We start from the raw sequence: 244213 nt of genomic DNA, 5'->3' as shown, positions 1-244213 counted from the left end.
AAAGAGAGATACCAAAAGGGATAGCCTGGCTTTGTATAATCTAAATCGTGGGGACAAGAGTAGTAGAACCCATCAATTTCAATTCATTTATAGAAGGCCAAAAGACTTGTTCCCACCCAAGGTTAGATGTAATCTCAAAATCATACCCTCTAATTTTCAAAAACTTAAACTATCATTTATAAGCAAAATTTCATTAAAATTCTTAGTTGAAATTAAAGGTAAAGTCGTTATTTAACAAAAAATTTAAAAAACTAAAATTTTACCACATTTTTCTCTCTCAGTTTGAAAATCTAATAATTACCCCTCCACCTAAAGTTTGAAAAGTAGCAATCTCACCCCCCCCCCCCCCCCAACATCGTCTCTGGCCGTGTTCACCATCGCCAGAGCCATCTCTTCACCTCTTGGCAAGATCCTTTCGTTGTCCAACCTAGAAACTCACCATCTAGATGATTTTTGTATGGATTTGATGAATCCAAATAAATCAATTAGACGACGATATCACCCAGATGAAGAGATCTCAAAGTCATCTTCGTTGTCTAAATTTTAGACGATAAGTTTTCAAGTGGGATGATGAAGAGACCTTGCCAGAGAGGTGAAGAGAAAGCTCTAGTGATGGTGAACGTGGTCAGAGATAGTAAAGTTTACTATCTCCAGTGATGATTTCAAACCTTAGAGGAAGATTGCTATTTTTTAAATTTTGGGTGGAGAGAAATTATTAGATTTTCAAATTGAAAATGAAAATGTGATAAAATTTTAGTTTTAATTTTTTTTTTTGGTTAAATAACAAATTTACCCTTAACTCTCACTAAAAATTTCAGCAAAATTTTACTCATAAATGAAAGTTTATATTTTTAAAAATTAGAAATTATAAGTTTGAGATTACACGTGATCTTGGGTGGGAACAAGTCTTTTGGCCTTAATACAGAAAGTTGGTCTTATTTGTTGAACACTTCTTTTGCTGTTGCCTATTGGCAGTCTATGGCAGAATGAGTTCTTTTTAGTAGCTAAATACCACTGTTGTTGAGGTAGAGATCGAGACAGCATCAAAGTGGCATCGCATGTGGGCGTCATGTCAAAAGCCTTTCATCAAATAAGAGTTATGAGTTAACTAACTCTTAAAAAAAAAAAGTTGAAAGTCATGAAAGTGTGAATTTCATATTTTATAAATGGGTAAAACTGTATGAATGAATAGTTGGTATAAAAATTTATACTGACCGAATATTTTTAAATAAAAAATTAGTTTTCATGTAATATTATAGTAAATCATCTAATAAATAATAATTAATAAATAAATAATACATTATTTAGTATATTTTATTGGTTCACATAACATTACCTTTTACAAATAATGCATTTCTCACTCATGAATATTAAATTAGTGGCCACTTCACCTATAAAAGAGAAAAAAAAAAGTGGCCAATATAAAAAATCTATTCATAAATAATTAATTTTAAATTAAAAATAAAATAATATATATTCACATAATTATATATTATTATTAACATTTAAATTAACATAATATCATTTATATATATATATATGATACCAACCATTATTGAAGGATGAGGTGAGAGTTTGGGCTTGAACAAAATAGAAGATAAATCCAGTATGCTTAGATGATAATGTTGGAACTCATGAAGAGTGAATTGGAAATTGGGTAGTGGATCCAAGTCCAACAATAACAATGTGCTCTGCCTTTTATTGTTCTAAACTAAATTGTTAGCTGAAATTTTATTTTAGGAAGGTGATCCATGTTCCAGGCATCGATAGAGGCACGGGTTTTCAAACTTTAGTTAGAGGATCAATTTGGTTAAGGTTGGTTCAATTGACAATCAAACTAATAAATTGTTTAAATAAATATTATTTAATCAAACAAAATTATTGTTTAATAGTATTAACGTAATTCGTTCGATTCAACTAATTTAATAGATTCAAATAATAAGATTTAATTCTTCTAATTAAAAAATGATTTTATAAATTATTCCTAGTCTAATTGAAGTAAAACGAATTTATATTAACAGTATGATCTCATTTAGAAAGGAAAGATAGTTATCATCTTAATGTCGAGAAGATTTACATAATATCAAAGTTACATAAACAAAAATCAAGAACTCAAATCTGTCAAAACTGTTATTAGCAGTCTCTGTAATCAGAAACCAAATGAACAAACTATTACAACAAACATGAAACCAGAAACATCCTCCATGTTGTCCTTTTTTTTTTTGTTTTTGTAATCAGTGTTGAAGGAATCTGTTATGAAATTAGAGGAATCAATGAGCATCAAAATCAGGGACGTCGACAATGAGCTTTGCACATATATTGGCAGTCATAGAAGCAAGGCCCCCCACAATGAAGAGGACAATCCAATCTCATGCCTCTGCATCTTCCTCTATTCATGCACTGGGCAAATTCTCCTACCTTGTAAGCCTTCCTATTACCCCTACCTCTACCTCTACCTCTACCTCTACCTCCACCTTTTCCTTTCCCTCCACATCCCCATTTATACCAACCGCCACCTCCTCCTCCCCATCCCCATCCACCACCACCACCTCCTCCTCCCCCTCCTCCTCCACCTCCACCACCACCACCACCACCACCCCATCCCCATCCATAACTTCCACCACCCCCACCTCCATAATGTTTATTCTTGCTGTTGATCACAACCTCTGTGTTGTTTCCAACTTCTACATTGTCCTTCCCTTGAGGAAGGTCAACAAGAGTGTCGCCGGCTCTCAGCTCAGCAACAGTTATTGACAGAAATAAGAGAACCCAGAAACTTCTACTTGCTGTCTTCATCTTCTGATGCCTACTGTTCAAATGTGTGGAAATTTTCCTTCACTTTATATAGACGAGGTGTTATCTGGATAAATGGTTAGCATTAGCAAGCAGCAACTAGTTGATCCCACATGATCTTGCTGCAGTCACGTTGTTCTCTTCTTAAAAGAGATTTAGAATGAGATTCCTTGGAAAACACTTTTGTCCCCACCTAAAATTGAACCAAGCATGCTTCTACTTCTTCTCCACACGTGGGCACCACCCTGCTCTTCACCACCTTGAATGCGACGCTTTCATCCACCTTCACTTATAATATTTATCCATTCAAGTAGCTTTACAACTCGACGATGAGATAATGGTCACCATCACACCCAATTTAGCTTCTATATTACACCTTAAGCATGGTGATGAACCAGACTAGTCTGCTCAGTAGAATATAAAATAAGTAATACTAAATGCTCTAACAGATGGATATTTTTTAAAATCACCCAAATGATTTCTATTGAAGTTGGCAAAATATGGTGTAGATTACATACCAAACACAGATGAGCTATTAGCCAACCAACGGAGAATGGTCCATCTTAGAGCATCGAAAATTTCAGTCCCTCTCTATCAAATTAGTGGTCCTTGCCCTAACAGTCACCATGTCTGTGTATTTGCTTGATCAAGAAGTTGAAAGGAAGACGCAGTGGGCACAGAGCTGGTGGGGGTGTCACCTGTAAACGTATTCCCAACAAGAAACAAATAATTCGGTCCGTTAGTGTCATCATGTTCCCAACTGAATATTAGAAATAAATTATATATGAACTGTATGAAAAGGATTCAAGCTCAAGTTTGCTTCAGGCTCCTTTGTACACTGCATGGCCTGAAGCTTTCTCCATTGGGTCATGACTTATATTCAGTCACGTAGACAGTTGAGAGGAAAATTGGGGCCTTTGACAATGTATATGATTGAGAATGAGGAGATAGCAGTACGTATAATGAATAAAGATCCATTTTTCCTTTCAAGTGTTCAGCTGTTTGAAAGGCTAATCAATATGAATAATTCACATGAGACAGAATGATGTCAATGTGCTATTCAGGCATTTAGGCGAAGCCAAATCATAACTCCTGAGTTCTTTTACATGTGACTTTGCACCACATATACGCAGCAGCCGTAGTAGTGTTAAGCTCAAACTTTATAGGAAGGAATGTTTTTAGACTCAACCAGGCCTTGACCCGATCAAGGGGCCAATGCGAGTCTTTCTTTGTCCGACTGATCGGACCGGATCATAAGAAGCATTAATAGTAGAAGTTTGGGTACCATTTCTCTCTCTGTATAAACAAATCAGATGTCTCATTCGATGTTACAATATTTTATACATCTCATCTAATTCATAGAGCCAACACAAGGTGATGTAAAATAGATATTTCACAGAATTGGTGAGATCCCAGTCACAGGACTATTTTGTTCCTGGGATTTGGCATGTCTAGTTCTAAGAACCGGGTAAAAATTCTCCAGATCAACCTGTTCCAGAATTTTTCTTGCCATTGCAAATCCTCTGTACAAATCCAATATAAACCGCCACAGTGAGTACAAAGTTATTCTAATCCCTGAAGGATGTACGACCATTACTATGTTTAGCATGTTAGAAAATTTATTAACGTAAACTAACATTAATTATAATTTTGATTTAATAAAATAAAGTAATTGAATAATCGAATATGTTTACAGATAAAATTAAGTGATTAAAAAGTTATAAGTGGAATAAATAACTTTAGTGTGGATCTTATAATTTATTGGATTGGATTCAATAACCTTATTATATATTAATTATATTCTCTCTCCAACCAATATAATATAGTTTTATTTATTAAAAGTTTTAGAAGATTCTTGTCATTTTAATACAAATAATTTCAAGAGTTTTATGAATTCAAAATATATTAAATATTTTTATAAGCTTAAAGTTTTAACTTAGTATTTTATAATTTATAACTAAATCACTTCAGAGTAGGATTGCATGATTTTATTCATTTCATGTAAATGAAATCTTAGGTAGCAATGTCCAAGATTCACCTAAGTAACATAGAGTTGCCTGTAAGTCACCCGCCTTGCACGAAAAGCCATTCCCATGTCCAGTCGGTATTTGAAAAGCAGTGACAAATCTCCTGGCCACTATCTGCAACCCTATAGTAGGATTTAGTTACTTCTGAAAGAACATTAGTTATTTAGAAATTTTTAGCAGAAAATAGTTCAGGGTACATCTTTCTTGCTTCCTCCCAGTTTTCTTCTTCAATAGACATTGGTGCTCCAAGGAAAAAGCCCTTTTCCACAAGTCCAGCTGCAAAATATATCAGCAGAGACTAGCAAGAGATGTTCAACCCAACAATCAAGAAAAAAAATAATGATAATACCATTTTCTTATGTTTCAGCCTGACATTGAAGACATTTGAAAATTACACGAGCCCCCAAGGAGAACTAAAGAAAAAAAAAAGTTGAGAAGCACAGGAGACCTTAGAAGGTTGAGAAGTTGAAAAGTGAAAGAACTCAAAAAAATGAAAGGTTAAGGTGTACGTGAAATTCAATCTCTCTCTATTAAGTGTCGGTATCTACTAAAATTAGGATCTCTGGGTAGTTTCAGTTCTTGAGTTACGTTGTTTGGCTCTAATTTTAATATTTCAACTAAATAGAAAGAGTAAAATAACTTTTATATATATATATATATATATATATATATATATATATATATATATATATATATATATATGAATTATTCATCTCTTAACATAACCAAGGATTTGCAGATAGTCCAACCCACCAAAGGTGAAATTTAAGTTAGATTCAAATTTAAGATAATTAATTTAAATTAAAGAATCAAATGAATCGTAGTGTAGAGTTTAGATTGACAAACCTCTGAACTGGAGGGGAGCTTCCGGCCGATGTAATGTCAGCTGCCAAAATATCTCTACTTAGGAGTTTAATAAAAAATGGGTTCAATGCATTCATTTAATAAATATTTATTAATCTAAAAATAAATAAGTCATCAAAGTTTTAAAATTCTAGAAAACTCAATAGGATTTTTAATATATAAATAATAATTTCTTTAATCAAAATCATCTCTTGATATATGATATTTAAATATTTAAGTTAAATAAGCTATTTTTGGAATGGGCTCATGGACTCAAATATATCGAAGCCCAAATTTTTTAATCTAGGGTTTTAGACAGAGCAGTAGAGAACGTTGATGGTTTGGGAGTTAAAGTTTTGAAAGGGTTTTATACCAAAAGACTTCCATAACCGAACTTCTCCATTCCATCAAATGGGCAAGAAGAAGAAATTTATCGACAAAAAGAAAGCGGCAACCTTCCAACTACTGGCCCGTGACTCCTCTGATCCGTATTTTGATGACACGCCTGGCAACGACCGAGTCTTCGTTCGACTCGACAACAATCCCTACTCGTTAGATGTCCTTGAAGAAAACCACGACGATTCCAATTCTATATTCGCCGACGCAGCCGAGGACGACGGCGACGACGAACTTGAGATTAGGGGCGCCTCAACGGCATCCTTGCCAGAGCACATTAGGAGAGAAATTTTGGAGCTAGGGTTTCCTGATGACGGCTATAATTATCTAACTCATTTAAGGGAGATTAAAAACACCGGCGGTGGTTCTGCTTTTTATCATAACCCTAAGTTTAGGCTCGACCAGCTCCCGCGTGACGTCAAGGTCTGTTACTGTTAATTTGTTAGCTTATATTAATATATATTAATCCGGTTGATAATTTTCGTTAGAGAGATATGGTTTTTATTTAGTTTTTCATTGTTTAGGCTTATGATGCTTCAAGAGTGCAAATTTCTCAAGTTAAAAGCGAGGCAAATGATAACTCGATTTATAGTGTTGCGTCAAAGACATTTGGTGTCAGGGTTCCAAAAGCCATTGATCCTGAAGTGGATGCCTTGCTGGATGATAGTGATTTATCACGGTTTGGTTCTGATGTTGAGGACTTGGAAGAGGATTTCATTGTCCAAGCAAATTATTCTGAAGAAGTGGCTGATTTGGAGATTGATAAGAAGTTGAATCTGGTGGATGAATCTAAAGTGGTAACGAAAGATGACTCTGTTAGTTTTTTTCATCAAGAAAATGTAGTTGGAGAAAGGAAAAGTGCACTGGAGGAAGAAGAAAATGATTTTGTTGCTGACAAGCCACGTGTTCGCCGTCTTCTTGATGAGCAGTTTGATTTGGTAAGACTCCTTGTTATTGTTATATTCAGTTGTAATTAATATTACTTTTTTTCTGTGTGGTATGCTAATATGATTGTTAATGGCAGTAGAATTTGTTGGTTATCAATCTATACATAGAACTTATTCATTGATCTTTGTTGAAATCAAGCGATTGAGTTTGGACAGGGAACTTTCAATTGAAAAAGTTCCTAGATTGTTGTTTTCTAATTTCATGTGTGGTTTTTAAGTACTTCTATGCATAGGGGTATAATAACTTCTTAGTGCAAGTGGGCCGGTAATAGCTCTGGTAGAACTGTCTGGCAGTCCAGGTTGCCCCACTCAAAATCTCTTGTTCAGTTTTAAAAACTGTGCTCTAGTTAACGCTAAAAGGTATCAGTAAGAAAAATGTGATAACAAAACTGCCTATTTTGAGTGTGATACCAAAGCAAATGCCTAATATTCTTATAATTGGGCTAATTCACCCTATTGTTTTATGGTGTTTACCTTTTTCCTGGTGCACTTTAGATCAATTTCATTTTATCACTAACACTGATTTGTTTTTTCAGCTTGAATGCCAAGAATATGGTACTGACAGTGACGATGATTATGGTGGTTATGATGTTGAAGAAGAAGAATCTCTTGCAAACAAGCTCAAAAGTGTCCTTACCGACCGTGTGGCAGAGGACTTTGAACTTTATGACAAATATGAAGCTCCGGCTGATATATTGCATGTTAATGATATTCCAAAGGGTAAAGAAGCACAGGACTCTGCAGCTGATATTATACGTCGTTGTGTGGAATATGCAGAAAAGTATGAAAATGAAAGTGAAAATGAAGACGACAAAGTTGTTGTGCAGGAAAGTAGTGATGAATTGGAAGAGTGGGATTGTGAGACTATCATTACTACATATTCAAATCTTGATAACCACCCTGGGAAAATTGGAGCACCAGAAATAGCAAGAAAGAAGAAGTTGGCAGAAACTGTCTCTGCAGCCTTGAATGCAAACAATCATGTCATATCCCTTAAAGGAAAAGAGAAGCTTCCTGTAGAATTTTTGCCTCATGGCCAAAAAGCTGCTACAGAAAAAATGAAGGTCATGGGTAGCTTGAAAAGTGAACAGTTGAAGAGGAAGCAACATGGTCAGGAATCAAAGGAGGAGAAGAAAGAACGGAAGGTATCTTTTTGCCCTTGTTCCAGATTTGTCTGTATTGTATGTGCATGGGATGTTTGCTTTAAATTCTTGGCAGTATTGTTTTAGGTTTATGTTTCCTATGTGTGATTTGATGTTGACATAAGGTTCTGCATGCAGACTGCTGTCAAGCAGGAGAGACGTGAAGCTCGGCAAGCAAAAAAAGAGATGAAGGGGTTGTATCGCGGTGAAGCACAGCGAGCACAAAAAGTCGCCGCTATATCTGGCCCATCATCCATTCGTCTGATGTAAGTATTATGATTATCAAATTCGTCTGATGAAGGTGACAACTAAAATGATGCTACTTTTTTCTTGAAATAGGTAGAGTTTGATACCAGTTTATTGTTTAAGTCAGTATGGTCTTCTAGCCTCTTTCTTTTTTATCATCGATGCAATTGGACCGTAACAGCTTTAATTGGAACATCTGAGAGGTAATGCACCAAAGATTACACATTCCTGATTGTCTTCCATTGCACAGAAGAGCATGCGGCAAGATTAAATTCTCTTGCAGAGTTTTAAATTTTGTTGTATTAATTTTGGAACATTAATTTCTTTGTCTTCGTTTATCAAATCATTGGCTTTTTCAAAGACTTGCAATGGATAAGTAGAAGTTGAATTGGTGCAAGGCATCAGTGAGTCGGCCACATACATTTTTATCCCTGGACATATGCTAAGTTTGTTTTTACGGTGGTATACATATTGGTCTTATTCTACGGTTGTAGGCTTACTTCCTTGCCATGCGGCCCAGGGCCTTTATTGGGTGTATATATCCCTGTTGTTAGAAAGGAAAGTGTTTCGGTTCTTGGCTTTGTTTATTTTTTCGGTGGGGTTATTGCTTGAGAGAGGCAAGCACATCCACCTATAAAGTTGACTTGGTGGCATTATCATTAGAAAAAAAAAAAATTATAAAAATGTTGTAAGGACGGCCACAGATAAAATAAAAATTGTGGCCCAACCCCACGGATAAACAGAGAGAAAGAAAGTTGATCAAGCAAGAATTTAATAAAAACCATTTATAGCTGCTGCTGAATATGTCAATTATCATATCTTCAACTCTTTTTATATAACAAAGCAAAATGGCAACGTGTTCCGAGTACTAGTATAGTTTTGGGATTTAAGTTATGAGGCTTCATAGCTAATGGCTAAGAGTGGATTCTGATTGATTTGAATTTATGTTCGATTTGAACAAGCCAGTTTGAGTTGGAGTTTTAGATTTATTCCCACCATAATAAGCTTTTGATTTCCCATATTGAACATGTTTATGTTTCCTCAATTGCGGTTCATTGTTGAATTTGATATAAGTAGCTAAAGCTTGAATTTAAGTTAGGCAAAAATTGAGGAAACATGTTTGTGTTTCCTCAATTGCAGTTCATTGTTGAATTTAATATAAATGGCTAAAGCTTGAATTTAAGTTAAACTCATTTTTATAAATAATCGAGTTCAATTTAATCTGAATTTTTGAACTCTAACCAATTCAAATTAAATTATTTTCAAACTTTAACTATTCAATCTTGAGCAAAATATTTTGTATTTAAACCAATTTTGAATTAGATTTTGTTTAAATTTAATTAGATTAAACCCAATCCTAATTATCATTAGCCATGATACTGGTGGTATTACTGTTGTCATTATATCGTCTTGTTGGTGATAATTATAGAGATCTTCCAATGCATGTGCTTCAACTGATTTCACTAATTATTAGTGTCAAATGGCTTTACCCCTCTGAACAACCTTCGTTCAAACTTTAAGCAATCAATTCATTAAGTCATCAAGTACTCTCTAATTTATGGGGTGAGGCCTCGAGACCGAGATACAGCTTGATGTTGACAAGGTCATAATTTTCAATTAGACAACCCCTTTTTAGTAACTGATCCATTCAATTCGGTTTGGCTGGCGTTTGGATTGATTCGAAACTGTGTTTGTACCACAGTTTCAATTTGACAGTTTGCTTCGGATTCTCTTTAGGTGTTACTTAATATTCTGTTAATAATATTATTCTTAAGGGTAGGTACAAACTAAATTAAATCTGAATATCTCTTAATTTAAATTTGATTTAAATAAAAAATAACTCAATTTAAATTTGACTCGAATTTATCACACAAACTTTAAAGATTGTTCAAATTCAATTCGAGTTTAACTTGAATTTATGTTTTAAATCTATAATTTAAATATATGACTCAAATTCATAGTTTGTATTCGTGACTTATTAACAAAACGACATCGTTTAACAATTACTCAACATAATTCAAATCAAGCTATATGCCCAGTTTTAACCAAATTGAACTATCTAACTAACTCACGAATCAAACCGAACCAAACTCTCTATTTTGAATTCAACCCAATTTCAAAACAAACCGAGCCAAATCTTCTGACTCAAACTTGCTTCAAATTTGAATTAAATAAATTTGAATTGAATTAAATCAAATAGAGTTGGTTTTCAAGTCTGAACCAACTCGGTTTGACTCTAACAATAATTATTCATTCTGCTGATGAGCTCGCAACAACATCTCTAAATAGTTTAAACAATTTCGAGTTAACCATTATGTATTTGAGCTAAACTTAAACCAACTCATATTTAAACTTGACTTTGATTTAAATCTACCCGTGATCCAAACATTGTGAACCAGATTCTTCTTCCACTAAAAAAATTATATCATTAAACAGTAAAAGAGACAAAGATAAAAAAGATAAAACGGAAGCTGACTAACAGATTATTGGTGTCCTCTCAGCTTGACTGTAAAAGAGCATTTTATTAATGATTTTGCCCAACAATGCTCCAATAATTCTATAGACATATCATTAGGCACTGGACAAAAATACCTTCCAGCCTTGACAATCGGGATGCTAAGTTCTACGCTTCTATCAGCCGATGGTCAAACAATGATGATGCTCACTGTTTGAGCTTTAGCAACATACTCTTATACTCCATCAAAGGGCCAACAAATCCTGCACGTGTATTATGATTTATATTCATAATCCTACTTTTGCCTCATCTTCTCAATCCTATGTACGTGTGTGTGTGTGTGTGTGTGTGTACACACACCATAAGTCATTCAGAGGCTTTCCTGTTTATTACAGGCTATTCCAGCTTATGTCTACTTGGTTTTCTTCAACATCCTCATCCACCCATTCCCACTTCCAAACCTGAAGTGCCCTGCTACAAACAATCCTTGAAATTGTCCATATGACCGAACTTGTCACCATTTTGCATCAAGACAAGCAAATCACTTCTCATAAATTGAGAGCAGTACATGTTCAAGTTGAAAAATAATCACACGTAGCTTAAGACAATCTACTTGCCAATGTGAGAGAAAATTATCATGATGATGATGATGATGAGAGGCATAGCAAATTAGCAATACCTTCCATTATGTTGAGTAAAATGCAAAAACACAGACTTCGTAACATCATCGAAATTAGACTCCTTGTATCTCAAAGAAACGGACAAAAATAGACAATTTTTAAAGTATCAGGCTATTTAACATGTAAATGTCACACTATAAATAAACTGAAAAGGCACTAATAACTCATAAAAATAAAACTGCAATAAACTGGGAAATTTTGCAGGTGATTACAAAAATGAATTAGGAAATATACACCATCTTAAGTAATTAAAATACAAACAAAAGAATTACTACCACCAGTGTCATTGAAACAAGAATATCGTAGCCATTGGTTAAACGGATTTATCATACAAGGATATGCATACATTTTAACACATTCATGAGCTCTATGTGACACACCAAGCAACTAAACAGCACATAGAATAATACAAGATTGACAAAAAAAAAAAAAAAAGCTTGCAGTCAACTAGCTATGGATCTTTATGGGATTGCAATGTAAAACACATACACTTATCTTTCATTGCCTCAGACTCACTTCCATACTCTTTGAATTTGTACTCGTCCTGCTTAAAAGTGGGTGGCACCTTCCCCTCACTGTAGCAATGATTACATAAACTAAAATGACATTTCATCTCCTTGAACCGAGAACCAATAATTGGGTACCGACAAACTGAACAAGCATGACGTCTGTGGCGAATCCTATCTCCAGTTTCAAGCTTCAACAGGGTACTCATGATGCCAAATCCCCAATCGGGATCATCAAACATGACAAGAAACTCAGTGAAAGAAACTAATGTAAAATCTGCTTCTCCATGGACTTCCATCAGTTCACTTTCACCTTGAGAAGGTACATAAATAGCCCTCAGTAATTTAATGTATCTAACAACATCGACCTTTTTAATCTGAGTACTGCCTTCATTCACAGGACGCCACCGAAGTGCATCAAAGGCTACTCGTTTACGCTTTTCTGGAGAACCACCACAAATGGGAGCAAGAATAGCATAAAACATGCCTAAGTCCACCCTACCTGAGCCTGTTTCATCCAAGATAGAGAGGATCCTCTCATTTATTGCTTTGACAGCTCCTTGGAAAGTTTCAGGCTTTAGGAAACTAAGAAACCTGCGGAGAATTTCCTCCAAGTTAGGTTTACGTATGGATTTCTGGGGACCACCACTTCCAGAGTAAGACACTGGAATATCATTTTCATTCATTTCTTTCTTCAGAAGCTCCACGTCACAACGGCTCAACCTTGTAATTTTCTGGAAAGCCCTAATTTGAAGAGCAGTAGCTAAGTCCTGCCTGACTGTAGTCCTATCGCCAATTGTCTTAAATTTTGAGGGTTCTATGACAACAAAAGTCCCTTCGCCATTTGTACCTCCATTATTCTTTGTTTTCTTTTTCTGTAACTGCTTCAAATGAGATATGGCATCATGCAATTCAACCCTGTTTGTCATTTTCAAAGCTTCTTTCAAAGCTTTCTTTGCTTCCTCAGTTTCTCCAGCCCCCAACAATGAAACGGCCTTATTGAGTTGTGCACGCCAATGGTTTGGCCATACAGCTAAAACCCTAGTATACATCTCAGAAGCTCTCTGAAACCTACCCAAGTCCATATAAAGCCCACCCAAATTATACAAAGCATCTACATGACCAGGTTTCAAATCTATAGCTTTCTGAAACACCTCGATTGCCCTCTCATCCTCGCCCATTGCATGCAAAGCTGAAGCTAAGTCACAATGGGCATCAGCATAGTCAGGTTTCATAAAAATAGCCTCTTCTAATGCCTTAACGGCAGCCCTGTACTCCCCCACCCCAAAAAGTGCACTACCCAAAAGCTTCAAGGCTCTAAAATGGGTTGGGCAAAGAATTGCAGCTTCTCTATAATATTCACAAGCACTTAAAACCATACCTTCCCCTTCAAGCGCAATCCCAAGATTGACATAAATTTGAGGCAGCAAGTGCGCCCATTGATTCCCGCCCGACTCAGCAGCCTCCATGGCCAATAAAAACTCCTCCTTAGCCTCTATATACTTGCCAAGGACATACAAGCAATTCCCAGCTCTAAAATGTGGCCTAACATCCATCGGTTGCAACTCACAAGCCCTTTTAAAACTCACTAATGCCTCTTTAAACAACTGGTGCTCATACAAAACCCTACCAATGGCCATATGCCCATCAAAAGCTTCCTCTCTCGACCTAGCCCCATCTGCTCTATTTCTTAAAACCCCCAATTCCTTAACAAAAACCGCGTAGTCATGTCCCGACTCTTCCCAGAATACCCTTTTCTCTGATAATTCAGCAGAAGGTCCCAATTCTCTTGACCAACCTGGGTCTGAATACGCATCAAAATTTTCCCCTTTAAACTTCCCATCTTTCGCTTGCTTAGCTTTCAATCTCTTCACCAAAATCTCCAAATCATCCACAATTTTCCACGTGTCATCGAACACAATACCGTGATTTGGGGAAACCGCCCAAGCTGCAGTTCTCTGTATCTTTTGAGACTCAATTGCCCTTTCATCAACAATTGACGACGAAGAAGCTTCAGATGCCATTGAAACCCCTTTGTTTTCGTCTAAAATCAGCTCCAGCCCTAATGCATCGAAATCTCGGTCCACGTCACCAGCACCGTCATCGTAGGTCCGTAACAGCCCATCAAAGGTTAACCCTTTCTCACCGTCAATGAACTCGCCGTAAGTACGAAACACTTCGTCGAGGATCGCGTTGATCTGTTCGTCGCTGAATTTAACTCTAGGGTTTACGGCCACCACTAAAGCAGCCATTTCTTCTCTGTTAAGACCACCGTCGCGGTTCGCATCAAATTGTTGAAAAATTCTCTTTACCTTCTCTGATCTGCTCCCTCTGGTAGCCATTTCGATTTTTTTTTCAAAAAAAAAAAATCCTGTTAGGGTTTGAAGAAGTGGAATAGATAAGGGAAAATAAAAAAGAAAGCGACTGAGGATTTGAATGGACGAGAAATCAAGAAAAGATAATAGCTGTCAAAATCCAAAGGGTCAGATTCATTTGACGTTTGGAATGAAAAAATATTTGAAGATAATGATGAAGGTTGGTTACAAATGGGTTTATCTGGGGGGCCAATTTCAGGGTTTCATTGGATCTGAAGAGAAAAGGAAAGAGAGCAAAGGTAAAGGCCGCAGTAGGCGAAGGGAAGAGACTCTCTTTACTTTTATTTTTTTATTTTTAAATTATTATTTATCAATAAAGGTTTTTTGTCTTGTTTGTTGTATGAATGGTGTAGCCCCCACGATACAGCAGTGCTCTCTCTCAGCTTGCTTTGCCAGCTGTCGTCTGTGGGTGTCATCATTTAGCAATGTCAATTGTAATTGGATATATATTATTTGGTTATTTAATTTGAAACTCAAAATTTTGTAGATTTAGTTTTACTTGTCATCATTAGGGTAGTCTCAGTTCTAATAGGCCCTGAACAAAGTTAAATTAAGTTTAAAATAAATGAATGATGTTTAAATTTTATTAAAAATAATTTAATTTAAATTATTTAAATTCAAATATTTAAATAAGTTTAAATTTAATTTATTTTAAAGTTAAATCTGAATCAAATAAGTTTTGACTCAAATATTTAAACATTGAACAAAGTTGAGTTTATATGAATCGAGCTCAAATTATAATCAAATCGATTTGAATTTAACTCATAATTCAGACTATGACGAGTTGAGTAATTGTCTAATTGACATTTTGTTTTAATAATGGAAAATATATTGTTTTAATATTTCATTTTATATGTCAAATTAGAGTTATAAATTGAAGCCAAATTAAAGGGTCATAAATGCAGGTTAAGCTGTGAGCTCCAATTTTTCCCACCCAAGCCGAGCTTTAAACTTTCTTTTAATATAATTTGAAAAACTTAAGTGATTCATTATTCACTTAAGTTAAACTTGGGTTAACCTATTTGAATTAAGCTCAACTCATTTCTAAGTTTACTTGATCAATTTGAGTTCAATCATCAAAGGGTACCTAGTAAGCTTTAAAAATCCGTTTCCGAAGATTGATGTCCAGCCCTTTAATCTCGTAAGGATAGGATGTGGTTCACCTGGATATGGATATGGACCATATGGTTCAAACTATGTAAATCGAGCCGCACATAAGGCAGGCCCATCTTAATCCGTTACGAAGATCCAAGTTTATTAGTGCGGAGAATATCGTATTAGTAAATTAGCAATTAGTTAGTTATTTTTGGCGGTTATGATTCAAGGGTCGTTACATTTCCAAGCCATAATGAGACATGCAGACATTTTCCTTTCCTCATTCTCAAAAAAGACAAAGATAGATTACTGCTATCAGTGATTTTCCTCCGATTTTTCGGCCTTATTTCTAACTCATTTCCCCGACATTTTTGTTCTTCATCTTTCTTTTTACTGGGTTAATTTTCCTCCACTGACTCATTTCTCATCAATATTTAATTTCTTTTTTTATTTGATAGAAAATTCTATTTCATAGCAACTGCGTTGGAGTCCTGAGTCACAAAAGTTCATCAAAGGGGACAAGCAGGATCACATTTTTTGGGGGAGGAAACTATAATCTGAAGTTTGTAATTGAAGTGTTAGTTGAATTGTAAAAGAAAAGAGGAGGAGCTGAGAGGCTGATGGGTGCGGAGGAGCTAATTAGTGGGGAAACTCAGGATCTGTCTCTACCCAGCGGCCAACAAGAGAAGATTAAAGTTCTGGTTAGATTAAGGCCTTTGAACGACAAAGAAATTGCATTCAATGATGTTTCAGACTGGGAATGCATTAACAAGGACACCATCATCTTCAAGAACACCTTGCCAGAACGGTCTATGTTCCCAACAGCCTACGCTTTTGGTAAGCTAATCCTATATTCTCCATTTCATAGCTTTTTTGTGTTTCTAGCCTTGGCCCTCAAGAAATTTCTCATTGTTCTACAAGCCTTTTATTATAGAAAGTTTAGAGAGGTTCGGGGTTCAATTATTAGAATTCTCTAAATTTTTAAACACTTGGGGAATTGGTCTTTCTTGTGGTTGCCAACCATACTTGAAACTTCCTTTCCTCTTCTCATTCTTAAAGCTTTCCTAATGTAATTTTGGGTCCGTATTGTCTGCATTTGACACAAAATCGATTGGTTAATCTTTGGTTATCATTTCCAAGCCATGTGGGATGTATATACCCAACATCTCTTCCATGTTTTTCTATATGGGAATTGTGCAGATGTGTTACACTGAGATTTCACGATTCAAGTCATGATCATAAAGTTGGAAAATACTGACTCTACGCAGTTAAGAAAAGTTGTTTAATCTCGTATCAGGACTTCAAGTCAGGTCCATGGCATCATCCCCCACAGGACTTTCTGGTTAAATTAGCTCCAATGACTAGACAATTGAATATTTATTGAATTGCTTCGTGTTTCTGGCTAAATAATAATCTTATAACTATTCTTTTTCCTATTTTATCTTCTCTTTTTGTTTCTGGTCAATATATTGGGAATAGACAGAGTATTTGGATACGACTCCCCCACAAAGGAGGTGTATGAAGAGGGAGCAAAAGAAGTTAGCCTTTCAGTAGTCAGTGGCATTAACTGTGAGTAAATTTATGTCTTATTCTGTTTTCTATCTGTTGATATTTCATTACCAAATTCTCTTGTAATAATATTTCGAAACATATATATGTATGTATGTATGTGTATATATCCAGCAAGTATTTTTGCATATGGTCAAACAAGCAGTGGAAAGACATATACAATGCGTGGCATTACTGATTATGCTGTATCAGATATATACGATTACATTGAAAAGGTAGAGTGAATATTCAACCGATTCTGTCAGTTGATCATAAATACAATCCTTTTGACGCCAGCATGGAGATGAGCATTTCTATTTCTATTTATATATTTCAGCATAAGGAAAGAGAATTTGTGTTGAAATTTTCTGCAATGGAGATTTACAATGAAGCAGTCAGAGACCTCCTCATCTCAGATACTAGTCCACTTAGACTCCTAGATGATCCAGAGGTGATTTCTTTGTTTTAAAGAAATTTTCATCTGGCCAAAATGTTGCTTTGGTGTAAATTTATTTTGAAGGGCACAGACACCTTTAGTAACACTGTGACTTCAACAGAGAGGGACTGTCGTTGAGAGACTCACTGAGGAGACATTGAGAGACAAGAGCCATCTCCAGGAGCTCCTTGCTATCTGTGAAGGTAAGGTCACTATTATTGGCACTCAAAAAATTTAGTTTTTTTCAACAAATCACATCGACAAGGCACATAAGAAATGCTGCTTTTGTACGGGCATTTTACATCTTTTGGGATGTTTCAAGATATGTTTTAGGTTGCAAATCCTAGAAGCAAAACTGTATCCAAAGCCGGCAATATCTTGATAATGGATTGAGTAATCGGACCAAAATGTTAAGAATGATCTGTTACAAATGTTACACAGATGGCAGTATATGTTCACTTTTTGCTGAATTCTTGCAGCTCAACGGCAGATAGGAGAGACCTCTCTAAATGAAACTAGCTCTAGATCCCATCAAATTTTGCGCTTGGTACGTATGGCGTACAAATAAGTAGCAAATCTCTTTCTTGCTTAAGCTCTTGTCTTACACTTTATTCTACCACTTGTTGGATTCTTGCAGACAACTGAAAGTTCTGCTCGTGAATATATAGGCGCTGACAAATCAAGCACTTTAACAGCAACTGTGGTATGATATGATTGTTCTCCTTGGAACTATTTTTTAATGAGATTTCCTATGAAGACTCTGCCAGGTTTTAAAGTAGGAAACTTAATTTGTCTTCTTTGGGCAGAGTTTTGTTGATCTTGCGGGCAGCGAGCGTGCTTCTCAGGCACAATCTGCTGGTGTGAGATTGAAAGAAGGCTCCCACATTAATCGCAGCTTGTTGACACTGGGAAAAGTAGTTCGCGCATCAAGGTTGAAAAATTTTGGTAGTGAAAATTTTCATTGGCCTTAGAAAACTTAGTGCTTGCTTCGGCATCAGACTTGAATTTCTTGTATTGAAGTTGCAAAACATTTTACTTTTAGGTGGTCTTGATGGATGCATTGTACTCTCAATTTGATTTATAGTTCCTGAACTTGTGAATCAAAACCAAATTCCAGGCCTCATTCATGATGTCTTGTCCTTACATGCTGACAGTGGTGTAGAGAATTTTCTGATGGCACATTACTGAATGTCATGGTTAGGGTTGATATTGGGCTATTGATTTGTATATGCAACCGTTTTGATTGACTGGCCATGAGTTACCACTTGGAAGGGAGGAAAATAGATGAGGTAATTGAGCTAGAGTTGAAGCTTGAGCTCGTTCAAGTTGGTGTATAGTGTTACCAAAGAATCGTTGGTAAGGTGAATCATTAAATAAACAAACAAGTCAATTTCGAGTCAAACTATCGAATTGGAGTTATAGTTCAAAATCGACTTGTTTGGTATAAACCATGGATTCGATCTGAACCAGCTCGGATTGGATCCAGCCTTATGCTTGTATTTACTTTCGCTTGTAAACTACAACTCACCTTTTGATTGTTCTTGCTAAGAACTTGTTTTCTTATTCTTTCATTTGGCTCTGTTTGTTCTTATCAATTTAGTTGTCATTGTTTCTGAACAACTTATTCCCATGATTGGATGTAGCAAGGGAAGGAACGCGCACATACCATATAGAGACTCTAAGCTGACACGAATACTGCAAAATTCCCTAGGAGGCAATGCCAGAACTGCTATCATTTGCACTATGAGCCCTGCTCGCAGTCAACTTGAGCAATCAAGAAATACCCTTTTGTTTGCTTCCTGTGCTAAAGAAATATCTACTAATGCACGGGTCAATGTGGTGATGTCCGATAAGGCATTAGTAAAGCAGTTACAAAGAGAATTGGCTAGATTGGAAAGTGAGATGAAGAAGCTAGGATCAACTTCAGGGACTTATGATTCCAATTCATTGCTGAAAGAGAAAGAGCTGATTATAGAACAGATGGAAAAAGATATCCAAGAATTGACTCGGCAGCGTGATCTTGCGGAATTGAGGATTGAGAATTTGCTACAATCAAGCATTAATGAGAAGATAGAAGGTAAAGGGTTCTCACTGGGTCCTGGAGGAAAAGAAGGGAGATTATCTGAGACCGAAGCCACAGATGAGGATGCATTATCGTCTTTGTCCTTACAGGGTGGTACTGAACAAGAAGGGAAAGGTGAAGTTGCTGTATCATCCGCTCATAAGAAAGATAAGGACTCAAGCCCCACAAGTAAAGATCCTACTTGTGATGCTTTGAAGCAAAAAATTCAGGAGCTGCAAAGAACCATCCATTATCTTGTCAATTTATACCCTCAGGAACAAACTCCTTCTTCTGTTGCAGATATGGATAGCTCCAGAAGCGCAAAAATAAATAGAAGCGCAAGTTGCAGAGCCATTGTCATGTCAAATCCATTTTCCCTGGAGTTTGGGAAGGCTGAACACAGTGAGAATACACGGCCTAACTGGACTGAAGTAAACTTCGCTGGAAGAACTGGAGGCTTTTACCGAAGGCTTTCTGAAATTAAGTATGCTGCCAAGTCTGGAAATTTTTCCAGGAAAGATTATCAAATTTCCATTAGTGGAGCTTCGGTGGATTCATTTAAAGAGTCAGATGCAGACGATACCACTAGTTGTTATGAACATAGTGAGAACACGCCTTCTTTTAATAGCGCTTCCATTCTATCACCGAGCCTGAGAGAGTCAGAAATAGAAGATTCCAGCATTTTCAGCTTAGTTCCGGGACACAGTGACCTGGTAAGAACTACCAACACTTCACCTTGCTCCATCTCTAGCTGTTTCCATTTAACACTCTTTAATTTTCTTGATTTTCATGTTCGTTTTATAGATTCCTGATAAATGAACTCATGTGAGAAAATAAATGCTGTTATATAACTGCCAGCACTAAATAACAATACCATGTTCTAGTTTCTAGGCTTTTAGTGACACCATACCATTGGTTTTTAGCTGTTATTATTATTTTTTCTTTTGGGCCTTAATAGCACTTGGGAATAATTGTGTGATAGGTTCACAAAGCAGTGATGAACAATATAAAGGACGCTGGATTGAATCAAGTTTCTTCTTGGTCAGTAGAATTTGAGAGCAGGAGAGAAGAGATAATTGAACTTTGGGATGCATGCAAAGTACCATTGGTACACAGAACTTGCTTCTACCTGCTTTTCAAAGGTGATCCATCTGATTCTGTGTACATGGAGGTGGAGCTCAGAAGGCTATCCTTTCTTAAGAGCGGTACTGTCAGCAAAGAGAGTTTAAATGCAAGGTGCGTCCTTAATCATGTTTATTTATATAATACAAATTGTGTATCACCAAGGCAAATTTCAAATCAATAAAACACAATACATATATTGAAAATGCAACCCACATTATTTGAGGATAATACGACAAAACTAATTAAAGAGTTTTTGAATTCCTAAATTGTCTAAAAGCATTTTAGATTGTAAAACTAAAACCTAAAAAACAAAACTATGACATATTGTGTTCAAACGAACGATAGTGGTTCATTCTATTGAACACGAATGATATAGGTGAATGTAATATTTTAGGGGTTCAATGTAATAGTGTTACGTAAATCTTATATTAACAAATCACAAAATAAATATTAGGTGTGTATTTCACATCGTTTATTCTAAACGTGATTTGAGTTGTAAAGTCTAAAAACAAAGAGATATAAGATATGCATCTCACATCACTTATCCTAAATTATTTAGACACATTTTGGATTATAAAACCTAAAAACAAAAATATTATGATGGATTTTGTGTTCAAACGAACAATAACTTAACAATGAATTAAGCTATCGGATTAGGATGTTAAGAATTGTTAACTACTTCTATTTTGTTTAGTAAACATTGATTGAAAGTCGATTTATGCTGCAATAGTTTGAAGGCTCTATATCGGGAGAGAGAAGCATTAAGCAAGCAAATTCATCAGAAGTTCTTGAGAAAAGAGAGACAGGAACTATACCAGAAATGGGGTATTGCATTGAACACAAAGCAGAGAAGTTTACAGTTAGCACGCCGTATATGGACAGATACAAAAGACATGAATCATATACAAGAAAGTGCTGCTCTTGTTGCAGAATTGGTGGGATTTTTAAACTCAGGCCTTGCTCCCAAGGAAGTGTTTGGACTCAGCTTCTTAGCCGCACCCGGATCCATGAACACAAGATCATTCAGTTGGAGACATACCAAGTCTTCTGCTTCTCTACTTGGCAGGTCTCCTTCTCTATTACTTTAAATTTGTCAGAGATAAAGAGATACCATGTAATAACACTATTCAAATTTCATATGGACATGACAAAGATATCAAAATTGTATAAATATATTACATCGTTTATAAAAAATAATTAAAATTTGATTAAATAGTTTATATGTTCTTCAACTATCAAGAAACATAATTGATTAGTAAACTGGAGTATAGCACCGGAATGTTACATCCGGCATATATGCTAATTTTTTGGTGTCTCCATCTGCCATATTTGACCTGCATTGTCATTTTTCCGTTTACTGTAAATTGGAACACTTGCTAGCTGACCTTAGTTTGTTAATTTGATATATTTTTGTCAGCCACATTATATTAAATCAAATAAATTTGGGAATTTGTGAGCTGTTGTCGGTTTTGGATTGAAGCTTAATTTTATTATTATTATTGTTCTTATTATTATTATATACAAGAAGAGAAGGTAAACAAATACACAATCTAAGCATTATCCTTGGAAGATGTTAAATGTTTTGATGATTCTTCAGCTCCGCTTGATTTGAGTTATTAGCCAAGTTCATATTGATTAGAGTTGAATAATTGGCTCGCTAGTTAGATTGAGCCAAACGACCTATAGCTCAAGTTCGGCTAAGTTCCCAATCAAGCTTGGAACTCTTGAGATCAACTCAAGATTGATCCATATAAACTCAAACCAATCTCAACCAAGTCCAGCTAGCGTTCGAGTCCAACCCAACTTAGCTCGGTCCAACCCTAAATGTAACTCCCTCCCATTACTCAAGAAATTATCAACTAATACCACTTTCATATACAAGATGACAAAATGAAAAGATGGCATTACCATATGGCAACATACATTACTTATAAATGATCTTAGATCCTTCGGTGATTCTCCATCCTGAATTCGAAGACGACATTTCATACCTGGTTGTGTAGGTTGTGATTTTTGAATCACTGTTCTTCTCTGGATGAATTGTGTCTGTTAGGTTGGCAGACTCTTCTACAGTTGCTTCCACCCAGGTATGTTTCCCATCTTGTGAAAGAGTCACGCTGTCAATGGTCAGGTTCAATCATATACCCAACCTAGTTCTGCGATTTCAGCTGCACGATCTGCCCATATCTTTAACATCTGACCACCCAAAACCTGGCAGTTTCTTTTAGTGTCAGGAAAATTTTAAACATGAATGATTTTACATTATATGGTTACGGTGGTCGATCAGAAGATTTCAGAAACACTTCATATATCAAGATTTCTATCAGTAATTAACACAACAGCATATAGTAGCCTAGAAGATGGGCTCATTATAAAAAGCAGATGGAAACAGAAAACAATATAATATAGTCCAATGAAGTGTCCACTTGATGTAAAAAATAATTTCTCCCAGAAGATGGGATCATCGTTAAAAAGAAGGAATAAATGCAATTTCAATACATTTCCACAAATGCCACTATGCAGGTGAAAGTTCATATCACAACATGAGTGCACTCGTTGAAACAATTACAAAACAAAATTATAACTGCAAGTTTCTTACCTCAGGATGATTAGGTCCAAAGGCCTGAGATTTTATTTTCTGCCACTTGCGAACTAAATCTTCTGCTATCCTTGCATTCATTCTAGGTAATTCCTCCCCAGAATCTTCATCCCTGGAGGACCCTGCACAGTTACAAACTAAAACTTTAAGAAGATAAATTTTAGCAGCAAACAAGGAAATATGAAATGTCTGCAATTGCATGAATTCCTTTGTTCAATGAAAATTAACTTCTTGGATTTTAGAAGCTAGCCCGTAAAATTAACTGAATCTGCATGTTTAGAAACATACAAATGAGAAATTTTATCTTGAACCAATAGTTGAAGAATGTTAAAAAAGGTAGGGTAGCTGCCGTGCCTAAAGCCCGCAGCATGCCGAGGCCCGAGTTGTGGCTCTTTGGGTCATGTCTTCGAGTCTTTAACGGGATAATCAGCATATTTATAGGATTGATTTGTCATATTATATACATTTTAAAAATTTTAAAATATTATTTTATTTTTTTGGGCTGACATGATTTATAATTTTGGGGATTCTGCTCCTGTGATTGGTGCCAAAATTGAGGAGGTGATCCACCCTTTCTTTTGTTTAAATATGAATAGCTATATTGATGCCATTAAAATTGATTTAATCCAAATTAAATCATAAAATCAATTAAAGATATAATATTTAATTTGAATTTAAATGTAATATTGTTGGAAGTTATTAATAGTGTAAATAATGTCTCAGTGAGAATACTAATATCAATATTGAGTCGACTTTCCTTTTTTAATATTAATTAAAAATTTAATTTTAATATTTCATGTATCGTTTCGAATTTATATTCTGGTCTTTGGATACCCGTCTCCCACTCGGGCTACCCGGTGTAGGTATTTTATTGGAAAAAACAAGGCAAAATTTGGTTGGGAAATGGTTATTTCGTTATTAGAAAATTTCCCTGTGCACCTTTTTCGGGGGGAGTGGGAAGAAATTCTGCATCCAAGGAGCCAGACCAATCCAATTGCACAGTCAAAGATAGAAAGAGAAAGCGAACTCCATTTTTAGCACAAAAAGGAGCACATTTGTGGCGTTATAAACGGCGTCGTTTCTCTCAAGCACTCTCCTCTTTCTTTTATCCCGCTTCCACTGACACACGCTCCTCCTCAAACCCCACCACCACCATTACTTCTTCTTCCTCTCTTAACAACCATTTTCTTCACTCTTCATCCACTTCCATGGCAACATTAACGGCTATTTTTTTCTTCCTCTTACTAACCCACTTCACTTCTACAGCTTTTGTTCTTGTCTACTCTCAGCCCAGCTCATTGGTTTCATCGGAGATACAGGCCTTGACTTCCTTCAAGCGCAACCTGAGGGACCCTCTTGGTGCACTTGACGGCTGGGACCCCACCACGCCGTCCGCTCCCTGTGACTGGCACGGCATTGTTTGTTATAACAAACGAGTTCGCGAGGTTCGTTTGCCTCGCCTCCAACTCACTGGACAGCTCACTGATCAACTTGCTAACTTACTTGAGTTGCGCAAATTAAGCCTCCATTCTAACAACTTCAATGGCTCAGTACCCACTTCTCTTTCTCAATGCTCTCTCTTACGTGCTGTCTACTTGCACTATAACTCACTCTCCGGTACTCTCCCACCCGCCATTTTTAACCTTGCGAATTTGCAAGTTCTCAATGTAGCTCACAATCTCCTCTCCGGGAGAATCCCTGGTAATATTTCACCTTCTCTCCGGTATCTGGATTTATCGTCAAACACATTTACAGGTGCAATACCGGGGAATTTCTCGTCAAAATCTCAGCTTCAGCTCATTAATTTTTCTTATAATTTATTTTCCGGTGAAGTCCCGGCGAGTGTTGGTCAACTTCAAGAGCTTGAGTATTTGTGGCTGGACAGTAATGACTTGTACGGTACTCTGCCTTCGGCCATATCAAACTGTTCTTCGCTTAAACATTTAAGCGTTGAAGATAACGCGCTTAAAGGTTTGGTTCCGGGGACTATTGGGGCGATTTCTACGCTTCAAGTGCTTTCTTTGTCGCGAAATGAACTCTCGGGTACGGTTCCTTCAAGTGTTTATTGCAGTGTTTGGGGTAATTTCTCTTCATTAAAGATTGTTCAGTTGGGGTTTAATGCCTTCACGGGTGTTGTTGAGCCGCAAAATGGAAAATGTGTTAGTGGTTTGGAGGTTTTGGAGCTTCAAACTAATCGCATACGTGGCGTGTTCCCATCTTGGTTGACTTCTGTGACTACTCTAAGAGTGTTGGATCTTTCTGGAAATTTCTTTTCTGGGAATCTGCCGGTTGGCATTGGTAATCTTGTGAAGTTAGAGGAGTTTAGAGTGGCCAACAATTCTCTAAATGGGTTAGTTCCTGATCAGATTTCAAAATGTAGCTTGTTACGGGTTGTTGATCTTGAAGGAAATCGGTTTTCTGGTCAAGTTCCTGCTTTTTTCGGTAGATTAGGGAGGTTAAAGACTGTATCTTTGGGAAGGAATATGTTTACCGGTTCGATTCCGATGAGTTTTGGAAATCTTTCTCAGCTTGAAACTTTGAATTTGAGTGAAAATGATATCAGAGGAAATGTACCGGAAGGGATAATGAGGTTGAGTAATTTGACTACTTTGAACCTCAGTTATAACAAATTTCTAGTGGGGGTTCCGGGTAATCTGGGAAACTTGAAGAGTTTGCTGGTTCTTAATCTTAGTGCTTGTGGATTTTCTGGAGAGATTCCTGGGAGTATTGGGAGTCTGATGAAATTGTCTACTTTAGATATGAGTAAGCAAAATTTGTCTAGTGAATTGCCTATTGAGCTTTTTGGGTTACCAAGTCTGCAAGTCGTCAGACTTGAAGAGAACAAGTTATCTGGGGATGTTCCTGTAGGCTTTAGCAGTTTGGTTAGTTTGCAATATCTGAATCTCAGTAGCAATGCCTTTGCTGGTGAGATTCCTGCAACCTATGGATTCCTTCCATCATTGGCTGTTCTCTCCTTGTCCCACAATAGGATTTCTGGGGTGATTCCAGCAGAGCTTGGTAATTGTTCTGGTCTTGAAGTGCTTGAGCTTCGATTGAATCGTTTGAGTGGCAATATTCCAATTGATATCTGTCACTTAACTCATTTGAAGAAGCTTGATTTGGGTCAGAACAATATATCTGGTGAAATCCCAATGGAGATCTCTAATTGTTCATCTATGGCTTCTTTATCATTGGATGTAAACCACCTATCAGGCCACATACCAGACTCATTGTCAAAGTTATCGAACCTAACAGTGCTAAATCTTTCTGCAAATAACTTGAGTGGAGTAATTCCGGCAAATCTTTCTAATGTATCTAGCTTGAAGTACTTGAATTTGTCTAGGAATAATCTTGAAGGTGAGATTCCAAAAATTCTAGGTTCTCGGTTCAGTGATCCTTCTGTATTTGAAATGAATCATCGGCTATGTGGAAAGCCATTAGAAAGAGATTGTGCAAATGTCAGAAGGAGAAAAAGGAAGAGGCTGATTATATTGATCTGTATCACTGCAGCTGGAGCTTGTTTTTTGGTCTTGTGTTGTTGTGGCTACATCTATGGCCTCTTATGTTGGCGCAAAAAGCTTAGAGGCAAGGCAAGTGGAGAGAAGAAGCCAAGCCCTGCACATGGAAGCTCAAGAGGTGAAAGGGGTCGTGGAAGTGGAGAAAATGGAGGACCAAAACTTGTCATGTTCAATAACAAGATCACATATGCAGAGACTTTGGACGCTACAAGGCAATTCGATGAGGAAAATGTTCTAAGCAGGGGAAGATACGGTCTTGTATTCAAGGCTTCATTTCAAGATGGAATGGCACTCGCAATCCGTCGCCTCCCAAATGGCTCCGTTAATGAACAAACATTTTGTAAGGAAGCTGAATTGCTCGGCAAGGTGAAGCATCGAAACCTAACTGTGCTACGTGGCTACTATGCAGGACCACCAGATGTAAGGCTTCTTGTTTATGATTACATGCCTAATGGAAACTTAGCCACCCTTCTACAAGAAGCATCTCATCAAGATGGACATGTACTAAATTGGCCTATGCGGCACCTTATTGCCCTTGGCATAGCTCGAGGACTGGCATTCCTACATTCACTTGACATGGTTCATGGAGATGTGAAGCCTCAGAATGTCCTTTTTGATGCTGATTTTGAAGCTCATTTATCCGAATTTGCCCTAGACCGGTTAACCGCAGCAACACCAGCTGAGGCTTCAACATCTTACACTCAAATTGGTTCTTTAGGCTATGTGTCACCTGAAGCAGCATCAACTGGGCAACCAACAAAAGAAGCTGATGTGTACAGCTTTGGGATTGTATTGTTAGAGATACTAACAGGGAGAAAACCAGTTATGTTTACACAAGATGAAGATATAGTAAAATGGGTGAAAAAGCAATTGCAGAAGGGCCAAATTTCTGAATTACTGGAGCCTGGACTACTGGAATTAGACCCTGAGTCATCTGAGTGGGAAGAATTCTTGTTAGCTGTTAAAGTGGGGCTTCTTTGCACAGCCCCTGATCCACTTGGTACACCATCAATGGCTGACATTGTGTTCATGCTTGAAGGTTGCCGGGTAGGACCAGATATGCCATCTTCAGCTGATCCCACTTCACTACCTTCTCCAATATGAAAAATTTCTTGTCATCTAAATTGAATCACTTCTATAAAGAGGTCATTCTTTGGACTTTTATCTTTTGTATCAAAATCATTCCAGCAAGATTAGTTTAATTCTATAAAGCATAATCCAATCTAATTTGCAAAAATAATAGTATAGGTAATTCACTATTGAATTAAATTAGTTCAAGTTTACATGAATACCTGGTGTGTCATGTAATCTGAATATGTAAAATTTTTTAAATTCACTTGTACTGTAGTGGTGGATTTTTCTCTCTCGAAATCTTTTGATTTTTAATGGGTAAAACTGTTTAATTAAATTTAGCATAATTACTATTTTGAATAGTCTTATCCATAATTCTTATAATGGATCTAATTTCTATTATGATTATTATTAGAATGTATTAAAATTATTTTTACTAATCATTATTAAACTATTTAATTAATCGGTTTTAGTAAATGAAATTATACGTGGAATTTTTCTTAACGTCCTGCTCAAAAGATTGTCTTTTTCTAACTTTATTTATCCTTTTGACTCAACGGCGCCGTTGACAGATGTAGACGGCGGCGGGTTCCACGCTATCGGCAATTCCCATGTTTCCTTCGTAAAGCACCTTGCTTGCTTCATTCCCGCCAAATGAATAAGGAAATCCACGTGGCAAGTAATAAAAGTAGAAGGAAAGTGGCCGTTAATGTCTTCATCGATAAAAGGGAGATGGCGTCAGGATCCGTGAATGTGTTCGATTAGATGTGCAGTGAGTCAGACTCAGTCTCGCATTTTACAGACAAGACTGCCCCAAGAGACAAAATAGGGGGAGCCCTTGGATTAGATTGGATTCTTCGTGTTGTTGCCACGTAAGCTTAATTAATGTAGAAGTGAAGCAATAATTTGGTGGCACGGAAGTTGTATGGTTTGGGTATTGGGTCCCATTTTATCGGCTGTAAATTATTAAATTTTGTAGTAAATAGGACAGGGCCTGTGATGTGAGTTTGAGCGACCCGACCCTACAATTTAAACGGGTCATGACAATGGACAGGCCAACAGTATTTAGTATTTAATGAAAAATAAAATTATATTTGTATATTTTTTTATATAATTTAAATATATAAATAATATATTATCATATAATTAAATAATTTTAAATTAAAGATAAAATAATTTTTAATAACATGATAATACATCATTTGAATACTTAAATTATACATTAAAATTTATATATATAATATATTTTTTTATTAAAATTCGATTCTTCCATGTGGCCGTAAGCCTTTTTTTTTTTTCAAATAAACATTCAGTATAGAGTGTTTCCGATGTAATTTGCACCTAAAGCATAAAATGTGAACTTCTCTTTACTTTGAGGGTGCGTTTGGTTGAGGGATTTTATGATTACCTTGGTAATCTATCTTTTATTCCCTTGTTTGGTTTGTCAGTAATAAAATATTACAGTAATCTTCTATTACCAATACTGACGTAGCAGGTAATATAAGTGATAATCTGATTACCACCTTCACCTTAGGTATTTAAAGATTACTGAGGTAATCTTGAGTTTATTATAATTATATTATTATTTATTAATTTTTTGAGATAAAAATAAATTTATTTTTAATTAATATGACAAATAATATAAAAAATATTTAAAAATAATTATATTCAAAAGCATTTAAGTAAAATAATTTACTAGTAATCTTTTATTACCTTTAACCAAACACAATAATTATTTATACCTATCAAATTTTATCAAACATAGTAATCATTTATATCCAGTAATCTTCTAAGTAATCTATCTTCAAGGTAATCTTTCTATTTTAGTAATCAAACATTACCCAAACCAAACGCCTCCTGAGAATATTGATTTCAAATTTAAACCAAAGCTTCCATCATGGTTTTTTCACCATAAACATTAAACCAACTGGTTAGATTGAGACTTGAAGGTAGTAACAATTTTGGGCAACAGTCCAATAGTTCGATTACAATTCAATTGGGAAAGCCACATCAAGTTAAAAATAAACTATTAAATCAACCATAAAATGAGTTGTTAGAAATATCAAAATCAATGTCAAAAAGAGTTACAAATAACGATATCAACGTTAATTACCAAAAAAAAAAAAAAATTACCAAAAAAAAAACGATATCAATATTAAGAGAAAATTTCAGAGAGGAGAGTAACACAAAAAGAGGAGTTAAAATGACAAAATCAACATCAAGATGAGCTACAAATGATGAGATCAACATCAAGAGACACTACTGGAAAAGATAGCTTCAACTATCGTTTGTGTGGTCAATGACTAAAGTTTTTTTGTGATCTCTCACCTCTTTATATTCTTGTCAAAAAAATTACACTGCCCCCTACACAAAATGAAAACAATAGAACTAAATATATATTAGTTTGACCTCTAAACAAAACAAAGAGAGATAAAATCATCCGGAATTTATTCACCGATTCAACTACCGATCAATTGGTCTAATCGCTAACTGACCCCGACTCGACCCCTTAACCAATTTAATGTTTGATCCGGGTATGAAAACCATTACTCCCATCATTGGGCTGGCTATGGAGGATTTAATAAGCTAAAACTAGAAAATTTCACTCTGAGCCTGATAAAAATGTTATAGTTGGTTCAAAATAAAATTTTTGTTATGCAAGAATACATCCAGACAATAGCTAACCAAGGCATAAAAGAATTTACACATTAACATTACAAATCACTCATTCAGTGTTTAATTTACAAGACTGGAGACTACATGGGCACAAAGAATGTATTATCGACAAAAAGAATTTGTTTATCTGTCTATTAATTCATGTAACTATCTTGTGCAAAATAACAGGGATAGTTACATGTCATTTTCTAGGCCAATGAAAGACCTTCAGGCAAAGATTCATTATCAGGGTTGGGTGAAAGAAACCTGCGGCAAGCATAGAGCATGGCTGCATAGAAATCACTCGGGCTATCTATGAACACAAAATGCCCTGCCTGCATATTTTTTATCAGAAGGAATTTATCAGCCTTTATGATGCAAGGAGAGAGAGGAGTGCAAGTGAAAGAGATATACCTGGGGAACCCTAATGATCTCACAAGGAACTTTCATCTGCTTGTGGGCTTCTTGTGCACCTTGATAGTTCATCCAATCGTCGACACCATATATGAAAGTGGTTGGCACTTTCCAATCTGATGCACTGTAAACAGAAGAAAGGGACAGATCAGACATAAATGTTTCACCTCCAACTAGTTGTTATCTTGAGATCAAGAATGTCAAACAAAACTAAGTCTCACTTAACTATAAGTGAATAAGACGTTGTCCTAAGACATCTACTGGTGGCTCCAAGACAGTGGCCCTAAACACATATAATATTGTATGAGCAAAAACAGACGGCTATCAAGACAATAGGGGAGTCTTGGATGAAAGGCATAGACTACACAAACAACAAATTTAGATGGTAACATTCCAATACATTTGTAGAAAAAAAGACACTCCCCCTTCTTTGAGGTAAACAAGCCTTGGGTTCTATTAGAACCGATGTTTTTGTCAGCAAGAGAGTGGTGAGTGAAGGAAGCAGGAAAATTATGGGAAAGGGGAGAGAACCTGGTCTCTCAAATACCAGGCCTGGGGAGAGTGTAGCAGCTCTCTATTGTACATACAGTGTAAAATCAATACAAGTTCAATTGGCATTCAATCAATTTCATATACATATCTGCATTTACAATTTAGTTACATTTGAATCTGTTGTTGGATTGTTTGTGGAAGTTGGGATGTTCTTGAGTAATCTGTGTAGGTACGCAACATATTCTTTTGCCAATAACAGTCCAGTAGACCCTAAAGGGTAACAACCGTATGTAATTAATACTTGATATGCAAATCAAAGAATCCAAATATTTCCATCCTCTCTGCTTATATAAAAGAAGATACTACCAGATACTATACCGGAAACCAACAAGATTGAAGCATGTAACGTAACAGAAAGCAAGGGAACTTGATCATTGATCTTCAGAGATAAGTTTTGATCAAGCTGAAGCATCAAACCTGCGTAGAAAAGGCATCCGAGCAAACGCACCAAAAGAGAATATGTACTTCAAGCACAGCTCTCCACTTGCTTTGGCCGCAAAAGTATGGTATACATAATCTTCAATTGAGAGAAGCAAAAATCAGATACCTATTAGTGTATGTGTGCTATACACAACATAAAAAATCATTGTATACCTGTTAGTAATCTGGATTCCTCTTCATTCAATATGCTCTCCAATGAGTATCCACCAAATCTATTACTAGTATACCTGCGTACAAGATCTGGACCCCAAGGACCAAAACCTCTGCAAAAAAATCAAAATAAAGTAAATATCCAAGGCCACACCCAATGAATAATGCAGGTAAACAAAAACTATCTGACATTATTTAAGTTATACAAAAAGGCCAGAAGTGATTTATCATGCCACCAAGTAAATGTAAGACATAATCAGACTCTGACAGAAGGTATAAAAGAATTGAAAATCAAAACTGCCACCTACTTTAAATTAATGAAAACTGATGCTCAACCACTATAGATTAAATTAGAAAGTAAAGTCGATATGAATCGAAAATCCCCTACCAAAGTATTTATTGACAACAGCTAAGAAATCTGATCTCATAGCAAGTTTAATGGCTTAAACAATTGCCATGTGCTCATAACATTATTGCAGAGAGCATGCTCACAAAAATAAAGGAAAAGACACACGCACAAGGTAAACAAGCAAACCTGACAATCTTCTGAGGAGTAAAATTACTCTCCCACAAATTGTATAAAATTGCTCCTTTCCATGTTGCCCTGAACCTGGTAAGCCACTCAGCCTCAGCATCTGATTCTGATGAAAATCCAGCAGGTCCAACTAAAATCAAGTGCTGAATGTGCTCTGAATGCTGAAATAAATAAAACTAGCATTAAAGGTTACCATCATATTACTCTTGGGATATGGAAAAAAAATAATTAAGATGGAAAGTAATCACCTTGAGAGCATATTTAGCAGCAACATACCCTCCAAATGAATGCCCAAGTAATATGAAGTTGCTAAGGTTTTTGGCTTTGCGCCATTCCTCAAAGGAATCAATAAACCATGCCTCAGTTTCTATGATATAAAACAGATTACAGATTAAATTCTTGCATGTAGTAAATTATATCTAGATAATAGAGCAATATAATGGATACTTTCCAAAAACCCAAGGCAAAACAACCCGCTGAATATAGTACAAAATCACAACAAACCTTCTGTGCTTTTGCATGTAAAATCAGGTCTGCTTGATCCACCCCAACTGCAAAAACAGTTAGGTTAAGAACCAATGAATGCAATTAAGAACCTAACACTGGAACAGTTCCTTATGAGAGCTATATGAACAAAATGACTAACAAAATGAAAGAAAAGAGACCTACTTCTATAATACATTGCTAAGGTTAACAACCAACCATAAGAAATGAATAAAGACTCAATCATATAATCTTATTAAAGTTACAAAGTTCTAAAAACGCTTATAAAATGTCCAATATTGGAACACTATGTTTGCTTCAATGACACCAGCCAACATGAAGACAACAAATTACTGAACCCAGAAATGTCTAGCAATAGGCTATTGAATTTTGGCATCCCCTAAACATGCAATGAACCATAGACCAAAGTAACCAAAGAAAAGCTTCCCATTTAATTTGCAAGATCCATAGTCAATAACAATGAAACTCTATAGATGATGAGCTCTAGAAGCCCATTAAAATTAAACACTACATCAAGCGCCCACTAATGATACACCCACAAGCATTAAGCCATACCAATGAATTTCAGATCTAAGGCTGGTAGCAAATAATACCATAATCAAGCATACCACAAATTCAAGAGAATAATATCTTACCCCAGTTGATCAACTGCTATAACCCTGAATCGACTAGCTAGAGCATCAAAATTGCGAAAGAAGAAGCCTTGAGATGCTCCATATCCATGAATCATTACAAGAGTGGGGAAGCCTTCCTTGCTGTCAAAAGTAACCGTGTTGATGAACCTTGGCTTATTGCTGGAAGAACGGAACCACCTGATTTTCGACCCGGGTGGACCTGAACCTATATTAACTTTCTCTTGAAAATATGGAGTCCTGAAATTTGAGTGATTCACCCATCATCCCACGTCAATAAAGCTATCATGAGCTATAAACAAACACGAATGAACAACAAATATACACGTGAAGCTAGAACGAATCAATCAGGCTTCCTAGTGCTGCGGTTACCCTAGCGAATTTACAAATAAACAGACATACATATGCAATCTAAACTTTATCATATCTATTTTGGAAACTTTTTTCAAGAAACTTTAAAACCTACAAATGCCTTTGAGTTGTAACAACAAACAATTATGTATATAAATAATACATTGCAAATAATTAAATTGAGAAAATACTATAAAGGGTTGTAGAGAGAAGAATTACTTGACTAGAGAGAGAAGACGTTTTTCGGCGGCGATGATATGATTGGTGGAAGTGGGGATCCAACGGAGAACAGAGGGCGAAAACCATCTAGATTTAGCGGTTTTAGATTTTTCTGATGAGGCAGCAGCAGCAGATGATCGTAGCTGGCTCTTGCTTTTTTCTTCAGCCATTTTTGAGACCACCGACTCCGAGAACGAAGTGGGTTCATTTGACTGGGAAGCTGAAGCAAACGGTTTTGAAACTCAAAGGCGCTGTTATGGCGGGTGGCCGTGCTAGATTTTAGCAAATTTGAGAGGCAACGCTGTGACGTTACGTGGCACGTGCCCATCGACAGCGCAGCCTTTCCTTTCCTTTCTTCAACCTCAAGTCTGGAAATTCTAATTCCAGAATCTCAAAACTGAATATATTTATCTTTGGAATCCTATATTTTACAATTTACAATATTGACTGTGAGCCTGAACATTCCTTCTTTGATAATATAAATAGGAAACAAACTTATTCATTTATGTCATTGCAAAATTTGGGTGCATTCAATAATTAAGGGTGGATGGAAACAAATTAAGCCGGTTCGAATTTGAATCCATGTTTAATTAAGATGAGTTAAACTCAAATTAAAGATTCAGTTCGATAACTATATCCAAGTTCAGAGGCTTGTTTGTGTCATTATATTAGGACTTCTCTTTTTCAACGATTTTTCTATTTTTCAAACAACTAGTTGTATTCTTTTGAATGTACTTGTTCACCAATCAATCAAACCTCGACCTTGAGTTGATAGATTCAAATTCAAATTAAACTTAAATTAACTCTTATTTATATTTAATTTAATTTGAATTCACTTCAAACGGTAATTCTTTTATTTATAAGCGTTACAAAGCTCTAATTGTCTTATAGAGTTCAACTCAAGTTCAAAAGTTCACTAACTCCATTATACAAGAGCTCATTTCCTCCAATAATTTTTTTTTACCAATTACTTGTATTTTTCTTTGACATCATTGTTTACCAATTGATTAAATCAAGTATGAATTAGGGTTGGATATTATCTAAGTTGGCTTAGTCTCAAAAACCAACTACGTTTAATTTAGTTCAGTTTGAATTTATTTGATTCAAATTTGAGCCAAATCTAAGTCAAAAGATTTGTCTTATTTTTTGAATCAAACCAAACTCAAGTTACAAGATTTTCAATTATGTTTCGCTTGAATTCAATTTGAATTTATAGTTCAAATCGATAGTTCAAATTCGTAGTTTAATTGGGTTTGAATTTATAGTTCAAATCAACTTGAATTCATATTTCAAATTTATAATTTGATTCAACTCAAATTAATGATTTTATATATTATTTAAGTAAAATAAAATCATTTTATCATACTTAAAAAAAATAAAATCATTTTGTTAATAAACTACAAACTTGAACTATAAATTCAAATTAAGCTGAATTACGAATTCAAATCACTAACTTGAGCTTTAAATTCGAATCCAAACTCTAACCAACCCAAACCAAATCATTTTATTATTTGAGCTAAACCCAGGGCATCTTAATTTTAACTTAACAAACTGAATTTGAATTATTTTTTTATTTAACCCAAACTCAAACCAAAGGATATCTAAATTCATATCCACCCTTAACTTGAATTTAAGCTAACCGTTTTAAATTGGAACTAAACTTTAATGAACTTTTATTTGGATTCGGGTTGACTCAGACAACCCAATAATTCCCGCTACAATAAACTTTACACTGATACAGTTATCTTATGAATATAAGAGTTTCAGTAATGCTACAGTTGAGCCGGTTGTTAAGCCTAACGCTAAATTCAATCTGAATTGTTCAAACTTAAATTTGAACTAAAACCAAGGATTAAACATATTTTCATAAAACAGGTCAAATTTGAACATTCAAGTTTGAACTGACTTGGGTTAATTCCAAAATATAATTGTGTACAAACCAAGTTCGAGTCTTGGTTCATGAATATATCAAACCTATCTCAAGCTGAGCCTTTTTAGGCCGGTCCAGATGGTATCCAGGCCTATCTAAGGGTCAAAACTTAGACAGCTACCCACGTAACAAAAGTACTAAGAAAATTGGAAATGAAAAATCCGCGAAAAGCAAGCAAAGCATTAACATTTAACAATGACAACATAATCTTATCAACTGAAGAAACTAAATTTCTACTTCTACACTCTACCATGATCACTTTCAACAGTAAAGGAATCGGTCTGGTAGAATAATCAATCAAACCCAGACCATAAATTTAGATGTTGATAACACTTCCAAAAAGTAGGACTTCCAACCACAGAAAATATGAACTAATTCCTATCCACAGGCCAAAAACACCAGTAAGCAACAAAACACAAGCTCTATTTTAATTGGCTCTTGACTGACCGGCTCAGGAAGAGAGAATGATTCCAACAGTGAGAACATACAAGGCCGGTGCTTCAGCAAAAATGAGAATAAGAATCATTCCTAAGTTTTGGCTGTTGGGCATTGGCTCTGCAAATTAAAAGTTCAAAGTTGTTAACCGACAAACCCCCAAGAAAAACAAAAGGAAATGGCAATAAAAATTTTAATAATGAAGAAATTAACAGAAAAAAAGGTGAACCAGATTCATATAGCTGAAAGCATCCGCAAGCTAATTGGATCATACTGAGAATTCCAAACAGAGTCACTAACTTCAAAAATATAGTGAAGCATGGCACATATTTAACCAGGATTTAGCAAATTCTCTCTATCCAAACAAAAAACAATTAAAATTACACTGCCACAGGATATCAATCACACTACACTGTAAGCAATCCAATTAAAGCAATTTACCAATTTAACTTTTCAGATAGATGGAAAGAGATTATACCAGCATCACCAATGCCCCCCCTGCATACCAGCAGAGATACTAACACTCCAGTCACAAACACAGGAAGAATAGACTTCATCACAGTTCGGGCCTTGTCACTCCCCTCGATGCTACACGTATGCCACTTTTCAGTTTTCACTTTTCCATATGCAGCTCCCATACCTGTGATACATCCAACAAGAACTGCACATCCAAAAGCAAAATTAACCAATAAAAAAAAATTTAATTAATTAAAGAGGTGATTCGTTCTTACAGGAGAAGACGAGGACAGCAGTGTCAAGGAAGCCAAAGTAGCAGAGAGAGATGGCATGGATCGGACTGAGAATGTAGCAGAGAGAGATGGTATGGATCGGACCTGAGAATGTTTGTCTTCCTTGAGCCCCTCTACAAAATTACCTCATCAACAAGACCCTAAAATCCTCAACACAGTAAAGAGGCCATGCACCTTCTCTAAGAATTTAGCATAGACAACTCTTTACCTTTTTTTTCCCATTGAATGGGATCTCACATGCTACCCACCAGCCATCAGGGAATTCACCATTCTAAATGCAACAATACAGGCCAGTTTCTAATAACCCTGCAAATAGATTATGTAAACAACTTTGCTTTAATGACCTGACAGCAGGCATAAATGATAAAAACAAAGAACATACCTTACAAGAACCAGAGAACCACAGTACTTTTCCAGACCTAGCAGCAATCAAAATCACTGGCTAATGGCTGAAACAGAAGGGCAAAAGATTCCATTGATTTTAAGAATCAAATCAATCTGGAGGAGTTGTCAAGACTTGATGTGCTAATTCAATCCGAAGTCAAAACCATAAAATTCATGAGTTATAACAATCTTTAATTAGAGTCAAAGTGTCACATGCCCCATATACGATTAAACAGAGATATAAGCAACAGCGAGAGGCAGAAAATGAAACGATTTTGGAGAAAAATATTTTAATCATTGATGTTCACTTAGAATTAGGATAATAGCCAGTACTTCTGAAAAGAAAATGAAAATTATTCAGTCACGTCTCATATAAGGTTCTCCTCAAATAAAAGATGAGGGTATTGATGCTCTACCCTTTGGATCCAACCTTCATCCACAATGAATCAATTGCTAGAGGCAACCTGAACTCATCTACAAAACAAGTTGATCTCTGCCAAAAATGAGCTAAATCATTCATGCCAAACCCATTTACAGTATAAAAGGCTACATCCATATTCAGAAATGGTGTCCTGGCTAACTTTACATTACCACTTCTGAACATGTCAGCAGCAAATATCAGACTAGAGCAATTTCCATCAAGACCCACCAATTATGATTGAATGGAAAGCCATCTCCTTTCTTCCACAACAGCTTCAGGATCATTATAAGCATGTAGGCAGTTTAATATAAGTGTGTAGACAAGAAAAGCGCGATCAAGAACTCCACCCCAACACCACCATCATCTGTCGTGGGTCTGGCACAGAAGCACAAAGGAAAACAAGCCTGCTAACCCATAATAACATCATGATTTAACAGCTGACTTCATCGCCATATGCCTCTCAATCAATATGTCCACAAAGGAACGAATCTGCATTAAGGCATCCAAGGAATAAAAGTTTAATCAAGATAACAGATTTACAGAATAAGGTCTATTTTTTTCCAAGGAATGTTTAGTGGCTACAACACATTGGTTAGCACAACGACAAAAATTAGAGTGAAAATTAAATCAATTGTAGAAGAGGATGTGTTTCTATTTGCTCTTCATGCTGAAAGGAAATTATCAAATGGAATAAGAATCAACAATCCTTCCCATTTGTTAGAGAAAGCAGAAAAAAAAGAAATAAGGATAAAGGATAGTTGAGATGACTAGTGATACAAATTTCCTTAAAAAAGATTATTATATGCAAATAAACCCAACAATAGCAAAAATTCATTGACCTAGAAGGATTCCATTTTGATAAAATCTAAAAAGAACAGGTATCACTTCATAAATGGGTAAGAAGATCTCATGTCAATACCATACAAAAAGAATGCTTACCTTATTCTTGCGCTTGAAATCAAGAAACTCAGAAACAGCCATGTTTTTCTCAGCATCTGTGGCCTGCTCCATCACCTGATTTTTAAACAAAAAAATTAAGGCTGAGAAAGGAGAAATCAGCAGGCAGCAGTTAATCTATTTGACTCAATTGTAATATTAAGATCCATCAACCTAAATTTGTACTGAGATATAACATGAAGAAGAGAGATGGCAAATACAGAAAACAACAGACCTTAGTTGCACTTTTTTTCATTATTGTCTTGTATCCATCCCTATCAATTTTCCTTGCCTTATAAAGGGGCATGAGCAATGATGCAACGTAATCCACAACAGCCTGTTTAATATGGTCTGCCCCTCGAGGACGATTTTCAAGTGACTCATTCTTTATTGTAACTTGCGAAACAGAGCTCCCATTTGCCCGTCTGTCATGCTTCCAGATGTGTGCTTTAGAACTTGCGTTTGAATCTTCCTCATCCTTTACATGCATTGCTGGGTGGAAGAAATAAGAATCAGCAGCAGCTGCTTGAGATTGCCACCTCTCAATTGCATGATAGTCTTTTATCCCCACACTACCAGCAGTATCAACCCATGCTTTTGTGAAAATACTGATGTCTGCAGCAGAAGCACTTTCACCAGAATGCTCTCTTGAGTTCAACTGACATGCAATCTCATTTGAATGGCTCCGCTGTGAGAGGTTATCAGCAGTTCTTGAATTGTCAAGATTAACACAAGCAGCAGAGAAATCAACAGACCAATCCCTCACTCTGCAGTTCCTGGAATCTATCTCTAATATACAATCCTGTCTTCCTAAAACACCACCAGACCACTTCCTTCTAAGATCAAATTCATCCATTTGCCCGTACTGCTCCCGTCGAGCGAATTTGTGAAATGAAGGTATCTTGGGAAGCTGTGGCCCCGAGGATGCAAAGGCCTGGAATTAGAAACCATTAATCATAAATGTATAAACAATAAAAGAAAAAGAAAAGCAGTAAGCAAAACAAACAAACAGGAAAAAAAAAAAAAGATATGGTCTATGGACAGTTTGAGTCTCTGTTGAAAAACATTTTAAAAATCTTGAAAACAAAATTTTGTTTTAACCAAGCCAAAACATTTGCATAAACATATTAAAGACAAATAAGAATCCAGTACCTTAAACTAAACCCTGAACAAGCATTTCACTATATGATATAAAAATAGATGATTGATAAAGAAACTTCAGAAATTGATTAGCACAAATGAGTAGCATAACAAGAGAAACAAACCTTAGCAGCTGCTTCAGCTGCAGCTCGAGCAGCTGCTTCAGCTGCTGCTCGAGCAGCTTCGGCTGCAGCAAAGGCAGCCTTTTCTTCTTCAGACATGGCAAAAATTCTGTCTTCCATTTCAGTATCTAGTCTGCCATTCTCTCTCCTCATGTTTGAACCAGAAATCAAATGGCTTCCAGAAGATCCTTTATTCTCCAAACCGCTATGATGTGAGTGTAGAGGTGGCTTGCCTAAAGCTGGATCTTTAAGAGATTTTCTCTTTGAAGAATCTACTGCATTTGATTGCCTGGAAAACTTTAGTGCACCACTAGAAGTTTTCCCTTTTTGGAAGACTTCAAGCCACACATTAACCAACTGACTAGCTATAGCACGTATATCACGGCTAGTATGTACACAAACTTTTTCTTTGACAGTTTTCCCAATGCCTACACCACAAAGTAAAAAAACTAGATTTATTATCATCATTAAACACATTTTAACTCTTTTCTTCCAAAGAAAAACACCCAGCAGACAAACAAGAAACATAGAACAAAGAGAAATATTTCATGCAACACATGCTACATAATATCATACGTATCTGCAGATACTATCTGCAAGTATATATCAAACTTTCACAGTACACCTATTTTGCTGAAATTTTATACAATTTACTTCAGCCAACTATATTCAACAAGTTCAGCATACTCTGACAATTCTATGGGAGAGTCAATTGGATTAAACAATCCACTTTTCACTTTTACTCCTAAACTTGAGAAAATTTTGTCCTAGAGAACTTTGAATTTCTCTCCCTAATCTTTGCTCCAAATCACTGAAAGAGCCACAATCTTCTAAATGAGTTATGAGTCTTCAGTTTTGAAGACAGACACCCTATCTCCATGTATATGTCCTTGCAGAGCTAAATACATGATGTATGTATATATACTAGACCTAAACAAAAATGACAAGAATATTACCTGACAGACGCACTGCAAGTAGATCAGTAGAAACACGCACAAGAAGACGAACACAATGACGTAAAAGCTGAGTCCCATCCTTCCCCATTGAGTCCTGTAATTATGAAAAGATTATATACACTTAAAAAAGTTTCAGTTTATACATGCTGAACAGTATATGCTGCCAACAGAAGAACTGCAATAACTAAGAAAATCCATATAGTGATTGGAGCACTGATGTATTAAATATTCTGAAATGCAAAAATACCAGGATCCAAGAGTTGAGCATGGTAAGCCCTTCCTTGGTCCCTGCAAATGACTTCAAGGCTGAAACAGGAAGATTCAGCAACTCTTTGGCTAAATGTAATCGTCCTGCAGTAGTTTTTGTATTGAAGAACATATCCTGTAGCAAAGATTCCCTGGTCGATATAAGGGCCCGATCCAAAGAGCTCTTATACAAGACATTGGAGAGCTCAACAGCTTCAAGTCTCCTTGTTATGTCCATAACTTCATCTCCTTCAGATTCTGATTGTCTCTGTGCAGCCTCCATGGCCTCTACTTCAGCAGTATAATCATTTCCAGTAGTCAATATGTCAATTATACGCACAGCCTCTCGAAGCCCACTCAACATCGCACCACCAACAGTGTCAGGATGTTCCTTGCAGGTGGCCTCACCAGCAAAAAATAAACAATTCTCAACAGGCCTGCCCAATATATCATAGTCTTCTCCAGATGCTCCTATTGCTACATATGAGTAAGCACCATAGCTGAAAGGATCTCTGCCCCAATCAGTCACAACTGATGCAACTGGATCTGGTACTGAAGCCTCTCCAAAAATTTTACGAAGAACCTGGACTGCATGTTTTACATGGTCAGATGAGCTCATGTTATAACCATCAATAGCTGCCTTACCAACCACTAAAGCTATAAGAACAGGTGCCCCAACTGTTTTTCTGACATTCCAAAACATAAAGCACCGCCCCCTCAAATCGGTTTCTTCAGCAGTTGCTCCAAAGTAGTCCACCGTATCATCCCAAAAGACCTCTGAAAATTCCAATACTACTTTATTAAGAACTCCAAAGCCAAGCCGCTGGATGGCCAAGGACTTCCATTGGGGTAATGGGGGAAAAAACTTTATGCTTTCTGCTTTCAAGCACCCAAGTGGCACAGTAATAAGCACAGCATCTCCTGAGAATTCACTGCCATCTGCAGTGGTAACTTTGACTTTGGACTGACTATCACTAACTTCTGAGTCCTTTAAACTATATGAGATATCTGTGACTACATGGTTGAGATGTATCAGGAGTTCTTCTCCAAGAGACTCAACAACAGCACTGTACCCACCTTTTATCATGCAATGGGCTCCACCAAATCCACCATAAACATCATCCTGATTCCAGAAGGGAAGAGATACCTCCTTAAGCAAAGTAGCACAACCATATTCTAAGTGGGCAAAGTGCCAATCCATAACCCTTCTTTCAAGGGGACTCAGAGTCTCTTCTTCAGAACAATTTCTATTAGGAACTTTGATGTCAACACTGCTGGTTTTAGCACAAGCATCCATCAAATTGTGCAGAAAAATTTCTTCAAAATCTCTTCCTAATCGTGCCATTCGACGCCTCTTAAGAGCATATTCCAAACCCTCCTCCAGAGACATTTTCATAGCATGTTCCCCCTTCTGGGCAACAAGCAATACCATGTCATCAAGAAGGCAGTTGTACTCCGCTTCCAGAGCTTCATCCAGATCTGCAGGAACCTTTTGGCCAGAAACAATATCATAAAGGGGGCAATCACTATTCAACACAGTCAATTCTAGGCCCAACTGAGCACAAATCAATGAGGAAGGATCAGGTCTTCTTTCAGTGGCCACATCAGCCTCAACACCTGTAATTATGCTAGCTCCAAGATCCACAGGAACCGAAAGAGATTTGTGATCCGTATAAACACGACCACCAATCCTATGCCTGGCCTCAAGTATAATTACAGAAAAACCCTGACGTTGCAAGTGGCGAGCAGCAGTTAAACCAGCAGGACCTGCACCAACGACAATGATTTTCTTCCTGATTTCTGAATCAGACAACACATGTTGGTACCCCCCAGCATCACTATGAGAGGCAGATTGAACACTGCGTGAGTCATTATCTGCTTTTATTACCATAGGATCCTTTCCACTATCAACCATTTTGCAGGATGGATCAGCTCTCAAAACATCAACATCTACCGATCTGTCAGGTGATTCAGAGCTAACATTTTGCAGGCAATCATCAGCTGGACATACTTTGTCTTCTCTCACATTAGGGGCTTCTGGGATAAACAAACTACCTTTTTTCACTTCTAATATCTGGTTCCAATCATTAGATATAACACAATTTTTGGCTTCCACATAAGTTTCAGAACCCTTAACCTGACCAAGGATGAAAGCAACTTCATCCACTGAATCTGCAACCGAAGCCCCAGAACTTCCCTCAAGTTTTTCTTCTTTGCAAAGATTATAACCATGCTTTACTAGATGATTTGCTTTCTCCTTCTTAGAAGCAATACCAACATTTATGTACCCCTATTAAAAAAAATATTTAATTTTAAGGAATAAGGAATTCATCAATTCTCTAAAGCAATAAAATCTGGCAAAATTGCATCAAAAACTATCTAAGAAGCCAATCAGAGTAGCCACATCAATTCAATCAATAAACAAGGGTACAAAAATAAAATTAACAGAAAAAATAAAAGCACTCGTTAGACATTACAACTTACACTCTGATCAAGAAAAGTATAGACCTCCCTAATTAAAGACGCAGAAGGCGGATCATACTCAGAAGGAGTACCAGTGACCCCACACTCTGTGATTGGCAAAATTCTGTTAACATCTTTACTCCAAAGACTTAAGATCCGGTTCCTGCAATACATAAAGCAATCGAATTCCATTTCATTAATGGTAATATTTATTAAAATACAAATCTTTAACACCAAATGATATGATGAGTTCAACAATATTTTAATAGAAATGGAATCTGTAGTATTCCCAAAAAAGAATCAGATCTTGAAAACCATAACTACCTGCATTCCAAATATTCCTGAAGCCCACCTCTGCGCTTAAAGACCTCTTTAAACTTAATTTTCTCAATTGGACCAGCTGCACGAGCTTTCAGTCCTACTGACACTGCTAAAGCCCCACCATATTCAGCATCAGCAAGAGTATTTGAAGAGAATTCAAACTTGTCTCTTCCTCTTAAAGACCGATCGTAGTCTACAACCTCCTGACTTTCAAGAAAACCTTGATCATTCATCAAATTTTCCCAGTCATGATCCCCTTCATAAGCCATGTCTCCATGCCTACATTTTTTAGCAATGCGGGCAGCACGTTGAACAGCTGATAACTTATTATCTTTGTTTTCAGAATCAAGCATAGATACCGCATCTTCTGGAGAACTTTCATTTTCATCTGGAGTCCCAGGAGGAGAAACTCTACTAGCCTCCTCACCAATAGAAAGAGGATCATGACCTGGAACACAAATTCCCTTAGATGCATCAGAAGGCTGATCTTGGTGGAAACGAGGGCTACACTTCTGCAAAGTAAATCCAGATTCCTGATGTCTACACGACATTTCAGTTGTTGGAGATAAACTACCATTAGATACTACAACATTTTCTTCTTTCAAAGAAATGGCAGCAAAACCTGCTTCCTCAATACAGGTATTGGGATCACTACCAGTTGTGCTCATCTTCAAGAATTTAGTTTTAAAGGATTTGTTTGTTAACTCGTCATCTACACAAGCCACTGAAACTTCTTTTCCAATTGACATACAGGAAACTTCATGGTCTGAACTCAAATTGTCTATTGCTGAAGCATTCCTTGAATGTTGCCTCAATGCATGAGAAAAACCTCTGTTACAATCACCCTCAAATTTGCAAAATTTTCCCATCTGATCTGGGGAAGAGGCGGAAATGGGCATTTCTTGATCATCAGGGACCAAAGTGCTTGCTTTATCCATAGAACAAAGTTTTAACCTGACCTTCAAAGATTGAGTTTCTGAACTAGCCTTTTGGATAAGGCCAGAACCATCATCCACATCAGCACAAGTATCCTTGTTGCCAATGCTATCATAAACTTTATTAGAATAAGTATCCAAAATAGGTTCCTCTTGAACATTCAAACCACTAGCGTCTGCCATAGGTTTAATTTTCTTATCCCGATTGGAGGTTAATTCCAATTTACCAAAATCAGAAACCGGATGTGAACTATCATTGAACTTCGAATTTTTCTGTCTCACTTTTATAGCTGAAGCACACAGAGAACTATTCATATAATTAAAATCACCTCCAGAGCTAGGGCTACATCCTTTATCAACGCTTTGATCCCTACCATTCTGTTTCAAACCAGAATTCATGTGAGATTTCCTGATTAGTCCAGATTGTGTCCTCTGAAAAAAAGCAGATAATGAGTCAACAGTCTTTTCATCCAAAGATAGATTGGAAACTTCCACAGGCCATAACTCTTCCTCTTTCTGATCCTCCAAAGAATCAGCCAGAGACCCCATACCCTTTGAATCGTCGTAACACATAAAATGAGCCCCAGCTGTTTTTATCTTTGAATCCATCTTAGGTCTCTTAACTCTCCCTCTACATTTGGCTTCAACCCCTTTACCCACAGTCATATCAGATGCATCCTCACCAAGATCTTGAACTTTCTCAACATTCCCCGATGCCAACTTATCATCCAAGATGTCATCATTCTCAAAAGATCCACTCAAAGACAAACTTCTTCCCTTTAGGATCCCAGATCTGGAATCTTTCTTAGGACCCTTCAGTTTTTTCCTAAAACTGGCCAAGGTATCATTCATACCCACCAAACCCTCATCCTCAACCACCAATTTCTCTTCCCTTATTTCTACCTTCAGCCCCTTGTCACCATCTGGCATAGCCTTAACCTTCTTAGGGTTCTTTGTTTTCTTCAACTTAAAAAAAGACCCAATGGGCTCATCATCATCAGAATCAATACAAATCTCAACAGGTTTCAACCTCTTCTTCAACTCAGACTTCTTCTCTTCACCATCCATCTTCTTAGCCCTAGGTTTTAATAAATTTTGTGATGAGCTCTTTTGAGGCCCTAGCTTAGCCTCAGCATCAGTGCTTGAATCAAATTGCAAGTCTTGTACGGCATCATCACTCTCCATTTCCCTATTACCAAAAAATTAAAACTCATATTTCGAATGCTGATTCCCTCTTCAACCAATTAACGCCATAAAACTTAAAAAAAAAAAAAATCTACAACCCCAAAATCTCGCGCCAATTAAATAGCGAATATAAACACAAGAAAGTTACTAGCAAAATAATGTAAATAACACTCCAAATTATTTCTGTCAATCAGTCAGCTCTGGCGCAAATACGCACAATGCCTTCTCTCCAAATTCAAAACAATTAAAAAAAAAGAAAGAACCTAGAGTTTTTAACAGAGCAACTCAGTCACGAATCGAGGAAAGGAGTATGGACAGGCAAACCTGAGTAAAAGAATCTGTGATACAGGTGACTTTAATGGATATTTGACCAGGAGGAGACTGAGAGGCGGACGTTAGCGGATTGTCTCTGGAATTGGAGGTCGGGTCCTCTATGGTTTATACTGCCCCGCGATAAGGAAAGTTAAAACAAAAAATAAAAAAAGAAAATAAGGAACGCATTACGTATTCATGAAAGGATGGATAGTTACTAAGCTTATTTCTTTTGCTCTTGGCTGAAATTCCATTCGAATATTAAAGTTTGAGTCGATTTAGATTAAATTCGGAACTAAATTGTTTTTAGATCGAGCCTAAGCCTCAACTTGTTAGTTTTAAGTTAGTTTTTTTAAATTTAAATCAATTTTAAATTGTGTCTTACCTAAATTTAACTCAAATCGAATTTAATCTTATTTAAAATTATTTTATGATTTTTTGTAAAATATATGAAACATATTAGTTCAATAACCTGATTCACTATTAGTATGTTGTCTGTTTTGGATTTAACTAATATTTTATTATTATCCTTAATTAATATAAGATTTATTAAATATGTTTTATTTACTTTTTACAAAGTTTGGTATTCTCATTAAGATTTATTTTATCATCTTTCAAGAGAACTTACGAAACAATTTTGATATTACAAACCTAATCTAATAATTTAAATTATTATCAAAATATTATTAGATTTAGAGATACAATTTATAGTTTTACTTTAAAATTATACGATTCAAAACAAATTTAGTTAATTTAAAAATTATTTAACCCATTTTTTAATTAGTATATCTAATTAATATAAAATATTTATATATATTTAATATTTTTTCGAATTTTATTAAGGTGAGATTTACATAGACATGTTTCAGAGCCATTGTGTTCTATTGCTCCAATAATTTCATGAAGGCTCATATTGCGTGGATTTCATTTGCAATTTGAACGCGAGTAAACCCATGAGGCTTCCTTTCTTAAATTTTCTACTGTTGATATCAGCCATATTCAGAATGCAATACAACTTCGAGGACCATTCAGGCCCAGCCCTAGGTGAGTCTGCAAACCATGACTCAGGCCCAGCCGCAAGAACCTTCTCCCAAACTGAGCAACTTGAAGCCCACTCAATTAGAAAACAAAGGGACCCGGCCTGCGTTTCCAATCAACCCAATGTTTATACAAATTTACTACCTATTCTCCCCAATGACCAGAAGTCTCGACATAAATGACAGTTTTAAATAATTAATTAAATATTTAAATAATATATTATTATATAATTAAATAATTTTAAATTAAAAATAAAATAATAATTAATTATATAATAATATATCATCAAAATGTTTAATTAAATATTTAAAACTCAATATATATATTCATACAGGGGATCACTGAAATGCAGTCTTTCACTTAATAATATGGTGGGTTCATTTTAGGGCATTTGGTTTAGGTAATATTTTATTACCAAAATTAAAAGACTACTTTGAAAATTATTGAATATAAATTATTACTATATTTAATAAAATTTGATAGATATAAATAATTATTGTGTCTGATTTAAGATAATAAAAAATAATGATATATTATTTTACTTAAATTTCTTTAGATATAATTATTTTAAAATATTTTTTATATAATTTATTATATTAATTAAAAATAAGATTATTCTGATCATAAAAGTTTTAATAAATAAAGATATAATTATAACAAAATTAAAATTACCTTAATAATTATTTTTTATATTATCTGTCAAAACATTATTAATAACAAAAAATTATCAAAATTTTTTATTATTTATATATCAAATAAAATAATATAAATAATAAAAAGATAAATCATCAAACTTATTTTCATAAAACCCAAACCAACTCGTAAGTGTCTGCAACTGGAAAGCCAGGCCACCTTTGTCTCTAAGAAAAAGATATGCAAAGAGAGAGAAGAAGCATCCTTCTCAAACGTCAATTTCAATTCGTTCTTTTGGTGACGCAAAGTTGAATTCCGCTCTTCCATGCACCCAGCTTATACTAAGTGAATATTACAAAGCTGGCTGCTTGCCTGAAAGTAATAATTTTCAGAGAGGAAGTTGGGAGATAGAATTAATAAACCAAGCTAATTGAGAATTATATTATGAATTCTGCAAGTCAGTCAAGGAAAAAGATAAGACACCAGCCAGCTTAGTTGTCTTATTAAGATGCTCTGATAGAAAAGTTTCAACGTCCAGATAATCTCTAATTATAATTCAAAGGGCAGCCATAGTTGTCTTTTCTCAGCCGAATGAAGTTTGTAGCAGTATTACCATGGACAATACAGGTATATTTTCTCAGCTTTATATATTTGGCACAACAAAACTATATGTTAGGCACCCATATGTCCATTACAAGTTTGGGTCATTAGTTTTGTCCTGTTTCGGACTTATTATCAGGAAAGCGGTTAACGCTCTCAAATAATTTGTAAGAGATAACCTAATTCTTTTTTCAATATCGCACATGATCCACTTTCGCACACTCAACTCTTGCAACAACTCTTCAAACGAAACCAACAACCTTTTACTCTCTTTTCGCATGGCTGCCATGTTCAGATTAAAGAAGAGATATTTACAATAGAAAGACGGTCGAAAATAATTTTGATGAGCCTCAATTTTTATTCACAGTTTGTCATTACAAGGCAATAATAGAGGAGAAAACCGTGTCTTGGGTCAATAACACATATTAAATTCAAACCCAAAAAAAAAAAAAAAAAAAGCGATAATCCAATTGAGTAGCCTGTCATGATTTGAATATTTTATTTTTTTAAGACAAATACTACCAACCGGACATATCTTCCTCGAAACGTAGCTGCAAAGGATATATATATATATATATATATATATATATATGGGCTTGACTAGCCTGGCATTTTTATTATTTTTCAATTGCTTGTGTGTGAAATGTAAATTAGGGGAATATCCAATCAAAATCACTCAAATTTGTATAATTATTGGATTTAGTTCAAACACTCTTATCTCGTTAGCATATTCACATCGGAGTTTGTTTCGATAATTTTTTTTCTTTTTTAACGATATTATTTGTTAATAAGGTAAACTATCTTCAATCTTAAATTAATTTTAATAAATTTAAGTTAAACTTAAGAATTTTTATTGGAATTTAGCTTATTATGAGTAAGATTTTAGACACAAGCAAGACTAAATTAAGCACCACACCTAACCAGATATTCGAAATGCAGTAAAATTAAACCCAAATTAGTATTCCTCCTGACGCTTCATCTGTAAGCAATTCTATGTTTATCAATTCTCAAAAGCTTACCCATTTGACTGTGAACTAAAATCATCAGTATTTGCAGACCTCTAACGGTCTCTCTCAAGGGTATAAAGCAGACAGGCTCGACAGATCCACAGCGAACTTGGAAATTAATCAAAGCAAGGATGAGGCAGACATGTTTGATTCTTCCTTTATTCTTCTTCTTGCTCTTTATAACCCAACCGTGCCACCGGATCCTGACCCATGCAGCTGGTGGCGGCAGCTGGAAGCTCCTACAAAAGAGAATTGGCATATCAGCAATGCACATGCAACTTCTCAACAATGACCGTGTCATCATGTTCGACCGGACTGATTTTGGTCGCTCAAATATATCCTTACCCGATGGAAAATGCCGAAACGACCCCCATGACACCGCTCTCAAGATTGATTGCACTGCACATTCTATTGAGTATGATGTTTTGAAAAATTCATTTCGACCACTTATGGTTCAAACTGATGTTTGGTGCTCTTCTGGTGCTCTAATGCCAGATGGTCGTCTGGTTCAAACGGGTGGGTTCAATGACGGTGAGAAAAGGATCAGAATTTTCAAACCGTGTACAACAGGATGTGACTGGCAAGAATTTGAGAATGGCCTGGCAGCAAGAAGATGGTATGCTACAAATCACATTCTACCAGACGGGAGGCAGATTGTTGTAGGAGGAAGAAAGCAATTTAACTATGAATTTTACCCAAAAGATGCTGCAGCAAATACATACAGTTTGCCATTTTTGTTACAGACAAATGACCGTGGCATAGAGAATAATTTATACCCCTTTGTTCATCTTAATGTCGATGGAAATTTATTCATTTTTGCCAAAAATCGAGCTATATTGCTGAATTATGCAAGCAACAAGGTGGTGAAAACATACCCAGAAATGCCTGGCGGCGATCCACGGTGTTATCCCAGCACAGGTTCATCAGTGTTGCTTCCACTCAAGAACTTAAAAGCAGCTAAAATTGAAGCTCAAGTTCTTGTTTGCGGCGGAGCCCCAACAGGGTCATATATTCGAGCAGTGAGAGGCAAATTTATTAAAGCTCTGAACACCTGTGGCCGGATCACAATAACCGACCTGAATCCACACTGGGTTATGGAGACTATGCCTACAGCTAGAGTCATGGGAGACATGACATTGCTTCCCAATGGCAATGTGTTAATCATTAACGGTGCAGCCTCAGGAACCGCCGGGTGGGAACGCGGACGGAACCCGGTTTTGAACCCGGTCCTTTATAGACCCAACAACAAATTCGGGTCACGTTTTCAGTTACAAAACCCCACCACCATTCCCCGCTTGTACCATTCTACAGCAATCTTACTCCGAGATGGACGGGTGCTCGTAGGCGGCAGCAATCCTCATATTATCTACAATTTCACAAACGTCCTTTTTCCTACAGAATTAAGCCTGGAAGCCTTCTCTCCGTCGTATTTAGAAGCCGGATTTTCAAATTTACGTCCAAAGATTCTGTTTCCAGGCTCCCAATTTAGGCTCCAACATGGTCAAAGATTAGCAGTAAGGTTCACGGTGAGCGGCAAAGTGACAATAGACAAGTTGTCTGTAACAATGGTGTCGCCTTCATTTACAACGCATTCCTTTTCAATGAATCAGAGATTGCTGAGGCTTGAAAGTGACAAGGTGAATGTTGTGGCGAAATTGAAGTACTCAGTTCAGGTGACGATTCCGACGACCGGAAATCTTGCACCGGCTGGATATTATCTTCTGTTCGTCGTCCATCAAGACATTCCGAGCGAGGGTATTTGGGTCCTTTTAAAATAACTTGTTAGTTCTAAGATATGGAATAATTTATAATTATTGAATTAAATGGAATAATTAATTCTGGCAGAATTCGTAAATTTTATAATTATTATTATTGTAACCTAATAATTTAATGATTTACCTAGTTTGACCTAATTAAAAATAAATTAAAATACCGTATAGTTTTGTTTCATTCATCTTATAAATACTTTTATTTTAGTTTTAGTTTAACTTCAAAAATATATTCATGATAAATCAAAAACTCAAATACTCTTTCATCCCTAAACATTTGTTAAAATTATTCTTAAATTTTATGATAAAACTATTATTTATCAATAATATTTAAAAAATATATAATTTTATTTTATTCCCTTCAGCTTTTAAAAATTAACATTTCATCCTATACTTCAACTTTAAAAAATGATTTCTCCCTCTAAATCCCTAGGTTTTCTCTTCACTTCTTTCAGTGAACAGCAAACTGTGGCTTGAACGATAGACAAAAACGACATCGTTCAATGATAGACGATAAGTGTCATCTAGATGATGTCTTCACTGCTTTTCGTCGAAGAGGGTTGTCAAATTTCATATTTAATATCCTCAGAGGAAAAGTGAATTTTTTAAAACTTAATTATAGAGGAAAATTATTGTTTTTCAAACTAAAAGAGAAAAATAACATATAATTTTAATTATTTTAATATTATTTATAAAATGAAGATTTTACCCTACAACCCTAATATAAAATTCATGGGTCTGTGGCAATGGATTAAAACTTGACTGGGTATTTAAGTTTTTCATCTATTATAAATGTATATTTATTTTTTCATCAAAACTTGAGTGAAAAATAGTCTTTTGACCTTTTTTTTTTCTTTTTTAAATTGTATGCCAATGGCCATAACAATCTCTTACTCAATGGTAGAGTTAGATTAAATTCAAATTGAACCTGAAGAAGGTCTAGCTTGAGATCAATAACTTGAAACTCAAAAGTGATTTAATTTGAATTGAATTCAAGTCAATTCAAACTCATTTATAAAAACAGATCTAATTTTTAGTTTTCAAAATTGATCTACATATTATTTATAGAGAGTGCTTTCAATGTCTACAATACTGAATACTATAATTTATTTATTAATAATAATTTTTAATTATATGATTAAATAATTTTAAATTAAAAATAAATTAATAACTAATTATATAATAATATAAAAATTAATATTTATTATTATTTAATTATAATTTTATCGGTATTTTAAAATTGATCTATCAAAAAATATGAGTTGGATCAGTATCTTTTGGGATAGGAAACTGCCCAAAGTTGTCGGTGCACGAGTTTTGTTTTGCTTTTCACGTTTTTGTAATGCTTTGCACGATTTTGTTGTCTTCAATTAAATGTGAAAACATTTTCACATGTAATAATGTAATTACACAATTGTCCATTTGTCTTCTTCTATATGAAAGATATTTTGTATCTCATACCGTTATTCTGTAGACGATAACACAAGATTCTTGTAGACTTGGGTCTTCCAGATTCCAACTTCATAAGCCGCCAACAGATTGAACAGAAAATGAGTGGTCCATGAATTTTCTCCAGCAGCCTGTACTCATCTCTTAATAAATTTTCATTTTGTCGTTAATTAGGAGCTTAAACAACAAGAGTAACAGAGACCCACCTGTCATTTTCTAAGTAAGGTCAGGCACAACGTCACATTTCACACCATTTTTCACTCAGATTGTCTTATTCACCTGCTGTCGTGTTTTCATGATGGGCATCAAAGGGTTCATTTGGGTCTATCCTATCTCACAACCGGATACGGATTGTTGAAGTTGTTGTACAATGGACACCTCCGGGACCAGGCTACAATCTAAATAAACTAGATATAACACAAAATCTTCATCGTGCCAGAACAAACTGTCCAAAACCACAACTTACAACTTCACATTCATCTCAGCTATGGCTTCTGGTTCCCTACTGCATGAAGTTACGTTTGATCATCTCAAAACTCGAGACATCATCGTCGAGCCATTTTCTAAAAAGATAGCAAAAGAACAAAACGATCAAAGATATAAATGAAAGTGAAAATCTCAGGTAAACACAAAACATATCTATCTACGTAGGTCAAAAAGTATGGGCAAAGAAGTACCAGTGGCATGTGAATTTTTTTAATGAAAACATGGGCAATCAAGTACGAGCAGCATTTAAAAGATCGATGAAGCAAAAATGAAACAGGAGATGGGATGAAATTGAATTTTTTTATCCCAACATAATAACCCTGTGTACTGTATAATACTAGAGCAAAACTGAGTTGATTCAAACTTAAAAATTGGTTTGACTCAGATTATATTCGTTTTATTCAAAATCGAAACAAGTTTTAATTAAAAGATTCAACTCATTTTAAAATCAAACCAAACTCAAATTAAAAAAAATTCAATTCAATTTGGGTCGTAAATTAGATAGATAACTCGATTTGAATTATATTAAGTAATTATTAAATAATATCATTTTATCAATAAATCACAAATTTGAATCATAAATCTAAATCACACATATGAGTTATAGATTTGAATTAAAAATTCGAGTAAAAAAAAAATTGAATTATTTTTATTCGAATCGAACTTAAATCACACTTAATATTGGCTTGACAAATTCATATCAAACTTAAGTCAAACAATTTTTTATTCAAATCAAACTTAAATCAAAGAGTGTTTAGACTTGGTTTAGTCACATAAAATGGATTTGTTTATCAATTCAATAACATTATTTATCTCATTTGTAGCAACATTCATTTTTCTGAATATATTATTCTTCCTGTTACCAATCCTACGAGAACACTTTATACTAATGCGAATAAGTTTAAACTGAAACTTAAACAAGACATTATAAATTCAATATAGACTTGAGCCTACAAAGGCTTGGCTTGATGAAATCCACCCGTGGGATAATTTCTACCAAGGACAGCAGAAAGCCCAACGCTAAATAATTATTATTATTATTGTTTTTGCTAGTCCGAGTACTTGTCGCTACATATTGGGATGGTTGGGCTTTCTCTAAGGGAGTCACTATGCAGGTAAATGGTAAACTCTAGGATTACTTACAAACATAATTGGGCCTTTTCCGTCGGATTATTGAGGCTCATATATTATATGTTTGAGGAGAGTTTGCGTTGCTATAATTAAGTCCAGAAATGAATTGAATTCACTCAAATCGTAATAATGAAATCATATAACTCAATTTGAATAAAAAATATTATTTTAACGTAAACTCAATTTATTCTATTGACAATGATTCAAAAAAAATTCAAAAAATTTAAAAAAAATTGTTGAAGACACTATCAAAGGAAAGTGGTCACCAAAAAAAAAATAACCAAAAAAACTGAATTTATTAACTTCATAATGACTTAATTGTTTGATCTAACTAGATTTAATCTCAAATTAACTTAATGAAAAACCATCTATTTGAATTATGCATTCAAACTAGACTTGAATTAAACCTTTTTTTAAAACAAAATTCAAATCACTCTTAATTTTGAGTTAACAAACTCAAACCAAATCATTTTTTGATCAAGTAAAACTCAATCTGATTCATATCCAACCCTAGATCCGATTGGATGATTCAGCTTTGAGTTTAACCCACTTAATTTAGTTGAAAAAGGTATATTAATCCATATCATCATGTCTCATACGATACATTTTATTATATTAATTTTTGATACATCTAAGACACATCACCTTTTTTTATCTATAAGATATTGATAATGGTCCATTGTCAAAACAGAACATAAAGAGCACAGATTTGAGTTCAAACAAAACTCACGTTCAAGTGAAATGTATCATCATCTTTCTTTACAAAACAAAAGAAATAAGCAAGAACCAAGTACATTCTTCAAAGAGGGAATATACCAAGAATACAGTTAAGCACGCTCGCCTCGAATTCGCCTGGCCAATTGTATATCTTTAGGCATTATTGTAACACGTTTGGCGTGAATAGCACAAAGGTTAGTGTCTTCAAACAGACCCACAAGATACGCCTCTGCAGCTTCCTGAAGGGCAAGCACTGCGTGACTCTGGAACCTCAAATCAGTCTGCCAAAACAAAGGTTAAATAAGCACAACAATCTTATATCAGGAAAGAAACCAAAACTATTAAAAACAAAGGAAACAAACAGCCAAGTGGGGGTGAACCCTAGCCAAACCAGCTTAGGCTCAAGAACACTCGGCTCAAGTTTGTATAGTTGAAGCCAGGATTCTTAGATTGTATGAAATCTGAGCCAAACTTAAGGGAAGTTTTGCTCGATCCAACCGGCAAGTCAATCATTTGACGCTAAAAACAAAAACATTCAAACAAGCCACAAGCCACAAATACAAGCCAAGCTTCAAACTTCCACCCCAAGCAAGGCTTAACTTCCTTAAATCCCAGCTCAACAAACTCAAGCCAACCCTTGTTCCAGCTCTTATCCAACCAAGCATATTAAACGGAATTATACCTTAAAGTCTTGAGCAATTTCACGAACAAGACGCTGGAAGGGCAATTTGCGGATCAAAAGCTCAGTGCTCTTCTGGTACTTTCGGATTTCACTGTAATATTAACACAATTAATGTTATTAGCAATATCCCAGAACAATGATAAAACCAAGATTCAATAATCTGTTTCGATTTCCAAAAAGAGAATAAATGTCCAAAATTTTTTACCGAAGAGCAACAGTTCCAGGACGATAACGGTGAGGCTTCTTTACTCCACCGGTGGTAGGAGCAGATTTTCTTGCAGCCTGCATTGAGTTAATTGCCAAGGAAAATAATAATCAGAACACCAATTTCTAAAATTTAACTCTTAACTACATACAACACAGAAAAATTCAAGTAAATCTTGAAACCCTAGACCAGGTATTTAAGTTCCGAATCGAAAGAAATTCGAAACCCTAAAGAGACGTACCTTTGTGGCAAGCTGCTTCCTGGGAGCCTTTCCTCCTGTTGATTTGCGAGCAGTTTGCTTGGTACGGGCCATTCCTCTACAATCAAGACCGCTGAGCCTCAATACTCTGCCAAAATTCAAAAACCACAAAACCCAATCAGATCTGCAAGCAACGCCAAAATGCTGTCAAAGCAAATACCTATTTAAAACGGGAGCATACTGTTTGAATAAGGAAAGCAGAGAGACGGAGAGCGAACTGAGAATTTGATTATCGTTTTGAGAGAGATAAATCGAGACGAAAAATGAAAATTTCAAGCGAAAAAATACAGGCTTATATACGCCGGGGAATTAGACGGTTTAATTTGGGAACGACGACGTTTTGGAATGTTAGAAAGCTCCTTGATCCGAGTTTTGCACTTCTGATTGGTTGGTTAATTTACATGAGGATTGCCAGCGTGTTAGAGATAACACAAATCAGGAGTTGTTAATGACAAAAAGATTGCCACTTGTCTATATCTTATCGGTTTCAGTTTCACCATATAACTTATTCAGCCCAAAGTAGTGAACGCCTTAATAAAAAGTTTCAATAGGATAATATATTTTGTATTTTTAATTTAATAATTATAAATAGATAGTAACTTAATTTTTTTACACGTCTAAGAGTCTAAGTAAGTTGATGGTAACTTTGAAGGCACATCCCACAAAAAAAATAAAAAGAATATATAAAACGTATAGGGTGAACCTACAAGGCACATGGGTTGGTCAACTAAAGATTCACATAGACGCGATCCAAAGGTTTTGGATGCGCCTGGGGTCTTAGGATATTGTGGGCTGTGGCATGATATAGCCCATGGCACGACGGGTGGTCCAGATTATGGACTGGTACTGGGCCGTGTCTATTCTTTTACCACCAACATCCATAAAGAACTTTATCGGCCAACACATAAACTAATTTAAGCCTGGTTTCAATTTGGACATGGATTGATTTTACCCTTATGACCTGTGTCTCAAATGCTTACGCAGAGCCTATGAATACAAGTTCTCGAAGATAATGAAGAATCTAACATATTCATCAGTTGAGAGTTTTCAGAACGCAAACACATTTTCTTCTGTCAACTGACGACAGTGCCATGGATGGAAGAAACAGCAAAGGCTATATGTGGGCAGTCTCGGCCGGATTGAATGCTGCTATGGCCGCCATATCCGCCAAGCACTTCTCATCTTGGGTATCTTCTTATCTCATCCTCCGATCACCATACCAACTTAACGTATTATTGTTATTATTTACTAATTAAATTATCCCATTTTATAACCTGCCTTGTAGATTTTAGCTTGTAATTTTAAAGCACATCCTGTCTATTTTTATTCATTATATCGAACCCTAGTAGAGAAATTTTAAAATCCATACGCCCAGTACGGATTTCGGGACTTGGCACCTAATAGGATTGGTGAATTTACTGTAACTTATGTTCTTCTTCTTGCTCAGTGGGTGTGGTTGTTTTGGTGTGGAGTCCATAATTTGTATGTGGATGTTTTTTCTTTTGACTGTTGAGTTCAACTTCTAGTTGCAAGGTTTCTGTTGGACTAGCTCAGTAGTCCTTGTTTGATTTCATAAATGTTCTTAGGCTGTTGTTATAATACAACCAAGAAATAGTTTATATTGCAAGTTTTGGGCCATGAATTTATAAGTTGTGTATTGAAGTTATGTTCCAGCAATGTATAGCAGAACCCATATTTGTAATGTAGTATCAAAACCCTGTTTCTGTGAATTGTTATCTTGGGATTCCTTTTTTCTGTCCATATCTGATCATTAGATATCTATGTTCATAAATTTTACAAATTCTTGTCCGGTCTGGTTTCTCCCTCCCTTTCATGTTGTTTTGTTCACTTTCTTTATCTTTGTCTCTATTTCATTTCAATTAAGGCCTTTTCTCTCCCTCTTATTTTTGGTATCATGTTGTTGATCTATAATGCTTCTTGTTCTTAACAGCTCATTCGGTATGGAATGGTCATAATTTTTAATGTGACAATGTGGGGCTGTTATGTCAACAGTCTTAAAGCTCTCTCATCCCTTCAGGCTACGGTCACAAACTTTGCTACAAACTTCCTCTCTTCTGGTCTAGCTGGATTGTTTTTGTTTGGGGAACCATTACCGTTCCAGGTAACAATTGGGTTATGTGATTGATTGATGCTGACGATCTTTGACTACAAGGCTTTAGAATGCATTGATCTATCTAAATTTTAAAAGGATTCTACTTGCTTCATGAAAATATGATTTTCTTGTACCTTTTCAAAAATGAGTTCTTCAATGGTTCATGATCTTGGCAGAATTACTGATAACCTCTGCTTGTGGTATAAGATGATTTCAATTTGCATACTTGGTTTTGTAAAACGCAGAACTGAATAAGTGCATGTTAATGTGTATATGGATGGGTTTACAAGTAAACAAGGATAAGTGGCACTAGAAAATTCCAAACTATGTGATGTTTTTATGAGTAACAAAATTGAGGGAGAAAATCTATTTGCCCTGGGTTCCATTATGGTTGTGCTCAAACCCGGGTTTGGAAATCCTAGTATGTAATAGTAGAAGTTTCGATTTTCTATGGCTTTACTTTAAGTTTATAAAAGTCATGCAAGGAAAAGTTATGAGTTCTAACATCACTCTTCAATATCGGGCGTAAATTAACTGCAGAAGCTTTATCCTAGTGACAAACATTATAAAATGAATGAACTTTTTTTTTTAAATAAATAAAAGAAACAAATATCTTGTATTTTTATTTTGAGTACTGCTACACTAACAATTTACAGAATTCAGATTTCAGGTCTAGTTACAATAATGTGGTAATAATTAAAAAATTGCAACATTATTTCATCATCTATTTGGCAAATTTAAGCCAATGTCATTACTTTAATTGATTTCAATTAAGTTTTACAAGATCATATTGCAGCATTAGCTTGTGACCAAGGAACTCTTACTTTCGGATATTTTTCTCATTAAATCATTTGTTTTTGAAATAAAAAAAATTGTTTCAAAGTGGTTTGCAGGTGCCCTCTTCATTGTAATTGGAGTTCTCATTATGAGTAAGTCAAGTGTTGAGACGAAGGAGAGCATCAATTGAGGTTTGAGATCAAGTTTAGCTTGAGATGTTGTGATGCCAAGAAGTTAATGAAGAGATATGATTGTGGAAGGAAGTCTTGTACTTTTGTTATAGGCCGCATATTGATTATATTGGGTGTCATTCTAATAAACCCTAGTTGAACCAGATCTGGGTTCATGATCAAATCGAAAACTGGCATCATCAATGAAATTCGCTTTAGTGTTCTGGCAATGGCAACAGAGACGTGTTTATTAGAACTAGTAAAGTATTAAAATTTTTACGAAGAAATCTCGGGTTTGAACTTCTGCGACGCATTAATTACTTATTGAAAAAGAAAAAAGAGAGAGACATAGCTGTTACTATAATGCAACCATGTGAAAATAAAAGTGCTTAATATAAGTTTTAAGTCTTTTGCTTTTAAATTTCATGTTATGAATTTCCAAGTTATGGGTTAATGTATTATTACAACTTTGAGCCATACAAAAGCCCATAAAAATAGTTCATCCGTTGCTTATATGTATAAAAATTACATTATATGAATTTATAATAAGTATCAATTTGATAATTATTGATAACATGTTATTATATAATTTGATATTATTTATTTTTTATTCAACAACATTTCGATACATCATCGTTAGTATCTAAATTAATACTTATTATTTAGTACATATAGTTTTATTGTGTATGTAATTAACTTTGGAATTTCAATCGTACTATGATATTGTTTGTAGACTAAACTAGTGGGCATCATGTCTTTTGTTAGAGGTGAATTTGATCTGAGTTATTTGAGTTTAGATCATTGTTAGATTTGAATAAAATGGTTCGAGTTGGTTCAAACCTTCTTGTCTTAATAGTGTTAATGCATTGAAATTTGTCTAACAAAAGATATTTTTTTCTTTTTTCTTTTTTTGACAATTTGTTTATTTTCTAAAGATTCTTATGAATTCAAATAATTGTTTCTTTCTTTTAGTAATTTTTTTTTCTTCTTCCTTTCTAATGATTTTAATTTTTCTCTTGTCAACTTATTTATTAGTTGAGCAAACTGAATTTGATTTCGGATTGATTATATTCGAGTCGGATTTGCATCGACCTTGTATAGCTTTAACAAGGTTGGAGTCGAGCCCCATCTCTTGCTAAAATTCAGAAGACTTCTTTGCACAAACACCAACACATCGTTTTGGTTAAACATGCTGTTACCAGTTACCAGTTACCAGTTACCAACGTAAATCACTGAAATCTCACATGTTTCACTGAAATTCACAAAAAATATTGCCTCTTGCCATACCGAAATGTCCAAAGAAAACAGTAAAATAGTTATTTACCGGAAGCTCTGGACTCAGTTACATGCTGAGGAACATCAATGCCAGACCAAATGAACAGAGCCCTTTGAAAATGAAACTCGTACTATCTTGTCGTTTTCTCCTCGCCCAACGCCACTGGTACAAGCACTAAAAAATAATCCGAACCGTCCACTTTTCTGGAATCTCGAGGCAAATCCCACATTGGACGGCTAGAACGACAGATGGGCCATTCGCCCCTCCATACAACAGTCAAAACTTGTTCACATAATGTCAATGCTTACACGGGGCAGGCTGTAACTTGGAGTTTGACTGTAAGTGGGAAGGATAAACTAGATGAGTTATGAAGAGAAAACAGAGTAAATACCCAACAGGAGACATAAATTGAAAATTCTCTTACCTTTCTGACTCTCTTTCTCTGTTCCACAGATTTTTCATCTTCCCGATTAGGGTTCTCTCTCTTGCTGGTTCTTTTACTTGTAAGTTTTGATTTCCTCTTTTTTCTTATATGTATTCAATTTTAAGCAATTGATCATTGTTATCTATCTGTATTTTGGTCTTTGAAAATGGGTTTTTACTTTGTATTTTAAGTAATAGTTACTCGCTCAAGTGCAGCTTGCTTTGACTGGCTTAATGCTTTTTCGATTTCTGCTGTCTTGATCATTTAAGATGGTTGAGTTGGTGATTTTGAATTTCTCAAGTCATTGGTGAAGTTAAGATGTTTGACTGGTATAGAATTTGGGATCTCCAGACTACTTCTCGTTATAGATGAAACATTTATGCTTGGTATGTTCCCAGGGATTGGTTTTCTGTGATATTATTGAAGCTTTCGAGTTTCATTTATCATTAGGAATTGGCAAATGCTTTTTTATCTTTGTGTTTGAAAGTTGTTATTATTTATCATCTATCTTGGGAGTTAATGTAAAGCTTGAGATTTTGTGTTTAATTTCTTGGGGATACAATTAATGTTGAAAAATAAAGACTATAATGTGGAGACAGTCGATTTTGATTCTGGAAAGAAGAATAAAATTGGAAAGTGGGAAACAAGATCTACATCTTTGTATTTGCAATAGAGTCAGATGAATCCTAAATCATCAAGTTTTAGGCGTTCTTATGTTGTGATCGGATATAATTGATGATATTCAAGGATGAGCTCCTATAACTGCTTCTTGAGATGCTGATTGTGCAAATAACATGAAAATAAAGTATCTATGCATTTGTCTCTCTGCATTTTCACTTTTGTGTGGATTCTGGACTTTCTTATTAAGTTTTATGCCTATGACCGCGCAAGCTTTGTCATTCTGTTTATTAATTGTTATATTCTTAATTTCTTGGATGGAACCAAGGTCAGTGAGGTTTTTTGCTTGAATCCTGATTAATGAAGCCTGAAATACTTTAATATACTATCAAGGACAAACCAGAATGATGTGATTGATTTTCTCATTGGAATCTATTCAATGAAACCTATGAGAATTGAAGATCAACGTGAACAAGAGTAGGCCTATTTGACAAAACCCAATTAAACCTGTAGTTGATGTAATTTCTGGTGGATTCTTCTTGTTTGAAAGAGAACAAGACCTACTTTATAAGAATTATTGTTTGTTATGCAGTCCCCAAAAGTAGTTGATGTTTTTATCAGTCTGTTGTTAGTATATGACAGGTGTGATGTTGTCTTCCTGAAGTCTTGTTTTGGCCATCAAAGTTGGGAATTCCTAATTCAATGTTTTTGTTTTGTTCATAGTCATGATCTGATGTTATTTTGCTTTCAATTTTTGAATTATATTTTGTTCTTATAGAGTAACTATTGAGGATAGTCTATAAAGGTTTACAGCCTTCCTTTCTCCCAAAACGCTCAAATACTACTGGGGTTAATTAATTCAGGCCTATAACTGTTCGGACATTGTCCCAACACTTCTACATCTAACTAATACAGCTTTGGACTCCCAATTTGAATGGCTGCTTACAAGCTGTAAAACCACTCCGTTAATAGAGGGAGAAGACCATGAATAAATGAATAGTCTTCTCCCTCTGATCATGATCATGGCTTGCTTTTTGGACTTCACAAATCTTTTCTCTTGGATGGAAGTAACCTCATCTCATGGCACTCGGTTATTGCAGAGCATAGCGGAAGGCCGGCATAGCTTAAGTCAGTAGTATATGGGTATGCTTAAGTGCTGCTCATATTTGAGAGATACTGGCTTCCCTTCAGCAGCAAAGGGATTTTATGATGTTTGGTATGTGTGTGCTTCTGTTTGACAAATCAGTGCCATTAATTTGCTTATGCAGTTGTGCTTCTGCTGGCTTGGTTGTGGTTTTTATTCTCATAGTCTTATTTCCTTTAAGTGTTGGTGTCTATTTTCATGTAGGGGTTGTTTCCATTAATTAGTTTTCTCTTAAGTTTAAATTGCCTCCAATTTGTTATTTTGAGATGCAGGATATGTAGCCATGAAAGATTATGATGTTTAATTGATCAAGCGATTTTCCTCATATTGTATTTGCCTTTTTGAATTACATTTGCATCGCAAATGGATGACGGTGGGCATCGTGAAAACGGGAGACACAAAGCAGAGCAGTATAAGGCAGCTCAGGGCCAGGTATTTACAAGCAGTACTGTGGGAAATTGAAACCTGAGAAGTTTGGATTAACCATATATGAATGCCTTTGATCACCAATAAAATTTGCTGTGTGAAGATTTTTTCCTATAAAATCTGTGTCTGATGATTATTCTGTTATAACAGTGGTTTGTGCATCATCAACCAACAATGAAACAGATAATGGCTATTATGGCTGAGAGAGATGCAGCCATACAAGAAAGAAATTTAGCTCTTTCTGAGAAAAAGGCAGCCATTGCAGAACGAGACATGGCATTCCTGCAGCGAGATACGGCTATAGCTGAACGTAACAATGCTATTTTGGAACGAGACAATGCCTTTGCAAGTCTTCAGTCTCGAGAAAATTGCCTGGCCAGTGGTAGTATGTCTTCATGTCCACCAGGATGCCAAATTGGTCGTGGGGTGAAGCACGTACACCAACCGCAGCAGCATGTACATAATCTGCCCCACATGACTGAAGCTGCATATGGTACAAGGGAGATGCATTCAAGTGATGGAATCCTCATGTCTCCTGGTGCTAATGAGACTGGAAAGCCACGACGGGGTAAACGAGCAAAGGAGGCCAGGGTGAAATCACCTAGTAAGAAGACATCAAAATCTCCACGGAAGATTAAGCAGGAAACTGAAGACCTAAATAAGATTGTGTTTGGGAAGCCTCAAGAGTGGAAAAGTGTGCAAGATTTGGATGGTGCAGGTGATGATCTTAATAAACATTTGACATCATCGAAGTCTGATTGGAAAGGTCAGGTCCTGGGATTGAACCAAGTTACATTTGATGATTCAACCATGCCAGCACCTGTATGCTCGTGCACTGGGACACTAAGACAGTGTTACAAGTGGGGAAGTGGGGGTTGGCAGTCTGCATGTTGCACAACCTCCCTGTCCATGTACCCACTACCGACAGTGCCTAACAAACGGCATGCCCGAATAGGTGGCCGGAAGATGAGTGGAAGTGCATTTAACAAGCTGCTTAGCCGGCTAGCTGCAGAAGGCCACGATCTGTCAAGTCCAATTGATCTGAAGGATCATTGGGCCAAGCATGGAACAAATCGCTACATCACAATCAAGTAGATATTAAGAAAATTTCACTTTGATTGAGGAAGAGGGGAACATAGAATCAGCCTGTGATGGTCGGCCATGGTTTTTCCTACAAGCTATGGCGGTAAGGTAATAAAAAAAAAAATTGATGTAGCTAAAATGTGAATTACTGGGTCAAGGATGGGAGGGAATTTATTAAGATGGATGAGTGGCCTGTCTCACTTTCCAATTTCTTTTTAATCTTTTGTCATCATTTTGTTGTCCCAGGATAGATATAAGCCATGGTTATAATGAGAATGGAGGATCGTTTCTCATTGGCTAGGTTAATATTAGTCAGCTCCAGTTAATCCACCTTGGTAGCTCCGGATAATTGTAGAGGGTTGTATTGTATCTCCACGTCTTCTTGTACTTGTATGAATATAAGTGTTAGTTTAAAGTAGAACCAATTACGTAAATGTTTCTTTGGCTTAAAGTTTGTTCATTCAGCAGTTAAGAGGGTGGGTTTAAGCCGAGTCAAATCCGAAAAAAAGTTAATTCAAGTTCGAGTTCTGCTTGTTTAAGAAGTAAACAGTAACATCAGAGAAGACAGGGACATGGTGGAGAATGGGAAACGAGGGTGGGACAGGGGTCGGGAAATGGGATAACTGACCCTATCATTGCCATCACTATTTATAGGATGGGTTTTAGGTTATGGACCAGGTTTTAATGATGGGAAGAATACTGCCTTTAGTGATTTGGTCACTGAAATTCTACGACAGACTGGTTTGAGGACATGTCACCATGTTGGTTTGGTGAAAAATTTTTCCTGGGTGACACGAACATTAGGTTTCATCGTAATTCTTTTGAACTTGAATCCGAGCTCAAATTTAACTATATAAATTCGATTTTATTGATTGAATTTATTTTTATAAAAACAAATTAAATTTAAGTTAAATTCAAATATTTAAATTTATATTAATTTAAATTAAATCTAAAATTATATATTCTTAAATTGAGTTTCAATTCAACGGTCTTGAGATTAATTAGATTTTTACAGTTAAATTAATCTTAAATTGAATATTATTTGGGTTAAATGGTCGATCTGCCCATTGCACGAGCACCCATATAATATAAAATTATTTAAATAAATAGCCTTTATATGAATATTTCCAATGTTTTTATCAGATTAATAATGAAATTATATTTGACTGGCCAAGGCTCTCGATATTTTCAATGCTCGATAATAGCAATGTTATTTATCTTGTTTTAACCACAGAGGGCACCAAAGTGTTAGAAGTGTTGCTAAGTTACTCAACAAAGATCTTTAGTTCAATCTCACTTTACACCTTTATCGCCAAGTAGGACTTGCTGTACTGACCCATCAGCATAACAGGGAAGATCTTTCTTAATCAAATCATAAAGAATTACAGTTACATCAGTGAGTGGGTGCTGTCGTTGTAATTTGTATTTCGGTAATTTTGAAGTTTATAGAAAATTTTTCTAGTTTTGGCATGTTTGTAAATTTCGCGTGATTACCGCCATCTTTTGGTTAACAAATCACCATTTCTCAGATTCCCTCTGATTTTGCCGTGTATGGACTTCTACACCAGTTTGTATTGATTCTTTGTATTTGTTGTATTCGACTCAATAAACCAGAGTATAGTTTACCCTTTTTCCAGATTCCCAGGCATCGAAATTTGCTAAGGGTTGATGATTTCAAGTGTTAGGGTTTGTTAAAGATTAGAGAATAGATTGTGGGCAGTAGGAAGTGGTTTGCTTTACTATGCAGAAACTTGAGTCAGCTTCTTCAATCACCAAGGCGAGAAACAATTTGGATGTTCCCATGTACGGTACGAGTCAGGTGGGTCAATTATCTCAAAACATGAGTCTTGAGAACAACAGGAGACCAGGTATGCCTCCTTCACATCCAAATAATCCTCTTTCATTGCCTTATTCACAGTCACAGATCATGGCGTCTCGTTCAAATGCCAACTTGGGAGCATCCCATTATAGGTCTTTGTCTCAATCATCTGGTTTTGATTGCTTGCGACCCTTGAATCCATCCAATCCATTGACATATCGTGAATCATCAGCGTCTGATACAGTATCTAATAATGTGTGCATGGAGGAAAGAGTTGGTAATTCTCATGGATTATTGATTCATTCTCCTGTTAATAGAGTTGATGCTGTTGAGAATTTTCCTCCTCGTAAAGGGCATAGGCGATCTAGTAGTGATTTCCCTCTAGGATTTTCTGCAATGATCCAGTCATCACCGCAATTGATACCAATAGGGAGTAGGGGAATAACTGAGGTAGAACAGCCAATTCAATTGGTGAAACGAGAATCTGAATGGAATGCCAGCAATGGAAGTAATCATGCAGAAGGGATAAGTGAGAAGAAACCAGAGTTGGTGGATGATTTGTTCAGTGAATACATGAATTTGGAAAATATTGATACGTTGAACTCATCTGGTACTGAGGACAAGGATTTGGATGGCAGAGCTAGTGGTACAAAGACAAATGGAGGTGAAAGTAGTGATAACGAAGTGGAAAGTCATGCGAATGAAAATTTGATTAGCTTGCAGGGAACTAGTTCAAGTGAGAAGAGGGAAGGAATCAAGAGGCGTGCTACTGGAGATATTGCTCCTACTGTTAGGCACCATAGGAGTCTTTCAATGGATAGTTATACGGGGAATTTTCATTTTGATGATGAGTCAACAAAGCTTCCTTTCGGAACTCAACTTTTTCCTGGCAGTTCCACCAATGGAAATATGGCTAAGATTAGGTCGAATGGTGAATTTAGCGAAGTTGAGCTGAAAAAGATTTTGACAAATGATAAGCTTGCAGAGATTGCATTGTCAGATCCCAAACGTGCCAAAAGGTATAGTACTTTTGAATTTTAGAGGAAGTAGTGTAGTTACTGTAGTGTTACTGAGTTCAGTTCTTTTCTTTGATTGTGTTAGGATTTTGGCTAATCGTCAATCAGCTGCTCGCTCCAAGGAGAGGAAGATGCAGTACATTGCTGAATTGGAACAGAAGGTGCAAACTCTGCAGACAGAGGCAACCACATTGTCTACCCAAGTTACAATGTTACAAGTGTGTATCTAAGCTGTTGATAATAGCACAATTATCTGGATGATCACCTCTTAAATATTTTCCTCCTTTTTTTCTTCAGTAAATATTACTCATTTACTTGTTGGTTGTGTTTACATTGTTTATTTTCAGAAAGATTCAGCTGGGCTTACAAGTCAGAATAATGAATTGAAATTCCGTCTTCAGGCCATGGAGCAGCAGGCTCAACTCAAAGATGGTATAAGTTTTTTCCATGTTTAATTGCCCCATTCTTATTCATTGGAACTGAGACCTACTTTTCTTTTATCTACATGCTGCAAATATCTGATGTTTTGCCACAATATATGTTGACCAAAGCATTCTAAAATTCTTAATCCTGTTTATCCATAAATATGAGATCTTAAAGTGTCTGAAGAGAGTTTTCTTCTGATTGTGTTCCATTTGATCAATTGATACCTCTTATGTGATTTAATATTTTATGTACTCTGACTATTCTTAACATGAAAATAAAATTAAGAAAAGTATTATTCAAAGTTTTCTGGGGTCTTGCCAGCTTATCTTATGAGACTTGTTAATATTTTAAATGTAATTATGAATATTATGCTAAATAAAGTCATCCAACCGATCAGGTGTTTAAAGGGTGATAAGAATAGGGAAGAGACTGTCAAATCAATAAATCTATTTAAACTTTTCAAAAGATTTCCTATTCGTAAAAGACAATGCAATGGACCTAAACATGTGTTGCATATTTACAGAGAGGATCCCTCTACATTTTTTTTTTCCTGAATGTAAGACAGTGGCGAAACCACATTTCAGTTGACTTGTTTTAGTATGCCATATAATTAGATGCGACTGGTGTAAAGCTGCTGGTTTGTTGTTTTGGGCACCACATCTTGGTTCATCAGGCTTTCCAATAGTTGAGATTTCATCTTGAATTGGTAGCAGGCTAGCAGCAGCTTTCTTCTATTGTCTAATGCTGTACCAAACTCATAATGCTAATTACTATGAATAGTTATCTTTTCTGAGAAGTGTAAAATGATGCAATTTCAAGTATTTTATACACACACACACACACACACATATATATTTCTTAATGTTGTAATTTTGACTGGGAACCATTCTATCATTATAAGTTTATTGTTTCAGAATCAATTTCTTGCGCAGATTTGCTGTTTAACTTGAGATCGAGGTTTTGTTCCTCCTAATGTTTGAAAAGGCTGATACAAGTGCTTATTGTGTAGTGGTTTAGTTCATTATTAGTCCTGCATTATATATCATATAGGGATTCTCGGGAGTCAGTTTCCTTTATTTACATATCTAAAATCTAAACTCACTTCAAAGGTTACTCTTAATTTCATTTTCAGAGTTCAGAATAATATTGATTTTATGGCCTTTGTTTGGTTTAAGAGATTCATTCTGTTTTATGATTGATTTGGCAGCTTTAAACGAGTCATTAGCTGCAGAAGTACAAAGATTAAAGCTTGCAGCTGCAGAGGTGAGTGGAGAGACCCATCTTTCAAGCCTTATGGCTCAGCAGCTTTCTATCAGTCAGATGTTCCAAGGGCAGCCAAACCAAGTCAATGTATATGAGTTACAGCAGCAGCCTCTGCTTAACCAATTGCAATCTGAGCGGCAGAATGGTGAGGCTGCTATCCGTGATCCAAAGTAATAGGCTTGTCAAGTCAGCCATCTGTTCATTCCAATTGCATAGTTTCTGAACTCTTAGCACATACTATATTTGCTCCAGTATACCTTAATATATACTTTATCTATTTAGAACTTCACCATTGTTCAATATTTTCCAGTTGGTTTTTTGCATCTGAGACAATGGAGAACTGAAGCTGAACCCTTGGCTGGTTCCAGTTTAGATAAAGATTTCATTGTCTTTAGTCATAGTTATGTTGAAATAAGTTATTGGTTGTCTTTGAAATATATACTTGATTTCCCATTATTTGAAGAAATGAATGAAAATTATATTCCTTTCATCCAAGCCAACTAACTATTCATGTGAACATATAAAAATATAAACATATTTGAGCTAAGTCGAGCTCCAATAAGGACCAACTCAAACTCGACTCAAATTCATAATGCCCAGCTCCAAGTTGAGTTTGGTTGTCACTGAAGGTTTTTAGTGTGGTGTGAGTAAATTGCCTGGGAGGAAGGGTAGAACAATTTTAATTGGAGGGGTGAATAGTATCAATGGACAGACAAATGAAAAAAATTCAAGTCAAGAGTTTCAATTTAAGTTTGACTCACTCCAGTCTGGATAAACTTAAGTCCCTCACTACATATAAGCAAGAGTAATGACCTATGGCTCATTATCTTTCTTTGGAAAGTAATCAACCTCTTTGAGTTAGGGGGCCTGATTGTATGCATGAAATTGTGATATCTTTCGTTCCCACAACTGATGAAGTCATACTTTGCTGCTCTGCTTCATTATATTTTTTATGAAAATTTGAGAGCCGCAAAAACAGAAAAAAGGGAACACAGAGCAAAAATTTTGTTATTTTATTTGACCTCAAATTTCATCTTGAAGAAAATAAAATCCACCGGACAATAAGTAGAAACCAGAAGAAATGGAAAGAAAAAGGAGAGAAACAAAATGTAATCACTATTGATTCCTAAGTTTGTTCATTCTCTCTCCACAATTTATTTCCTTTATTAATTATTGAAATACCCTATTCTCGGAAACCCAAACGATCCCTTTTTATCCTATTTATTTATACACTTCTTCTTCTTCACAACCATTTCTCTTTCACATTTTTGAATTAGGGTTTCCTTTTCTTAAATCTGTTTCTTCTTCTCTTTCACCTTAAACCCTCCAACTGTTACCTTCTATTTCCCGCCAATTCGCTCTCATCCTAACCGTTGCTTTCTCCTCCGGTTTCAAAATTCCAGCCGTTAGATTTCTACTTCTTGGTTTTGTTTTCCGTCAAAATTTTGACAGTTTTTTGGCGGAGTTGACTTAAAATGTCTGAGGTTGAAGCGGAGAAGAAACTTGAAGAAGGGGAGGAGAAGAAGGTAGTAAAGGGAGGAGAACTCTTATTTTGTGGATCCACGTATTGGGATTTGGTTGGTCGTCGTAAAGGTATTCTTGAAGGCAGCTTGGTCTCCCCGACTCGCCTCCGATCTTTAGTTGGTATTGACATTCAGTTTGTAGCCTCCGGTTGCGGTTAGTTTCACAGCTTATTCTCTGTATATAGATATGTATGTATGTAAGTACATACATGCTTTTTTTTTTTTCAATTGAATAATTAAGTAAACTAATTTTTTTTGTTCAAATGCAAAGCTGAACAATTTTTATGCCTATTTGATTTATGACACTATCTATTAGATAGTTTGTTTACTTGTAATTGAGCTTTAATTTTAGCCTTCTGTGTAAATGGTGTTGTAGCATCGTGTCATTGTGTGGCATTAGATGTTGAAGGGCGTTGCTACACATGGGGACGCAATGAGGCATGGAAATATTGAACTCACCGTTGAATTGATTTCTTATGTATATGCGTTAGTACTCTGTGTTGTTTATTTCTATTTATGAAACTTAGTTTGTGTGTGCAGAAGGGTCAACTGGGTCATGGGGATAAAATTCAGCGTGATAGGCCGACTGTTGTTTCCGAGCTTTCAAAGTAAGTTGCTGCTTGTTAACTTGATTAGTTTTGTCTCTATAGCTTCTATCTAGTACAATTGAGATACCTTCTTATTTCTAGGCCTTTGTTAAGCATGGCCTGGAAAGTGGAATGTTACAATCTTTAAGAAAGCTTTTTTAGTACAATTTGTGCCCACGCTGTTCATAGAATGGAGAAATAATTGATATCTCTGTTGTCTGGCAGTGTAAAATATGAGCTAGTGGCTTCCTCTTAGCTTTATGGCTTTGGGGAAGATAATTTTTATTTATTCAGGATAGCATCAACAAAAATAATTTTCCAATTTTTAGCTTCTTGTATCTCCAAATATGGAAATTTTCTGTTTATTATTAACTTTCAATAAGAATTGTTTTAGTACTTCAAGTTAGTGAAAGTTTGAATATTTTAAGGCTAACATCTGATCCTTATACTTTTTTGTGCTGAAGGTACAAAATTACGAAGGTTGGAGCAGGGAGGAACCATACTGTGGTGGTTACTGAAGATGGGCATACCCTAGCCTTTGGTTGGAATAAACATGGGCAACTCGGTTCAGGTTCAATTAGAAATGGTAAGTTCAGTCTTGTGAAGTTCGTGGTCTACAATGTTTCATCACAAACATAATTTTTAACAAAGGAATTTGTTACCTTCTGTTGCATAATTCGGTTGCACTTCAAAGGATAATGTTAATAGACTTGTAATCTTTATATTGGTTTATTTGTTTGTAGAGATTGAGGCATCTCCTGTTCGCTGTCTTGTGTCTGAAGTTAAAAGTACTGCATGCGGGGCTGACTTTACTGTGTGGTTAACGCCAGTTGAAGGAGCGTCTATATGGTATGGTTTGTAGATTTGTTTTCACCCAGTTTGTTAATTTCTTAGCTGATAACTTTCAGGCTTTCAATGTTTCTGATTACTCACTGATCTGCCCAAAATGTTTGGAGGTTTGTAGGACTGCTGGCCTTCCGCAGTATGGTCAGCTTGGGCATGGAACAGACAATGAGGTATGCTCATAGAAGATTGTTTTTTATTCTCTCAGTGGTTTATATTTGTTCTGTGTTCCAAGACCATATTAATAGTTTGGCTGCCTTATGTTATTGTTATCTATAAGTTGATTTTCCAATTTGTTACTGGACTTCTATATAGTGGAGGGTAAAATTTTAGTGATGGTGTCACTATAATGCTGTGGATGGCCAGTATCAGTGAAAGGGGATATTAAATAACGATTCCAGATTAAACTTGCTAATGGGACGTCATCTTTGTAAGTCTTGATGTAACACATGTTTTTGCAGTACAATATGAAGGATAGCTCTGTGAGGCTTGCTTATGAAGCTCAACCTCGCCCTAGAGTTATAGCGTCGCTTGCTCGAGAGACCATTGTCAAAGTTGCATGTGGAACAAACCACACAGGTTGGCTATTAACACTTGTTCTCACTCTTTCCTCATGTTTCCTTAAAACATATATATATTTGTCTTTGTCTGATTTTCTAAGTTTGTTTTGGAATCCAGTGGCTGTGGATTCAAAGGGCTATGTTTACACGTGAGTACACTCTTGTTTGACTTCATTTGATACACTTTGCTATGTCCTTCTCTGGATATGTGTATTGACAACTGAGTGTACATCTGTGCTGAAATTGTTTAGGTGGGGCTTTGGTGGTTATGGAAGGTTGGTAATTGCTATCTCAAATTAGCTACCTTGATGGATGCATTTTGGGCTAAGGAAACATTCCTGCTATTTGAACAATTGTTTGGATTTGAATGTTTCGTGTGTTGTAGATTTAGGGTTCATATGATTTCTTTTTGCAAACTTGTAGACTTGGGCATAGAGAGCAGAAAGATGAGTGGGTCCCTCGTCGTGTTGACTTCTTTCAAAGGCAAAATGTTTTGCCTCCTGATGCTGTTATTTCAGCTGGTTCTGTGAACTCTTCATGTACGGCAGGTATTGTATCTTACTAATATATTAAATTAACCTACCAAATCCTACTCCCCTACCCATTCCTGTGATCATCATACTTAGTAAACTTCTTGGCATGATTTAAACAAATGTTGATTTCAAAAGGTTTGGAATTTGTTGCTAATATTTTTTGTGCAAGCCCATTGTCTTTAGGAAATTAGCATTTAGTTTTGTTATTGATAAACTTGTTTGCAGGTGGTGGACAGTTGTACATGTGGGGCAAAATAAAGAGCAATGGTGATGACTGGATGTATCCTAAACCTCTCATGGATTTAAGGTTATATTTTCCGGTTATCTACTTATCTTCAATGTACTCTTTGCAGTTTGTGTGTAGCCATAATTCTCACCATCATTCATTTACAATGCTTAACTAGGTGGGAATCCTGGCTCGTGATTTTCTTCTCTTAGATGTTCTTTATTTTTTGGCCAAATGGTGGTTTGTTCTGAATATATTACAAGAATTTCAGTTTAATTTTTTTTTGGTCAATTTGTGTTTGGTTCACACCTTTTAGGAAAGAGTTCTTCTGTTATTTATTGGAGTGAGGTTAAGATGTATTTTTTGCGTCTTCATAATATCCTTGGTTGTCCAGTTGTCTTTTTCTTCTAGTTTGATATTTGGTGCGCATGCTTGGAATTTTTTATTGCACTTAATACTATTTCCTTTTCTCTTCAGTGGTTGGAATTTACGTTGCATGGATTCAGGCAGCATGCACCATTTTGTTGGTGCTGATTCCTCCTGCATTAGTTGGGGCCATGCTCAATATGGGGAGTTGGGATATGGGCCTAATGGACAAAAGTATGTGTTCTTGCCACATTATGGCTTTATGTCCTTGAAGTTTCTCCCTCTGTTCTCTTACTATTCGATTTTGTGTTTATGTTTTTCAGGTCTTCAGCCATGCCAAAAAAGGTAGATTTTCTTGAGGGCATGCATGTTATGGGGTGGGTGTTCAATAGTATATTAACATTTTTAAACACCTCAAATTCCCATTCTGATTTTTTTTTTCCTTTTCTGGTAGCGTTGCTTGTGGTTTCGGCCATTCCTTGATTATAGTTGATAGAACAAATGTTGGTGACCGACTTGATCAGGTAATTCTTCCATAAGTTAATAGAAAACATCTTCTTTAAATATAGGTTTCTTTGTGCATTTGATGAAGTCTCTGGTTTAAAGTGCATGAATACTTGTTAGCTCTATTATGGAGTCTAAGTAGAGAACAATTTTATTTTTCATCAACCGGAAGATGGACAGGAGCAATGGCGTTATAAGACACGTGGTGAATTCTATGATTTAAAGTCTTTTTTTGGGCTTGAAAGGGCCTCATAGTTGTATGTTAAACGCAACCTCTTTTGGGTTTTAAATTTCCTATTGAGTGAACCAAACAAAGCTTTGGATTGATTCTGTTAAATGAGTTATATATGTTCTAAGCTTTTATATGGTAGCTGCTACTTTTTGTAAATTTCGTTACTGATATGCCAGGGGCTGTCTAATTTTTGTGTTTTTTACAGCTTGATATAAATGACGGCAAAGCTTCCAGTGAAGGTAAGCCGGTGTTCACAGATTCTCCGTTTTCATTTGTGGGCAATGCAAAATTTTGATTAAGCCCCACTGGGGTTGGTTGCTTTTACTAATTAGGAATTACCCTTCCTGTAGTAAACGAGGAACCTGAGAATAAATCTCCAGTTTCCACAAAAAGAAGTGCTGCTAAAGCTTCTGATAAGTCTAAGAAGAGGAAAAAATCAAAAAGTTCCTCAGAGTCAGAAGATGAAGAGAACAGTGATGATGATGACAAAGAAGAAGAGGCTAATGGAGAGATGGACCATAAGAAACGGTCTGGTCGGAGGGACTCTGGCAGAGGTCGAGGTAAGGGGACTAATAATGTATCAAAAAATGAAAAAGGTACTCAAGGGAAAACTGGTAAGAGGGGACGGCCTCGTAAGACGTAAGGTACTGTTCCCTCGTCAGAAATTTTGTTATCTCTATGTAGAGATAAAAGTGTACCTGTCTTGCTCTAATTTTTTTCTTTTTTTTCAATTTATATCTTCAAATACTTTTTCGCCATTTTATTATGCGGGGTTATTGAAAACAACATTATTGGACTAACCCTACACTGAAACTTTTTTCTTGTTTGTTTTCACCACCTGTTATTTTTGTTTGAATGACGGTAAACGGCAGCGCAGACACAAGTTTGAAGCATTGTTTAACCTAGGGCTGAACGGAGTATTATTGGACATTTGGACTTGAGCCAGACTTGATTAGATTTTAGGCAGGTTTGAGCTTGAGCTCAATCTTGAGATAAGAACTGATGGTTTGAGCTGAATCTGGTAAATTTTATTCGGATTTTCAGTTTGAAACCGCTAAACCTGCTCCCCAAAATTCAAGCCAATGATGTGGCAAGATTACCAACAAGTTGAGTGGCTCACAAGTTATTTGTTGCTCAACTCATTGTTAAGTTGGGTTCGGTTTGGCTACTGTTGATTTGAGCTTAAATTTGAGCCAAGTGAATATTATACTCAAATTGAGTTTGGGCCTTTTGATAATTAGTTCATTGAACTTGCCAACTTATCACTCAATTCTAGTGTAATGCCAATGGACTTTTGCATCTCTAAGAATTTATATTTACCCCCAAAACTCTTATAGTTACTATGAAAAAAATTATATCTCCCTCATTATTTAAAATTCTCACATATAACTTAACATCAAAATTTTAAAATTAAAAATAATTAATGAATATATAAAATATAAGATTTAATTATAATTTTTATCTCGAGTTTAAATTATAGCAATACTTAGTTCTATTCGGGGTGATTAGAGCCCTAATTTGAGATATAGGGCCAACCCAATGTACAAATCAACCATAATGGCTGCCTCTTACGTTAGCTCCAATGAAGTATGAACAAACCATTTGTATGATGACGCCATGGAAGTTGAAATTACAATATGAATTGAGTGACAATGAGAGTGCATACTGTGATTAAGATAGAGCATTGTAACATATATAGTATCCAAATCACTATTCAAAGGTAACCCATGTGAACGTCACAATTAGAACTTTATAATATATAGTATTAGGTCAACAAACGTTATGATTTTTTTTGTTTTAATTATTTGAAGTATACGGACTTAGATTATATAAGAAACAAGAGTTGAATATTGGTAAATAGATAGAAAATAATTGTTATGAAAAGAACATTTGACCGCATAATAGCCACGTGGGAGGGCCTCCCCACCCGATTACATACTGTTAAAGGGCCAGGGCAGAATGGTGGCAAGTCATATGCCGTTGTACCTAAATGCGAGTTGCTTCATCAAATAATTCTCCACCTTTGAGTAAGAAAAGAAACCGTGACTTCAATAATCAATTGCCTTTGTGATTGTGACTCTTTCGCTTTCTGTGAGCTTTAACCACTATCCAAATTACATGAAAACGTCGTCGTACTACTATAAAAAAATATTCATTTTTATTGAGGTGGGTGTAATGCTCAAGAGGATAAGAAAAAGGTAGATATAAATTCAATCGCATATGAATATCGCTAATTCAAGTTTAATTCGATTGAAAAATATGATAGTTTGAGTTTTAAGAATAAGTCAGATCGATAAGTTCAGATTTAATTCTATAGATAAAAATATAAAGATGATTATTGGATTTAGAGTTAAACAAGTAATAACAAAAAAAATATTTTAAAACTGATATAGGTAATAAATTGTTTTAAGTTTAATCTAGTTTGATCAATCTAATAGATGATTAAACCAATAAATTGTTTAAATAAATATTAAAATAATATTTAATTAAACAAAAATTTTGGGTTAGTTGTATGTAATGCATATTCTTTATTAGTTGGATTTCATTTAAGTCTTTTTTCACTTAAATTTTGAATTGTATAACCAAAAAAATTGACTTGGTGATACGATACCAACCACTTGCAACTGTTTGAAATTTGGTTTGAGTTTTAACAATCGCAATAATTTATAAATTGTTAATATAACCAATTGATTATATTAATTTAACAATTAAATTGTGAGTTATCATGATTTGAACAATTTGATTATGGGCTAAATTGATTCAAATGTTGAAACTAATTTTTCTCTTAATTCGAACCAAATTAATTATCAAATCTTGATCAAATTAGTTTAGTCCACCAATCTAATGCAAACTTTAAAGCATAGATAACCAACGCATAATATTTACGTAACAAATGGTTTAGTAAGCATATAAATATAATCAGTAATATTATATATAAACAATAATATATTATTATATAATTAAATATTATTTTATTTTTTATTTTTAATTATATAATAATATAATATTATTTATATATAAAAATTATACACGTATGTAACAATACACAAATATAATTGCAAATTGCAGTGCAACTAAACTGTTCTTATAGCATGATCTTTTTGTGGGGTAGGAGGCGCCACTCTGACAGATTCATGGCATCCTTATGAAAATTAATCACCCCATAAACAGTACGGTTTTCTGTTACGTGTCACCAATCTCAGAAGCCACGTTTCGTGTCAGGACAGAAGAGCTGTCCATGGATGGTTAGTGGTTTGATACCATTTTGTCATAACATCATTAGCCAGAGGTATACTTGACAACCGCCTCTTGACCTCCGCCGGAAGCAGCTCTGCCCCATTATCGCGGAACTGAGCTAAGTTTAGGTAATCTGAATTTAGTATTCGAAATCAACTTTGAATTTGTTTCATATTAGTAAGCTTGTGATTCAATTTATGTATAATATTAATAAATTTTTAAAAAATAAAAATATTTTGTATTTTGTATTTTGATTTTAAACCTGAGTTTAATCTAATTTATCAATTTCTCGTAAAAAATTTTAGGTTTATAATAAATTTCTCACCGAACAAATCTAAATTGATATTTTTGAAATGGGGCCCTTATTCCACAAATAATCAACGCACACAAGATTCACACAATCATCTTTAAGCCATCAATGAAGCCTTATCCAACTTTAGTCTAATTGGTCTTTTGTCTTGTCCACTCAAGGTATTAATTTTAATTATTGTTTATTATCTGTTAGATTCCAATTAATTATGTTAATTAGATATTATCACATAATTAAAGAATCGGGCTATTTACGCGAGTGGAAAGAACGTAAGTCATCGCGAGTGTCGTGAGCAACGACAGGATAAGACATTTATTTTATGTTATTGTAATTTAAAAAATTTTAAGAAAGGAACCAAACAAGCTGTGTGAGTGGAGAGATCTGACAGCTTTTCCTTGCCCCCAATCTCAACTACGGCTCGGCTCGTGCAGCTTAAATCTGGCTGCTCAACTGAGTTTGAGCCTATTATTGTTGATTGGATGAGCCTGTAAACTCTGTATTATATAAACTCGAACTGAGAGTTTACCATTTTGACAAGATGAAAGATTAAGGTAAACTGGAACTCAATTATATACAAAGCTTGCGCTGAGCGCGAGCCTCAGCTATGGCAACGTGCTTCTAAAGAGTTGGATTCCAACTCAAGGGTGAACTACATTTAAGGAGAGCGTTGAGGCCCGCGATATCTTTGTTACAATTTCCAATACAACACAACAACATAAGGTGTCCTGTCTGAGATTTAGAGAGAGAAATAGAGTGACTGAGAGTGAGAGAGCAAGGTCTGTGTGACTGTTGGAGAAAAAAACGATAAGAAGAAGGAAAAAAGGAAAGGAAATGGGAAGATCCACATCCTCTTCTTGTTTGAAAATTATCGCCTGCGGTAGCGACTCAGCTGATAGAGATGATCCTGATTCCTCTGAGGTATCTAATTGGTTTACTGATTTACCACTATTGATTTTTCACTTGCCATTCATTTAAATTTTTTCATTTTTCTTGGTTCTGTTTCTTGTCTGCGTCGTTTCGATTTGCATTTGATGGTTTATTCAGTCTAGACGACTTTCGAGCTGTCTGCTTAAAATTCAAGTCTTTAATGCCAAGATCTGACTAATTTAGAGTGTTTATGGTATGCGATCAAGTAAAGCTCAGCTAAATGAATTACTCTCGACGACTTCTACCGGAGTGGAAATTGTAGTTGTAAGCTCATTTAATCCAGATTATTGACTTATTTCAGCCATAATTTAAAAGGAGTATGATTAAATTCTTTTGAATTTTTGGATTTAATAAACATCTCAACAGAAGTAATCAGCTTATTTAGATCATTTGTGGAACAGCTACAATTGGATTATAATTATTCAGAATCCAATAATTATAAGCTCACCAAACAGGCAAGAATTAATTATCACATAATCAGTTATTCCTCTGATTATAATCCATAATCATAATGCACTGAATATGTTTATTGTGTACTTGGATTTACTGGTGGCCAGCCAGACTGTAAGCTTGATGAATTGATATGCATACGTAGACTTATTGTTATTTTTGTTGACTGAAAAAAGTATAATTGGATAATTGTGTAGTGGGGTATTGGTTTTCTGTTGGTTTTGTACTATACTCCACCAATGTGTCTTTTTGCATATACAGTATATCCACTACCAAAGTTATTGTAAAAGTGATCGCATGATTGAGATTCTTAGAGCACTGAAGCACATCCTTATTTTCATGGTTTGCTTAATGGAAAAATGCAAAATCAAATGTAGCATTTATCAGGAAATATTGGGTTGAATAGATTTACTTATGAACTGTTCAGGTGCCGCCGTTCTCATTTAGCTAATTGTTATTCTCTTGTTCTCCTTGGGTGATCTCGATATGTGATTATGTTCAATGTGATATGCCCTTTTGTTTTACATGCAAGGCATTGGGAAGTTGTCTTTTGGACAATGGGCCTAACATTGGGAGGAGAACGGTCTTGGGGAAAGAGAGTGGTTATATTTCAATTTCATTTGCTTCCTTGACAGAGTCAATTAATATTTGAATATCTTTACAGAGCAAAGGTGCAAATGACAAACGCCGGTGGAGTTTTCGAAAGAGATCTGCTCGGCATCGAGTGTTAAGCAACACTGTAATATCAGAAGCCCCATTATCTGCCAAAAAGGAGAGCCCAGAATCTGCTGATGTCAACTACCAACAACCCAATAACTCCAGTGTTACAGAGAAAATCTCTATGATACAATGCATTGAAGAGAAACCTCAGCTGTCAACTCCGGCGGAATTGAAAGTATCTGAGACTATTGTTGTCACAGATACAGAGAGCAAACATGATTCCATCCCTGATGAATCTGTCGTTATTGTCATCCAGGCTGCTGTCCGAGGGTTCTTGGTGTGCCCTTTTTTCTGAATCATATGATTGATGAATTTATGTTAATTATTGTATTTAGCTTATCTTTTTTTCAAAATTTTTTCTAGGCTAAAAGAGAATTCCTAAAGGTTAAGAATGTGGTTAAGTTGCAAGCTGCTGTACGTGGGCACTTAGTTCGCAGGCATGCTGTGGGAACCCTGCGTTGTGTTCAAGCCATTATTAAGATGCAAGCTCTTGTTCGTGCTCGTCGTACCCGTCTTTCTCTAAATAGTTCAAGTACAGAGAAGAAGGTAACATGCAGTTCAAAAAACTTTGGTGATGCAACTGGGTTGTGTGAATCTGTCCAAATTAGATGCTTTATGAGGAAGCAAAATTTTTCTATGCAATGCTGGTTGAATTTGGTCAAACAATTGGCTTTTTCCTGTAGCTTGATGAGTAGTCTATGTTTTTAATTCAAATTCATCTTTAAACTTGACTTCTAGTGTATAGTTTTGGGAAAAAAATAAATAAATAACAGTATCATCTAATCCTTTAAATGAAGGAATCTTTACATGTCTTTTGCAGAAACTGTGGTTATTGTTAGTTCATCCTCATATGACTTTTTCTTATCATTCTTTTTTGTTTTAGGAGAAGGAAGAGTCAGTATCTAAACCAAATGAGACTTACATTTCCATTGAGAAACTACTTAGAAATAGTTTTGCTCGGCAGGTATGTAAATCATTATATATATTCCATAGTTTTGCAGATGTCTTGTAGGCTCTCTATGTTGCAAATTATTCCAGCCATGCTGATGTTCTCTTGCTCCACTCGTCCCTCTGATTAAAGCTAATGGAATCAACACCAAAGACCAAGACCATCAACATTAAATGTGATCCCGCAAAATCCGATTCTGCTTGGAACTGGTTGGAGATATGGATGTCTGCTTCAGCTAGGAAACAGTCACCAACAACAGAGTCAACAGTTGCGCAACATGAAAAAGAAAATACTGAGAAATTTGCCTTGCCTATAGAAACTATTCATTCTGAAATTTCACGTGATTCAGTGGATGTGGACTCAAAGTCAAGTGCTAGGGAAGCTGTTATGCCATCTGAAAGTGAAGAAAATCTGATGGCTCCGGATGCAGACAAGTTTGCTTTTCAGCCATGCCAGCCAGGTTCTTCTATGTTGAGAGATGATTTGGAGCTCTACCAGCCTGAGAAAACAAGCGAATTTGCTGTGACTGAGATCCCAATAGAGATGAGTTCTCATCATAATCAAGTAAATCAATCAGAGGAAGCTTCTCAAAAGGAACTAAACTCTCTTTCTAGTAAGCCTGAAATTGAAAGTGAACAACCCAAACGTTCAATGAAAAGGTTTGCCACTGACAATCTTGAGACAGAGGGGAAGAAATTTGTGTTTGGATCGAGAAAGTCAAGTAATCCGTCATTCATTGCTACACAATCAAAATTTGAGGGGCTTAGTTTATCAGCGAATTCAGGAAGATCAGTCAGTTCGGTGCACCAGGACATTTCAGCTGATTCAAATGTGGACATAATTTCGTCTGGAGCAGATACTTTAACCAGGACAAAGGATCTTGACGTAACAGAAAATTCAGTTTCAAGGTTTCATGGTGGCTCTGAATGTGGCACTGAACTTTCTGTTACTTCCACTCTTGATTCTCCTGATATATCTGAAGTTGAAACCAGAGAACATGAGAATGAAGCTAAAGTTATGGAGAAGGAAATTTCTGGTCCAACCAACTCAGATAATTTGTATGTCAAAGGTGCAACTACCATCCCAGTGTCTGATGAGTCCCACTCAATTGTGGAGCAGCCTGAGAAGATTGATGAGGTCCAAGTTGAATCTGTTACTTCAGCTGCAGTTGTGGACTCTTCACCTGTTGAGCACAAGCCAGAAGGTAATTCAACTGATGTTGACAATGTACCAGACTCTGAACCAGGGCTTCAACCACACAGGCCATCCCCAGAAGCCTCTCCCAGAAGCCATATGACTGTTCCAGAGCCCCAAGGAACACCTTCAAGCCAGGTATCAGTGAAAACTAAAAACAACAGAACAGAAAAAAGTGGTTCCAACAGAAAGCGTAAGCCCCTGTCTGCAAGTAAGGGATCTCCATCAAATCCAAATCATGATTCAGGTGTTAGAAGTAGTACAGAACAATTGCCAAAAGGTGATAAAAACGGGAAGAGACGCAATTCCTTTGGTTCTACAAAAACTGATAACATTGAACAAGAACCAGGAGATAGTAGCAGTAGCAGTTCTCTCCCCCATTTCATGCAAGCCACAGAATCTGCAAAAGCCAAGCTTCAAGCAATTAAGTCACCCGGATCAAGTCCAGATGTCCAAGAAAGAGATACCTACATCAAGAAGCGGCATTCCTTGCCTGGTGCAAATGGAAGACAAGGTTCTCCACATATCCAGCGGTCATCTTCCCAGGCGCAGCAGGGTACTAAGGGAAATGGTACCCATCCTCTTCATGGTATTTTCTTCACTTTTTTCTCTTTTTGCTCAAATGATGGTAATGTTGATATATTTGCCCTAGTATTCACATGGTAGGCACTATACATGTAAAATCTGTGTCTTCAGGAATGACCTCCCAAATGTTCTCTGCCTGAGTATTGCCAAGAATGTTGTCCTTCTCAGCTCATCTACATATTAAAGCAACCAATATCACAATATATTATTATTTTTATTATTTTTACAGAGGGTTTTTGACATTACTGACTTAGATACTTGGTTGCATGGATCTTGCTTGTTTCAGAAAGAAAATGGCAAAGGTGATGAGATGGACAAAGTGACGAGAAGCATAATGGAAGTGCTGTTAATAACCAGTTCGGATTAGAAACTTCGATTGGATTGGATTGGATTGTTGGTCTACTTGACTGGTCGCACTATATAGATATCTACACTTGAGTTCTTTTGCATTTGAAAGCGCATTAGCTGATCTATGCATGTGGGATTATGGCAGGAAAGGACACAGTAAAGGTAAAGAAGTCAGGATCCCATGTATATTATTATAAGTACCAATCATATATATATATTTTCATACTTTCGGGCCAGAGGAATGGTTGTGTGCTGTTCAACTGGTGATTATATACGCTTGTTACAGATGTTTTGGGATGTGTATCTGAGAGTTTGATACATTGACTATCTAGTGGAAAGCTTCTGCTGTTGTTTTCCCACTTGTTTTAATAATAAATTGATGAGTTTTCATCCTCCCATGATTTTTGTTTCATCTGTTGATTATGCGTGACTGAAGCTGGCCTAGGCATCTGGATTATAGACGGCCTGGCAGGTATAACATCAGCCTGGATTCAATTTAAATTGGTTCATTCGTACCCATCTCTACTTCTTAATTACCTAAGCCGGGTAAGCAGATTTTAAAATGGGAAAAGAAGCCAAAACTATAAAAATTAAAAATTAAAGCCGAAGCCGCTAGTTTGGTCAACTGGTTTTTTTGGTTCAATTTCATCGATTTCAATTAAGCTTATTCCTTTATCGGTTTTTTAGCAGGTCCCATTGATGCACTACAATACATGTATATGTATTATATCTTTTGTGTATATAATATAAAATACCCAATTATAATAATTGAATAAGATATTATATTATATATTAAAAAAATAATTTTTTATATTTTATATCATATTATATTATTAGATATATTTTTTTAAAAATTGAGTAATAAAAAATTTTAATTATCTTATCATAATATTAAAAAATATTAAAATACCTTTTAAGATTTAAAATTTCCTGTTTACCTCCTATTGCATTATCATATGTTTAAAAAATCTATTTCCATTATATATATATATATATATATATATATATATATATATATATATATATATATATATATATATTTATTATGCCTTATCAATTTAGTATACATTTTATAATACATATAATTTTTAATTTAAATTGTATTAATACAATATATATTATCATATAATAGTAATTTTTAATATTCTTTATAAGGTAGAAATAACCATGTGCTAAATTATATTAAAAAAAAAAACACAGTATCACTGATTGAAACGGCAGAGCTGGGAATACGGAGGATCTAGGGTTTATGGGATCTCTCCGTTTCTAGTTATTGCTCAATAAAAGTTACATAGAAATCGTGGCCTCTCCCGCTCCGTTTCGATCATGTAAAAATTGATATGGTTATTAGGGTTTTTGAAATTGGGTAAGAGATTTTTAAAATACGGTAGTCATAAGAAGCGTGTAGTTGGGGTTTCGAATCTGAAAGAAACCTAAAAAGAGAAATTTCTGCATTGAAAGGAAAAAAAAGCAGTACTTGTACTATAAGACATACACAGAGAATCGAAGCTGGAAAAGAAGTTATTTTGAGAATATTGTAAATATGCTAGGGTTGCACAAATCGAAAAGGATTTCTTGGGCATCTGATGTAAATCTTTGTCAGGTAATCGAGACTATCAATTTTGACGAATTTGATGTAACGTATGTGTTAGGATTAAGGTGATAAAGAAAAAAAAAAAAAACCAAAGCAGTCCTTGTGAAAACTTATTTTATGATGTTTATAGGATATTTTTGCTATAATGCTTTGTGGCGCGTGGTTTTTCTGTATCTAAAACTTTTCTGGGTTCATGCATTAATAGGATTTATGCAATTATGGTGTTTCCTGAATTGAATCAGATGAGTAGATTCTTTAAGATAAGTTTGCTAGGATAGAAGATTTATAAGTTGTTTTACATTGCGAATTGGCTGGAAATGCAGTTTGCATAGAAGCAGCGTTATCACCACAATTTTTTTATTTCTAAAACTAGTTTTTTAACAAGGTTGTATTGAAACTATGTATTTATGGCACCTGAAGTTGTCAAATCATGTGTTGGTGTGGTTCTTTTGAGTTTTAATTATGTTATTTGCTAAACCGCTTTTAGTGTAAACCTAAGCTGATTCACTAACTCCGTAGAGCTGGAAGTTCATATCCTTGTTGGGTTTGAACTTATTGCATTCTCTGAATTTCAAGCTAAGTTTGACACGCTATGTAATTGATTTAATGTCACTAATAAGTTTTGATTAATTAACAACCTTGTTTTAACTGAACTTGAGGGAGAGTTTTTAACTATGAAAGCACACCGAACCCATTGGCAGCTTTGGCTCTGTTGTGAATTAGCAGGTTGCCAAATAGCAGGAATGTGGAATTATTATGATTACGTGAAATACAAGATTTTGTGAAGTAATGTGAAATTGTTTCAAACATCAGAAATTTGTTAGCAAAAATTAATTAAAATATGAGATGAGTTTTCATGTACATTTTCATCTCTAAGTGGTGAGGTAATATTTTTAATAAATAGGTCTACTTTGTTATAGATGTATAATGGTATGAATATATAAAAAGAAGATATTATCAGTTAATCTGGGATGAAAGTATGAGAAGAAGATAATATCAGTTTATCTGTGAATAAATGCAGAATTGTATTAGAAGCTAATTATCATACACTTTTAAATGCATTCTAGTTGAAACAGTGATGAGAGAGGTGAACTGAAACTTGGTTCAGGCACTTGAGTTGATACTTGAATAAAATTATCACTGTGAACGAGGATGGTTAATCTAAATAAAATAAATAAGTTTGATAGTATTGATGAAAAGAAAAAAAAAAAAGATAGTACATTTTAAAGTGGTGAGAAATATTTGATGGCGTGTAATTTGCCAATGTGTATAGGAGAATTTATTGGAGTGCTAGGCAGATTATAGTTTTTGATCTTTTACCGGCATATCATTCCTGCAAGCTGAAAAACTTGGTTCATGAGGTGGTTACTTACTATAACAATGGATATAAGGTCTGTGCTAGAACTTGCCAAATTTTGTTCTAAGCTTTGGTTAGTGTAACCAAATGTTCTTTTTCAAGTATTTGACATCATTAATGCTAGAGAATTGTTGCTCCCTTGATTGAATCTCTTTTGGAGGAAGTGTAGCACTTTTAAGTACCTCACACAAATTGTTTGTCTTTTATGAGTGATTTCTGTTGCTGGTATTATCTGTGATGAAATGCCAGAAAGTAGCATACCTTCCATAGGTCAAGATTGAATTTGCTGTACATATGCATGAACTTTTATGTGGAAGATAGAAGAATTAGAAACCACAGATTAGTTCATCGGTCGTGCTTGCTACTTACTAGTAATGTTGTGTCATGGTAATGCTTTAGAATAAGATGGTACAACATATCAAGTCTTTATTTACTGTTTTCATCTAAAATTGCTTCTATGCTTATGGATTTACATTTTATGAACAATAAGTTTTTTGTCACATATCAGAGTATAACATAGAAATGGATGTTTGAAATTTCTGTATTGATTTACCTCTGCATCATTATTTTCCACTCAATGTTTCTTTATTATCGATGCTTTACAGAGCTTTAAATTGATTGGGCATCAGACGTTTATGATTCTGTTAAAAGGGTAAACTAATTCTTCTGTGTATATAGGTGAGGCTTTTTTTGTCTGAGGAGTCTCCTTCACAAGTTGGGTTAGGTGCCCAAGACCACCTGCAAGCAAAGTCTTCATGGCCAACACATTTGAATGGAGCGATCAACAACGAGTTTCTTCCTCCTGGCTTTGAGGGAGCTCATCCTCCAAACCAGTTACAAATTAAATTGTCTGAAATTCCTCTAATCAAATGGGGATGTCCTCAAAGGGTAAATCATAGTTTCAGTTTGTAATTTAACCACTAATTATTCCCTGTAATGTTTCTAAGCTGAACTTCACTGTTATTACAGTTTTGTTTGGACCTAAATTGGCAAGTGGTAGCTGGGGATGAGAGCGACGAGGTGAAGATTCAAAATCAAAGAGAGATGAGAGTTCTTGAAGCAGTTTATCCTCGCCCATCTGCCATTCCTCCAAAGTTTGTTACTTTGTTACTCTGCTAGTTCTTTGAAGCATTCATTTCATTTTGGGTTTTACTTTCCCTTGACTGAAATGTTTCCTTTTCCTCTCATAACAGCCCCTCTTTCTCAGTGGACATAGAATGTGCGCCTTACAATGATAAGCAAACTCCTCTGATACCCATTACTCCCATTGAAGATGAAGAAGCTGCAGCAGACACACCTTCTGGTTTGGTGGCACCGTTTAATGTTTTGATGAGCTCACAGCCCCTACTTTTGCCTCCCGGAATTCCAGCTCCTCCTCAAGGTAACATAATTGGCACATCAAGCACTGCAGTCAATGAGAAACTGGCGGCATCTGGAATGCCATTTGGCATTGACCCTGAAGTAGTTGCTGCTGCATCATCTGCCTTGAATGAAATGACAAAGAGCAATGAGCATGGCAATTTGATTGACCATGACTTGCTCATTAAAATCCTCAGCAACCCCAAATTGATTGAGAATTTGGTGACTGACCATGGTGCATCTTCCAAAATGCAGAACATTCCCAAGCCAACTTTGCCTTTGGCATCATTATCTGATCATCCTCCCCTTCCACCTGTTTTGGTAATTGATCGACCTTCTTTTCGTGTGAATACGATGGAAAGCAGTTCACCTTCAATGGCGACTACATCAAATGGAGCATTTTATACTCAACCAAATGGGGTTGGAGTGGGGCATCCGCCTAATGCATGGGCTAAACCACTGCCTGGGGTTATTCCATCTTCATCTTCGGCTTGCTGTGGGGTTTCTCAAACAAAAGACATGAACTATTATAAGAACTTAATACAGCAACATGGAGGGGAAAGAAAGGAAATTCCTCAGAATCATCAGTTTGGTAAGCCCAAAATAATGAAACCTTGTATTTATTTTAACAGTTCAAGAGGGTGCCGTCATGGGGCCAATTGTGCATACCAGCACGATGCATCATCGCAGCAACGGGGCAGTAGCATGCCCGAGATGCAAAATGCCAAGAGAATGAAAATGGATAAGGAAATTAGCAGTTAAAAAAAGAAAAAGAAAAAAAATCACTTTTGGGTTCTGGCCTTATCTTGTTGCACATAGTATATTTTCTTTTCAGTACGCTATTTTTTGTGGCATTTATAATCAGGATTTGAGTTGCCGAATGAGGATCTTGTATTGGACGGTCTCAACTGAGGAATTTTCTTCATTGTTATGACCAAGTATCTCCATCATAAGTTTATTTCCCCTCTTGAGTGTTTATTCTTTTATTGTTATGAGTTGTGTTTCTTACGTGGAGTTTTGAGTATTTAATAGAATATTTTGGTGATGTGTTATATGTAATTATAAAGAAGTTGGCTTCTCCAAACCTGGGGAGGGACGATCTCGGGTTGTGGGCCATGTTTTTAGGCAGCCTGTCAAGGCTTACATTTTTGCGAGTCTTGATATAACATTATAAACCAAGCTAATTTAGGCATAGCCTGGCCTGACACGGGCCGGTGCCGGCTCTAAGCCAAACTCTCAGATTATTCCTTGTAAAAATCTGCGTTGTCTCTATAAGCTATTTAAATAGATCTGATCATGGTTCATGAATCGATGATTTCGGTTTGGAATCATCGGTTCACGGTTTGAAAAAATAAAAATTCTGAATCAGAACCGTTACAGGACGGTTCGTAATCAGTTTGGAACCGACGGTTTTGATTCATGATCTCGATTTGAAATCGACATTAAACCATCGGTTCTAATTTATGATCCCGATTTATTTTTTAATTAATAATTATAATAATTAAGAATAAAAAATTAAAAAAACACTTAGATTTAATTTTTCAATTAAATTTTTTACGTATTCATTTGAGATTTAGAAGAATCAAAGTCTATGTAATTCTATTTACTATTTTTCGAGAATGAATAAAATAAATTATATAATTAATTATAAAAGATAATGAAAAAAATAGATAATAAATAAAATTAATTATAGAGATAAATTCTATAATTAATTATGAAATTGTATAATAAAAAAATAATAATTAAATTATATAAATTAAAATTAGAATTGATAAAAATAAAAGGAAAATTTAATTAAATTTGAGATAATTTGATTGAGAGAGTGTTAAGAATTAAGAGAATGAGAAATGAGAAATGAGAGATTTGAAAGATTGAATAATATTTATAAATAAAATTTTATATTAAAATTTAAAAAAAAAAAAGCCAAACTGCCATATTTTGTACATGTGCAGGGGGCCGGTGCCTGCAAATGTTTTAGAAGCAGCCACATTTTAGATTTTGCAGGGGACCCGGTCTTGTAAATGTTTAAAATATGGCGATCCTTGCAAGCATTTGCCGGTTCTTGTAAAAAAAAATACCAGTTTATGAATTTTTGAACCGTCGGTTCATGAAATTGGACGTGAACCGACGGTTTCATGATTCAAAAATATTAAAACCGGAACCGAACCGTTAAAATCCGGTTTCGATTCCGGTTCATACCGGTTCCGGTTCCGGTTTTGAACAGGCCAGTTTGGCCCGTGGCCAGGATTTCTAAAAACTTCATTGAATTGTGGGCTCTCTCGTCTTTCATTGGAAGTGGGTTGGATACCAGAATACTGAGTCTATATTGGACTAGAGTCTGAGTCGTGTGCACTGGACAGCCCAAAATACCATGAGCAATAGGGTTATTATCATTTACTTCACAATTCCAAATTCATTAACATATAAAATCCTCTTCTCTTCCAATTTCTCAACCACTAAACCCCAGTTTCATTCACTGGATTATAACCAACAGCAAAAATACAAAAGAGGGAGGAAAAATGTTGAAGTTCCTTTCAAAGGTACGGATTGAGTTCAATGCGTTGGACCCACGCCTAGCATCGTGCATGGAGTTCTTAGCCCAATGCAACGCACGCAAGGCTAAAGAATCGAACCCAGCCTGCCAGGTCCAGGTGAGGCGGAGAACCGATGACCACCCACCACAGATCGCCGTCACTTTTGTCAATGGTGTTGAAGAGGTATTCGATGCCACGTCGACACCTGCCCAGACCATCAGGAACATGATTCTAGAGAAGGGTCAGATTCTGGAGACGGAACAAATGTTCCGCGAAGCTGGGGAGAAGTGGCCTGTTGTTATTCCAGAGGAGGAACTTCTTCAACCTGCGCCTGGTACCAAGGTTTGTGTTATTGTCTACTTATTTGAGTATGAAATTGATTCTCTGTCTAACTTTTTTCTACATCTGGTTATGGCATTACAACTATTTGTTTGAGGCATTTCGTCGAAGACCTGGTATGTCTCTTTAGGTTAGGTTAATGGTGTATTCTTTCACTTTGAAGTAAAAAATAGGAAAAATATTCCTCTTTATTAATCAGGGAGATAAATTGAACATAATTGCGTCGGTGCTTTGGATTTGAGTTGTTGCTCCCTATAATTTTTCTATTTCTTTTTTCTGCATTCTCTTTCTTTTAAGTTCTTGACATTACTTCTCTGTCTCTTTCTGCGCTGCCCTTCTTTTAAGTTCGTCATAGTTTTCACTTCGTTTTAGTGGTTGTTGGCTGTTTAGGATGAACAGTGATTGAAGAAAAATCACAAATAGTCATGCACTAACCATGGATACGAATGCTAGCATGTTATCACGTAATTGGGTGTCATCACGTGGGAGTGGGCAATATGTGAATATGCAAAGTAAGTCCCACTTTTGGCCCTCATATGAGACAACCAACGTGGGAGGCGTTTCTTTACTGGCCCTTGGGATCACATGAGGTGTCCCTCTAGCTATCAGCTTAAGCTTTTGGCTTTGATGGTACCTTGTGCACCAAATCATCCAATTACATGATAATACGCTAGAATTTATACACGTGTTTGTATCTATTATTAATGTAAGTAATATTACTTAAAAATAAATAAATTTACAGTTAGGTATAAAGGAATATTTAGCGTTTACATGAAAAACAAATAAATGTTTAGGTAATTTCCGGCCTTCATCTCTTCATTTGAAGTGCCAAAACTAATACTATTTTTTTCTGTTTGTGTATAATCATTCATCATTCAATATTAATATAAACCCATATTCAGCTCTGTGCTTACAAAGTCTTTGGATATTAATAATTTGCGAGGCAGCATGTACTTGTTAATAGATTCTGCATTATAACAGCTAATGGAAATAACATATGAAAAATTACTACTTTTACCATTCTTAACCTGAAACTTTCTTGTTCCACTGAAGTTACCAACTGAGCAGTAATGACATGTATTATGATTGTAATTCTATCTTCCATGAAAAGATTTTCGGACTTTAGATTGATTTGACTGTATAAGGCTGTCTGTTTGAGGCAGTGTTGGAATCTGTGCTCCATCTAGTTCTTCCGATACTCTCAGTGCAATTGTAGGATAGTAAGGTGTTTTACCATGCCCTCTTTTCATAGTCTTTTTTATTGGATTTTGAAGGGAGAAAACGGATGAGAAAAAACAGATCTGATGATCAATATTTGCTCTGCTGAACAGACTTCTAAAGCTTTTACCTCGTTTTGTATTTCTTCAAGTTGAACGATATAACTATCTTGTTCAAAGATGCTTCTATATCTTTCAATAAACTTTTACCTCAGGATAACTATTTATTAGATACAGTTTTTAAGAAGACATGACCTTGTTTAGACCTGTAACCATTCTGATTTATTGTAGTCTTTTCACATGTAAAGTTGTAGAAAATTAGGTAGGAGTCAGCAGAAGTTGCTGCTTTGCTTAGTTAACCATTGTCTGTAAAAAAAAATTGGTATTTGCTACCTTCTGATGTTGCCATGCATTTTTTTTACCGTTTCTACAGCCAAGGAAAGCGGAAGAGAAGAAGATGTGATACTGTAATTTGCCTTGATTACATTTTGCTTCAGACACTAAGGATGGCCAACCATGAAATCTTAGCATGTATGTTTTTGTTATACTTGAGCACTAGGAATTTGAGAATATCAGTTTGATTTGGTGGGAGACTCTGAATTGTGAGTTCTGGATGTTAGATATTGTCTTTTAACTTCTTTTGTTTTCATTTTTAGATGTTAGAGAAATTGTTGTGGAATAGCATACGTGATGGTGCGGATGATAAGCAAATTCGGACTGTACTAAAATAGACCTTCTTGGAAAATATTAAGCAATATCTGGTAGGAAGTATGGGTGTACTTGAGCCAAGTTGAACTGAATAGTGTTTGACTCGAACTCAGTTTGAAAAATTAGACTTAAACTCTTTAATTTTCAAATTATTACATTTAAATATCATAATTTATATATTTTGTCAATTAGATTTTATGGATGCAAATATAAAATATAAAAATTTTAAATTTTTTTTTCAATAAAATTATATATATTCATTTTAAGTACACAAATGACACTCAATGACATAATAACATATATATAAGTGTATACATATTTATGTATTAAAAATATTAGCAACAACTCCGCTTCCTTTACACTCCTAGTAGGAAGACAATGTGCAATTCGGAGGGATAAAAATTTAATGTACTTTTAGGTTTTTAGTTATTTCCAGTGACTTGAGCATGACATATGTATATTTTAGGAAGAATGGAAAAGCCTGAGGGCATTTCGCATTCTAGTTAAGAGATAAGATGGTATTTGGGATATGGTGATGGATTCTAAAGCAGCGAGGCTATCTAAAGTGGATATAAATATTCACCAAACAATTTATCTGAAATGAAAGGGCAAAAACTGTTTTCTTCTATCTGTGTTTGGACTTGTCCATTTGTGCTGTGGGTTCAGTTTGTTAAGTGAAATCTGGACCATGCCTTCTGAATTTTCCATCTTCACTCACGGTACCACGATGTGATCATCTGCACTCTTGAAATTTGGACATGACATTCTTGGCAGAATATTAGGATTCCTAGCTATTTTGGTTATGTCGGTAACAAATATTGAATTCCATTATTCAATATTAAAATAAGAAAAATTAGTTTTGGCAACACGTCATCTTGGACAGCCAATTTGTTACCAAGTAGTTATATCTTACACAAGCTAACACAAAATACAAATCTTACAGAGTGTGTGTAGTGCACCTCCACAAATCTGTACAAGTACCACCCATCTTGAGGATGTTGCTTGGCTAGATATGGCAACTAGGGAGAGGAGGTGCCGAATTTACCATTCCCCGTTCCTGTTAGGTGAAAGCAATCTGCGTGTATGTTATAACAATGACGGGGCATCCCGGTCTCTGTCCCGCAAGGAAATACTTATCCCCTGCCTTGCCCCATCAAGAACCTTTGACCATACCTAATCCATTATAAATTTCATTCCTAGGAAGAATTAAAAAGAAAAAAGAAAAAACTTCAATGGAATCAAATCTAACTCACACATATCCAGAGTCAAAAAAATGTTCATCTAACAATAAGCCAAAGAAAACACTAACACCAACGCCACCAAATCTACACTCCAAATCTATCCCATAAAACAAATATTAAAGAAAAGCAGAGAGAATTTCTTTTAAAATAATAGGGTTAGGGAAGATAGGGTGGGGATGGTGACAGATGGGTTTGAGAAAAGAGCTGGGTCCATATTTGTTTTTTATTTTATTTTATAATTTTGTTACTTCCCTTTAACTCAGTAAATAAAATAGGGGTATTTTGGATTATTCACAGCATTTCTAGAGATCAAAAAGAAATATGCGGAGTAGTGTGTAGAGAGGATATATACATATCCCGTCCTTTACTTCAAGGAATCCCTGTCCCATTCGCTTCGCATCGAGGCAGGGCAGGGACCTAGATTGGAGGGGGAGATTACTATAGTTACAACAATGCTAATATGAACTTAAAAACCAGTCACCTCCCTTTACATAGAACAGCTCAATTCTCTACAAAACTCCTTAACGGTCTTCCCTTCTAACTGCATTGGGATCTGATACCATGTCCATCATCATTTTCTCAGGTGAATCTTCCCAATTAGCAAATGTTTTCAAGTCAACCTGCAAAAAGCAACTTAAACCCAATTCATAGATGCAAAGTAAATAGCATCTGAAATATCCTTGAACTGGTTTCCACTGGTTACCTTGCGTCTCTGCTCAGTGAAAAGTTCCTCCCTCTTCTTGTATGAAATCTGGGATTGCTTTGCTGAGCTCCCACCTAATCCCCAGACTTCCACTTCCAAAATTGGCACTTCAACTGGGAGAAACCCCTGCAGTATCATCATTACAAGTCATTCTTGTGAGTCTTTCAAGGTGAAACGTGGTTCTATCAGTTCTCGCATCAAGTTAAAGGAATATGAGTCAAATATGGGAAATAAATGGAAGATAATAAAGTATGAAACTAGTTATTGATAGTCTCTTGACACATGCACCATAGAAACTTTGACCGATGTCATTCAAAATGTTGAAAATTAAAGACACAAAAAGGGAATCAACATAGTGCTCAAAATCTTATAACATCTTCTCATTATGATTTATATTTGCACAGATAAAAAAGTTTCAAATTTTGGCATGCAAGAAACAAAGATAATTGGCAATGTTAAAGAGTCCAAATTCTCCTATTAAAACTGTATATTAGAGTTTAATGTGTTTCTCATAAGCATCGATACCTGACATGGAATAAGGGAGCCTGGTCTGTAAGTTTTGTCAACTGCATGGTGGTGAACAGTAACTTTAGCAAAATCTTCATCAATAAAAATTCTTTCATTCCCGATGGTTCCTCCAAACGCAATTCCCACAGGCTTTGGATGTGATTCATAAACCTTACCAGTTGGATGCAAATGGCTGTAAACAAAGTTCTTCTCCTTTCCTATGAATGAATTCATAATTAGGCAGTCAGTTGATAGACTGTGATGAATTAAAAATGCTTACGGGAACTTGATTTAGCTCATCAGTCCTGAAAAAGAAAAGATTCCAAATATTCCTTTCAACATACCAGAAGGTAAGAATGCATGAAATACTGGACTTATAGAATATAAATTCCCTGCACTTCCATAAAATGCATCTCTATTTTCAAATCCTTGGTCTGTAAGTGCACCTATGATCCATTTCCTGGCACTGGCATCACCGCCATGGTCATTTTTGGAAACAGCAGAGACCAAAATTAGCAATGGGCCATGATAACCTTCAACTTTAGACCAGAATCTGTTCAGGCCTTTGCCATGGAGAGATGACCTGCAAAGTAGTAGACAATAAATTATTAAATAAGATTTAATGTAATAGCAAGCAACTAGACAAGTATTTTGACAAGTAAAACTTAGAAAATAGAGATGCAGCCAAATATGGACATACAATTACAAATCTCAATCAGAAGGGAGATTTGTTTCCAGTCATCAAGAAGCAACGTAGCAACTTGTGCAATCAATGACTTAAGCAATAGAACAATATTACAGATTGTTGACAACTCATTTAATTTAAGAAATCAGTGAGAACAGGAGTATTCATCTGCAGAGCATGAAAGTAAAACAAGTCACAAAAAGATAAGATAGGAAACACGACATACTTATAGACAAGACTTTCATCTGTTTCATCACTCCCAAAAGGACAGCATAGTTTCAAAACTTCTTCACATACAGTTCTGTATGTAAGGGAAATTGAGAATGCCCTTCCCCGGGATAGAAGATAATTATTATGCACCTTTGTGGAAGAGATATCTCCTAAAGACGATGTAGATGGTCCCAGAACATTCTGCCAATGTCACAAAATAACTATCCCATCAATAATATATTAGCAGCAGATAATGTTTTAACACAAACTGTTCAATTGTTTGAATGTGCAATTCAGATAGAAAGTTTTGTTTAGAGAAACTAACAACCTAATCCTTCAGAGTCTCAAGTCCTGAAAAATCTGCAATCACATCATTACTTATACATGGGATATCTCATGCACATATATGCATAACAATCAATCGTGTGGCTCACAATACAGCAGTGAAAAAAACCAAGTCAACAAAGACATGGTATTTGGATGATGAGAACTCACAAAGGCTAGCTGATGCTTTTCCTTAACTAGAAGGACAAAATAAATTATATACCTCTAAGGCAACACAGTTCTGTAGTCTTGCATTGACAAATTTGGTGAAGCACTCAGTGAGACTTGGCACCATTGCGAAGGCCCATTGAAGAAACTTTCCTGCAGGAAGCTGAACTTCCAAGTCAACAACACTGCAATCCCATACATTAAAATCACTGCCAACTTCAGCACATGACATAACAGCTGACAATACCAAATGATTAACCTCTGGCAGCCAAAGATCTGCTTTTTCTTCTGAAACTATTCGAGTTCTAGAATCCCACAACAAAGTCCAGCTCATCAAAAAAATCATAAGCACATCAACAGGCAAAAGATACCCATCCACCTTACAATCAGCATCATCAGATTCAAATTCCAATTTCAAAGTCAGTCCTGCCCTTCTACCTGCTGCACAGAATACTCTCAGCAAAGTATTAAGCACCATTGAAGTGGGCATCCTTCCACAACACTTAACATAACCTTTCACAAACTCAACCCAACTTAACTCTCCTTTCTCAGGCACAGAGAATAAATCAACTATGGATACACCCACATGATCCAACAAACTCCAAATGGAATTAACCACAAAGGATACATCAGAAGTCGGGTTTTTATAATTCAAATTAAAACATTGCTGAAAACAAATTAAATTTCATAAGTTAGAACTTATACGAACCTACCCATTAAAAGTTTTAGACTTTGAGTACATACATTCACTAACAAAGCGGGAAATGAATTTAACGAACCTGTAGAGTGCGGAGAGGAAGCAAATTAGTTTGAGGATGATGAAGCTTTGAGAAAGCATTTTGAAGCATAGAGAGCGATCCTGTAGAAGCTGCTAAACTTTCTACTTCTCTTTGTTCATCGGAAACATTGTGGGACGTGGACGATGAAGCTCCCATTTTTATCTTTATCTTCAATGTCAAAATCAAGCCTTCTCAGGAATTCTAGTTCTGGCAATTTCAAAAGCTTCCATGATCCACCTGCTCATGCCAACTCGCATATTTTGCCACGTTGCCGTTGGCTAATCTCTTTCCCCCCCTTCAATTGTTGGTCAAATTCAATTGTTGGTCAAAATAGTGTAACCCACATTTTATTAGAACTAAAAATCCCCAGTTATCCATCGGAACTTAGTTGAGCTTAGCTGTCATAGGTAAAAAAGGAGTTGATTTAAGGGAAAAAGACTATTTCTCACCCAACTTTTAAGTCATTCTCAAACCTATACCTACGAGAGATGAAAAATCTCTAATTTCACTTATGACCAAACTATCGTTCAAATTTTCAGTTAGGAATAAAAGTAAAATCGTTATTTTAATTATAATCTTAAAACTTTAAAATTTTACCATTTTCTCCTTCTAGGTTTTAAAAACTAACACCTCAACCCATCTTCAAAGTTTGAAAAGTTTGGATTTTATCTCTAAGATTTGTTTCCTTCTCTGGCCACCACCGACGACTAATGCATTCCATCAATCTCTCATCTCCTATTACAAAGGACGACCTTTTGTAACTCAGATCTAGACGACGAAACATCGTTCAGATTTGGAAGAACGGATGAATGACGACGCAATAAACAACGAAGGATGACGAAGCCTCGTCCTTCGTCCTCTTGGTGCAACGAAGAGATGGAGATCTTTTCATCGTACGATGCGACGAGGAGCTGAAGATCTCTTCGTCGCACCATCATTGTCGCACCAGGAGAAGGAAGAGGTTGAAGACGACATTGGAAGATGAAGTTAAAGAATGAGAGTGAAACTGCTATTTATAAAAGTTATGGGAGGCGATTGGGTTTTAAAAAATATGAAAACCCTAGGTTTGGGGGTGAAAATGTTACTTTTTAAAATTTAAAAATTTTAGGTAAAAATGAAATGTTAGTTTTTAAAACCTAAAAGATGAAAAGTAATAAATTTTTATAACTTTTTAATATAAGCAGTAAAATAACTATTTTATCATTCATTTTAACAGAAAAAATTAACAGAAGTTTATCTATAGGTGAGAATAGAGGTTTTCATCTTTTGTGGGTATAGGTTTGAAAATGATCTAAAATTTGGGTGGAAAATAGTTTTTTTTTCCCTTTTTAAGAAAATATTTTTATTCTTTTACTTATAATACTTGTTTCATTTGAATAATATTTGTTTTATTTGAAAAGAGATTAAAAAAAAAAAAAAAAGCGAGCAAAAATCTTAAACCGAAAAATATTAATTTATTTTAAAATGAAAAATATTAAACCCCCAAATTAAAAGATATTAACCCCCCCACCACCACTACGCGCGCCCCGCGTGGTGCATTTTAAATTGGGCCTCTGTAATCTCACCCACAAGTACACAATTGACTCTTAAACCTGAACCAGTTCGGTCTGAGACGACAGCCAGCCGCCCGTGGTGTCTTGAATTATTTATCGCCCAATCAATGGCGCCACCTCCTGGACCTTATTCCGGCACCAGCACGCTCGCCCTGGTGATCAATTTTTTGCTTGTTAAATCTCATATTGAAACTTTAATAATCTATTAATATTTATGGCAAAATTAGTGTAATTATAATGAGGCTAAAGTTTTAATCCACTGTTCTGCATGACTGCAATTTATTTTCGCTTGTTAAGTTTGCCCATTAACTTTTTTTTTTATTGGATTTGTTTCTGGGTAGGTGGCTCGTGCGTCGGCCTTTACTTTTGGTGTGGTTTATGGTAATATGAAGCTCAAGGTTCTTAAGGTCATCACTCATCTCTTTCTCTCAAAAAGCATCTATGATTTTGAATTCTGATCTTGTGATCAGTTATTAGATGTAATTTTATATATATATATTTTGCAATAATTTTTTGTTTTTTAGGTAATCAGTCTACTAATCTGGGTTAAATTTAATTTTGGAAATAAAAAAAAAATTGCTATATACTTTATACTAATAGTAACCGGTCGCCATCCCCTGTTATGTGTTGCTTTCCTAATCTATAGATAGGAGAGCACTCCTCCCATGGAATCATTGGATTATGATAGCATGATTTATCACTCTTTCTAATTTATGAGAATGTGGTTGGTCACTTTTATAGGAGAGGAGATTAAATTGGAAATCACTTTACTGTCTCATGAAAAGGGTACTTTATGAGCTTGTTTAATACTTTCATCACAAATCCTCGAAGTGGTATGCAACATGATTCTTTGTGATCTTTTAGTTTAAGACTCTCCTGAATGAAGCTTGGTGGTTGCTATGGTGGCGAAATCTATTCTTCAGTATAATCACTAAAGGAGGACACAAAATTCCAAAATTTATATTCCAGTGCTAAGCTGGGTCTTGCCTCTCCACTGAAATGATTTTGTTGAGCTATGGATGGGAATAATTGAGAGTTTTTTTGTATTCTGTAATGTTATGTGTGAAAGGAAATGCGGCCAGTACCCATGTACTTGTTTGTAAAATTTAACCTTTTTTCTTTTAACCAGATGAAGGCAAAGTCCCATAACAAAGCGGAGGCCAAGGCACATCACTGAGTGGCTGTTCATAGTATGGAATAAGGAGCTGTGACGCTCCTCTTTCAAATTTGATGCATTTGAACAAGATGATTCTTGAACATAGTGTTGGTAGTTAATTTTGGTTTTTATTTTCATCGTTACTACTACAATCTTCATTATTGTTTAACTTTTGAAAGGGTGGGAGGATGATCTTGATAAGTGCTGCTAGTTTATCCAATGAACAAATTTGCGTTATCTTCATAGAGAGAAGAATTATTGTTTTGATTTATCTGCCTCCCTTCTGCTTAGTATTTTTTCCATGATTTAATACAGAAGGTCTCCCACCACTCTATGTTCTATACTGATACTAATTCTCTTTTGTTTGTCTGTTTTCGGGAAAGAAAAATAGTTATGAGAAAGTTATTTAGGAATTAATTACAACTGCTGTCTGTTTTAGGAAAATCCATTTTAATGTGAAATTCCATGTGAACTAATAATAAGAGCAAACACGGATATAAAAACTCATTTATATGATGTGATTTAGTATCATTTTATCTCTAATTCAGAATTCTTCTTAATAACATGTTAGTGTTTGTGTCTGTATTTGCGCCTATTCTTGGTGCATATAGATTGGTATTAGATTGCTTTTAGCAGGCAAATTTTTGTGTTATTCTTATTATTATTATTAATTCTATACTTTTTAACACATTTTGACGGTATATATATTGTCATATTATATATCCTAACTATTATATAAATTTTATTCTCATGGTTTATGTATTCTGATGGTGTATGTCCCTTTGAAATGAGTATATGAATTGATATTTGACATTAAGAAAGATGATGTAATTTTTATTATTTGGCTCTTGATGCTACCTGGATTTTGTATTAAATTTTGGCTTATTATGTTTTACCAAATCGGTTTAAGCTTGGATTATTTTGTCCTTCTAGTTAAGGAAAAGCATCAGCTAGCCTTTGTGAGTTCTCATCATCCAAATACCATGTCTTTGTTGACTTGGTTTTTTTCACTGCTGTATTGTGAGCCATACGATTGATTGTTATGCATATATGTGCATGAGATATCCCATGTATAAGTAATGATGTGATCGCAGATTTTTCAGGACTTGAGACTCCGAAGGATTAAGTTGTTAGTTTCTCTAAACAAAACTTTCTATCTGAATTGCACATTCAAACAATTGAACAGTTTGTGTTAAAACATTATCTGCTGCTAATATATTATTGATGGGATAGTTATTTTGTGAGATTGGCAAAATGTTCTGGGACCATCTACATCGTCTTTAGGAGATATCTCTTACACAAATGTGCATAATAATTATCTTCTATCCCGGGGAAGGGCATTCTCAATTTCCCTTACATACAGAACTGTATGTGAAGAAGTTTTGAAACTATGCTGTCCTTTTGGGAGTGATGAAACAGATGAAAGTCTTGTCTATAAGTATGTCATGTTTCCTATCTTATCTTTTTGTGACTTGTTTTACTTTCATGCTCTGCAGATGAATACTACTGTTCTCACCAATTTCTTAAATTAAATGAGTTGTCAACAATCTGTAATATTGTACTATTGCTTAAGTCATTGATTGCACAATTTGCTACGTTGCTTCTTGATGACTGGAAACAAATCTCCCTTCTGATTGAGATTTGTAATTGTATGTCCATATTTGGCTGCATCTCTATTTTCTAAGTTTTACTTGTCAAAATACTTGTCTAGTTGCTTGCTATTACATTAAATCTTATTTAATAATTTATTGTCTACTACTTTGCAGGTCATCTCTCCATGGCAAAGGCCTGAACAGATTCTGGTCTAAAGTTGAAGGTTATCATGGCCCATTGCTAATTTTGGTCTCTGCTGTTTCCAAAAATGACCATGGCGGTGATGCCAGTGCCAGGAAATGGATCATAGGTGCACTTACAGACCAAGGATTTGAAAATAGAGATGCATTTTATGGAAGTGCAGGGAATTTATATTCTATAAGTCCAGTATTTCATGCATTCTTACCTTCTGGTATGTTGAAAGGAATATTTGGAATCTTTTCTTTTTCAGGACTGATGAGCTAAATCAAGTTCCCGTAAGCATTTTTAATTCATCACAGTCTATCAACTGACTGCCTAATTATGAATTCATTCATAGGAAAGGAGAAGAACTTTGTTTACAGCCATTTGCATCCAACTGGTAAGGTTTATGAATCACATCCAAAGCCTGTGGGAATTGTGTTTGGAGGAACCATCGGGAATGAAAGAATTTTTATTGATGAAGATTTTGCTAAAATTACTGTTCACCACCATGCAGTTGACAAAACTTACAGACCAGGCTCCCTTATTCCATGACAGGTATCGATGCTTATGAGAAACACATTAAACTCTAATATACAGTTTTAATAGGAGAATTTGGACTCTTTAACATTGCCAATTATCTTTGGTTCTTGCATGCAAAAATTTGAAACTTTTTTATCTGTGCAAATATAAATCATAATGAGAAGATGTTATAAGATTTTGAGCACTATGTTGATTCCCTTTTTGTGTCTTTAATTTTCAACATTTTGAATGACATTGGTCAAAGTTTCTATGGTGCATGTGTCAAGAAACTATCAATAACTAGTTTCATACTTTATTATCTTCCATTTATTTTCCATGTTTGACTCATATTCCTTTAACTTCATGCGAGAACTGATATAACCACGTTTCACCTTGAAAGACTCACAAGAACGACTTGTAATGATGATACTGCAGGGGTTTCTCCCAGTTGAAGTGCCAATTTTGGAAGTGGAAGTCTGGGGATTAGGTGGGAACTCAGCAAAGCAATCCCAGATTTCATACAAGAAGAGGGAGGAACTTTTCACTGAGCAGAGACGCAAGGTAACCAGTGGAAACCAGTTCAAGGATATTTCAGATGCTATTTACTTTGCATCTATGAATTGGGTTTAAGTTGCTTTTTGCAGGTTGACTTGAAAACATTTGCTAATTGGGAAGATTCACCTGAGAAAATGATGATGGACATGGTATCAGATCCCAATGCAGTTAGAAGGGAAGACCGTTAAGGAGTTTTGTAGAGAATTGAGCTGTTCTATGTAAAGGGAGGTGACTGGTTTTTAAGTTCATATTAGCATTGTTGTAACTATAGTAATTTCCCCCTCCAATCTAGGTCCCTGCCCTGCCTGGATGCGAAGCGAATGGGACAGGGATTCCTTGAAGTAAAGGACGGGATATGTATATATCCTCTCTACACACTACTCTGCATATTTCTTTTTGATCTCTAGAAATGTTGTGAATAATCCAAAATACCCCTATTTTATTTACTGAGTTAAAGGGAAGTAACAAAATTATAAAATAAAATAAAAAACAAATACGGACCCAGCTCTTTTCTCAAACCCATCTGTCACCATCCCCACCCTATCTTCCCTAACCCTATTATTTTAAAAGAAATTCTCTCTGCTTTTCTTTAATATTTGTTTTATGGGATAGATTTGGTGGAGTTGGTGTTAGTGTTTTCTTTGGCTTATTGTTAGATGAAAATTTTTTTGACTCTGGATATGTGTGAGTTAGATTTGATTCCATTGAAGTTTTTTCTTTTTTCTTTTTAATTCTTCCTAGGAATGGAATTTATAATGGATTAGGTATGGTCAAAGGTTCTTGATGGGCAAGGCAGGGGATAAGTATTTCCTTGCGGGACAGAGACCCGGATGCCCCGTCATTGTTATAACATACACGCAGATTGCTTTCACCTAACAGGAACGGGGAATGGTAAATTCGGCACCTCCTCTCCCTAGTTGCCATATCTAGTCAAGCTAGCCAAGCAACATCCTCAAGACGGGTGGTACTTGTACAGATTTGTGGAGGTGCACTACACACACTCTGTAAGATTTGTACTTTGTGTTAGCTTGTGTAAGATATAACTACTTGGTAACAAATTGGCTGTCCAAGATGACGTGATGCCAAAACTAATTTTTCTTATTTTAATTTTGAATAATAGAATTCAATATTTGTTACCGACATAACCAAAATAGCTAGGAATCCTAATATTCTGCCAAGAATGTCATGTCCAAATCTCAAGAGTGCAGATGATCACATCGTGGTACCGTGAGTGAAGATGGAAAATTCAGAAGGCATGGTCCAGATTTCACTTAACAAACTGAACCCACAGCACAAATTTACAAGTCCAAACACAGATAGAAGAAAACAGTTTGCGCCCTTTCATTTCAGATAAATTGTTTGGTGAATGTTTATATCCACTTTAGATAGCCTCGCTGCTTTAGAATCCATCACCATATCCCAAATACCATCTTATCTCTTAACTAGAATGCGAAATGCCCTCAGGCTTTTCCATTCTTCCTAAAATATACATATGTCATGCTCAAGTCACTGGAAATAACAAGAAACCTAAAAATACATTAAATTTTTATCCCTCTGAATTGCAGATTGTCTTCCTACTAGGAGTGTAAACTAAGCTGAGTTGTTGCTAATATTGAAACCGACCTCAAATTCAAACTTAAATTCAACTTTCAAACCAAACTCGAGCTTAAAGATGGTAAGTTCGATAAGCTTACAACTCGATTTAAGTTAAATATAAATAAAATAAGCAATGTTATATGTAACTAATCCATAACTCACCTCACAATTCAGAGTCTTCCACCAAATCAAACTGAAATTCTCAAATTCCTAGTGCTCAAGTATAACAAAAACATACATGCTAAGATTTCATGGTTGGCCATCCTTAGTGTCTGAAGCAAAATGTAATCAAGGCAAATTACAGTATCACATCTTCTTCTCTTCCGCTTTCCTTGGCTGTAGAAAAGGTAAAAAAATGCATGGCAACATCAGAAGGTAGCAAATACCAAAATTTTTTTTACAGACAATGGTTAACTAAGCAAAGCAGTAACTTCTGCTGACTCCTACCTAATTTTCTACAAATTTACATATGACAAGACTACAATAAATCAGAATGGTTACAGGTCTAAACAAGGTCATGTCTTCTTAAAAACTGTATCTAATAAATAGTTATCCTGAGGTAAAAATTTATCGAAAGATATAGAAGCATCTTTGAACAAGATAGTTATATTGTTCAACTTGAAGAAATACAAAACGAGGTAAAAGCTTTAGAAGTCGGTTCAGCAGAGCAAATATTTATCATCAGATTTGTTTTTTCTTATCTGTTTTCTCCCTTCAAAATCCAATAAAAAAGACTATGAAAAGAGGGCATGGTAAAACACCCCACTACCCTACGATTGCACTAAGGAGAGTATCGGAAGAACTAGATGGAGCACAGATTCCAACACTGCCTCAAACAGACAGCCTTATACAGTCAAATCAATCTAAAGTCCGATAATCTTTTCATGGAAGATAGAATTACAATCATAATACATGTCATTACTGCTCAGTTGGTAACTTCAGTGGAACAAGAAAGTTTCAGGTGAAGAATGGTAAAAGTAGTAATTTTCCATATGTTATTTCCATTAGCTGTTATAATGCAGAATCTATTAACAAGTACATGCTGCCCCGCAAATTATTAATATCCAAAGACTTTGTAAGCACAGAGCTGACTATGGGTTTATATTAATATTGAATGATGAATGATTTTACACAAACAGAAAAAAATAGTATTAGTTTTGGCACTTCAAATGAAGAGATGAAGGCTGGAAATTACCTAAACATTTATTTGTTTTTCATGTAAACGCTAAATATTCTTTTATACCTAACTGTAAATTTATTTATTTTTAAGTAATATTACTTACATTAATAATAGATACAAACACGTATATAAATTCTAGCGTATTATCATGTAATTGGATGTTTTGGTGCACAAGGTACCATCAAAGCTAAAAGCTTAAGCTGATAGCTAGAGGAATACCTCATGTGATCCCAACGACCGGTAAAGAAACACCTCCCACGTTGGTTGTCTCATATGAGGGCCAAAAGTGGGACTTACTTTGCGTATTCACATATTGCCCACTCCCACGTGATGACACCCAATTACATGATAACATGCTAGCATTCGTATCCATGGTTAGTGCATGACTATTTGTGATTTTTCTTCAATCACTGCTCATCCTAAACAGCCAACAACCACTAAAACAAGGTGAAAACTATGGTGAAATTAAAAGAAGGGCAGCGCAGAAAGAGACAGAGAAGTAATGTCAAGAACTTAAAAGAAGGAGAATGCAGAAAAAGAAATAGGAAAATTATAGGGAGCAACAACTCAAATCCTAAAGCACCGACGCAATTATGTTCAATTTATCTCCTTGATTAATAAAGAGGAAAAATTTTCCTATTTTTCACTTCAAAGTGAAAGAATACACCATTAACCTAACCTAAAGAGACATAACAGGTCTTCGACGGAATGCCTCAAACAAATAGTTGAAATGCCAAAACCAGATGTAGAAAAAAGTTAGACAGAGAATCAATTTCATACTCAAATAAGTGGACAATAACACAAACCTTGGTACCAGGCGCAGGTTGAAGAAGTTCCTCCTCTGGAATAACAACAGGCCACTTCTCCCCAGCTTCGCGGAACATTTGTTCCGTCTCCAGAATCTGACCCTTCTCTAGAATCATGTTCCTGATGGTCTGGGCAGGTGTCGACGTGGCATCGAATACCTCTTCAACACCATTGACAAAAGCGACGGTGATCTGTGGTGGGTGGTCATCGGTTCTCCGCCTCACCTGGACCTGGCAGGCTGGGTTTGATTCTTTAGCCTTGCGTGCGTTGCATTGGGCTAAGAACTCCATGCACGATGCTAGGCGTGGGTCCAACGCATTGAACTCAATCCATACCTTTGAAAGGAACTTCAACATTTTTCCTCCCTCTTTTGTGTTTTTGTTGGCAGTTGTAATGCAGTGAATGAAACTAGGGTTTAGTTTGAGAAATTGGAAGAGAAGACGATTTTACAGTTGTGAAGTAAATGATAGGCCAGATGACTATTTCCCACCCAAGGCATGCTGCAATCTCAAGTTTTCACCCTTTAACTATGAAAATACCAAATACCCACTCATGGCCGGTTAAATTTAACGAAACTCTAACCCCTGAAAATTTAATCTCATTTTTCCCTCTAAAAGTTTAAAAACTAATATTTTTTCTCTAAGCTAAATTTGAAAAGATCACATTTCCCCCCCTAGGATTTATTTCCAAACCCTTTCACTTTCTTTGGCTCCATCGCCGTCCGTCTTCCCCTCCTGACGGTTTCTCTTCCACCGACGACCCCCTTAAACTCTACTCCAACCCATCCAGAGTAGAGAGACATCATCTGGAAAGAGAAATCGTCTTCCCAGAGGACGACGAGTTGTCTCGTTTTCGTCTGGGAAGACGAAGAACTTCATCTCCACGATAAAATTCTTCATCTTCCACAGCTTCTTCGACGCTGATCGGACTTCCAAATGAGAAGAAAAAGATCGTCGGAAGGAAAGGATGCTTCAGGAAGGAGAGGTCGTCGGCAATGGAGCCGGAGATGTCGTCAGAGATTTCAAAACGAAACCCTAGGGTGAAATTGCGATTTTTTAAAACTTAGGCTGGAGGAAAATTTTAGTTTTTAAAGTTTAGGGGGGCAAAAGTAGATTATATTTTTAGTTTATTTTTAATATTATAAAGAAAATAACGATTTTACCCTTACCACCGTTAGAGTTTTGTTAAATTTAATCGGTCATAGGTGGGTGTTTGATGTTTCTATAGTTAAAGGGTGGAAACTTGAGATTGCAGCATACCTTAGGTGGGAAATAGTCGTTTGGCCTAAATGATGATAACCCTATTGCTCATGGTATTTTGGGTTGTCCAGTGCACACGACTCAACATTCTAGTATCCAACCCACATTAAATGAAAGACGAAAGAGCCCACAATTCAATGAAGTTTTTAGATAGCTTACAGAGACAACGCAGATTTTTACAAGGAATAATCTGAGAGTTTGGCTTAGAGCCGGCACCGGCCCGTGTCAGGTTAGGCTATGTCGAAATTAGCTTGGTTTATATTGTTATATCAAGACTCGCAAAAATGTAAGCCTTGACAGGTTGCCTAAAAACACGGCCCACAACCCAAGATCGTCCCTTCCCAGGTTTGGAGAAGCCGACTTGTTTATAATTACATATAACACATCATCAAAATATTTTATTAAATACTCAAAACTACTTGTAAGAAACACAACTCATAACAACAAAAAAAAAAAAACAATCAAAAGGGGAAATAAACTTATGATGGAGATACTTGGTCATAACAATGAAGAAAATTCCTCAGTTGAGACCGTCCAATACAGGATCCTCATTCGGCAACTCAAATCCTGATTATAAATGCAACAAAAAATAGCGTATTGAAAAGAAAATACATTATGTGCAACAAGATAAGGCAAGAACCCAAAAGTGATTTTTTTCTTTTTAACTGCTAATTTCCTTATCCATGTTCATTCTCTTGGCATTTTGCATCTCAGGCATGCTACTGCCCCGTTGCTGCGATGATGCATCGTGCTAGTATGCACAATTGATCCCATGACGGCACCCTTTTGAACTATTAAAATAAATACAAGGTTTCATTATTTTGGGCTTACCAAACTGATGATTCTAAGGAATTTTCTTTCTTTCCCCTCCATGTTGTTGAATCAAGTTCTTATAGTAGTTGATGTCTTTTGTTTGAGAAACCCCACAGCAAGCTTGGATTATTGTTTGGCTTGAGATTTAGGTCTTGTTGATATTGTTGCACCGAACATGGCAATTCTTCTTCTTATTCTCCGATGCCTCTTCTTATTCTTCTCCAAAGATTCCTTTTTTTTTTTGGCAACTCTGATTTGTTCTTTGGTGTTACTGTTTATCAATTGAGTGAGTTGAACCCGATCTCAAATCGACTGTTCTAACTTCGAATTGAGTTTAAATTGATTTTTATTTGAATTTGATTTGATTTGAATCTGTTATTGATTTTCACTTTAATTTTGTTTAACTTGCGTCTAAATATGTCAGAATTTCCAAAGTTTTAGTCAACAGTTAGTAGAGTATAATTTCCAGTATAAGTTTCTATGAAGTATCCTAAGATTGGATGTATGAACAGAAAGCATGATGCAATAAACAGCCTAATGCTTGAAGGTAAATCATCATATGATAGACTCTCTTTCTCATTAAATGATTTAGAAAATTAGACATACGGGATGAGAATGCTGGACGAGAAAGCTACTCATAGTCTTAAAAGTCTGATCAGAATATCAAAGTTTGTATTTGATTTTAAATTGGAAGAAAGAATTTTTTTTTTTTTCAATTTTATAATTGTTGAAAATTGAACCTAATTGTTTGGTTTTGTAATTCAAATTTATATTTACAAAACTTAACCAAGTCAACACTTTGTCCGGCTTTAAAACATTGTAACTGGTAATTTGGAGGTAAACACCTTGTAATTGAAGCCAATTTTTCCGCAGAGATTGAGATGTATTTCTATTGCTGTCAAATTTTCCCAAATTTAAAGAAAAGCTTTAGGTTCTACTTAGCTCCTGTTATGACAGTTGAGATCTAACAACATTAAAATATGTAAGGCCCTTTTGACTTTTGAAGGAGTTACACAAGTAGAGCTCCGACTGGGTTATTTTAGTTCGATTCGATTTAAATTTAATTTATATATATTTTTAATAATATTGTTTAAACTACTGTTGTTACTGTCTAATACAATAATGGTCAGTTGACACTAATTCTAACACAAACGAGTTTAACACAGTTTCACTTGTATAGACGTTCCTTCACTGAGGATGTCTTGTGAACTTTGTTGCCTACACTATTGTCGGTTTAAATTTCGCCCCTCTTTTTCTCCTTCTATTTCTATCGCACCAGGCACCAGGACTGGTCGTCTTCTAGAGCTGAGCTTGATTAGATTTTAATGTCACATGACAAGATGAATATTAATTATTTAAGTCGGTTTAAACACAAGAAACTAGAACAAAATGATAATCGAGTTTCACCTTGAATTCATTTTGACTGTTGCATGAGCGATAAAACAGCAACCGATTGGGCTAACTCCTTAAAGTTTACAGTCTCTTTTTGGTTAGGAATTAATTATATTCTGTAATAGAAAAATCTCCACTTGCCCCGCTTCACAAGTCTCACTTTCGATTCCCTTCACTCCATCGTTCACTTCAGTTACACACTTTCTCTAACACACTAGCCGAAGCCAAGCAGAGAACAAGATGGGTTCAGTTTCACTGAAAATAGGAGATGGGACAGCTAGATTCAAGAGAGCAACAATATGTTCATCAGCTCTTAACATTCTCATGCTTTTCTCTGTTATCATTACCAATCTTTTTGCTTTATACGCCTTCACATCCTCACCCAAAGACAACCAGACCCACCCACTTCTTCACCACCACAGGAACATCTCTTTGATCTCTGAACATGTCTCTCTTATCCTTAAAGAGATCGACTCATCTCAAAAAAAACTTGCTAAGATGGAGAAAGAACTTTTGGGATATGACACCATTGATCTTTCAAGACCCAATATCGCAAATGAGCTCAAATTGTTTCTCCAACACCACCAGCTTCCTCTTGGTAAAGATTCAAAAACTGGGATCACTGAAATGGTAGCATCTGTGGGGCATACATGTGAGAAATCTGTTGATTTGTTGACTCAGTATATGAGTTACAAGGTATCCGGGCCTTGTCCTGATGATTGGAGCCTTGGTCAGAAGCTGATTTTGCGTGGATGCGAGCCTTTGCCTAGAAGGAGATGCTTTGCTAAGTCTATTCCTAAGGTGGGTCTTCAATCTTTTCCTAATTCTCTTTGGAAACCTGTTAATGATAAAATTGTTACTTGGAGTGGTCTTGGCTGTAAGAGTTTTAATTGTTCTAATAGTAAAAAGTTGAGTAGGGAATGTGTTGGTTGTTTTGATTTGGTTAATGGGTATGAGAATCAAAGATATGTTACGCCCAGAGGCAAGAATGATTTTCTTATTGATGATGTGTTAGGTTTGGGAAGTGGAGGAATTAGAATAGGGTTTGATATTGGAGGTGGGTCTGGTACTTTTGCTGCTAGAATGGCTGGGAGAAATGTGACTGTGATCACTAATACATTGAATGTTGATGCTCCATATAGTGAATTTATTGCTGCAAGAGGGCTGTTTCCCCTGTATTTGAGTTTAGATCATAGGTTCCCTTTTTATGATAATGTGTTTGATTTGGTTCACGCATCTAGTGGATTAGATGTTGGAGGCAAACCTGAGAAATTGGAGTTCTTAATGTTTGATCTCGACCGAATTCTGAGGGCTGGTGGCTTGTTTTGGTTGGACAACTTTTACTGTGCTGATGATGAGAAGAAGAGGATTTTGACTCGTTTGATAGAACAATTTGGGTATAATAAACTAAAGTGGGTTGTGGGGGAAAAGGCAGATAATGGAAAATCCGAAGTGTATCTGTCTGCTGTTCTACAAAAGCCAGTGAGAGTGTCATGAGACGGTGAAAAGGTAAGCATACTGTTTAATGTATCTAGCCTTATGGACACGGAATTAGTGTTAGTTCATTGTCTCAGAGATCCTCATGAAATTCATTTGAATGTGGAATAAGTGATGTTTCTGTTCCCCTAACAGAGGTGGGGATGATAATCTGTTCTATAGTTGAAAAAGCTTTTATCTATTTTACTTCATAAATCTGTCAACATATTTTAGATTTTTCACTTTCTCTGAGAATTTTTAGTCTATGTTCTCATGTCTGAAGTCTGATCCAATTAGCGAATTTATTGTTTTCAGATGGGAATACAGATGAACCTTGTTTAATGGCTGATTTGCAGTATGTTATTTAAATCTGTTAAATGCGTTGGGTGCTTCTGGACTTGTGTGGTCTCCTCAAATTTGCTATCTAGTTGTAGTCAATAATTTCACTGGTCCTTGCCTTTTTATCTTTATCCTCATTTGATGAAGCAATTGCACTATATACAGCCATCCCTATTCCTGGTTTTTGTTTTGAGATTTACAAACCTTAGGAAAATCACACTTCAAAAATTAGCTATTGAGATTAGAGAGTCTAACATCATATAACATCTGGAATCCTAGCATACTATCACGCTCTAAAGTCCTGACGTCCATGCGGACCAACTATACATTAGCTATACTTCCTAATATTGTAGTTGTTTGGATTGTCAATAGTTGTTAAAATTGGTATTAGAATCATCTCCACGTCTTCCAACATACATGTTGCACGATTGTAGTTGGAAGACGTGGAGATGATTCTAATACCAAATAATACGAATCTTAAGAGAATCATACCTCAAAAACTAACTGTTAAAATTTAAAAGTCTATAGCTATAAAAACCCCACACTAAAAGCTATATTTCTCACTGTGAAATCCAAATCTTATACCTTGTACTTGAAATCTTAATAATATATATGGTTTTCTTTTCTTCTTCTTAAAACCCTGCATTAAGGAATCTTGAGTGATTAATCGAGGCACATTTAGTATGCACCCCCTACACCTGCTGAAAGGACTGAGTTAAGGTTTATCTTCTTTCTCGTGGAGCACTATTACCATGTATGTGATGTAGTTTATCTCCATTTTTGTGCTTGAATTTTCTTTTGCTATTTTCACATAAATTTTCATTTTGGGAATTGGGTATTTATGGCATTGCCCGATAAGGTACAGGTCCTGCCCAGATTATTCCTATTTCCTAATCAGGAGAAAGGCAAAATCACCTTTCATCTTCTGATAAGCATTAATATGATGATACTAATATTAGTAGTTTCATTTCCTCTACTCTTAACAAATGTAAAAATAAAGGTGATGGCCTCTACATCTTTCCTTGAAGCAATGTTCACAGCACCATCCATATATTTTGCCAGTGGGTATCACATAATAATCACAAGGCCTTCTCCTTCCATAAACAACGCAGTAAGCAAGAAAATCTGGGATTCACTGAGCGCCACTTCGACCACCACCTGCCGTGGAACATTCAATGCGTTGCATCGCAGCACTGTTGAGAAGCTTCATTCCCTCTTCACTCATCTGCTTAACTTCTTGAGGTGACAGAATCCTGATGCACCGGACACACCCGACAAATTCTCTGTATGCAAGCATGGAATCAACACCATCAAAAACTTAGCACTGGAATGAAACACCAAAATTTTTTACGTGGAATTGCACTTAATAATCAACACTTACTCCCAAGGATCATCTCCGATAAGTAAAACGTCGTTTTCATAATCTACGTACACCAGTTTCCATTCAGAGCCTCGCGGGTCACTTAGCAGACCCTCAAGTCCAAACATTTGCTCAATGGCAGAGCATAGTTCATCATAATTTTTAAAAGTCGTGACATCAATGGACCTCCCAACGGATCCTGCCTTTTGAACCTGTCAGCCAGACAGAATTTGATATCCATTGGTTAAGTGCCATTAAAATTTAAAAACAATAATGATTCAGGATAAAGTTTGTATAGCAGGTGAATGAAGATTCAGCCCATCGCTGACTTTTGTCAGTAAGCAGCCTTGCCAACCTGATGTTTCTCCGAGGAAACTCAGACATTCAATACAAATGAATTCATAATTTGAAGTCCATGAATTTATAAGCAATCTATAGGGCATGATATAATATGTATAATGAGATGGTAGAATTTTAGTACCTTGGTATATGTCCGCACAGGCGGAGCTACTGGCTGCCACGAGGCATTTTGCAATAGACCGCTCTCATCAAATTCCACATTACTTGAAGATGTGCCACCTGAGTTGTCTTGGAAGTCCTGCTTAGAGACAGCCTGAGAATCTGCTAGGCTTGCAGAAGTAATCTGAGATTGGACATCCTGGCTGGAGCCGAAATTGTTAATTAAACAGTTACAAGGATTCTGGAAATTAGCATCCTTCAATGTACAGAACCCATCCATAATTGTACTTGAGATGGAATGATCAACCATAGCGCTTGCACCATTAGTAGCATCAATGTTAACACAGGTGTAAGTCCCACTTTGATTATTGCTAGCATCCGACAGATCCCTCAACGCATTGGAGTTTAGGCCACAGGGATTGAGCTGAGCAAATGGAGTATACAGGTCAACTTGGGTTGAGAATGTCAGATTATTCAGATGATGATCCCACATTTCCTGGCCTGGTGAAGGTAAAGGGGGATTGATTACTTCAGGGAACACTGCTGAAGGGTCTGGCATTCCAGACATGGTTAATGGCCCTGTTGTTTTACCATACATACCAGCAAGTGATTGACAAGAGGTGTGCAACATCCAGTCATCAGTGTCAATGAAAGGAAGTAATCCATTCAGATTACCAGAATCATATTGGGGTACATTAATCTGTGGCCCGTGCAATGCAGCTGATCCCTGTTGTGACTGCATTGACCAAGGACTGGTTTGCAACTGCATTGGAGCCTGGTTCAGGGTATGGCACGTAAGCTGGTTTACTAAGATCTGTGGATTTAGAGGACTAGTCACCAGTTTTTCCATGCTGCTCTCTCCCATAGAAGTTAAATGAATAAACTGATCAGCTGATTGCTCAGGCTCTGATCTGAAATTGTCATTATTAGTTCCAGCTGATGTTTGCTTCTCACATTTGCTTGGGGGATTTGGTTTCAATGAACTTATATTTGTGGCATCATTTTGGTCAACACATAATCGAGAACTATTTTGGTTTTCTATCCTTGCATTTTCTGACTGGACATGCTGAGGTTTCTGATTCACTACAGCCTGCAGGGTCTTTGCCTCTTCTACTGGTACTGGAGCTCCCTTGGCATTGGACGATTGTTGCAGAGAAGCAGCACAGGTTCCAGAACTATTACCAAGCTGAGGTTTCAACATCATCTTGATTAATTGCTCAGAACACAGGTTTGATAACGGAGAGTATGGCATAACCCCATTTCCAATCTCAGGACAGATGAGAGGCCTTTTCAATAAATTTCCAAACTCAGTTTCTGTTCCTGGGACCACAATTATGGCAGAAAGATAGGTATCTAACAAACACAAACAGACACTGAACAAATTAGCAATAAACAGACAAAACTCACCTAAAAATCCAGAAGAAAATGGTCGTTTAAGGCCTGATGTCAGAGACGGAAATATGAATAGACTTTCAGGAGTCTCGATTTCCCATGGACTAACCCTTTTCTGCTTATCACTACAACCTGGCTCATCCCACTCTACCTGTTACAAAGCAGAAATCTGGGTCAACTGTCAAACCGGAAAACTACACACAGGACCAGCTTTTACAACCAAGAACATAATGAAGAAATTCATGTCAGATCAGAATTGAATGACATCTAGAAATAATCTACCGTACCTGAAGATTCCGCCATTTGGAACCAGGCCACCTCAGTGGATCCAAATCACTAACCCCAACAATTGTTCCCATAAATCTGTGGAAAACAAGAGAAAAGATTAACAAACCATAACAGAAGCAGAAACAGAAGAGATGAGATATCAGATTCCATTTTTTGCACTGTGAAAAGTGCAATACATTTACTGGAAGCAGATGAGAAATTCTGTTACTACCACCCTTTCTTCTCAAGATACCTAAACCTAGAATGAATAAGTAGTCAACAACAGAAACAATACCTCCGTTTACCCGACTCCTCTGTTTCAAACATCATTCCAAACCGCATACCAACAGAAATTTGGGTCCCAAATACAGACTTTCTATATTTAGCCACAGGAATAACGAATTCTGCAGGGCATGCCCTACAAGATAGCATGATCAAGGACAAGTTTCAAGAATCAACAAGTTATGGAGAAAGAGGGTAACCGCAACTGGGAACAGAATAAGTCAAATAATCTATGTTATACAAACCTTGGGTTGTAGAAAACAGTAAATGGGCTACGATTGGAGGCAGCATGAGCTGCAGCAGCAAGCACACCAATGTGCATGCTATCGGCTGATAATACCGAAGAAGGTAATGCTGTTTGTTGGCGATTTGCATGCCTTACACCAACCAATAACTGTGATTTTTCATCCCTTCCAACATGAAACGAACTACAGTGAGATAATCATGTTCGTATAATTTTTATTGTGAATTCATTAAACAATCCTGAAAAGCATAATTTGTCTTGAACCCATTAAAGTAATTTATTACCTGTTTAAGCACAAATTGTCAACATAATAGTTTCCTAAATAAGTCAGCTACGTAACTAGACTATTAAGCATTTATAACACCACATGAAGGAATTAACTGAATAAAAAGTTTTCCACATAGCAAATTGAGTCAAGTTTCATCACACAAACTAGGCCAATTACAGCAGATTCCATTTTATAGAAATCACATAACCAAACCAAGCAATGATTTCATGAGAGTTATTGGGTAAAATGAGGCCACAACAAGAAAAAGTACTTATTCACATTGAATGAGCAAGAACAAATGACATATTTACATAACCAACGTAGGAAGTTACCTAATAAATAAAACAGAATCACCAGCTCTGAGCCTTTTAGACCCAACAAACAAACTCCACCCTGTTGTGAGAAGGTGCCTTTTTGGCTGCCCTGCATAAAGCAAAATACTATGATCATACTGACGCCGATCAACTGCCAAGAATATACTTAGAAAATATGAATTATCTGAATTCCAGAAGCACTTCTTCCATGCATTATCAAATTAACAGCAATATATAATAATATCAAAAATTATAAAGAAAAGCATCCTCACCGCGGTATATATGGCGAAATGTCCAGGTATTATCATGCAGGTCACGAACAACAAGCTCTTGTGTTGGCGGTTGCATTGAATAATCCTGAAAGAAATATAATTCCATGCTTAAATATAAATACACCATTCCGTCATTACTGCTTGCAAGGTTTTCCACCAGAGATAATGCTCACCAATGGAGGAAAGAGCTTTTCTGCAGCTCTACGTGGCACTGAGAAGCCACCATGTGTGCTTGTATCACTTGCAGTCAGAGTTTTGCAGAAAAATTCGGTTGGATGTTTGCTGGGCTCTAGTCCAAGGTCCGGTATCAGGAAGATGTCCTTTTCCTTTTTTTTAAAAGAAAAAAACATGTTTTATGAGAACAGTATAAACATATGCAATTCTTACTGGGAATTTGATGGTCTGCCAATATACATTTCTAAGGCTTCAATATTTCATATCGATACATTCAAGAACTTTCTTAAAAGGTAGGAAGATCAAACTTACAGAATTCAATGGCTGAAGACTCATTTGGGCATAGACTTCATCCGAATCTTTGTCTGCCTATAACAGATTGCATATAACAGATTAGAATATGTGGAAAATGGATGGCTTAATGCCGTAAACTAGTACTATATAGAGAGGAAATTTATAATCAGCCAACAAGACATACATGTAAGGTAACATTGTGAATTTGGCACAACAACTGAGATGGAAGATTAGGATAGTTGGGAATTTGAGAGGTTGCCGATCTCTTAGTAGATGCTGCCACCTGATCAATCAATAAAAATTTTCATAAATTACAAATGACGGAAAAGTGGCAATTAGAAAACTAGAATGCTCTTATTTTCACACTGAATATGGTTTTCAAAACACTCTCACTACATTATAGCTTCCAGTTGTATTATTACTAATACATCTTGTAGTTTATACTTAATATTGAACTCCTTTAGTCACAAACTATGAGAGAAATCTGGCAACTTTTTATTACTAAAATGATAACACCTGATTCTCCCAAAAAGTAAGGAAAATGTCACAGAAGTCTCATTCAAAGGCACATGCATGCCAATATTCTCCGAATTAATTCCCACAGAAAGCCAGAGTAAAACAAGAAGTAAAACAGATACGAGCAACGTTAGTGTCATGTCCCCAAGGGATAGCTTGAGTGACAAAAAAGAAAGTTTCATATATAAGAGAAAATGGGTTCAAGTCTCCTCACATTTCAAGATTTGAAAAAAAAAAGTTGGTCCCTTGGCTTCTTATGAACCAGCCAAAAGGCCTGTATATTTGCTCAAGGGAAACAACCAAGTCTCCGTTAAAGCCATGACAAGGAAGCAAAATATAATAGGGCTATCCAGCTGGTATGTAACATATAATCTTTCAAAAATGCTTAAACCTTACCTCAGAATCTCACAAAAAGAAGAAGAAGAATTTCATTGACCAAAAAACCGATTGAATACCCACAGGTTGCTTCCTCATACTTTTATATCATAAAACAAAGGTTTTTTTAACTATTTATATATTTTCTGGTAGCCAAATAGTATATATTTCTGTATAGAGAAGCAAAAGAACAAGAATTAGAAATACATGCAGACCTGTTCACTATGTCCCTGAGGGAAGTAATACACATGACTACCCGGATGAGGCAAAGAAACAATGGGACCTGCGCAGGCATGCCATAGCTCCGAATTCATAGCTTTCCTTGCCCCTGAAATCAACCAAGACAAGTTTTTTATACGATAAGACTCCGGCAATGCTTCTTCAAAACTACATTAAGTGCATCAAGACAGTTAAAAATTATAAATAATTGGCCATCAAAACCATTTTGTTTAACTTAGGTATGCTCAAAAGATGACTATTGAAACCTTTTATACATTTCAATTCACAGAAAAAAGGGCAAAATTTTAACGCAAAGCAAAAATTAAATTTGTGAAGCAAGCCAAACCAACAATCTTGAAATGCTTCTTAAAAAGCATGTGTTGAAAATGCAAAACAAACCAGACTGATCCTGCATTTCTTTCAACAACTTCATTTCCTCGAGCAAAGTAGTTTGTGCTCGACCAACCAAGCCTCCAGCTTTGATCTTCTCTTCAACAGAGCCCATCATCTTCATAACAAAACGCAAAATTCAAAAGCTAAAGCCTTTTACCCATATTTCATTTGTCTTTTTCTTTTATTCCAATCTTCCAAAACTAGGATCGACCCATGTCATGGAATCTAAGGTTGTTGACAATCAACCAATAAAAGTAAGCAAAAGTCCAAAGTCAAGGAACAAAGCCTGCAGAAAAGGTTGGTAGCTACTGAAAAAAAAAAAAATTCTACAAAGTGGGTGGGGCTATAACGCAACCAAAAAAAAAAAAAAACCCATCAGTTTGCATCGAAGCACGCCAACCAAAGTATGAACCGTCTCCCTTTCTTCTTGTTTTTATCTCCTTCAAAGAAACCGACCTTTCAATGAAACCCACTCATCGTCATAATAACACAACTGAACTGATTCCTTCTTTAAGCCAAAAGCCTCAACATCACCCCCTCCTTCTCTCTCTTTCTCTGTCTACATAAAGTAGCTATATACTTGGTTCAAACCGGAAAGAGTATGCATGCTCTTATCCTGCTCACACACCTTCAGTAAAAGGCGATTCCCTTGCAGCTTCAAACTGTGTATAAATATTTAAAGATCAAATGATATTATGAATTATAAAGAAATACAAAAAGCAGAGCAACACCAAGCAAACACGAAAACTCAACAGTACTTGAACTGTTACACACCGTATCCAAAAGAGAAAAGAAAGTTTTTATCTTTCAAAAAGGAAGGAGGCCAGTCTATATTGTCTCGGTAGATGGCGCATTGTAGCATGTGGGTTAGGAGTATCACCTCACTTTCAGCTTTTGCTTACCTTACCTCCATTTCTTTTCCTGCTCTATTTTGAAAATCTTCGCAAAATCATATCATGATATCATGCATTATATTTGGCCAAACGACTATTTCCCACCCAAGGTATGCTGTAATGACAAGTTTCCCCCCTTTAACTATGGAAATACCAAACACCCACCCATGGCCAGTTAAATTTAACAGAACCCTAACGCCTGAAAATTTTATCTCCTTTTGCCCCCCTAAAGTTTGAAAACAAAAATTTCCCCCCAGCCTAAGTTTAAGAAAATGGCAGTTTCACCCTAGGGTTTGGTTTTGAAATCTCCGGCGACCTCTCCGGCTCCGTTGCCGACGGCTTCTCCCTCCCGAAGAATCCTCTCCTTCCGGTGATCGGTTTCCTCCCATTTGGAGGCCCGATCGTCGCCGGAAAAGCGGTGGGAGACGAAGAACTTCGTCGGGGAAGACGAAGTTCTTCGTCTTCCCAGACGAAGACGAAGCCGTCGTCTTCGTCTGGGAAGACGAAGAACTTCGTCTTCCCCGACGAAGTTCTTCGTCTCCCACCGCTTTTCCGGCGACGATCGGGCCTCCAAATGGGAGGAAACCGATCACCGGAAGGAGAGGATTCTTCGGGAGGGAGAAGCCGTCGGCAACGGAGCCGGAGAGGTCGCCGGAGATTTCAAAACCAAACCCTAGGGTGAAACTGCCATTTTCTTAAACTTAGGCTGGGGGGAAATTTTTGTTTTCAAACTTTAGGGGGGCAAAAGGAGATAAAATTTTCAGGCGTTAGGGTTCTGTTAAATTTAACTGGCCATGGGTGGGTGTTTGGTATTTCCATAGTTAAAGGGGGGAAACTTGTCATTACAGCATACCTTGGGTGGGAAATAGTCGTTTGGCCATTATATTTACACCTCATTTTAAATTCTTTAGCTAAAGCGACATATAATTGAACAGTAATTGAAGCAAACTTAAAAGAAAGGAAAAAGGGTTGTCTCTATGCTTTTGCGCTTGATATTTGACCGTTCATTACGCATGCAGTTCACGCCAAATTAATAGTGGCAGAGCCAGAGGCGCAGGTTAACCTGTGAAACGTGTCACTAGGCCGAGTAATGGGTCGTGGCTGGCGGGCGCCGATTCTCATTACGGTACAGATAGTTGTAATAATGTTGATTCATTGATTATTATGATCATCCCTTCATCATTCATGCCAAGAGCCTTCTTTAGGCATAATAGTTAACAGGGGATTTTGCAGATAAAGCAGGCATATTTTGTTGGGTTGAAAATGGAAGATATTTCATATTTGTATCAAAATGACAAAGATTATTTGGTGGGTGGAGCACTCCTGGGAGAATCTGCTAATAAAGGGCAAAAGAGAAAGAGGGAGAGAGAGCTTGAGGTTTTCCGAATGAGATAAATCAGTCAGACTCAGTCATGCAGTGAACATGACATGATGATAATATGAAACGATGTATTTGCATGGTTGAATACGCAAGGCAACAAGCCTCACGTACGTATCCCCATTCGTATATAGAGATTTCCTACAGTGTAAAATGGGCAAAAACATCAGCCCTTGTTCTACCAAGTACGAAATTCAAATCTTAGACTTAACCAAATCTTCTTAAAATTAGGAATGTCTAATATTCGGCAGGCCCGAAAGGTGGTAAGAGGATTCCCCTAAGAACAGGAATAAGGACGACTTCAATCCGTCTTCTCCCTTATCCGTCTCTTTTCTAGTTCATTCGTCTCCTGTGTAATTCTTATCATATGTAAGAATTATAATATGTTTATGCTTTTAATAAATATTTTATTATTTATATGTAATAATAGGATAAGAGGGAGAAAAAAAATTTCTAGCAAAGATGATGACAAGAAGTAGATGGGAATTTTTTCTCTAAGAAGTGGATGAGTTTTTCTAATATCTTCGTATAAAGATGGAACAGAAATAATACAAAAATTCCTTCTATCAAGATAAGAGTGGGATGAAGATAAAAGATTACAATATTTGACTTTTTTTTTTTTTAATTTCATTACTAATTTTTTATTCATCTTAATATATCAATCATTTTCTAATGTATCGGATTGCTGGACATGACATAATGTATTATATGATGTTATTTCCCATATCAAGGTTGGTGAGAAACAGTGATTCGGCAAAATTTAAAACTAAAGTTCTCAAATCTTCACGAAGGAAAAGCAATCTTGTCAACTTTTTTTAATCGCCAATCCCCAGACACGTTATTTTGTATAGGAAACGTAAACAGCGCATGCATTTACATGGATGTGGGTCATTCGTGATGGGAAGGTTGGGATTTGATTTGGTTTGGAGATCGAGCGGCACGCGAGCTTAGAGTTGGAGGGGCCTCCAGTCCACTCTGGTGCACATAATTCAATGGCTTTGGAACATAAACTCGCCGTATCCTCCTCAGCTTAATTTTTAACTCTAAAACGATGCGTTTAACCCAAAACCCATCAGTCTTCTTCAAAGCACACATTGGGTTCCAGTTCATTCCACCGTATAAACCTTACTGCTTGACCTAGGGCTGCAGACGAGCCGGCCTCGTCAACTTTGAGACCTCTAGTGGTCCAACTTTGCTTCCTTTGACCAAGCGATATCACACAGCAAACTCAAGATTAGTCTTGTTGATGGGAAGTGAGTTAAAATTGATGAAGAGGGGCCTCCGAGATCGAGTCTGGGATCCACTGTTCCACGACATGATGTGAAGGGACCATTGAGTTGCAATAACAAAATGCTGGCTTCATCGGGGCCCTGATTCATCCCTTTGAAAGATTTATATTATAACAAGTTATATATGCATTCGATCTAAGGGAAGAAATTTCAATTTAAATTCAATTCGATTCAAATCTTATCTTTTTAATATTATTGTATCAAAGTATGTTTTGTTGATTTTTTTTCTTCATTATTCGTTTTGGATTTGAATGATTTTTTTCTTTTACAATTTCAAACAAGTCGATATAACATTCTAACTAGTTTAATATATTAATTACTATCAAGATACTATCTACCCATCATAGTTTTGTTTGTACAATTTACAAATTAACATACATCTTAACAATCCACTAACGAGATTTAGCACTTTGTCTCAATATCATTCAAAAGCACACGTAAAATTAGTTTAAATATGATTTAAAATATTTCAATTAAATAATTTGATCCACTCCTAAGATATTACTCATTTTGTCATTCTAATTTTATTTTTATATTTAACACCTATATTGTAACTTAAAAGTTTTTATGCTTTTTTAATCAGACAATATAATGTAACTATATTTATTCAATGTCTCCCGCATGCCTTGCGGATAAGATATATGATATAACTGCATTCAAACTCCATCCGATAATAAGACTCGAATACACCCATTTTTCTTCCCCTAATAATTGAAACTAGGCAACGCGCCATGATTTTGCACTAGGAAAAAATAAAGGGGTGGGAGAAATGATTCCATGGCATATCAGGCCTTGTTAAATAAAGAAAATGCGAGATGGACAGAAGAATATTGATGTATAAGAGACAAAATTCCATGCCCAATCATGGCCGCTCTTGTGGACCGATGATAGAGTGTTGTTATTATTATAGTTACGTCAAGTCCTGGAAAGGGTCCCGTTTCGGTCAAGTTGGTAAACGATGATGAAAAGTGAAAAGCAATGCAAACACTCAGAGAGTAGTGATGGCATCTCTACAGACAGATAGGTCAGGTGGTGACTGGTGAGTATACTCATAAATTTGACAGAGAAAGAGAGCATAACGTAAGCCAAAAGCATAAAAAATGTCAACAAGGCGGAGGTGGGAAAGGGCGTCCAGTCCAGAGATGATTGGTGGAAGTGAAAGAAGAGCTAGCGTGGTATGGGTGGGGGGACATCGAAGCAGTGTTGTAAGGTGTAGGGATGTAAGCAGACATTTGCTTCTGAATCTTCTGACTTCTGACCACTCACTACTCCATTCCGTCTCCAGCTCTTCTTTTCTCTTTTATGGCTTGTGGGCCGAGATTCAAGGCTGCTTTATTGGCTGTTCTATAATAGATGCGAAAAAGTGCCTTTCCTTTTGTCTCTCTCTTGTCTCTACCCATTCGTTTTCCATTCCACTATTTTCATCGTCAATTCTGTCTCTGGTTTTGCATCAATGATGCTGCCCTTTAGTCAAAATGCCTTACAACTTTAACAAGTAATCACAATTTGTTATAGCTTTAATTAATGTTTGATTCGGTATGAGATATTTGAACAAGTAAAATTCAAATTGATTAAAATATTAAGTTTAAAATGTCTTAAATCAGATATAACATAAATTTATTTTCTGAGTTTAATTTGAATCGCGTTTTATCTATTCCGAATAGACTTTATTAAATTAAAACTAATTTTAAGTGAATCTTGTTTGGACTTGGCATCGATTGAATTCAACTATAGTTTTAATGTTAAGTATGACATATCCTATCTTTATAATTCTTTTTTGGTGAAAGTTTGATCAAAATCCAGCAAAAATAATTATTCTTCAGCTAATATAAAAAAAGCCTTGAATGTCCGTCATTCTCTAGAGTAGGTTAAGTTTGGGCTTAGCATAGAGTGAATTTGATTCAAACTGAGTTTAAGATCAATTAGAACTTACATTAAATCTATAATATTTAATTTAAATTCAAATTTATTCAGAAAAATAAATAATATAATCAATAAGATAAATAATATTATTAAATTAATAAATGGTTGAGTCATCTCGTATTAGAACCACCCAGAGTTCTGTCAAGACCACTGCCTTGGAACATTCTTTCACTGTCCTTTTGGGCCATTGTCCTGAACATGGCAACAACAGGCCTAATTGACAACAGTCCCAAATTCAAAGCCCAAATGGACGGGTCTATTAGATATTTACACTCTTTATTCAAGCCAAGACCCACACCAGAGCACAAGCTTCACCTGACTAAAACCCTAAAAGGGAAACCCGGGTCTCGTCGGGACGAACTGGAAGGGTTTTAGAGTAGCAGAAGCTAGAGTACATAGAGCAGAAATATTTCGTCTCTGAAAATTGTGGTGATTGGGTTTAAACTAGAGCTGTAAATGGAGAGATTGAAAGTATGAGATGCTAATTTAGTTCTCTGCTTTTCAAGTTCGTTTTTACACCCCTAACTGCTTTTTATTTTTTTCTAAAATGTTTTGTTTAATTACAGCTAATGTATCTTTTTTTATTTTTTGAATCTTGTTCTTAATTTCGCTTCTCTTATGACACATGAACTTGTAGGAATTAGTTTACATGGGTATTTCGCTGTTTGGTATATTTCAACATTGATTTGGATTAATTTCTGTTGAAGCCATTGGGATTTCAAGATCTGTTAACGAGCTTATGAGGCCATTTTCGAAGTCTGATACTTGTTTATATATCAAATTTTTACTCATTAGTCTAGCCTGGCGTTTATGCCCATCGGTCTTGTTATAATTTTCTTAGTTTGGCTTATATTGCAGATTTAGTGAAATATTTGATGGTGTTGTGCTGGCTTACGATGTCAACATTCTGGATGAAAGTGCAAAAATCCTTTCTGGGATTCATCCGTATTTTGGTGTGAGGCTAAAATCAAAGCTCTTACTTTTTTCTCCAAAACCAAATATGCTATTAGGTGGGTTTTTCAGGATCTTTCACATTCTTTACTACTCATTATCTTATATTGTTATGAACATACAATTGTTTTCATTATTTAAGCTACTATCAAATTAGGAAAATATTATGAATTTCATATGGTTTAAAAAAATATGATTTTCCAAGGATGCATAGCAGTACATAATCTTAATCATCGTTGCACATCAGTCATCTTGCACATTCATTTGGTTTCTAATAATGTTCCTATTTCAGAAGGAAAAGTAGTGAGGCTTACACAAGAGTCCATTCATGTTATTGTTCTTGGGTTTTCGTCTGCTACTATAGTAGATGATGACATATGAGATGAGTTCTACTATAAAATTGTATGTACTACATATTATTTTGTTTTGGTGTTCTTGGCATTCTCTCCCTTATTTCTCTGGATTGATTTTACAACTGTTTCTGTGGAAAGTCAATAAAGATTACTCACAAAACTTCCTTATTTCAAACTTAGAAACATGGTGAAGAAGTTTTTGCTAGCAGATCCCATAAGCAGCATGTGATAACGGTTGGAACCATGATACGATTTCTGGTCAAGAGGTGACACATTGCGTTTCTAGATTTGTATTTTACTTGCCCTAATAGCTTCCTATAGGAAGTACTCTTTTATTTGCGATTGAGTGACAGTATGCTTAATATCTAAAGATCAATTTAAACTCTGTTTTGATGGTATGCTTCATGTATGAGGCTTAAACTTAGATTTTATATTGCTTGATCTCTTACCCCTTCATATTTGCAGTTTTGATGAGGAAATCCTTCACATCTTTGGATCCTTAAGTCCAGCTCAAACAGTTAGCATCCGTTGGTTGGATAGGAAATCAGAAGATGTTTCAGTTGATAGGTTTAAACTTATCTTGGACTCCTAGCACCTTGAAGTTTTAAAACCTGCAAAACCTTGATCCTAGTACACCTGCTTATGACTATAATTGCTATATGATTATGTAGGAGTACTAGGAAGAGGAGGGAGGGTTTGGAGATAACAGAAATGCTGGACAATGGGATCATTGGCGATAGAGCATCTTCATTGAGCAACGACCATTGGATGAAGAAGTCAAAGAAGCATAGATAAGCCGAAGATCATTAGAATTTGCTGTGGATTTCTCATTTGTGTAAGGCATTTTCTTGTCTAGGTATCTTTACAATTATTTAGATTAACTAGTCCGATTATTATTAAAGATTCTAATTTTTTTTGGTTAGTGTTGAATTGTCTTGTGATTTTCCCTTTAATCCCAATGTTTGCTGGTTTCAGGTCTGAAAGCTTTGTACTAGTATAAACTCAGACTTCATAGCCAATTAGCCATGTTTACTACCACCTGGTGGGTTCAATATGATGATCTCTGGATTTCGATTGGGCGATTCTCCTCTTTTTGTGGATGTAGTAACACATGTAGATTTCAATTGGTCTATTCATAGGACTGATGACTTCACATGTGAAATCCTTATTCTATTATCACATTCATTTCTGAGAACCCTGCAAACAAAGAAGGAGAATAAGGCTTAGCAAAAGATAATGGGCTCAGAGTTGCTGGAGCTTAACTCAAAACTTGGGCTTAATCACATTATGTAAAGTCAAAGTAAAAGTCTGAACACGCTGCTTTGATTGTGTGAAATAGGTTTCTTTTGTTCAAGATAATTTAAGTCTAAACATATGAATTGGCTTGTCTATTTTCCTATTTGCAAGACTAATTACGCCCTATGAGCTCTTTTTTATTTGAAAAACATCAAAATGAGTCCCCAGATTTGTTCTTTCGATACCATTCGCTATCGATTGTGTCTGTTCTAGTATTCCTTTGTGTGTTTTGCTTTCACTTGCTATTACAACTCAGGGCATACATAGGTTGAGTAGAAGTTGCATGCTTGGATATAGCAGGCTGATTCCCACTTGACGCAATCGATCGACAGGTGAAATTTTGTTCTTGCCAAACAAAATTGTTTGGTTTCCTTTCAGATCTCAGGACAGCCATTTAGAGCTATTTTAAAATTTTTGATATAGCCGAACTGAAAACTCATTAAAAAGTTGGCGCTTCATTTGCTTTGTACATTTGACCTACTACTGACATCGATATATAAATTACAAATTACTTTTAAATGAATACTTCATAGCTTCTTTCCCTAGTGATACGATTCATATTCCCTCTCCCCCCCGGTAATAATAAGTCCATACATCTTGTAACCGACTGATAGAAGAAAGCAGAGTTGCTTCTGAGGATATATTGTTACTATTTTCTGGTAAGATTGCACCAAGGGTATAATGCAAGATAAATTTGTATATATTAAATCTTTCGTCAAGGCCTATCAAGGGATGGATCATGCCCCAATGATTTCTATGGTAAGGGGGATTCAAACCAAACTGGCTTAGTTTCGAATTTATGTTTGACTCAAACAATTTGAGTTTGAGATGAAACTTTAGTTTGACAGTTTGATTTAAGTTCAAAGGTTTATCAATAATTTTTTATCGAAGTTTTTATTTTTTTTACAATTTTTTTCTTTGATGACTTGTTTGTCTTCTCAAATATTATTATTTATTATTCAAGTCAATTTGAATTCAAATTCAAATTGAAGCTAACTGTTTCAAATTTTAATTAAATTTGAGTTAGTTTATTTTTAAGTTTAACTATATTCGAATTTACTTCAAGATTATAAGGTATAACTACTAAATTGTGTAACTAAAGAGTTTTGAAATTTATATATTATCAAAAGAATTCGAACCCGTACTCTCATCGTGGCGCCCAACTTCTTTGCCCCTTAAATAGTACTTCGGGGCAGCACTTAATATATTATTGTTACAGCTAGCAATACTGTGCCTTTTTTAACATCCTAGTCATCTGCAAAAAGAGACTTTGAGATTATTTCAGATAAGGATTTTATATAAAGAATAGGTCTCTTCCCTTTCACGGGATTGGCCAGTCCATATAATTATACAACTAATGGAATGGGACTGTGACATTAAGGGATAAATCCACCGTCCAAAATGTGGTCAGAAAAGCTGGAACAAAAAGAGAGGATAGATTTTTGCTTTGGAGAGTGCGCTGACATAACAAAAGCAGAAGCTCTGGATTAAAAATAATATGATTAGTCCGTTCTGATGCGTTCTCTAGTTAATACGGTTGTACTGAAATGAGTAGATAGTGCACTTTCTATCTGGGCTGTCTTCTCCTTTAGGTTGCATGGATAGTGGATTACAAGCTGTACAAATAATGAGGTCTGGCCGTGTACGGTTCTCCATCTTCCTCAATCACAATATTTCTCACCGTAGGCACTTGCACCTCTGTCATGACATGGATTAATGAGAGAACAAGTTATTTTTATTTGATTCTTCTTTTTTCTTTGGTGACTCTACTCCTCATCTCATCTTACTATTTACCGTTTCAGTCTAACTTTATTCAAATTAATTATTTTGAATTTAAATAAATTTAAATTAACAATTATTCAGATAAGCTCGAATTCAACCTTAATTTATTCTCTTAATAATTCTAAATAAGCTTAACTTATAGACAATTATGCATAGAAAGAAGACTCCGCCGGTGAGCTTAGCACACTGTATGCTTAAATTTGGCATTCAATGTTATAGATAGTTCAACTTCATAATAAATGGCATGCATGCAACTTGGAGAAAAGATTATTTTGTAGCAAGTGGAATTTATCTTATTATGCAGCACCGCACCAACCTCCAAAAAGTAACCTTGTCTTCTACCTCTTCCATCCCACGAACGGGATCAGGAACCAACCAAAGAGGTCGGCAGATTTGGAACCAGCTTCTTCTTTTTTATATTGAGTCGATTGGTTTTATTTAACTACACAAAATTTAGTGCATATTTTCAATCGTCAAGTACGTTAAAATCCTAATAAAGTTGTCGATACAGTGTTTTTAAAATTGCATCTAATTGTACAAGATTAATGGATGAGGATGATGATGATCAAATACAATGTTCTGAACAATGGAATCGTAAAAATATAATCTTGGGCTGTCATGTTTTGAGTTCGTGTTGATGAAGAAGCTGTCAAAGATCTAAGAAACCCGGCATATGTATCTTCTCATACTAAGTGTAATTATTTGTTTAGTGTGCATTCAAGGCAGGGGTGGCTTAGATTCAAACCACGCTGAGTATGGGGTTGAATCAAGTTTGGATTGACTCTATAATACTCATCTCGAATTCAAACTCATTTGAACTAGTATATAGTATTATTAAAGGATTGTCGATGTCATTAAAGAGGTGAAAAATATGACCGATCAAAAGAATAATATCACTAGATAGATAAGTGAGTCAAGCTATTAAACTAAAATTTTAACTCAAGATTAACGGATTGGATCCATGCCTAACTGATACAGGTGGATATAAACTAAACCAAGTCTGATCATCTCTTGATTTAAGTTTGATTCAGATAAAAACTGGTTCAACTCAATTTAGCTCAAGTTTTACTTAAATTCATAGTTTAAATTTGTAGTTTGGATTTGTAGCTAGAGTTGGACTTGAATTTGTGATTCAAGTTTGCAACTCATTAACATGCAAGATGATGTTATTGTACCCAATCATGTACAAAAACAAAAATAACGTCATTTTGTAAATGAGTTATAAACTCGAACCATGAATCTAAATCATAAGTTTACGTTATGAATTAAACAAAACTAAATTGAACATCTCTAACTCTAATTTAACTAAGTTTAAAAAACGAACCAACTCTTTTAACTAAACTCGGTTCAAAGTTAAATTAAACAAATTTGAATTAAACCAAACTGAGTCAAGCCGGCTTATGAAAGAAGCCAAAGCTGAAAGACACCCACACGTTTGCTTGCATTTTAAAGTGTTTGATAGCTTAACCACGCCAGGAATAATGAAGACAAATCACCTAAGCCAGCCAAGCTAACTTTCATACGCCGAAAGTTGGTGAAATATAAATCCAAATTACAAGCGTCTGTTCGTGCTCAACAAATGCTTGTTATTTTGTCTCTAAACAGGCCGTGCATGTGCCAGTGAAGTGATTATACTATACAATTATTTCTCATTAGCATGCCTTGTCGGCCTTAATCCAAATTTATTTACCAATCCAAAAGCTTCGTGGATGATGAAAAACGATAAAACAGATTCCTTCCCACAACACTGCCGACAGATCATTCTGTCCACCTTCCATTACTAATTTACACATCTTTTATAGGCCAGAGCGTATTACACAGAATGCAAGCAATTCATGAGTCTGAGAATTACAAAAAGAAAAGTCACCCCATTGGAGAAGGAGAGGGTGGGTCCGTGAGCGCGAGTGAGGCCCGTGACATAGTTCAATACAACTAAGCAGTTGCGAACCTAGACTTTACTTTTCTCTCAAGAACTTCCCAGGTCCTCAATTGTATTATCCATTTTAATAAAATAATAAGAAAATTTTATTGGCCTATTTGGCGGTGGGGGACTCTTTCTTCATGCTTCCAAGAATAGAAGACAACCCCGTGGCAGCTTTACGCAATCACGTGGCATAAATGTGCAGAATTGAAGCCCAGTCAGCCATTGCTGCCACGACATTTGTTTATAATAATAATATTTATAACTATGAGAACATCTTATCTTCAAACCTAAAAGATGGTTTGAGTACTTAAAAAAGGAAATTTAATTTTTTTTTAATATTATATCAATATTAAAATTTTAATTTATTTTATCTAATAATTATAATATTAATTATTAAATTTAAAATTTATTTTATTTAATATAGTTAATTTTGATTTAAGGTGAAGATTCAATTCGAATAAAATTTTTTGTTATAAAAAAAAAATTCTTATCTTATAACCTAGGATTGTAATCTACTAATCTTAGCATATTGAATTATAAAATTATTATTTGAAGTAAAATTCAAAAGGAGATAAATCCGGACGAAAATATAGAAATTTAATATTACATCGCTTAAGTAGATATTATGTCTAACTCTTATTTTATATCACTGTATTAGATATCAAATTTAACTATCTAATTCTCAACACTATAATGGTACACTATCTTCCGTAGAATTATTAATTATATATACCAGTTGATAACAAAAAATCTCATTGATTAAAATAAAATAACAATTTATTACGTGATTATACATTATTGTTTATACTCGAATTTGTATCTATTATTTAAACAAGTAGTTTTCCACTTTTTTATAATCTAAATGGATACACAAGAACTATATAATTACAATTTTAGCCTTCCCTAATATCAGCAAATATTCTCCAAATCTCCCAACATTTTTTGTCTTAACAAAAGCAAAGAAAATAAAAACAATTTTGAAAACAAAAGAAAACAAAATTGGACAATTTTTAGTGCATGATACAGTCTATTTGTTATTATAGAAAGATTATATTCCATTATTTTCTGCTAAAAATCGAATTATTTCAAACATTGAATTGAACAATGATCCTTGAATCTTAACAAGTGGGGTACTAAAATTGGTTCTGTGACATTTTGGGGGCATGTACCCTCACTGACATTACATACATGTGGACCCATGTATGCGATTGGATCATTCGATGATCAATGAAGTGCCACGTGTTATGATCATAGAGGAATGATTAGAAAAATAAGGTGGAAGGGGGTCATAGAGTGATTAGGAGGAAAGATTTTGGCAGTTTGTTTTCAGCCACACAAAGAAGAGGAAAGAATGGGGCATCCTTGCACATGGTGCACTGTTAGATATGGAGAGGAGAAATATGGAACGGGATTCCTTTTGGGAAGAATTACCTTTTTAATTTTTGGTAAATTTGAACTACTTTAGAACGAATTTGCATTTGCATTTGGCGGTGGATTACAACTGTTAATAAATTATAATCGAATCAAATTAAGATTAACAAATATTAGTTCGAACTCAATTTAAATTCAAAACTTTAATTTGTGTTCGGCTCGTACATGCTAGTATACGATACACTATATAAAAAAATATCATTTGAGAAGCAAAAAGCAAGGTAAGCTCCATTGTTGGTATTGATATTAAGTCGAGTTTAATTTAATTACCTTAAAGATTACTAAATAATAAATGATTATTATATTTATTAGACTAACATGTATTAATATTTATTATATTGTGTTTAGTAATAAAATTATACTAATATATTATTTACTTTAATACCCTTATAAAAATTATTGCTAACAAATTAAATTAAGATTATATTTGGTGAAACTAACTTGTTTTATGTTAAAGTTTTTTATTTGTGTACATTCTAAAATGATCTTCATGTTAATAATAAATCAAATTATGAATTTTTTCATTTGATATATTTTTTTGCAAAATATTTTCAATAATTTTTTCTTTTCTTATTATTATTATTATTATTTAATATTATTATTTACATTTTTCAATATTAATATTTGCTAACTAGAGCCGATCTTTATTTGCACTTGACACGACTTATTAATTTGCATGCCACTCAAATATTTAAATGTGGAAATGCAACGGTGGAAATTTTTTTAATGTAATTAATTTCAGTATGGAGGGCAAATTCGCCAGCGTGAATCTTTATAAACCTTGACGTTCGCATTGTCCCAATCCCCCAATATTCTCTCTTATTATCACTGTTGTCAAGAGTAACTGAAACGGAAGCCAAACAAGACTGTACTTTCCCTTGCTCTCTCGTCTAGGAAAATGTCTGCCGGAATTGGAAAATGCAGCAAAATCCGTCACATTGTCAGGCTAAGGCAATTTCTACGGAGGTGGCGTAACAAGGCCCGCATGTCGGCTAATCACATACCCCCACCAGACGTCCCCGCCGGACACGTGGCGGTGTACGTTGGCAGCAGTTACAGGAGATTCGTGGTGCGTGCGACGTACCTCAACCATCCCGTCTTCTGGAAGCTGCTTGTCCAAGCTGAAGAAGAATACGGATTCACTAACCAGGGTCCTTTGGCTTTCCCATGTGACGAGTCCGTGTTTGAAGAAGTGCTTCGATTCGTTTCACGGTCGTCGGAATCCGGACGCTCTTCTCGGTTCGTGAATCTAGAGGATTTTCAGAGAAACTGCCACGTGGGCATCAAGAAAAGACTTGATTTTTTGATTGAATCTCAACCTCTTCTCCATGGAGAAATAAGGTAAAATATAATAATAAAGTTAAAATGGTTTGATTCTGACCCGGGTCTGACTCAGTCCGAGTTATCTCGCTCGTTGGTTTCAACGGAAGATTGGAAACGGAATCTTCAAGCTTAAAAGTTCAAGTCCAGAGGCCGAGTTCATGTATGTGATTGACTCGGTTGAGTTGAGTTTAGTAATTCTTGTGGTTAATACTAATTCTTATGGCTTTATTCTGGCATAAATGTATGTTAAATTGGGTGGCGAGCTAAGATTTGAGCAGAGTCATAATATAAAATGCTCCGGAGAATTCGTGGAGATGGCAGAATGAGGTGGGTGAATTATCCACCGAGTCGTCCCGGGTTCTGAATAGGAGTAAACAAGACTTGAAGAGGAAGGCGAAGAAGAAAAAAGAGCTCAAATTTGTAAATTTATGTGATTTATTGATTGTTTTTTCTTTATAATTTTTAAAATGAAATATTGCAGAGAAACTCTGGTATGATTCTCCATTATTGAATATTTTTATAGAAATAGAATGATGAGCCCTTGTGGGATGTTATAATGGCAACAAGCCACGTGAAAGCAGAGAGTCTGCCATTTTGCTCTGTTTTCCTCCTGGTTTCAACTCAAGTTTGTCTTCCACTTTGAATTGACACCCTTGCTTGGCCTGAATTCAAGCTGAATCCGAACGCAGGTTGGCTTGAATGTATAATCAGAGGGATGTATAATGGGAGGGCTCAAGCTGGTGAGCTGGGATTTAGGAAAGTTCGAGTTTGGGCTTAGCCTAGGCTTAAAGTTTAAAGTTTGAAGTTTGTCTTATGTATATGGTTCGAATTTATAACTAGCTTTAATAATAATCAGAATGAAGTTATTTTTTATTGTTAAAATAATATTATTTTATCGATTATTTAGATGGATTCAATTCAAACTCAAGTCAATTGAATGGTTAATTCATGAATTGTATCAAGTCAAACTTCTCCAAACAGAGGAACCTAGAACCCTAACTCGTGTTCGATTTGAGCTTTACCTATTCGAAAAAGAAAACATGGTACACAATCTGTTGAAAAGGACATGACACATTATACTGAACAAAAAGAAAGAAAACAATGTAATAACTCTGACTTTCAAGCTCATAGTGCTTGAATATGAGCTTGAAAGTGGATGCCATAATTTAATTTTTTCAGAGTCCCTGTCCAGAAAGCGATGGCTGAGATTTGAGAGGAGGTTCCGAAAGTAGTAGAAAGCAGGAGTAGTGGAGAATTATGGCGACTTAAACTGGAAGAACGTATTTTCAGGCAAAGTCTAATTTGTTGCAGAAACTAGATTAGATTGGTGGTGGTGGACGGTCCCAAATCAAGTTTCCAGTATTAGGGTGTGATCGAAATGGAATGAGATTTGGGCAAATCCATTATCATCTGTTAAAAACAAAAAAGAAAGTTGGACGGTTTGGTAATGGCTTACTTCTGACCAAGCCCAACATAGCCCAAGGCACTTCTGCTTGCTATTGGGTTCTCAAAAGTGTGCTGTATGGGTTTACACAGACCCAACTTAGCAATGCAGAATTCCAACGTGCATGTCTCACTATCAGTTGATCCTAGGCCCACCATTAGATAGGCTTATCTAAAAAACCAATTCAAGATTATCAAAAAAGACAATAAACACAGATTTAAAAATAATTTAATTTTAAATTCGATCAAAACTACTATGAACTTGATTTGTTCAATTTAAACTCGAATAGTTTAGATCAAATTCAACCCTAATTGAAGTGCAATATCACATTAATTAGAAGATATAGTTCAAGCAATATAACTTTTTCTTTACTAATTGCGGTGATGTTGATGAATTACAATCCAGGTTCCAGTTTGTATGCTCTTCACTAAAATTCACCAACCTTTTCGGTTTGCATTTACACAGAAGTAGGAATAATGATCTTATTATTGGTGAAGAGTTTTGAAAGACAGCATTGATAACACTGCCGGTTGGTGGGGGCACAAGAAGGTTGCAGGAGCTCTGTGAGTTAGCCAATAGGAATAGCAGTACGTACGGTAACAATGGTGGGGAATCAGGTTTGGACAGACAAAATTAAATTTCTGCCGTCTTCACCGTGCTTAAAGCCTGGCTGGTTAAACTCATGACCGGATGTTTCATGTGGGCGTCAATAATGCACAAACATGCTCCAAAAGGATCCGTCCAAGATAGGGAGGAAAATTTGGCTCCCCAATCCGACTACCTAGCCCGCCCTTCCTCGAACAAGATAAGGATTTCTGATGAAAAAGTAGATGAAAATAACTAAAATCTATGTGATAAAGACAAATATGAAAATATTTATCTATTTATTAGATATAAATAATTATTATATTTGATAAAATTTGATAAAAATGAGTAGGTATAAATAATTATTATGTTTGATTAAAATAATAAAATAATATGAATAAATTAATTTACTTAAATACCCTTAGGTATACTTATTTTAAAATATTTTTTTTATATTACTTGTTAGATTAATTGAAAATGAGGTTAATTTTATCCTAAAAAATACAATTATAATAAAATCAAGATTATCTTGATAATATTTTAAAACTTAAGATGAAAATGGTAATCAAATTATCACTTATATTATCTGTCATAATATTATTGATAATAAAATATTACTATAATTTTTTATTACTGACAAACTAAACAAAGTAATTTAAGTAATAAAAGATAAATTATCAAAATAATCTATATTGAGTGAAACCAAATAACCCTTTAATGCATTATTACCCATAAAAAGTCATGAATTATTAAAATATCTCTTTAGCACCTTGTAAATTTTATTTTTTTTATGAAGAAGGAGAAGAAAAAGGAAATTTTCTCGATGGGTGAGAAGATTGCTAGAGCTAAATTCGAATCGAATCTATTCAAACTTAGGTCTAATAATTCAATATTTTTGAATTCAAGCTTTAAGAGTATTTGACTTGTAAAATAGATGAGTTTGAAAATTTTGATACAAATTGACCAAAACAATTAATTTTTTTATCAATATACATCAAAACAATATCCTTTTTGTATAAAACTGAACTCAAAACTTAATTCAAGTTCGACTTCTTTTAAACGAGTTAAACTCGAACACCTTTAAAATGAGTTTAACAAACATATACTTGATTTCACTAAAATGAATTTGAATTCAATTCAATTTGAATTTACTTATAAAAATTGCCCATGTCAAGGATAGTTTTCCTCAAAACCATGAAAGTAAAAAATCTTTAATAAGTCAAGAAGGGTGACGAGATTGAGTCAATACACTATAACCTGATTTACCCTATCTCAACTACCAAATCTCCAATTGCAGTTAAAACATCCGACTGTAGCATCACAGAATTCTCTTGTTTTGACTTTAAATTCATGGGATTTGCCTGGATATGGTACCCAAATCAAAATCAATCAATTAAAGTAAAAATCCCTAATAAAAATTTCATAGCTTTTCGTTTTCCCATTGTTGGGCCAACCTGTCTCTGTCACATTCTGTTTTGGATTATTACAGAGACACGTTAATGGTAGAAATGGCCTCTCTTTTGTCTTTTGGTTATCTTTCAACTCTTCATCAAATCCCTGAATCAGAAGATGAATTATTAGGGAATTGAAACTTGATTTTGGAACCAACCTATTTTAAAGCTAATTGCAAAGTTAGATTGGACCCTTATTTTGCTTTCCTCAAATTCAAACCCATGATTGAATTTATTAACGTTGTTTTAATCGTTATTCTTACAATTCTCCCATAAAAGATATTGATAATAAATTTATATTAATTTAAGACTTTCGACTTTTGTGTGATGTGGGTACGAAATTTTTTATATCAACATAATTTTTGACTAAAGTACTTAAAAAGAACACTTGATATTGTCTTTATAATCAGTATTAATATTGATGTTTGTTCTATTTCTACGTAACAAACCTTTTAAAATTATGAGTTATGATCTATTTTGATCTTCATTAATCTTAGTCTTGAAAAAAAAGATAGAAAGAGATTAAAAAAAAAAAAAAACTCTGGATTTGTAATTGAGATGAAATTTTTTGTCATCCGCATGGTCCACCACCCATGGCTCAAGGCAACAAATGCCAAATAAAGGACTATAACGTTGAATTGAGGGCATTAATAATGGTAATAAGATCAGCCGAAAAAAAGGAAAAATATACGATCATGATCTCCATTGGGGGCATCAAAAGCAAAGAAAAAGTGCAGTGCAAGACAGAAGTACCAGACTCCCCCAAATCGAATCCAAGGAAAACAAAAACCTCATTCACTTTGAGAAATCAGAGGCCATAATTCATAAAAGCTGTCTTCAGTAAGATTGGATCCTCATTCCAAAAAAAATCACTTTCTTTGGCACTTCCTTCACCGGTTACACTCGCTGATATGATATCTTATAATTGAATTTAAATTAAATTAAATTTATATTTAATTTGATTTACATAAAACCAAATTTTAATTTAAATTTATTTTAAAGGTATTTAAATTTTAAATTAATGCTGTAAACTCAAAATTTAAAAAGAATTTGACTTTAATAGCCTTGTCAAAACTAACCCGTGCATGCACGTGCGTTCCAACAGATTGTTTCCGTTTTTACACGTCATTTTACATTATTATATAAACATGCGTGCAAAATAATGTGACTTAATTAATACTACTTACTAAATTACAATAGATTTTGGTGACAATCTTAAGGCACATCTGTATTTCCTAACAACTATCCAATCTCATTATGGTTATAGTAATACTTTATTCGAAGATGCTTATTCGTTTTAGCTGTCAATGGAATTTTCTCTTTTACGATTCTTGCCAACAAGGAACTATCCCTTTAACTTCTTTAACCTTTTTTTTTTTTTTTTTTTAAATAACTTTTTGTTTTCTTTTTAATACCTTTTGTGCTTGTGGTGACAGCAATACAAATTAATCTTTTAAAAATTAATAAAATTATCTATTCGAGATTGAACATGGGCGGATTCAAATTCATTTTAAATCAATAATGTTTAGTTTTGAGTTCGAATTTGTTTGAGTAAGGATTCTCATAGATGATGAAAACTAAGAATCGTTAATAAAGTCTAGTTTTGAATTCGAATTTGTTTGAATCAATAAAGGGTTCTCGCGAGCCAAACACGACTCACTTGAACCCTTAGCAAAAGTCAGTGTTTCTAACTTTACCTAAATATAGGATTAGATTCAAAGTAAGTTTGTTTGGGTTCAAGACAAGTTTAGTTTGGATGAGCCTGAACATGAGTTCAAGACAACAAATACAAACTCGATCACAAACATATGAGGGAGGGAGCTCAACAAACCTGAACCCAAACCCGAGTCAAGTCTAGTCCAAAATAAGTCGAAAATGAGTTGGGCCCTATTCAAACGTGACTCGACTTGTTTTCAACCCTAATTGAGACTATTCTAACTATAATTCCACTCATTTCAAGATGAAAACCAAATCAATACTGGCCTAATTTAGCTCAAATATAACCTATAAAGGGGTGTAAGAAGATAATGTTAGATTGTATTCAATGTGAGCTCGAATAAGACCGTATTTATGTTTTAAAATATTAACTTAAAATCAACAAATTAAGATTCAAACTTACCTCAAATATAATTTTACTTTAAATTTATTATAAACTAATATCAATTTAAATATTTAAATTAACGAAAAAATTTAATTTATTTTATAAAAGGAAGTGTTAGAACTCGTTCTAACTTTGAGCTCAAACATTGTTCTCTCTGATTTATTATTTATTAATTTCAGCACATCGTTTAATAATTAGTATAAAAGTGGGATAAGTGGATGGTTGATTGACATTTTATTCTATTATAAGCATACAATAATCGATCACTTACCTCCAATTAATTGAAGCTTTCGAGGAAATGAAATGGGTCAGGTTGGGGGGCATGGCAAGACAGGATAAAATTGGACTGATTGGTTCAAATGCTAGGCAGATTATTGAGTAAATAATATAACTTGGACTTTATAAAAGAAAAAAGAGAGCAGGCCTGAATTATAATCGAAGGCTACTAAGTAAAAAGGCTAAAATAGCCTCGGCCAATATTTGTAGAGGAGGATATGGAAGGCATTGTAAGATTTGTGTGTGCCTAAAATCGTGAAATTAATAACTCATAAAATTTTCTATTGTAATTATTAATTATTAGTTTCGGTGTAATGTGTTTTGTCGTGATTGAGCAGGTGAGCGTTATGCCTCCCTCTGCCGACGCTGTCCGTTTCGATAATCAACATCCGGGTTGGATGAAACGTGGTCGTTTTCTATTTGAGTGGTCTCCACATGATGATGGAATAATGACAATCAACCACTTCCAGTGTTTTAAAAGCCCGATAGATTTGAACGGATGACAAATCCGGTCTGAGTTATTGTAGCCGTCAGATCGGATTAATCCATAAATTAAACTGAAGGGCCCTCATATTCATTCATAAACCCTAATTTTAACCGTCAAGAATTCGACTTGTAAATAGAAGAGTCAGTCAGTAACATGTGAATTGTCAAATCACGCCGACATGTCAAACGACTGTTCCTTCTTGATTTCCCGATTTCCTCGTCTGACGTCACATATACTGATTCGATGAGGACAAGAATACACAGGGGCAAACACATCACAGCCGTCGATCACAATTATATAATAAATGAAGCATTAAATGAGAGAGGTAAAACAGAGCTGCGGCTGATAGACAAGCAAAAGTAAGTCAGATAAACAGTACTAAGTTTGACGGTAGCAACATAGAAAATGCAACAGTAATTAACTTTGTGACACGTGGCCTATATAAAAGAATGAATTTGAAGTCTCCCCCTGATTTCAAGAATTCTTAAATACTTTCGATATGTCAAAAATTTAGACCCTCGCTCATTATCTACCTTAGTTAAATTTTTGGTTAATGTCAAAGATAAATAAAATTAAACCCCATTTTTTTAATTTAAAAAATTAATAAATTTTTTAATCAAAATATTTGAGAACTTCAATTTTCTTTTCATTAGAATTTTATTTTTTTATTTGAGCTTTCTAAAGATATCTATGTTTGTTTTTAATTAAAATTTAAATATTAATTTATTGATCTTAAATTAAATATTATTCAAATTTAGTTTGAATTGAATATAATCTTTTTAATGCTTTAATGGGTGGATTTTGTGAGTTTTTTTCCCTATTAAAAGGAAAACAAAACCTTAAGCAATTGAAGTGGTAGAAAGAAAGAGACGCTCAACCTGTAGAAAACGACATGGATGCCTGCACTGCACTTCTAGATACCCAAAACAAAAAATCTAACGTGAAATCTCAGAGTCCCTGGAGCTGATAAAACTCCAAATTACCTTTACCTGTGTTTTCTGCTTTTTTCCGTTATTCTCGTAACGTTGACAATCCCGACCAGTGCCCACACAAAATTTAGTGGTAGATTATGCTACGTACGGTCAACAGTTTTGATTTTGTAAAAGAAAATACATTTCACATTTTTTCCAGAGTAGTTAGTCTTTGACATCCAAGTGACTAGAAAGAAGAGATACTGGGTTTGCTTCGGTTCAAAGTTGTAATTTATTGATGCAGGAATTTGCACCACCGTAATGACATAATTATTTAGAGATATTATGTTAAGAGTTATGATAAAATTATAATAAAGAAAGCCTATACCTAACGAAAATATATCGTTTATATTATATTGGTCTAGGAATTCGACTGCTCAGATTTTGTAATTACGTGTACCTAGACACCATAATTTTTTTACATGTTATGGTTATCTATGTGTAATTAAGGATGGGCATGAGCCCACCAATCCGTTTTGATTTAAGTTTAACTTAAATAAAAAATAATTTGACTTAAATTTATTAAGTTAAAATTAAATCAGATAAAAATAATTCAATTTGAATTTGATTCAGTTTATGATTTAAATTTATAATTTAGATTTATGATTCAAATTTTTTATTTATTGATAAAACGATATCAATTTATCTAATAATAGATAAAATAATATTATTTTAATAATTATTTAATATAATTTAAATAAAATTAAGTCATTTATCTCAATTATAAGTCAAATCAAATTAAATTTTTTTAAAATTTTAACTTAAGATTAACAAATTTAAGTTAATCTGCAACGTGCTATAACGGTTTTGTGGGCTAAATTAGTTCATTTCTAATTGCGGTAATTACAGTTTGTTATGTCCTATTTACTGTTGTAATTAATCCAGTGATTTGATTGGAGACTTTATTTGTCTTCAATTTATCATGTGGATGTTATCTCCCTGGTGAGGGCACAATTTTCAATTCTGACGCAACAAAGGAGTAGGAAGGCTATCATTTCCACTTTGATCTCTCCAAATCAACACCCGCAGCCCATAACTTGGGCACTGGCCCTACATTTTAACCTCCTGTGCTGTCATGGTCTGATGCAACAATTCTCACCATCGTTATTCATTTGTGAGGGGAAATGAACGGCGCAAATGTGATCATCCATGAAAGCAGATGCATCGCCAATACATGGAATCCCCCGGCTCATTACTCTTCGGCATGAGCTGTTGACGGTGGTGGTCCAAAGTCGTAACATGCAATCAACTCAAACACAATTTTGCTAATTATCGGATACAGCTCAGCAGCTTAGCTTCTCCCACAAGCGTGAGGGACCCATTCGCCATTTTAAATTTCTCAAGGCTAATCTATGTCAATTCATAATAAACTCCACAACAATGTAAAACAAAAAAACATACTTAAATAAATTATCAGTCCGGGTTTCAAACTTACCAAATTAATTTAGAAGTTAATGTGTTTGGAGCTTAGTTAAGTCTCATAACCACCACCACTGCCACCACCGCTCTCTCTTCCTCTTCTTCCTCTTCCTCCGCCGTCGCAACCACCTCATTGTTTTGAAACCTCTGTAAGTACAGATCTTTCTTGAACAAATTGGAGGCTGCGCTTTCTTTTTCTATCTCTTTTGAAGTCACATTACTTCTGGTAGGCCTGTTTTCGCCGCTAATCATATATACAGTTTTAGTTTGTTATTATTACCTTTGTTGCCAATTATGCTGTTGCTTGCTGTTAAAAAGAGTAATGTGTTTTCCATTTTTTTTTTCTATTTTTTGAAAACAGTCTTTGTTATTATTTAAAATCTCTGTGCTTCCAAGTTTTGTTTCTTTGTCTGTTTTTGTCGGTGTGGTTTCAGTTCTATATATCTTCCGCTTCAAGGTTTGTTCCTGCTATAAACAATGTCAATACCTCATATTCTTATTCTGATCCTGAAATAATCACAGTGTTGCTTGGTACAATATCATTTCAGTTAGTATTTTCAGAAGGAACTTTTGCGATTGTTTTCCACTTTTCTCTTTTTCTTTTCACTAGTTCTCACCGTGTTTCTGATTAATTTGGATCTCATTTCGTCTATATAAAGGTTTTATTCTTCTTAACTTTAATTTATGACTTTTTATCATCCATCTGAAGTTTCCTTCTAACTCTTAATCTTGAGCTATTGGAAGCTTTACAATCAGATCTTTAAGAGGATGGTACCGTCGTTGTTATACTCTTACTAGAACAACTGAAACAGTGTTCTTGATTTTTCAATTAAAAAAAATTCAGTTTTATTTAATTAGAACATAATGCAAGCCATTGTTTACACATTTTTGTGAGTTGCTTTTTTCTATTTAATCGGCTGTAATTCACATCATATCTTCATTTTTTTTTTTCCGATCATCTCCTTTCACCACTTTAATAGGCTCTGGCAATAATTTGATCCGTATTTACTTGAGAATTTTTTATTTTTAAAATAAAAACTAATTGCTTGTTGGGTTAGGTATGTCTGCCTCAATCACAAATGTATTCATGTCATGTTGTTTTGGAATTTAGACTGATGTGTCTATGCTAATGGTTAATTAGCAAGTTGTGGTTACACGTCAATTTTTAGTATTTGTGTTGTTTTATGCACTCGTTTGTATATCTTTCTTTAGTGGTCTTGTATCATTTTGAAGCTTAAACTTCATTCCTGTGCTAACTATACAGCTTGAGATGGACCGCCGGGGTTGGCCATGGAAGAAAAAATCATCATCTGAAAAGACTGAGAAGGTGTTAGCTGCTTCAGAGTCTGTTGGTACTGCTCTGGCATCTGTTGGATCCCGAACCAATCAGGTAGGTCCTGCCCTTGAATGCATGCCATTTGTGCCTTCCCTTTTTGTGCCATCTGCAATCTCCAACTTTACTGCTTGTAACTGCTTTTCCTTTTCCCCTTGTTTCCCTTGTCTTTGCTTTTCCTTCTTGTGGGATACATAAACATAGGTCATAACAGAATATTTCTCAAGCACACCCTTCTTGTTGATTTGTGTTTCTACTTACATATGAATAGTTATAGTTCAGTCATGCTCATTGAAAGCTGTGAATGCACATTTCAATTTCAACTATTGTAGTCAGATGATTTGCCACGTTGAGATTGTATGGAATAAAATGTTGCTTTGATATAAATGGGTGAAATAGTGACTGCAGGTTTGATTGATAAAATGAACGAGGATACATTAATTAATTTCAAGCCTCAATGTAATTATTTCTATTGTTTAAAATTAATTTTTTAAATTGCATACATAACAATATCTGCTAGCCCCCTTTGCTGAATTGACAGTCTTGTTCAGCATCTCCTTTTTCCTGCCCCACAATGAATTCAATATTAGGTTCTTAAAAGCTCCATGGGTCTCACGGATGCATTTTTTCAATGTGCATAGGGGTGGTGGGATATAGTTAGCAGTATCTGTTTTACGAGGTTAATTAATTTCAGTGATACTTCTTTTGTAGTTTAAATTGTTCTTCTTTGTTGGTATCTTCTAATTTGACAGGATAATTACAAAAAGCCAACATATGTTCAAATTTCTGTGGAATCATATTCCCATCTGACTGGTCTGGAGGTTCAAGTGAAGACTTATGAGGAACAAATTCACACACTGGAAGATCAAATTAAAGACTTGAATGAACAGTTGTCCATTGCCCAAACAGAGATTACTACCAAGGACAACCTGGTGAAACAGCATTCAAAAGTTGCTGAAGAGGCTGTCTCAGGTATGTTGCAGATCTAATCTGAATACAATACTTTTGTTACTCAAAGGCTCTTTGAAACTATTGGGTTTTTGATTCATCTAGTCTTTAAAATTTTGATATGAGACCTTCATTTGTGGTAGGTTGGGAGAAGGCTGAAGCAGAAGCATTGGCATTGAAAAATCATTTAGAATCTGTCACACTACTGAAGCTTACCGCTGAAGATCGAGCATCACATTTGGATGGTGCTCTTAAAGAATGTATGCGGCAGATACGAAATCTGAAGGAAGAACATGAGAAGAAACTGCAAGATGTTGTTTTCACAAAAACTAAGCAGTGGGACAAAATTAGGCTTGGGCTTGAAGCAAAAATAGCCAACCTTGACCAAGAAATCCTTAGGTCTGAAGTGGAAAATGCTGAGCTTTCAAGGTCTTTGCAAGAACGTTCCAACATGCTAGTGAAGGTAAGTGAAGAAAAATCCCAAGCTGAGGCTGAAATTGAACTTTTGAAAAGCAATATTGAATCATGTGAAAGGGAAATAAATTCAGCGAAATATGAACTGCACGTGGTTTCCAAAGAGCTTGAAATTCGTAATGAAGAAAAGAATATGAGTATGAGGTCCGCAGAAGCAGCCAACAAGCAACATATGGAGGGTGTCAAGAAGATAGCTAAGCTGGAAGCAGAGTGCCAAAGATTACGGGGACTTGTGCGGAAGAAGTTGCCTGGGCCTGCTGCTTTGGCACAAATGAAGCTAGAGGTAGAAAGTTTAGGCCGAGACTATGGAGATACCCGTCTAAAGAGATCTCCTGTTAAGCCACCCAGTCCGCATTTATCACCTGTTACTGAGTTCTCACTTGATAGTGTACAGAAATTCCACAAAGAAAATGAGTTTCTCACTGAACGGTTATTGGCAACAGAAGAAGAAACAAAGATGCTTAAAGAAGCTTTGGCAAAGCGTAACAGCGAATTGCAAGCTTCAAGGAATCTGTGTGCTAAGACTTCTAGCAAGCTTCAAACTTTGGAGGCACAACTGCAAACTGGTAGTCAGCAGAAAAGTCCTTCAATGTCTATGGTTCAGATTGCTGCTGAAGGCTACTCAAGTCAGAATGCTAGCAATCCACCTAGCTTTACCTCCATGTCGGAAGATGAAAATGATGACAAGGTAAGCTGTGCAGACTCTTGGGCAACAGCACTGATCTCTGAGCACCCTGAGCTCAAGAAGGAAAAGAACATTGAGAAGTTGAACAAGGCTGAAAATGCAAAGCACTTGGAGCTTATGGATGACTTTCTTGAGATGGAGAAGTTGGCTTGTTTATCAAATGATACTAATGCAAATGATGCCACTACTCCTCCAAGCTCTGCAAATAAGAAGAAATGTGAAGTTATCATGAATGGCGATGCTTCAGGAGTGGTCAATACTGGCGAGGATTTCCAATCTGAACAGCACCATAATATGGATTTGTCCCAGAGTATCCCAGAATCTGAGGCAGAGCAGCTTCCAATAGTGCAGCTTCGATCAAGAATCTCAATGTTACTTGAGTCCATGTCCAATGATGCTGATATGGGGAAAATTGTAGAGGATATTAAACGTGTTGCTGAAGATGTGCGTGGTACACTGCATCAGCATTGTGCAAGTTGTGGTTCTACAGATGTGCACTCTTCTCATGCCTCATGCAATAGGGAGGCTCCAGGAGATGCCAAATTAAGTGCAGATAAGAAAATTGACTTCTTTCAAGATGAAAAGCCAGTTCCAAAAGCTGTATGTGTTACAAGCCAGGAATTGTTGACAGCCATTACTTATATTCATGACTTTGTGCTGTTACTCAGCAAAGAAGCAAGGGCAGTTCATGATACATCTTCTGATGGGAATGGATTGAGCCAAAAGATTGAGAAGTTCTCTGTCAGCTTTAATAAGGCCTTGGACAGCAATGAAAGTTTGGTTGATTTCATTTTTGACCTTTCTCTTGTCTTAGCAAAAGCCAGCGAACTCAGAATAAATATCCTGGGCTACAAGGGTATTGAAGTTGAACCTAATAGTCCAGATTGCATTGATAAGGTTGCTTTACCAGAGAATAAGGTAGTTCAGGACTCATCAGGAGAAAGATATACTAATGGCTGTGACCACATTTCTATTCCAACCTCAGATTCTGAGGTTCTCGATGATGGTAATTTAGTCAGAGGCTATGAAGTAAAAACCACTGCTTGCCCATTCTCGCCAGAAGAGTTTGAGGTATTGAAATTGGAGAAAGATAACATGGCAATGGATCTAGCTAGATGTACTGAAATTATGGAGATGACAAAATCTCAATTACATGAAACTGAGCAGCTTCTCACTGAGACTAAATCACAGTTGGCTTCTGCTCAAAAATCAAACACCTTGGCTGAGACACAGCTCAAATGTATGGCAGAGTCATACAGGACACTTGAAATGCGTGCCCAGGAACTAGAATCTGAGATGAACCTTCTCAGAGCAAAAATAGAAAATGTGGAAAATGAGCTTCGAGCTGAAAAGACAAGTCACAATGATGCTCTGGTTAGATGCAAGGAGCTTGAGGAACTATTACAAAGGTTAGCATCCAACTTCTTTTTGCTGTTTTTTGTTATAAGCCACAATATTTCATTTAAGAAATTTACATACTAGCCTATGGAATAAAGTATACTTAAATTTTTGTTGCAAGAAGTGGTTTTTTGGCCGTGGATTCACTTCCCTGCCCTTAGTGGACTTGGTTGTCTTAAAAAAGCTGTAGTGATTCATGTTTCTGGTACCTAGGCAATTGGTTTTTTGTTCCATTACCTCAGCATTGACGGATTCGTTTACATATTTAGAAATTCTGGAATTGCCATGTGCTTGTAAAAACTATGATCTTATTTCTAATTTCTGCGTTTCCTATTTTAGGAATGAGTGCTGTGGTGAGGCTGATAATGATCTCAAGACCAAACAGGTGAGACTGTAATATAACCTCGAATTAGACTTCCCTGTACTTGATTTAAGTCCTTGTATCTTCCACAATTAGCTTTACACTCACTACTGTTGGTTGACTGTCTTGTAACCTTTTAGAGCTCATGGAAATGTGTGCTAAACCCCCAGTTTTATATAATACAAAAGCATACCAAAAACCCTGATTCTTGTGTGGCATATTTTTTGTTTATTCTAATGCTTGATGTATCGGTAGTTATATAAGCTTACCCATACATGAGTCCTGTGTCTGAATTCGCTTGTCTCATCTCAGGAGGAAGAGTTGAGAGCGGCAGCCGAGAAGCTAGCAGAGTGTCAAGAAACTATATATCTTCTTGGCAAGCAGTTGAATTCATTGCGTCCTCAACCAGAGCTCATGGGATCCCTATACAGCCAGAGGAGTCAAAGGTTCCCTGAAGATGAACCGACTTCTAGCAGCATGAGATTACAAGCCTTGGACCAAGCTGAGACGGATAGTGCTGTTTCTGCCAATATGCAGAGAGTAAGTGCTGAGTCCCCCTTGCATGCATATAGCTCCCCATGTAGCACATCTGAAACCGAACCAAACATCAATAGAGAACCAATCAATACAAAACATCTGAAACACAGGCCGGCAATGTCAACCTCTTCCTCTTCTTCCTCCACCGCAACTCCAGAGAAACAGTCAAGAGGGTTTAGCAGATTCTTTTCCTCGAAAGGGAAGAACAGTAATTAGGCGGTCCAATTGCAAACAGTAATTAGGGTAATAATAAAAACATCTATCAAAAAGGTTAGAATGATGGTTTGGAATCCTGTTTATTATTGTAAGTAATGACTGTATATGATATCCATATCAGTTAATTTGTATCTTCTTTCTACTCCTGAAATTTTGTTAATTAAACTAGGCAGTTTTGGATAGGGCTGGACTCAATTTGATCGAAGTCAAGTTTAGATCATGTAGGTTAAGTTCAAGCCATGAACAACTAGGCTTGATTTTACTAAACGAGCTGAGTTTGAATTGACTTGGATTGAATCCAAAATAAATTTGTTTTCAAACTGGATTTAAGTCTCAGTTGATCAATCTCGAGCTAAGTTTTTGTTCGAGCGTGGCCTGCGTGCCAGACCTGGTTACAAACTGTTTTGAATAAACTGTATGTGGCAAATGTTATAACGCAACCCATAATATACATGATAGCAGGCGGTCGAAGCTGCGGCCTTAATCTGTTTGTTCATGTTAGTCTTGGGCCAAATAAAGTTGAACTCAATCCAAATTGTCTACACAAATTTCAATTTGAGATTAATTTGACTTTAGAATACTCAGTTTGAGATCAGTAAATAATTCAAATATTTGTACCAATTTGATTTTAACTAGGGCATAATTCAACCTTGAGGCCAAACTTTTCAAATGGATCATCGCTATATGGTGATATGAATAAATAATTTGGTATGCCTTTCCTATTATTTTACCGGCAAATATTAGGGATAGATTTCTAATTAAATTGAATTTAGATGAAAAACAATTTGATTTCAAATTGAATATAAAATAGTTAATTCAAGATTAAGTTAGCTCGTTTAAATTACAAGAAAAAAAAAATTGTTAAGAAAAAGAGAAAAATCACTAATAAAATCTTTTTTAGATCAAACTTAACTCATTTGAATCAAACATTGATCTAAGCTCGGCTAACTCATGTCAAGTCCACCCTTCAAACAATATTTGCAGAAGGCAAATATGCCCGGAAGCTTTCGAGTTGTCCAATGAAGTGAGAAGTGAGACTTATTTAATGATTCAATAATAAAAAATAAGATAAATTTTGAAACACTGGTTCTAGGTCAAAGATGGAAGGGACACAGCACACTATTTTAGACTAAACTGATACAGAAATCATGGCCTTTTTCCCTGTAAACGACTCATCATCTAATGTTGTCTTCAAAGTGACGCAATACGATTCTGTGCCTGTCTGATTCATTTATCTATCGCACTATGGCTTGCTTTGCTTGCACAAATACTCTTGTTATATTCAGCATCATCTACAGATTGTCAAAGCAGGCTCCTTGTGAGGAGGCCAGAAAAAAGTACATCCAGAATCTTTCCCAGAAAATTCCAACCACATATTGGCAAAATATCAAGATCAAATATCCAAACCAGACTACAGACCCCGTGAAAAAAAATATCTTGGGTTGAGTGGTTTCAAGTATACAGTAATATTTGAATGTTGAAGAACCCAACAAGTGTGCCCTACAACACAGCTTACCTCCCAACATATGTAGTTGTGGCTTTGTCTGTGTCCAGCTCCCAGCTGACTCTGACCAAACCTGTACAAGATTATCATAAATAGTGACAACTACATCATCTACTCAAGAAAAACAGCTTTCAAGCGGCAGACTTGTGTAGAAAATGGGACTTTGAGATTGTAATCACAGTGGTAAAGAAAAGGATCACATACGATTTATTCCTCCTTAAACCAAACTCCATTGAAATTCTTAAGGAGCGGATAGTTAAACACCAATTACAGGTGTGGGGCGCTGCCTTATAATCCAAGTGGTCTTCGGTAATGAAGTTTCCATATATAAATTGAAAAGAGTTTTTGAAATTCCATGATTGAGGAGAAGGTGGGTCACATCTCTTATTCTGATCAGCTGATCACCATGTGAGAGTTTTCTTGTCCTCTTAGAAGGGTCAAATTTATGTCATTTTACTGGGAAATTTCCTTGCTACCTACATGCTTTTGTTTAAGCTCATAAAACTGCTATATTAGCATTCTACCCATTGACATTGATTGAACAAGGAAAAAGAGTCTGCTATGTCTTCCTTTTATAAGAAATAAATTTGGAGAATTGGCGTTGCTTGCATTGCATTGGTTGCTTTTTCTCTCGATCCTTGAAGTTTCAATTCATGATGAGCAATCAGAGAGGAGAGCTCAGCAGTCAGCCGACACCTCGATTAAGCCTTTTGCCGTGTTCAATTATGCTATCCCATCTGCTCAAGAAAACACATTAACGTGACATCTTAGCAACTTGATTTGATATAATCACATGACTCTTGGAGCGGACTCGCACTGAAATAGCTCAGACTTGAATCCATATTCAGTTTAAATGAGTTGAATTTGAACTGAAACTTTAACTCAAATTTGATTCGTGTGTTCTTCTAATGATACTATTTACTTTAACAGTATATCCCAACTATACTATACATCAATTCAATTTATGTACCACTGATTTATATTAAATTCGAACGAACCCTTATTTATGAGATTTAATTCACAATCTCTTTTGTGACTTTGTGGGTGAGGTTCAAAAATGTGCTCAAGTGGCCTACACTGCACTGCACTATACACCACACCATTTTCAGAAGTAAGAAAAGTCCTGAAACTATCGGCCCTGTGGAGACAGAATATGCCATTTCTATTTGCATGAATTAGCAGGGAGAGGACGTTGAACAAAAATGGAAGAAATGATCCTTAAGAGTAAAAAAAAAAAATTGACATTGAAAAGACATCTAGATTTTGAAGTCTCAAACTTACAGATTTTCTGGTAAGTCATTGAGTTAGAATCTAACCTTTTGTAGCTTAAACAGATTTGAAAGATCACAGCAAAATCTTTAGAAGATCATACTATTGAACATGTGAAACAACTTTGTCTCCATTTCAACTGCTTGTGGTCCATTTACTTCATAAATACTCTTGTTCCAACTTCTCTGCCCCACCTCTTACCCCAAAACGAATTTTACCCGGTTTGAGACCGAATCCACAACTCAATATAAAAAGAATTAGTCTCAGAATTAAGCTCTAATTCGACTCAATTTTTTTAATAACAAAAAAATTTTATTAAAGTTTGTTCACTTCTTTCATTACCCTACTACTATTACAACAAATAAGTTGATAAGTAAGTTTCAAACTTATACTTTATTTCTTTGACATCGTCATCTTGACATCTAATTTAAGATATCCGATAATATTGTTTATTTCATCAGTAGCCTTGTAATAACACTATATATCAGTTTAAACAAATTTGAGTTTGAATTAATATTGTAATTTCATTGTGACTTTTGAGCTTAAACCCACTTGAATCGGACCAAATTCAATACCTTTATTCCTTTTAATGAATAACATTAGTATTTTCATGAGATTACGGTGAAAAGGTAAATGATAAAATATGTTTAACTTGGAGACTGTGAGGCATGACTATGACTTAAAAAAGAGAGCAAAATTATCGGCATAATTGAATCCATTTGAAGAAATAGGCCATATAGGCCATCTTGTCAATGTAATCAATCCATTAACAACCATCCAAGCTAGGCTTTTCTTCTAAACGAACAAAACCAGCGACCAATCTTTGCATGGCATCCTATGTTTGGTGAAGTTACAGAAATATAATTTTTTCCTTTTTTTTTTTTCCTCAGGGTTGAATGAACGAACAAGTTCACAGAAATTATAATTGTATATTATCTTACTGCAGGTTAGCCTAGCCAATCTCCCTAGTTCTAGAAATTGGAAAATGGCTAGCCCTGCTCTTCGTCCCCTGCTTTCCCGAAACCTCTGCCTTCCGAAAACAATTAAAAAAAAAAAAACAAGTACGGAATTTGCTTTAAACTAATAAAAAAATATGAAAAATGTCACTTTATTATTTCATTACTGTGCCAAGCGATGCGTTTTTTACCATGAACAGAGGTCATGTCATGATCAAAAAAAAAAAAAGACAAAAGAAAATTGCTAGCAGTTGGATCATTCAACGGCCACATGCATTTCTTGGAGAAAGGAAAGTTTGGGTACCGCTTTATGGAAAAGTGTTTCTTGTATAAAATAAAATAAGGTCCTAGAATTCTAGGGTTTTTAAAAGTGTCCGGTCAGTACGGTCGTTGGTCATGACGGCGATGGACCACTGTGTGTACTCTATCTGTTACTCTACCCTGCAACAGGAAAGAACACCCTCATCAAAATATCCATTTAGCTTGAGTGGTAAATAGAGCTACTCACCATATACTATGATTAAATTTGTGTGGGTATAAAATTAATCATTAAGTTTAGAATTTCACTTGTTCGGTATAATTGATTCAGCTTTGAATAATATTTCGATTCAAATAAGGTCATTTTGAGTTTGAGTTCAAACTCTATCGAAATAGTCAAAACCATCTATCTTTGGAATTGGGTGGCAGAGTACATGCATGCCTTGTCTACAGTGATAATGTGAAAATTATTTTTTACTTTTATCAACAAAATTATATATACGTAAATTTTGAATATTTAGTTTGATATTCAAATAATATATTATAATATAATATAATAATTTTAAAATAAAATAAAATAATATTTAAACACATAATAATAAATCATCTTAACTTAGGCTTTCAAAACTAGTTTTTGTATCATAACCTAAAAATAAGATGCCAAGCGGGAATGCAATATGTGCCGTTGGATTAGTGGGCCATCATTTAAGGTCTGTGATTATGAATTGATCAGAGTCAATCCAGGGACAGGATCTGCAAGATTTCCTAAAGTCGACATGTCACATGGGTCCTAAATCCTAATGGACGTTGATTGATCGGTGGATCCAATCCAATAATATGTGTTTTCAATTTCTTATTTTTGAATCCTTCGTATTAATCAACAGCCAAATTCACTAGACAGTTGAATTACCCAATGGAAGATGGTGAATGTTGAACACAGACTCCTCCAGTCTGTTTGATTTGATATTTGATATTATGACTGATATAATAAAAATGGTTCTATCGGCTATTTTTGGAAGTCTCTATCGCCTTTCGGCGAAGAACTGAAACCAGGATTCCAGGCTTCGGATGACTTATTCTTCACTTCATTGGAAGTAGTTCTATGACTTTGAGTTGGGAGAAAGTTTTACCTGATAACTGCTGAAAAATGGCGAACATGCGGCAGAGCACTTTTTGAATACCAAATATAACAGGCAAGACTTCTGCAACAAATTTAAATTATTTTTCCTCAATTCTGATGAAACATTCTGGTTCGTTTATTGTCTGGTTAGGTAGGTTTGAACGGCCAAACCATTGATATCAGTGAACAAAAAACATTGAAAAACGGAATCTCTGAGACAAAGAGCCTGAAAATGTTGAGCTTGTGTCTCTGATGATGGTGCTTCTGTGAAGCCCGCATGCACATCGATTCAAAACAAAATCAGCAAAAGAAGAGAAGAAGAAGAAGAAGAGAACGTACGTTCATAAACTTAAAAACTTCATTAATAATATCAGATCTCTCACAGGGTACGCCAGTAGTAACTACAGCACCACACCACAGTGAGGAAAATTTCAGAGATTTACAAATCTAAACCCTGGAAATATAGATATGGGTTTCTTAGTTGGGTTAGAGTCAAAAGAAAAACCCGGTAATAATAATAATAATAACAAAAGAGAAAATCAGAAAGAGAAGCAATGAAGCAGCTTTCATCTTTAGCCTGTTTCTCTCCAAAAACGAACAAGAAGCTAGCAGCTAGCGGAAGTCCTTTGGATCATCATCCATTTCATCTCTTCTAGCTTATCTCATGAGCATTGATGTTAGTGACTGAAAAACGTCTTCTTCACAAGGAATGGTCAAACCCATGTCATGATTAAACCCGAATTCTTCTTCAGCTTGGTGAAGCAAGGTTTGAAACTCAGGACGAGTCAAAAAAGAAATAGGGACAATGTATCTGCTTCTGTTTTCTCCAACATATACAACAAAATGCCCTTTTGGGACGTCCAAAGGAAGCCCTTGTTCATCATCATAGCTTTGTTTCTTTCCCAAGCTTGAGCACCTCTTGAGAATTTGCTTGATTACAGCAGTCTGAGACAATTTGCTTGATTTCCTGATAGCCATAGTTCAAAGTGCAACAAACAAAAGGGTGCAGAGGAAAGAGCCTGAAGACTTGAGAGAAAAAGTGAAAGTTGGAATTGGAATAGGTGTGAATAGATTGAAGAAATGTATGAGGGTATTTATGGAGAGTTGAGGGAGTTGTGAGTGAGAGGGGGCAGAGTCATGTGGGGTTGTGGGGGCAGGCAAAGGACAGAGCCATGGGTGTTTTTGGGGTGTGTGTGTAAACTGGAAAGGACATGTTGGCGCTAGTCCCATTGGCTTTACACTTCACTGTTGCCTTTCCTAAGGACACCGGGTCCCTTCAATTTCAGGATCTCTTTTTATTCGAAATTGATAGCTCTTCCCCCCATTTCCTACGTTTCCGAATACATATTTTACTTTTCATTTCTTCTCTCGTGTAGGTTTTTCTCAATATGAGAAAAAGTATGAAATTTTCAAGTACAACCATCCACTAGTTCTCTTGATCTTGTGATATCATATATAATCGATTGATTTGAACAATTCAGTAAAAATCGAGAGTTATTAAGTTATAAAACACAATTTGGATTTTGAATCAGATTAAATCTTTACAAACCCAACAACAGTTATCGTAATTTTTTTCTCACAAAGGTTAGAACTCAAACATGAGTCACAACATTTATGTAACCTAAATAGTCTCAGTTGAGACTTCAACTCAACACCTTTTCAATTGACAATGTATATGTCATCAAGTCTAATTCACTTTATGTGAGCATAATTTGAGTTTTATATTTAATAATTAAATATACAAAATTGTTTTAAATAATTTATTGGTCTGATTACCAATTAACCAAGACCAACCCCTATGCTAAGTCAACATTTGATATGATAACTAATTAGTCTTTTTGTAACAGCTAGAATCAAGTTCTAGTTGATTACTATAATACTTCTCAGTTTTGTTCTGTTTGAATTTCTAAGTTTACTGTTTGAAATTTATTCCCCTTTTTATGGGTTGTTTTGACACATTCTTCCATTACCTTGTCCTAACTTGGAACTCTGCAAACTCCAAATGGCAAATAGGACTTAAACTCATTTGCCTTTTTATGACTACTTTCGTTAATTTTTCACCATGAATAAGGGATACCAAAACCATATTCAATAACTAGTGAGAGATTTTATAAACCCTTATTCAAATCTTACATCAATTTATTTTGATAATATATCGAGATCCAAAAAAACTTTTATTTGGACGCTAAGACAAAAAATATTTTGATAGTGAATTGAAATTAAAAAACAAAAACATATTTTGGACATCAAAGCCGACGACACCCTAACAATAGACCAAAACCCAAAACGCAAAAGCAAAACCTTGTATGTCTAAATCAAATAACATTTTGATAATGAATTTGTTGTTTCACTTTCATTCACTTTATTGTGGGATTAAATATTAATTAGAGCTGAGATATGAGGCTGTAAATTTTTCCTTCTCACACAATTTCCTATACGGGACCAAATAGAAATTAAGAGAAAAATTAGAGATCCTAAACATTTAATAATTTCTTACATTATAAGATATCTAGGCATTCAGCCATCCACCAATTTTGAAATGTTTCTTCTATTTTGGTCCATAATTCAGGGATTAACTAATAGCTCTACCAAAGTGTACCAGAATTTGCAGCTGCAGCTTCGCGTCTTCTTAATTATTTGACTTGTTATTGATATGTGGAGCAATTAATTGACTGATTTAAAGAGCTGTGATGCTTTATCCAAGCTTCGTTTGAAGCACCACGACACACCACCAACCCCCCCCCCCCCCCCCCCCCCCCCCCAACTATTATGCGTTTTATTTACCCTTATAGTTGAGAAAGTTTGCAAAGACTTTTAGTTGATTATATAGTTTTTTCTGATAGGTTGTCCAGCATCAATAGTGTTAGTATATAAGTGTGAGAAAAAATTTTATCTGTTAAGTTAACTTTTGGGGTAACAATTTCATCCAAAAATCTATAAGAATGATCGGTTGATATAAAAATCGTATCAGTAGTATGTTACTACCTCAAATGATTGGTTGTGAAAAGTATTGAACTGATAATCTGAGTGAAAGGTAGTTGGGTTGTCTCACATTGATATTGCTCCTCCGAATTGTTGGTCGTTAGAAGTATCGAACCAATGACCCAAGGAGTAGGTAGTTGGGTTGTCCTATACCCGCCGGAAAGAAAAGAGTTAGGTCTTAGTGTATAAGTTTGAATCTCATTTTTTGAGCTAGCTTTTGGACGGAAGAGACTCAATAGCAGATGGCTGCCCACAAGAGCTACTTTGCTCCACGAGACAGAGGAATTCAGCCATAAGATTGATCCTTTTTCTGCACTACTGCGAGAAGATGCGAATAGATTCAGTAACATAATAAGCAATAAAATTTAGCCAACCCATGAGTTGCTTTATCATAATGTTAGGAAAAGTAGCTCTCAGATTTGATGCTTTTTCAGCATGATTTTTCACTTTCCATGATGATGATGTGCTCTTGAAGGAAACTAAACGTGGAAGTTGCAGAAAGAGCTTCTCTGTTGATGTTTGGTTATAATAATCACAAGCTAACCTCCATTTCACCATCCTTTGTTTCCGCTGACACTGCAAAAGCGAAGAATCTTTATACAGTAATCTTGAGAAGAGAGGCCAGCCTTGAATCGGACCACCTTAATGTTCTTATCTTAAGCTATTAGGTTTTGAACTCATATTCTCTTATTCGGAATCTCATCTTTATCACTTAAGCTAGTCGTTGAGGTCATTAGTGATCAATATAGTGATCAATATCAATGGCCTCCACAATTGAAGTTTTGAGTGAGGCTAGCTCTTCCCATTTGTGACCAAAGCGATTCCTTCTTTATTTTTACCTTTGATATTTTCACAAGAAAATTATTATATCTTCACTTTGGTATAGTATCCTCTAACCTATAAAATCTCTAATCAAAATGTACAATTCCTATGAAACTTGTTCAAGTAATTATGATCAATGACTAACCACAACACTAACAATGAATTACCTCTCTTGTCTGTTAGTCACTTAGGATTGCGAATAGAGACTTTTCACTCCGAAACAATGAGAAGAAATTTCATTAACCACAACATTAACAATGAATCTCTATTTAAGATGTACCACTCATATAGAACTTGTTCAAGTAATTATAATCAATGACTAACCACAACATTAACAATGAATTACCTCTCTTGTTTGCTAATCACTTAGAATTGCAAATAGAGACCTTTCACTTTGAAACAATGGAAAAAAATTTCATTAAGTTTGAAATCTCCACAATTTAGACAAGAAGATTTTACTATTCTCTTTCATCTCATCAAGGGAAAGTTATCTCTTTCACAATTGAAATAATGTCATTTTTACATTTTCTTTACTTTATTCATATCACAATATATCATATATTAATTAATATCTTTTATCGAATCTTCAGCGTTGCTATTACACCCTAACTTATGGAAAACTCCATATTGCATACATCAATTAGTTACGATAAATTCATCGTCAGCAGGTATAAGGTTCAAGAGACTTAAAGAATTGATCAACCCGGATCATTTTTCATATTTTCTGGAACTTGGAAGATTAAGAGGAGAGCTTGGTGTTGGACACCCGTTGATGAATTGGTATTAAATGTTGTCTTTAATCAAAATGACTAAAAAGTGTGGTCCTCCTCCTCCTCCTCCTCCTCCACCTATTAGTACAAATAGTACCCGTAAAATAAGCGCATGGGTCATCATCAGACTTAAATTTCAAATCAAATGAGAACCACATTTGTGCTTCCTCCAGCTAGTTCTGATGCAGAATAGCATACCCCATCTGCCCATCATGTTCCGCAGCCCCCAGAGTCCCTCCTTTCACGGAATTTACTTGATGCAGCCCAACCTTAATACGGCTCTCTCACCCCTGTCCTTAATTTTCTCCTCCCTTCTAGTGTCAATCGGACTACCGCGTTAGTACATTAATATACCCTTGGGTCATTAATCCACAACTAACTTTATCTGTGTTTTGGTCGAAATATAATAACCACGTTTTACGCATGCAATTGGATAAGGGTTTTCTCATGAAGGGACTATCCAATTTAAGTGAGGTTTTCCCATTACTTAAAAAAAAAAAAAAAGGGTTTGAATATCAAAAGTGAAGTCATCTAAACAAAAGAGTATGAGTTTAAAATAAGTTAATGATTTATTAAAATTAAACTCTTCAGATAAAGAGTTTTATTTATTTAATATGAGACGATTCATCTGTAACTCAAGTAAGCGGTTCTTGTCAATCCAAAAAAAAAAAATAATAATAATAATAAGGAAGAGCTGGGCCATCAGGGGGTCAGCGGAAAAGAAGATACCCATGTTCTGTGAATGATATTGGTTGGTGAATATATTGAGGATAAAAACAGAGCCAAATATGACAAGGGTCCATTTTTTTTCCACCGAAAAGCGGTGAGCATCATAGCTAAAGCTAATCAACAAATGCAATTTTCTAATTTCTTGCTAATAAAATAAATAAATACACTAAAGGAAATGTCATTTATTTGTTTACCCAATTCAGGGCTATTAAGTCAATATTATTCTAATATTTTTTTATATCTTTCATTACATTGAATGTATTTAATAAATTGGTATATTAGTAATATGAGAAAATAATCCTAAAAGAAACCCTGAAGCAATTCTTCGGCTAAGCCCAAGTCGCTTAGTGATCCAGGGGTGCTACCCCTATTTTCGCCTGCTCATCGGGGATCGGAGCCACTGCCTACTAAACATATGGCAAAATTTATTTCCGTAGTATCTTATAAATGAAATGGTCATCAATTTCAACATTATTACTTCATTATTTTATGCACATGAAGGCCATGGTACCTCTGCCCTAATATGTTATTGCAAAGACAGTATTGTAAGAACATAAATGACAGACAACCCAACTTAGTTGTTCAACTAATTCACCTTACATAATTTAAAACCTCAACCTTATATCGATCTTTTATGAAGATTCGGTCCTCTTTAATAACTGCTTTCCCAATAAAAGTTCTTGTTGGTGGAACCATCTTGCAAATAGTCCACCCCCATTTATAAGATGTGCTTTGTATGAGTTTAATTATCACATTGGAAAGAGACCCATCACGTACACTTATTAAAGAAGAAGACAATACTAGCTAGGGGTTGATTTGAACTGATTTGGGTTTGAATAAAGGCTAACTTGAGCAACCTTAAGAAGATGATAAGTTGCTGAATGAGCCATCAAAGAATAAGAATAAGGATCATGAAGATAAAGAAAAAGAGGAATTGTCAGAAAAAAAAAATTTGTAACTATTGTTAATAAAAAGTCATCAAAGAAAGATAAATCAATTGTTAACTTTTCGACAACACAATCTATTCAAACTGATTCAACTCAAACTTGAATTGGGAAGCACCAAACTCAAGTTTTGGCTTGTTTGAACTAAACACCCAATACAAGTTGTTAAATTTTTTAAAGATTATGAGCTAACAAATATCTAAAACTATGTGTGCATAACGCATTGACCAATTTGATTGTGAACCATACATGTGACATTTTTCAAGCCACACAAAAGCATGACCAAAAGAAGGGAAAAGAACTATTTCCCAACAAAGTTTTAGCCTTATCTCAAAAGTATACTCATGTCTGATGAAAAACTCAAACACCCACCCATCTCTAAACCGTCGTTAAGTTTTCTATTAAATATAGGGGTAAAACCGTTATTTTACTGTTTACATTCAAGTGATATAATTTTATCGTATTTTTTCTCTCCAATTTTAAAAATTAACTTTTACCCCCATCCCTGAACTTTGAAAAGTGACTTTCACCCCCCCCCCAAATCTCTAATTTTTTTTTACTTTCCCTCCAGTTACCAGCGACGACGTGACTAGAAGAAGAGTGACGAGCGTCGTCTAGATCAAGACGACGCTTGTTGACCTTCATTGGACGACGAAGCATCGTCCAGAATGAATGACGAAAAGTCGTCCAGAATAGATGACTCTCTGTCGTCCAGATTGGACAATGCTTCGTCGTCCAAAGATTTGGACAACACTTCGTCGTCCAAAGGTGGTCGACTTCTGGATGAAAACTTCTTCGCCATCGCCGGAGAAAGTGGCTGCATTTTAGGGGAGAAAAGTGAATTTTTTAAAACTTAATTCAGGAGACAAATGTTAGTTTTTTAAATTAAAGGGGGGAAATGAGATAAAATTTTAATTACTTAATATTATTGATAAAATAATAAATTTACCTCTTAACCCTAACAAAAAATATGTTGATAGATCCAAATGAATTAAACATTGGGTAAATATTTGAATTTTTCATTAAGAATAAGTATATTTTTTAGATAAAATTAAAACTTGGATGGGAAATAGTCCTTTTCCCCCGAAACAATTTAAACTGAGAAGAGGTTTGGTGAAATAGGAAGAGATGGAAATCTTCCAGGGAAATGGCCCCCAATACAGCTAAGCCCTGAATCCGGAGCAGGAAGGAGTTACGGATGTACTATGAGCATTTGAATGGCACATGTACTGTATAACATAAAAGAAGAAAACATTAAATGTGTAATTAATTTGATCTAAAACGTAAATGCAAGGGAACAGCATTCTATCTTGGAGGGTCCAAGCCAGGGTGGATGATTTGTTGCCTGCCGGGTTCAGTATGAACAAATTTCCGCGTTGCCTCGTTTAGGTAACTCTGAGAGCTGATCCGCAAAGGGATTAGATGGTTTAACCACCCACCGAAGTGGGAATTAGGCTAATTTGGAGTAAGAACTTTAGTTGTATAGTTTGGATCGAATTTAGCCTGTATGTCCATTCTATAATATTGTCCATCCCATCAGATGATAATTTTCATTTTGTCAGCACTCTTTTGATTACACAATGTATCAATTCAAAAGAGTTTTAAATTAGGTATTATAGATTTAATTTGGGCCAAATGACTATTTCCCATTCAAGTTTTAATACAAATACAAATATACATTCGCGAGGATTGAAAAAACCAAACACCCATTTATGGGTTAACTTTTGTCAAATTTTTTTATTAAAAATAATGATAAAATCGTTATTTTATCACTAAACCCTAAACCTAACCAAATTTATATAATTTTTCTTACTTATTTTGAAAATCTAACAATTTTCTCTTAGATTAAACTTTGAAAAATCACATTTTTTTCTCTAGAGTTTTTCTTTTCTTCTTCTCCATCTCCGAATATTGGAATCCGATCGTGCCTCTTTGTCTCCTACTATCAATGTTTTCTTCTCCTAGATCTATCGTAAATGATGACGAAGATGTCTTCGTCTCTAACTGGAGACAAAGATGAGGTTTACGTTGTCATTTACGGTGGATCTAGGAGAAGAAAGCATTAGGGGCAGGAGATAGAGAGGCATGGCCAGATTCTAATTGTCAAAGATGAAGAAGAAGAAAAGAGGTGATTTTCCAAAGTTTAGCTTAGGAAGAATTATTAGTTTTTTAAACTAAAAAAAGAAGATATAAATTTAATGGGGTTTAGGGTTTAATTATTAAATAATGATTTTGTCTATACCTTTAAAAAAAAATCTAACAGAAGTTCGCTCATGAACAAGTGTTTAAATTTTACAGATATGTATTTATATTTGTATTAAAATTTGAGTAAGAAATAGCCCTTTGGCCTTTGATTTAAGTTTAAACAGATCTCAAACTTGCTTAATCTAATTCCCCCTAGTGGGAACAAAGTTATTGCAAGTGAGTGGAAAAAAAAAAACAAGTACATTATGGTTTTTATTTTCAAGCTTTGGTTAATAAATAAAGATTATACCGCTATTGGCAACAGGCTTGACATGAACGACCCAAGGAATTAGCTATGCGGCCTAAATCACCAAAAGACAAATAATAAAATTATGTGTTTTTATTTTAAATATATATACATATTTATATGTATTATTTTATGAATAAATTATTTTAAATTAAAGATAAAATAAAATATAATCAGATAATAACACATATAAATGTATACACATTTATGGACCTAAAATAGATACACATGGTATTACTAAAAGAGAAATTGATCTTGGGTTTGTCGCATACACTATTTGCATAAGAGTAATTCTATGTGCACAATTTATACACAAACAACGATATATCATTATGTAATTGAATAATTAAAAATTAAAAATAAAACAATACTCAATCACATGATAACACATCATTATTTGCATACAAAATTGTACATATAATTTTATCATTTGAATAATTAGGAGGAACAGTATTTCCACTTAGAGAATTGTTGGTCTGAAGGGTGGATAGTTGGGCTAGGTTCGAATATATTTTTCCTTGAACAAACTGAACTCAAATTAAGAAAAATTCAGGTCATCAAGTTGAAACTCGGATGTTAATGTCAAAGCTCATCTCATTGGCAATTCATTTTCTTATTCCCAAACAATTTTTTGTTTTTTAAAATTCTTCTTTTCTAAAGTCTCTTCTCTTTTTCAAATTTACTGTTTACTAATTAAAATTAATCATTCTATATTTGAATCAAATTCAAATTAACCCTTATTCCCTGACTGGTGTCATAAGAAAAAAAATTTGAGTCTAGGCTGTGAATTGCTCCGCTTAGCATTCTTTTAGGGTAACTCAATTCAGGTCCACTGGTTGCAGTCGACCTAAACAAATATTGGCCTGTGATTCACCACAATTAGTGGCCCATCCTAGGGAAGAGTTTCCGTCAAGGATGAGAAAAACCCAGATGAAATAGAAAGCAATAGACTAGAACGGCTAGAATTGAAGGTTATTTATTGTCACATCTTTCAACGCCAATCCATAATCAATTCAGTAATATTAATACATCTAACACATTTTAATTTGGCCGGTAAATCTTTAATCGCGGTGGCTATTTGCCTTGTACAATATTATTAGTTATGATTTCTTTTTTACAATGAATATTCTCCTTACTCATCATGATTATTCACTTTCTTTGATATTACTGTTTATCAAATCTTAACAAGTTCGATTCAAAACCATCCTTAGACCCATCAAGGCTTGCAATGGATTGGCCGATTGCTTCTGGATCTAATCCAAGGAAAATCCCATGGATTGATCATATTATTTTCAGAAATCAAGTCAGAACATGATATAATTTATGTAACTTTCAAAGAATTAATAACACTATGTATTACAGGCATATCAGATATACTTTAGTTGAAAGATAAACCTGAAATACCGGGAGAAGTCAAAGAAATATAATACTTAAGTATTACTTTGACAGGCCAGATATGGTAGCCGCTCAGACTAGCTTGAAAATACTCCATTTAAATCGCTTCTATCACATAATTTACTCATCAAAACCTCATATTATAGATTTAAGATGTTAAGACAGTCTGTTGCTGTGTTGCGTCTTCTGCTTGCAAGCTTTCATAATATTTGACAAGGACTCTCCATCCTCCAGGGCACATAAAACCATCAGGAGGGTTCTCTCCAGTCCTTGCATATGTTCGCATCTGGAAAAACCAAACAATACAGCCAAATCAATTTTAGGAAATTAAAATTTTAAAACCACCTAAAAAATTTATAGCAAATTAAACAGATTGACTATTTCAACTTTCAAAACCAACTTTCACGAATTTCACCATTTGGTCATTTTCAGCTAAAAAAAATTAATGGTCAGGTAATGTCTCCAGTTTATGTTAGAACAAGAAGATAAAGGGCAGTGCAAACATAATACCAGGGCTGAAAATTTTACTAGTGCAGCCACCAAAAAGTGCATGCATGATAGAATACTTTTTCCAGAAGTGCTGAAATATTATATCATACACTATGGAAAGCACTGGCCTAAGCAACATCTTTTTTCTATGTTCAGCAATGTGACATGAATTAAGCTATTTCAAAAAAATGGGTTATTAAATACTTTGTCACCTTGGTTCCAGAGATGAAGAGGAAATCTTTTGCACGTGAAGGATCAAAAAAAGCCATTTTCTGAGCCACTGTGTCATATGCAGCTACCTGCAGAATAAGAAATAATGTTAAAGACAATGGAGGCAAAACACAAGAAACTCTCAGGATGGTAAAATTCACATCACTTCAGATAAGGTCCTGACATAACATATTATGATACATTTAATGTACTTGAATTTTTGCATAATAAACAAATACATATATAAAGCTTTTAGCCCTTTTCCACAAGCTCCGAAGTTTTAGAAAGTGAATGGAGATAGAACAGTGATCGCAAATGCTTGACTGAGTACAGTAAAATTTTGATAAAATCTATGGGAAATGTAATACTATCTCAATCAGAGAATCCACAAATTCAAAATTAATTTTGAAAAACAAACTTATATGCATATGGTAGATGAGAAGCCTAGATTTTTTTTTTTTTCAAATTATATTAAACCATAGAGTCAACTTGACACATTCAATCCTAAACATACACTGCAGTTTCATATGACAAATAATAAAATTGCACAGAGGGATATAATATACAGCAACAGCATGCAGTGAGAAGAAGCAACAAAAATATGTTAATCAAGGTAACAGTAGCATAGAATAATATTTACCCTGAATGGTAAAATATTTAGCTTCTCCAGACCAGGGGCCATGCTTAGCACCTTCTTCCCATGATCAGGATCATATAAATCTCTTTTCTCAGTTGGATGACCCATTCCAGCTGGATCGCGACCAACAATATAAAAATTAGCACCTGCATTGATCCGAGCCTTGGCATGCCATTGAACTTCAGTTGGGCCTGCATAATGCATGGGTGATGGAAATATTGCCACAATTGTAGTGTCAGGGTCAAGGACTCCATCTGCTAGTACCTGCAGCGATAGAAAACAAAAACGATTTGATAAATTAGTCACTTGGACACCACAATGATGTTAAAATATTCAACACAAATCATGTAGAACTTTAAATATGCAGTTCACAATCACATGATAATGCGATATTGTCACTCAACTTACAAGTAAATTATGACACTCAGCATCATGAGTTATTCAGACAATAAGTTAATTTGTTGTTTGTTTTTGACATATACAGTTAAAATAGTATGACATACTTAACATGACATCTACAAAAGACACAGACACAAAGATTTGTATCAATTTTATGGAATTACGCCAGTTTGTTGTTACAGCAATCCCAAATCAACTCAATGTTAAATATGTATGATTGAATTTAGTGCAAATACCTCACTGTGTTGTTCCATTCGAACATCCAATGGCACATCATCAGCCTTTGTGAAACCTCCCAAAGGATGAAGTAACAAAATTGGATTCTTGTAACCCATCTCCAAAAGTCGCCCGCGTGTATCATTCATCAATAAAGCATGACCATTATGCACAGGGTTCCTCAACTGAAAAGCAAAAACTGCATCTGCTTGACGGCTATTAAATTCTTTCCGTAGTTGTTTAGGAGAGAGCCTATAGTGATCAAGGCCATCATTATACTTAATGGGCTTTAACACTTCAAGATCCCCACCAATGAGCCAATTTCCAGCCGCAGTAATTGCTTCCTCAACATATGGCAATCCTGGTGCGGTTGTTCCCCAAGTTCTAGCAATTCTTTCTTCTTTGTTATGCTTATATATTTCAATACTGCAATGTAAATTATAATTCAGGAAGCAATTTTAAGCTGAGAAACTACTGAAAAATGATTGACTAATTGAATTAACACATACTTATACTTTCAATATCATGCATTAACAACTATTGGAGTTCACCAAACTGACCTGCGAAGAATTCCAATCAAGTCTCCACCGGGGCCAACCAACCCTACATTGGTTGATGACCCAATTCGCTCTTTAGTCTCGTCATCGATAGCCAAAACAATGGGAAGCGACATGTTAACTATGTTTCCATCTCCCGTTTTCAAACAGTTAAAATGCAAACTCTGCAAGTACTCGTTCTCCCTCATGAACCCTCTTAACGGACTCGCCCATCCCTCGCTAATCACATGAACCCATTCCAAGTCAATCTTCGTCAGATTCACTCTCGGCATTGATTCAGCTTCTATCATCTTGGGTCCACGCTCATTCTCCGGAACCACCAGATCCACCAGGACCCCACCATCTGGTTCGATCAAAGAGCTCTTAATCACACACGATGAAGAAGACTTAACAGAAACTGAATCCGTACTCATTCTGGGTCGATAAACAGTCAATGGGTTTGAAGAATAAATTGGTCCCGGTCGTATTCTAACGCTGTAATTTGCGATTTTTTTCCGTCCAACTCTCTGGAGATTGAGGCTAAAGCTTTCGGTGACGTGTACTTTAATTGTCAGAGACATGATTGTTGCGGGAACCCGTAATACTTAGGGATGAATATGATGGTTTAAGTAATGTGGAGATCCGCCGGATTCGGGGAAGTGTTTGTGTGGGTATGGCGAACATCTTGAACGAAGATGAAGACCAGAAGTTAAATAATGTGAGGTGGGTGAAGAGATCCACACATTTGCAAGGAGTGTTGTGACTGTGATTGTGGATGAGAGGTCGGTGGCAGTCGGCGTTTTCCAAGTTGATTTTGTTTTGCTGGGGACCAAAGCGAGCTCCCTGACTCTGAGAGGAATATATTGACAGGTTCAGATGCGAATCTGGATCATACCTTGGCCTCAAATAGCATCCATAGCTTTGCCCTGGACCCAGACAACCACATCTGGGTTCAACATTTCGAAGTTTTCAAGAGCCCTGATCAAATTTCTATATGTTGACTTTTGACCCACTCAGCTTCAGTTGTTTTGCTCAAATGTGTTTTGTTCAAGTATGGCCAAAGGACTATTTCCTACCCATGCTGTTTTACCAAATTTTCTCAATTAACTTTAAAAATTTTATTTACTTATTTATAAATAATTAAAATTAATGATTTAAAAAATAAAATTTAATTTTATTTATAATATTAAAAATAAATTAAAATTTTATCTCTTTTTTGTCCCTAATATCTAAAAACTAACTATTTTCATCTAAACCTAGTTTTGAAAAATAGCATTCTCTCCCTAGGGTTTAGTTTTCAATCCCCAGCACCAAATTAGGCTCCATCACCGATGACGAAGCTTTTCAAAGACATCACCATACTTCGATGGTCTCCCTTGCCTCATTTGAAGCATCGGTCGATCGAGATCTGGCCTGAAAAGATGAAAAACTTCTTCTCTCGACAAAACTTTTTATCTTTTCAAACCAGATTTGATCGATCGTTGCTCCAGAGGAGGCAAGGGAGACCGTCGGAGCATGGTAATACCTTTGGAAAGCTTCATCGTCGACGATGGAACCAGATTTAGTATCGGGGATTGAAAACTAAACCTTAGGGGGGAGAATGTATTTTTTAAAACTTGACCTAGGGGGAAATGGTTAGTTTTTAGGGGTTAGGGGGTGAAAAGGAGATAAAATTTTTAGGAGTTAGAGTTTCGTTAATTTTAACTGTTCATAGGTGGGTAAATGAGATTTTCAAAATTAATGAGAGAAACTATGAGATATTAGCATACTTTGGGTGGGAAATAGTCCTTTGGTTGGCCTTTAAATATTACAATCTTGGGACAAAATTTTGAACCTAAACTAGGCTCCAAATAAATTTGAAGTGGCAACACTGAATTGGACCTTGGTTACTCCCCATGAAGACTTGTTCCAGATATCTTAAATACATAACTTGTGTGGCACCTAGCTGCCCGAGTTAAGCCACTCTTTCCGTCTCAAAATTGCAGCGAGAGCGATAAAAATTGGAGCAAAATGAGTGAGAGTCGTCAACACGCAAAGACAACATAGACTCTGAGAGCAGAGAATGCTGAAATTACAGTCTATTACCAGTCTAATATGTGTTGTATATGGGGTTGGATTTGAGTTAAGATAAACTTAAATTTATTTTAAAAAAATTTGAATTCAACTTATTTTAAAATAGTTAAACTCAAATCTAGTTTTTAGTTTAATTTATTATTAAATTGAAATCATTTTAATATATATTGATTGAAATAATATTATTTTATATTAAAATTTTTAAATTTATAAATTTGATGAGTTTAACATCTTAAACTTCGAGTTTAAATTTAAAAATATGAAACTTTTAAATTTAAACTCGAACTTAAATTCAAACAAACTTTCTTTAAATCTAATATAAATTGTATAATTATTTTAAGGACATACCCTTATTAAAATTTGTTAGAATATAAATTGTATAATTATTCTAAGGACATCTCTCCATGGGTGTTTTCCAATGATAAAAAATGAGAAAATAAAATATAAAATATAAAATGTTAAGGTAAAAAGGATTTTGTTTATAATTTTTAGAGTGTAGGTAATATTAATTATACTATATATTAGAAATATTTTGTATAAACTATTTTATAAACTTACAACCTCACTCAGAATAAACTATTTTCAAGCTCGAACTTAATTCAATATTGGTTGGGGTTTACCTTTAGTTAAAAATAATTTGATAAAATAAAAAAAATAATATTTTATTTGAAATAAATAATGTAAAACTGTGTTATACTGAAAATTAATATCAATATTTTAAAATATTGAAAGTCAATAAAATTATTTTAAATAATAAAATTATATAGATTGAATTTTTTGTAATATTGTTGTAGAATCGACTAAATAAATTTAAATTAAAATAAAATAATAACAAATTATATAATTTTTAAATGTTTATATTTTAATATTTAATAATATTATATATAAAAATTTTATGTGTAAATAATAATATGTTATCATATAATTAAATATTATTTTATTTTTAATTTGAATTAATTAAATTATATAATAATATATTATTATTTATATATAAAATTTTACATAAATAAAAAAGGCTCATTTTCATTCAAAGTTTTTTGTTTATTCAAATTTCACCCTATTTTTTATTAAAACCCAAAAACCTATCCGTGAAAGGTTAACTTTAACGCAAAACGTTAGGAAGAAGGGCATTTAAGGAAATGCGCCTCTCTTGATTTGAAATATTGAAACGAAATCTGCAAAAAATTAAATGCAGCAGCGGTTATTCAACTTTTTACGCTATCTCGTATAATCGCGACACGTGGATAACACTGTTCAATATGGGCAGATTTGTTCTGATTTGTGAGGAATGGGTCGGCGATTTATTAAAAAGTATTGGCGTGGCTGAACCTGTTAGGAACACCTGTCGCACAGAACAAAAAGTCTCCGATTTTTTGGGAAAATAGCGGCGCAAACCCAACTGATCTGTGATGATTTGTCAGGCGTTATAATTATTGGCATCAATGGCTGCAAAATTTTGGGGGCAATGGACGGTTCCGATTCAATTGGGAAGATTTGGCTAATAGAAGGGCGACACCTGAAGGGCATTTTTGTCATTTAACATTCAAATTAAAAAATTTGTGAATTAAATATTGTTTTTTATATCTTATCAAATAAGATACAATCACGTGTCACAAAAAATCAAAAGAAATTTGAAGGAAAAACAAGGTCCTTTTGGCACTAAGATTTTCTCTACCCCTTGCCTTTCATCTCTCTCTCTTTCCGCTTTCTTCCTCTCAAAGAAAAACCACACTATGACTAAAGCAGAAGTCACTCCAAAAAAACAAAGCAAAGTCCTTTGGTTTGGCACAAGATTTTCTCTCCCTCTTTTCACTTTCTTCTTAAAAAAAAAAAAAAAAAAAAGACCACACTATGATTCGTTCACGGCGATAACACAAGATTCTTTTCTTTTCTTTACAAGATAATGGGTTGCATGGATCATATTTTTGATATTTTATTAAAAAAGATAAAACAGTCATTTCAATTATGAACAAACAGAAAGTATTAAAATTAATTTTTTGTGGATGGATCTTTATATTTTTAATAATTAATAAAAAAGATCTTGAAAAAACAATTTATTAGGTAGAAATAAGTCCTTTGGCTTTTTACAGATGGTTTGTATAAGTAACACTATTTCAACCGTACATTCAAAATTAAAAAACCGCTGATACATTATATTATGAGACAGACGGTGACGGCGATTGGATAGAGTTCATTGTAACTGTATGGGCCACTGAAGAACGCAGTACCAAATCTTTTGCTGGAAGAGTTAAATCTATCGTACTGAAGTCAGTCATTCTCCAATGCCACGCCTCTCTTCTCCCTGTAAGTTAACCTCTGACTCTGAGGCCGCATTTCAAAAAAGAAAAATTATTTTGAAAATAAATTAATTAAAAAATTATTTGATATAAAATTTTAATATATTTGATAAAATTAGATAAAAATTAATAATTATAAATAATTATTATATTTAATTAAAAATAATAAAAATATTATTTTATTTAAAATATTTTTAAATATTATTTGTTATATTAATTAAAAATAAGATTATTTTTATTTTAAAAAATAATAATTACAAATATAATTATAATAAAATAAAAAACTTTTAAAATTTAATAATCAAATTATTTTTTATATTTCTTATCAAATCACTTATAGATAAAATTATCAAATCTTCTATTATTTATAATAAAAAATAATGTTAATAATAAAAAATAATAAAATTATATATATATATATATATATAAATAATATATTATTATACTACTAAATAATTTTAATTTAATGTTTTATAATTATAATTATAATTATAATAAAAAAAATATTTAATACCATTCACCGAAATCTCAAATTGACATTATTGCAGCGGCGCATGCGCACAGCTAATTCCCAGCTTTGGATTTTATTACCAAGATTCATTCAATGGACGGAACAAAAGGTTGTGACAACGTGGGTGAATTTGACCCGTTGGATTAAAGAGATCAAGAGTTAGGAGACATGTCAAATCATTTTTATATTTTTACAAGACAAAAGCACCCTCACTTCTTTCCAAATTTCCCGCTATTTGTTCAATAACTCAGGGGTATTGCTGTCCAACTATTTACTCTCGTGCTCGTTCTGGGCGCCAAACCAAACAGAACTTTAAAGCACGGCTTATTTTCTCTCGTTTAATTAATTTGTCCTTCCGTTTTAAGCCTAGCGTGTTCAGAGTTTTGTGAGACATTTTTCAGATTTCCAGCTCCATTTTTAGTAATGGGAGTACCAGCTTTTTACAAATGGTTAGTTGATAAGTTTCCACGAATTGTGGTGGATGTCATTGAGGAAATGCCTGTTGAAATTAACGGGGTTAAGATTCCCTTGGATACAAGGAACCCGAATCCTAATAAAATGGAATTCGATAATTTGTATCTTGACATGAACGGGATTATTCATCCTTGCTTTCACCCTGAAGACAGGGTAACTTGCAATTCAGTTTCATTTACTCTACTACAATTTCAAGTCAGTTAATTAACTGACAATGCAACGATTCTTGCAGCCTGCGCCTACAACTTTTGATGAGCTATTTCAGCGTATTTTCCATTACATTGATAGGCTTTTTGTGCTGGTGCGACCTCGAAAGCTGCTGTACATGGCTATCGGTGAGTGTTTAGTGTGAAATGTTTGTAATACTGATTATGCGGAAAAACATGTAAAAGTTTGTATGAATTGTTTCGAGCGGTAGAAATGTTTTGAGTAATTGTTATGTGTATTGTTTGTAATACTGATTATGACGGAAAATCTTTTTGAACTTTGATTAAATTGTATCATGCAGTAGAACTGGATTCATTTATAATTATGAGTATTTTTTATAAAACTGATTACATGAAAATATCTTGTAGATGGTGTTGCTCCACGGGCTAAAATGAATCAACAGCGATCTCGGCGTTTTAGAGCTGCTAAGGATGCTGCAGATGCGGTATGTAGTTCCTTTTTGGACACAAGGTGGTCAGATCAATGCGTGTACTGTTAGATGCAATTATCGGCAACCAATTTTTCATGGAACAGTGAATTCTGTATTTATATGCATGATGTTTTCGTATATTAGTGGATAAAGACAAGTGCTGGAGGCTCACAAAAGTATATTTCTATGATTGCTAAATTGTAGTTAGAGTTTTGCTAGTTACACATATTCTGGAGTTACTTTTTTGATTTCATGGATGAGTTTGAGAACATATTCTATGGAAACCAAGGATAGATCATCTACTGATGTGCTCTTCCTCTTATAGATTGACTTGTTTCTCAGTTATAAGTTATTGATTGGGAAAATATTAGCCCTTTAACAGGAGAATCTAAGGCCTTCCTTGTTCAGTTGTTCCCTTTTTTTCAATTGCTATCTAGGAATTTTTTAGAGGTTGTATGGATTGTAGGTGTTTGTGTTCCAATCAACGTTCAGTACCTTTTCCTCACCCTAAACTTAAAAAAAATAGACAAAAACTATGGAAGTGAGAAAAATGAGTCATGGGGTAGATGTTGATTCATTAGTTTATATTTTATAGGCAGCTGAAGAAGAACGGCTGCGGCAGAAATTTGAGGAGGAGGGCAGAGAACTCCCTCCTAAAATTGATTCTGAAGTTTGTGACTCTAATGTTATCACTCCTGGAACTCCATTCATGGCTGCTTTGTCAGTTGCGTTGCAATACTATATTCATCTTAGATTAAATAATGATCCTGGATGGGAAAAAGTCAAGGTACCATCACTGTCACTGTACTGTGATTACCTTTGTATTTTTTTTTTTTTCTAAAATCAAAATAATGTTCTTGCCCTTGGGGTTCATTACAAGATAAACAACAGTTATTTACCATTTGCTTACATTTTCATTTTGCAGGTTATTCTTTCTGATGCTAATGTCCCTGGTGAAGGGGAACACAAAATTATGTCATACATTCGTCTTCAAAGAAATCTTCCTGGTTTTGATCCGAATACACGTCATTGCCTATATGGTTTGGTAAATTTCTCCCTTAGAGCCTATGCTTTAATTTCTGATGGCAACATTAGCTTTGATTAGGTATTGTACACCAATGCCATGCCCTAACTATTCTGTGACTAACATGGTCCTTTTTTGTTTATTTTGATAAATGCCAGGATGCAGATCTAATTATGTTGGCTTTGGCTACCCATGAAATTCATTTTTCAATCCTTAGACAGGTTTGCATTTCGCTATTGTTGTCTGCTGTTTTATTATGTATTTATGCAACATGTAATAGTGAGGGGAGATACTGTTTCATTTCCTTGAAATTCACTCACTGTTTCTGTCTTAAGTGTCTTTTTTTGATGAATCAAGTTCTGTGGATTTTCATTCCAGTGTTTTAAAACCTGGACTGGCTGGTCCAACAAGAACTTGTGGTCAATCCAGTCTGTGTCAAGGCTAAATCTCGATTTAGCCATCAAACCGAATTTATCTGGGTGAATGTTGCCTTTTACAATAATCAAGCAAAATGCCAATGATAGTTTTTGAAATAAGGTTGTTATTTGTATTTGGATTGATTTTATTTATCAAATTTGCCTTTTTTAATAATCAAGCAAATTGCAAGTGGCCTTATTTTAAATAAGGTTGTTATTTGGATTTGGATGGATTTATTTTTGTAAATTCATTAGCTGTTTGACTGGGTCAATGCATTGTCTGGTTCCAAAAACATTGTTCATTATCATGATAATTGACAGTTGAAGCCCCCGTCTGTCAGTCTCAGACTCTCAGTGTGTTGAGTAAGCTTGCTTTGTGGTCAGATGGGTCATTTAGCTGAAGATTGTGAAGGAAAAGCAAAGAGGAAATCAGGTGAATTTGATGAGCCTTACCAGGTAAGTTTTAATTTAAATGTGCTTAATATAGTTGCTGGTGTAAATTTGTTTCATAATGTGCGAACAGGATAATTATATGTATTTTCTGGCCCTCATTTCCCAATTTATCCTTTTCTTGACTGCAGTTTCTTAACATTTGGACTCTTCGTGAATACCTGGAATATGAAATGAGAATTCCTAATCCGCCATTTGAGATTGATATTGAATGCATTTTTGATGATTTTATCTTTATGTGCTTCTTTGTTGGCAATGACTTTGTGCCGCATATGCCTACGCTGGAGATTCGTGAGGTATGTAATCTTTTGTCAAGTAGCTGGCCAATTTTGATCTACCTATTTTAGTTTTGGGTTGAAACTTGCTAACCAGCTGTCCATTTGGAATGTTTCAACCAGAACTGCAGTAGCAGTTGTAAATATAAGGCTAACCTTTATTTCCTTTCTTTATTCTATGCATATTTTTCAGGGTGCAATCAACTTGTTGATTACAGTATACAAGAAGGAGTTTAGGGCTATGGGTGGTTACTTGACTGATGGAGGCAAGGTAATAAACTGATTGTGTTATTTGTGGTATATTTTTAAGGTGTTTCAGTTCTCTAGCTGCATTTGGGTTTTCTTTTTCGCTCATGGAAAATTGCTTATTTCCTTTCTCAGCCAAATTTGATCAGGGTGGAGCGTTTCATTCAAGCTGTTGGATCCCATGAGGATAGAATATTTCAGAATAGAGCATGGTGGCACCAGGTTTTTTCTTTTTTCTCCACATCAACACGGAATTCTTCACCATGAAATGTTAACTAAATATATATCTGCTGTAAATGTCAGGAATTATTTTTTATCATGTGGATGTTGGTTCCTATGGGGATAAGTCTTTCAGATAAGTGCGTTGCTGCATCAGATTTCTCCTTTTTCCCCACATGAACATTTGACTTGTTCTGCATGAGATGCAAAGTGAATATATAACAGTCGGATAAGTTTGGATTTTTTTTATAATGTGTAACCAGCTGAATGTACACCAAAGTTCTGGCTGGTTTGTTTCCTTTTCGTTGTATGACCTACTATGATACCAGTCCACAGCACTTTAGACTTCAAATTAGGTCCTTGGAAGTATTGGCCCTGGATTTCACAAATTAAGTATTTTTAATTAAGATGGTGGCATCATTTGCTGACATAGGTTGTGATGTACTAGATGTCTTTCCTTGATAAAAAGAAAATAAAAATTAACGGAGAATATGTTGGGAATCCTTTAGTTTGAATGAGAATATAACGGTGTATATTTATTTCTATTATGTAGAAGTGAGGCTCCTAGCTGTTTTAGGCTTGTACCAGTATTGTTTTGGTTAATAGATTAACAATATTTTGTTGCAATGATTGTCATTTTAGTATGGTTTATATTTAACAGAGGCAGGCTGAACGAAGCAAGCGTGAAAAGGCTCAAGCAAAAAGTGGAGACAATGCTGAACCCCTATCCCAACCTGATTCTTTGGTTCCTGTTTCACGGTTTCATGGTTCTTGCCTTGCTTCTGGTCCTTCAGTCCTTGACTATCAGAAGCAGGAAAATAGAGAAGGTTTGAAAACAAAGGTGAAGGAGATACTTCGCAAGAAATCTGATGCTTTTAACTCGGAAAATCCAGAAGAAGATAAGGTTTGATTTTGATGTTTCATTATGATGAGTCATATAAAATTGCTACATGATGTTTCTTTTGCTGATTATATTTTACCTTTGAAATTTTCAACAGCACAATGAGAACATAGTCTGATTGGGAATTGGGGGCAAGCCCAGTCTTTTGTATTTTATAAGGAAAACCAAAAATTTTTTTTATTGCTGGGATTGTGTGATTAAGATTAAACAAAGTTTTTTTGAATATTATTTTTAACATTTCCTGGTCTTTTGTATTTTATAAGAAAAACCTAAAATTTTGTTATTGTTGGGACTTGAACTTTGATATAATTTGTGTATGCCATCAGTATAAGTTTCTTTTTATGTTAATGTTATTTAGATTTTATTTTTAATGGGTAATTATGTAAAGTTGTTTTGAATATTATTTTTAACATTTATTTAAACAGTTCATCGGTTTAACCACGAGTAACTGATCTGATCATTGGTTGAACCATACTGGGCCCTTCACTGCTTTGTTTCTAAAAACATTGGAAGAGCATATTCATTCTTAAAGCTCAGTAGCTATTTGCTTATATTTAATTGAATTTTATGGATTGTTTTTTCTTTCAAGAAGTAAATAATGAAACACCACAATTAGGCGTATTTCCACTTATAATTTGCCATGATGTAATATTTATATTGTGATGTAATTTTAAATGATAAACAGCCAAGTAGTGGGCAAAACAAATTTTTCTTATTTTGGTCGTGCACATTTTTCATTTGGATGTTAACCTTATTTTGTTTTATTAGATTAAATTGGGAGAGCCAGGATGGAAAGAAAGGTATTATGAAGAGAAGTTTGATGCAAAAACTCCTGAGGAACGTGAATATATACAAAAAGATGTTGTAAGTTCAATGAACTTTAGTGTTATGTTAATGTTTATATCTTTCAATCAGTGTTGGCTTGTCTTATGTACTTGACTTTCAATTGAGTAGGTGTTGCGTTACACAGAAGGTTTATGCTGGGTTATGAATTATTACTATGAAGGTGTCTGCTCTTGGCGGTGGTGAGCATTTTCTTCTTTTGACTTCTTGTAATTTCTTGTACTTCTTCATGAGCTTCTGATTAGTGATACAATCGTCAAAAACTTCCTAGACAATTTTGGCATTTATATTTGGGGAGACTCAAAACAGAACTTGTCAGTTATTGTGCTGTTTTTATTCATGTCAGCCTCACAGGAGCAAGTCAATCTTGAAATTGCATCCAATTTTTTCTTCAAATTTTATCTTAATGCCATTTTGGTGTTTCAGGTTTTATCCTTATCATTATGCACCTTTTGCTTCTGATCTCAAAGATCTTGGTGAGCTGGATATCAGGTTTGAATTGGGTCAGCCTTTCAAACCATTCAGTCAACTATTGGGAGTCTTGCCTGCTGCAAGGTGTGCTATTTACTTAATGTAATTATTATATTTAATTTCTGATAAGTTCTGTAGTCAGGAATGTATTGACTGTAACCTATTTTTCAGTGCTCATGCACTCCCTGATCGGTACAGAATATTGATGACAGATCCAAATTCAGGAATAATTGATTTTTACCGATCTGGTATGGAGATCTCCCTTACTTATTTGTTATTAACTAAATGCCTTTTGAGTTTTGTCTTCTCAATATATTTCCTGTGTCAGATTTCAAAGTGGACATGAATGGGAAACGATATGCCTGGCAGGTGAATTTATATTTTTTTTCCCTTTTGTTTAGCTTTGTGTTGAAAATAACATTCTATTTTATCCCTTTCTTTACTACTTTATACATTTCTACTTGATTTTTTGAAGGGTATTGTGAAGTTGCCTTTCATTGACGAAGCCCGCCTTCTTGCTGAGGTTAAGAAAGTCGAACATACTTTGACGGTATGCTACTAAGCGTTAATGTGATGTATGCACTGTTTTCATTTCTTTTCATGAGATCATTTTATATTAATTAATCCAAATAACCTGTAAATCTTCTGTAGGAGGAGGAAGTGCAGAGAAACAGTATGATGTCCAACATGCTTTTTGTGCTATCAACCCATCCTCTCTTTGCAAGCATCAATACACTTGATGAACATTGTAAACAATTGACATGCAAAGAGCGGGCTGAAGTCAAGGAACGTATCAAACCTGAGTTAAGGTTTGTGTTGCTATGGCCAAACATTTTCATATACTTTAGCTCTGGAAGCTGATTGCTGCTTAAGGGAGTTTGTTTGACTTTTAGGATTTTAAGTTGTTTCTATCTAGTTTCTGCAAGTATAAATTCATGCCAGTAGATATTAATATTACCTTCTTGTTTCAATGATTCATTTGTTTCACCTGTTTCATAAAGTATGATATATATAAGGTAATTCATGTAATTAGACTTAGAATTTTATGCCATGGTTCATTTATAACTTGGTTCATATAATTATTGAACCTAGTTTTGATCACCATTTTAACTTTTCATGTTTTTAGAAAGGAAAAATGGAGGCAAATTATGTTTTTCCTGGATATACTGATGTTCCTAATGGTTGAAAATTAAATTCGCTTGTATTGATGCTATTATGACTTTAACAATGATAGTAATCATTAAACAGTTTGAAATCACTTTGGCCTACTATGTTTAGGTTTCTCATAATTTCACATGCACATTTAATGCAGTGTTCTAGTTTATGTTTAGTTTATTTTTGGAATGTGTTGTGATTTTATTTAGTGTTATGTGCAGTGGTGGGATGAACGGTTATATCTCCCCTTGTACTGGTGATTCTCATCCTCCGATAGTCAGGTCTCCAGCTCAGGGGATGGAAGATATTGTGGGCAACCAAGTTGTGTAAGCTTCTAATTATTGAATATAATGTTTCATTAGGTTATTAAATTGAAGATACTCTAGTATTTGCTAATTGATTTTCTTTTTCCTTATCTTCTGTGGTTTCCAGTTGTGCTGAATACAAACTCCCAGGTACACATAAGCACACCACCCGACTTCCTGATGGTGTCATATTTCCTAGAGGGGTAAGTACTAGTGAGGCCTATATGCTGTGAATGCATAAATAGTGAATGTAGTGAGCCATATGTGTGTCTTTTATGTCTAAATCTTAGATTGACATTTTATTCAGTTACCAAAGTTAATGCATGAGAATTCAGAATGTTAAGTAGGCTTGATTCTTTAACTCAAATGTGACACTAAAATTTAATGTAAATTTTATTATTGCAGATGGTGCAACTGGATGATCTAAACCCTGAGCCTACGCAATGGCATGAAGATTCTGCGAGAAGACCCTATGAAAAAGGAAGGTATATATGTTCTTCAATTCAGTGAGAAGCCAATGCAAAATGGGATGCTCAACTTTAGAAGTTTCTTCTTCTGTGTTAATTACCTGTGGATTATTATAGAATGTTTTTTTTTATTATGTTTTAAATAATTGATTTGGTTTCTGCTTTTAGGCAAAATTTCCGAGGTATCATTTCTGGTCATGAGCTGGAAGAGGCATTAGTTAATAGATTACAATTGGAGGAGGATCACAATGGGTATGGTAATCGAATGCAGTGTCCACCAGTACCTTATGCTGCTGCGGCACCCTATGTCCCTTCGGTTCCTTCCTATCATGGTTACAGGGGTTATGATAACCCTCGATCTTCAGTTCCTGCCCATTCCTACAACAGTGGGTATGGTCAACGCCATTTGTCATCAACTCCTCACCCTCCTTACAGGCCTCATTTTTCATATGATAGAAATAATTGGTCAGCTAACCAGGGAGATCTTCCAATGAATTTTTGCAACCCTTTAGGAATCCAGCTGAGCCATCGACCTAGGTACACACCTGGGAGGCCTATGGCTCAACCGTCTGGGTCAACTACATATACACATCAAGGTGGTTACACTGGCTTTCAGTGCTACCAACCACTTGGTGCTGGTAGTGCACAGCAGTGGGGTGTGCCACAGGCAAGCCAGAGCATTCCCAGAGGCTCAGGTTATGGTCACCACCATTACAAAAGAAATCAGAACCAACAACTCCATAGTCAACCAAGAGGAAATCAGAGTTTTTATCAAAACAGAGGAAACCAGTACAAGTATCAAAATAGAGGAAACCAGGGTCACAACCAGCCTAACAATCAACCGAGAGTAAGCCATGGCCATCAACAATGTAACAATCGATATTCAGTATTGGATGAAACGGAATGACCACGGTCTTATATTTCAAAGTGATGAATATTAAGCATGAAAAAGAAAGGACCTATTATTGTTAAAATATCATCTCCAAACCTAATGCATGTTCAAGAAAGTAGAATTCTTATAGATTAGAAATTTAACTGGTTTGATATAGTGACTTGAAATCTGAAAGAGGAGGTTCAGTTTCGGTGTAGAACAGGTGTTAGTATAGGCATTCCACATATAATTCATATCATTGCATGATGCTGAAGACAATAGCATTAGTTCACCACTGTTTTAACAGTCATGACCTAAGGCCTCAGAACGAGTGTTTCATCAGATGGAACAATCGATTGTTGTGAGTATAAATTTGCTATGACTTTTGGGTTTTTAGACAGTTTTGAAAGGTTCAAGAGAGCTTAGGGGTAAGTTTTTTGCATGTGATATTAGAGACTGAAAAGTTTTCTTTTCAATCTCTTTTTGGAGAGTTGAAAAGAGCTTTGGGTTTTCGCAGAACGGTGCCAGCTATCCTTCTAAATCTCGTAGTCTCATCTTTAATTTCTCTTAACAAAATCATGGGCGCAAAGGGAGCTTTCTTATTGATTCGAATCCCAAAAATCTGATATACGAGGACCTCTGTTCATTTTTCTCACTAATAAAGTCGCAAAGATTCAGGGAGCCCACTCTTACTTTAGAATCAAGGCTATGCACGTGTGCATTTGTGGGTCACGCGTGCGATTGATTTGCTTCTGCCTTCGTTGTTGTTGTCAACTCTTTGCAAGGAAATTATTTGTGTATTAATTTTCAACTTTGATTGAAAATATAAATGTTCATTTGTTTTATATGTAGACATACACATATATATTACATTTTGATATTCAATCAGAGTTGAATAAATAACTACAGATTATATATAAAAATAAATAAAATTATGATTATCTATTTTAAATATATAAATAAATATATATTTGATGACAAGTAATTTTGAAATAAAAATAAAATAATATTTAATTATATAATAATATATATTAGTGTATATTATTTGTGTATTTAAAATAAATATATATATTATTGCTGTTAACCTTTGGACGATTAATTCCTCACTTTGACTATCGAGCATCCCACCTTATTTTAAAGCATCTTGTAGTGTAATCTCTCTGGAACATTTTTGCAATCGAAATTCCTTTAATCTTTAGTCTTGAAATTGCTTTAAGAGCTAGAAAAAAGTCGCCATTCGAAAGTTTTAGTAGTAGAATCCTCCATCAACGTTGAAGGAATTAATCATATTATAATGGAGCTGACGTGTTTAAAAGGGTTTTGGGTATTTAATTATAATCTAGCACTGAAATTTGAACTCAGTGATGTCAATTATGAACTTATTGATGTAAAAAAATAATTATCAGAAGCTGCACATTAATCAATAATCGTGACTAGCCAACTGTACTTATCAGCATTGTCGAGTTGGGGTTTAGATGAGTCATCTTTACGTAATTGGAGACTAAAAAAGAGTTACACGTGATAAATTAGACTTTAATACGATTAATTAATATTATGTAATATAAATTTTCATCTCTATATTTATACTTCCAGTACACATGCAACGCAGGCAGCTCTCTTGTCTTCTAGCTCCATCATTAACACGAAGCCCCTTCAGAATGTAGACAAGAAAGGTGACCTCTGCCATGGCGCCTTATAATAATAATAAATTTAATCAACTTTTGAATAGATCTAACTGGCGAACCAGAAAGTTATTCAACGGAATCAGATCCAGTTTCTAAGAAAATGTCATACAAAATCCGAAAAAAAACTTTGTCACCGACCGCACATAGTCACCACCTGCAAAGCTTATAATAAGACTGACTGACGCTCTAACTCTATGCTATCCAGCTAAATGAATAAACCCATTTGTATTTTTTTTTTAAATTAAGTAGGGTTAGGTTATTTCTTCTTCCACCTTCCAAAAGCTCAAACGCCTTCCTCTTGAGATGTGTTCTTCTCTTAACCACATCCTTGGAACATTACTAACTCAACTATTTTATTGCAGTTATTACATTATTAGTCAACACACTCAAATGATCGATTCCTCTTTTCATGGAAAATGCTTGAAATATCATTCTTTAATAACATAATCTTGGAATTGTTGATCATTTCGTCTATAAGACACAAGACACATGAATCTTGCTATCTGATTAGTGGGTGAAGGTCCTGCTCGATAATGAGCGGACAGGGTAAGGGCATAACTCCTGGCCGGGTGTAGTTGTTTGAGACTTTGAGCTTAACCCATAAAAAAATCTCTCTTACGAATTCAATAAGAATCCTAGGGTTTATCTTAACTACAAAAATCCTAATATATAAACAAATTATTGTCTCGTATAGATGGCAGAACAATTCATTAGTAAACAGATTCATTATACCGAGATAGTTGAAGGGATATTAAAATAATATTAACTCTCTTATTGTTAATCCTGTTTTCGGCGACAAGAGATCTAACCATTGTTTGTATTATTCATTTCACACGCTCTCTGATTCATTGAAAAAATTGACAGGTAGATGTAGATGGTGATGTTATATACGTTTCTGTTCTCATCACTTCAATTATCTGCTGAAGACAAGTCGAATTCGGAAGTAAACAACCAGCTATTCAGTGACCCATCTTCAAATATAAAACTCCCAAGGAAGAACCTGCAACGAAACACAAGGCAACGACCAGCCATATTAGATATATCAAATAAGTTTGTGCTGATTGGTTAAGAAATGTTGAATTGAATAAGAACAATATTAAAAAATTAATGTTAGAGATAAAGAAGTATTCTTTGTACATGGAGCAAGAATCAACCTTATGTATCCTTCAATCAAATTCCATCTGGAGAATTTTACTCCGTTAATCTTGAGGCCGCACAGTGGGAAATAAAGATGTGGATTTGATCCGAGAATCTTCCAGTCAATTGGCATGGTGGTGTATCTTCGAGTTCAATCTCTTCCGGATGGACATGTGATGTGTCCAAATATCGCCCTTTTAGAAATCTTTGGCGTTCAACCATTAGCATAGTGGAGTTTTAATACACTATCTGACTGACAATTTGGTATACTTTAACCATCCATTTAAAGGTGGTTTAGGGTTTTGTCATTGATGAACAGTACTCGAGCATTATAGAACAAAGTGGGTTACATCATAAATGAATAGACGGTGGGTAGATAGGGACGAAGAATATGTACGATTTATGCTAATTCATCCCAAAAAAAATTACGTTAAATATAGTTAATATTATTTAAGTGATAAAAAAATGTATTTATTAATAAATTTATGTATTAATGGTAAAAAAAAAAAATATGCTTATTTTTAAGACAAATCTATTAATATTCTTATTAATTAAAAAAAAAACAAAGCTCAATTAGAATCTCTATTCCCAAGAAAAATCCTAATAGGTTAAGCTCAAATCATTTTCAGATAACAAACCTTTACCCACTGACCAAGTAGCGGAAACCATGTACGTTAGCATAATTTCTTATAGACGAAATGATCATCGATTCCAACCCTTCAGAATTTTGATTAGGTCAAAGGGCAAGGCAGACAGAGTGAATGTCTATGAGTAGACAGTTGTATATGAACCACCAGAAATACAGCTGTGATACATAGAACAAACACAATTTATATCAGTAGGTCCAACTGATACAATCTTGATTCATAAATGAAATGAGATTCATCAGATCGATGCATGGATGGATCCCTCTTCTGTATATCGAACATTGCGGTGCTAAATTTCATTGTATTCTACTTCTTCTCAAGAATAATGCACTTTTTGAGTTTTGAGGAGAAGGAACCTTCCTATCTACCCACTCTAATTCATTTTTATTCATAATTCTCAAGTGGGAAAGACTACAAATCGTAGTCGTATCACGTGTACTTCATCACGTTTTTGTGTACTTTGTTCCCCAACTTTAATTTTTACTTGGTAACTCGTTGAAGAGAAATAATCCTAGTTGATAATCTCTTCAAGAATTTGGAATATACTGAAGATATATCAAAATTAAATTTTAATTTATTTGATGTAGTAATCGTAAGATTAATTTCAATTACTCTTTGACATGGTCAAATAAGAGTTCATCTTTAAAAGAAAAATTAATATTTCTATTTCATTTCTATCTTTCTTTTCATTAATTGAAATGCAACTTATTCAATTCTATTATTATAATAATACTATATACTAAGGACCACGGAGACATGAAGATGACTATGATCCACCACCTTCTCAAATCCCATTATCTCATCTCTTCCCCATTGATATAGATAAAATCTCAAAATAGTTTGAGATTATTTAGTATATGGTTTTAATAAATAAAAACCATAAAGTTATTTCCAATGATTTAAACAAGGAGAAAGGAGGATATAAAATGTAGTATTTTGGGTAATGGAGATAGCAATTGTTCCCTTCCCAATGGGATTCTCATAAATATGTGAAGATGAGAAAGAAAAAATCTCTTAAACAGGGATGACGATAAATCTCTCCCCACCCTCTAAAAGTAATTAATAATTTAAAATATATCATAATATATATTAATATTCATATTAATAATATATAGTAATATTCATATTCAAAATATAGTAATATTCATATTAATATTAATATTCAAAATTTTAGCACATGGAACTAGTAATCGGTTAAAGAATACCTCCATTTTTAAATATAAACAACGATTAAAGGGAAAATAGAAAGTGGATAGTGATTATGGTATAGTAGTCTTACTAGGGATTGAATAAGAATAACGAGAAATAGAAATTAATTGGGTGGAAAGAAAATGGTGAAGGGAAAAAGATAGCGAAAGAGATTTTTTTCATAGTATAAAGACAAAGATTCATTGTCATCTCCATAACGAGAATGGTGATAGGTTTTATCTAATGGGGACGGGAAATGTAATATTCAATCCCATCTCACCCTCTTACCATTTCTAATAGGTAACATGTATGTATAAAAAGTTTATCTTAGAAAACAAAAGAAAGGGAAAATAGGAGTTGTATTTATTATCATAATGTTCCTGCAACACTTGGTATCTAGAATTGAACTGTCAGAAAAACAAAGAGTGAAAATGACACCCAAAATTATATATCAAGAGATGAGAAGATGAGAGAAAAGGAAATTGTAAGGCATAGTTGGGTGGGTGGGGGCAATGATTTGATGTAAAAAGGGACCAATGAAAGCAATTTATATTCCCTGGACTTCAGGGTTTTGGTTTTGATTTTGAAGGGATTGGTAAGCTGACACTTGATAATTCTCCTTAAATTACGTCCTGAAACACAAATCCATTTCTCCTTAAATCTTTCCTCTTATGGAAAATCTCCAACAGCAGCAACAACAACGCCTCCCTTCCATGAAATCAAGATTTAAACGTGCTTGTGTTTTCTGTGGTAGCAGCCCTGGCAAGAGTCCAAGCTACCAGATTGCTGCTACTCAGCTTGGCAAACAACTGGTACTAAATTATTTCAAGTTTAAAGATTGGAGATAACCCAGAAGATTTTTTCCGAATTGAAGTATTTATATATGCAGGTTGAAAGGAACATTGACTTGGTTTATGGAGGAGGAAGCATTGGGTTGATGGGGCTTGTCTCTCAAGCTGTTTTTGATGGTGGTCGCCATGTTTTGGGGTATGAAAACTTGCTAGCTCTATAATATTCATCTGCTCTGTCTCTGTCACTCACCTTTTTTATTCTTTTCTTTTCTTTTCTTCCTGCAGAGTAATTCCTAGAACTCTTATGCCAAGAGAGGTAATGGACTGTTTATCGTCAAGATGTAGAGCTAAAATGTATTACAGAATGAATCTAAATTTCAGTTGTTGAATTCAGATAACTGGAGAGACTGTTGGAGAAGTAAGAGCTGTATCAGGCATGCACCAACGAAAAGCTGAAATGGCACGCCAGGCTGATGCTTTTATTGCCTTACCAGGTTCATATTTTTCTATAATTAAAATGATGAATCGCCCATCTTCCATTGTTGTTAGTGGGTGCTTGCTTCCGAAGATATGTCTGTAAAAGGTCAAGCCAACTGAAATTCAATTTGCAGGTGGCTATGGAACTCTGGAAGAACTCTTGGAAGTGATTACTTGGGCTCAGCTGGGAATTCATGACAAACCTGTAACTATTTCTATCTTCACCTTAATGAAAACAAAAGCACTTCAACATTTTACCTTCTGTTTACAGAGTCGAACTGGACATCAAATCAGTGTTAAGAGATGTAGGACCGATGAACTGTTTAAATAAATATTAATATTCAAAACTTTTTTGCAGAATTAATCGTTAACCATATAATCCAAATCACTTTTAACATATGGATAAATTTGGTCTGATGGCACAAACATACTATATTAATACTGATGAAGTGCTGAATTTTTTGTGCTGAAGCCACAAACCCAGGGGGTATCAGCGATTGGACTATAGTTCACCCTAGTCCAGTTACTAATCTGGTTTTAGCCCAGTCGAACTGGGGCAACCAGATGGTCCGGTCCGGATTTTAAATCCATGATTTTACCCACAAAAGTGTAGATAAAATGACAATATTTCCGGATGCAGGTGGGGTTACTGAACGTTGATGGATATTACAATTCACTCTTATCATTCATAGACAAAGCTGTCGATGAAGGTTTCATAGCACCAGCGGCCAGACATATTATTGTATCTGCACCAACTGCTTATGAGCTCATGTGCAAGCTTGAGGTATGTAATGGCATTCTATATTACTTGGGAATGATAAGATAGTTAAATAGTATCTGAACTCTTAAATTGTCAAACAATGATGGATTTTGCATCCGAATCGGATAATATACACACGTGCTACACGATTTTGAAATGATATATTAGAGCCAGGGTCCATTCATCTTAACCAGTTCTGTGTTTGTGCAGGAATATGTTCCCAAGCACTCTGGAGTGGCATCCAAGTTAAGCTGGGAGATGGAGCAGCAATTGGGTCACACAACAAAGTCAGATATTGCTCGTTGACTTGTATAAACAAATTATGGCAGATTAACAACCGTAGATTCTAGCTAATATTTATACAACACACTGTTCTTAATTGTAGCAGTGGATCCCGCTGTGAATTCATTTTTTTTTTTAAATTATATGTTTGTTTACTTTGTCAATTAGAATCACATTCTCAAACCTTGAGATTAGTTTAGTCGATGACAGATTAAATAAACATTTGAAAAATATTTAATAAAATTATAGTTTTGTGATATGATGCATATCCTTTTCTAAATATACTCCATAGGGATTAATTTAACTTGATCCGAGCTAAATCTTGGATTAATTCAAGTTTGGATTAAAATCATAATATTTAATTTTAATTATAGTTCGAGCTTATTTAAACTGGTATATAATATTATTAAAAAATTATTAACAAAATTAATAATAATGTCATTAGAAGGGGTGAACAATGTAATCAATACAATGATTAAGAAACGAATGAATTTCAAATTAAATTAAAACTTTAACTTAAAATAGATAGGCTTAAATCGAGTTGTAGATTTAATATGAACCAATGAGATATTCCCATACTCAACATGTATGAGCAAACGGAATTGTTAAAAATGTGATTTAATTAATAGTTTTCCCATATCTGTAATTACTGCTTTCATCATTTTTATAATTATTTTGTGTGATTCTTTTTCACTTCCGAATTGATGGGTTGTTAAAAAATTGCTTTCAAATAAGAGAGATTGATTGGGACACACAGAAATATAAAAAAATGGAATCCGTAAAGAACTTGCTTGTACATCATTTCCCCGTCTCATTGTTGGTCTCTTTCAACTAGAAAAAAAGAAATGCTCTTATTATTTTTTTTCTTGCCATTTAAGGAATCTTCGAATGTTAATAGCTTTAACAGTATAAGCCAAAGCTACAAAAATGAAAGACATTACAGTGATACTCGCAGATGATTGTTTTTTCCAAGCATAATTAAGAAAGAAGCTCACACCTATCACATAAGGTTGGATCCAAACCAAGCCAACATTGCTCTGCTTGAATTCCTCTGATGAAATGATGATACCTGTTATCCTATTCTGTTCAATTTGAACGAGTTTAAGTTGATGCCCATGTTCAAGCTCAGTAAGATAGAATCCAACGATACTATCATGTATACAAACGGTTTGGGAGCTGAACCAGAAGAAATTTTAAAATTGTTTTTGGGGTTTTTGATTTGTTTAATGGAGATATTGAAATGGTGAAAGACAGATGTCCCTGACTGGTGCAAAAAGGACAATGGATGAGTACCTGCCTGGTGGAGAAGAGGTGGTGGTCCATCTTGTTTAGTTGATTGAGATAGAAGGGGCTAGGTTCATTGTGCTAATAATAAGAGATTGAAGTGGTGGTTTGAATGGCTTTTCAGCTTCGAACTTGGGCTGTGACTGAGATTGGGAACCATAAAGTGACCCATCTTAGTTATCAAGTTGCTTCACCTTTAATCGTCATCTTTGTTTCTCTTTTGGATAAGCACCAACTTGATTTTGTTTGCGTGGACAATGTGAATATAGTTTACTCAATGATTTATTCATGTGTAATATTGAGTGGATAAGGTTTGAAATCTCAAGGGTGTTTTAGAGGATTAAGACTCTCTTCTACGTTTTGTTCACATTAATGTGTTATGATATGTTTGTATTAAAGTGGAAAACTTTGATACTTGATTGTGAAAGCACTCTCCAATGGTTAAACTCTATCCCAAAAAAGATGATTCAGTTGTATCACAAGAGTTTCTTATAAAAAAAAACTTATTATATAAAAATAAGTGATAATACATTAGGATAATTTTATACCTTAGCCTAGCATGGTATGTAAAATTGAAAAAATAAAAATATATAAACAAAGTAAAAATATTAATTATTGGTGGATTTACTTACCAAAATGCCTACGAAAATACAATACTGAAAACTTAATGGAAATATAATAAAAAAGCCTACGGAAAGACATTATACCAAAAAGCCTATAAAAATATGATCTATTATACAAAAAAACCTACGAAAATACAATACCAAAAAATGTACGGAAATATGATCCATTCTACTGTAAGTCTTGCCTTAGGCCTTTAAAAAGTCTACGGAAATACGTTATACCAAAAAGCCTATGGAAATATAATCCATTCTACTATGAGTCTTGCTTTAGGCTTTATGAAAATATATTATACCAAAAAGCCTATGGAAATATAATCTATCATACCAAAAATCCTACGGAAATATGATTTACTATACCAAAAAGTCTACAGAAATATAATACCAAAAATCTTACAGAAATATGATCTATTATACTGTGAGTCTTGCCTTGGACTTCCAAAATTTACGGATCTATATGGTTGATCAGAATCCATATTTTCTTAAGCCTCGACACCATGTGACATGGGGCATGATGTACCACAACAATTTTGGCACAGCCCACTGCGGACACTATTAATACCTAGCAAACATTTGAAGCTCCAATTCTGAACATTATCAAAGGTTTTCTCTAAGTCATAAAATGGGTCGTCCCTCGTCTGACAACTGGAAATTTGACTTGGGTCAAAAACAAAAACCAAAGGCCTTTCATTTTCAAGGTCCCAGTCTCTGGTGAGTCACAGACATCAGGAACCAATAACAAAATTCAATTACCATCTACGATTAAACCTGCGTGCGCCCTGTGAATTGAAATAGTTGGGCTTCAACAGTAAGGATTGGATTGGTAGGATCATTCCCAGAATAAGACAAATGAGACACGGGTTTTTAATATGGTTTAATTTATTATTAAAAAATATGCGTTTACAATTTTATTTTTATATATATATTATTTATAAAAATGTTCTGATAAGGTATTAATAATGTCTTACAAAAGAAATAACCTCAAGGTGTATCGGTTATTTCTTATAGGGGAAAGGATAATTTTTTATTTAAGTTTTAATTAAAATTTAAAATTATATCTACGGTTAATAAAAAATCTAAATATTTATTTATATATTAACTGTCATTCAAATTTTCAATTAAAGACATAAATAAAATCGTCATTTTATTTATAAATATTAAAACCTAAAAAATTTATATCATTTCTCTCCGTAGTTTAAAAAATTCATATTTACTCATCATAATTAAACTTTAAGAAATTCACTTTCTCCCCGTTTTCAGGTTTCATCTCTGGTAGTTAAGGAACCAACCGGTGATCGAGAAGAAGCAAAGGGCTTCTCCGACGAAGGATGACCCCTAGATGACGAAGCATTGTCCAAATCAATAAGAAGAGACGAAGGATGACACTTTGTGGTTGCGTTTGGATGACGCGACAAAGGACAACGAAGAGTCATCCTTCATCGAATCTTTCAGACAACAAAGCACGACTCTTCGTGGTTATGTCTGAATGACTGTCTTTCGTGATCAGATTTGAAAGATAGATAAAAAATGTTAGTCATCGATCAGAATGATGATTATCAGAGAAGGAAACAAACCCTAAGAGATGAAATTTAAACTTCTTAAATTTTGAAAATAGATTGAAGTGTTAGTTTTTTAAATCTAAGAAGAAAAATGATATAAATTTTAAAGTTTTATAATTTAGAAATAAAATAATAATTTTATCTCTATTTTTTATTAAAAATTTAAATAATAATTAATTTATAAATAGGTATTTAAGTTTTTTTATTCATTATAAATATAATTTTGACAATTCATTAAAATTTCGGTAAAAAATAGCCGTTTTCCTTTCTTATAAGACATCAAGTCGGATTTCCTGAAATATAGGAGATCTCAGGCATGCCCACTATTGTTTAGAGTATTCATAGGCTCAATCCCCCAGGAAATCTTTTAAAATAGAGGTTGGGCCCACCAAAGTGTGTACGGCCCTCTTGTCCTGGGCCGTGTTGGACGAAAGCCGCAAAAATGTGGGTTTAGGACTGCACAATAATTACCTATGTGAACTACGTGTTGACAAAATAACACGCACGCCACACAAAACTGCCCACAGGCGAAACCAGCAGCGCTGAAAGGGAAAACTTCCTCCAACGCGCAATTCTACAGCCTCTGGAACGGCCATAAACAACTGGCGGAGCGACAGGGACAGGTTTCCAGTTATTATAAAATACAATTCATTTCTTCAAAATCAAAACCGTGATCTTCTTCGACATTCCATTTTTAACCATATCCCAACTGCTTACACGACCTTCCACGTCTCTGCTTTCTTTATTATCCTATATTTTATCTTATCTTCTTTCCTCTTCCGACTCAAGTTCTGTCTTTTCTACACACCTCAAACTATATATGCTTGGGAACATAACCTTTTATTCGTTCATAATTCAAACAATTTCCTTTTCTATCTATCATCGTTTTCATGAATTCTGAGACATCTTTTTCTTCAAATTCTTCAATGGGTAAGAAGCCTACTCCCAGTTCATCGCCCAAAAAATCAGCTTTCGCAAGATTACGTAGAAAGCTCTCTCCAAAAAAGTCCGACTCCCGTTCTCTTTCAGTAGAAAGCAGTAGCTGTGGGGAGTTGGAAGCATTGTTCAATTACTTTGATAAGAATGGAGACGGACGGATATCGGCAGCTGAGTTACAAAGCTGTTTGAGGACGGTGGGAGGGGAGCTGTCGGCAGCAGAAGCGGAAGCTGCTATACAGTCTTCTGATTTAGACGGAGATGGGCACTTGGACTTTTACGAGTTCCAGAAGCTGATGGAGAATGAAAGTGGTAACGAGGAGCAGAAGAATAGTGAACTGAGAGAGGCTTTTGGGATGTACGTGATGGAAGGGTCTAGTTACATCACTGCAGCCAGTCTCAAGAGGATGCTTAGCCGCCTGGGTGAGCCCTCCTCCATCGACGACTGTAAGGCTATGATCCGTGCCTTTGATCTCAATGGAGATGGGGTCCTCAGCTTTGACGAATTCGCCGCAATGATGCATTAAATAGTTTCTTCTTGGTTTTTGCAGCTTACTTTCGATTGCATTTATTCACTCTTTCCACTGTACATTATTAAGCAATCCCTGATTGATTATTTGTCCTACCTCAAATGGTAAGAATTGAATTGATCTCTGGGAGGGGAAAGCTGAGTTCGAATACCCTGCTAAAAAAATGGAAATAGAAACTGGTCAGTTCCTAGAATTTAGGAACCGTAAGGTTTACGGATATGTTCCTATCCGAAACTTATCTGATCGAATCCGATTCTGGCTTCCCGACACTTTTTTTAGTCTCCAAATTCCGGGAATTGACTAATCACTCTGCATAAGTGTTATACCAGGCAGAACGTTTAACATTTTCACGGTTAAAATTCAACCCTTGTTTTTGGTATATAGAGAATTTTCACTGCAATGAACTCTGTTCGAGGCACTGACCAGCAGGAAAATAAAAAAGAAAAAGATACAGTGAAAAGTAGCTTGAAATTCATATGGAAATCCACATATGATATCAGAGAATGAAGAGCAAGACAAGCTTTTAAGAAATGCAGATTGAGTCATTTGATCAGGCATAGTCTCTTCAAATAGCATCTCTCTGAATAATTGAAAAGCTAATTGTGCAAAGCCATGTTTCGATGATCCGGCAATCATTGAGGCCACATAAAGCATTGTGTTTGATAGATATTTGCTTAACACTTTATATAAGACTGTTCTAAACCGCCACACCTGAAGTACATTGTCAAAAGAGAACAGCCAACAGAAAGATCATCCATCCACGAAGCTTGAAGAGCGCAGAAGTGAATTTGTCTCCCCAAAATTAACGAGTCTATAACACTTAGAACGCTAGAAATTCAAAACTAATAGGATTCATACCTTCCCATAGCATTCTTTGTAACAATTCAATTGCCTTTTGAGAACTCGGTTTCTGAATAAAAGAATATATCATAACAGTCCCTGTAACTGACTCTCTCAATCTTCCATCTCTCTTCTCAGATAAACCAATATGCCCTATTTTTGAGAACATATTAATTAGTGCACTATAATTTGCATTCTGCACTATCATTGCATATTTTCAATTTCAGCAATTAAGTCATATCCATCCCTGCTAGCAAACGAGGTCTTGAGACATAAATCATGGCGATGGTCATTCTTCCGGGGACATCTTGCGTGTAGTTGTAAGCAATTTGTTTCAATTAAACTGTTTTACTTTGCCCATGAATGAAATGAAATAAAACTTCTTAACTATATACTTCTTTAAACCAAAAAAGAAGGGATGATTTGTATTTTTTCTAAGAGCATCTATGGGAGCAAATAGGTATGGTTACAATTTAGGAATGGACTTGATGTATAACCCAAATTTTGGAAGAGTTATCTAAATTCAAAAAATGAGGATTTGAGATATGGGTTTTCAAAGAGATATATGGTAGTAACAAAAAGATTAAACCGATCAGCCTAATAGGGTAACGGGGCTTTCTAGACCAAATAATAATATGTTGGTAGATGCATTACATACAAAATAGCTGGAAAAACCCTCATAAGATTTTACACATAAATCAGATAAAAGCCTGTACAACTACATAAAACCACTCTCTGAATTCTGCAAGAAGCATAATATTTAACTTGCTATTTCTCATACAATCCTCTTATCAGACAAAATAAACAAGCAGACTTGTTTGTAATTTATCCTACATAGTTTCAGACCCCAAAAAATTTGATGATATGGTCATCCCCCTTCGGCTAATTCTCTATGAATGAGATACCGAAAGGTTGAACTTTGTGGCAGCCAATCAATACTTTTCCCGTACCTTCCCTTGACACATTTTCTGATAGCATTCTGTTGCACTTCTGATACAATATCTGTTATTAAATCCAAGACGCCTGACACATCTAATGACATATCCTTTGCAAAGTAGTATACAATTTTTGGGAGGTAAATCTTTGATTCCTTGTGGATGTACAAGTTGGATTGAACGAAATCTTTGAAAGCAAGTTTGAGATCATGAAATATACTCTTAGCAGTGTAAACTCGAACCTGATGCATCAAGAAGATGTGAATCAGAAAATAAAAGTGTCAAGAATAGACTTAGTAAATCTAGAAATATGCGTACCACAGGATCAGAGGAAGCCCCTGAACAAAGGGCAAAATGAGCAAGCGGCTCTGGATATTCTAAGGCATATACATGCCTGTTGTTGCCTGTCTTAAATTTCCTTCCTGGAGAAAACAGTGATTGTAGCCTCTGCACCTGGGGAAGAACGGCATTATGAAACAGAAAAGTTTGAATGATTTGCCACATCTAATCATGTAGATCAGGCATAGGAAACTTAAGCTTTCAGTTATGCAGATTAATATATGCCATCCCTGATTAAAATCGGCTTAACCAGCTAAAACATGAAGGAGAGTTGTCTCCAGTGGTATATTTATAAGATCCTAACTGTAAGCTTTGATACTTGGATCTCATATGGGATAGTATGAATTTCTAGTGTAGGGTTTGTATAATTTTGAGTTCTCTGATATCAAAATCTAGCTTTTAGGATATATTATCCCTTAAGCTTGTGACTTTCTAGTGTAAGGAATAAATTATTTCTTTAAGGTTGCTGCAAGCTAAGGACTATTTTCCATTAGAAAAGGTTAATTTCCGTATGGGGCTAAGATGCTTATGGGAAACATGTTAAACAAATGTGCTCCCCAGATCCTCTGCAAGTTGGGGCTCTATCTTTTGCTAACCAAAGAGAATGAAGCTTTTCAATCAAGCCAGGATTTCTTCCTTGAGACTTCTATAAGCAACCATATAAAATAAGCATCCGCGCATGAAACAGATAAGATTTTGATGTAAAAATGCATACTGGCGCTGAGTGGTGTGATCGAATTCCAAGAATTGAGCTTTGTATGATATATGCATCCACACAATGTCCACCCACATTGTATGCTGACTGAAAGATGCATAAAAAGTGAATAGGTATATATAGAAATTTATAACAAATCACAGTAACAAATATATGAGAAATGCCAAACCTTTAAAATGGAGGTATTCTTTAACCGATTACTAGTTCCATGTGCTAAATATGCCTGCAAAGAAAATCCCTAGAGCATGTCAGATAAAAATCAAAGAAAGATCAGGGTCACAAAAATTCAAGTCAGCATTGCATAATATCATCATGATGCTGCAAAAGGTCTCATCAGAAAAGGGTCCTCAATATTAGGTAACTTATCAGTTGTGACAATTTTATTTTTGGTGCCCTGTCCAGAAAAGAAACGAGTATATTTCAGAACAAATGTTTCACTAGAAGCCATACTTGAAGGAAAGATAAGCTTCCCAATACATACATGCATCACCAAGGCATTGTGAATGTTGATCCAGAATGAAAGCTTCTCTTCCCGCTTCATCTTCGTTGGATCAACCTTCTCAAGACTTCGAACCAATGACCTATACGGTTTTAAAATGAAGTGTTTGAGATCTCATTCAGAAGTTTGTATATTTGAAGGATAAAATTCAAAGAAACACCATTGAGACTATTTTATAGATTAGACAATGCAGTCAGTTTTGTCAGTTGAACAATAGCATTGATGGGAGGATGTTCACAACCTGAAATTTTGTAGCATTTCGGCGGCATAATTGAAACTATCCTCATCTAAATATATCTTCAATACTTCTACAATTGCAGCATGTGGCCCTCTCTCTTCTTTCGACCCTTTATATACAGAGGCATCCTCGTAGTAATTTGGACTCCAACTATCACAAGGATTCTTGGAGGAAAAAATGCTTGAGGAAGACAGGGACGAAGTGGGGGAAGCTGACAAGCCAGCGTTGCTGTGAGGGGCACTCGCGAGCTTGCAGTATATAGAAGATATGCATCTCACGATATCTTCAGAGAGTCTTTCTGGAGCATTAAGGTAGTTCTCCAAACGAGAAGCACCAAGGTGATCAGCGAGGCTGCGATGACGAGAACCTTTTCCTTTATCATCCTGCTCATGCACACAGCACATGAAATGGTGAATATAAACTTGTGCAATGAAGGAAGTTGAGTTTACATAAATTTAGGCGATGGTGCAAGATGCATAATTACCCTTGTAGAAGCTGCTTTCAAGAAAGCTGCAGAGTTGCCATTATCTGAAGTGAATGAATCATGTCCAGGAGAAGCGTGGCTATGATGGGGAAAAACATTCTTCTGGATTTCTGGCTCCAATTTACAATAAGATTGATTTGGTACAATTTGTGATGGAGATCCTGCCTGCAACTGTAAATAGGTCCCAGTAATATTTGATAATGTCGGTAGATGCTCTTCAAAAGCTGTCCGATAAAGTGAAAGAAGATAGCGTTCCAAGCACAAAATTTCAGCTTCAAGTGTAGCAATCTCCTTCCTCAGTTCTACAGATGACTGCATTAGATGCTCAAAAGTCAAATTAGGAGATTCAAACAAATTGGAAAACAAATTATAGAAAATGACTTCATTTGTTGTTTGAATCTTGTTCGCAGAGTTGGCAACGGAGATCAGAGTTGTGTATGAAATGGAAACCTTTAACGTTGTAGTGTTATTGGAAGGAATTGCTATGATGGAAAGACAATTTGGTGCTTTCTCAGAGCCCGGAAATGGTGAACTTTGGCGTAGTACGGACCTCTTCAACTGTACAGTCCATGTCAGAAATTTAGAGCATGAAAGAATAAATTATGCAATTTGGGATACTAAATGAAACAATTCAAGTTGAATAGAAGGCTAGCAATACTATCCATACTTATTTATGTATTTTGAATACATTATATATGGTAAATATTAAGTTTTATTTTATCGTTAATTTAAAATTATTTATTTACACTTCCAAAAACTAATTTGAGGAATGATATTTTACCTCACACTTGTAACTAACACATAGCCTGTTTCCCGACGGTTGCGGGAAAATCCAACAAAATTTTATGGCCCTTTTAACAAGGCGCATAAGATCCTATAAGGCTAGAACCATTTCCTCAATCTTAATACTCCCTTAAACACAGAGAGGAGGAGCTGGAAAGGAAAGAAAGTGCCAGCATCCCACATCCCCAAAAGACAACAAATAAAAAAACCAGCTATCAATGACATGGTGAATATATCTTGAAAGTGAAACAAAACACTAGCAGAAAGAATCAATGTAAACTTGTGATCTAACACTAACAAATCTCAGGCAATGAAAAGGACATAAAAGAGAGCTAATCTGAAGCAAGAGCACTTACAGGAATTAATTGGGAGGACAGCCTAGGTGATGCATTTTGTAGCAGCCCACTGTCAGGAGTACTGCAACTAACCCAAGATAATATTACGGGATTTAAACAGTGACTTGATGTGTAGTGATAAAGCAAATGCACTGGTAAATCTTACCTGAAGGAACTTGACTGTGGAGGAGAGGGACAAGAAGAGGAGGAAGAGCGGCAATTTTCACCCAGCATGTTCTTTTTTTTTAAATTATCTTTTATGAAATTTTCAAAGAACCTGAGAGATCATGATCAACAGTTGAACTTTTAGACATAAAAAGGCACCAGAAGAAGAAGCAAAGAGACAGAGGGAAAGTACAAGGCGAGACTTCATCTTAAACTTGAAGCAAAGAGAAAGCAGCATTACCTTAGTCAAGGGGCATAAATTTCACTCCTGGAAAACAAGAATGGCCTGAAATTATTGAAATGTGCATAGTGATAAACAAAAACAAACCAAACATATACACAGCAAGATACAATAAGCATTGAAACAATCAAAAAAAGGGAACAAAAAGAGGCTAAATATCTAAAGGGCAATTAAAAACAGCCTGCTTATATCATTTCTCTGGAATCTGCTGAAAGGAAACTGAACAACAAAAGAAACAGCACGTCAAGATGCTGACATTACCAGTCAGTTAAAGTGAGCTGAGTGTACCCGCGCAAAGCCAGCCAAACCCGAAGCAACTAATCAAACAAAGCATCACCAAATGTCATCCAAATCAACAAAACCACCCAGATACAAAAGTTAATTATAAGCAGCTATTAGAAAGAACAAGAAAGAAAAGATGACCTTTCATAAAATATTAGAAGTGGGTATTGTTAAACAAATATTCCTGTTTATAAAAAAAGACCATAAATGCGATTATGATATATGCTTGCGAACAAACAATATCTCAGAAGTGGGGACGACCCACCTAGAAGAGTTGAATGAGGCATTAAAAACAGCTATTATGAAGGGTGATGAGAGAGAGCATATGGCTTCAGTCTCCTAAATTCATAATTAGTTTGATTACTAAGTTATATTAAAAAAATCACAGATGCTTATTAGATAGGTGGAGAAAGTAAACTGTTATGATGGCGACTTTGCTCAAAAGGAATTAGGTATCTTTTAGCTCTCCTATTCCATTCCACCTCCACCCCATTCATTAAAGTTGTAAAGTTTCCCGCATGCATGTCAGCAGCCCATCTCCTGTTTCTTCTTTAATCATTCTCAAACACAACTGATCTCATTCATAGAACAAAACTCATATTTTCTTCGATTTTAATATGGTGAAAGGATAGAAATCTAGAAAATGACATATCATGAGGTGAATCTATCAATGTCAGCTACCAGATTGAATGAAACTAAACGATAGAAAACGCAATACTGTTGGCTTTACTTGAGGAGGAAATAACTGGAGTGGAGACTGCTTGATTCTCATATTGAAGGAAAAAAACAACCCAGTACATCACATTAGCTGGTGCAATAAATGCTGGTATGGGGACCTGTGAAAGAGATCTAGGTATTGAATTCTTAAATTCTTCCGTGTTAATAGCACCAACTATACTAAAGACAATTTGCATTAAGGATACAAATCAAATCCAGGGCATCATGTGGAAACAATAACTAAACTGGTGTTTCTGATTAATTTTAAACAGTGCACAACTTGGCATAAGCAGTAAAGCCAAATAAATAATTGCATCGGAACTTGGGAGTGATGAACTTTTTATTAGTTTTTATTGATATTACAACTGAAAATTTCATTTGGCGTTGTCAAGGTGTCAGATTTCAGCAGGGAATTATGATAAGCATGCGTGGGTTTCAGAGTTATTAAAACTTAAAAGCATAATCTGGAACTCCATCTTTCAGAAAGGCCCAGGTAGGGGGGATTAGAAATAGATCCCAGTTGGTTCGGTTTTTGGCTCTAAAGATTCCATTTTTAGCTAAAAGCTCCACTCTACCAGCTCCCTTTGGTAGATCCACTCGTTTATTCATTTAGTTAACCAATTTGAATAAACTTAGACTAAAAAATGAGCATGATAGTTAAAGCGTAGCTGGAGAGAATTTTCCTAAGGTGCAAACATTAAAGGCCCTAAACCTTGAACAAAACAAATGGGAACCAAATAAGTCTTAAAGCAATTAAACTGGATTTGTTTTGAGCTGTTTGAGTTCAAATTATAACTTAGATTGAGCAAATCGAATCCAATTCAAATTTAAACAAATCATTGAGTTTATATAAATTGTTTTTAAACTAAATTTTAATTTTAATTTATTAATCTTATTAATTTTAAGGTAATCCCAAATCGAAAAGACCAACCCTTGATCAAGTTCGTCTTATCAAATTGAACCCTAAACATAATTGAAGGACTAGTACAGTTGGATTTGACAGAACAAGTCACATAGCCATAGCCCCACGTGAAATTTAAGACCAGCTTCAACCGACACAAACTTTTATATCCACCATACATAATGAATATTTCATATGCTTCTAAAACTTTTTTTTTTTTCCTTTTGTTCGAGTTTCAAATATAACCAATATTCGCACATAAAAAGTTGAGCCAAGATGAGACCAGAGTGGCTGCAAGCAGGACAAGACTCTTCAATCTTCGAATCTTACAGTGGAGATGGAGTCATTGTGTTTTATAATTAGGCCACTCATGTGCACATCGGCATAATCAATCCACATCAAATATCTTATCCTCTCTTCATGAATTAAAACGACCGTGTAAGTTTTGAAGTTTAATCATCTTACCGGAGAGGAGGACACCATGCAAATATATACCGTAAATGAAAGGCCCAATGACTAGTTCCCACCCTGAATTTTGATAAAGACGATTCTCCACCCTTTAAGTTTGCAAAAACCCATTTGTCTAATTATTATCAATTTTTGTTAATAAAATTTGTTTAATTTTGTTATAAATTACTAATTTATCTTATGGTAAGAAATATTTTGACTTTAACTTACTCCGAACAATTGGGTACCCCGGTTAGATACTTATTAATACAAGATTATTCTTTCAAAACTAAGTCGTCTCTTAGTAAAAACATAGTTTAAGAAATACGGGCCCTTCTATAATTTCTATTGCATTCTAGTAAGTAAGGTCCAATTAAAAGGGCAAAAGAAGTCATCTCTTGCGCACTAGCAAACTAGGCCGATTCGGGAGTCTCGTGAGAACTTGTCGAACAGCCAGCAGCCGCATTGGACTTGTTTGGAACATCAACATCAGTAGGAAAATAAGTTCAAAGTTTGACCCTTCACGTTTCTTGTTGGGTAAGTCACGAGAAAACTGTCCAATTCTATGGATTTTGTTGTGTAACAACCACATAGACCAATTGGTCTCGTTCCTTTTGCTTGTGGATTGCAAACATATCGTTATCATCACTTCATTAAATGATTTTTATCTCTTTTCCAATGATTCATGCATCTCACAGAGAAGTAATCAATTATCAAGGCAAATACATAGACAAAGATTGTACCATAATCCAATTGGTGTCATCACAAGTAGGTTTAAATTAAAGTTAAATCAAGCCTAAATTCGAATTCATATTTGATTTGAGCAAAGTAAACTCAAATTAAAGTTTAAACTCGACTTAAAATTTTAAGATTATCAATGTTGTTGTTTTCTTTATCATTATTATATATCATTAAAATCTGTTCAAACTCAAATTCGAAATAATTATTTTGGGTTTACACTAAATTTATACTAACTTTTATTCAAATTCAGTTGAAATCCAACCGTATTTGCAACTTGCAATGTACACTAAAGGGATGATGTCAAAACATATCTGGGCAAGTAAGTAACCTCTTGCTAATTAATGAAGGGTTGACTTGTATTGCCAATATTATTGTTGCTTTCTCTTACTTATAAATGTAACCATAAAGAAATAAAAACAGTATCAGGAATCAAAAGGCTTTGACTCATGCGGATTCCGGGATTGCCCGTCTACTTGCATATTTTTTATGCTCATCAAATGGCCACCGAGCTGACTTTGTGTACAACTCTATTGCTTTCTAGGCTAATTGTTTACTGATTAAGTCATAATCACATATCAGCAACTTGATATTAAAGGCACCGAAATCGTACTGAACGTGGAGCTCAAGACCAAAAAAATTGCAAGTCCCATATGCGAACTTCCCTTTTTCTGGACTGTATTACTATTGTTTAATCTCTAGTGGCGTGCAAAACCAATAGAATATCCCTTCTCGTATATGTTATATGCATCTCCTGATGGATTCAATTCTCAAGTTCGAATGATCGAGTTTGCATCAAAGATAAGATTAGTATCCGTAAATAAGTCAAATTCGAATGATTCTTATATTAAAATATGAATTTGCTTGAATCAAAATAAAGTTAAATTGTCTTTTAGTTGAATACAAGTGAAAACTTATTTATCACAAATTTGTTGTTTTATATTCAAATTGATTTTGAATTGAATCTTATTTAGACTTGACCTAGGTTTATACAAAGAGATTACTTTTAGGGGTTGTTTGGTTGTAGTGTTTTAAAGATTACTTTGGTAATATATCTTTTATTACTTGTATTATCTTGTTTGGTTTGTCAATAATAAAATATTACAGTAATCTTCTATTACTAATGCTGACATAGCATGTAATATAGGTGATAATCTGATTATCACATTTATCTTAGGTATTAAAAGATTACTAAGGTAATTTTTATTTTATTATAATTATATTATTATTTGTTAATTTTTTAAGACAAAAATAAATTTTTTTTTAATTAATATAACAAATAATATAAAAATATTTTAAAATAATTATATTCAAAGACATTTAAATAAAAAAGACATCATTGAAAAATCAAATCTGAAAAATTAGAAACCTTAAGAAAAAATACTGTTTTTGAAAGTTTAGGTTGAAAGATCTGGTTGATTTTTAGGGTTTAAAAAGGAAAAATAAAATCAAATTTAAATTTATTTTTAATATCATAAATAAAATAATAATTTTATTTTTAAAATTATTAATTTTAATCTTTCATAAATAGGTAAGTGAAAATTTTTAATCAATAATTGTTAAGATTTAGAGAGGTATATAGAATTTTTAAAATAAAAAAAAAAAGAAACCGAAGAAAATAACATACTGCGGGCGAAAAATAGCCCTTTGACCCAATCAAATTTGGTCTGTGCTTGTTGCCCAAGACTCCCTCGCAGTTCTGATGTTCTGGAGGGCCGCGTAACGCGTCATCGCTGAGCTCCTTAGCTCTGACTTATCACTATCTGTCCGCAGCCATATATTTTATGACTTCCCCCAACCAAATTTCCTATATATAATCAACCCATGTCCCCCACTTCTCAGATTTTCTAGCCTCACCAATTTCTTCTTCTGTTCTTAGTTTCCAGAAACTGGAAGTGAAATGGGTGCTTGTTTGTCTTCAGTCTGGAGAGAATATGAATCCGATTCTGAAAAACCCCCCACAGCCAAAGTCGTGTCTTTAAGGGGTGATCTTCTTCAATACACAGTTCTGGTTTTAGTGTCTCAAGTTCTCCAGGCTGACCCCACGGCTTCGAATTGTTTTCTTTGCAATTCTGATAGTTTGTTATACGATGAACACATTCCGGCGTTGGATTTGGATGAACAACTTCAGCCTAATCAGATTTACTTTGTTCTTCCTAACTCTAAGCTTCAATACAAGGTATCTGCGTCAGATATGGCGGCTTTGGCCGTGAAAGCCAGCGTTGCTCTTCAAAGTGGGTCTAAAAAGAGCCACCGCCATCGTAAAAAGTCTCAAATTTCTCCTGTTTCCCCCGTCAGTCAAACCACTAGTGTGTACAGATTAGATAGTGCTGCAACGAAAATAAAGAGACTTGATAATAAAAAGCCAGTTGCTGTATCAGATAATAGAATTCGTATGTCAAGATCTGGTTCTGGTAGAAAATTACAAAGATACAGTTCTAGAGGAGCTAAATTGGCTGTTCGTTCCTTCAAGATCAGGCTGACCACCATTTACGAAGGGAGTGTTGCTGCCTAGATTCTTTTTTCATGCAAAATTAATTTCATTTTTTCAACCTTTTTGTTGCTTCATATCCCTGTATAAAGTGAACAGAGATCTAAATTTGTTTGTAAGCTTTAGGTTTAATTCAATCGTCCATCATGCATGGATGCCCTTGTTTTAAGGATTTATAATTTTCATGTGCATTCATATGGAAAAGAAGTTATTCAAACAAGCTCATTTTTTCTTATTTTTAAGCAATTCATGATACAAATGGTATGTACAAATCTGTTTTAGAAGAGAGTTCCTGAGTGAAGAGCAGAAATATATATGGTAAAGCTAGCTAGCCACTGCCTGATGCCTACTGGCTTCTTTGAATTGCAGACAGCCCATTGACGCAGCCGCGGTTTGTAATTAATTTTGACAGCTCAATATAACATGTGAAACTTACAAGGTTAGGTTTGGATCCCAAAATAACAGATTATCATGGTAACAATAAAAAGTCCGCCTAGTTTTAAGAATAAATTAAGTCCAAGTGACTATTTCCTACCTAAATTATGCTGAACGGTCAAAGTTCCCTCATTAACTATGAAAATATCATTTATTTACCTATAAACAGTTAAAATTAACAGTGATAAGGATAAAATTATCATTTTCTCTATAATATTAAAAATAAACTAAAATAAAATATATTTTTGCCCTCCTAAACTTTAAAAACTAAAATTTCCCTCAGCCTAAGTTTTAAAAAATTGTAGTTTTACCCTAGGGTTTCGTTTTGAAATATTCGGCTCCATTACCGACGGCCTCTCCCTCTCAAAGCATCATCTCCTTCCAGTGATCTCTTTCCTCTTATTTAGACGCTCGATCGACATCGGAGAAATCTTGGGAGACGAAGAACTTCGTTAGGGAAGACGAATCCCATGTCTTCATCTTCGTCTCCTAAGGCTTCACCGACATCGATCGGGCATTCAAATGGAAGGAAAGAGATTGTCGAAAGGAGAGGATGCTTCGGGAGAGAGAGGTAGTCGATAATAGAGTCGGAGATGTCATTGGAGATTTTAAAATGAAACCCTAGGGTGAAATTGCTATTTTTTAAAACTTAGGCTAGGGGAAACTTTTAGTTTTTAAAGTTTGTGGGGGCAAAAAGAGATAAAATTTTAAGGCGTTAGGGTTCTGTTAAATTTAACTGATCATAGGTGGGTAAACGGTATTTCTATAGTTAATGGGATGAACTTTGACAATTTATCATAGTTTGGGTGGAAAATAGTCATTTGGCCATAAATTAACTATGTAACTCAATCTAAAGCATTATATAGTATAATAAAAATAAAATTATAATAAATAAGATTTTATTTTGATAATATTGCAATATCAAATAAAGTTGATAATTAGGTTACCTTAATATATATTTGTTAACAATCCAGATTGAATTGGAGCAACCCATCATTCTATGGTCGGTCCACCAAATTTGACATAGCGGGATCGGGCAATCCTTTCACAAGCCCTGACATGGTTTACGCCATGATTATATGTGTAGTCCCAATTTATAGGTCGGTAAGATCAAATGCAAAATTTATGCTTATATTATTTGTCCCGTCATTTTAATAACAAAAGATTTCGAAAATATTTTGTTAATTAACGAATGAAAACGGGTAACATTAGTATTGGGAATCAAAAGGCTTAGACTTTTGAAGATTCCGGGCTTGCCTGTCTCCTTGTATATTTCTACACTCACCAATTGGCTACGGAGCTGACTTTGTGTAACTCAGAGAGGGAAAAAAGAAAAAACACAAAAGTCCATATATGAAGAACTTTTTAATGGGAGTGTGTTACTATTGTTTAATCTCTAGTGGGGAGCAAAAACAATTAGCCCAAATGACTTATTCCCATCCGAAGATGGGTGTTTGTGTTTTTAAAATCCCGGATGAATCTTTGGGAATGAGTTAAACCTTGGGCACGTGCATTTATCTTATGGAATTCAAAACCAAGATGAGGATTGTTTTGATAAAAGAGCTAATTTAAACATTGTTATTTGAACCTAAAAGAATCTAATTAATATAAAGTAAATTTGTTTTTAAGCCCGCTTTAACCTTTAGCGCCTTGATCTTGAACTAATTCTTTTTAATTTGGAACTACAACCCAGATGTCTAAATTAATCAGAAGAAAGGGCGGTTGTGTCAATGGACTGCTGCAATTTCAAACAAGGCAGTAACTAGCTAGCATTACCATATTTCTGGATTTCACAGAGTAAATACATACACCCTAATTAGAAATTAAATCTCTGTTCACTTTGTACAGGGAAATGAAGGAACAAAAAGCTGGAAAAAAAGAATCTAGGCAGCAACACTCCCTTCGTAAATGGTGGCTAGCCTGAGCTTGAAAGAACGAACAGCCATTTTAGCTCCTCTAGAACTGTATCTTTGTAACTTTCTAACCGAATCAGATCTTGACATACGAAGTCTATCATCAGGTACAGCAACTGGCTTTTTATCATGAAAGCTCTTTACTTTCGTTGCTGCTCTATCTAAGCTGTAAACACTAGTGGTTTGAATGAGGGGGAAAACAGGAGAAATTTGAGACTTTTTACGATGGCGGCGGCTCTTTTTAGACCCATTTTGAAGAGCAACGCTGGCTTTCACAGCCAAAGCCACCATGTCTGACGCGGACACCTTGTATTGAAGCTTAGAGTTAGGAAGAACAAAGTAAATCTGATTAGGCTGAAGTTGTTCATCCAAGTCCAACGCCGGAATGTGTTCATCGTACAACAGACTATCAGAATTGCAGAGAAAACAATTCGAAGCCGTGGGGTCAGCCTGGAGAACTTGAGACACGAAAACCGGAACTTTGTATTGAAGAAGGTTTCCCCTTAAAGACACGACTTTGGCTGTGGTGGGTCTTACAGATTCGGATTCTTTTTCATTCCAGCCTGAAGACAAACAAGCTCCCATTTTCCTTCCAGTTTCAGGAAATTAAGAAGAATAGAAGAAGAAATTGGTAAGGCTAGAGAATCTGAGAAGTGGGGATATGGGTTGAGTATATATAGGAAGTTTGGTCAGGGAAGTCATAAAAATATGGCTTCTCACAGCTGTTGACTTTTGAGATTTACAGGTCAGAGATCAAAAGCTCACGTCAGCGATGACGCGAACGGGGCTGATTGCACATCAGATGGCCAAACCAAATCACATGTCCATCCAAACTTTGATGAATCTTTCCACCCCATATGTTTTCAAAATCTATTTTTTATCCATTTTTCAAAACAGTTGTTGAAAACCATTATTGTTTACCAGTATTCCTTTTTTTTTTTTAAGTGAAATAAAACTTTATTCTTAATACTTAATACAAATATCAATTATTAATTCATCCTTATTTTTTATTAAAATTAAAAAAAATATTTATGTGAACCGTTCTATTAATTCTTACTTTTTTATCACATCTATAGTTTTTCAACTATTTTTCAATTGATTTAGAAGTACGTTGAAGGAAAATATAATTTTTTTTGGATTTATTTCTGTTTTCTTATTTAACAAAAATAGGGAAGCAGAAAAAAATATTATATATAATATTAGTAAAAAATGAATTATTTTTATCAAAAGAAAATTATTGAAGAGTGTTTATATAAATTATAATTTTTATATTGGTAATTTCAATAGGTTAGGAATTAATTTCATAACATATTAGAATTTTAAGTAAAAGGGCCTTTTTGCCCTGTTAATTAACCACCAATTTTATTAATAGAGTTGATGAAATAGTAAAAAAGGGATTTTTAAAACTTAAAGGACGGGAAAATACTTTTATAGAAGTTTGGGCGTGTGAAAAAGTTAGCCTACATCAGCACTGTGAGAGGAGCAGTGGTTCCACGGTGGAGGCTTGGGGAACAAGTACAAACCAAAATTGAAATTCTACTTTTGTAGACAGTCTTCTATCACTGCAAACACCTAGCCGAACAAACTTTACCTAACTCACTTGCAGTCGCACAATTTAAGATTAACCAATTTTTTTCCCGCAATGCACACTATATTAGTACAATAAATCTAAACGTACGAAAATGATATAAATCTTGAAAAAATTATATCTCAAAATTAATTATTAAGATACAATAATTTTATATTTTTTTAATACGAGATCCAAATTTTATATCACCACATTTCGTAATTCTAACACCCACATGAGTGTGTTGTATGTTAGTTTCTTACTTACCCATATGAATATTGTAATGTCAATATTATTATCTGTATTGTATGATTGTAATTTACAGTTTCCCACTAACTCAAGTGAATACTGTAATATTGATGTTATCATTTATATAACACGATTTTAACTAAAAAATATAATAATAACTTTAATATCAAATAATACAAATCTTAAGTAAATAACAACGGTTAAAAACTAATTACTAAAATAAGGTAATTAAATACTATAAAAGCTCAATATTAATTATTTATATTTTTTAATATAAGATTTAATTCTTATATGTTCTAGTTATAGAATCTTTTCAAAAAATTAATAATCAAATAATCTCATTGAAATCAGAACTAATCACTTGACAACATAAAACTAAAATGGGAATTTGTTGAAATTGTGAAAATAGTTAAAACTGGTAAGAGTCTATTTCTTATCGGATAAATGATACTTTATTCATAGTCGGAATTAACCTGAAGAAAAGCGACGTGTAACGAGATCTTCTTTGATCATCAATCATCCCAAACTTTCTGACGGACAAATGGAGTTTGCATTCGCCACATGGATCACATTTTCTTACAAACACAGGTTTTCAACTGTTTTTGAGTTTTGACAAAAAAAAAAAGCGGCGAAGAGATAAGTATTTAGATTTTTTCCAACTGAGTTTACCAGATATTATTATTACCCTGGACTTACTTTCGGTGCAAACAAATTGGCCTTGGGTGGCTAATTCACGTTTCAAAAGGCAGGCGATGACAAAGAGGAAGAAAAGAAGGCTGTTTGTGAGCCTCATGACACGACAGATTAAAGTCATTGGCAGTTAATTCCGGTTTTGTCTTTCTAACGTATCCAACATTACACGTGGACGGTCATTACTTCCACGTGAATTATAATCCACATAATTATGTGGAATCCATCCGACGGCTACGCCTTTCACAAAACGCCGTAGACATTCACCAAGGGCTGCCCTCATGACAAACACAGGGATAACATGTGCATGTGGAAAGTTTGAGTGAGTGACAAAAATAGTGCCAAATATTGGGATATAAATTTAAAATTTATCCGGATATATAAAACCTAAATTTTAAATTATTTGATATAATAATTATAAAATTAATTAATATATTTAAAATTTTGTTAATTTAATATGATTGATTAGGTTTTAAAAGAATAACCTAATTTAAATAAATTTTTTTATAAAAATAATATCTAAAATCCAATTATATATCTCTTTTTTCAATAAAATAAATAAAGAGATTTACTCTCTTATCAACAAAATATAATAAAATAATAATAATTTTATTATTATTATAAAAAGAATCTAGTCATTGTTGTCTTCATTCAAGTCCGTAGATATATTCGGATGTCATATAAAATGGGCACGTAAACATTACTGCTGCCGTTGTTTTCCTGACCGCCCTAAAAAAATTTCCCATTTGGTATTCTTCATCTTCATCTCCTCTTTCAGTCTCAGCATATAATACAACATATCCACTCTTATCAATCTCTTCTCTTTAACCCTACAACAATCTTTTCCGAGGCCGTTTCAATCCTATACTTCTTCTTCTTCACCAGGATTCTTCTTTTCTAATCATTTGTTTCATTCTGTTGATTGGAAGACTGATTTCAGATTGATTCTCGTTTTGATTTCCGGATTTTGATTCCTTGTTCAGAGCTGGACGAGTTTGCTATTTATAATCAGCGTAACAATTTGGAGGTGGCTGAGGCCAATCACAAGAAAGTCATGGTATTTTTTTTTTTTTTTTGGTTTATTATCAATATTCAATACTACACTATTCATGAGCTATTCGTTTTTTCTCTTTAAGATTGATTCTGGTATGTTAATCTGTCAAGATTTGGTTGATCTTGTGAGTTTCAGGTGAGTCCTGTAGCACGAATTGAAGAATGTGATATGGGTCCGCCATGGTTGAAGCTAATGCTTAAAGCCAACTACTTCATTCACTGCGCTGTTCATGGAGACTCCAATAAAAGCGAATGTAACATGTTTTGTTTAGATTGTGTGGGAAATGCTCTCTGTTCTTACTGCTTGATTAGCCACAAAGATCACCGTGTTGTTCAGGTTTTCTTTCTTCTTCTTCCTTGTTTAATGTTCATGGCGAATCTTGATTATTTTAGTGAAATGTGATTGGCTGCAGATAAGGCGATCCTCTTACCACAATGTGGTGAGGGTTAATGAGATACAGAAGTACATAGACATTTCTTGTGTGCAGACTTACATTATTAACAGCGCCAAGATTGTGTTCTTGAATGAACGCCCACAGCCAAGGCCTGGCAAAGGGGTCACCAATACTTGCGAAATTTGTTGCAGAAGCCTACTTGATTCCTTCAGATTCTGTTCCCTTGGCTGTAAGGTTAATCCTTCTTTTCTCTTACTCTTTTATCTTCTTTCTTTCCTTTTCCTATTATGCATTCGTGTTTGAATGAAATTGATTTTATGTTTATGCCCTGTACCGACCTACTCTGTTTTTGCTCTGTTCTACAGCTTGGAGGCATGAAGAGGGGTGATCCAGAGCTTACATTTACACTGAGAGCCAAGCTCAAGGACGGGACCCATGGTGGGTCAGAATCAGATGAATCGTCAACTCCGAAGAAGCTTCGAAGATCGCCTATCTTCAGCCGTCTGATGGAAGGACTGACAATCTACTCTGACAGCCATAGTAGCTCTGGAGATGATGAAGCCACCACCAAGCTCTCGCCAACTACTCCTCCCATTTACAATCACCGCAATGCCAGGAGAAGAAAGGGCATTCCTCATCGTGCGCCATTCTAAGTTCTCAATACACAACACAAAAATGAAAAGAGAAAAGCTTAAAGTATGTGAAAAATCTGTAGTGTATAGTGAAGTAATTTGTGAAAATGATCAGAAAGTAGCACAGACAAGGAGTGAAATGTGGAAAATGATTAGTACTAAATAGCCTATAGTTTTCTGTGTATATACAAGGAAATGCTTCCTTCGTATCTAATTATTATACGAGTAATATTACGTGTATTTAGTTTTAAATACTTAATTAAATATTCAAATGATTAGTTATTAAATCGTATGAACACACGTCATTCCAATATTTAATTGAATAATCAAAATTAAATATGTATTATTTTATTGTTATTATATATATGAATATGAAGATCTGTTTTCTTCAACTAGAAACATTAGGATATAAATTTTGTACAGGTTTCCATGTAAATATCTTGATATATTTGGCAACTAAGTATTGAAATAAGGGACTTATGATGGCATATTAAGAAGATAGTATTGTGCATATAGATAGTGATTCATATATAGTTATACTTTTACTTTGTTGCCCGTTGTGTGATTTTTGGCTATTCATTTGTTTGTAATATTAGTCATCAATTTCATAAGATTCACGTATAGTGTATAGACAACATCGAATCATTACCAAAAAACCTAAATGAATCATAATTTTGAATAAGTACAAGTCTTGAATATGACACTTTTACTGGATAAAGTGATCTCAATTTTGTGTTTTACGGTTTTAAATAGGAAGTCTAACTAATATATAAAAGTTTATTAAACTCTCGTATCAAAGATTTAATAACCTAAAATGTCACACTGAATCATCATCTATATTATAAAATAAAATATATTAGGTAATATTATATATCAAACCCATTGTAAATTTTTATTAAATTATATAATTATCTAATTTTATTAAATAAATTATAATTAATGTATTTTTACATAAAGAAAATTGTAAACATTTTGATGATCCTCAATCATAAGAATTCAAAGTAACATATTTATCAAAATGCATTTGCACAGGAAGTGAAAAGAGTGAATTGGAAAACTTTGCAACTATTTTTAAGAAGAAAATGGGATCCTCGTTTAATTAATAATAAAAAAAAAAATCTTATTTGAATTAGATTATTCAAAATTAACCTACTTATATTAAACAAATAAAATCTCTTATTATATTAAATTTAAACTCTTATTCTTGTACTTCAATCTCATATTTGCCATAGTTTTAATACTTCCCTATAGATAAAATTACTCTTTTTATTTTATTTTATTTTAAAGGACTAGAAGATGAACAACGTAACCCCACAGAGGACAGGGACGTCTCGTATCTCACTTTCATGCCCTGTCTCAGATGCTTTCAAACTCCCTCTCTCTTATCTCTTTCTCTCCAATCTCGTATTACATGCTTATTGTGATAATAATAAGAGTGAATTACAGTTCCCCACCCGAGTTTGACTGAATAACCCTTTCTACCCTTAAATAATATAAATAATTTTTTCACCTAAAATATAATACTGTTAACAAACTATTGACTAATAAAAGAATAAAAATATCATTAAATATTTTTTAATCTATATGATATTAGATTCACCAAAAAAATTTAAACCTGATTTGATTTGTATCCAATTAAAAATTCTTAAATCTAACTTAAAATTAAAAATATAAGATAAAATCAATATCAAAATAGAAATTTCAAACATTGAAAACCTAAATTAGAAAATTAAATTTAAAATAAAAATCCAAATTCAACCAGTAGATCTTGCAACCATCTTCTTCAAAACTTTATAAAACCACATTTATAAAAAGTGAAATTAGGTGTGGTTTCTTTGTGTAGAATCATGCATTTGATGTTTATATTATGATGGTGTAGATTACCCAATTGCTTGAAATAAACAAGGAAAAATTAAAACTTTTTAAGAGAAATGACTTGGTAAAAATGCAAAAGAAACAAATAAGAGGGTTTGAGAAAATAGCTGAGCAAAAAAGAAGAGGGAGTGAGAAAATGGCCAGAAAGAAGAAGCAAAGAAGAGGCAGAGCGCAAATGGTTGGGTAAATGAGAGAAAATAAATGATTGAACAAAAAAGAAGAAATACGGAAGAGAAAGAGAAAAAATGGTAATTTTATATTAAATTAAATTAGTAAAGGTAATTTAGTAATTTTATGTGTTTTGAATAGTAAAATGTTTATCTAATCTAACGGTGTAAAAGTGTTCTTGAGCTAAACTTTGGGTGGAAAACGGTAATTCACTCTAATAATAATTATTATAATAGTCAAGTGGATGGATTATGAGAGCCGTGAAGAATCTGAATGGCTGCGGGACTCTACTCCATTTATGCCTTTTTTTAATTCTTATTTTTTAAAAATAATTAAATATCAAAATTAAAAAAAAATAATAATATAAATTGAATTATTGACATAGTTTCTTTTTCTTCTAAAACATGGTATCATTTGTGTTTCCAACGTTTCAAACTCCCTGATGACCTGTCCTGTTTTTCTCTGTGGATTTCAAAAAAAATATATATATATATATATTAATTATAGATATACATATATACTATTATATAATTAAATAATTTTAAATTAAAAATAAAAAATATTTAATTATATATTTAAAAAATACGTATAATATTATTTTTTTAAAAAGGACATCAATTAATATTACTTTTAAAAAATAAATAAATAAATAAATATGCTCAAATAATGGACACCCTTTATTCTTCTCTGGATTCGGCATAAAATAATATTTACATAGATACGAATAAATTATTATCGTGGCTTCTGGTGAGTAGATAAGCTTTAGGTTTGGCATGGCATCATCGGTGTCGTCATTCTTCATTAATGTTTTCCAGCACTTATCAGAAGTCAAAAAGACTTGAAGACAGAAGATACCCTCAGCAGTCAGTATGCGAGTCAGGCTCACTACGTGAAGTTGAGCCCGGCCCAATATGACTCTGGGCTTATCAACTTTCATCAGCCCATTTTATACATTTGTCTTTTTCTTATATTTTCTAGTTTATTTGTGTAAAGGATTTTCATATTAAGATAAATAAATAAACAAACTAGCATAGATGATAATAATATGATCAGAAAACTTTAAAGTAAAAATGAAATAATATTAAATTATATAATATATTACTCAAATGATTTATAATTGAGACCTAGACAAAATGGTTGGTAGCTTGGTAATAAAAATGGTACCAACCCTTGCAACTGATGAGACTCAACAATTATAGAATTTTGTCAAATTATTATGCTAACATCAGTATAATAATGGTATGACCAGTATGACAATTGAACAAATTGTAATAACAAAATTTTGTTGACCCACAATCGAACTGAATTTGGACTATTTGTCAGATTCTGATCATACTGGTTTGACAAATTTATCAGTATACAGTAAAGGTAAATACAAAATTAGTGCTCTAATTTAATAATTCGTCCTACAACTTAACCTTGGTTTACCGTGATAATTATCCTATGCTAAGCCAAATTATTGTTGTTGTTTTGTTGGAAAAAGTCTTAAGAATTATTACTCACTCTCAATTGTGGCATCTTTTCCTATTAATGGAGATAAATTTTCCTTCAACCTTGTGATTCATCAAATCAACCAAAGACCACAACCGGGAGAGTCTGGGACCAAAAGAAAGCATCCCAATTCCCAAGTCAAGACAAGAGCAATAATTGATTGGCTCCACTAATTTTGTATCACACACAAGGAGGGCCTCCATTTCAACTCCAGAGTCCAGCTTGAGAGTGATATTAGCTGACTAAGCGAATTCGCAAATTTATAATTCAGTTTAAATAAAATATTAATAAACCCTTAAAATTTTTAATTTTGTATTTATATTTTTTAATTTTAAATATAAAAGGTAAGTATGAAGTTTAAAATGTTATTTAAAAAATACGAAAATAATATAATTTTTTAGTCAAACTTAAATAAGTTATCTTTGTCTTGAGCTCGAACCGAATTCTTATTAGCTCAATGAGTTGAACTTTGTTTATATATGTTATTAAGCCAAGCTCAAGACAAACACCACTCAGACTTGGCTAGGTTAGTTTACAACCCTACACACAACCTAACACAAGATGCCTACTGCCTTCTCCAGGTATACTTTCTTTACAAGTTTCTGAAATTGCAAGCACCAGAAGACATTAGCAAAACACCTAACCTGTACTATCACCACCAGATGAATTATACAAAATATAATGGAGCTGACATGTGGGCCTTGTACACTCTTGAAATTTTATAGACCCACATGCAAATATAATCAATACAAGGGAGAAGGACTATTTCCCACCCAACTTTAGATGTATTCTCAGATTACAGCCCACGGCAGATGAAAATCCAGTTTTCCCACCCGTGACCAAACTGCCGTCCAATTTTTCAGTTAGGGATAGGGGCAAAATCGTCATTTGCTATTTAAAACCTTAAAACTTTTAAATTTCACCGTTTCCCCCTCCAGGTTTTAAAAAATAATAACTAACCCATCCTAAAAGTTTGAAAAGTTTAGATTTCACCCCTGGGGTTTGCTTCCTTCTCCGGCCACTGTCGACGGTCGACGCATTCGACCGATCTCCCATCTCCGACTACAAAGGACGACGAAGGACGACCCTTCGTCGCCCAGATCTGGACGACGAAGTGTCGTCCAGATCTGGAAGAACAGACGAAGGACGACGCTTCGTCGTCCTTCGTCGTCGCGTCTTCCAGATCTGACGAGCGACGAAGAGAGAAGAAGAGAGACCTCCGTCGAAGAGAGAAGAAGAGCGACGAGCGACGATCCGATGATCTCCCAGATCTGGACGACGAGCGACGAAGAGAAGTCTCTTCGTCGCATCGTGCGACGAAGAGATCTCCGTCTCTTCGTCGCACCGTGCGACGAGGAGATGAAGATCTCTTCGTCGCACCACCGCCGTCGCACCAGGAGAAGGAGGAGGTCGGTGACGACGCCGAAGAAGACGTCGGGAGATGAAGATGAAGAATGGGGGTGAAACTGCTAGTTTTGAAAGTTATGGGGGGCGGCTGTTTTTTGAAAAATTTGGAAACCCTAGGTTTAGGGGGTGAAAATGTTAGTTTTCAAAGTTTAAAAACTTTAGGTAAGGTGAAATATTAGTTTCTAAAACCTAAGGGGGGTGAAGGAAAACCCTCACATCAAATTTTGGATGAATTTTGCAAAGGGGTATTTTTGTCATTTCATCTAACAAGGGTAAAATGGACATTTTACCCTTATGCAAACAGAAACCATCCATGTTAACGGCTCATAGGTGGAAAAACTGGATTTTCATCTGCCGTGGGTATCATTTTGAGAACGCATCTAAAGTTGGGTGGGAAATAGTCCTTCTCCCTCAATACAAGGTAAAAACTCAACCTAGAATTCCATTTTGTTTCCATCTTAAAATGTTCCTAAAGTGTGCATCTAATGGTAAATAATAAAAGCCTGAAAGACAGAAAACAGAATGGTAATATTTCGATATCAATAAAATTATGTACATCCAATTTTGAATATTTAATTAAATATTTAAATGAACACTTAATTAAAACACTCAATTTAAGTGCTCAAAACTTGATTACTTTCTCCATTACCCTTTGTTGATCTCTGCTCCTTTTGCTGCATAATTTTGTGTCTTATCACTCCAACAATTTTTTTTTTCTTTCTTTAGAAATGAATTTAGGAAACAAGTGTCCCCATCATTCATTACACAGCATCAATCTTTAGGAATCTATAATCATTATTTTCATCATCAAGGCATCTTAGGTTGATTATCTAAATAGGACTTTCTAAAAGCTCTTGTATTTCATTAACAGTAAGATCATAAAAAAAAAATGTCATAAAACAAATTTACAAAGTTTGCACTGTATAAGAAGCTCACCTTTATAGACAAATCAAAGCAATATAACTGGACCCAGGAGCCTTCTTCCCCATTTTTTCATCAATTTCCAGCAGCTCATGCCATCCAGGAAAGAAAGAGTAAACTTTCAGCAACCCAGATCAGGAATTATGAGAATGTAAGCCACGCTTGCATACTGAACAATGTCACCTATTATCACATTGCACACATGGGAATGAATGATGGGTTTGGCCTCAATCTGAGCTCTATGAATCATGAAAACCCCTGTACATTTCCTATAGTTTTGAGCTCGAATTCCTTAATTGCGTTGGCAAGTTTCTTCATATTGTTGTCATAAACATATGGGAGGTTATCATACTTTGTCACACTGCTCTTGGCTGATAGGGGGAGCAATTCCCGGCATAGTTCCTTGTGCACTGTTATGGTATTGTGATAGTGATAATATCGGATCTTTGTTTCTGTCTTGTGCAATGTCTTGCCAACAACATTCTCCGACATGTGCACGCCTGTTGCAAAGGCGTTTTTAGCCTGAATTGCATACTTCCGATCCCTACGAATTCTGGTTCGAGATTCCCTGAACAGCAGCTTCTCAAACCCCCATTGCCTAAAATTGTAAAAGCCAAAACCACATGAATAATAGATATTCTCATACATACAAAAATTAAAGTACCCTAGAATTACATCCTTATACAAGTACCATTTACTGTTTTCTGAAGCTAATCTACCCCACAAAACAGAAGGTGCATTTCATTCGACTTTCGTTATCTATCAACATTAATCTCTTCTTTCGAAATTTCAACAATGTGTTACAAATGCAGACTGCAGAGTGTCTAGAATTAATTGTACGGAGGAAGGAATTGAGATACCTGGAATAATCTTGAGTGGAATCATTCAAGCAGAGATTGCTTGACATTGGGTTCTGCTCAATGGTGAACTGGGTATAATCAGAAAACTCCTGAAGAACGGATTCCAAAGTATTTCCCGGAGGCAAATAGATATACTCATCCACATCAAAGTAAAAGGTCCAATTGGCAGCGTATCGGTAGCGATGCAAACAATCATTCACCACCAAGAATTGGTTATAATAGTAGCCATCAAAATCAGCCTGCGCCCTTATATCCTGAACCGTGGCTCTCCCAGCTCGCACCCACGGTTCCAAAACCGCCCTAACCTCAGGAGTCACACCACCAGTATCATGAAACACAAAATGAGAACTGGGTCCGAAGAACCAGGCATGATAAGCCATCCATTCCCGCACTCTTGAAGCGCTTAGATTCCCATACAAAGACGAACCACAGTACAGATATTCATATTGATAAGGTGGGCGAAACTTAGACTCATTATAAGAACCGGGTGCCTCTTCCAAAGCTGTAAATTTCTCGTACTTTCTCTGAGAGACACCATAGTACGCATTTATCATAAGCTTCCCACCTAGGTTATTGGAATTAGGATTAACAGAAAAAGTACAATTAACCACAACAACTGTATAAACACGACCGTAGCCCCAGTCAGGAAGCATTTTATAAGCTTTTGCTCGAACAGAAGAACCGTTGTTAGAGATCCACTCGCATTTGAACCAGGGCCGACCAAACACATGAATGGGCTTGGAAGCGAGACCCACCACCGCGAACGTCCGTTCACCGCCTCTGTATGCACCCATCTGAACAAAAAGAGCTGCAGCGTTGCCATAAGCTTGAAAGACTCTCTTGTTGGGATCAATGGGCTTTTGTGCTGAGAATTTTTGAGCGGCGGAGAAAATGGGCAACGGTGAGGAGGCATTAACGGAAGCAATGATAGTAGCAGAAGAATAAGAAGAAGTGGTATTAAGAGAAGTTGAAGGTGTTGGAGCTGAACAAGGACGAGTGGTAGAGAATAGATTTTGGTAATAAGGAGGGAGATTCCATATAAGCATAACGAGTGTCAAGGCTAGTAATGTAGCAACTAACGGCTTCGTTTCGAAGGCGGTGAAGAGTTTGGAAGCGGTGGTGGCGGTGGAGACAGATGGCGATGGGCTTTCTTTCCTCATCTGCTGCGACTGTTGTCGGTCAGTGAGTGTGTGAATGAGGGGGTGTTTTTGAGAGTTTTGTAAACTATCGTTTTACGAATAAAAAAGGTCAAAATAAGGTCAGCTAAAAAAGTGACTTGTTGAGCTGGATGAGTTATATAAATAGGCTTTGATCTTTTCTTAATTACAAAACTGACACTGTAACTCGAATATGGTAATTTAATGTGGTTTGGATGGTCCCTCCCATATATAAGTTAAATTCGAGTCGTCTGGATATTTAAACTCAAATTAATTCATATTAAAACTAAAATAATATCGTTTTTGAACTAAATATGAGTCTCAATTCATTAATCTCAACAAGTTCTTATAAATTTAAATTATTTTAAAATTAGATTTGTTCATATTTATATTGAATTGAATCTAATTAGTGATGAATTTAATAAAAAATAACTCATATTAAATCTATAACTCAACTTAAATAAGTTTGTTTCGAGTTTTAACTCCAATTTTATAATTAGTTTGTTTCTTTATTCGATGATATTATTTTTCTATTTGAATCTTCCCACCGCCGACAACTCTCCAGTAATATTGTACATCAAACATTTATGCCTTCAATCTGAGTTTTAGGCTTGGCTCGCTAGAATTAATTCCACCCCTGTATCCAGCCATCTATAGATTGTACAATGTTGTGTAAAATTATATGGTAATACAGGAGGCAATCAATGTGATGACCCGAGAAGGTGGATAAAATTTAATACCGATTAAGTAGAAGAGTCCACCAGAATCAACGACTAATAAACAAGTACTAAACGCCAGCTTTAAATCAGTTCACGCAGCATTAAACTCTTCTGTCTGATTATCTTATTTCCCAGGAAGCTTCCACATATTGCAGAACCCCAATCTTATCTTTTTCTGCTGTTTGTCTCTGTAAAGTGATTGCAGAAACAGTGGCCATGGCGCAATGAAAGGTAATGTAACAGCACCAAACTAAAATGATTAAAGCAGATGGCGTTGTGGTCACTCACCACCATACTTTAATTTTTTTCTGGCCCCATTTCGGTGGCTTTATTATAATTTAGCTTGTAGTTTAACCTCATCTTTAATTGGCTCTTAATTGCAAGGAACGAAATCTAATTATTCTTTGCTTTTGTTTCTGCAGCTAAGACTTGTCGGTGGTTAAAAACTGTATGATTGAGAATTGTTCTCTTTTTTTTTTTAATTTGCTAGCTTAATCATGCAATGGAGTCGTTAGTTAATTATGATTCTGTCATTTCTCTTTATTTTTGGATAGGAGCAGGCAATTTCTTAATAGGATTATTAAATGTGGGTTGAATTGGCATCCTCTTATACATAAAACTTTGTTTTTTTGTTACTTAAATTATTGGATTCATCCGACTGGGTATTGGATTTGTGAATTTTACTGATTATTTTCTGCGTTGTTTCTTAACCATAGTTGGCAGTATGGTGTAATGGGTACAGGAATCTGAACAAAAATGAACAGCTACCTCAAGCTTTGGGGTGGGGACGGTCTGGCCTGGGAGCCATCCTAGGAATTCGCATGCAGCAGAGAGTTGAGCTTTAAGGGGTGTCGGTAGAACAATTTATGATGAGAGAGTTTATGGTAAAAGGAATTGTTGTAGTCATTGACTGTGGCCAACTGTGGTGTGTTTAGAGTAGATCTTGGGCGAGGCATAATAAAGGAATTTCAGGTTCAAATGGAGTTGATGCGTGCGTGGTGGGACACATAGGATGCTCTACAGGGCACTGCCACATTAATGCGCAAGAAATTTGTGATTCTTAGTTGTGACCGACAGCGATGGCCTCTTTGATAGGCCCACCCTTAACTTTCTTCTCAATATGATATTTAGATTCTGTGGTGGTTGTTAATACTCAAAAGACCTTTTGCCTACCGCAGTGGGGGCGGCGACCTCGTAAGTAGGGCGGATTCGATCATGCATGGATCAAAGCTAAACTGTTTGTCTCTGAAGGATAATTTGGGTGATAAAACTGATAATCATCAGGGCATGAGTTTGAAATTCATTTATAATATTTTGAAATTAAATTTTTGGCTTATTTAACATAATAATTATAAAATTAATTAAAAAGAAAAAATTAAAATATTTAATTTGAACTCATTTAAATTGGTTTACAGCAATTAAAGGAGTTTCACCAGTTAACTGGCTGATGTAAAAGTTCTTTATTACAAAAAAAAAAGTTAAAATATACGGTTTGAACTCGTTCGAATGGGTTTATAATGATTGAAGGGCTCCTAGCATGATAAACAATATTATTAGAATAATAAAAAATTTTATTACATAAATAAACAAATCAATTTAAAATTAAATTATCAAACTAAAATTTTAATTCAAAATCGAGTCAATCCAAATGAATCATAAATTCAATATCAACTACTCAAAGGACTCTAATCAGTCAAGCTTTGGACCACAAAACCTGCAAGAAACTGAAGAAGGTGATGGGCTTTACAATTTCAAAGTTGCCCTTCGGTATGGCCCAAGATAGAGTGAATATTGGGCTGAAATTTTAAATTAGACTTGTCGAAAATAATAATAATAATTATTATTATTATTTTATTTTTCAAATATTAATAACTCTTGATCCTAAAGTTTTCCAACCAATTGGGGAAATGGGTATTGAGAGATAATGTTTCATGTCTCTGTCAAAACTTGAAGATAAGTTAATGGGTGAAGGTTTATGGATTCAAGATTTCGAGTACCAATTGGAAGCGTGAGGGAGATGGTTGAGTTGGATCCATTTGAAAGGATTTGTCATTAATCTATCCACGTGTAGCCACCGGGTTGGGATTGGAAGTGAAAGAAAGATAATATGTGGTGGAATCCCCAAAAATTTCATGTAATATTGCATTCCTAACATGATGCTAATGTGTCCCGACATACTCATGTATATAAATATGATTCTGTCACATAAAGTTTAATTTGTAAGTTAATAAAATATATATATATATATATATTAATTTGTATAAATAAGTTAATAAAAAAATTAGTAAAAATATTTATTCATATTATTATGTAGTAAAATTTTTAATCAATCAAACTCCTAGGTATAACTCTTTATAGTGACAAACAATAGTAAACAAATATTGTTCTAACTCACAATCTGCAAAAGAGTAGTACACGTAATTTTCTAGAAGTCACAAAACAAGAAATAATGATCTAATCCATCACGGCTTTTGTAATCTATCAAACATTAAAACAATTACTTCTTTATTATTAGGGAATCACTCTCCTCAATTTCGACAATCAGAATTGAAATATATTTACTCCTCTACCATATCAAGAGCATCATGACATCATCAAGTCATTAATTAATTGTTGCACTACCTTAAACAGTTGCACATATAACCCTAATTTTTACTACAAGAAATTATTGATAGTAAAAAGAAAAAAGAGAGACTTAACTATACAGATAGATTAAGTATAAGACATACAATTTTTATTTGTTTGAAAACTTATTACCTTGTATTATTCAGATAATAGTAATACTATGAACGTAAACTTTTAAATTTTCTTGTCAAACCACTTTAAAAGCGGATTATTCTCTTTCATTAATTATTATGTCTTTCTATATTTTTATATATAAATTCGTTCGAATTCAGAGTACTTTTCATTAGTGTTTTGTAAATTTCCATACCAACACGTATGTCGTGGATATATAGCTCAGGATGATCACATTATGATTGTGAATAGGAAAGAGATATATGTAATCAAAATAGAATTTAGGAAAAGTTATTCACATAGTTCAAAAGTCCAAAAGTAGAATAATTTCTCTTTTCTTGGTGGGGATTTGGTTGTATAATTGGGTAGAAAATTAGGAATCACTTGTAAAACAAGAAGTGATAATTGGAGAAAAGTGAGGCTCATTCAGTCAAGTGATTTGGAGAAGAATCTCAGTAAAAAAATATAGATGTTGTAAAATGTCTTAACTCACATCACAATCAGATTGATTGAATTGAAAAATTAAGCAAAGAGATATATGAACGAAGTAGCCTTCAATACGTAAAAGCAATGGGGTGTCAATTTAATTCTAACAAAATTACGTATAAAATCAGTTTGAATTTAAAGTTTAAACCGATATATGATTTTAACAAAAAAATTTAATAAAATGAATATTATTGTTAAAAAGATAAATAATATCATTGATAGGATAAACAATATTATCGAGAAAATAAAAAAGCAAATTTAAGTTCTTTGTTTCACTTTTAATTGGAATATTAATTTATTCAATATGCAATGAAACTTCTAGAAGACGAAGAAAAGGAATTCCGTAGGAAACACCCCAAAAGCTACATAAAACATTACAAGTAATTGTCCATTATTAAAGCTAAAAATGAGAAATCTTAGACTTTCATGCCATATGCCATGGTATCTATTACCAATTTCTTTCATCCTTCATTGTTCTTCCTGTTGTGGGGAATCAACACTGTTTCTGGCACCTGTCCTCTATAATATATTCTCCTGTGTTAGCCCATCAAACCAACATATATAACTTATTTATTAGCTTAATATTATGTTTAAAAATGTTACGTGAGTATAGTTTTGAGAACTTAATGAAATATCTAATCACATGATGATATATTATCTGAGTACTTAATTACGTATTTAAAATTGGATGTACAAAATATTATTATATTACATTTAATTATATATGGGTATAGGTTAATTTCTTGATATTTATCCCATAGTTGAGGTATTTTTAGCTCTATATATATTTTAAGCTCTATTTATGGAATTCAACAGTGATGGCACATGCAAAGTGTCCCATCCATCTCAGAATTGTGCTATGAAAATAAGCATCTAAATCTTTATGCATTGGCTCCAAATAGTGTCAACTTTTCCTGCATAAATATGTTCCACTTCTTTTGCAAATAGCACCACTAAAAGATTTGATTGAGCTGTTGGGAAGAGAAAAGTTCACCATGTTGAACAACGATACCAGATCAATTCAGCTGAAGAAATCCACAACAATGGATTTCAAAAACCCTCCTCAATCTACACTTGATTCATCTGCAAAACCACTGCCACGAAGATCAGCTTCATTTGCCTCAACAAGATCTACTCAGTCTGAATTCCCAACGTCTCCACAACTCTTCCTGGGAGACAAAATCTTTCATTCTAATCACCCAAAACATCACTTAGTAGAAGTTGACTCCCCCTATCTCTTCAAATGTGGAGGCTGCAAGGAATATGGCTCAGGCAAGAGGCTTTCTTGCCAACAATGTGATTTTCATCTGCACCGCTTTTGTGCCTTCGCCCCTCTATCTCTTCTCGGCCATCCCTTCCACATCCACCACCAGCTCGTCTTCCAAACAAAACCAGGTTAGACTTGATAATCCATATGTTAAATAGTATTTACTTTGAAAATATAAATGAATACATATTTTATGTGTGTCATCATGTGATGTAATGATTTTGAATTAAGGATAAAGTAATAAAAACTCATGTAATGATATATATAAGTGTGTATCTACTTTGAGTTCTTGTTTGCGTTGTATATTTGAAGTGTGCAATCCTATGTTAAATTTATTTTCTTAAGCCTGAATCAGTGAAATATTTAATTTTTTTACAAAGGAGGGATTCGAAAATCAAAGTGTGATGCTTGTAGCAAAACCATCAAAGGTTACAATTTTCGGTGCGGCGCATGTAGCTTCGAAATCCATCCTTGCTGTGCTAAGCTCTCGAACGAAATGAACTTCAGTTCCCTTCATCAGCATACTTTAAAAATTTTACCGGTGACACCCTCAACAAATAATGGCGACCAACCCGGGTTTGTTTGCTGCGAGTGCAGGAGGAAGCGATCAGGCAGAGTGTACCGATGCTCAGTTGCAGCTTGCGATTACCATCTCCATGTAGTTTGTGCTAAGGACATGGTGAACGGGCTCCATGCAAATAATATAAAGCATGTAGATAAACCAAACAGGCTTGGAGCTGCAGCGAGGGCTGCTCAACAAGTGTTCGTGGATTTCCTTGGAGGGTTGATTGAAGGAATTGGAGAAACTGTTGGTGAAGCCATTGTTACAAATATGACAAGAGGAAGAAACAATAATAATGCTAACAGTTAGACTGATGGATCAAGCCAATAAGATGATACATCTATGATTATTTTATATATATGTATGCTGATGGTGAAATTGAGTTCTGATTAAGAGTCCAAGGTCTGCTGTACATATATGATATATGTTGTAGTAGCTTACCAGCTCTGTTGTACATATATGAAGCTGTATTCGTTTTACAGTCCAGTGTCTTGTTGCCGATTGCCAAGTCCAACTAATTGGGCCAGCTTCTCAATACTATACTCAACAGAGTCAACTTTCACTGAAAATAATTAATTATAAACCATTACCATCTCATTCACAAGGTTGAATTTTACACTCGGGTAGATTTAAATCCAGTGAAACCCAAACAAGAGTCAGCTTTTAACTTAATTTGAATTCAGAATGGCTAGTTCAAGATTGAACACATCTTATTCGAATGGTTGAAAACGAGAAAGAATCATTTGAATATAAACGAATCGTTTGAGAAAAAAAAAAAGAGTAAGGTGAGCTGTGATTTTATTTTATTTTTTATGCAGATAACAAGTCTACACAAATAAAAAGCTCAAGCGCAATGTAGAGAGGAGAGATGGGGGCTTGTGGAGTGCCTCTTATTTGAAAATTATATGTCAACAAATATTTTACTATATAAAGATACAGGTATAGTGATTGATTAATCCTGCCTACCAACCACCTTTACAGTAACAAAATCAATACAGAAGTCAGTTACACTAGCAGGTCTGCATCTTTCTTCAAGAATTAATAAAAAAAGAAAAAAGAAATCAAAATGGAAAGTACAAATATATAAAATTAATTTAACTTCATTTAAGTTCTCAGTCTACCAATATAATTCGCTTGTACTTCTTCACCTCATCATATACTTACTCTCAATCTTTGATTTGTGTTGAATGCAGAAATTCCACCCTTCAAGTTGCATATTTCTGTAGGTCTTAGAAGTTGTGGCTTTCTGCAATCTGAGAAAACTTCTTCATCTCCAAACACAAATAAATCAGGAAAAATGGGCAAAAGCTAAAACATTCAAAATCTCAGGTTTGTCAAGTAATATGCAGTTCTTTGTCATTCACCCTCTTCTCCAACTGTGCCCTGTATTACTTTTTCCGGGTATATCTCCCCTCACATAACTGCACCACAAGATAATATCCGGCTCGTGGTGCACTGCACGCCCCCGCTTGCATTCTTTTTATTCCTCAACATATATTTTCCCATTATCACTACTTTGGACCATAATTCAAGTTCTCCCACGTAAATGGAAGATCTAGACCAATGTCCGGAGAGCCTCGCAAGAATAGGCAGACACAAACACAGACAGCAGCAATGGCAAGCATTGAATGAATGTAAGGGCGGTGAAGTAAGCCCTGTGTACCCGGAACCCTTCTATTGACTTTTGTTGCAACCATTGCACACCTGGCACAAGATTTTTGCCCTTTTCTTGATTGGGAAGTTATCCTATGCACATGGTCCACTGTCAAACCAGATTGTTCTATCTCCATACCAATCGACACAGAAACATGGCCATTTCTTCTTTCAGAAAGTTTACGCTCCACAAGCTTGTTGTAAGAGTGGTTATTCCTCATAATGGCATAACAATTTGGAGACAGCCCATTCGCATCAAGAAGAGTATTCCAGCAGGACAATCCAATCTACATAAAAAGAAAACAATATTAAGGAAAAAAAGAGCATATGACTATAGAAAAGTAAGATGGTCCAATGCAGAAAGTAGACTAGTAAACCATCTACATAACCCAATGATTTAAGAAGACTAAGAATACTACTCTGTATGATTTAATGTGAATAACGAATTATATGGATGAAATTTAAGACTTTAAAGAGCTGAGGTTTACTAAGGTGCAAAACAAGACCCAGTAGAACTCATAGTTGTAAGAAAGCAGTGTACAAATACCTCCTGTGGGTCATTTGTCAAAGCATCTATCATATCATCTGAATCCGCTGTACACGCAGCCAAATGTAGAGGTGTAATACCACCTGGTCCTGCAAGGTCTGGTGGGAAAATATATATCCTTGTACCATTACTGCTACCTATAGAATAACGAATCAGTAAGTCAGTCATGCCTCTGCACCTCCTTTTCACTGCCCTGCTCAAGAGTTGAATCTCAGTCAGCATATCTAGAGATTCCCTAGATAGGTCATCCGCATCGAAGCTTCTCTCTACCATCATGTCCAGAACTGCTTTCACTAAAGCACAGCAGTCATGTTCAACCGAGAATACAAGTAAAAATTTGAACCGAGTGAGGGAATAATCAGGACCCTCATGCACAGATGAGGTCCTTTTCCTTTGGAACAGCCATCCAAGTTCATTTAAGAAGTGCACAGTTTCTTCCCTTGATCTGGGCCTGTCATACTCATGAGCTTGATCTTCGGAAATGATATCACATACTTTAGCCTCTGTCTCAAATTCAGATTCAAGAAGTCTCAATTCTTTACAAATTGTAGCATCTGCTATTATAACAGGAAAACTGTTGCCCTTGAAACCATTTTCCACCTGTTTAAAACAAGCAGGAATCAAGTAGAGCACACCTTTTCACAAGTATTCTATTTTAGTATTTCAAAAGTTCCACACCAGCAAAACAGACGCGAACAGACCAATAACATTCAAAAGTCTTACCTCAACAAAAAATCGTCCAATAACACCAGGAGATGCATCCCCAAATTTAAGACCATCCAACTTTATCTCATCATACATGGTTCCCAGATATGTTGACCCAGTTACTTCGTGTGATGTGTATCCACCCATATATGTGCAATGGATCCTGTCAAGAATAACTTACATTTCTGAAAATGGAGACCAAAAAAGAGATGAATTCCTCACACAAAATGTACATTCTGCTCACTTGGTTCCAGGACTTGTCAGATTTCTGCCCCTCAAAATAAAAGAGTTCTCTTGCCCAACCACAACTGCCAAAGGAGACACTGAGATCAACTCAGGAGAACTCCATGTTCTCCAGGACTTGCATAGACGAATCTTCCCTGAAGATGAATTTCAAGCAAACAAAGATGCAACTGTTATGACAAGAATGCAATAATCCACATTTCAAATAGATATTGCTTCATTCAATTTTACCATAGCCCAAGTACAAAATGCGTCAAGCAAAATGCTAGCAATCCAAAAACTAGAGTAAAAAAATTCAACATTTATAATAGTACGCACCCGCCTTATGTGATGCCAACTGCCTGCCAGTATGAACCAAAAACCTAGCATTTTTCCAAAAATTGGAATCTGAATCTTGGACCAAAGCATTGACATGCTGAAGCAGGTTTCCTTCAAACTAAAAAATCCATACACACCATGCAAGTTGTTAGAAAAATTTTATAATCCCAGACAGCCAATGTGCACAATAGCACTATACTCACTTGCTCCCAAGCAGCTGATGACATAGATACATAAATTGATAATACCACACAACCAGGTCGTATGTAGCTTTCCATTTCTGATGGACTGTTAGAAAGCCAATTATAGATCTGAGAAATGGGAGTAAATAATCACTTGCCTTACTGAGATGCAAAAAATATTTAAGTTGTAGAGCCAATCATAAATAATGACCAAACCATGAACTCCTTACCTGTGTCTGCAACGTCCTAGGAAGATGACTGGGATCCTTGTCAAATAATTTAAAAATTATTCGGCCTGTGCGATCCTGTGCAGGAATTATACAAGCCTTAAAATGCCATAAATCTTACGTTAAATAAATAAATAATCAATGGAGAATCTTAAATCCCAAACAAAGTGGTTGAAAGGCTAACTACCTGAGCGTCCGAGTTCAAGCTAGAAGGTGATTGATCAGACCCAGAAGATGAAGTACACCCAGTTTGACACGGGAAACTTTGAAACGAACAATGATCAGTTCCTCTATTTGAACCTCTAAAGAGATCAAGAGGCATAACAGAACCACAAGTCTGGCTAACTTCAACATTTGCATTGGCCTCCCTGGTAACAGATTTCTTCTGAGACTTAACAGTTTCTGTTGTGCTTTGCATTGGGAACAATTTTTGCACAACAGGAGATGAGGATGGAGATCTCTCCCCTGTTGGATTACTACTTTCAGAAGAGAAATACTTTCTTGAAGATGACAGTTTTGGTGGGCTGTCATCCTCAGGTGAAGAGCTAAACAGCTGCAACGGTAAATTAGCTTGAGTTTCTTGAATTTGGCAATCTGAATCTTCGATATGGGACTGGTAACTAGCACCGCTTCTTTCTCCTTGAACAGATGGAAACTCTAAGGTAGTTCTCTTATGAAAGTTGGGAGTTTCTTGGTTAAGACAGGCCAACTTGGTTTTCTCGCTATCACTGCCATGGCTACTTCTTTGGGAGAGAATAGTGAGAGCATCTGGAGCAGAAGTAGCTAGGGTGGCTGACAGGACAGCTAGCAAATCCATGGTTGATGGAGAAGATGTATTCCCATTCAATCTGTTTTGGAAATCTGAAGAAGGTTGCTCCGGATTTTTCCAATTCAAATTTCCAATATTTGCTAACTTTGCAGCTAGGTCTGCTGGCAAAGGCAGTGAATTTATTTTACTAAGTATCATAATCAATCTGTCTCTATCCGGTACTGATGAGCAGTTGATGCTTTTGTCTTCAGTTTTTCCTATAATTATTTTATACAAAAATTTCAGCTTATAATTGGTAGGATGAAAAAACATTTAATTGGCCAGAGCCCTTACCTTGTGCACGAGCTACAGTAGCCAGCAGGTTGAAAATATCCAAATTCCCACTGGCGGGGTTAACATTGTTCTGGTCGGGAGGGATTAACGGCCGTGAGGTAACATCATCTGGCTGGGTTTTTCTTCTTCGCCTGTTATGCCCAGCAAGTCTTCGCCTACAACTTCTCTTTCCCTCATCAAACTCCGATAGAGGGTGAAACCTGCAGGTTGTTGATGTGAATTGAAAGTTGAACTTCAAACAGAACAGCAAATACCAAAAGCCCTCTATTTTACCAATAATAACACATGAATTCCATAAATCTAAACTGGGGACAATGAAATAATCGATTTTAGAAAAAAGTACAACCTAAAGAAAGAAAGAAAAGTTTGGAACCTGCTACACTGCTGGCAGAACCTCTGCATCTGCTTCCCAACAAGAGCTTTACTAGATTTACTATGAAACTCACAAACTTTATGTCGACGGTGATAGTCTTTTGCATTTGAAAGATCTTCTTTACAGTCATCTACTTGACACATAGGGTAAGAGGTGCTTCCCGGAGATCCAGACCGCACTCTTTTGTTGGGTCTCGAAACTGGCTCTTCCACCCTATTCAAGCACCCAGCAAGATTCAAATCAAGCCGTCCATCGTCTACATTGACAGCACTAACACTATTCTTCTTCTCTACCGTCACCTTGTTCACCTCTGGTGCTGACGCTGATGCAACTGAAGCTCCCAAACGAAGAGCCTCGGAGGAGGAGTCTCTTGGGTTAGCAACAAATCTGACGCTATCCCAATCCCATAACTTGGGGTTCCAATTATCTATTCTCTGTTGTTGCTGCGATTCGTATTGATGATGAAAATTTGAACCTTGATAGGAAAGATGGCGCTTTTTGGCCATAGAAGTCGGCTCACATAATCTACTAGAAAGTGCTTGATGATGCATAAATATAGAAGGAGCCATTTGTGCACCTACTTCTTCCATTTCTTTCTAAAATCTTCAATCCCAACTACTTACCTGTGTCCTTAAACAACCACAACAAACAACAAAAACCCAATTTATATTTCTAATTATTGCAAACATAAAGCTTCAGCTTCAGGTATTCAGATGAGATCACGCAAAGATTAAGCACCAAAAAAAAAAATGCAGATTTACAAATACACGCACCTTTACAGAATTGATCACGGCAGTCACATCTCCTTTGAAACAAACAACAAGTCTATTTCTCCATGATTAACTCAGATCTAACTTCAACCATTAAACTGAGTCAACCGCCGATCCAGAACATGAAACTCAGAGAAGCGTATGCCCTTTTGCTCGCTGAACTCTGGTTTGGATTTGGTTTTTACTTTTCTCACTTATCTGCTAAACCTGCTTTCTCATATTATTTTATAAAAATGTGATTTTTTTTATTTTCTGTCTTTCTTTCTTATACTTCTCTTCTGACAAACATTTCTTCCTTTCGGTGTTGGTATAAACTGTAAATTCAATCAACTTTGAGGGTATACATGTGTCCATCCACTGACCTACGAAGAATCCAAGACTCTTCCATTTAACTTTAGCCCTTTTTTTTTTTTTCCTTTTAAATAATAAAAAAAAAATAAAACAAAATCTCTCTATTAAGTTAAAAAAAATCAAAGTCGTTGAAAGCAAAGGATAAGTGATTTTGACAACTTGGCTATGACTTTTTACTGCACTTCTTACCACGGAGGATACGCTGATAGGACAGCGTGATTTTACGTGGAGCAACAGGGTAATTTTACGTGAATAAATAACTACGTAATTTGATGGATAAATAATGGGATCTAATGATATAATAATTTTTAAATTAAAAATAAAATAATACTTAATTATATAATAATATATTTTTATTTATATATAATACAATATTATCATTTTAATAAATATATATGATATTATGTTATTCATAGTTTTGTATAATATATACAAACTGAGTCGAGTCTAAATATTATTTAATTAAAATTTAGTTCAAAAAAATACTTATATTCATGCTTTTAAAACTAAAATTAAAGATAATTCGAATTTAGTTTGAATAAAAAACGGTTTAGATTGGTTTGATTCGAATTCATAACTTGAATTTGTATTTTAAGTTTGTAATTCATTAACAAAATAATATCATTTTAATAATTATTTAACATAATTTAAATCAAATTGTTAGTCAATTTTGAAGCATTGAATCATCCCCTGTCTTGCAAATCAAATCAAATCAAATTCTATTTAATTTGAGTTCAGTTTGATTTAAAAAATAAGTCAATTCTTTTAATTTAAATTTGAGCTGAGTCAAACTGAATCAAATTAATTTTTGAAATTAAATTAACTCAATTTGAATTTAATCTTAAAGTTAAGTTTTTGATAAATGGTATAATATTTATGACCGTGGATAAATTCACTTGTACAATTTTTTACCTTAATTATACGACTAAAATAGAACAAAATTTTCTAATGTCCAGGAGCAGAGCAGCCAGACAGAGGGTGTGTGCATTGAATGTGAAAACTGCATCACATGGTGCTGCATTAGATAAAAAAATACAGCCAACAAATTTAGACGGTTCAACATGTACAGATGATCAGAGCCACCTAAAGAAGAGAATAAGGCATCTGCAATATGCCAAGTTGCATGTGGTTTGTACCCAACCATGATAAGGCCAAGTACATAATTTTAGGTCAATATTAGGCTATCTACCTACGCCTAAAATTAATGCTCATAATAGTAGTTAAATTAAATCAAATCCAGTTTAATATTGAATTAAATATGATTTAAATTTATAATATTTAATTTAAATTAACCTAAAATATTATCAAAACATTGTTACCAAGGTAAATAATATCTCCATTAGAGAAAACAATGTCAAAACTGAAATTCTTGAGCTTGACTCCATTGAAAATGATAGAAAAGAGCTGGGCGCTGCATAATGTTGAAGAAAGAAGGCTAAGAATGTCATATTTTCTGACTGGAAAGCGCGTGAGCTGTAGAAAAGATTTCGTCGGCGTCACGTAATTGGCAAAGGGCGGCCCAGAAGTAGCCTTAGGTGCTTGATGGAATTGCTGAATGGCAAAAGTTAGGTGTCTGCCCCATTAGGAGTACAATTTTGTCCTGGATAATCAATTTGAAGAAATGGGACCGTCTCAATCTCTACACAGCATCCCGAACCCTGCCGTTGATGGAAGTTAAGTTTTTAATTCCTATAAATAATTTTAATAATAATAAAAAATTTATATATAAAAAATATAAATTTACATTTTTTAATAATATATTTAAATTAAAATTTAAATTTAAATTTATTTAATAATTATAAAATTAATTATTATATCAGAGATTTAATTGGTTTGATATAATTAATTATTTTTATAAAAATAATTTAATTTGAATAAAATTTTTTTATTAAAAAGAAAATCTTTACAGAGAATTGGATAAATATTAAGTGAAAAAGTAAAAAATAAATATGATGAGGATTAAGACTTTAAACAAGTCAAATTGTATTTGACAATGATGATTAGAACTTCAATTATCATCTAATCAACTTTGAATTTAGTATTACTTGATTTGGTAAGTTTATAAATTTACTGTTTAACTTATAATAAATTTGATAAAAATTAAAATATAATAATATAACTTAAGATCTTATATTTTTTGACATAAGATATATACCAATCAAGAAGTTCAAGTAAATTTTTTAGTAAAAAATTGAAGTAAATTGTTTTTATCTCAAACTCAAATTTATAATTTTCGATTTCAAACTTGAATAATTTAATTTAATTAAACTTGAATTAAGTAATTTTTTTATTTTTATTATTATTTTATATATTATATTATATCAATTATATTATTTATATATCTATTATTAAATAAATGTATGTGCCTACGTAATTTTAATGTTTCAATAAAAAAAAAAAGATTGACGTAGTATTCACGGCGTTTGCGTAGGCCGGTTAAATGGTTGTTAAATGGTATTATTGTACGGAGAAAATATGAGAATGGGGTAGGTGGAATAGGAGAAGTGGATTTGATTGACAGAAGGGCAACAGCTGTATGCGTAAATGTGGCTGAGTGAGAAAGGACAGGACTGCAAATTTGTATCACCGTACACAATCCACGTGCTCCAATCAAATAAAATGACAAGACCTCCCATTATCAACATACGACGTATTTCGTCCCGTACGCTACGTCCACCAATTCTGACAAATAAAATCACCCCTTACTTTTTCTTATCTTCTATTGTCCCCCTTATTTTTAACAAATACTCATCCTGTCCCAACCCTTATCTCACCATACCATTCCTCTTTCTTTTTGCATTCCATTTTTCATACATATAATACAAATAATATTATTTGTCAACTTACAATATAATTTATGGATGCTCGAAATTATATTAATGAGAAGTATACAAAATGATAATAAAATTTAGTATAAAAGATTATTAATAGTATCCTTATAATATAGATATTATAAAAAATATATATTATCCTTATACCTTTGTACAATATTAAATTTATAAGAAAAAAGATTAAAATTATTCGGGCAATTAAATAAAAAACAGTAATTCAATGATTCTTGATAATTTTTGTAACTGTAAAAGATTATGTGCTTGCAAAATAGTATGAAAATAATTGTGCCACCACTACAATCATAAAAGATAGAATCTTGGGAAATTGCCTTGTGACAATAGAAAATGACAATTATATCTTAAACATGGCAACCTACACAGTATACACTCACACGTTCGAAATGTGTGGGCTTGAAAACGCCAATTCGTTTGTTGTTCAACGTCAGCTAATTAAATGGGAACTGTTTTTTAGTCCAATTATTTTTGTCTTCAACAGCCTACTCTAGTCCAACCATATTATATTTTTATCAACGTCCCAGTCAAGCATCGAACCAGAACCAGGTCTCCATCGGATCCATTGAATCGCCCTAGCCGGTTCAACGCCAGATTAAATATATATTAAAATAATATTTAATAAAATAAAATTGTGATACCATGCATATAATAAAATATATGTTACCAAATAAAGTCGACGTGGGGAATTGACCTGTCCCAGTTTTAACAATTTTATTTCAAATTTTAATATATTTTGTTGAAGACTAAAGCATGTATATTAAATAAAAATAACATAAATAAATATAATTTATTTATTAAATTTTAATAAAAACTAATTTATTTTATATAATATGAGTTTTATTTTTATATTTATAGGTCTAATATATTTTTATATAGAATTAAAGTTTAAAACCAAATATGTGAGTTTAACATATTAAGTTGTTTATACTTAAGAGAAAATATCAAAGACTAAAGAGTTTTAATATATCTAACCAAACGATGAACTTAACAATCTATAGTGATTGTACTGAAAAAAGAGTATTAGAGACAAGTTTCAATACACTCAATCAAACGGTAAATCTAATAGTACATAGTAATTGTATTTAAAAGAGAGTGTTGAAGATTATCAAATCGCACATAAAATAAAAATCTAATAGTCTATAATGATTATATTTAAGAGAGGGTGTTAGTGACTAATGAGTCTCACATTAAATAAAAATAATATAGGTCAGTGGTATATTAAATCTTAATATAAATTAATTGATTTTATATAATATAAGCTTATATCTTCATATTTATATATCAAATATATTTCAACATCTTTAAATAAATAAAATTAAATTTAAATTAATCAAAATTAATAATAATGTGTGAAAAATATATCAATTAACATCGTTATTATACAATTATAAATTAATGTATTTACAAAAAGCAAAACCTTTTTTTAATTCATCTTAATAGAAGAAAAATCTTATTTCATTCTGATTAAAAATAAAACGTCTGGTATCACAATCTCTCATTAACCTCAAGCTCTTGAAATCAAGCAATGATTCTAAATCTCACGTTAAAAAAGAAAAAAAAATCTAGTTTCATTTCTATCATAACAAAACCCAGTATGGTAATCGCACAAAGTCTCACTAACCAAATTTGCGATTCACGGTTTAATTTATTTTTTTAGTGCTTTTTTATAAATTCTTATTGATTAAAATTTACTTTTTAATTTTAATAATTACAGATATAAAGCTTTGAAGTAATGTATGGAAGAAGAAAAATAACATTTTTTTTATTACAATTATATTAACACTTCCCCTTTGATCAATTAACCATTTACTTAGCAAAAAAAAGTAAAAATAAAAAATAGAAAAAATAACCATTTACTTGTATATGTTTTTTGCCTTTTATATTTTGCATTGAAAGGGAAAAGGAGAAGAGCATTTCTCCGCTTCAATTCAAACATGTGTTTCTTAATTATGGTCTTTTAGGCATTCCAGCACGTAAAATGCAAATGAAACTTGAGATACTAACTCCTTGGATAAAGATTAATGAAATATATACAGACGTAGGACCAGACCCAATCCAAGCTAGCTAAGCTGATTTGACTGAATTTAGTTCTACTTCCATTAAATAAAATTTAAAATAAACTTAAGAGTAAAAAAATGTCGATTGATTGATATTTGAAACCAAGTCAAATTCGAATTAAAAAAAATTTAATTTGCAAATTGAATAAATAATTTAATTTAAACTTAACTCACAATTCAATTTAAATTATGTCAAACAATTTTTAAAACAATATTATTTTATCAATGAACGGTAAACTTAAGCCTCGAATATGAGCCATAAATTCAAATTAAATTCTAATTAAACCATTTTTTCATTCGAATCTAATTTGAACTACCCTTAAATTTGATTAACGAACTCGATCAAAACCATATTTTATATATACAGACAAATTTTACTAACTTATTCATATAAATTAACATAATCATATGATTGTTTTTTTTTTTTTACTTCAAATGCACTTAATGATATGTTATCACATCCATCAGTATGGATAAATTAATAACATTCGTTTGTACTAATAAGTCACCACTCTCAACAACTATAAATGAAAAAAAAAAAAAAAGATCACAAGTCCGGAAAATTTTTTGTGCTTATTATATTTAATAATAAATATAAATAGAAATAATAATACTAAATGTCAGCAATACCAAATCAATTTTGTTCATATAATGGTAGGGCTAAAAACCAATCTATGGCTTGTGTGTGAAAGAAAATGCCACTTATAAAAATGGAATGCGGAGTAAGAGAAAGCAAACCTGAGAAGAGCACAAAAGAATTGATTGCCTGCCTACATATCTATATGTAAATATCACACCAGTTGCCTACTTACTTGAATTGCAGATATATTTAGAAACCAAACCCTTTCAGCGCAAATTTAGACAGGAAGCTGCTGTTCCCCAACAAAAACAAGGCAACAACAAGAAGAGCTGAAATCGCTACCCACATCCATGTTTGCATCCTTCGCTTGCCCCTGTTTCTAAGAGGCGGCGGGACAGATTTTGCCTTGCTTTGTTTTGTGAATTGCAATGGTTTTTGAGGCCTCTTTGTCACTGTAACCATCTTCTCTTTAGTTTCAGAAGATTTTGGAGTTTCCACTGGAGTTTCTGCATTTGCAGTAGATTCTCCTTCATTCATTAGATCAGAATCCTCCGTTGCAGCTGTTTTTCTTTTCTCCTTCTTCCTTGCTCTCTTTTCTTTTTCCTGCAAGGAACATGATCATGATCATGATGCATTTAATGCAAAATAGAAGTGCCTGGTTGTAGGAACCTCAGCCAAATAATTACCTTCTCTTTCTGTTCAGCTTCCTTTTGAGCTCGCAGGGCAGCCCTGGCTTGGGCCTTCTCAGCAATTCGTTTCTTCCTCTCCAAAGCCTCCTTCGCCTTTACCTTCTCCTCTACCCGACGTTGCTCTTTCAACCTGGCTGCTTCCTCTTCCTTTCTCAATTCCTCTGCCTTCCTGGCCAATTCCTCTTCTTCCTTTGTGCGCTTAGGCTCTTCGTCTCTTTCCTGTTCAATCTCATCCCTACCAGAAACAGTTGCCAGGCCATTAGCTGAATGAGCTGGTTTTGCTTGCCTTTTAGATTTACCAGTCTGATTCTTTTGTTCCCCAACTATAGGAACAGGCTTGTCATCCTCTTTTTCAAATTTCAGCGGCATAATTTGTTCTGTCATTACTTCTTTAGGAGTTGAAATCTGGGACAAAGAATTATCAGTGGTCACTCTATTATTTACTAAGGAGTGAACAACAGGTGGCTCCTCATTGGGACCAAGTGAACGACCATCCAATGTCTTCAGTCTTCTAACTGTGCTTCTAATATTGCTATTCAAATATTCTTTGCGGAACTCGTTGTTGTTGTTCCATAGTTCCAACATGCTCTCCACCTAAAAAAAAAATTGTTAAGTCACAAAGTTGGGGCTGATTAACCAGATCAAAGCAAAGGACTGCATAAGCTCACCTGGTTAACACACAGATTTTGGATTCCCTCTTTATCTCCTTTTGACAATAAATCATTAACTTGCTTGACATCATCCCTGTACTTCCAAAAGTGTTTGTTCTGCAAATTTATATGAAAAAGTAAAAACAAAAAGAGTAAAGTCAATCACTCAATCCCAATAAGGCAAAACATGGTTGAAAGATCCAACACATAAACAAACTAATCAGATAAATTTTTTGTTTTCTTTTTTAAGATATAAGCAGGAGCCTAGAACCAAATAATAACTAAAAATAAAAGGAACTTCTTCAACTAAATAAGGAACTTAAACCACAAATTAGCACATGTTATCAACCTTGCCTCTCAGGTGCTAAGAAAGTACATTGTACAATTTGACATTTTTGCTGAAACATATCAAATGCAATACACATAAGAAACCACAAATCAAGCACGTGTCATCAACCTTAGACACATGCCTTTCTGGTGCTAAGAAAGTACGTTGTACAATCTGACATTTTTGCTTAAACATATCAAATTCAATACATATAAGAAATGTGCCTCAAGGGCGAGTATCCTTACAAACATATAGAAATATAAAAACTGGAAGTAAGATAGAAATATATTTGACACAGCAGTGAAGTCACAAAGCAACATAATTATCTATGTGCATAGAATGCTTTGCATCTTAAAAGACATAACTTATTGTGTTATGCATTGCACAACACAGTAAGAGCATTAAAATTTCACAATTATGCACACCTAAAAATGTACTTGTAACCTTGATCAAATGATGAGCAAAGTTTGTTCCATAGTAACTGTTTGTACACGAGTATGAGCTTTTTTGTTGAGTTTGAGAAAAGATCATTTCTGTAAAATGCATCCAGTCTTTTTCCAGGGTATACAATCACATCAATAAAGAAATTACAACAATCTTCCAACATGACAGATTGCAATACCTACGGCTAAAGTTCCTTCTTAGGTTAGAACATGAGGCCTCACATAGCCAAATGGGAAACCAATTTTCATGCTGCAACAATTAATTATCAAAAACAGTACCCATATAGAAAAATAGAAAATGTACCTTATCATATACTTGTTTCCTCAAACTCTGCAAATGCTTATATGCTTCTTGCCGAATTTCGTCTGCAACATTAAATTCAGCATACATTTTCTTACGCTTTTCGCTTTCATCTTTCTGTTTCTTTCTGGCAGCTTGAGTTGCAGCTTCAGCTTTGAGAACATTCTCTCTGAGTGAATCTGCCTCCTTTCTCAACAACTGTTGATGCTTGATAATCAGATAACAAATTCAAGCTACTCATCTATATTACCATGCAGAGGGGGAAAAGTGGTTCCTACTCTAGCTACCAAATGCTGTCCTAATTTTAATTTCCCATTCACAACACTCTCTCGGTTACTTTTTCTCCCTATCCGAAAACTATACCTTGGTTACGGATGTATATGAGCTAAAGATTCTAGAGAGAAGTTGGATATCTCATGTTTCCAAGCTAAACTTTAGATTTCCAAAATAGCAAACCAATAATTAAAACATGTGCTTAACATGCATTATATTTAGTGTTAGGAAAACAAGTATAAGTAATGAGAACACATTTTTAAACAAAAAAATAAACAAACCTTCATGCGTTCTTCGATTTGGTCTTTCTGGTTAAAAGCCTGTTGAACATCATCATCCTTACCCATGCTGGACGAGAACTGTTCACGAAGTTGCTTCAATTGCTTAATATCACGAATAAACTGCTTTTCTTCCTTCAGTGGAAGAGTTTCATGTGCGATCTTGTGCTCCATATTACGTATCTGCTTACAGGTCATATGTTAAAACAGATTTTCAACGATCAGTAGGGATGCATTCAGAATAACCAAATCAGACCGTAACAAAGTAATCTTCCAAAAGGGAGCCAGGGAATGAAAACAAGCAAAAAGAGAGAGAAAGAAATTAGTGCATACCCTCCCATCAATATCCTCTACAGAAATTGCATTCTTCACCTTGTTAATCACAGCTTGAAGAGAATCTATTTCCTGGCGTTTGGATTTGAGCAATTCTCGTGCAGCTTTCTCTTCTAGAACAGTAGCTTCTATATTATCACCACATTTCTTGTAAGCATCCTGAGCATAGAAAGGTTTCAACAACCAAAGGACCCAAAAAATGCAAAATTTATTATTTTCAAATAAAAAACAAAGTGCAGAAAGATTATATACCCTTATACTTTGGATTTCAGCATGAATCACATCCCGACTTTGAGTTTTCTCATCGACTTTTAACTGAGCAGATTTGATTTGTTCCCTTAAATTTTCATCATCATATCTTGGAACTTTCACCAAGAAGTAGAATGGTTTTTTCACCACCTCAGCACTGGCATTCTGCAATTCAGAAGCATCAGTGGTTGAACCTTCTGGAGTAGATGTTAGAGTTTCATCCCTGTGAGTCCCATCAATGCTCTCCACGTCTTGAGATGCTCCATGGTCTCCAAACTGAATTTCTATGTTTTTATTTTCCTCCCTAACTTGACATATTTTAACATCCCTGTCTTCATCAATTACCGCCTCCACTTCTTGAATTTCCACACTTCCTTCACCAGTTAACTCCTTCATTTCTTGAATTTCTACCTGTTCTTGATGTGTTTCATGATCAGTGAACTGAATTTCTCCCATTTTATCATCAAACTTTTCACTCCCCCTTTCCCCTCCTCCTTGACATGTTTTTTCATCAATCTCTTCAGTCCCCCTTTCCTCTCCTTCTTGACATGTTTTTTCATCAATCTCTTCACTCCCCCTTTCCTCTCCTTCTTGACATGTTTTTTCATCAATCTCTTCACTCCCCTTTTCCTCTACTTGACATGTTTTTTCATCAATCTCTTCACTCCCCATTTCCTCTCCTTCTTGACATATTTTTTCATCAATCTCTTCACTCGCCTTTTCCCCTACTTGACATGTTTTGTCATCAATCTCTTCACTCCCCGTTTCCTCTACTTGACATGTTTCACTTTCTTCATCACTCTTTGCTTCGTGACATATTTTATTCACAACATCTTCACTCCCATTTTCCTCCAATTTCTCTTCACCAGTCCCCTTTTCTTCTACTTCTTGACATGTTAAGGATTCAATCTCTTCATTTACTGCATGAGAGAACTGCATTTCCTGACTGTCCTGTACCACTTTACTAGTGGATTGAATTCCCCCATTTTCACCATAAACAACTTCTGGGTCCAGAACCTTGGATTCAGAAATAATAACATTGTCGGCAGGCATGTCTATGGAACTCACTACAGCTCTCTTTTCAATTTCAGACCCCACTTCCACATCAGCACCTGGAAAGGTAGTTTCTATGGAACAACTTACATTCGATTCTTCATCTACTTGACTGTTATTGACAGATCCACTAAGAACCTCAGATTCAGAAACATCTCCAAGCGGCGATTCTGCACAACTCACAGCAGATATGTTTTCAATTTTTGACCCAGATGTCAAATCAGCACTTGGACATGTAGGCAAGCAGCTTTCTTCTTCTTTGGAGCCAGATATGCTGGATTCTACAGCTGCATTGTCAACAGTGATCATCTGGCTGTCAACACATAGGGTGACACCTTCCAAGACTATGGATTTTAGGTTAGAGTCATCATTCGTCAAAGTTGATTCTTTCTCTTTTAACACCATAGAAGCAGTTCCAGCCCCGGTTTCTGGTATCGAGTCATCAGTTCCAACAAAAGAATTCTCAACTTTATTGTCTACCATAGTCTTGTCGACAGGATGAAAATCAGAGAATTTTGGGGCTTCTGTTTCTGTGGATGGAAGATTTTCATCTATGGTAGAAGCGCCTAACTCAATAGGCGGAGGTCCTGTTGTTGTCTCACTGATGCTGACAGGAGAATCAGGTTCTGTTGTTGTCTCATTGATAATGACAGGAACATCAGGAAGGGTTCCATTAGCAATCTCAAAAGCATCATTTAGTTGGACTGTTGTTGCTTCCTGACTGTCACAGCCCAAGCCATTAGAAGCAAGAGTCTCCCGAGCATGCTCAGTTTCATCTGTGGCAGGATCACTAACAACCAGAGTTTTCAAGTTAGCATCAGCCATAGCACCTGAAGCTGCTTCCCGACCAAGTTCACCTGACGGATTAGACACAGAGATCTGAACAGCTGCATCAGCAGAGATTTTTGTATTTTCAGAAGATTCATTTGGCTGGGGCACGCAGTTGTTTTTATCAACAAATTCATTCAAAACTATATTCCGTTCCACATTGACACCTTGATTCCCCAAACTACTTTCCAAAGGTTCATTCCCCTGATCCGCATCACCCTTAACATCTATAATTACCGAATCTTGGATCATGTCCCCTTCATCGTTAACATTATTTATCTTTGATTGTTTAATAGCGAACTCAACAGCTGAATTAGAATCAGCGTCGAGATCTGTTTGAAGAGGATCATCAGAAACGATATCGTTTCCGTTAGCGAAACCGTAAGAGCCGTCGGCATTGGCATGACCATTAGACAGATCCTTCGGTGATGATGACACCTCACCACCGCCATTCACATCCAACTCCGCAACCATTGCCACAAATGCAACAATACCGATAATAAAACGATAACTAGAACAACACACAAACACAACACAGCAGATTCACTTTCTAGCCAATCGAATTCCAAAATCAATCAAAATTAAACAGTGACAATAATCTAGATCCAGCAGATCAGATAAACGTACCTGTGTTTCGGATCCGACGGCCACACACCGGTAGATCAAAATGACAATGTGAGGTGGAAGCAGAGAGTAGATCTCTATTTAAGAGCTGTTAGAACTTAGAATTTTAAAGAAAGTGAAACTCTCTCTCTCTCTCTCTTGTGCCAATGGCTCCTCTCCTCAGATTTGAACTCTTATAATTAAATATTAACTAGATTATTTACTATCCTTTTTACTACGCTATAGTTACTTATATATTATTGGATATAATTTTATTTTTAATTTAAATTTATCTAATTAATTAATTGATTAATTTATAAAATGTGCAAATGGTTAAAAAGACCCTTTCGCAAAAATATCAGAGAAGTGCAGGAACCTTTTTCTGAATCTGAACATGCTGAGCTAGATGTAATGTGAAACTGATAACCACAGCCGCAACCGCAACCGCGTGAGAGTTGAAAGAGTATTAATAACTCTTTCGCTTATCGAGTCATTTGCTAACATTTGATTAAATAATGTTAGATACTCATCATTTTGACGCTTTCTATTCATACTTTGGTCCCTCTATGGTCCCTCTAATAGTTAAAGGCCAAATGACTTATTCCAACCTAAGGTTTACTCCAAACCCAAACTCATATCTATATTAGGATAAAATTATTATTTAGTAAAAATATTAAAAAACTATAAATTCATTATATTTTCTTTCTTTAAATTTAAAAATTAATAATTTTTTATTTATTTATAGTTTAAAAAATGACTATTTTCTTCATAGGGTTTACATTTTATCTCTTACTGCTTCTCTAGTGAACCTCTTCCCTCTCATTTCTTGGATAAAGACAAATCGTCGACACGCATTTGTACGATGCACAAATTCGTTCAGTGCACCTACAAATTGTCAATCCACCTTTGGTTAGCCAACGATTTGTCATGCTCTAAGAGAGTGAAGAGGGACAACGATTGAGATTGGTTGGCTTTGGTCATTGGACAAACAACAAGAGAGAAAATGCAAACCCTAGGGGAAAAATAATCATTTTTCAAATTTTGGGGGAAGACAAATTGTTAGTTTTTAAACCTAAAGGGAGAAATGTGATGAATTTATAGTTTTTTTTTAAATATTTTTGTTAAATAATAATTTAATCCCTGATATTAATAACAAAATTTAATAGAGTGGGTACTAATTTGGGTTTGCACTAAATCTTTGGTGGAAATAAGTCTTTTCGCCTTAGTAAAATAAAACAAATTGATAAGGTTAATAAATTGTGAAGGGATATTGAATTTTTTTGTCCCAAAATGGGCCCACTAATACATTTATATAATAATTTTCATAGTTAAATATTTTTACCGTTTTATGTGTTAGAATATCTAAATTGTCATTATCTTCAACCTTATAAAGATTCATATTTATGATTTCATATGAAATATAATTTATTTTTGTTTAATGTTTTGATTTTATGTTATTACATTATTTAATATTGTGATTTCATATTATTATATTGTTTAATATTGTTATAATATAGTTGAAGTATTGATGATTAAAATTGAAAATGAGTTGACGAAAATTCAAAAGCTCTGGATAAAAAAATACATAAAGAATGCGTTAATGTTAACGTCAACCCGTTCTTCGTGTGTGTTTTTATCTAGAAACACACGAGGCGCCAACATGTTCTTCTTGTATTTTTTGATATAGACCTCTTGAATTTTTATCAACTCATTCTCAGTTTTAATTATCAATATTTCAACTATATTATAATAACATTAAACAATATAACAACATGAAATCATAATATTAAATAATAATAAATTAGATTTTATATAAAATCATAAATATAAATTTTTATAAAGTTGAAGACAATGATAGTTTAGATATTTCAATAGATAAAGTAGTAAACATATTTATGTTATAATAAGTATGGTATAAATATATAAATAAACCTATTTTGAGGTAAAAAAATTCAATATCCTTTGTGAAAATGAGGTCGGAAACCATCCACTTCTCCGTTTAGATGTCACCTCCCTTGGTCCTAGCAAATGGAGCAAAAGGCAAATATCCATGAGAAGGGAATCGTAAACCTGCATCTTTTTTGTATTTATGATTAAATTTGATCTAAATTATTTGAGTTTGAATTATAATTCAAATAGAATAAGTCAAGTTCAAATTCGAGTTAAAAATTAGATCAATTTTCATAATAAATTGAACTCAAATTAAATTAAAATAAAATTATATTCAATTCAAATTACTTTCGAAATCATTAAAACTTCGGAAACTAACTATGATTGTTGAGACCATACCACTCATTTACTTAAAAATATTATAGACCATTTTTTTTCACCTGTGTCATCACAATGCCCCATCCCTAAAGGGATTACTTGTTTATATATACATTATTCATATGCTGCCACTTTTTATAATTTATGTGCAACTATGGAATGATTTTGCCAGAGAAATCGTAGAATTTCTGCTAGACATATACTATTATCAAGCTGTGGAACCGTTTAGTGCCCCACCTCAGTTTCACTTTTTAGCTGGGTAGACCCATACCAATGTCGTATATTGGCTTAAAGTTTACTAGTTATGTGCCTGATCCTTTCTTCACCGTGAGATCGTGAGGAGCTTTTATCAATTCGGTTTCGCACTCTTCTTTTTTGGGGTATTGACAATGTGACAGGAGAAAACACACCTTGCATCTCATTTATCACACCCCAATTGAATGCTTTGGGAAAGTTTGCTGCACCAAAATTCAATCATAGAGGCATGAAATTGTCTTTAGAAAGCAACATTTGTAATGTGCCTCATCGTAAGGTATCTTTGGTGGAATTGTTTTTGTTTCAGTGACTAGTTTTGAGGTCCAAGTGATCAATGTAATTTTGTATCACTCCATAGTTGATCTATTATTATTCTTACCATTTAAGATGATTTTGTCATGGTCACATCCAACGATCAAAATAAATCTCCTAAGTTTTCTGGAGCAAACTTCTAACGTTTGAAATTAAAAATATTCTTTTATTTAACATTGATAAACGTTGCTCGTGTGCTCTAAGGGGAGAAATGGAAAGCAAAACCTTCACCAATTGATGCTAGTGTATCAATCACCGAGACTACAACCATGACCGCTAGGTCCACAACATTGATTCATGATAATGAAAGGTCAAATGACTATTTCCCACCCAAGGTTTTTTGTAAACTCAACTTTTCACTCGTTAACTATCAAAAATCTAAATACTCACCATTCTGTTAAATTTTACTATTACTGTCAAGAGTATAATTGTTATTTAATAAAAATATTTAAGAAAATTATAAATTCATCACATTTTCCCAAAGTTTAAAAACTAACAATTTATTTCATTTTCTCTCATCAAAAATTTGAAAAACTTACATTGTCCTATAGGGTTTTTGCAGCAACTGTCGCCGATTAGAAATGATAGCGACAATGACGTTTCCCTCCCTCTCACTTTTCTCTCAGTAATGGTCCATTTTCGACTATCATAAACCATCCTCTCTTTTCACTAGCCAATGCATGAAAAAAATAAAATGACCGATGATGGTAAAAAAAGGACTGCC

The 244213-nt window shown here is 34.9% G+C and overlaps 36 protein-coding genes and 2 long non-coding RNA genes across 77 annotated transcripts; 22 read left to right on the top strand and 16 right to left on the bottom strand.

Annotated features, from left to right (window-relative positions):
- Window positions 1-2107: 2107 nt before the first annotated feature.
- On the bottom strand, window positions 2108-2796 carry LOC123202931 (glycine-rich protein 2). Its single transcript, XM_044619074.1, has one exon. It carries the CDS (start codon window positions 2794-2796, stop codon window positions 2287-2289), a length of 510 nt encoding a protein of 169 aa, XP_044475009.1. The 3' UTR covers window positions 2108-2286.
- Window positions 2797-5991: 3195 nt separating this feature from the next.
- Window positions 5992-8968, top strand: LOC123203755 (protein LTV1 homolog). Its single transcript, XM_044620224.1, has 5 exons — window positions 5992-6482; window positions 6584-6997; window positions 7543-8151; window positions 8287-8414; window positions 8488-8968. The coding sequence occupies exons 1-5, from the start codon at window positions 6075-6077 to the stop codon at window positions 8489-8491; spliced, it is 1563 nt and encodes a 520-aa protein (XP_044476159.1). The 5' UTR covers window positions 5992-6074; the 3' UTR covers window positions 8492-8968.
- A 2847-nt stretch (window positions 8969-11815) lies between these two features.
- LOC123203754 (uncharacterized TPR repeat-containing protein At1g05150-like) lies at window positions 11816-14687 on the bottom strand. The gene has a single exon (XM_044620223.1). The coding sequence runs from the start codon at window positions 14375-14377 to the stop codon at window positions 11981-11983; it is 2397 nt and encodes a 798-aa protein (XP_044476158.1). The 5' UTR covers window positions 14378-14687; the 3' UTR covers window positions 11816-11980.
- A 1332-nt stretch (window positions 14688-16019) lies between these two features.
- Window positions 16020-21773, top strand: LOC123202930 (kinesin-like protein KIN-7C). The gene is made up of 11 exons (XM_044619073.1): window positions 16020-16342; window positions 16985-17074; window positions 17189-17289; window positions 17391-17504; window positions 17611-17692; window positions 17969-18036; window positions 18127-18192; window positions 18296-18420; window positions 19133-20264; window positions 20534-20787; window positions 21407-21773. The coding sequence occupies exons 1-11, from the start codon at window positions 16126-16128 to the stop codon at window positions 21762-21764; spliced, it is 2607 nt and encodes an 868-aa protein (XP_044475008.1). The 5' UTR covers window positions 16020-16125; the 3' UTR covers window positions 21765-21773.
- Window positions 21774-24423: 2650 nt separating this feature from the next.
- Window positions 24424-28010, top strand: LOC123203074 (probable LRR receptor-like serine/threonine-protein kinase At4g36180). Its single transcript, XM_044619244.1, has one exon. The coding sequence runs from the start codon at window positions 24484-24486 to the stop codon at window positions 27895-27897; it is 3414 nt and encodes a 1137-aa protein (XP_044475179.1). The 5' UTR covers window positions 24424-24483; the 3' UTR covers window positions 27898-28010.
- Window positions 28011-30556: 2546 nt separating this feature from the next.
- Window positions 30557-34844, bottom strand: LOC123202791 (1-acylglycerol-3-phosphate O-acyltransferase-like). Of its 2 annotated transcripts, XR_006499071.1 has the most exons (10): window positions 34318-34844; window positions 33751-33987; window positions 33116-33162; window positions 32860-32978; window positions 32612-32772; window positions 32080-32189; window positions 31903-32002; window positions 31595-31695; window positions 30934-31057; window positions 30557-30854 (listed from the first exon to the last, which is right to left on the bottom strand). XR_006499071.1 is itself a non-coding variant. In XM_044618922.1 (9 exons), exons 1-9 carry the CDS (start codon window positions 34485-34487, stop codon window positions 30729-30731), a joined length of 1194 nt encoding a protein of 397 aa, XP_044474857.1. In that variant the 5' UTR covers window positions 34488-34829; the 3' UTR covers window positions 30557-30728. The 2 variants fall into 2 exon arrangements, 1 of the variants encoding a protein (XP_044474857.1); XM_044618922.1 differs by lacking the exon at window positions 31595-31695 and having other exon boundaries at window positions 34318-34829.
- A 1556-nt stretch (window positions 34845-36400) lies between these two features.
- On the bottom strand, window positions 36401-47012 carry LOC123202686 (lysine-specific histone demethylase 1 homolog 3-like). Of its 9 annotated transcripts, none has more exons than XM_044618706.1 (12): window positions 46865-47012; window positions 44424-46544; window positions 44121-44262; window positions 41638-43926; window positions 41391-41484; window positions 40438-40862; window positions 39408-40106; window positions 39176-39250; window positions 37814-38725; window positions 37414-37737; window positions 37161-37343; window positions 36401-36802 (listed from the first exon to the last, which is right to left on the bottom strand). In XM_044618706.1, exons 2-9 carry the CDS (start codon window positions 46538-46540, stop codon window positions 38660-38662), a joined length of 5907 nt encoding a protein of 1968 aa, XP_044474641.1. In that variant the 5' UTR covers window positions 46541-46544; window positions 46865-47012; the 3' UTR covers window positions 36401-36802; window positions 37161-37343; window positions 37414-37737; window positions 37814-38659. The 9 variants fall into 9 exon arrangements, with proteins under 9 accessions (XP_044474641.1, XP_044474642.1, XP_044474640.1 ...); XM_044618707.1 differs by having other exon boundaries at window positions 37414-37571; window positions 37640-37737; window positions 44424-47010; XM_044618705.1 differs by having other exon boundaries at window positions 37414-37544; window positions 37640-37737; window positions 44424-47010.
- A 3009-nt stretch (window positions 47013-50021) lies between these two features.
- On the top strand, window positions 50022-51993 carry LOC123203024 (aldehyde oxidase GLOX-like). Its single transcript, XM_044619180.1, has one exon. It carries the CDS (start codon window positions 50262-50264, stop codon window positions 51906-51908), a length of 1647 nt encoding a protein of 548 aa, XP_044475115.1. The 5' UTR covers window positions 50022-50261; the 3' UTR covers window positions 51909-51993.
- A 3558-nt stretch (window positions 51994-55551) lies between these two features.
- LOC123202731 (histone H3.3) lies at window positions 55552-57164 on the bottom strand. The gene is made up of 5 exons (XM_044618814.1): window positions 57010-57164; window positions 56811-56916; window positions 56570-56646; window positions 56365-56455; window positions 55552-55963 (listed from the first exon to the last, which is right to left on the bottom strand). Exons 2-5 carry the CDS (start codon window positions 56880-56882, stop codon window positions 55793-55795), a joined length of 411 nt encoding a protein of 136 aa, XP_044474749.1. The 5' UTR covers window positions 56883-56916; window positions 57010-57164; the 3' UTR covers window positions 55552-55792.
- A 617-nt stretch (window positions 57165-57781) lies between these two features.
- On the top strand, window positions 57782-60124 carry LOC123202796. Of its 2 annotated transcripts, none has more exons than XM_044618931.1 (3): window positions 57782-58015; window positions 58780-58950; window positions 59835-60124. In XM_044618931.1, exons 1-3 carry the CDS (start codon window positions 57920-57922, stop codon window positions 59850-59852), a joined length of 285 nt encoding a protein of 94 aa, XP_044474866.1. In that variant the 5' UTR covers window positions 57782-57919; the 3' UTR covers window positions 59853-60124. The 2 variants fall into 2 exon arrangements, with proteins under 2 accessions (XP_044474866.1, XP_044474865.1); XM_044618930.1 differs by having other exon boundaries at window positions 57785-58015; window positions 59825-60124.
- Window positions 60125-61511: 1387 nt separating this feature from the next.
- Window positions 61512-65293, top strand: LOC123203320 (protein BASIC PENTACYSTEINE6-like). Of its 3 annotated transcripts, none has more exons than XM_044619648.1 (4): window positions 61532-61667; window positions 63307-63422; window positions 63623-63782; window positions 63927-65293. In XM_044619648.1, the coding sequence occupies exons 3-4, from the start codon at window positions 63714-63716 to the stop codon at window positions 64869-64871; spliced, it is 1014 nt and encodes a 337-aa protein (XP_044475583.1). In that variant the 5' UTR covers window positions 61532-61667; window positions 63307-63422; window positions 63623-63713; the 3' UTR covers window positions 64872-65293. The 3 variants fall into 3 exon arrangements, with proteins under 3 accessions (XP_044475582.1, XP_044475583.1, XP_044475584.1); XM_044619649.1 differs by lacking the exon at window positions 63307-63422 and adding an exon at window positions 61804-61974 and having other exon boundaries at window positions 61553-61667; XM_044619647.1 differs by lacking the exon at window positions 63307-63422 and having other exon boundaries at window positions 61512-61667.
- An 830-nt stretch (window positions 65294-66123) lies between these two features.
- On the top strand, window positions 66124-69873 carry LOC123203569 (bZIP transcription factor 29-like). The gene is made up of 4 exons (XM_044619992.1): window positions 66124-67697; window positions 67780-67912; window positions 68042-68126; window positions 69328-69873. Exons 1-4 carry the CDS (start codon window positions 66601-66603, stop codon window positions 69555-69557), a joined length of 1545 nt encoding a protein of 514 aa, XP_044475927.1. The 5' UTR covers window positions 66124-66600; the 3' UTR covers window positions 69558-69873.
- A 338-nt stretch (window positions 69874-70211) lies between these two features.
- Window positions 70212-75557, top strand: LOC123203768 (protein RCC2 homolog). Of its 2 annotated transcripts, none has more exons than XM_044620237.1 (16): window positions 70212-71060; window positions 71283-71344; window positions 71447-71514; window positions 71958-72079; window positions 72237-72342; window positions 72458-72509; window positions 72798-72915; window positions 73015-73045; window positions 73148-73171; window positions 73320-73444; window positions 73655-73736; window positions 74133-74255; window positions 74345-74398; window positions 74476-74545; window positions 74963-74996; window positions 75108-75557. In XM_044620237.1, the coding sequence occupies exons 1-16, from the start codon at window positions 70859-70861 to the stop codon at window positions 75398-75400; spliced, it is 1566 nt and encodes a 521-aa protein (XP_044476172.1). In that variant the 5' UTR covers window positions 70212-70858; the 3' UTR covers window positions 75401-75557. The 2 variants fall into 2 exon arrangements, with proteins under 2 accessions (XP_044476172.1, XP_044476173.1); XM_044620238.1 differs by lacking the exon at window positions 70212-71060 and adding an exon at window positions 71079-71103.
- Window positions 75558-78873: 3316 nt separating this feature from the next.
- LOC123203317 (protein IQ-DOMAIN 32-like) lies at window positions 78874-83875 on the top strand. Its single transcript, XM_044619642.1, has 6 exons — window positions 78874-79222; window positions 80346-80678; window positions 80765-80947; window positions 81285-81365; window positions 81483-83133; window positions 83416-83875. Exons 1-6 carry the CDS (start codon window positions 79136-79138, stop codon window positions 83433-83435), a joined length of 2355 nt encoding a protein of 784 aa, XP_044475577.1. The 5' UTR covers window positions 78874-79135; the 3' UTR covers window positions 83436-83875.
- Window positions 83876-84659: 784 nt separating this feature from the next.
- On the top strand, window positions 84660-88750 carry LOC123203316 (zinc finger CCCH domain-containing protein 6-like). The gene is made up of 4 exons (XM_044619641.1): window positions 84660-85080; window positions 87107-87316; window positions 87398-87522; window positions 87622-88750. Exons 1-4 carry the CDS (start codon window positions 85021-85023, stop codon window positions 88547-88549), a joined length of 1323 nt encoding a protein of 440 aa, XP_044475576.1. The 5' UTR covers window positions 84660-85020; the 3' UTR covers window positions 88550-88750.
- Window positions 88751-90214: 1464 nt separating this feature from the next.
- On the top strand, window positions 90215-92645 carry LOC123203315. Of its 2 annotated transcripts, XR_006499281.1 has the most exons (3): window positions 90215-90663; window positions 92311-92408; window positions 92534-92645. XR_006499281.1 is itself a non-coding variant. In XM_044619640.1 (2 exons), the coding sequence occupies exons 1-2, from the start codon at window positions 90307-90309 to the stop codon at window positions 92338-92340; spliced, it is 387 nt and encodes a 128-aa protein (XP_044475575.1). In that variant the 5' UTR covers window positions 90216-90306; the 3' UTR covers window positions 92341-92645. The 2 variants fall into 2 exon arrangements, 1 of the variants encoding a protein (XP_044475575.1); XM_044619640.1 differs by having other exon boundaries at window positions 90216-90663; window positions 92311-92645.
- A 1440-nt stretch (window positions 92646-94085) lies between these two features.
- LOC123203313 lies at window positions 94086-97449 on the bottom strand. The gene is made up of 7 exons (XM_044619639.1): window positions 97203-97449; window positions 96479-97090; window positions 95948-96132; window positions 95381-95619; window positions 95055-95254; window positions 94530-94655; window positions 94086-94446 (listed from the first exon to the last, which is right to left on the bottom strand). Exons 1-7 carry the CDS (start codon window positions 97356-97358, stop codon window positions 94348-94350), a joined length of 1617 nt encoding a protein of 538 aa, XP_044475574.1. The 5' UTR covers window positions 97359-97449; the 3' UTR covers window positions 94086-94347.
- A 1263-nt stretch (window positions 97450-98712) lies between these two features.
- Window positions 98713-103207, top strand: LOC123203584. 5 transcript variants are annotated; one of them, XM_044620013.1, is made up of 8 exons: window positions 98723-98910; window positions 99097-99162; window positions 101165-101349; window positions 101678-101916; window positions 102043-102084; window positions 102202-102242; window positions 102642-102767; window positions 102851-103207. In XM_044620013.1, the coding sequence occupies exons 1-6, from the start codon at window positions 98863-98865 to the stop codon at window positions 102237-102239; spliced, it is 618 nt and encodes a 205-aa protein (XP_044475948.1). In that variant the 5' UTR covers window positions 98723-98862; the 3' UTR covers window positions 102240-102242; window positions 102642-102767; window positions 102851-103207. The 5 variants fall into 5 exon arrangements, with proteins under 5 accessions (XP_044475952.1, XP_044475951.1, XP_044475949.1 ...); XM_044620012.1 differs by having other exon boundaries at window positions 102043-102242; XM_044620017.1 differs by lacking the exons at window positions 101678-101916; window positions 102043-102084; window positions 102202-102242; window positions 102642-102767; window positions 102851-103207 and adding an exon at window positions 99885-100022 and having other exon boundaries at window positions 98713-98910; window positions 101165-101297.
- Window positions 103208-104361: 1154 nt separating this feature from the next.
- On the bottom strand, window positions 104362-106785 carry LOC123202966. Its single transcript, XM_044619115.1, has 2 exons — window positions 106344-106785; window positions 104362-104693 (listed from the first exon to the last, which is right to left on the bottom strand). Exons 1-2 carry the CDS (start codon window positions 106698-106700, stop codon window positions 104664-104666), a joined length of 387 nt encoding a protein of 128 aa, XP_044475050.1. The 5' UTR covers window positions 106701-106785; the 3' UTR covers window positions 104362-104663.
- Window positions 106786-109817: 3032 nt separating this feature from the next.
- On the top strand, window positions 109818-111626 carry LOC123202787 (probable methyltransferase At1g29790). The gene has a single exon (XM_044618912.1). The coding sequence runs from the start codon at window positions 110049-110051 to the stop codon at window positions 111303-111305; it is 1257 nt and encodes a 418-aa protein (XP_044474847.1). The 5' UTR covers window positions 109818-110048; the 3' UTR covers window positions 111306-111626.
- A 938-nt stretch (window positions 111627-112564) lies between these two features.
- LOC123202755 (auxin response factor 5-like) lies at window positions 112565-119390 on the bottom strand. The gene is made up of 15 exons (XM_044618864.1): window positions 119227-119390; window positions 118459-119114; window positions 118056-118168; window positions 117134-117232; window positions 116968-117024; window positions 116655-116807; window positions 116482-116566; window positions 116228-116318; window positions 115629-115793; window positions 115397-115519; window positions 115122-115197; window positions 114850-114985; window positions 113465-114762; window positions 113005-113195; window positions 112565-112906 (listed from the first exon to the last, which is right to left on the bottom strand). Exons 2-15 carry the CDS (start codon window positions 118571-118573, stop codon window positions 112756-112758), a joined length of 2853 nt encoding a protein of 950 aa, XP_044474799.1. The 5' UTR covers window positions 118574-119114; window positions 119227-119390; the 3' UTR covers window positions 112565-112755.
- Window positions 119391-124235: 4845 nt separating this feature from the next.
- On the top strand, window positions 124236-126722 carry LOC123203001. Of its 7 annotated transcripts, none has more exons than XR_006499115.1 (6): window positions 124236-124440; window positions 124794-124945; window positions 125179-125288; window positions 125420-125505; window positions 125705-126074; window positions 126215-126722. It is a non-coding gene; the product is annotated as an uncharacterized LOC123203001 (long non-coding RNA). The 7 variants fall into 7 exon arrangements; XR_006499113.1 differs by having other exon boundaries at window positions 125179-125505; window positions 125705-125806; window positions 125911-126074; XR_006499112.1 differs by having other exon boundaries at window positions 124236-124406; window positions 125179-125505.
- Window positions 126723-132492: 5770 nt separating this feature from the next.
- LOC123203599 (auxin-induced protein 6B-like) lies at window positions 132493-133552 on the top strand. The gene has a single exon (XM_044620036.1). The coding sequence runs from the start codon at window positions 132571-132573 to the stop codon at window positions 133015-133017; it is 447 nt and encodes a 148-aa protein (XP_044475971.1). The 5' UTR covers window positions 132493-132570; the 3' UTR covers window positions 133018-133552.
- An 8171-nt stretch (window positions 133553-141723) lies between these two features.
- LOC123203311 (filament-like plant protein 4) lies at window positions 141724-147812 on the top strand. 5 transcript variants are annotated; one of them, XM_044619633.1, is made up of 6 exons: window positions 141725-141878; window positions 142994-143119; window positions 143815-144034; window positions 144154-146578; window positions 146907-146952; window positions 147241-147812. In XM_044619633.1, exons 2-6 carry the CDS (start codon window positions 143000-143002, stop codon window positions 147679-147681), a joined length of 3252 nt encoding a protein of 1083 aa, XP_044475568.1. In that variant the 5' UTR covers window positions 141725-141878; window positions 142994-142999; the 3' UTR covers window positions 147682-147812. The 5 variants fall into 5 exon arrangements, with proteins under 5 accessions (XP_044475572.1, XP_044475568.1, XP_044475569.1 ...); XM_044619634.1 differs by having other exon boundaries at window positions 141737-141878; window positions 142963-143119; XM_044619636.1 differs by having other exon boundaries at window positions 141738-141955.
- A 5316-nt stretch (window positions 147813-153128) lies between these two features.
- Window positions 153129-153869, bottom strand: LOC123202967 (auxin-responsive protein SAUR50-like). The gene has a single exon (XM_044619116.1). The coding sequence runs from the start codon at window positions 153764-153766 to the stop codon at window positions 153446-153448; it is 321 nt and encodes a 106-aa protein (XP_044475051.1). The 5' UTR covers window positions 153767-153869; the 3' UTR covers window positions 153129-153445.
- An 8890-nt stretch (window positions 153870-162759) lies between these two features.
- Window positions 162760-166403, bottom strand: LOC123203706 (ATP sulfurylase 2-like). The gene is made up of 5 exons (XM_044620156.1): window positions 165433-166403; window positions 164893-165298; window positions 164261-164521; window positions 163623-163709; window positions 162760-163207 (listed from the first exon to the last, which is right to left on the bottom strand). Exons 1-5 carry the CDS (start codon window positions 165987-165989, stop codon window positions 163070-163072), a joined length of 1449 nt encoding a protein of 482 aa, XP_044476091.1. The 5' UTR covers window positions 165990-166403; the 3' UTR covers window positions 162760-163069.
- A 4227-nt stretch (window positions 166404-170630) lies between these two features.
- Window positions 170631-179109, top strand: LOC123202554 (5'-3' exoribonuclease 3-like). Of its 3 annotated transcripts, none has more exons than XM_044618485.1 (22): window positions 170631-170916; window positions 170996-171098; window positions 171339-171415; window positions 171996-172187; window positions 172326-172445; window positions 172583-172645; window positions 173225-173296; window positions 173422-173586; window positions 173759-173836; window positions 173947-174033; window positions 174692-174934; window positions 175700-175795; window positions 175886-175956; window positions 176201-176329; window positions 176417-176493; window positions 176574-176614; window positions 176721-176795; window positions 176897-177054; window positions 177622-177726; window positions 177833-177908; window positions 178111-178190; window positions 178341-179109. In XM_044618485.1, the coding sequence occupies exons 1-22, from the start codon at window positions 170713-170715 to the stop codon at window positions 179077-179079; spliced, it is 3051 nt and encodes a 1016-aa protein (XP_044474420.1). In that variant the 5' UTR covers window positions 170631-170712; the 3' UTR covers window positions 179080-179109. The 3 variants fall into 3 exon arrangements, with proteins under 3 accessions (XP_044474420.1, XP_044474421.1, XP_044474422.1); XM_044618487.1 differs by having other exon boundaries at window positions 170721-170738; XM_044618486.1 differs by lacking the exon at window positions 171996-172187.
- A 2325-nt stretch (window positions 179110-181434) lies between these two features.
- LOC123202556 lies at window positions 181435-182106 on the bottom strand. The gene is made up of 2 exons (XR_006498997.1): window positions 181883-182106; window positions 181435-181728 (listed from the first exon to the last, which is right to left on the bottom strand). It is a non-coding gene; the product is annotated as an uncharacterized LOC123202556 (long non-coding RNA).
- A 2265-nt stretch (window positions 182107-184371) lies between these two features.
- On the top strand, window positions 184372-186120 carry LOC123202555 (cytokinin riboside 5'-monophosphate phosphoribohydrolase LOG1-like). 2 transcript variants are annotated; one of them, XM_044618488.1, is made up of 7 exons: window positions 184372-184512; window positions 184590-184687; window positions 184777-184807; window positions 184886-184985; window positions 185103-185173; window positions 185609-185752; window positions 185939-186120. In XM_044618488.1, exons 1-7 carry the CDS (start codon window positions 184372-184374, stop codon window positions 186032-186034), a joined length of 681 nt encoding a protein of 226 aa, XP_044474423.1. In that variant the 3' UTR covers window positions 186035-186120. The 2 variants fall into 2 exon arrangements, with proteins under 2 accessions (XP_044474423.1, XP_044474424.1); XM_044618489.1 differs by having other exon boundaries at window positions 185609-185757; window positions 185935-186120.
- A 4023-nt stretch (window positions 186121-190143) lies between these two features.
- LOC123203210 (calcium-binding protein CML37-like) lies at window positions 190144-191034 on the top strand. The gene has a single exon (XM_044619464.1). The coding sequence runs from the start codon at window positions 190364-190366 to the stop codon at window positions 190934-190936; it is 573 nt and encodes a 190-aa protein (XP_044475399.1). The 5' UTR covers window positions 190144-190363; the 3' UTR covers window positions 190937-191034.
- Window positions 191035-192441: 1407 nt separating this feature from the next.
- On the bottom strand, window positions 192442-197013 carry LOC123203209. Of its 8 annotated transcripts, none has more exons than XM_044619459.1 (13): window positions 196937-197013; window positions 196775-196830; window positions 196514-196558; window positions 196274-196384; window positions 196129-196195; window positions 195440-195547; window positions 194990-195301; window positions 194509-194888; window positions 194250-194349; window positions 193938-193991; window positions 193769-193855; window positions 193033-193167; window positions 192442-192956 (listed from the first exon to the last, which is right to left on the bottom strand). In XM_044619459.1, the coding sequence occupies exons 4-13, from the start codon at window positions 196339-196341 to the stop codon at window positions 192648-192650; spliced, it is 1620 nt and encodes a 539-aa protein (XP_044475394.1). In that variant the 5' UTR covers window positions 196342-196384; window positions 196514-196558; window positions 196775-196830; window positions 196937-197013; the 3' UTR covers window positions 192442-192647. The 8 variants fall into 8 exon arrangements, with proteins under 8 accessions (XP_044475394.1, XP_044475393.1, XP_044475392.1 ...); XM_044619458.1 differs by having other exon boundaries at window positions 196514-196540; window positions 196937-197011; XM_044619457.1 differs by lacking the exon at window positions 196937-197013 and having other exon boundaries at window positions 196775-196930.
- Window positions 197014-201498: 4485 nt separating this feature from the next.
- Window positions 201499-202113, top strand: LOC123202928. The gene has a single exon (XM_044619072.1). The coding sequence runs from the start codon at window positions 201499-201501 to the stop codon at window positions 202111-202113; it is 615 nt and encodes a 204-aa protein (XP_044475007.1).
- Window positions 202114-204407: 2294 nt separating this feature from the next.
- Window positions 204408-205022, bottom strand: LOC123202927. Its single transcript, XM_044619071.1, has one exon. It carries the CDS (start codon window positions 205020-205022, stop codon window positions 204408-204410), a length of 615 nt encoding a protein of 204 aa, XP_044475006.1.
- A 2624-nt stretch (window positions 205023-207646) lies between these two features.
- On the top strand, window positions 207647-209310 carry LOC123203576 (protein RGF1 INDUCIBLE TRANSCRIPTION FACTOR 1-like). The gene is made up of 4 exons (XM_044620004.1): window positions 207647-208000; window positions 208133-208333; window positions 208410-208625; window positions 208757-209310. Exons 1-4 carry the CDS (start codon window positions 207998-208000, stop codon window positions 209042-209044), a joined length of 708 nt encoding a protein of 235 aa, XP_044475939.1. The 5' UTR covers window positions 207647-207997; the 3' UTR covers window positions 209045-209310.
- Window positions 209311-214805: 5495 nt separating this feature from the next.
- Window positions 214806-216996, bottom strand: LOC123202797 (galactan beta-1,4-galactosyltransferase GALS1-like). Its single transcript, XM_044618932.1, has 2 exons — window positions 215746-216996; window positions 214806-215483 (listed from the first exon to the last, which is right to left on the bottom strand). The coding sequence occupies exons 1-2, from the start codon at window positions 216903-216905 to the stop codon at window positions 215132-215134; spliced, it is 1512 nt and encodes a 503-aa protein (XP_044474867.1). The 5' UTR covers window positions 216906-216996; the 3' UTR covers window positions 214806-215131.
- Window positions 216997-221743: 4747 nt separating this feature from the next.
- On the top strand, window positions 221744-223158 carry LOC123203054. The gene is made up of 2 exons (XM_044619217.1): window positions 221744-222238; window positions 222491-223158. Exons 1-2 carry the CDS (start codon window positions 221839-221841, stop codon window positions 222979-222981), a joined length of 891 nt encoding a protein of 296 aa, XP_044475152.1. The 5' UTR covers window positions 221744-221838; the 3' UTR covers window positions 222982-223158.
- Window positions 223159-223528: 370 nt separating this feature from the next.
- On the bottom strand, window positions 223529-229148 carry LOC123203053 (squamosa promoter-binding-like protein 14). Of its 2 annotated transcripts, none has more exons than XM_044619216.1 (11): window positions 228796-229148; window positions 228023-228645; window positions 227650-227849; window positions 226735-227573; window positions 226551-226625; window positions 226342-226449; window positions 226139-226256; window positions 225822-225957; window positions 225596-225740; window positions 224873-225472; window positions 223529-224612 (listed from the first exon to the last, which is right to left on the bottom strand). In XM_044619216.1, exons 2-11 carry the CDS (start codon window positions 228610-228612, stop codon window positions 224184-224186), a joined length of 3240 nt encoding a protein of 1079 aa, XP_044475151.1. In that variant the 5' UTR covers window positions 228613-228645; window positions 228796-229148; the 3' UTR covers window positions 223529-224183. The 2 variants fall into 2 exon arrangements, with proteins under 2 accessions (XP_044475151.1, XP_044475150.1); XM_044619215.1 differs by having other exon boundaries at window positions 228023-228652; window positions 228796-229140.
- Window positions 229149-234598: 5450 nt separating this feature from the next.
- LOC123203140 (trichohyalin-like) lies at window positions 234599-240877 on the bottom strand. Its single transcript, XM_044619328.1, has 8 exons — window positions 240679-240877; window positions 238174-240562; window positions 237922-238080; window positions 237592-237771; window positions 237041-237235; window positions 235984-236082; window positions 235313-235909; window positions 234599-235229 (listed from the first exon to the last, which is right to left on the bottom strand). Exons 2-8 carry the CDS (start codon window positions 240523-240525, stop codon window positions 234876-234878), a joined length of 3936 nt encoding a protein of 1311 aa, XP_044475263.1. The 5' UTR covers window positions 240526-240562; window positions 240679-240877; the 3' UTR covers window positions 234599-234875.
- Window positions 240878-244213: the final 3336 nt, after the last annotated feature.

The sequence above is a fragment of the Mangifera indica genome, chromosome 19 (genome assembly GCF_011075055.1).
Source record: "Mangifera indica cultivar Alphonso chromosome 19, CATAS_Mindica_2.1, whole genome shotgun sequence".
Classification (NCBI taxonomy): domain Eukaryota; kingdom Viridiplantae; phylum Streptophyta; class Magnoliopsida; order Sapindales; family Anacardiaceae; genus Mangifera; species Mangifera indica.
Note: the sequence above shows the minus strand (reverse complement) of the source record. Positions and strands in the feature narration are given on the sequence as shown.

Coding starts and splice junctions, on each gene's coding strand:
- LOC123202930 (XM_044619073.1), top strand. CDS start 16,126: ATGGGTGCGGAGGAGCTAATTAGTGGGGAAACTCAGGATCTGTCTCTA. Junction 16,343..16,984: donor CCCAACAGCCTACGCTTTTG/GTAAGCTAATCC, acceptor TATTGGGAATAG/ACAGAGTATTTGGATACGAC. Junction 17,075..17,188: donor AGTAGTCAGTGGCATTAACT/GTGAGTAAATTT, acceptor GTATATATCCAG/CAAGTATTTTTGCATATGGT.
- LOC123203315 (XM_044619640.1), top strand. CDS start 90,307: ATGTTGAAGTTCCTTTCAAAGGTACGGATTGAGTTCAATGCGTTGGAC. Junction 90,664..92,310: donor AACCTGCGCCTGGTACCAAG/GTTTGTGTTATT, acceptor CCGTTTCTACAG/CCAAGGAAAGCGGAAGAGAA.
- LOC123203210 (XM_044619464.1), top strand. CDS start 190,364: ATGAATTCTGAGACATCTTTTTCTTCAAATTCTTCAATGGGTAAGAAG.
- LOC123203313 (XM_044619639.1), bottom strand. CDS start 97,358: ATGGGAGCTTCATCGTCCACGTCCCACAATGTTTCCGATGAACAAAGA. Junction 96,133..96,478: donor AGAACTGTGTTGCCTTAGAG/GTATATAATTTA, acceptor TGACATTGGCAG/AATGTTCTGGGACCATCTAC. Junction 94,656..95,054: donor GCTCCCTTATTCCATGTCAG/GTATCGATGCTT, acceptor ATGATACTGCAG/GGGTTTCTCCCAGTTGAAGT.
- LOC123203706 (XM_044620156.1), bottom strand. CDS start 165,989: ATGTCTCTGACAATTAAAGTACACGTCACCGAAAGCTTTAGCCTCAAT. Junction 165,299..165,432: donor TTGATTGGAATTCTTCGCAG/GTCAGTTTGGTG, acceptor TTTACATTGCAG/TATTGAAATATATAAGCATA. Junction 164,522..164,892: donor GAATGGAACAACACAGTGAG/GTATTTGCACTA, acceptor CTATCGCTGCAG/GTACTAGCAGATGGAGTCCT.
- LOC123203576 (XM_044620004.1), top strand. Junction 208,334..208,409: donor AAGATCACCGTGTTGTTCAG/GTTTTCTTTCTT, acceptor GATTGGCTGCAG/ATAAGGCGATCCTCTTACCA. Junction 208,626..208,756: donor TCTGTTCCCTTGGCTGTAAG/GTTAATCCTTCT, acceptor TCTGTTCTACAG/CTTGGAGGCATGAAGAGGGG.
- LOC123203311 (XM_044619633.1), top strand. CDS start 143,000: ATGGACCGCCGGGGTTGGCCATGGAAGAAAAAATCATCATCTGAAAAG. Junction 143,120..143,814: donor TTGGATCCCGAACCAATCAG/GTAGGTCCTGCC, acceptor CTAATTTGACAG/GATAATTACAAAAAGCCAAC. Junction 146,953..147,240: donor ATGATCTCAAGACCAAACAG/GTGAGACTGTAA, acceptor GTCTCATCTCAG/GAGGAAGAGTTGAGAGCGGC.
- LOC123202928 (XM_044619072.1), top strand. CDS start 201,499: ATGGGTGCTTGTTTGTCTTCAGTCTGGAGAGAATATGAATCCGATTCT.
- LOC123203053 (XM_044619216.1), bottom strand. CDS start 228,612: ATGGAAGAAGTAGGTGCACAAATGGCTCCTTCTATATTTATGCATCAT. Junction 225,473..225,595: donor TTGGACGATTTTTTGTTGAG/GTAAGACTTTTG, acceptor TGTTTTAAACAG/GTGGAAAATGGTTTCAAGGG. Junction 224,613..224,872: donor TGACAAATGACCCACAGGAG/GTATTTGTACAC, acceptor CTTTTTATGTAG/ATTGGATTGTCCTGCTGGAA.
- LOC123203140 (XM_044619328.1), bottom strand. CDS start 240,525: ATGGTTGCGGAGTTGGATGTGAATGGCGGTGGTGAGGTGTCATCATCA. Junction 238,081..238,173: donor CTGAAATCCAAAGTATAAGG/GTATATAATCTT, acceptor TTCTATGCTCAG/GATGCTTACAAGAAATGTGG. Junction 235,230..235,312: donor AAGCTGAACAGAAAGAGAAG/GTAATTATTTGG, acceptor TGTTCCTTGCAG/GAAAAAGAAAAGAGAGCAAG.
- LOC123203320 (XM_044619647.1), top strand. CDS start 63,714: ATGGATGACGGTGGGCATCGTGAAAACGGGAGACACAAAGCAGAGCAG. Junction 63,783..63,926: donor ATAAGGCAGCTCAGGGCCAG/GTATTTACAAGC, acceptor CTGTTATAACAG/TGGTTTGTGCATCATCAACC.
- LOC123203569 (XM_044619992.1), top strand. CDS start 66,601: ATGCAGAAACTTGAGTCAGCTTCTTCAATCACCAAGGCGAGAAACAAT. Junction 67,913..68,041: donor CCCAAGTTACAATGTTACAA/GTGTGTATCTAA, acceptor GTTTATTTTCAG/AAAGATTCAGCTGGGCTTAC. Junction 68,127..69,327: donor GCAGGCTCAACTCAAAGATG/GTATAAGTTTTT, acceptor TTGATTTGGCAG/CTTTAAACGAGTCATTAGCT.
- LOC123202686 (XM_044618706.1), bottom strand. CDS start 46,540: ATGGAGAGTGATGATGCCGTACAAGACTTGCAATTTGATTCAAGCACT. Junction 44,263..44,423: donor CAGGAATATTTGGAATGCAG/GTAGTTATGGTT, acceptor TATGTATTGCAG/GAACCGGATCTTAAGTCTTT. Junction 41,485..41,637: donor TGCTCAACTCTTGGATCCTG/GTATTTTTGCAT, acceptor TCATAATTACAG/GACTCAATGGGGAAGGATGG.
- LOC123202555 (XM_044618489.1), top strand. CDS start 184,372: ATGGAAAATCTCCAACAGCAGCAACAACAACGCCTCCCTTCCATGAAA. Junction 184,808..184,885: donor GAACTCTTATGCCAAGAGAG/GTAATGGACTGT, acceptor TGTTGAATTCAG/ATAACTGGAGAGACTGTTGG. Junction 184,986..185,102: donor TGCTTTTATTGCCTTACCAG/GTTCATATTTTT, acceptor TTCAATTTGCAG/GTGGCTATGGAACTCTGGAA.
- LOC123203599 (XM_044620036.1), top strand. CDS start 132,571: ATGTCTGCCGGAATTGGAAAATGCAGCAAAATCCGTCACATTGTCAGG.
- LOC123203316 (XM_044619641.1), top strand. CDS start 85,021: ATGCTAGGGTTGCACAAATCGAAAAGGATTTCTTGGGCATCTGATGTA. Junction 87,317..87,397: donor AATGGGGATGTCCTCAAAGG/GTAAATCATAGT, acceptor CTGTTATTACAG/TTTTGTTTGGACCTAAATTG. Junction 87,523..87,621: donor CCATCTGCCATTCCTCCAAA/GTTTGTTACTTT, acceptor CTCTCATAACAG/CCCCTCTTTCTCAGTGGACA.
- LOC123202927 (XM_044619071.1), bottom strand. CDS start 205,022: ATGGGAGCTTGTTTGTCTTCAGGCTGGAATGAAAAAGAATCCGAATCT.
- LOC123203755 (XM_044620224.1), top strand. CDS start 6,075: ATGGGCAAGAAGAAGAAATTTATCGACAAAAAGAAAGCGGCAACCTTC. Junction 6,483..6,583: donor AGCTCCCGCGTGACGTCAAG/GTCTGTTACTGT, acceptor TTCATTGTTTAG/GCTTATGATGCTTCAAGAGT. Junction 8,152..8,286: donor AGGAGAAGAAAGAACGGAAG/GTATCTTTTTGC, acceptor TTCTGCATGCAG/ACTGCTGTCAAGCAGGAGAG.
- LOC123202797 (XM_044618932.1), bottom strand. CDS start 216,905: ATGAGGAAAGAAAGCCCATCGCCATCTGTCTCCACCGCCACCACCGCT. Junction 215,484..215,745: donor TCCACTCAAGATTATTCCAG/GTATCTCAATTC, acceptor TTACAATTTTAG/GCAATGGGGGTTTGAGAAGC.
- LOC123202787 (XM_044618912.1), top strand. CDS start 110,049: ATGGGTTCAGTTTCACTGAAAATAGGAGATGGGACAGCTAGATTCAAG.
- LOC123202731 (XM_044618814.1), bottom strand. CDS start 56,882: ATGGCCCGTACCAAGCAAACTGCTCGCAAATCAACAGGAGGAAAGGCT. Junction 56,647..56,810: donor GGAAGCAGCTTGCCACAAAG/GTACGTCTCTTT, acceptor AACTCAATGCAG/GCTGCAAGAAAATCTGCTCC. Junction 56,456..56,569: donor CCTGGAACTGTTGCTCTTCG/GTAAAAAATTTT, acceptor TTAATATTACAG/TGAAATCCGAAAGTACCAGA.
- LOC123203317 (XM_044619642.1), top strand. CDS start 79,136: ATGGGAAGATCCACATCCTCTTCTTGTTTGAAAATTATCGCCTGCGGT. Junction 80,679..80,764: donor CTGCTGTCCGAGGGTTCTTG/GTGTGCCCTTTT, acceptor AATTTTTTCTAG/GCTAAAAGAGAATTCCTAAA. Junction 80,948..81,284: donor GTTCAAGTACAGAGAAGAAG/GTAACATGCAGT, acceptor TTTTTGTTTTAG/GAGAAGGAAGAGTCAGTATC.
- LOC123203209 (XM_044619459.1), bottom strand. CDS start 196,341: ATGCTGGGTGAAAATTGCCGCTCTTCCTCCTCTTCTTGTCCCTCTCCT. Junction 196,196..196,273: donor CCACAGTCAAGTTCCTTCAG/GTAAGATTTACC, acceptor ATCTTGGGTTAG/TTGCAGTACTCCTGACAGTG. Junction 193,856..193,937: donor AGAATACCTCCATTTTAAAG/GTTTGGCATTTC, acceptor TGCATCTTTCAG/TCAGCATACAATGTGGGTGG.
- LOC123202966 (XM_044619115.1), bottom strand. CDS start 106,700: ATGTTGAAGTTCCTTTCAAAGGTATGGATTGAGTTCAATGCGTTGGAC. Junction 104,694..106,343: donor AACCTGCGCCTGGTACCAAG/GTTTGTGTTATT, acceptor CCTTTTCTACAG/CCAAGGAAAGCGGAAGAGAA.
- LOC123203768 (XM_044620237.1), top strand. CDS start 70,859: ATGTCTGAGGTTGAAGCGGAGAAGAAACTTGAAGAAGGGGAGGAGAAG. Junction 71,061..71,282: donor GTTTGTAGCCTCCGGTTGCG/GTTAGTTTCACA, acceptor ATGGTGTTGTAG/CATCGTGTCATTGTGTGGCA. Junction 71,345..71,446: donor ACACATGGGGACGCAATGAG/GCATGGAAATAT, acceptor TTGTGTGTGCAG/AAGGGTCAACTGGGTCATGG.
- LOC123202554 (XM_044618485.1), top strand. CDS start 170,713: ATGGGAGTACCAGCTTTTTACAAATGGTTAGTTGATAAGTTTCCACGA. Junction 174,034..174,691: donor ATAGAGCATGGTGGCACCAG/GTTTTTTCTTTT, acceptor TATATTTAACAG/AGGCAGGCTGAACGAAGCAA. Junction 176,615..176,720: donor GGAAACGATATGCCTGGCAG/GTGAATTTATAT, acceptor GATTTTTTGAAG/GGTATTGTGAAGTTGCCTTT.
- LOC123203584 (XM_044620012.1), top strand. CDS start 98,863: ATGGCGCCACCTCCTGGACCTTATTCCGGCACCAGCACGCTCGCCCTG. Junction 98,911..99,096: donor GCACCAGCACGCTCGCCCTG/GTGATCAATTTT, acceptor GTTTCTGGGTAG/GTGGCTCGTGCGTCGGCCTT. Junction 99,163..101,164: donor TGAAGCTCAAGGTTCTTAAG/GTCATCACTCAT, acceptor TGAGATTGGCAA/AATGTTCTGGGACCATCTAC.
- LOC123203024 (XM_044619180.1), top strand. CDS start 50,262: ATGAGGCAGACATGTTTGATTCTTCCTTTATTCTTCTTCTTGCTCTTT.
- LOC123203074 (XM_044619244.1), top strand. CDS start 24,484: ATGGCAACATTAACGGCTATTTTTTTCTTCCTCTTACTAACCCACTTC.
- LOC123202755 (XM_044618864.1), bottom strand. CDS start 118,573: ATGAAGATGATGGGCTCTGTTGAAGAGAAGATCAAAGCTGGAGGCTTG. Junction 116,319..116,481: donor ATTTCGCCATATATACCGCG/GTGAGGATGCTT, acceptor TGCTTTATGCAG/GGCAGCCAAAAAGGCACCTT. Junction 113,196..113,464: donor CTGTGCGGACATATACCAAG/GTACTAAAATTC, acceptor TCTGGCTGACAG/GTTCAAAAGGCAGGATCCGT.
- LOC123203054 (XM_044619217.1), top strand. CDS start 221,839: ATGTTGAACAACGATACCAGATCAATTCAGCTGAAGAAATCCACAACA. Junction 222,239..222,490: donor CGTCTTCCAAACAAAACCAG/GTTAGACTTGAT, acceptor TTTTTTACAAAG/GAGGGATTCGAAAATCAAAG.
- LOC123202796 (XM_044618930.1), top strand. CDS start 57,920: ATGGATGGAAGAAACAGCAAAGGCTATATGTGGGCAGTCTCGGCCGGA. Junction 58,016..58,779: donor CCAAGCACTTCTCATCTTGG/GTATCTTCTTAT, acceptor TGTTCTTAACAG/CTCATTCGGTATGGAATGGT. Junction 58,951..59,824: donor GGGAACCATTACCGTTCCAG/GTAACAATTGGG, acceptor ATTGTTTCAAAG/TGGTTTGCAGGTGCCCTCTT.
- LOC123202931 (XM_044619074.1), bottom strand. CDS start 2,796: ATGAAGACAGCAAGTAGAAGTTTCTGGGTTCTCTTATTTCTGTCAATA.
- LOC123202967 (XM_044619116.1), bottom strand. CDS start 153,766: ATGGCTATCAGGAAATCAAGCAAATTGTCTCAGACTGCTGTAATCAAG.
- LOC123203754 (XM_044620223.1), bottom strand. CDS start 14,377: ATGGCTACCAGAGGGAGCAGATCAGAGAAGGTAAAGAGAATTTTTCAA.
- LOC123202791 (XM_044618922.1), bottom strand. CDS start 34,487: ATGGCTGAAGAAAAAAGCAAGAGCCAGCTACGATCATCTGCTGCTGCT. Junction 33,988..34,317: donor CGTCTTCTCTCTCTAGTCAA/GTAATTCTTCTC, acceptor CTCAAATTTCAG/GACTCCATATTTTCAAGAGA. Junction 32,003..32,079: donor GGAATCCAGATTACTAACAG/GTATACAATGAT, acceptor TCTCAATTGAAG/ATTATGTATACCATACTTTT.